Here is a 263556-nt window from a genome sequence, read left to right as displayed (position 1 = left end):
GTTCAGGTTTTTGTCATGCATCTTATGCAACAGATTGTTATGATTTTGGCTATGTCTAGTTTATGTGATGTTGAGGAACTTCTCTCTTTTGATGAAGCACAAAATTCAAAAATTTGAATGGTTTCCATGCAATCAAAATATGATGCACTTGTAGAAAATGACACATGGACTTTATGTGATTTGCCCCCTAGAAAAAAGGCCATTGGTACAAAGTGGGTTTACAAGTTGAAACACAAGCCGGATGGTGAGATTGATTGCTATAAGGCTCGACTTGTTGCAAAGGGTTATGCACAGCAAAAAGGCATAGATTATGAAGAGACCTTTGCTCCCACTTGTCGTATGACTATCATGCATTTTCTATGTGCATTGGTAGCTCTTTTTGGTTGGGATGTACATCAGTCAAACATTGTTATTGCTTTCTTGAATGGTGAAATATTTGAGAAAGTTTATGTAATGCACCCTCACAGTTTTGTCAAGAAAGGGCAAGAGGATAAAGTGTGCAAATGTAAGAAATCTTTGTATGGGTTGAAGCAATCTGCTCGTGCTTGGTATGAGAAGGCTGACACTCATTTGGTCAAAACACATTGAGGTGCATTACCACTATGTCCGGGAGAGGCTCTCAGCAAGAGAGATCAGCTTGGCTAATGTGCCAACATATGACAACCTTGCAGATCTTTTCACAAAGGCATTGTCTTGTGAGAAGTTCGAAGCTTTTCGCAAAGCTTTGGGCTTACTCCCGTTTGTGGACTAGTCATGTCCTCAGGGCATGGCACTTTCCTATACTCTATGTGCCAGCTCTCATTCACCGCATCACCCCCAGGGGGGTTTTGTTACCATATGCATGTGGTGGTGATGTGTGTGAACACACTTAGAACCGCCGGGGCATTTTTTCTCTCACTAGGAAGTTTTTCCCCTCATGCATTGTATATATGCCCATCACTCTAGGGCTAACTTATCTTTCCATTGCACACTAAGTAATACACTCTCTATTGTGTGCCTTGAGCTTTCTTTGTCTTCTCCAAGCTATGTGTGTTTTCTTGCAACCCTAATTCCAACACCCTGATCTTGTTTCCTCTCCCCTCCCAGATCAATCTTGCTAGAGGGATCCTGATCGAGCATTGCCTTCTCAGGAGGCTAGGAAAACTGTGGAGACAATGCCAGTGGTCTTGTGTGCAAGAGTAGTTAGCAGTGTTAGTAACAATTGTAGATGTGCATGTACCTTGGATCTATCCATTGGGCATGTCAGATCTATGTCGGACAACCCTTGGTTATTTGTATAATCACCTTGTTATCCACATGGAGAGCCTTTCCCAAATTTCTCTCTCTCTCTCTCTCTCTCTCTCTCTCTCTCTCTCTCTCTCTCTCTCTCTCTCTCTCTCTCTCTCTCTCTCTCTCTCTCTCTCTCTCTCTCTCTCTCTCTCATTCTCACATGTCCTATCTCTTTCTACCTCAGTGATCTCTCATCTCCACAGGGGCCTTGTTCATGTGTGTGGCATTGGACGTGTTCTAGACCAAAGTAGAGAAATCCATCGGATCGAGATCCAATTCTTCTCTTCATTGCATCTTCCGTTGCCACCTTTGACACACTCATCTCGTGTATTAGAATAAATTGAGAGAATTGAGAAGAGGGTGGCACCATTTACAAAGGGTAATGAACTTGGTGGCAACATGTGGCACCTGTCAAAGGAGATGTAGCGAACATTGGAGACTAAATAAAGCCTTGTCTACGATGTGCAATGGGGAATTGTGATACTAACGAAGGAAATCCTTCAAACCTCCATATAGGAATCTTGACACATTAAAATCTCATTCCATCATTCATCCAGATAGGAATATTGATGCAAAAATTAATGTGGTACTGCGGAAATTCTTTTGTGAAAAAAATTCTACGATGATGTTGAAAATTATAGCTTGACAAAGGACAAAATGCCACAACATAGATTTTTGCAAAAATCCATGTGTGGTGCCACATGGATTTTTTTTCCAATTTTTAAAGAAAAAAATGGACTATAGAATTTGACATGCCAACAAGCTACATGGATTTTTGATGTGTGGAAATCCAAGTGGCACAACCATGTGAATAAGCACTTTGACCAAAACCATTTTCAACTCCCTCATGTGCATCCATTTTTTTTTTCCCTCACTGCATCCCCTTCTTTCTCTCTTACATTCATCCTTCTCTCTCTCTCTCTCTCTCTCTCTCTCTCTCTCTCTCTCTCTCTTATCCCCCTCTTGAGATCCCCTCACTCTCACTAATTGTGTTCCCTCCCTCACAAGTTTTACCCTTCCTCCATTAACAAAACACCCTCACTCCTTTCCCCCTCTCTCCCTCTTTTCCCCCCTCACTCCTTCCCTTGTGTTCTCCCCCTCACTCCCCCCTCCCCCTTCCTCCATTAATGGAACCCTCTCTCTCTCTCTCTCTCTCTCTCTCTCTCTCTCTCTCTCATGTTTCCCCCCTCATGTGTATTCCCCTTTCTCCCTCACAATAACCCCCTCACTCTCCCCTCTCCCTTCCTCTACTAACAAAACCCTCTTACCCTCTCTCTCTCTCTCTCTCTCTCTCTCTCTCTCTCTCTCTCACACACACACACACACACACACACGCAAACACACACACACACACACACACACCCTCTATTGCCCCCCTTCATTCTCTTTCTCTCTCTCTCCCCCTAGTGTGTGTGTGTGTGTGTGTGTGTGTGTGTGTGTGTGTGTGTGTGTGTGTGTGTGTGTGTGTGTTTAAGTATGAGAAATCCCATCATAATTGAACCATACTTAGACAATTGTATTAGATAATATATTACTTAACAATATTTGAAAACAAGATGTCATATACACCAATACAACATTCTGTATCTAGTGGATAATACAATCATTTAGATCAAAAATTTGATCCTTGATCACTACAATATAATATCTTGTTGTTGTATCTTATGTGCCTATCCTTTGGGATGAGCTTCCACTACATCTACATGTAGAAGGATCCAGCTGGTACATTGGACGATCTTCCGTTGTAATCCCAAGGAAAGAATCTCTTACCTGTCACCAACCAAGAAACACAAGCCCGTCAAAACTAGCATTACTTGGGAAGACAGGTGTCAACGACTCCCTCCCCTTGTTATTGGTGTCAAAAATTACAACAAAAACTAACAACATAACATAGATCAAATATTATATTTAAAAGACTGAGCAATTTATTTCCGATATTGTTTACATCTTTTAATTCCAGAAGAAATCGGACAGCATCTCCTTTGTAAATTGGATCAATTTTCAAAAAGTCCAGTCTAATGCCATCTTCTTTGAGACCCCCACTTGGGGATAAAGGCTCTTTTATCAATGTGTGCAGATTAATTTCAAAGAAAATTACAAAGACCTTTGTTTCAAAAATTATGCATTTATCCATCCAGAAGGATATCATCAAACAGCTTTGTGACTTCACCATATATACTTACCTGAATCAAAAGTAAGCCCCAGCATAGAAGTACAATTTAAGAGAATTGGTTTTTTCTAGTATCTGTAGTAATTCGTATTGCATCCTTCTTCTACAATGTTTACAGCTATGCATCTGTTTTTGCTAGCCTTGAACATAAATAAGTTAATTCAAGCTAATAAAGTTGGGTAAGGTACCCTTGAATTGATTCACTACCTTCCTATCTCATAGTATATTATCCAATTTAAAAACCACTTTCAGAAGATATACCATAATGTTGTTTATATTTCTATAACTGAGATACCAAAGGATAATCTAGTATCGATCAAAGCCAGAAACTAATACTATACCATATGCGCATATCTTTTATCAAAAGAGACATGTATGTGGATCCATACCACCTCCTAAAAAGGTATCCCCTTTTATCCTCAAGAAAATCCAATTTTTGGAATAGTTAACCTTTACAAATTTGTTGTATAAAAACCACGAGATTCCAGCTTTCAATCTATGTAATTAATATGACTGTACAGCTTGACATAGGTTTCAGAGTTTATTGATGTTTATGTACCATTCCGTCATCTAAATTACCCATCTCCAAAGGTGAAAATTTGGACAGCATCTCCTTTGTACAGCGGATAGATTTTCAAATTTCCAATCAAAGCCATCTCTACGGAGACCCTCACAGGAGGTTAACGGCCGTCACAACAAGTTCAAAATCTATAATGTCATACCAAACCAAGAAAGTTTGTGTGTAAGCGTATCCGTGCATTCTTTTGCATCTTTAACATAAAAAATACAAAAATTATTACTTGTACATCCACCTACATCATGAGATCCCACATCCGTGATCAGATATGGTGCTATGTATCCCTGTGTACAATCAGATAATCCAACCCATGCATGTTATCAAGAAAGAAGATGGCACTCCGAAATGATCATAAGAGATAACTTAAACAACCCAAGTTTCTCTATAACGTACTCCTCAAACTCAGCATAAAGGAGCAAGCATATGTGCCGGAACAGATCCCTTGATGTATTATGCTCAATACAAGGCTTCCTCCAAATTTTACCCTCAAGTTAATTACTTTATTGAGCAGAAAATGACATTCAGAATTAAAATCGTTCAGCCAGTATATCCTAACATGTATCATCATCTTTAGCCATAAAAAGTAATTCAAAGTCCAACATTAGTACGAAAAACCCTGAATTTACAGAGTAGATACATATGTACCTATCTGTGTATCATATACGCTTAGATCTTATTGCCGAGCATTTAAGAGCTATTATCAAAATGCTTTTCAAAAAAAATGCAAGCATTTACACCCTCCAATTTTCTTGAGTAGGTGCAAGTGCACCTACCTGTATGATGATGAATCTTGTTTTTTGTATCCGATGAAGCATGAGGGTTGGATGATTCGTGTACACCAAGAAAGGTATTCGGCGTTCATTTACATCTTGGTTGAACTCCCAAAGCATGTGTGTGCTAGTGTGATGGGAGAACGACTTGGCTGCGATGTGTGTTTTCTGTAAGAATCCGAAATCTGTGGCAAGCAGGGTGTAGAGACCAACCCCTCGTAATCAGGTAGGGATAGAATCGCGAGCAGCCCTGTATGAACTACTGCGGTGGCAGAGTTGTGAGGCTCTTTGTGTGCACATGATTGTGCATGGGAGGCCTAAATGTCAATGTCACAGATATTCGATAGCAGAGAACGCTATGTGTTTGGGGTAAGGCTTGCGTGCAACAAACTGCCTGTTCTTTTTATGTGTAAGTATGGGAGTGTAGATAGGGTAGGTCGGTAGGGGAAGTAGGCACCGAAAGTGAATAACAAAGTAGACGAGATTATCCTTGAATGCTTTCCCACAATGCCATTGAATACATGGGGTTACCCCATGTGATTGCAAAGAACAGTTCTCATTTGTAGATCCTTGAGTGAAGTCAAGAATGGTAGCTGGAGATTTTGCTTCCTAATTTAGCTGGAGATTCTGCCACGTGGGTTTGTGTTAAAAGCCTCGGATTACCAGTCATACCAGGTTTGGTGCAGTTGCTAATAAATGTGTTGTATGTGACACGAGAACATAGAGCTATAATTGGATAGATACACTTCAATTACAAGGAGCATGTGTAGCTACACCTGGCGATTTGCAAAGGCTAAGGTATTAACTCCGATTTCAGATGTACCAGCTTGTTAGGTGTGGTACTATTTACCGCTATTTGAAATTTGCAAGGATTACCATTCCAAGCACATACTCCAGACTCGTAACATGAAGTTTATGAATGGAAATTGGGAATTAATGTTTGGGGTTTGGCTATAGTACGCCAAAATAGAGGTACAGTACGCCAAAATCGAGGGTCCATCATGAAGCTCTCACCTTTATTGACTTCATTATGAGCATCCACCCTATGTGAATTGACTCAAAGCGTTATAGTTCAAATCTACTGCCTGCCCAATCTCCAGTTAGGTTAAAACCCGATGTGCACATGGTCGATTAGAATCCCAATTAGGGATGAGCCAAAATAGTAACAAACTTGATGTGACCACATTGTTAGGAGCAAGCCAAGGCCAGGGATCCCACAAGGACTTCCAGAATACCGTCTTAGCGTAAATATAGGAATCGACACTATCAGCTCATAGAGTGAGACAAAAGTCTTGACTGGAGAGCGGCCGAAATAGAGAATAGTATCCATATTTAATAAGCAAGGGTGTGTGTGTGGGTGTGGTATACATCTGGTACATATTTGGTACCAGAAGCAATTCCATGTGGTCTTCTCTAGATACTCGGTAAAACATTTCTAGAGATTAGCAGCTCTATGTTAGCATACCAAAAGGGGAAGCTGTCAACCAATGGTTAGTCAACAACTTGTCAGCTAGATAAGTGTGTGTGTGTGTGTGTGTGTATTTCTTTTTATTTATTTTTATGTATTTATCATATACATATATAATTTTTTCTTCTTTTTTTAATTTTACACAATCTTTTTTGAGTAATTAAATACACAATTATTTTATTATTGAAAATTATCTTCACGGATTTTAAAAAATTACATGTAAATGAGTTTTGAGAATCATTGATTGAAGATCACATTAAATGATTTAAATTAAACTACTCATGGCTCAATCTCTCTTTTCAAGGTCTTGCTCAATCATCTCTCCAACCTTAGAACTCTCAATTTGTTTTGATTTTTATATTAGTCATATGACTTGTTTTATAGAGTTTCTTATGGAAACGCTATTTGTTTCATTCACTAGTGGTAAGATAGTTATCGATAATACCTTCTTTATTAACAAAGAGAAACCAAAGAAGTTTGAAGGTTTAGAGGTACGAGTTTGGATTTGATTAAACGGATACTGTTGTTCAAGTGCTAATGACGATCGATCAAGATGACCACTTTTTTTTGTTGAAATAGTTTCTTTCTTCAAACTATAAATTTCTATGTGGTGCTTTATTATGTGGTGATGGTTCCAATTTTGCCTTGAAATCTACAACCACTTTGCATGATCAAACACCTAACTCAAGGTTGATGTCTTCCATGCCATCCTCTCTTTGTTCAATCAAAAGAAAAAGTGTACTGGAGTATTTGTGCTAAGGCAAGGCAAGAAGAATATCGTGTGCATTATAGTGCATCGGGAAGGAAATGATACAAAAGGAGTTTCCAAAGCATTACAATGGTGATGTTACTTACCAATTTCCACCAATATTTTAAAATTCCAAAAGCATGAATGCAATGGAATCCAAATATGATGCTCACCTTTGAATGAAGGCAATTATATCTAACATTGTAGTTCTTGGAGTGTGTAGGAAGAGTTTATGTACAAGAAGTCTAAAGTGTGTGAATAAGTTAATGGAATCCAAATATGATGCTCACCTTTGAATGAAGGCAATTATATCTAACATTGTAGTTCTTGGAGTGTGTAGGAAGAGTTTATGTACAAGAAGTCTGAAGTGTGTGAATAAGTTGTGTCTAACGCTATAAACTTTTGGTTGTGCCAACTATACACCTTTCACTAGAAGCATTGAAGGAGTACGAGCGGAAGTGCGACACGAGAGAGAGTGCGAGAAGAAGAGCACGACGATATGGTGAACTCGCTCTACTGTAATGTGTAGAGCATAGTGAGTTCTTATTAGGTTTTTACAAAAGAATATGTGTACATACCTGTCGGCCCGCCCACTTACCTGGGCGACCACATTGGGCTTTATACCCCAACAACCTCCCACTTAAAGTCCAATGTGGTACTTTAAGTGTGAGAGAAGCTACTATACAAGCTAATATACAAGAGATGTAGAGAAGTGATGTACTACCCTACACCTAACTGCTTGCGAAAATGCGCAAAGCTCTCTGAGGGAAGTCCTTTTGTAAGTAGATCAGCAGGATTTTCTGTGGTGTGAACTTTGACAAGCTGAAGTTGCTTATCCTCGAGCATTTCCCTGATGAAATGATACTTCACATCCACATGCTTTGTCTTTGAGTGATAAACTGGATTGCGAGCCAATTGTATAGCACTTTGACTATCACAATATAACACATGCATCTCTTCTTTGATTCCCAAATCTGTTACTAGTCGATTAAGCCAAATTGATTCTTTGCATGCCTCTGATGCTGCAACATATTCAGCCTCTGTAGTAGACTGAGTAACACAATCTTGTAATCTAGAACGCCATGATACTGCTCCACCAGCCAATGTAAAGACATACCCTGACGTAGACCTTCAGTTGGTCACCTGCATAATCTGAGTCTGTAAAACCCTTTACACTTAGCTCCTGACTCCCATAGCATATACGCATACTCTTTGTAGCTTTCAGGTATCTCAATATTCCTTTCACTGCCTCCCAATGTTTCTTGCCTGGGTTTGACATGTATCGACTTACTACTCCCACTGCAAATGCAATGTCTGGGCGAGTAGCAATCATTGCATACATCAAACTACCCACTGCAGACGCATATGGAATCTTATCCATTTCAGCCTGTTCTTCCTCAGACACAGGACAATCTTGTTTGCTAAGTTTCACATATGGTGGCAATGGAACACTCAATGCCTTTCCCTTCTCCATATTGAAATGTTGCAAAACCTTGTCAATATACTCTGTTTGAGATAACCAAATCAACTTCTTTGATCTGTCTCTCTCAATGCGCATACCAAGTATATGATTTGCCTCACCCATGTCTTTCATGTCAAACGATTTTGCCATCTTTGACTTCAAAGCTGAAATTTCTTCCAAGTGCTTGCCAGCAATCAACATGTCATCCACATACAAAATAAGGATCAGCCAACTGCCATCCTTATCCTTCTTTGTATATAGACAATGATCAAACTCACTACGTTTGTAGCCTTGAGAAAGCATAAACTTGTGGAATTTATGGTACCATGCCCTCGGTGATTGTTTTAAGCCATAAAGACTCTTTAACAACTGGCATACCCAATCTTCCTTGCCTTTCTCAACAAACCCTTCTGGCTGCTGCATGTAAATTTCCACATCTAAATCACCATGCAAGAACGCTGTCTTGACATCCATTTAGTGCAACACCAAATCTAATATGGCAACCAATGCAAGAAAGCATCTCAATGTAGTCATCTTGACCACCGGAGAGAAGACTTCATCAAAGTCAATGCCTTGTTCTTGCTTAAATCCCTTGGCAACAAGCCTTGCTTTGTACTTTGGCTGACTATCATGAGCGGTGATCTTATACCTGTAAACCCATTTACAGGGTAGAGCCTTTTTGCCCCGCGGTAATTTAACTAGCTTCCATGTCTGGTTTTTATGCAGAGCTGTCAACTCTGACTGCATGGCCAATTGCCAATTCCCGGAGTCCTTCATTTGCACTGCTTCCTTGTAACATGAAGGCTCATTGCAATCAGTCAACATGACATAATTCATAGATGGAACAAACTTATCAGGAGGTCGCGTGACACGTCCACATCTACTCACAATAGGTGGCTCAGGCTCAGCCACAACCTGTGGTTCCACTCTATCCTGTCCTTGCTCCTCTTGAGCCCTGACATTTTGTCTTGCACGTGCAGGTCCATCTTCTTGGAAGACAACTCTTCTAATCTCCTCAACCCTCTCTGGTTTAGAATGATATTTGGATTCATTAAAGTGAACATCATTGCTGTGGACAACCTTTCTGGATTCGGGATCCCAAAGTCTGTACCCCATCTCACCAGAATTACCATAGCCTAGAAAGATGCACTTTCTACTCTTTGGCTCAAGTTTGTTCCTAAATTCCTTTGGAACGTGAGTATATGCCTCACAGCCAAAGACTCTGAGATGCTTGTATGAGGGCATTTTGCCTGACCATACCATCTCTGGCACTGAATCCTTCTGCAAAACCTTGCTAGGAGATCTATTTACAAGATGAACAGGTGTTGATACAGCTTCAGCCCAAAACCCATTTGGCAGCTATGCATTAGACAACATACTTCTGACCTTCTCTTGTATGGTCCTATTCATCCTCTCAGCAACACCATTTTGAGGAGGATTGTAAGGAGCAGTAAGTTCATGTTTTATACCTTTTGACTCACAAAAGTCCTGAAAGGCCTTTGAAACATACTCTCCACCATTGTCAGTGCGTAAGCATTTAAGCTTCTTGCCACTCTGATTCTCCACAAGTGTCACAAACATTTTGAAAACACTAAACGCTTCATCCTTGTGCTTGAGAAAGTAAACCCATACTTTCCTCGAGTAATCATCTATAAATGTCATAAAGTAAGAAGATCCCCCTAGAGATAGGTTAGGCATAGGTCCACACAAATCACTATGAACAAGTGCCAACTGTGTATCTCTTCTACTGCTTCTATGCTTATGTGGCTGCTGTGTTTGCTTACCATACAGACAATGTTCACACAATTAAAATCATTAAATGAAAAGCCACGCAAATAACCAGAACGAGACAAGATTTCCATTCCCTTCTTGGACATATGTCCTAACCGGCTATGCCACAAAGAAACGTTCGGCTGCTCGGTTACATTGATTACATTTTTAGAGACATTTGATACATAAATCATGTAAAGTCCTCCAGACTTTACTCCATGTGCTACTGTCATAGAACCCTTGGATATCTTCCACATGTTCTGTCCAAAAATGGTGACGTAGCCAGCATCATCAAGTAAACCTGTGTTGATCAAGCTCTTTGTAATTGCGGGAACATGTCTCACATTCTTCAGCGTGAAAGAAGAGCCATTCTGAAACTTCAATTGAACATCTCCAACACCTAAGATCTCACATGTCTGCCCATTGCCTAGCCGAACATGATCTTTAGTGGTCACATAAGAAGTAAACCACTCCTTGTTTGGAGACACATGAAGTGATGCCCCTGAGTCTATAATCCAGTCACTCAGTGCATTTCCATCAGATGCTATAAGAAGAGCTGAGTCCATTGTATTCTTCAAGAAGTAGATGTCTCCTGACACTAGACTGTCATCCTCTGCAACAGTGTTTGTCACATTTATTTCTTGAACCTTCACTGAGGACTTGTTCTTCTCACCATGGTCTTCAGCTTTCTCTTTGCCTTTTTCTGCTTTCCATTCTCTGTAGTCTCTTTTCATGTGACCCTTCTTGCCACAATGGTAGCATTCTATGTCACTCTTGCATTTAGCACTGCGGGACTTGCTACGAGACTGATTCCTCTTTCCACCTTTGTACTTTTCTTTGGTCCTTCCCCTGACAACTAAGGCTGTTCCTTTGCCTTTGTCCATTGTCTTTCTATTGGTTTCTTCAGTAAGCAAACTTCCTTCTACACCTGCTATGTTCAAACCATCTGGAGGTTCAGAATTACTCAAAGCTGTGCGAAAAGTGTCCCAACTTTTCAGCAATGTGATCAACAGGAACATAGCTCTAACAGGTTCATCAAACTTGACACCTTGAGCTGACAACTGACTATAGATTGTGTTGAATTCATTCAGATGATTGGACATAGGTGTCCCTTCTTTCATCTTCAAGTCAACAAGCTTCTTAAGACAGTATACCTGTGAAGCTGCACTCTGCTTCTCATAAAGATCACTCAGCTTTAACCATGCTTGATAAGCCGACATCTCATCTGCTACATTGAAGTAAACGCTTTCTGCCAAAGTCAGCATAATGGTAGAAAGTGCCAATTCATCCATTTCGCTCCATTCATCTTCGTCCATATCTTCTGGTTTTATCCCCTTGAGCTTTATAGGTTTTATCTACTTCTTTTGTACCAACACGTGCCAAATCTGCTTCTTCCACAATGGGAAATTGGTTCCATCCAGCTTCTTGATATTGTAAAGAGCAGTGTCCTGTGATCCAGCCATAGCTACGCTTCACAGTAGTTTACTTTCCTGGGAAAAATTCGGCAGAGTTTCCCCTGTAAACTGACCTCTGAACCAATATCAACCTATCAAATGAACCAAGAAAGCTTCAGATTTTGTAGAAATTTTGGCAGAGTCTCCTTTGTAAAATGGCTCTGGTGTACTAAAAACAGACCAAAAAACAGCTCCAAAAATCACTGTCTCTCTAACACTGTAAGCTGTGGGTAAACCTGTCCTGCACCTGTACTGTCTCTCACTGTCCTGTCACTGTCCTGTAAGCATAGACTGCCCTCAACGGCAGTAAAGCAAAGATGCAATCCCAACTGTCTAACTCACAGTCAATACATCCTAGCTGCCTATCTAAGGGTGCTCGAGGGATCGCTCCAAGACCTGTATCACCGAAAGGATCTCAACATTCGAGAATCCCCCAGCTCAATAAAACCTCACTCGACCCTCAACAAAGGCTGTAGTAAATCTGACAATACATAGACTTCCCACAAAGTCATACATCCACAAATTTCCCACTGTATGCTGTAACTGCTGCGGCGGCTGTTTGCTGCGTGACTCACAGCCAGCAAACCCTCAACAGACATACATCATCTCTGACAATACATCCCATGTGGAAGTACCTGCAATGTCAGGATGAAATCTGGAATATCAATCAGCAAACACAAGCTACCTGATGAACTAGTGGATGTCGCCTACAGTCTGTGTGTAGATGCGCGCGTGTCGTATGTGACACGCCTCCAAGAACTGTGAGCCGTCCTTCGATGTGTAGACAGCCACAAATCAACACTCTGGGAGTGTCGATATCCTCAGCACCTGCAGTTGAATTTCACTCCAATCTGAGTTGGTGACTCTAGCCTCCTGCAGTGCTGCCCCGAGCCTCGATCTGAGCTCTGATACCAGTTGAAGGAGTACGAGCGGAAGTGCGACGCGAGAGAGAGTGCGAGAAGAAGAGCACGAGGATATGGTGAACTCGCTCTACTGTAATGTGTAGAGCATAGTGAGTTCTTATTAGGTTTTTACAAAAAAATATGTGTACATACCTGGCGGCCCGCCCACTTACCTGGGCGACCACATTGGGCTTTATACCCCAACAAGCATGCCCAAAGCATCGCCCATTGGACAAACATGTGAAGGCAATGAAGGGAGGCTAGAGTGGTTTTATTGCAAACAAGTACCTCTATGCATAGGAGAATGTTTGGCTTTTGTGTACTATGTGATTCCCAAAGATGAAAGCATGAGCAGATGGATGATCAATTGTGGCCACCACGAGCATTCCACTCGAAACGGTACATCTAAAAGTCTTTGAGTTTGCATAAAGGCAATGGTAAGCAGGGTCACATAAGCTCATCACACCACTAGCCTTAAACAAGTACAAATATGTTTAGCGAAGGAAATTGTAATGGGCTCAGTGGTAAAAGAAGGGGGTGTAAGTGATTTTTTGGAAATAAAAAATTACGAACATTGTAGAGGAGAGGACAATTAGTTGAAGATGGATGGTAAGTCTTTCTTAAATTCCTTTAGTCTAACTTCTCAATTAGTAAGACCTCATTTTTCTTCTAGTAAAATAGGTTCGGAAAGTTAACGTTGACGGCTCGCACTAGAATCTCCGAGGAAAGCTATGGATTTGATGCATTACTAAGGCTCCAAAAACAATGCTCATAGGGAAAGTCAGTATTGGCAACTCGCACTAGAGCCTCCAAGGAAAGATATGGCTTTGATGCATTACTAAGGCTCAGAAAACAATGATCATATGAGTTTTTACATAGGAGTCATTTTCAAGGTTAAGGTAAAGAGACCAAGAAATGCTTTCTTTTCAAAATGTTGATGATTGGTGTGACGTCCTGCATGAACCTTGTGACTAGAATGAGGTGAAGCAAAATCGATGATCTTTGATAAGCATGGATTCAATTTGATCACACTAAGTGCTACATTGATTGTGTTACCATGGCTTGCCAGGCCTATGATCAAAGGTTGGATTTCCTTTCTCTTCCACTTTCTTTTTCATTTGAAACTCCTCATAACATTGTGTGAACCATGGCTATTATCGTAGCATGCACGAACTACTCACAATTGTTAGGCATGATGCAAGAGGAGGACATGGATTCACTATGTCTCTTTTGGTAGTCTTTGAGAAAAGTAATGGTCAAGCACAGTTGCAAGCGAGCGAACTTTCATGGCTTCATGAAGGATGAGCCTCACGCAATTTGGAATGCAATTTGAGAGCTGTACAACGGAGGAAAACAAAATGTCATGAATGGAAGGGAACGCTCATGCAAGTCGCACCAGAAACATGCTTGTAGATTCACTCTATGTTGTAGGACATGCTCAATAAGAGCATGGGCCAATGTGTGAGAAGTGGATAACTACATCATCAAAAGAAGTGGCAATCATTGAGGCACGTTTGATACGGCAATGGTGGCACAATGGGTACATGTCCAAGATTGAGACATCCCAATGATGGGTATACGGATGATTTGGTGGGAGATATCTCTTTATGAGACAGGCACAACAGACATCGAAAACAATTCTACAAAGCACAAAGGCTATATCTTACTTGTTGTGAAAGTATATTGGGTTTGGGTTTAATTTGGAGACCCTCAAGGCTCGAACGTACAAAACTCTAGTGGAGGTCGTCAGGATGGTGAACACATTCACAACATGAATTCCATGTATCTATGTATCTAGCACAAGTTCCTTTAATGACATACCAAGAGTCAACACTTCACAAGAGGAAGCAATGTGCAAAAATCAATTGTGAGTACGACTGTAACCATTGTACTAATGGTGTCCAACGACAAATGATGTGGTGTTGTCCATCAATCCATGTTTACATCCTCAATCGAGCATGTGGCTAGTAGCTCTTGGGAAGAAGTAAAGTCCTTACATGAGGGCGGATACATGGTAGAATTTAGCAAGGGTGTTGGAGCTTCAGAAAATGCACCCACAACACCAACAACAAATGCAAATCCCTCTACGGGAGGAGGTGAAAGGAACATAGGTACAGGAGTATGAAATAACATCCAAATGAGATACCGCTCATCCATATCGAAAGAGGCATTCAACAGGATTAATAAAGCACTACAAATGAAAGAAAGAGTGAGCAAAAAGGTGGCCCAATTAAAGAAATCTTCAAAAATTTGCAAGTTGCTTTCATATAATAATATCGTGGAGGGTTGTGAAGATTCAAGCAAAACCCTCTTATAGTTTCCCTAACTTTGTAGGGTATGAAAATCAAGAAAAGCCCTACTTTGCTTGCAAGCAATTGTATTTTGTGTTTCTGCGTATTCTAAGCTTGAGCCAAAACGAGCACATGTTCATTCACCAACCAATCCTTCGTGATGAGGAGGTTCACAATGCTCTCAGCCGCTTTCGCTTTAGAGATAGTTTTGTGAATTTTCTGAAATGTAAACCTATCTACCATGCTATTTCTTTGTAGATGGCTAAAAATCTACCGCATGTCATAGGGCAGCTTATATGCTAAGGTGCACCTTTGTTTTGCGACAGCTATCTTCATTTTGTATTTTGAGACATCCACCCTCCACCAATCAATGATTTGACATTGTGAAAATCACTAAATTTATTCTACATGAAATGTCTTTTTCGTAATTGGTGGGAATATATCTAAAAATAAAATTGTGTCCTCGTTTTTTAGGATTATGTATAGTGTGTATTCCATTGTGGTTTGTGCTGAAAGTGGCTAAATCGGCTATAACTTGAGGGTTATGAAACCCAAAAGTTTTACTCGTAGATATTAAAGTTGGATAGCTTACACTTGAACCTCACTCTCACTTCCCCTATCACAATAAATCGCTCAAACTATCTGACTCACTCTCTCTCTCTCTCTCAAAACACATTATGTTTAACATTGACATGACCTTCTATATCCTGGAGACTGCATTACGTGTGAGCCTCTCTCTCTCTCTCTCTCTCTCTCTCTCTCTCAAAACACATTATGTTTTAACATTCACATGACCTTCTATACAATAAAGACTGCATTACGTGTAAGTGCACGTGTACACAGATGCGTGCGTGCACGGTGCAATGCGGTGTGTATGGGGAAGGGGAGAAGCACGAGAGTGTGTGGGTGGAGAAACCTTAGGAAGTGATAGGTTAGGAGCTCCTTATTCTTCATATGGAAAGAATAATGGTATGTACACATGGTGGGCGGGTGGCTAGACACCGAACAACCGGCCCCGGGCAAAAGCGTAGTGCCTTTACCCCGACAAACTCCCACTTAAAGGTGATGCGTTGATAAGTGAGATCTACTAGCTAAACTACTAGTATATACAAGAAACTAGGTGAGAGACTCTCTCAACCTATGCCCACTGGCTTACCCAGTCGATTTACACGCAGTCATATCGACTCTGACGGTAGGTGAGCATGCGTACCCATCCAAGAGTCTGCATGTAAATCCTGCAAACAACTATATGGTTTGCAAAACTCCACTATGCATCATGCTAGTGTCAATCATCGCACGACAGACAACCCCTGCTACAAATGCTCCCACTGTAACTACTAGGTCGAGCCTCGACACTAGTAAGTCGAACATGAGATGCCCGAATGCTGACAAAATCTGCACAAACGTGGTTGTACTTGCCTCCCTTGTGCTATCTGCAATCACTACATGATTAGGACTACCCATCACGTATGGATGTGTCAACACCGACTGGGATAGCTACGTCCTTCTCACCCATAGACAAAATTGTGCATCCTGGTACCAACTACTCAGTCTCTAACATGAGCATATCAAAGAACTCCCTGTTTGTCATCTTTGCATGTGTCTCTAGGGAGCATACCTACTCTACCTCTACCTACACAAACTCTGACAACACCTGTTGTGTCTCACTATAGCACTATCACTCTACCTACATCTCTACAGAGTCTACTAGAATGTCCTACATAGCTAAATGCTCTGTATAGTGAGCATGGTGGAGCTCCCTTGCAAAGGAGACACGTCTGGTCTCTCGCTCAAAGCATGCCAGCAACAAAACCGAGACTATGTCATCTCGAATCCCAAACACATGCATAGGATATACCAAGCCAATGCGAGCGCCTCTAGCAATCACTAATGAGCCGCAATGCATCTAGAAATACGGCTCTCTAAGCAGTATCTGACAACCGAAGTCTGCTAATTGTCTCATTGAGATCAAGCTCTGTCTCATCTTAGGAATGTAGCACACATGTCGTAGCATGTATGATGCACCACTAGGCAAAGACAAACAAACGTCTCATGCACCCTCTATGTCAAACACAGAACCATCAGCCAAGCGCACACAACTAAGTCTCCCACTAGACAATGTGATGAGCCACTCATGACATGGTGTGACATGGAAAGCAGAATTGCTATCTAGTAACCACTATGGAGAAAATGTGCTATCCATAGACATATCTGCAAGAGATACACTTGACGCAAGCATGACATCATCGTCATTGGCATAGACTGCCATTTTAACTACCTCTCTAATATGTGTCAAAGTGGTATCTGCATCACGCATACATTTTTGCTACTGTATCATACATCTAAAACAATGTCGCCTAATATGTCATGTGTGACCACAATGCCAACAATGCAAGTATCGGCAATAACGAGACCGTTGTCTCTCAAGGGTCATCACTGTAGACTCTATGCTATCACACATATCTGCAACCATAAGTGTATGGCAAAAAACTATGGTGAGAAAACGTGGGTGAAATCTAGCAGTCTCTCCCTAGTAAACTGAGCAAAACCTCAAGTACAATCCCAACCATAAACCATGTCAAACTGGCAACAAAGTGGGAGGTAACTCGACCACTACACAATCATCAAAAACATGATCAAACGCATCAAAACTGACGCTCACATATGCATAAAACCAACTCCACAATCTGCAAACTCTACAAGCACACAATCTAGGACAAACTGCTCAACTAAGCATAAAGCACATAACCATATACGCAAGTAGAGGGAAGTCTAGCTCAAAACGCATCCCACAAGAGAAATTGCCTGCAAAAAATTTGCAAAAACGTGTGAAACGTGTGACTGTCTATTTGTAGCCACACAAGCATACACTAACCTCACTCCTACGAGAGTGGGTACAAGAACATCAAACTATGTCCAAGCTGACAAAACCTGTCAAAGTGATAGTAAACACTTGATCACTCTCAAAGTGGAAATATATCGACCATTGTACAAGATGGCATAACACTGCAAACTTTTATGGCGAGAAGACGGGGAGAAATGAACAGAGTTTCCTTTGCAAAATGAGCCAAAAATCAACGCAAACCGCAAGCCAAAAAATTGTAGATAACTGCCAGAGTGGGAGTAAACTCGACCACTAAACCATCAGAGAGTAAACTACAAATACGTGCAAAACGTGGCAAGAATCTCGGAGAAATCCAGTACTATTTTCCCTAAAAACTGAGAAAAAACTCAAAAAATCTCACCACCAAAATAGACACTGGGTGTCTCAGTAAACAGATCCACATATGGTATACATAGCACTGTCAAAACCCTGACAAAACAGTTCACTCCTGAATGAGTGGCTCTATGGACCTGTACCTGTCCCAAAAAAAAAGTAAACCTGTGAACTTGCTACCTGCGAGCTATAGCTAGCTCAAACTGTATCCACATAATGCATACATAGCATGAAACTGCACAAGACCGTGTCAAAAGCTCTCTCGAATGCTCCACACAATCGTACATGAGCACTACATGTGCCACATAATCCACACTTAAAAAATTGTGCGTCCTATGAGCAAAACTGCTGGAAAAATGACATATACTACCTCATCGATCGGTAAACACTTCGACCAGAAACACCGTCCAAGAGCTGAGCACATTCAAGGAAAAAATCCGCTCCGAAATGGGCTGTCGGAGCCGAATGTGTCGTATGTGTGTCCTTGAAGACGAAACTGGAGAAAACCGTCGAAGGTCGAAAGTACTGGTTTTTAGCTAAAATTAGGATAATTTGACTTAAATAAATATTTAGACTACTTTTCTAACCTTGACATAATTATCACGGCCTCTTTATTATGTAAGCTAACTCTGATAAATAGAATGTAATCATATAACATGGTTTAATAATTTCCCCCTTTAAATTTCAACCAGAATTATATATTTGACTTAGATAAATATCTAAACTAAGTTTCTAACCTTGAAATAATTATCACGGCCTTTTCATCATGTAATATAGCTCTGCACTACGTCTAAATCAGGCCACTCTATATGAGGCATATGGAAAGAATAAGGGTATGTACACACGGTGGGCGGGCAATCAGACGTTTGACCTTGGGCCTTTGCCCCAACATTACCTGCATAAGATTATTTCACTCATGCTAAAAAACCACATGACAAGGGGATCGTTGCAGGTGTAGATTCAACCATGATGGCTTTGGTGCTTTACTGCTAGCATGAGATAAAGGACCCTCGCACTATCCAAGAGTTGAATGAGGAGAGTTAGCATTTGGAAAGCTTGGGATATAATTAACAAGTAGCAGGCAACCATACTTCATGAAAAACTTGTGCAAGAAGTGGCAATGTACACTCCATGAATGAGATTGTCTTCTAATATGCTCTTATGCGCTTGTAATTTTTGTGTGGTTCTATGAAATTGTAGTGACAAGCACCCTAAATGTTATTAGATCAAGTTTGAATTAGTTATGTTATTTCTTTATGGTTGTATGAAAGTGCAATGACAAGAACCCTAAATGATATTAGTGCAACCTTGAAGATAGTTAGTATGGCAGCAAGAGTGTTATGGGTAAGCTAACCCTTAAAGATAACCTAATCACAACTTTTCATAATTAAAGTAATCAAAATTTGTCTAATATCAATAAATTTTAGCATAAAAAATATCTCCCATAGTGACAATGTCCGCAAAAACGCTCGCTTCAAAGTAACCCCCTTTGTCATGTGTCCAAATGAGATGCATAATGCTGAATTTAAGGATGATTTGAACTCAATTGCTGAGATGCCAAATTTAAGTCTCTTACATCATTCTTCAAAAATTTATTTTTAATTTGATGGAGGTATAGGTTACTCCCAAATAAATTGTGTCGAGAAATTGTTGCATAGATTGATCACAAACCTATGCTAAGCCAATAAAAACAGGAATAAAAATTAGCATGAATAATTGTGGTGATCCTTTAATACATATCTCTATCAATAAGCTTTTCATTGTCTCAGTGATGCATGCATTACAAGGACGACTATTCACTTTATGTTCTCAATTAAAAGTGCAGATTTATACAAAGCCCAAGTACAAAGCATTAGCAATCAGTTAAGAGGATCTTTAACTACTTGAGTGGAACTCGGGACCTTGTTTTGTTTTGTCTATGAGAATATCATCCTGATAAGACTTACGTGATTTTTTGGGCTTAGATTGGGTTGGTTGTTAGGGCACCCATGTCCTCGATAATTGGTTTTTGTTTCATGCTTGGCAGTTGAAGCATATTATGGTTGATAAAAAAGCAACCAACTATTATCACTTGGATTAAATGTCGTGTGGATAACTTGGAGGTCAGTGCCACTACTATCTACCGTGGCAAGTTTGGAAAGATTTGGTATAAGTCAAATTTTTGGCCAACTTTCGACATGTCAAATTCACAGAATCGAGAGCAAACAACGACAAGGTACTTAAATGACAAGCCGTTTGAGCCGTAGGTGATATACCATGAGCAATCAAGGCAAGGAAGGTAAGAGTGCACTTGAGGTTCCGAGTAAGTCGGATACGTATAGGAAAAATAGGGAAAAAAATAGGCCTCAACCAAAGTGTGATGGCAATTGGAATGAACCCAATGTTTCATGCCAGCACAAAGCACATTGAGATGTATCATATCTATATCAAGGAGAGACTCTCCACACAAGAGATCAACTTGGTTCATGTGTCAACATGAAACAACCTAGTTGATCTATTACATCCATAAGGAGGTTTGCTTACCATATTAGTGTGCTGATATATGTGAACAAATTTTTTCGCAACTTAGTCTGAAGCTACGAGAACCCATTGACCCAAACTGAAGTACAATTCGATTGGTTGAAAATTTTGAAATTTACCTCTAGATTGTAATTTTGAAGGTGTCCTGCCTTCTTATCAAATATAATGAATTTGCCTCTACAATTTGGCATATGTAGGTTTTAGCTGGAATACTTCGAGCACTAGCGCGACCCAGCTGTCGAAAAGTGGAAAAAAACCTGCCCTTTTCAAATTGCTAGTGACGAGGGCAGCATCTCATGATTCTCATTCTCAGCTAAAGACATCCTCAGTAGGATTTTGACCCTGGAATTTCTCTTCAAGGCTGTAAGCAACATTAAAAAATACAAACCTCTCCAGAGATGGAAACGAATGCTTTTGCTGCTCCTCTCCGCGGCATATAACGAACCCTTGCAGATTGCCAAGTTCGTCAGTATGCGCTTCCCCTACATCGCTCCCTCTGCGTACAGGTAAGCTCCATTCTCCTTTTCGCCTTCTACAGACTTGCTATGCACCTTCTGTAAGGATCTTCGGTTTTCAGCTCTTTCGCCATCGCTCCCTCTGTATATTATTCTTCTTTGTCGTTTTACCCTCTGCACACAATGTATCTTCACGGTTGTCTCTCGTCCATTTCTTCTGTGGTTTTTGTTTTCAGCTCTTTCGCAGAGGTCTGGTTTGCATTTCTGCAGCTGTGGGGCGTGGGATATGAACTTCACCATCTAATACTGGTACGTTTTTTGGAGATTTTTGCAAAATTTAATGCATTCACATCACTTGACTTCGTGCATATCAGCTCGGAATTCTGGGGGTTGACTTGCAATGCAAGGCAGAAGGCTCGTATTGTATGCAGCAGTGATCAGGATGAGGTTTTCCGTCGTGTGTACATGTACGCACACGGAAATCTAGACTCGAATGTCATGCAGTACAAAGACATCCAATCTAGAACCTGAATGTTATGTGTACCATTTCTATTGACGATCTCATCTCCTTGCAGACCCTATGTCCAACTGCTTTCAGCTGATCTGTTTGCTACATTCGGGCATTACTATGGTGTTTGGGATGTCTATCATGTTCCACTACAATGACAGAAACAATAGTGTGAGCATGGAGATGGGGGCAAGGCCCAGGATGGTTTTGGGCTCGACACCGCATGATCAGCTGTTAATTTGGACTAGCGAGTCTCTTGTTGGTTTATGCTTTACCATCAGTGGGATGATGCTGTTTATGGTCTCATTTGCAAGAGATGCAAAATTTCACAGCTTTTTTGCCAAAGGGTGTGTGGCTATGTACATGATCATGGCAGCTTGGAGACTTTGGTTCCAAAGGAAAGTTGCAGACTATGCCCTCGAGTGGCCACAGCAGGTCATCGGAGATGTGTTGCTTGCCCTTTCATGGATTTTCTATCTGGCTTGGAATTGGAGAGACAAGTATGATTGACATTATCTTCAAGCTCATGTCGAAATTCCAGCCTGGGGATCCTATGAACGCTTCTTCTTCAGCTCTGGGGTGCTCAGCCCATGCCCAACATATTTTGAATAAAAGTGGAGGTTTTCCTTCATGTATTGGATCGATTATCCTACTTTCAAGTGTGCAAGCTGTCTCCTCCATCTCTTCTTGTATCAAACCTTTGATGTGGCCAAGCAATTATGAAAGTAAGAGCAACAAAAGAAGAATGGTTGTAGAGTCCCAACACTATTTGATATTTTTGATGCATGATTTTCCTATCAAGATTGCATTTTTATGGAATATTGTTTAGACTCTTGCTTTGTGATAAGTAGTTCACCTTCTAGCATGCAACTTTAGAGGTTTAAGCATGATGCAATCATCACAGGGTTGGCACTGCAGCCAACCATGCGGGTGTGTATAATCGTCTCTAGTTAGATATGAGGTATGTTTCTCATTTTTATAGCTACCTTCTATTGCACTAACGTCTATATGCTTATTCTTGCATACATAGACTCAAGTTACAAACATCACTATGATGTCGGCTTGTCTCTGTCTCATGAAGTGGTTCCGGTGTCTCCATCTATGGATATGATTTGATTGTCATGTGGCCAAGGGGCTCTTTTATCTAGATTATACCATATATACGGTATAGTTGCGACATGCTATGGATGCATGTTGATTTTCAATCCTTTACAATTGTCTTCAAGCTACAACTTCAAATGATGCTGCTATATAACATCCTATTAACTTCAAATGATGCTGCTATATAAAACCCTATTGAAAAAGAATTTCACTAGCATATGCTCTAATAGATTTTCACAACACTTGGGTGGTATCCATCTCAAAACAAATGTAGCTATATATTTGATGGTCATTTTCAAACACCCAAATCTAGCACATATGTGTGGGTTTTATAGTGCATGATTGTGCGAGTATCGGCTAATGCGTTGCTAGATGCTTCTACAAGCACGTTCACGATTTTGCTAATATTGAAATAGCCAACTAATGGTTGCTTGATACTTCTACAAGCACGATTCTTACTACACTAGATCAACCAAATGAAAAGTGAAACCTTCGTGACCTTGTTGGATGTGAAGACTCTCTTACTCCAAAAGCTTGAAGCTTAAAGCGGCATGCAAAGCCATGCTTTAAAGCATTGCTCAAATTGCAATGAAGATAATCGCGACATAGATGAAAAAAAGATTGGCTCACACAATCCCTTGGTTCTTGTAGAAACCTCCCCCAAGGCACCATATAAAAGGTAGCAAAGATGCATTTGTATGCCTTTGCATGCAGTATTGTAATAGTTCACTACACTTTCTACTCATACAAGCCCTCGTCCTTGGAGCAATATGTAGTGTGAGACAACCTTTAAATGCATAAAAGAACAATAGCATGACTGTGAGATGCGCTAAAAGGGGAACCATGATCATCAAATTCACCAATTCTCACAATAATTCCCACATTGTGACTTACCTCAACATCATGAGTTTATGTGAGGGAGGCACCACACCCCTAGCTCCAAATCGTACCTAGCTAGGTATGTGGTGCCTCTCGAGCAAAAGCTCATGATGTTATGCATTGTATGAAAAACACTGAAAAAGACTCCGTTTTGCTACATGAGAAAATTTCTAAATCTTCTTGTGACAATAGGGAGCATCATTTCAATGCCTGAAAATGCCTTTGCATGATTCAATCAAGATATGTTTGCATCCTATATGACCAATACCTTCACGTCTTGAACTATCGAGATTTGAATTACAACCTAATTGAGCATAATCCTTTTTTGAATATCTTTAATGTCCCATGTGCAATGATCCAGAAGCCAAAGGCAAAGACAAAAATATCATGCAAAGGTAACCATGTCACAATAGATGCAACGAATCTTAAAGAATACAGAGGTCTCTCATTTAGAGCATTTGTTATAATATGGTTAGGCTTACTCAGGCATAATGATTGAAAATTGGAAGACTCAATCATGAAGTTTGTTTATCATAGAAATCCTTTCAAAGGTTCACATCACTCTTGTGAATCTAATGCCTTAAAAGGGTTAAACTTGATTCAAAGAGAAATGGAATATTACCAAATGAGAGCTATTTTATCAAATTATTATTGCTACTTCTCCAACTCCATTTGATGTTGTCTTACTTACTCAGCACAAGGTGCTATCTTATGTCACACACATCTTATCTTTAACACGTGCGCTTGTGTTGGAAAGCCTTTTCTTTTTTGGATCATTTGACTACTACAATCAATTGCATGCTATATATTCACCTTCTAGTAAACATTTTGTGAGGCAAGCTTTTGAGGGTGATTCCATCTTTTGGCTTCGTAATTGTGAATTTGATGCACAAATGATATTCTTTGCCTAGAATCAATGGGTTTAGTTGCAGCATAGAGAGTGAATTTTATGTAATTCAAACTACTTCCGTTGAATTACAAAGATTAGCACTCAATTTTATGGCTAAGATGTAATAGTTTCGTCGCGTACACTTGTTTTTCATCTTGAATAGTGATTGGTGCGGTCAACCCTTTCGTCTCCATATATATGTTAGGTTAGATTATTAAAACAAAACTAAGATTCAATGGTGAAAATTATCTGTGTCCATTGCATGTACATCTCATATTTGTAGAATCCATCGTGCACAAGTCCAATTTTTCCACCTCTTTTGCATTGGCCAGCTACTCATATTTTTTATTTTATAAGAGACATTTTGGATCTCTTTTGGAGAATTAAAGCAAATGAAAAGGGCTTGTATGTATTGTCAATAGATCAACTTTGTACTCCAAGATGGCAGGGGTGGTGGAACAGCTTACATCTACATTTTCATTTACTAGCAAGGGAGCCACATTGTTGTCAATGGAAGCTGAAAAAAAAACAATCTTGGACAAATTTGCTTGCATATTTATGTCCTATGTGCTCCACAACCTCTTTTGGCACTAGCAATCTTCTTATTCGAAAGTAGTATATTGTGAGCTTGAGTTATATCTTCACTAAAAAGCTCACCACACTAAAGCACCAACAATAATTTAATAAATTTACCTTACTTCCATACTCGTTTTGGTATATGGTGTATGATATACATATGATATAAGCCCAAAAAAATTGCATCATTTTGTGGTTTGAAAAAAGTCGCTTCACATTGACTACAGATTAGCATTGCATATCATGTCTAGACTCTAAAGTCTCTCACATTGCGTATCAAAATGCTCATGTACTAGCTTTCTCTTATAAAAGATGCCTCTAGAGATAAATGAAAGCTCAAAAGCTTCATGGTTGATAGCACTACTTAAAGAAAACGATACAAAAATGATATGAGATGAGATATGAAATGTTGCACCAAATCAACTTGTAGTAATCATTGTATTTAATACTGGCCCATAAAATCGAATATGAGGTATTGCATTTTTTACTAGGAGCAAAGTGGCGGTGGAGCACAAATTTCCGTAAGCCTCAATATCAAGAAGAGAGTAATGACTTGTGTCAAAAATCAAATGCATTTAAAAAATGCCTTTTTCGTGCCTAGAAGAGAAATTCCATCAATTTTTCAAGTTCAATGCTTGTCTACATGGTGTTTTTTGTGCACTTACAATTGTAGTTTGATGGGGATTGACATACAAGTCAATGGAGATTAGTTCCTTTTTATTTAGCATGATGATTGTGGCTAAATTTCTATTTCTAATTGATTAGAGAATAAATATGAACTAGTCAAGGTCTGCATAAATATTTATCATCATAAAAATCATGTGCTTTCAATGCGGCAAAGAATGTTGTATAAAGTTCACACTACTATCCATTCATGTGAGGTAGACAATGATTACAAATCTAGATTAAACTTTTTGTTGTTTGTTTTGGAAACAAAAAATGGTGCACCCTACAAAAATGAGTGATTCAAACGTCTCTCTTTGTACTAAACGATGGTGAGCCGCCAAAATATAGCTAGGAGCTCACCTCCACCACATGTCCCTCTCTCCCTTGTTAGGAGGATTGGTCATGCACTCGTGTCTGCAACTAAGACGCATTGTAGCAAGAGTAGCTAGTTTATGCTAAGCAAACTACAAGTTTTGAAGGATCACTAGGTATATACTCTCCTTTTTTCAATCTACTCAAATGTGACACAAATTAGCTTAGTAATGTCCTGTTCACTAGAGGAAGTGTGACGGATGTTTATATGTTGCTCCACCTCCTTTAAGCCGCTTTGGTTGTGACTTTTTCGAAGTATCTTAGTGTGTAGCCATGCCACTCTCACACTCATCTAAGCGACGTGGGAGTGTATTGCTCCCATCAGTAAAGAAACAGCCTTCATTAGAAAATTGGGGATGAAATGGGAAAACATGATGAGAGGGTAAAGTGTAAAGGCCATCCTAAAAAAGAATTTCTTCCAATTTGTTTAAGAATGCAAGCTTTTGCATTGGCATGTTAAGTTTGTTTTAGGAGCGCGCTCAATGTATAGATACCCATTAAGCACAACATAATTGCTGGACACATTTATTAATACTTCATGATGGTTTCTAGAAAAATTATACACGGATGCCAATATGGAAGCTAGCGCTTCATTACAATGTTTTAATTGTTGTATTGAAATAGAACATTCCCTAAAGTTGCTCTCCACCTAAACTGTGTTTTCACACTACTGATATTAGATAAGGTCCTATGGTTAAAGGACAACAAGAGCAATGCATTCATTCATTAAGACTTACTGTTAGCTGTCAAGGGGAGTTGGTTTAGCAATATATTCACCTGCTCTTGCCGTTATTTCTCGAAAGCAATGTCACTTGCATTGCATTCCCATACCTTAAACCTTTTGAGCAACTTTGCCTTCTGGTTGCGGGTAAGCTAAAAGCAGCAGTCAATCAACTTTGTCTTATTGGTTTAAGGAGTCAAAGCAACCTTGTCTACCTACCTTGAGAGCATGTCTCATGAAAGAGAAAGACACCCTGCTTGGAGGAGCTTTGGTCAACATATATGCCACATGTGCCCTCACAAAAGCGCGAACAATTCTTGATGGGCATCCTCTCTAGGCCATTCAGTATTTAGAGGCCGGGGGAAGAGCGACTATGGGATAAATAATTATATCAATTAGGGAATCCCACACCGGCTCAAATCATAAAAGGACATGAGATCATCAAATCAGGTCGATGAACATAAGACAAATTCTAATGATCAAAACTGATGGAAGACAAGTACACCTCTGCTCATCAGATTAGATTGATGAGATTGTGCTCAAGACAAGGACACAAGGTTGTCAGTAGATTGAAGACAATAGCCAAATATTTCTTGCATTGTCATTCACTTGGAGGAGGTATGGGATCTAGAATGGGGATAGTTTTGATCTCCAAAATGAGAGAAGCATATCTAGACAAGATGATGATGACTTCTCAATGTTCCCACCTTTCAAGGTGTTTGACAAAATGTGTGGAGCTCGTCACACTTATCTGTAAGGACTCGAGACCTCATGTATCTTAGCACTTTCTTCCTATAATTGTTATGTAGTTTTGAATCATTTTGTGTATGTAGGTGATCTGAATCATGATGTACACAACAGATCCACGCCATGATGCTCCAAAGAAAGCTGAGGATTGAGGAAGTAGATAACCATACGATCAATGTCTAGAACAAGAATTCTTCCTATTTTGTCGAGTGTATCCTTCGCAATGTGAAGTCTAGTGTCTGTCACATTCCTTCACGTAGTTGAAGGATGGCATATGCATTTTTATAAACAGCTCAATGTGTAATCAAGAGATGTTTAGGAGGGTAAGCCATGACTTTTAGAACGAAGGGTGTCTTTCATTAGAATACCGGTGAAGGGATGGATAAGATGGAATTCACTGAGACCGACATTAACATGAGGGATAGACGAGATGGATTTTACTTACAAAGGGCACGGCTCCAAGGATTTTGCTGCTACAACCATATAGCACATAGAGGGCTGACAGCGGTAACCAAGATGAAAAACTTGCCATAGCGCAAGCCAACATACTGTTGGTAATAATATGAAGTGGAGATCATAGAGGGTTGTCGCACACCTTGAATTCCTCTTATGATAGAGCCTCCAAGAGACCGCAACATATCTGCAATCTTGACTCTACTGATCCACAAATCGAAGCACATAAATTGCCCTCTACTACTTCAACACAACCTTCAACTATATCAACCTCTCAATGGTTGCTACAGATAGCTTCGAACATGGATTCAAACACAGTATGGATGGGCTATAAATGCATTGGCAACATACCACATAAGCACCTTCAAGGGATGATCTATACTCACAAAGATAGGTGGCCTTCTCGAGCCCACCACATCTTGCAATTGGCATCTGATCTCAATTATCTTCACTCACTTCAAAAGAGATGTGCAGCTATCCCTCTCCCGCATCAATGTAACCATCAACCATATCACCCAAAAATACATGGCGGCATACATCTCCAGAAGAGCACTTTCCAGTACTTTATTGTGGTTCAACAACCCCTTTGGATAAATGAACTCATCCTATAATTTCCATAACACTAAAAATCCCATTGGCCTTGCCCCTTAAAGCATGTCCTGTCTAGAGTCCAACCATCACACTCCAAGAGGCCACAACATACCCCCAATCTTGACTCTACTAATCCAGCACATAAACCCTGCAAAGGTGGTCCCAACACTCGGATAAGTATGCCCATATCTAGCTGCTAAACACATCCTTGATCGAGCCCCAAACACAGTATGTCTAGACTTGATGGTCTATAAAGGTATTGGCAACATACTATATATGCACCTTCATGGGCTGTTGTGAAGGATACACAGCCTTCTTGGGCCCACCAACATCCTACAATCGGCATCTGACATCATGAAATTACGCCTACTATAATCCAAATCTTGACAGCACTCTATTGGTCCACAAATACAAGCACATAAAGCCTGCATAGGTGGTCCCAACACTTGTGTAAACACACCCATATCTAGCTACTAAAAACATCCTCAATCAAGGCCTCATACACGGTATAGCTGGGCTCTACCCGGTAGACAAAAGCATTAGAAATTTGTTGCATAATATTCCACATGGCATAATACCGGGCCATAAGAGGGGTCTCTCCAAGTGAGGCCACTGCCACTCTCTCAGGTCCCAGTAAACATGGGAAAGTGGCCTGCCCTCGAATATTAGCTGAGAAGGTGCATCTTTAAGATCCACGAAGCGTCTCTTACTTAGAGACCCCAATGGGCTACCATGATATATCCGGAAGGTCTTGTACCAACTCATTGTCAATACATAATCCGGATATGACCCGATAAATTTTATCTCTGAGCAATAGTAAAGGATAGTTCACTACTTTGATCTCCCTGATAGGTCAAAGTAACAACACCAATCAGAGTGCATTGGCAAGTCCAAATCCCCTCACATGGACCTGTCCCAACTACTTGAAATGGTAGAATCAATCTTGATTAAAGTTACAATATGAAAATTGACCTGGTTAGAGCAGCCCATGAGAATTGCAGATTGCGAGTTCTGTTCAGTCATGCTGCACCAGCGTTAAAGCAGATAACAGATTATGAGAAGGACCGCTCCCTGCCATCCAATATCCGTCCGCAAGCACAGAGAGAGAAATGAAATGAAATGAAATGAAATGAAATGTAATAAAATGTTATATTAACGTCTTCAAAAGGCCAAAGTGACCTATGAGACCAGAAAGTTACAATGTGGTGGATCTGATACAAAGTCAGAGTAACAAGATGACAAAATGACAAAATAAAATACTATGGAATCCTAAACTGCTAGGTGTGGACTAAGCAGTTAAACAACTAGCTGGGATAGCTAGATCACATGAGATCCAGCATCGGTCACTGGCGGATCTCATCAATCTCCTCCATGGTCAGTAGTCTGACCGGGCATCGTGCATGTCGAGCCAAAGTGACCCGAATCCTCTGATGCAGCCTCCGTCGATGTTGTGTAGTCCTCCACGTCTGGATCTCCCGAGCTCAGTCGCTCGGTCGATCAGTATGCCTCTGGTGTAAAGCGACGAGCTCTGCTGTGGTAGTAACTCCTCCGGGTGTCTAGTGGCAGCTCTAAAGAAGTCTGTGATCTATCTCTGAGACTGGCTAGCCTCTCCTCTCATCAGGCTCTCTTTGTGTCTGCGCAGCTCGAGCAAGAACAAACCCAGGCATCTCTGATCCTCGTACCGCATGACTCTAGAGAATGGTCCAAAGCCCTCTCTGAACAAGCAATGGAAGCGGCCTCGTATCTCGTAGTAGACGGGGCAGTGGCATGTGTAGTGCAACTCCGTCTCGGGCTCGATGTCACACAGGGGGTATGGGTCCTGGCCTCTGCTGGTACTCCGCTGTATCTCCCAGTCTCGATCCGCAATTGGTGTGAAGATGTGCGTAACTGGCCAATAGCACATCGTATCCCATGAGACAAGTGGGTGTCCATGTATCAGGGCCTCGTCACAAAACCATCCTCCGTAAGCTGGAGGAGATGCTCTCTGTAGAAAGCCATCTTCGTGCCCAACTCCTGTGCTGGCTGTATCCATGTCCTCTTGGTGTCTAGCGGAGTCAAGTCCTGGCGAATGAGCCTGGTGATCTTGGACTGTGTAAGAGTCAGAGAGGGCGCATCCAGTGAGTAGTGGAAGGGAGGCAATCTGTCTATGCTGAACCCATGCGCCTGAAACCATGATGTAATCTCCCTATACAAGGCGTGCATATCTGTCTCTGGGAAGTTCCCACATGCGGTGTATGAAGGAGACACACACAGAGAGAGAGAGAGAGAGAGAGAGAGAGAGAGAGAGAGAGAGAGAGAGAGAGAGAGAGAGAGAGAAATGAAATGAAATGAAATGTTATATTAACGTCTTCAAAAGGCCAAAATGACCTATGAGACCAATCAGTTACAAAATAGTGAATCTAATACCATGTCTGGGTACAAAAGAACTAGAAAAGAACTAGAAGTGGAACAAAATACTACTACTACTACTACAATCTAAAACTACGTGGGTGTAGCAGCTGATACAATAGGTACCCGGTAAACTGGATGTAACAGTGTGTGAAACAAAGATGGAAGAAATGGTGAGGATCCATCCTCATCTGCACTCTGGATGTCGAGAGAGTATGGCTCGAATCTTCTGTTGTAGTCTCCGTCGATGCTGTGTAGCTCCTCTCCTCAGTCGCGGTCGTCTGTATCTCTGTAGCTCCAATGCTCGGTCGATGAGAGTGCCAGTAGTGGTCGAATGAGTGTGGGACGAGCTCTGCAGTGGTGGCTGCTCCTCTGGCTGTCCCATATCTAGTGAAAAGAAATCTGTAATGTGTCTCTGGGACTGCCTCTCTCTAGCTCTCCCCAGTAAAGTGTCTCTATACCTGTGTAACTCAAGTAGATATAGTCCAAGACATCTCTGATCCTCATAACTCATGACCCTAGATAGAGGACCAAAACCCTCTCTGAATAAGCAGTGGAAACGCCCCCGTATCTCATAGAACACTGTGCAATGACATATGTAGTGCAACTCTGTCTCTGGCTCTCTCTGGCATAATCGGCATATTCTGTTGTCTGCTGGTATCCCTCTGAATCTACCAGTCTCAATCTCGAGCTGATGTGAGGATGTGCGTATCTGACCAATGGCACAACGCAAACCATGAGACATATGTGTGTCCATGTAGCTGGGTCGAATCACAAACCCATCTCCTGTGAGGTGGAGAAGATGCTCTCTATAGAAAGCCATCTTCGTGCTCAACTCCTGAGGCGGCTCTATCCATGTCCTCCTGGTGTCGAGCTCCTGTGCAAGCCACTTCGCTCAATCCCAAGCCTCCGTTAGGAATTTAATACAACGCTGTGTTCCACCTTTCAAAGCAGCACCACGATGAAGCAATAAATAAAGATAGCGCCAGACCAGCACGATAAAAAAGACAGATACCAGCAGCACAAGGAGATTCGAGCACAGAGGAGAGCAAGCAAGTGAAAAAAGACCACCATGCCAATGAACGTCATAAACAACCTTAAAGATTTATATAAATACCAAAAGAATGTACCATCACAAACTGATGGTGTTAACAATTGAAGCTCCAAGAAAAGTGCACGTTAGGGAGGCTTGATGGGTGTCATAAGCCCATAATCAACAATCCCTCCTCCCACAATTAGAAATTCCTCCTCAATTTTGACCATCTGTTTTGAGTACCTGCAGATTTGAATGAAGCATCTAGTACACATGGTGCATGTCTCGTGATTTCCAAATCTGTCAGCACAAGACCGAAGACCTCTGTACCTTCATGATCTAAGCTACATTCCAATGCCACCGAATGCCCCACAAATATTTAATATTTAACAACAGATAATCCCTGGTGCAATCATCATGCAAAGAGATTATGCACAGTTGGTCACAAAGTCCTCAAACAAGATCACAAAGTTGCCAGACAACGATCCCCTAGGCTCTTGTAAACTTGCCTTTGCTCCGAAGTAGCATGTTTGGGTAGCACATAGAGTAACATCTACGTGATGTTTGCGTAAAAGGAGGCTAGCCCAATCTCCTTTCGACCCTAACAGTTGAGTGCCTATAAAACCCCTCAACCCATAGATTCGGTACCATATCAACTTGTACTTTCTTCCTTGAACCATGCAAATGAATGTCTGCATGTTATGCAACTGCGTGCTGGATACGGAAATTGTGCCTATAAAGGATCCTCTAGACATCGTCATGTATATCTCAAGAATTTATAATGTCCTTGTCCTGTGACCCCTTAACATAGGAGACCCTAGGAGGTTGTAGGCTTGCATCTCTGCGAGTCTGCTCCTTAGACCATGCCAAGAAGGAATCCATAACATTGATTATGTCTGCCCCCCAATTCTCTTTGCATGAACGATTGTAGCATGAGTAGCATGTCCATCTCTGGTTTCATGCCAGTCGGATCCACACACAATGAGATGTGCACTTATGGAAGCCTCAAAACAGTCTTCGATCAGCCCTGATCGGATCAGCCAAGCGGATCTCAGGAAGCAGTCAAAAGTATGAGTCATCTTCAGTCAAGTTGTCAGATGTAGGCCTACCTATACATCTATCATCAGCCCAAGGTGACTTGGGGCTGTGTAGGAGCGAAATGGAGCTTCCACACACACACACACATCTATGTGTGCATACACGAAGTTTTTATACACACTTACATACAACCTCATACGCATACCCGTAAAAAGATGCACCTAACTACATACAAACACACATCAACATATAAGCACACCATCAGGAGGACACCATGCTGTGAAAGGGATCTCCTCTCTCCCTCCCCAACACTGTCACAATTTGGTGACGTGGCCCCCCTAGGGGGCTAGAGCCATTTAAGACCCTAACTTATGGACACCTAGCCGAGGACTCAATAACTGCTGGCGTGGAAATCATACGGCCCAGCAGTGCAAATCACATGTAGTTGATTGTATGGACTGCCCGCAATTCGCTGAAGTTGCTGACATGGCACTGTACGAACGCCCACGTTATATGAAACATCCCAGAGGGCGCCAGCGTTTGGAAGCAGCAGCTTTTCAGTGAGTTGCTTTTAGGCAAAGGGCCTTTAAATATGTAAAGGAGGGTCTCAATCTCACATTCCAGTGTTCAGGGAAGTAAAGTAGAGCCCCCAACTGTGTACCTCATTCAAGCAATATAAATAAAATTTAAGGGGCACCAGGGTTTTGGAGCCAGTCCTCTCTAGGAGTGGAACTCTGCCACTCCATGTCTCTCGCATGGATTCTCTCTCTCTCTCTTTCTGTTCAGCTGTTTGAAGTGCTAAAAGTTTGTTCCATACTGTTCTTTTCAATTGGCACATGGTGCCCTCCTATTACAGTGGTATCAAAGCTTTACGCATCTGCTCTTCTCCCATTCAAAACATGCACGACAAGGTGGCGCCTCTTGATTCTAAAAAGTATCTGCAGTTCCTCCTTGACGAGCTCCCTAACGTACTCTTGAAGCACCCTCTACAAAACCTCCCAATTCTGCAGAGCTTTCAACAATTTCTCGACTACATGTTGCCACCTCTGTTGCTCAGGCTTTTCCTCCTCCAGCACCAGAAAGCACAAGGGCCTCCTCTCGACAACCCACATAGAGTTCTATTCCAATTGAGGGAGTTTTCAGGAACACGGGTGCAACCCATTTGACTTCTACCTGGTGCAACCTCCTTTGCCACCACCGTCGCCACCACCTCCTGGACTTGTACCACATCAACCCAAGGACTTCAAGGATGGTGTAACGGGATGGCACCACGTGCAAACTGAAAAGAACAGTCTGGGATAGACTTTTAACACTTCAAAACAACTGAACAAAGAGAAAGAGGGAGAAAATTCACACGAGAGACATGGAGTGGCAGAGTTCCACTCCCAGAGAGCACTGGCCCCAAAACCCTAGTGCCCCTTTCAGTATTTCTTTATACTGCTTCAACACGTTACAAGTTCGCAGCTTTGCTTTGCTTTTTACAAATCTGCAATCCTAGGGTGAGACCCCTAATTATTTAAAGGCCCTGGCCTTAAAAAGCATTTGTAATGAAAAGCTTCAACTTCTAAGAGCTCCAGGGCTATTCACTAAAATGCAATCCGTACAGTGCCACATTAGCAACTACCGTGAAGTGCGGGCAATCTGAAAATCTACCACATCAGTATTATTTCCATGATATACGCTACCTGACTGTACAATAGACACATCAGCAATTGCTCGGCTGGTTGTCCAAAGTTGGGGTTTTAATGACTCAAACCCATCACCAACTAGATACAACCAAACACGTGTGCAAACAAATACAAGAACATCTAGATACAAGCAAACGCTCCCCAAACCAAAGTTTACGTCGTTCACAAGGTTCCCAAATACAACTAAACACTCTGCACACGGTACTTTCTGGTGCCCTACGAGGAAAAACCTGAGGCAATAGATCTAGCAACATGTAGGTCAAAAACTGCTAAAAGCTTTGCAGGATTGGGAGGTTCTACTGAGGGTGCCTCAAGAGGATGACACACAGTTCGTCAAGGAGGAACTACGGATACTCTCAAGAATCTAGAAGCACCATTTTGTCCTTGTCTGTTCAAAAGGGATCGGTGTGCTTCTAGGGGAAAAAAACGCCTCAAGCTCTGATACCACTGTAATGGGATGGCACCACGTGCTAGTTGAAAAGAACAAACTAGGATAGACTTTTAGCACTTGTTGAAATTCAAAAATCTGAAAGAATTTTCCTTATCATCCATGGTCTCACCTCATTCCTCTTTCATAATACCCATGAACATCAAGTTCAGAATCATAGCCAAGAAATATCGTCATTTCGGGAAGGATATGAAGAAGGTCGCTAGACCTCAAAACACACTCCAATCAAGTTTGATACTTTTGACGGAAGGGAGATGTCCCAAAAGCTACCGATGGGAAGATGTCCCAAAAGCTACCGCTTTCATACAACAGTTTGAAGTTGCCTTCAAAACACACTCCAATCAAGTTTGATACTTTTGACGGAAGGGAGATGTCCCAAAAGCTACCGATGGGAAGATGTCCCAAAAGCTACCGCTTTCATACAACAATTTGAAGTTGCCTTTGCAAACGCAATTTCTCAGAAGCGTCGAAGATGAGGCAGATGACCAAATACCTCAGCGCAATTGCAAGTACTTGGTGGTATACCAAAGCTTTGCAAGGAATTCAAAACAAGATTTGGATTCAATTCAAGGTTAAGTTTTCTCGGGAAAAAAAAAATCCTCTACACTTCAAGGAAGGTATCAGAGAAGATTGGGATCGGTTTGCCCAATAGGAGCACGAGCGAGTCACAAATTACGTGGACCAGTATTGGTTCACACTTGCTAAGGTAGCTCCATTCTTGAACCTCTCTGATCAAGAAAACATGAAGAAATTCAACTAAGGACTTTTACTCGAACTTCGTAGACGCATCCGCAAGATACTTTGCAACGGATGGTGTCAGCCATGCAAGTTGAAAGTCTACACTTTCGCGTAGACGAATCTAATCCCCACAGTGGTTGGGAACCATTGAACACGGAAGCCACAAATTTTTGTTACCTCTCCTCGAAGGATATGTTGTTATCCGGAGAAAGTTTTGGAGTAAGGGAATTCAATCTAGCGCCTAAGATTTCAAACAGAAGACCCTCAAACCTTAAGAGAGAGGAAAGGATCTTTGATCAAAGTTACATCTTTGAGGAAATCATAAAGTGCGTTTTTTTTTTTTGGCACACAGTATACATATGTCTAACTAGGACCGATCACTCTCGAGTGTTTATGAGAGTAGAGTCAAGTTGCAACATTATCTTATGTGATAAGCTAGTTTGATCAACCATCCGCAAGATCAAAAATTGATCTCGTATCCGATAGTTCTCCCACAGATTACCTGCTACTATGGATAGGAAGATATGGTAGTGCTTTTCGCACAAGTGAATGAACACTCTCTTTATGAGGGAAGGAGCAAGAGACGGTGTTGGGAAAACAAGACAAGGGGCACCTCAATAGCAATGTCTCCCAATAGCGCTCAAAACACAAGATCAGCACCACAAACGGTATCAAAAGAACTCCCACAACACCACGATTCAAAGGCAAGTGATCCTTGGGAATTTACAAACACGATCACCCAAAAGACCTCCATCAAAACTAGAAAGCACCTGTCCTGGCATGGTATTACAGCACAGGCCGACCAATGCGCTTGAGGAACAGAGCTTCCACACTCACCAAATAACTCTTCAAAACCACAATTTTGAAGTGTATACACACCACCAATGTTAGGTGCAGCGGAATGATTGTTTGCGCTTTGCTCAAGATGAGTGCTCCGAGCTGTGCTCAAGGTTCCTTTTGTTCTTATGGAAGGGAGAGCCTTCCGTTCTTAATGAGAGAGTGCAATGATTACAAACAAAGTGAATGGACACTGCGTGCAAGTGTATGAGACTGAGAGATAGAGAGAGGAGAGAGATACGACACCAGAGACGTTGTAAAACCCTCCTCCGAAGGCCCCACTCTCGTCGACGAGAGTGGTCTACTTATGATTGCACAATCTGGTACAAATGGAATGCATGTGACTGATGCAAGTCTAAGCTATGGCGGCGATAACGACAGTGATGAAAGGTCGACCTAAGGGCTGAAATCTGCAATCTTCTACTGCTGTCCAAAAACGCTATGGGCTGAAATCTGCGACTAGTCCATAAACGCTGATTTGGGGGCTGTTTTCTGTGAGTCTTTGACGCTGAAAATCTGCAGGTTTAGGGCTGAAAACTAAAGTTTCTTTAGGCTGAAAACTGATGGTCTTTCCGACTGAATCTGCTACTTCTTTAGGGGCTGATCTTGATGGTCTTCTACTGCTGAAAATGGCGATGTCTAAAATCTGCAAAGGCTGAGGTCTTCAAAAACGCTAGGGCTGCATATCTCTGCAAAAACGCTAGGCCAGGGGATCTCAAAAACGCTAGGTCAAAGCTCTGCAAAAACGCTATCTACTGGGGGTTCTTGCGATGATGCTGAGTGGAAACGCTAGGTCTAAGCTTGCTTCCGTCGCGGTGATCTACTGATGAGAAAACGCTAGGGCAAGGGTCTTGATTCTTGCTTGGAGGAAATCCACCAAGGGTCTTGTTGGAGAAGTTGCCTGCTGAGCTTGGCTCCTGTTGCCTCTTCTGCCAAATAGTGTTAGTCTAGGTTTGCTTATATACAAACTTACTCAATTTACCCTACCTATTTTCCAACAAAAGTAGTGAAAAATGTCAAAAATAGGTAAAATAAGCTAAATGCACTGCAAAATTCCCCTTAAGGATTTTGATGGATTCTGATGGAAATGCTTATGATCATGCTGTGTGCAACCAAAGAATATGCATCTACACTAAGTGACTGGGCATGCACGGTCTACGAATAGACTCACAAAAGTGCCAGATCACTTCTAAATCTAGATTGACTGGACTGACTGAACCCTTGTTGTGCTGTAGCTTGTCCACGGACACATAGGGTTCGATGTGTCACGTGACATCCCCTCCTTTTCAAAGTGAGGTACTGGTACCAAACTGTATGGCGTCGAGGGAGATCGCCAATAGCATCCGGAATCTTGGAAGGGACTCTTCGCCGGCCCACTCTGATGTGTGGGTCGTGCGATACTTGAACTTCATAAAGATCTGCAACGCTTGCTTCTTTGGGCCGCGCCAAAAGCGACACACAGTCTTTTGTGGCTCCTTCAATGCTTCAACTTCGTCGAGAGTCATGCTTTGTTCTTCTTCAAGAATCTCCATGGCCGAAAATTCCTGAAACCATTTCCAACACAAAACCATGAACATACCTATTCCATGTAAAGTGAGTGGAAAAAATCTTGTCTTCCTCAAAGACTATGCGTGCAATGTAGATGAACAAAGAGACGGAGTGCTAAACCGTTCACCACACACACGCAAACAATGAGATCGAATTTCTCTTTTAATCTAAAGCAATCAACTGTAGCAATTCACAACGGAAATGCCCATTCTTGGTGCTCATACTTTCATGTGCTCTTTCTACAAATGTGTCATGCCAAGAAAGAGACATGGAATGTGACTTCCGTAAATGCATACTTTTCAACTTTTCATGAAAAATCCGCATACATTCGTGCTCAGTCATGAGTGAAACGTGCTCAACGTACAATATGTCATGCCTAGGAAAAGAGATCACATAAAGACGTCGACTAAAATACAGGAAACGATCACGAATGAAACACTCGTACAATGCGTGCGTATCAATCATGCAAACACATAAAACTTCCTGTGAGGGTTCTTTAGACCTAGGCTCGAGAGCCAAGATCGGTTCTTCCTGAATGATCGAATCGTCCTGTGGGGGTTCTTTGGACCACGACTCGAAAGCCAAGATCGGTTCTTCGTGATTGATTGAACCTACAATGAGGTTAGCTTCACTAGAAAAAGCATCCACTAATACATCATCCTTGTGAACAATCACTCATCTTTATGCAACTCATCATGCTTGTGAGAAATCACATCTTGATCATGCAAATCATCATGCTTGTCATTGTCAGTCAAATCATCATGCTTATCATTATGCAAATCATGTGTGTCTTGCTTTGGAGAAGAAGAGACTGAGAGAGTCTCCTTCTCCCGAGACCGTTCAATCTTGTCCTGCATATTAGCAATGAGAGATGGAGAATGAACAATGTCCTCTCCACGAATGACAATGGGAGAATCACTTTTGGCATGGAGAGTGAGTGTTAGCCTCCCAATCAATGAGAGGGTTAAGATCACGAAACCATCGAATGCCCAAAATCATATCACATCCTGAGAGAGGAGAGACAACAAATCTTCTAGTGAAGGCAGCTTGTTGAATTGTAAACAACACACCAAGACACTCCTGCGTGATGAGAGAGTCCATACCGGGAACAAAGCCAGAAACCTCGAGAGGAGATTTCTGACTAACTTCTAGGCGGGCTCTCTCAACAAGAGAGGGATTGATCACATCATGCATACTACTTGAGTCAAACAATATGACAAAACGCTGCCCCGACACCTGACCATAACCTGACCATAACATTTAATGAGAGAATCATCAATGGGAGGGTCAAGAGAAACTTGGGGCACACTCGTGTTATCATTAATTGCATTGAAAGAGGAAGTGGGTTCTGTGGGTTCTTTAGATTCATTCGATTCAAGCTTAGGACATGTTCTTTTTATGTGACCCTTAATGTGACAATGAAAACAACGACCTTCCTTAGAATAAGTGCTTTGCTCTTTCGACGTGATGTATCCTCCTACAATTCCTTGTGCTACCTTTTCATTTGGAGTAAGCTTAGGTTTAGCAATTGTGTTAGCCTTACCCTTAGATTCATTGGAAGAATTCTTTTCAGAGACTGTTGGAAGATTGGTTAGAAGAGGTACCATTCTTGCCGTTCTAAGGGTTCTGAGAAGCCTGCGAGGTACTATGGAAGTCTTATTCTCCTTAGGCTTTCTCTTGTTGTGCTTCATCTCCTGTGCGAGAGAAATCGCTACCACCTTGTTGAGATCGATTGGATCGAAGACTTCTACATCAAACTTGATATAGTCGTCTAATCCAAAAAGGAATGCCTCTTTACGTTCATCATCCGACTTACGTAATTGGGTACCTAGCTGCAAAACACGATTAGAAAAAGACATAACCGGCATACCATTTTGCTTAAGAGCACGCCAATCGTCCTTCAATCGTGCGAGGTACTGAGGTGGCATAAACCACGCCTTGAGCTTGTCTTGGAAATCAACCCAATTGAAGGAAAGGGGCGTGAATTAATCGGCTTCCTCTGGGTGCACGGCTAACTGTGCCTCTTGCCATGCGTGGTATCAATCGATGGCATCACCGGCAAGGTACATGGCTACCGTCAAAACTTTGCTATTTCCTGTCTTCTTAGTTATCGCAAAATAAGCATTAAATTGATGCAACCAAGAATGAATAACCATAGCATCCATCTTACCATCATACTTATTGAAAGTCAACTTCTCTGTGACTGGATGGTTGGAATCCGCATCATGGCTTGCGCCACTTGAGGAACTCCCACAATCTTTGGCTGGTTCGAACTTCGAACGAACCAATTCTTGAGTGCGTAGTTCTCTTTGAGCCTCACGCTCGACCTCCAAGGCCACTCTTTGAGCTTCACGCTCGGCCTTTCTTTCTGCTTTTCTTTCGTTTCGTTCATCGCGCTCGCGTTCTAAAGCAAGGCGATTTGCTTCTTGTTGTGCGGCAATTCTTTCATTTCTTTCGTCGCGCTCATGGTCCTTAGCTTCCTGTTGTTCTGCTTTTCTTGCTAGTTGTGCCAAAGCAACTCGATTCGTTTCTTGTTGTTGTGCCATCATGTCCAACATCGACTTGACCATCATCTCCATGGAAGTTGGTACAACTCGTGGCGTAAAATCGCTACCACCTTGTTGAGATCGATTGGATCGAAGACTTCTACATCAAACTTGATATAGTCGTCTAATCCAAAAAGGAATGCCTCTTTACGTTCATCATCCGACTTACGTAATTGGGTACCTAGCTGCAAAACACGATTAGAAAAAGACATAACCGGCATACCATTTTGCTTGAGAGCACGCCAATCGTCCTTCAATCGTGCGAGGTACTGAGGTGGCATAAACCACGCCTTGAGCTTGTCTTGGAAATCAACCCAATTGAAGGAAAGGGGCGTGAATTAATCGGCTTCCTCTGGGTGCACGGCTAACTGTGCCTCTTGCCATGCGTGGTATCAATCGATGGCATCACCGGCAAGGTACATGGCTACCGTCAAAACTTTGCTATTTCCTGTCTTCTTAGGTATCGCAAAATAAGCATTAAATTGATGCAACCAAGAATGAATAACCATAGCATCCATCTTACCATCATACTTATTGAAAGTCAACTTCTCTGTGACTGGATGGTTGGAATCCGCATCATGGCTTGCGCCACTTGAGGAACTCCCACAATCTTTGGCTGGTTCGAACTTCGAACGAACCAATTCTTGAGTGCGTAGTTCTCTTTGAGCCTCACGCTCGACCTCCAAGGCCACTCTTTGAGCTTCACGCTCGGCCTTTCTTTCTGCTTTTCTTTCGTTTCGTTCATCGCGCTCGCGTTCTAAAGCAAGGAGATTTGCTTCTTGTTGTGCGGCAATTCTTTCATTTCTTTCGTCGCGCTCATGGTCCTTAGCTTCCTGTTGTTCTGCTTTTCTTGCTAGTTGTGCCAAAGCAACTCGATTCGTTTCTTGTTGTTGTGCCATCATGTCCAACATCGACTTGACCATCGTCTCCATGGAAGTTGGTACAACTCGTGGCGTAGATGGCGAAGGGGGAGGGTCGGAAAAATCTCTTGGTGGGGAGAACCCTTCGTCGCCTCTCCAGCTCACCACCTGTATGCGAAGTATCCATTCCGCTTCGGGTGATGACCATGCACCAGGGTCTTGGGTTCTTGGGTTCTTGAGGTTCTTGAGGTTTTCTTTCGCTTGCAATCTGTGTTTGAGAAGGATCTTCTCTTCACCCGAGTTCTACTCCTTTCTGCGGACGCACCCCTTGGCGGCCTTGCTCTCACACCAAGGTTGCTTTTTCCCACCTCACGTGATTGGCCGGCCACTAAGTGCACGGTCCGCTCTCAATGAGTGAAAAGAGACACAAGGGGAGGCTGGACAAGCCCTTCTTTCCTGGGATTCGAGTCACTCTTCATAAACACGATTAAGAATCGACACGCCCAAGTGAACTTGGGTTCGTGCGACCGTAACAAGCCAACAAAAATTCTTGTGATTCTTGTGGTTCTTTCCTTGAGTGATACAGAACACTGCCAAAGCTCTGATACCAATGTAAGGTGCAGCAGAATCATTGTTTGCGCTTTGCTCAAGATGAGTGCTCCGAACTGTGCTCAAGGTTCCTTTTGTTCTTATGGAAGGGAGAGCCTTCCGTTCTTAATGAGAGAGTGCAATATTTACAAACAAAGTGAATGAGTCACTTAGTGTAGATGCATATCCTCTGGTTGCACACAGCATGATCATAAGCATTCCCATCAAAATCCTTCAGGGAATTTTTCAGTGCATTTAGCCTATTTTCCCTATTTTTGACATTTTTCACTTGTTATTTTTAAGTGACTTTTGTTGGAAAGTAGGTAGGGCAATTTTGCTAAGTTTGTATACAAGCAAACTAGAGCTAGCACTATTTCGCAGAAGAGGCAACAGGAGCCAAGCTCAGCAGCCAACTTCTCCAACAAGACTAAGCCTTGGTGGATTCCCTCCAAGCAGCAGATCCCCCTTCCACTAGCGTTTTTGCAAAGCATCTCAGTCTGGCGTTCCCAGCATCTGCATCCTTGCCAACAAGTCCCAACAGATAGCGTTTTTGCATCAGATCTCCCAGCATCATCCCACAGCACCTGGCGTTTTGTCATCAGCATACCTAGCGTTTTTGGGAGCCCATGACTAGCGTTTTCAGCAGATACCACCCACAGCAATGCAACGATTTTCAGCAATGTAGTAGTTGCAGATTCAGCCCTCCAAGAGTAGCAGATCCAGCCTGAAAAGACCATCAGTTTTCAGCCCTTAAGAACCTCTGTTTTCAGCCCTAAACCTGCAAAATTTCAGCGACAAAGAACCACAGAAACAGCCCCGAAAATCAGCATTTTTGGACCCGCAGCAGATTTCAGCCCATAGCGTTTTTGGACAGCAGATAAAAGATTGCAGATTTCAGCCCTTACGTCGGTTTCGTCATCGCCGATATAGCCTAGACTTGCATCAGTCACATGCGTTCAGTTTGTACCAGTCTGTGCAATCATAAGTAGACCACTCTCGCCCACGAGAGTGAGGCCTTCGGAAGAGGGTTTTACAACGTCTCTGGTGTCGTATCTCTCTTCTCTCTCTATCTCTCAGTCTCATACACTTGCACGCACAGTGTCCATTCACTTTGTTTGTGATCATAGCATTCTCTCATTAAAAACAGAAGGCTCTCCCTTCCATAAGAACAAAAGAAACCTTGAGCACAGTTCGGAGCACTCATCTTGAGCAAAGCGCAAACCAAGACCACAAGAACCCACAAGAACTTAAGAACCCAAGACCACAAGAACCCACGACTTCAGCGGATCGTCATCACTCGAAGCGGAATGGATACTTCTCTTGGAGGTGATGAGCATGAGAGAGGCGAAGAAGAATTTTCCCCACAAGGAGGTTTTTCAGACCCTCCCCCTTTCCCATCTACATCAAGGATTGCACTAACTCCTATGGAGGCTTTGGAGCTGATGTTTATGGAAAGGAACTTAGAACGCGAAGCAAGAAATGCAAAAAGAATAGCAGACACGCAGAAATAAAAGCAGAAATGGATCGCAGACACGCAGAAGACAAAGCAAAAAGAGAAGCAGAACGAAAGGCAAGACAAGAACAGCGCGACCGATACATGCAAGAGTTCTTGCGACTCTTTTCTCAAGTGCGAGCACAGATGCAAGAGATTCAGGAGACGGAGACTCTCTTAGTCTCTTCTTCTCCAAAGCATGACACACAAGATTTGCATGATTGTGAGCAGCATGATGATTTGAATGTCAATGATTTGCATGATGATGATTTGATTGACAATGATCAACATGATGATTTGGATGATAAAGACAAGCATGATGATTTGCATGACCAAGATGTGATTTCTCACGAGCATGATGATTTGCATGAAGATGATGTGTTAGTGGATGCTTTTTCTAGCGAAGCTAACCTCGTTGTAGATTCGATCAATCACGAAGAACCGATCTTGGCTCTCGAGCCTAGGTCCAAAGAACCGTCACAGGAAGTATTCTACGTCGCATGATTCATACGCACCCATTGTTCGAGTGTTTCATTCGTGATCGTTTCCTGTATTTTAGTCAGCGTCTCTATGTGATCCCTTTTCCTAGGCATGACATATTGTACGTTAAGCATGTTTCACTCATGGATGAGCACGAATGTATGCGGATTGTTCATGAAAAGCTGAAAAGTATGTATGTAAGGAAGTCACATTCCATGTCTCTTCCTTGGCATGACACATTCGTAGAACGAGCACATAAAAGTATGAGAACCAAGCATGGGCATTTCCGTTGTGAATTGCGGCTTGCCACAGTTGCTTGCTCTAGATCATAAGAGAAAGATTCGATCTCATTGTTTCCGTGTATGTGGTGAACGGTTTAGCACTCCGTCTCTTTGTTCATCTACATTGCATGCACAGTCTTTGAGGAAGACAAGATTTTTTCCACTCACTTTACATGGAATAGGTATGTTCATGGTTTTGTGTTGGAAATGGTTTCATGAATTTTCATCCATGGAGATTCTTGAAGAAGAAAGAAGCATACTCTCGACAAAGTTAAAGCATCGAAGGAAACTCAGAAGACTTTGTGTCGCTTTCGGCGCGGCCCAAAGAAGCAAGCGTTGCAGACCTTTATGAAGTTCAAGTACCGCACGACCCGCACATCAGAGTGGGCCGACGAAGAGCCCCTTCTAGGATTCCGGATGCTATTGGCGATCTCCCTCGACGCCATACAGTTCGGTACCACTACCTCACTTTGAAAAGGAGGGGATGTCACGTGACACATCCAGCCCTATGTGTCCATGGACAAGCTACACCATGATCAGGGCTCAGTCAGTCCAATCAGTCTAGATTGGAAGTGATCTCGCACTTTTGGGGGTCTATTCGTAGACCGTGCATGCCCAGTCACTTGCTGTAGATGCATATCCTCTGGTTGCACACAGCATGATCATAAGCATTCCCATCAGAATCCTTCAGGGGAATTTTCCAGTGCATCTAGCCTATTTTCCCTATTTTTGACATTTTTCACTTATTATTTTTAAGTGACTTTTGTTGGTAAGTAGGTAGGGCAATTTTGCTAAGTTTGTATACAAGCAAACTAGAGCTAGCACTATTTCACAGAAGAGGCAACGGGAGCCAAGCTCAGCAGGCAACTTCTCAGCAAGACCAAGCCTTGGTGGATTCCCTCCAAGCAGCAGATCCCCCTTCCACTAGCGTTTTTGCAAAGCATCTCAATCTCGCGTTCCCAGCATCTGCACCCTCGCCAGCAAGTCCCAGCAGATAGCGTTTTGGCATCAAATCTCCCCGCAGCATCCCACAGCACCTGGCGTTTTGTCATCAGCATACCTAGCGTTTTTGGGAGCCCATGACTAGCGTTTTCAGCAGATACCACCCACAGCAATGCAGCGATTTTCAGCAATGAAGTAGTTGCAGATTCAGCCCTCCAAGAGTAGCAGATCCAGCCCGAAAAGACCATCAGTTTTCAGCCCTTAAGAACCTCTGTTTCCAGCCCTAAACCTGCAGAATTTCAGCGACAAAGAACCACAGAAACAGCCCCGAAAATCAGCATTTTTGGACCCGCAGCAGATTTCAGCCCATAGCGTTTTTGGACAGCAGATAAAAGATTGCAGATTTCAGCCCTTACATCGGTTTCGTCATCGCCGATATAGCCTAGACTTGCATCAGTCACATGCATTCAGTTTGTACCAGTCTGTGCAATCATAAGTAGACCACTCTCGCCGACGAGGGTGGGGCCTTCGGAGGAAGGTTTTACAACGTCTCTGGTGTCATATCTTTCTTCTCTCTCTATCTCTCAGTCTCATACACTTGCACGCACACATTGTTTGTGATCATAGCATTCTCTCATTAAGAACGGAAGGCTCTCCCTTCCATAAGAACAAAAGGAACCTTGAGCACAGTTCAGAGCACTCATCTTGAGCAAAGCGCAAACATTCATTCCGCTGCACCTTACAATCCTATAAGTTGGTGGGAACTCCTCTTTGAAAATAGGCCACTCAACAAGACTTTGCAACTTGGTAAAACTTCTTCTACTGCTTTCGCTTCTTCTGATACTTCTTCCTAGGGTTTAGGGCCCTCGGCTGAGATCTACAAGTTGGTTCCGTTCTTTAGTGGCTTGACACGTCAACAGTTTGTGACACTTCACACAACAGAGTGGCTACATTTTACGCTTCAGAGCTGCGTTTTCCCGTCTCACGTCGGGACCGCAATTCAGCCCCAGACCTACCCCTTGCAATCCCACATTGAGAAGGATCCAAACGTGCATCAAATGAGCCCTAGAGGTGCCTAGTCTTGAGGAGTTACCACGGCAACATTCATCATTCGCGTGAATAGAGTCTGCTCTGATACCACTGTCACAAGACGGGCACCACGTGCCAGTAGAAAAGAACAGACTGAACAGACTTTTAGCACTTCACTAACAACTGAATTGAAAGAGAGAGACGACACGCGACACCGAGTGGCCGAATTCCACCCCAGAGAGTATTGGCCCCAAACCTTGGCGCCCCTTTCGGTATTTCTTTATATTGCATCATCAAAGTACAAGCCGGTACTCCAAACTCTACACCTTCTCCAGGAAGCATGCCAGAGAATGAGCCCTAACCTCATATTTAAAGGCCCTTGGCCTAAAAAGCTATTTACAGTAAAAAGCCTTCAAACTTAGAAGCATCTGGTCCAAAAGCAAGGCCAAAAAGCTGCCAGCGTAAATCACAGCAAATCCGTACGGCCTGCCACGTCATCAGCCAGCGCAAAACGCGGAAATCCGTATAGCCTGCCACGCCATCATGTCAACGCAATTTTCGAAATTCTGCCATGCCACTAGGTTTGTGTGTGTGCAGAGGTCCTGCTTTATTTTAATCCTTTGTGTCACTAGGGCCCCGTCGGACGAGGTCCCCATAAGTTGGGAGGACTTCTTCTGTTACTTGTTCTTCTTAGGGTTTAGGCCCCTCGGCCAACATCTGCAAGTTGGCTCCATTCTTTAGGGCTTTGACACATCAACAGTTTGTTACAGTCGACACAGCCCGACGTAGTTCCGTGCCCAAAGGTATTGGCCCCAATGACTGGCGTCCCTTTCGGTATTTCTTTATCATTAATAATTGCAAAGTACCAAGGGACCTCTGCTCTCAGACTCTGAGTCTAGATGCTCTGTAGAGTGAGGCCTCAAGGGCTCTATTTATTGATACAAGGGATGCACAAAAAGCAAAGCCCCAAAAGCTTCTAACTCAAAAGCAATGTTGTTCCAAAAGCAACGAGTCAAAAATCTATCCAAAAAGCAAGCATCACAAATTACAAAAAGCCGTACTGCTGCCATGTCAGCCTATCAACACGTTATGTGTAAATCCATAATGCTGCCGCGTGGCACTCGTCAACGCAAAATCCAGGTTCTGTCGTACAGTTTGCTATGTCACCATCTGTCTGCACATCTAGCTGCCACATCACCATCCATGTTGTCCGGGTGGTCATGCCACGTCATCAGTTTGTGACATACCCCCCTCTTGAAAGAATGGAATCGCCCTCGATTACGCCTGCGAAACAGACAGAGGCCATAGACCAGTTTAGTAGACACTAACTCTAAATACCAACGCACTAGACCACACATCTAGCACTTGCACAAAGACGGCATAATCAGTGCACATTCACATCAAATCAATCACATAAAAACTGATTCCAGATCTAAGACCACAAAAGAGCGGAGTAACTCCCCTCTGGTGCAGTCTTGCCTGCACCAAATTCAACCCGTTGATCTCCGGGAACTCTTGGAATAGCCAAAGCTAGACCAAAAGCGTCAAGGTAAAGCTCCAAATCTGAGGAGGATCTGCTAGGTCCTCCTCCATCCACTTCACATCCAATCCCGGATAGTTCTTCACGAAGAAGCGATGTTCACTTTACCTTTCTTTTTCTTTTCCTGATGGGCCAGTTTCTGTTTCGGTCTCCTCGCTCTCTTCCACTTCGTCGCTGCTCATGCTCCTTGTCGACTTGCACCTCACCCTTGAGATTTTTCAAGAGACTCACATGAAAAGCATTGTGAATCTTCCAAGTTTCTAGCAACTTCACTATGAAGGATACATCATTTATCTTCTCTTGAATCTGGAAAGAGCCATAGTATCGCATTTTTAGTTTCTGAAAAAGCCGCTCCTTTCCTTTTCATTTCGTTAGGTGTGCCTTCTCAAATCGTAAGAGCACCCAATCATCTTCCTTCAGTTGCAAGTCGTTGCAAGTCGCGTTGAATCCTGTCGACTGCCTTCTTATGCCGGGCTTGAGACTTTTGAAAGGCTCGTGCACCTTGGCAAAAGCAGTATCCAGATCTAGATCATACTGATCTGCTCCAAAAATCTTATCCTAAGTCTGGGGAATTCTCTGATCAACCAACATTCCCTTTTTCCTTTCTTTCCTTGTGCCGTGGGACCTGTGGGTAGCTTCGTTAGCTCCCTTGTCCATTGGCACGTCAGTCTCAATCATCGGAACCCTAAGATGCACTATCATTTGATCCCCTTTTCTCTGGAATCCTTTGATGAGCTTGCATCTGGTTCCCTTAGTCCGTCAGAACCTTCGGATGTGCTACCATCTGTTTTCTTAGAATCATACGAAAGGGAGAGCCTTCCGTTCCTTTAATGAGAGAGTGCATTGGACACAAACAAAGTGAATGGACACTCTGAATGGAAGTGCATGAGACTGAGAGATAGAGCAGAGAATACGACACCAGAGACGTAAAACCCTCCTCCAAAGGCCCCACTCTCGTCGGCGAGAGTGGTCTACTTATGATTGCACAAACTTGTACAAACTGAATGCATGTGATTGATGCAAGTCTAGGCTATGTCGGCGATGACGACGGTGATGACGAGACCGACCTAAGGGCTGAAATCTGCAATCTTTTATCTGCCGTCCAAAAATGCTATGGGCTGAAATCTGCTACAAATCCAAAACGCTGGTTTTGAGGCTGCTTTCTGCCGATCTTTGTCGCTGAAAATCTGCAGGTCTTAGGGCTGAAAACTGCACTTCTTTAGGGCTGAAAATCACCTGCTGCAGTGGTCCAAAGGCTGAAATCTAAGGCTGTTCTTGCTAGGACCAAAAACGCTAGGCATGGGGACTTGATGCGATGGCAAGGGGCTGAAAATGCTAGGGTTTGCAAGCTGCCGGCGGTGATGCTAATGCTGAAAAACGCTAGGTGTTGAGTCCTTTTTGCTTGGAGGGGAGACCACCAAGTTCTTGCTTGAGAAGTTGCCTATTGAGCTTGGCTCCTGTTGCCTCTTTTGCCAATTACTGCTAGCTCAGGTTTGCTTATATACAAACTTACTCAATTTGCCCTACCTACTTTCCAACAAAAGTCACAAGTGAAAAATGTCAAAAATAGGGAAAATAGGTTAAATACACTGGAAAATTCCCCTGAGGGATTCTCATGGATTCTGATGGGAATGCTTATGATCATGCTGTGTGCAACCAGAGGATATGCATCTATACTAAGTATCTAGGCACGCACGGTCTGTGAACAGACTCACAAAAGTGCCAGATCACTTCTAAATCTAGACTGACTTGACTGACTAAACCCTTGTCATGCTGTAGCTTGTCCACGGACACACAAGGTTAAATGTGTCACGTGACATCCCCTCCTTTTCAAAGTGAGGTACTAGTACCGAACTGTATGGCGTCGAGGGAGATCGGCAATAGAATCCGGAATCCTGGAAGGGACTCTTCGCCGGCCCACTCTGATGTGTGGGTCGTGCGGTACTTGAACTTTATAAAAGTCTGCAATGCCTTCTTCTTTGGGCCGCGCCAAAAGCGACACAAAGTCTTCTGTGGCTCCTTCAATGCTTTAACTTCGTCGAGAGTCATGCTTCTTTCTTCTTCAAGAATCTCCATGGCTAAAAATTCCTGAAACCATTTCCAACACAAAACCATGAACGTACCTATTCCATGTAAAGTGAGTGGAAAAAATATTGTCTTCCTCAAAGACTGTGCATGCAATGTAGATGAACAAAGAGACAGAGTGCCAAACCGTTCACCACACACGCGCAAACAATGAGATCGAATCTTTCTCTTTTGATCTAAAGCAATCAACTGTGACAATTCACAACGGAAATGCCCATGCTTCGTGCTCATACTTTCATGTGCTCTTTCTACAACTGTGTCATGCCAAGGAAGAGACATGGAATGTGACTTCTTTGAATGCATACTTTTCATGAACAATCCAAATACATTCATGCTCATTCATGAGTGAAACGTGCTCAACGTACTATATGTCATGCCGAGGAAAAGGGATCACATAAAGACGCTGACGAAAATATAGGAAACGATCACGAATGAAACACTCGTACAATGCGTGTTGACTAATCATGCGAACACATAGTACTTCCTGTAAGGGTTCTTTGGACCTAGGTTCGAGAGCCAAGATCGGTTCTTCCTGAAGGGGTGCTTTGGACCTAGGCTCGAGAGCCAAGATCGATCCTTCGTGATTGATCGAATCTGCAACGAGATTAGCTTCGCTAGAAAAAGCATCAACTAACTCATCATCCTTGTGAACAATCACGTCATCTGCATGCAAATCATCATGCTTGTGAGAAATCACATCTTGATCATGCAAATCAGCATGCTCATCATTAACATCCAGATCATCATGCTTATCATTGTCATTCAAATTCTCATCATGTAAATCATGTGTGTCATGCTTTGGAGAAGAAGAGATTAAGAGAGTCTCCGTCTCCTGAATTTCTTGCATCTGTGCCTGCACTTGAGAAAAGAGTCGCAAGAACTCTTTCATGTGTCGATCGCTCTGTTCTTGTCTTGCTTTGGCTGCCTTTCTTTCTGTTTCTCTTTCTGCTTCTCTTTCTGCTTTTCTTTCTACGTGTCTGCGATCCATTTCTGCCATTCTTTCTACATTTCTTGCTTCGCACTCTAACTTCTTGTCCATAAACATCTGCTCCAACTCCTCCATAGACGTTAGTGCAATCCTTGGCGTAGATGGGGAGGGGGAGAGTCGGAAAAACCTCCTGGCGGGAAAAATTCTTCTTCGCCTCTCTCATGCTCATGACCTCTAAGCGAAGTATCCATTCCGCTTCGAGTGATGACCATCCACTGAAGTCGTGGGTTCTTGTGGTCTGGGGTTCTTAAGTTCACGAGGAACTTGGGTTCTTGGGGGTATTGGGTTCTTCAGGGTCTTGAGGTTCTTGGGATTCTTCTTTCGCTTGCAATCTGTGTTAGAGAAGGATCTTCTCTTCACCCGAGTTCTGCTCTTTTTCGCGGGTGCACCCCTTGGCGGCCTTGCGCTCACACCAAGGTTGCTTTTTCCCACCTCACGTCGATTGGCCGGCCGCTAAGTGCACGGTCTGCTCTCAATGAGTGAAAAGAGGCACAAGGGGAGGCTGGACAAGCCCTTCTTTCTTGGGTTTCTTGTCACTCTTCAAAAACACGATTAGAAATCGACACGCCCAAGAGGACTTGGGTTACGACCGCAACAAGCAAAATAAAATTATGTGGTTCTTGTGGTTCTTTCCTTGAGTGATACAGAACACTGCCAAAGCTCTAATACCAATGTAAGGTGCAGCGAAATGAATGTTTCAACTTTGCTCAAGATGAGTGCTCCGAACTGTGCTCAAAATTTCCTTTTACTTACGGAAGGGAGAGCCTTCCGTTCCTTTAATGAGAGAGTGCAATGGACACAAACAAAGTGAATGGACACTGTGAATGGAACTGCATGAGACTGAGAGATAGAGAAGAGAATACGACACCAGAGACGTTGTAAAACCCTCCTCCAAAGGCCCCACTTTCGTCGGCGAGAGTGGTCTACTTATGATTGCACAAATTGGTACAAACTGAATGCATGTGACTGATGGAAGTCTAGGCTATGTCGGTGATGGCGAGACCGACCCAAGGGCTGAAATCTGCAATCTTTTATCTGCTGTCCAAAAATGCTATGGGTTGAAGTCTGCTGCAAACCCAAAACGCTGGTTTTGAGGCTGCTTTCTGCCAATCTTTGTCGCTGAAAATCTGCAGGTCTTAGGGCTGAAAATCACCTGCTGCAATGGTCCAAAGGCTGAAATCTGAGGCTGTTCTTGCTAGGACCAAAAACGCTAGGCATGGGGACTTGATGCGATGGCAAGGGGCTGAAAACGCTAGGGTTTGCAGGCTGCCGGCGGTGATGCTAATGCTGAAAAACGCTAGGTGCTGAGTCCTTTTTGCTTGGAGGGGAGACCACCAAGTTCTTGCTTGAGAAGTTGCCTGTTGAGCTTGGCTCCTGTTGCCTCTTCTGCCAATTAGTGCTAGCCTAGGTTTGCTTATATACAAACTTACTCAATTTGCCCTTACCTACTTTCCAACAAAAGTCACTTAAAAATAATAAGTGAAAAATGTCAAAAATAGGGAAAATATGTTAAATACACTGAAAAATTCCCCTGAAGGATTCTGATGGATTCTGATGGGAATGCTTATGATCATGCTGTGTGCAACCAAAGGATATGCATCTATACTAAGTGTCTGGGCATGCACGGTCTGCAAACAGATTCACAAAAGTGCCAGATCACTTCTAAATCTAGACTGACTTGACTGACTGAACCCTTGTCGTGATGTAGCTTGTCCACGGACACATAGGGTTGGATGTGTCACATGACAATCCGGTTGCCCCAATTCATTATGTTCAATGGGAGACTCTTGCCCTGTTGAGGTGGATACTATCTTGTCCGTAGGATAAGTCAATGAGCCGGAATGCATTCCAAATCGTTCCTTAGCATGATGCATAAGTCTCTTTTAGCAAACCACAAGAAAACCGCTCAATCTGGTCTTTCAAAGTAATCTTCACAAACGAAGACACTAGCAAATAAGTCTCCCAAAATCCTTGGCAGCAGTCATGCCATGTATCTTTCTCAATCATTTGCAAATGATGCCAAGCCGTATGGCATCTGTTGCATATTCATTTGATATCCAAGTTTTTTGAATTTTAATCACATCGCGGGTCCTTCTCTGCGTCACTACAAAGTAGACCACCATGTTTGTACAGTTCCTTTCAAGTAAGATGCCGCCTTTCGCACCCTGGAATGTTTTGAGAACCGTCCTCCAGAGAAGGTGACTTGTACAAACTCAAGGGTTCAATGGGTGTCCTGGTGGCCTGAAAAATGTGTCAAACCTGACAACCTGACTCCCTTCCTTGAACTCCTTGGTTTTCTTGTTGATTTGGTCATTGTCAAAAGAGGACGAGCTCTTCTCCTCTGAACGGCTAGATGGCTTTCCATGCCTTTTAGACTTTTTCAAAAAGTCTACTTCAAAAGAATCTTGTCTTAGGTGCTAAGAAGTTTAAAACGTTCTTAGCATCCTCAAATACTTCAAATGACTGGCTCTCTCAGATTGCCCATCTGTCTGCGGGTGGAACGACGACAAGAACTGCAGTTGCGTGCCAATGTTCTCCCATATTGCCCTCCAAACAAACTAGTAAATTGGGGTTTGTGTCCGAAACAAGGGACTCAGACATGCCATATAACCGGAAAATCTGTGAGACAAACACTTCCTACCGTAAAGAAATTAGTCCGCTACTCAATCTGTTGATGACAGTCCAAATGTCATCATGCCCACATGGGGTCTTAGGGAGATCAAGGATGAAATCCATAGCAATGCTATCCCAGGGGCGGGTGGGAATGGGTAAAGGCTGTAAAGTCGATGTGCCTTATGCTTGTCAAACTTGACCTGTTGGCATAATAAACAACTGCGAACAAAGTCATCCACAACCTTTTTAAGACCTCGGCCAATAGAAGTAACACTCCATACCCTTCAAGGTGGTATCTATACCATGGTGGCGTGTAAAAGGTGGACAATGGCACTCTGTCACAACGTTTTTTCTCAAAGGTTGAGTAACACACAACATCGTTTTCCGCATCAGATAGCCATCCCGTATGGAATAGCCTGAAACTGTCTCCCCATTCTATATGTTGGAAATAAAAAAATTAACAAAGTCAGGATCCGTGGTGTATTGATCAACCATATCCTCGAACTTCTGTGATGAATCGCAGAAATAGCCAGAACCAAGGGCTTTCGAGACAATGCATCTGCCACTAGATTCTTCTGTCCCTGAACATGGACAATCTAGAAGTGAAACTGTGACAGGATGTTAGTTGTCACAAACTGCTGACGTGTCAAGTCATTGAAGAACGGAGCTACCGGCCGAGGGGCCTAAACCCTAGAAGAAGCAGAAGCAATAGAAGGATCTTACACTGGCCTGCTAACGTGGCAGAGTTGTACGGAATCCCGCATTTTACGCTGACATGCTAAGGTGGCAATTGTACGGACATCCCGGAAATTGCACTGACATGATGACGTGGCAACTTGTACGAATTTCCGCGATTTGCGTTGCTGACGTGGCAATTGTACAGATTTTCGTAAATCACGCTGGCAGCTTTTGAGCATTGCTTTTGGACCATATGCTTTTGAGTTTGAAGGCTTTTCATGTAAACTGCTTTTGGGACCTAGGGCCTTTAAATATGAGGCCATTGGCTCATTCTCTAGCATGCTTCTAGACGAAGGTGCAAAGGATGGAGTACCGGCTTGTACTGTGTTGATGCAATATAAAGAAATACTGAAAAGGGCGCCAAGGTTTGGGGCCAATACTCTCTGGGGTGGAATTCCGCCACTCCGTGTTGCGTGTGCTCTCTTTCAGTTTAGTTGTTATTGAAGTGCTAAAAGTTTGTTCAGACTGTTCTTTTCTATTGGCACGTGGTGCCCGTCTTGTGACATTAGCCCATCACATCTACTTTTCCGAAAGCTGCTTTTGTGACAAGGACTTTAAAGTCAACTCTGAGGTAGTGTCGCCACTGTGTAAGAGCATGGATCACTGTCAATAGCTCTTTTTCATACATCTGTGCTACCAATTCTGGCCGTGAAAACATCCTGCTTTCATAAGCAATGGAATGGCCTTCTTGCATCAAAACTACTCCAAGACTACCACAAGCATCACAATAGACTTCGAATGGCTTTTGCAAGTCTGACAAAGCCAACACTGGTCCGGTAGTCAAATTTTCTTTCAAAGTGTGAAAAACAGTCACCTATGTTGGTCCCCACGTAAAAAGGGACTCCTCTTTAAGTCAGTAAATGCAAAGGTGAAGCTATCTCTGTAAACTTTCGAATGAACCGCCAGTAGTAAGAGCAAAAGCCCAAAAAGCTTTGAACTTCATGAACAATCATTGAAACCAGTATTAAAACCAGAGTCAAACAATTCAAATCGGCACAAAAACAAGTTCAAAACAAATACCATCCATTTCAAACAAATTCCAAACAGGATCACCAAACAAGATCAAACAGAACTCAAACTTAAAAAGTAATCTCGACATCAATCGAGCTCGAAAAGTCGACTAACTTTCCATCTTGAAACCTGCACCAAAAATTAGGGTTAGGTTCCTTCCATGAGGTTGTAGCCGAGCACAGCGTGGTCCATCAGCTCTTGGACAGATAGTCTTTCTTTGGCGGCGATGGTAGTCCCAAGAGATAGCAATCACATCAAACCTCCAAGGTCATCTGCTCGTGAAGAGACATCTACTGAGAGATGAGAAATTTCAAGTTATAATCTGCTAGGGTTTCCATGGCAAGCATTTCAGAATACCCCCCTCTGCCAGAAGTTGCACTCCGAAGAAAGATGTCAGAAACCATATACCTTCAGGCAATTTTATTTTATTTTTGAAAGCTTGCCAAGTACTCGGAGTATGCTGCTTGGTAGCTGTAGACATCAACATCTGCATGGCACTGCTTCTGAGAAAAACAGTGACTTGAAACAAATCTGGATCCTTCTCTTGCAAGTGATCTTAATTGGCTTATGCCCTGTAAGACATGAGCGGTGAAGAAGGGAGCGCGCCCGATGCACGATGAAGTAAGGGTGGGAGTGGCTAATAAGTCCGGTATGGAGGCCGAAGACCGGGTTGGAGGCCGAAGATACCTCAAATAAAAATTCCAATAGCTCTGTCTGCTCTTTTGTAGGACCGGTATGCTTTCAAAAAAGCACACGCATGATGCTCTGATACCACTGTCACAAGGCGGGCACCACGTGCCAATAGAAAAGAACAGACTAACCAGACTTTTAGCACTTCAAATAACAACTGAACTGAAATAGAGAGAGACGACACGCGACATGGAGTGGCTAAATTCCACCCCAGAGAGTATTGGCCCCAAACCTTGGCGCCCGTTTCGGTATTTCTTTATATTGCATCAACACGGTACAAGTCGGTACTCCAGACTCTGCACCTTCTCCAGGAAGCATGCCAAAGAATGAGCCCTAGCCTCATATTTAAAGGCCCTTGGCCTAAAAAGCAGTTACAGTGAAAAGCCTTCAAAACTCAAAAGCTTATGGTCCAAAAAGCAATGCCAAAAGCTGCCAGTGCAATTTATGGAAATCCGTACAGCCTACCACATCATCATGTCGGCGCAATTTTCGAAAATCTGCCACGTCATCAGTTTTGGCGTGTGTCCGGATCCTGCTTTATTTTAATCCTTTATGTCGCTTGGGGCCCCATCGAACGGGGTCCCCATAAGTTGGTAGGACTTCTTCTTCTGTTACTTGTTCTTCTTAGGGTTTAGGCCCCTCGACCAGCATCTGCAAGTTGGCTCCATTCTTTAGGCTTTGACACGTCAGCATTTTGTGACAGAATCATTTAAAATCCAACTTGAATCGGTAGATGTGTCTACTTCCTTTAGCAGATTTTTCCAAGGTTCGTTTACGCTAGGTAAAATGGCTTTGAAACAATACATTTGGAAACCTCCGTCAGAGAGGTGTTACAAGAAGAGGCTATAAATCTAGGTTTTATAGGATTTTTATAGAGCTTCCAAGCGGTTTACAAAAATGGTAATTTAGGCTGGCACTTGAACAAAAGACTTACAAAAGTCTTAATATTTCAAGATAACCTCTTGCATCAAAAAATCACAATCGTTGTAAGTTTGAGAGTTTACTTCGTCTAACAAACATTCTAAATAGAACTTTTTGCACGTATCAACAAAGTTATTAGAGCACTTATCTACGTACGAGATTACAAAATCACAATAAAACTTCATAAGAGCATCACGATCAGAAGAAAATAAGCTATTCCTTCTTGAAGAAACGATCCTAGAGCAAGATGCTAAATTCAAAGAAGCTTTCTTGAGGATTACACTCTACCAATGCGTAAAAACACCTTGAACTACTAAAGACTCCTCAAACTTTACTACGAAACTAGAAATTCCTCTCTATGACTTTGAGAAGGCAAGAGTCATCCGAGAAAAGGAGCCTATATTTTAAAACTCTAGAGAAAAGGTCTTTCAAGGAATCAAAAGGAAGAATAGAACAATCGCCAGTCACTGCATGACTCAAATTTCCATTTATGTAAGAAGAAAAGGCAGCTTTATTACAAGGGCAATCAATACTTGAGATTGTTAGCCTTTCTTGCTTTTTAAAATTATGTCCAATGTCACCATAGTTGAAAGCTTTTTGTCCTAAAGTTTTCACATATTTGAAAGCTACGACGGGATGGTTCCATACCTTTCTCACACAAGGAGAGAGAGCATCCACAGCTTCTTGAGATCTCAAAATAGAGCTTAATCCAATCTTTTCTAAGTCAGGGAAGGTAAAGATAGTTATCAACAAATCTTTCTTTCCAATTGAGGGATTTTTCAGACTAGACATTTGGACTTCAAAAACTTACCTAATAGTGCTCGAAGTTGAGTACTATGAGACTTTCTTAACTCCAAATCTTCATGAGAGTAGTTCTCAAGGGTATACAAGAGCTAGGATCCTTTTATTATACCTTTCAGATAATTTATAAGAAAAAGAACCCATCTCCATGACTTTAGATAGGTAAATCAATCTCCCTATATGCAAAAACTCTGGTTAGAAGGGCCATCACTCCCAATTCTAGAGATAGAAGCCTTATAGAGACCTTCCATAAGAAATAGTGTTGTTCAAGATAACTGGATTCATTCGAGGCATAGGTTTCTTGTGGTAAAATGTCTTATTTTTACGTAAAGAAGACTTCCCTTCCAAGTTGAAACCTTGAGGGAAAAAGGTATGCAAAGTTCTCATCCAAAACAGCTATCAAGACCACGCTGATTTATAAAACTCTCTAGAGTTTCTAAAATTACCCTCTATGTGCTCAATAGGAAAACAACACAAAGACTCAAAGCCATGTTTTGCTATTGCCACATACAAGGGTTTCACACTTTTACGTAAGGTGCTTTTACTTTAAACTTTTCTCACTTCTCTTACGTGTTCCTGACAATGGATAAAAGTTGTTAGAAAGGTTTGGCCAACATACATCATAGAACTATCATGAATACTATAAATTGCATAAATAACTTGAGAGGTATCAACCGGACTTAAAGGATGACCTACCATAAGATGTTTTTTCTTAAACGTCTCAAACGATTGAGAGCTTTTGTGTAAGAACTTGTGTAATGAGTACTAACTGAGACATTCTTGAAAGAAGCCCAACGAATAGGGCCATCACCAGAAACAGGCAAATTCTTCAAATTAAGCTTAGCTAAAAACTTAAATCGTTCTTGAGACAAATTGTGACTACTTCTAGCTACTGAAAAGAAAGAAGGTTCAAAAAGACGTACCTGAGAGTCATCAACATTGCTGGTTGAAGCCAAGGAAGAAGTAAAAAAATCTTTCATTTTTGTAGTAAGGTGAATATTTCAAATCAACATCCGCCTCAAGGCTAAAGGTCCCAAGGTTAGATTGGTGCTAACCATGTCACAAATTGTTGACGTGTCAAGCCACTAAAGAACGGAGCCAATCTGTAGATCCCAGCCGAGAGGCCTAAACCTTAGAAGCAGTGGAAGCAGCAGAAGAAGTTTTACCAACTTACAAAGTCTTACAGGGTAGCCTAGCATCTTTTCTTCGTCGAAAAACTTTATGAAGAACCGACCAATACTTGTCAACATAAGTCGTGAATTTCTCATGTTCCCTTCTGAGCGAGCCAGTCCTATTCCTTCCGTATATACTTCTTAAAATCAGGCAAAAGGAATTGTTCATGAAATTTAGAATTGAAACGAGTCCACGTTCTAGCTTGGGTACCTTCTAGAATCTTGGCTAACCACTAGTTGCTTGATGTCTCCTTGAGATACATCCCAACATGGCACAACTCGGATTTTTCAGTAAAATTCAAAAGCAATTTTCAAACTATCTGATAAAAGATAGTACCTTGGAGATGTCTCTCCGTCCAGTGTAACTGTCAAACTTGTCATCCTTGTCATCCCGCATCTTGTGGTGACACTTGCAATTATCCTTCTTGGATTTGGGCTTCTATTTAGTATTAGTAGGGAAGTAGTAGGCGTTCTCTTCTTGGAAGAAGGCTTAGATACTATGTGAGAAGTGGTAGTAATATAATCAAGAGAGTATGATGGAGAAGACATAGAGACATCCTTGCTTTCATTAAGCAAAGAAAGTTCTTTTTTCAGGCCCTTGCTCTTGTTTGTTCCGATCCGGGGATCCTTGTGTGCTTCGGCACCTCTTTCTGCGTTTTCCTCTTGCGGGTCGTTACCAGCAGCAAAATTCTCCTGATGCCCATCAGCATCTATTCCTTGCGGCTTCTTGAATCCGTCCAAAACGTTCTGGACAGCCAACAACGTGAAAAGCTGTTGCAATTCAGTGAGTTGAACTCGTACTTGCTGAAGTTCGTCTTCAGCGGTCCTCCCGTGGCTCGCCATGGTTCTTCGCGTTCATTCTTCGAATTGTCCTCCTTCGCAAAAAAAGAGAGGCGACCGAGCTTTGATATCACTGTCACAAACGGGAGCGCACACGAATAATCAATAAGCTGAAAATAAATAGACTTTCAACCAAAAGAGACAAGGAACCAGAAGATGTGTTGGTTCCCCCCTTAAAGAGAATCTTTATTAGGGAGAATCTTTTTACAAGCACAAGAACCGGAGAAACCCCTCTGTTCTATTTCATAGACTTGATGGTCATTTCCTTCCTGTGAGGGAAATTCCGAGAGGCAAGCTCTCAATTCCTTGTCCATTTGAACTCAGAGTAAAAACTGCACACCCTTTCCGATTCCATTCCCAGAATCCCCGAGCGTAGGCCGAAGCCTCTTCGGTCCTTCTCCACATGGAGTACCTGTAAAAAGCACAAACACAAAAACAACAACTCATAAAGTGTATTCACAAGTTTACCTGTCGCTCCAAGTACGGAAAAACGACCTCCGCACTTTGTCTTCTCGCGTTTGCTTGCATCTTCCCGACGGCAGAGTCCCCTTCAAGTAGCGCTAGCAATTTTTTGTGTCTAGAGAGACCGAGCGTTGGCTATTTTTATAGGCCTTGGGGCCTGCAGGAATAGTGGAAGGGATAGGCAGTTTTCTCCCCAGTGGCCAGAATAGGTTGAGAGAGAGAGAGAGAGAGAGGGCTGGCGGCAGATTTAGAGAAAGGAGAGAGTGATCGTTGCACATTGTTTTCAACCGTAAGAGACCAGCGCTGGTATTTTTAATAAGCTTTGCTTTTTTTATTAAGAGGCTGCCCACTTATTAAGTGGACGACCGGTCACTTAATACGAAAATGTGAACCTCTTCCAAACTCAATAGAAAAATCTACGAGCTAATAACGGATGCTACACAACACTTCCTAGGCCTCATGCACAGATACAATGTAGACATAGATTTCCTCACAAGAAAGCATCTACTTTCCCAGAAAGCACTTAGAATATACCGCTTGTTTTTTTGAAAAAAATTCTGAGAATCCATCATTATTCTTGTGCCAGCATCTTTACGCGTGTTCCTCTATCCAGTTCGGATTTCCTCCCAGACCAATGGAATAATCCCTATCCAATGCTCTCGTACCCATCGTGTGACGCATCGGGAGTACCCATTTCCTGGTCTCTCCCACCGAACTTACGAAACAACTCCTTTACGATGCTTAATGTCACCCATCATGAGACATCAGAGTTGTCCGTTCTTGATGGCTTTTATCAATTCCAATAGATCTACAATTCCTAACTTTTACAATTCAAGTGCATAAATTTGAATATCCTAATTTTCAATAAACAGAAATTACTTAGAAAAATAAGAACTCGGTCCATTTAGCAACAGGAGCGTAGATACAAATCACACCTACCAAAGAGTCATCAATCTCTAGAGTAATCCACATCACTCTACCATGTACCAATGTATCATGGTCACATACACAATGTCGCCAACGGGGTCCCACATAAATGCATACATCACCAATAAAATACTCCTAGCATGTCACAGTTTCCCAAAATGTATGAGAATCCCCACGTAACAACTTGCCGCATCTACGATAATTGTCCATATATAGCTTGTGCTCTTGCACAAGAAGTATATCCATACCTCAATCTACATGAGGACGCCGCTAGAAAACTAATCTTACTGGTCAAAAATAATCCTTGCAAAAAAAAAAAAAATCTTAAACGATTTTCTACAAAAAAAATGCACCCCCATTACTCTATCGTCATGGTGATATGCATACCAAATTGTAACGTATAAATAAAATACAAACTACTTTTCAACCTCCACTTTGAGAAGATAGTTGAGAGTGAGGCTGTAGTAATGGGCAAAAACGAAGATGGAACAACACTGTTTCGTTAAACTTGCAGCTCACAAGCGAGAAATACCTGCATTAGGCAACTGCTCTTGCTTGCTTCAAGCCGGACGATCTTCAAAATTCTTAGTGGCTGTGTAGATGCACAATCAAGTTTCAATCTCCGACAAAACATACTGTCAAAATACGCTTCCTTCATGAATGCTTCTTTCCTTGAAGCTGGACTGCTGGGATTGAAGGCAATAGAAAGCTTTTGGATGGCCATCTCTTAAATACATTAATATTCTTGTGACATTGCTTAGCTTTCTAAACATTCAAAACAACGTGGCAACTTCCTGCTGTTATAGTTCCATTGCAAACAACAAAGCAAATCAAAGGTGATGTGAGACAACTGCGTTGGTGCAATACAAAAAAAAACAGAAAAATAATGCCTAGCATGGTTACTGAAGTTGCCCTTGTTGCTGAGACAACAGTACAAGAAGCCCTTGCTGTCCCAAGAGGATCTCATTGAGGAAACTAATGATAGCAACCCAAATTATAGGTGAGATATCCACCCCTCCAACAGGAGGCACAAGCCTTCTTGTGGGTTCTAGGACAGGTTCAGTTGGTGCAAACGCGATTATGTAAGGGAGCTTGTCCACCGGGAGTTGGGGATACCATGACATTACAATTCTGATAATGAAGAGAAAGTTGAGGGATGCGAAGACTGGACCAAGTACGCGTATCAAAAGAGTGGCCAGATCTGGATCGAGGTCTGCCAACGGCAAGAACTTCATCATTTGAGATGATGATAAACCATCTAATCCGAGAGCTGTTGCGAGTGGCGGTACAGCAAAGTTGGCGAGCAGCACTGGTGCTGAAATAAGTAACATCCTTTTGAATGATGAGCCGAGCTCCTGTACTACAACAGGTGAGGTTGTTTGGAGCTTAGTAATCTGTTCACTCTCCGAAGGTGCAACTCTGTTTCCATTGCAAGATGTATTTCTGTATAATGTGATGACTTTGTTGGCTGCTCCAGAAAATGCTAATGGTGACAATCTGAAATAAGAGAGCGGAACGTGAGTGGCGAGGTTGGAATGACGAGGGCAAGTCCCTGACATAAACCCCATCACACACCACTAAATCCAATCTCGAAACACGCAAGCGTCAAACTGAGATTTCCTTGTCCTGGAAATCAAAGTTCAGATAGATAAGTTACCCATAATCACAATAACAGGGAGCGGAATAGTATGAATTGCCATTCCTATGATTACATACTTTATAGTATCACATAAAAAGCACTCACAAACAGCAGACAATCCTCCTTGAAATCTTGGTGCGTAGCACACGCAAACAAAAAGCACCCACAAACGGGAGACGACCCTCTTCAAAATGTTAGTAACGAATGCAGCAGACACTGGCAAAATCAACACTAAGACTGGTGAAACGATTAGCTACAGGCATCCATTTATCACGTCAAGCACCGCCACCATGCACGATACACATTTCTAATTGACACTCTCTCTCTCTCTCTCTCTCTCTCTCTCTCTCTCTCTGCATGCATTCTGAAGTATAGCTGATGATGTTACCTGCACAGTGAGGAATGGTGGCAAAAGCAACGAGTGATCGAACTCGACGCTTGTGCATTATGTTCGCTAAGGGGCAAAAATAAGGGCTATTGGGCTCCATTTCTTGTTGGTTAGGTGGATAACGTGGCTAGGGATCCTGCTAGGTTCTTAAGCTTTATAAGGACGTTAAGTTGCATCTGTGATTTTCATTTGGTTATAGTGGTGGTTCTTCTCTGGTTACGGCTCCTCGAGAAATACCCTTGCCAATGATGATAGTCTCCCCCCTATCTGAGCTTCGATATGAAGCTCTTCGAGGTGGCTTCTAAATTGTAGGGTTTGCTTCTTGGCCTTGTGGCTTTTGGAGTTTTAATCATTCATATGCTTCTTCGCCCTATCAAATTGTGTGTTTGCATTAGTAAATTTGCTCTTAGGTGTCTCGCAAGATTTGCACGTACGTATTGTGCTCGTAGACTCCACAATTCTGTAGGTCATGGTTTGCTTGTCACTCAAAAACAAATTCCCTTGCCTGTTTGTTGACGGTCATGTCATTTGCATTGTTTGGATTGTGTGTAGTTCAATGAACACCACCAATTTACTGCAAACCGGTGCAAATCTAGATGCTTTGCCCTCCTTTTGCATGTTGCTTGCAGTTTGGTGTCCTCACCTTTTGATTGCAACTTGCACGTCATTTCGTTTACATTATGTGAGTGTGTGGGTTAGAGATTGTAGTATCTAAGAGTGCCAGGTCAGTGGACACATGATGTGAAAGGGCGCAGCCCTAGATGCCTTGCATGCCCGTTTAACGTTGTTTGCAACTTGTTGTCCTACATGTTCCATCTTTTATGAAGCAATGAGCACATGACCTAGTGTTTTCTCGGGTGTGAACTTTGCTTTCATAATGTAGGTTTAAAGGGTTGGGTGTTCCAAATCTTGATGGGACTCGAGGGTTACCTATGCATGAGGATGATATCGTGCCTCTGTGAAGCAATGCTTTTGCTTTGAGAGAAAGTTATTAATGCATAGGAGTCGAATACTATCCACGTGGGGCTTGTGTGAAGTTTTTCTCACATGGATTTATTGCGCTGTGTTCATCGATCCTCGTATGGGTTGTCGATGGTGTATTGATTCCCTAATCGTCGTCGAACAATCAACCAAGGCCAATATAGTCTTGATGGGAATATTTCAACGCAGGCCATCCTCGATACCTTGTTGTTCACCAGGACATCGCAAATCTTGTGGTGTGTTCATCGATTCTCGTATGGGTTGTCGATGGTGTATTGATTCCCTAATAGTTGTCGAACAATCATTCCAACCAAGGCCAATATAGTCTTGATGGGAATACTTCAATGCAGGCTAGCCTCGATACCTTGTTGTTCACCAGGACATCTCAAATCTTGTGGAACATTGAGCGAAGCTTTCTCCTCTAGAGGTATCTTGTGTAAATAGTTAGGTTTTATCATGGTTACAGAATTGGATAGCTCTCAAACAACATGCTGCTCTATATTCTAGTTGGAACTGCTTATCTATGTTACCATATACATGTGGTAGTGATGTGTGTGAACACACTAGGACCGCCAGGGCATTTTTTCCCTCTTTAGGAGGTTTTTTCCCCCGAGCATTGTATATACGCCCATCACTCTAGGGCTATCAATTTTTCCATTGCACACTAAGTAATACACTCTCTATTGTGTGCCTTGAGCTTCCTTCATCTTCTCCAAGCTGTGTGCGTTTCTCTGCAACCCTAATTCCAACAATTGGTATCAGAGCAGGTTGCACCCTCCCGAGCTTAGTCGCCAGCTGCTCCAGTACACTCCTGCTCACTTTCTCCGATTTCAGTGAGCTTTGGCGAGCATTCACAGGTCGACAAATATTTCCAGAGAGCTCGTAGAGCATGGTCTGCTCAGATTTTTGATTTGGGCTAATTTCGGCCTCCGTTTCCACTATAAGCAGTACTGCACATGCTATTTCGTCATTTTGTATAGAATTTCTGTCAGTGCCGTTTTCTGCATAACAGGTCCTTATAGTCTTCTATGGTTTGTGTTATATAGCACGTGTTGTTCCCGCTCCATTTCTCCTATTTTCGGGCAGTTTCACATCAGGTGCAGCATTTACCATGGCTGACAACAACGACACAGACGTGTTCAAGATGTTTGCTGCTGAGGACAGGTTGGATGGGGACAACTACCCTATGTGGGCTTATATGATGCAACATGTTCTTGTGTCAAAGGGCGTCTGGAACATTGTGCAGGGCATTGATGTACATCCTGGTTCTGAGGATGTAGGCGATGTTGAGGATGTTGCAGGTCTTGCTGCAAGGATTGCTGCTGTTAGAGTTGTTTTGCCTACGGTAGAACAAGCTCGTTGGGATGTAAAGGATGCGCAAGCTCATGCATTGATTGCGTTGTCTGTGAAGCGCACCATTGTTCCTCACATCCGTTCAGCAAAATCTGCAAAACAGGCTTGGGATATTCTAGCAAGTCTTTATGCAAGCCGCAATGAGGCTAAAATTGCTTTGTTGCGTGTAATGGAATTAGCCTATTCAACTTGAGAATAGCGGAAATTAATGAGAATACTTTCGAGAAATAACTTTGTGAGCATAGCGGGTAGACATAATTGAAGATAGCAACATAATCATAGCAATTAGTTAACTTGGCATAGACAATACTTTTGCAAGAGAGAGAGTTTAGAGAACATGACAACAGTTGAGGACCGGATTTATGTGGAGCCGGTCCCCCCTCCAATAGGCATTTGTATTATGATTTCTCCCATTAAGAGAGACTTGTTACAATACATTCTTTGTGTTCCTTGTGACCTAGGTGATGCAATGAAGATGGAAAGCTTCATGCATCACAATCATAGCATAACATGAACTTGAAGAAAGCTTTAATTGTCCCAAGCCTCAGTTCCAAGACCTCAAACACCTTCGAAGGTGGAGAGAGCTAGCAGGGAATGAGGGTAGGGAAGAGGAAGAAGAAACATTTCATAGGAGAAAGAACTAGTTCCTCACTTATCATACTCTTGTTGCTAGCATACATAATAGCATAGTAATGAAGAAGAAGGAGATGTCTAGCTTAAGCATTGAAGCATGGCTCTTGGTTGGATTTGCACTCCATAGCCAAGAGTGTTGGTGTAGGCTCTCAACCTCTACTTGCTTGGAGAAGGAGAGGGAGCTCTTGCACTTTGCATAGTACACAATGAGAGTGCTTGTGAGTGTGTGGGTGGGTGAGTATACCCCTCAAGCAAGCCCCTAGCTAGCTTGGGTCGACCCGGTCAGTGTAGGAATGTTCAATCAAATCTGTATAGACGGCTCGATGCAACACGAAATTTGTATGTTTCGCCTGTTAAGAAATTCTTGGGAGAAGCAATGAAGTACAACTTGGCAGAATTAATCTGCCGTGTGTCACTAGTGGGAAACGAGTTGCTAAATAAGACTGGTGTCAGTCTCCGTAGTACCAATAGACATACTTGTAGCTCATGCTTGAAGCTCATTGGACCCTCCCAGGCCTAGCCAATCACAAGCAAGAGCCATTACAAGCAACATGGGTAGCCTTGGGACAAGTGTCCCCCTTTCCCCTTTGAGAGAGAGGACTTGATAAATGCAAAATCAATTAGATAATTCAAGTAATTTATCATTGGACCCCTTTGAAGCCTAGCCAATAGGCTTCAAGCAACACATGAAGGTAACATGGGTAGGGACCTGACATGTGTCCTTGCTGCCTCTTCAAGTTGGGGCTTCCCTTGTGTGTGTGAGTGGGTGTTCTCTCTCTAGCCCCTAGGAAAAGGGCTCGCCCCCCCTCTTGTAGGAATGCTTTTGACTTTAGGTGATCAAGCACCTTACTCACCAAGCATGACAAAGCACTTGAACTAGGGGGTGTTCCCACAAGCATCTCAGGCAAGCGTCTCAAGGCACCTCAAGTACCTTAATCATGCAGCAAGTCAAGCACCTCAAGCATGGAGCCAGTCAAGCACCTCAAGCATCTTAATCAAGCACCTCAAGCATGACAAACACCTCAAGCACGACAAGCACCTCAAGCAGGACAAGCACCTCGAGCTTGGGCCGGGTTCCCACCTCAAGCTCAGCCCTAGCTTACCTAAGGTCAAAGGACTTTTACACACATTTATTGGAGGTCTTCAATGAAGCTAACCCTAAGGTCTTATGCTCCATTGGTTAGCCTTGCTCTTTGATAGACCATCTCCCTTTTGGGCCCCTTTACCATTGGCCCCGTGTTGAGATAGATCTATAAGCACATATCTATATCTTAACACTTGTTCCCGTTTATTCTCCCACATTAAGTGATCAATTTAATATGAGAAAATCATTTGGGTTGGTTAGATATTAGATTTTATGACACTGCGTAAAGAGCTGGAGTCGAAGATTATGCATGAGGAAGATGATATGGACACTTTCCTTGCTAGTGTCAAGGATATCAATGAGCAACTTATTTCTGCAGGTGAAGTCATTTTAGACAGTTCCCTTGTGCAGACTGTTCTTGATGCCTTGCCAGATTCCTACCAGACTTTTGCTAGTACTTGGAGACTGAGGACCCAAGGAAATCCTAAAGTTGTCAAGTTTGATGCATTATGCACATTGCTGTTGCAAGAGTCACTTTCTAGAAAAAGCAGGACTAGGCAGCGTGCAGTTGAACATGCTTTTATTGCTTCTCAAAGAAAGCGTGGTAACAGCAATGCAGCCACTTCTTATGTTCTGCTACGAGTGGAAAGATTGTTCCTATTGCTTCTGCTGGCAGCACTTCGTCTGGCAATTCTAGTGATAAGGGCAAAAAGAAAATGCGTTGCCATTATTGTAAAGCTAATGATCACTTGATCAAGTCATGTCCTAAGTTGAAGGCCATAGAGACTAAGAAGAAAGAGGGTGGTTCCACTGCAAATGCTGGTTCCACTACAAATGCAGCCATTGTTGAGTCTTCTGTGAAAGGAGACTGTGTTGCTGATGTTGATAAGGAATGGGATTTTAGCGCAGAGTGCACTTACAATCCTGTTGTCCATGATGCATGCTTGTCAGTTGCTGCAAATTCACATGTGCGGTATTTCGACAGTGGTGCTACAAAGCACCGCGGCACTTTTTTCCCCTCGCTGGGAGGTTTTTTTCCCCCTATGCTTTGTACTCCCATCACTGTAGGGCTATCTTATCTAGTATTTTGCACATTTAGTAATACACTCTTATATCATGTGCCTTGGGCTTCTTCTCTATCTCCAAGCTATGTGTACATTCCTATAATCCTAACTCCAACACACCATTTAATTTGATATGATTCAATAACTTGTGCACTATACTACATTCATCGCTTATGTCCCTCTTCAAGATTACTTTTTGTCACTGAGTTTCAGAATTGCAACAACCAACATGACCATGGTTTGCCTTGGATTGACGATGCACCCTCCCTTGAGAAGGACACAAATGATACAATCACTGCATTTGTCGACATGCACATCAACACATAGCCACAAGAATTGTAGGAGCCTCTTTGTCATGCGAAAACTCACTACCACGCGAAGACTTGCAAGAAAAAAGGTGGAATTTGTAGGTTCAATTTCCCTAGGCCCCCAATATGTGCAACTTGTTTGTTGTTACATCCATTTCCGCAACATCTTATGCCTCCACCAATACTCGGAAAGAAATTTCAAAAAGCCTTGGATGAGATTATGCATTGCATGGGTATAAAAATTGAAGAATGTCTTGCAAATCTACATGTTATAGAAATTACCAAAATTGCTTACATTAGGTGAACAATATATGTACCAACTATTTTTATGCGAAGGAGTATACAAGACATCTATACAAATAACTTCAACAAGAAGCTTTCTGAGCTATAGGGTGCTAACACAAAAATTCAAGTGGTTCCAAATGTACATGGCATAGCTGCTTATTGTACTTTTTACATAACCAAAATGGATGACAAAGCCACAAAAAAAATTAAGGATCGGGTGCCGATAGCAACACTAATACTATTAAGCACCTACAAAAAGTAGGGCATGCAATTTTCCACACCCAACAAATAAGTTCCCAACAAGCAATCTACATGTTTTTGTCCTTACCACTTTCCACGTCAACTAGGGAATGCATTTTTGTCAACATAACACCCCCAGAAGATCGCACTTTGCTGCTCAAGCAAAAATACTAGTTGTAAATGTTGGAGAAACAAAGCACATACATATTCAACCTTGATTGCATCCAAAAATGTGTCCAACATTCTAGCAACATCGCTGACTATTTGTTGGACAAATTCGTAACCATGTTCACTTTGTCAAACAAGAACTATCATCAACACTCTAAGCCGCATATTCTAAGACATGTGAACTACAAATAAGAAAGGGATAGGATTAACTACTAGTGTGAGCAATGCGTGATGTTCTTTCTTTTTATTGGTAGTGAATGTTCCAATTTGCAAGGGCATGAATGGTGGGAGGAAGTGCTCCACTCTAACCCTTTTACTATGTTAAACAACATGACCAAATTCAACAAAGTGGCTTCACTAGAAGTACATGTGGAGACACACGAACTACATCCCTGCTATATCGCCTAGCACCACGAGCACAACAAGCAACCTAATCTCTAGTGAAAGGTATGATGTTTGGCTTTATATACAAGGCAAGTGAATAGCACATGAGATGCCTCTCTTAAAGACAAACATTTTTCATGCCTAACATAAGATACCATTTTCTTATTACAAATTGAACATGAACCGACAATAAATCTTCAAAGACATCATGCTTTGCAAGAGCGTGCATCCAAATAGGCCTTTGAGCCTTTTCTTGATTGGTGGAGTTGGCATACGAAAAGCATCCCTTTTTTTTGCTAAGAGTGCAAGTTCTCTTTTGGCACTATACTAAAGATTACCAAAGGCATGAAAATCCCCTTGTTGCCTTGCTAATGGATTACACAAGAAAAGAATATCTCAATATAGGGGGCACCACTTTTTATTCAACACCACACTTACCATTGTTGACAATAGCACCAACATTGCTATTAACAAAAAAGCTAGACATGTTGTCAACACACTATGAACAACTACGCTTGGTTGTTTTTGATGATGGTTCCTTAATCGGTTTTGAGAACCTTTGCTTTAGTAGATAGTCAACGAAGATGTACCAAACACATGCAGCATGAGCCCTTTGGTGGACTTGATGTAATAATGTGTAGTGATCTACACCAAACGAAGATGTACCAAACACATGCAGAATGAGCCCTTCGGTGGCCTTGATGTAATAATGTGTGGTGATCTACACCAAATAAGCCATGTGTGAGATGCATCGATCTTCAGAGAGCAACGACACTTGCTACAAAGCCATTTAAGTCTGAGTACAAGTCTAAATTGAGCATCCTAGTATGAGGAGATCGTATATAAACTCAAAAAAGGGCTTTATGGCTTAAACCAAAGTTCAAGGCAATGGTATCAAAAGTTTGATGCTTTTATGAGGTCCCAGAGGTTTAGAAGGAGTCAATGCTTGTATACATGGAAACTTAACGATCGTTCATTGCTCATTCTCCTTATATATATATATATATATATATATATATGACATGGTAATTGTAGGAAAGAGGAGATTGCCAAATTGAAGCAATTATAAGCAAAAACTTTGTTATGGATTTGGAAGATGCAAATAATTTTCTTCGTATGCATATCAAGAGAGACAGGAAAAAGGGTATTCTTGAGTTGTCTTAGGAATCTTATAGTAACCCACTACCATCATATTTGAACCAAGCAAGGAAGATTCTCCTAAGTCAGATGTTGAGAGAGCAAAAATGGAAAATGTGCCATATTCTTTGGTTGTAGGTAGTCTCATGATGCCAGGGTAGCTACGAGGCTAGGCATTGCTTTTGTAGTGGGAGTGGTTAGTCGATATATGGTTGATCTTGCCAAGTAGCATTGGATAGCACTGAAGCATATCCTTAGGTACATGAAGCGTACAATGAGCAAGTGCTTATGCTTTGGTAATAGTGATGCATCTATTGTTGGTTACATGGATGCAGATTATGCGGGTCTACATCTAGCTACATATTAATATTTGCAAGAGGAACCATTTCTTGGAGGTCATCTCTCCAAGATTGTACTTCTTCCACTGCAGAGGCTGAGTATGTTGCAACCTCGAATGCCAAGAAGGAAGCTATATGGTTGGCACATCTAATGGAGACTTAGACATTCAAGAGGTTCTAGTTTTGCATTGTGATAGTCAGAGTGCCATTACATTGGCAAGGAATCTCGTGTTTCACTCCAAGTCAAAGTAGATTGAGGTGAGGTATCACCTCATTTGGGATGCATTGATGGATAAGCGATTGAAGCTTGTCATTGTCCACATTGATGAAAACCCAATGGATGCTCTTACAAAGCGCCTGGCTACAAAGTGATTTGCAAATTACATCAAGTTAATGGTTGCAAGGTGAAACTATTGTCGTGCTTCAAGATTGTACATACTAACTTAAGATAGCCATTTATAGCCACATTGGCCTTAGATTATTGGGGTAAAGAGCCATAGCGTCCATCCCTTTGATGACTAAACCTACAACAATGACTCACTTATTACTCAAATCCTTCTCATAACAAGGAACCCTAGACACACACTCTCTTCATAGTGTGGTTCCACCCCAAAGACATCTCTCCTCTCTGTCTCTTCTCTTTCCTCTTTGCACACACGCATTGTGCATGCAACATGTCTATACAGCATTTGGATGGATATACTCCATCACCCATGCAACACATCTCTACAACATTGGGATGGGTGTACTTCATACATACACATCATGGATGGATGCTTTGAGTGGAAGCTCACATAGAGAAGATGCAAGTGATGATCTATCTTCTTTAAGCCTACTTGGATTTGTTAATAATAAAAAAGATACATAGATAAAGCCTCACCTCTTCTACTTAGCCTTTTTCACTATATGATGAGATTTTATTCAATATTGTTAGTACGCTATAAAATTGTACAAATTTTCTTTGTCAAGAGTTAACCATCATCTTGAGTGAGTTCATTTTATTTGGATTTGTTATAGCAATGTACAAGGAAACAACAAGCACACGTAGACACATGTTAGCGATGGATGCCCCATTCCTTTTACTTTCTATGGTGTCTTTTATGTTATTGTTTCATAAAGGGGGGTGGGAATTGAGGGAGCTTTTGAAGCGAGCTTTTTCTAAGCCTTTCACTATACAAGTGTTTCCAAGTAAAAAAAATTTCACGCATCAGTCATAGAAAGCTTTTTGGAGGGAGCTTTTTTTAATACAATTTCTTATTCCAAAAGAACTTTGAAACTAAAATGCACACTTTAAAAAAACGCTTTGGATGTAGCATAACAACGACAAGACATAAGGCACCATCATATATTGAATTCCTCAAAAAAGAATTATAATATCAGATGAACAATTACAGTTCATGCGACACAATTACATGGCAAGGCTAAGATTTTTGTTCGATACAACTCAATTGCACTCCTTTTTTATGTCGTACGATGATAATGGAATACACACAGTAGATCTGGCCATCGTACTTATGATCCATTCCCATCATTTTTGGAACGTCATCTGGCACCGTGTCTAGCTCATAAATGCAGTCCCCATTGTATATTTGAGTAACTTCATCAATACGCTTCTTGATTGAACATCTAGAGATCATTCGGCTTAATTTGGGGTACTTATGGTAATTCAATGCAATATACTCTAGAATACTCTGTGTTTTTTCCTTTGCTCAAATTTTACTCTTTTTTTGTCTTTTTGTTATGTTCCTCACCTAAGTTGCCTGTCTTTTCTTCATCACATGCATGAAAGGAACCATCAGTCTTACCAAATGAAATTTCGGCAGACCTTTCTCCTTGTTCTTCAATGGAATTGTCAAACAATTCTACAATTGCCACCTTCGGTGTTGAGGCTAAATTCACACTGCCGTGCGAGACCAACATAAACCTTGAAGACAAGGTTGAATCCAGCACAAAGTGAAACTGTTGATTTACTTGCACACCATTAGCCACCTGCGTTTGAATGTCTCCATCCAGAGGGAAATGATGGCAAACATCTTACTGTCACCACAACCTTTATAGTCCATAGGATTCACCATCGAATATCTTACCGGGCAATCAATCAACAAGGGGACATTGTCGATAGTATTTAAAAATAAACTCACCTTGCTTAATGATGTGACGAAGACATTGCCCAATAAATCAAGCAGAAGCAATTGCGTATATGTGAATTTCCAAGCTTACCCCAGTATCATATATTTATAGGCATCCAAGACACTCTATATATCTATCTCCCTCTCCATTTCTATCTTTTTCTTCTACCCCACACTATAAATATAACTAACAATCCTGCTTCTCGAACCAAATCTTCTTCTTCTTTTTTGCAAATCTAATTTGGCCATATCCTAAAATTTTGCTAAAAACACTCTAGAGTTATTTGTAGTCCAACTTCTCACAAAAATGCCTTTTTATATTTGTTATCTTTTTAGAAATTTACTCAACAACCGGGGGTATTTTTGTATGTTTAGAATATGAGAAAAGAACTTTGGGAATTAATGACAAAATGTGGATGGTGATTTGATATTTTTTTATAAATCTGAGGTGTATGTTGGGAATTTCCAAATCTTTATCCTTTCTTGACAATTGAGATTCTTTTTTTGATAGCCTAGCATGATATTTGACACAAACAACCTCTCAAAAAAGGAAACTATTGATAAAAATCATGAAGCAATACATCCCCAAAGCCTACATAAATAGCTCATATTCTAGTTTTAGTATCTTGTATTGATATTGATATGCAATCAGTCTTTTTATGAAAATAAACAATTTGTTTTATCTTTTAAAAAAATTACTATCACAACAAGGGGTATTTTGTATTTTATGGAAAATTCGAGGGGCATTTTGGGAAAAAATGACAAAATATGGGGGTATTTTTAAATTTTTCAAAATTAGAGGGGTTGTCTTGGAATTTCCACAAATTAAAGGGTTTTTTAGGTTATTTTTCCTAATCTTTATCCATACTTGACAATTGAGATCTTTTGTTTTAAGAGATAGGCAATTATTGATTAAAATAATGAAGCAATTCATATGCAAAGCCTACATAAACAGCTCATATTCTAGTTTTACTATCTTGTATTGATATACAACAAGTCTTTTTATGAAAATCAACAATTGGTTTTATCTTTTTAAAAAACTACTATCACAACGAGGGGTAGGGGTATTTTGTAGATCGTTAAAATTAGAGGTGTACTCTTGGAATTCCCACAAATTAGAGGGGTTTTTTGGTTATTTTTCCAAATCCTTATGCAAGCAATTATTGATAAAAATCATGAAGCAATTCATCTCCAAAGCCTACATAAACAGCTCATATTCCAGTATTAGTATCTTGTATTGATATCAATCAATCTCTTTATGAAAATCAAACATTTGTTTTATCTTTTTTTTAAATTACTCTCACAACCACGAGTATTATGTAGTTTTTGGAAAATTTGAGGGGCATTTTGGGAATAAATGACAAAATATGGGGATAAATAGCTTGAATCATGGTTATGTACAAGACCAAATGAGAGGTGTACAGGTCTTTTATACCTGGCCGAGAGTAGATCACACGTTGTGGATAGTCTTTATAGAACCATGTGGATAAATGAGAGGTGTACATTATCTTTATATAACCATGTACATCTCTACGTTGTGCTATAGTGGCCTATCCATATGGCGGAGTATTGAAATCAACACGTTGGCGCGTTTGTAGCAAAAAGCAAGGAGGGCGGCCAACCAAGTGGCAGCCTCGCGTTTGTAGCAGTGCTCAGGCCAACCATGCATGGGTGAGGCGGCCTTATCTGGCCGCGTCATATTAGAACGAGCCAAGCTTGGCATTTAATGCAGTCCACTTCAGCGGCACGTGTGGGAAAGGCGTCAAAAGCCTACATAGTTGCAGCAGTTGTAATCAGCTCAACAGCCTTTAGCTTTAGTTTATTTTCATTCATCTCTTTCTGTTCACAAATCTAACTGATCATCAGGTGAAATCATCGTCACATGGGCACTTTTCAACACAATTCAAAATATGGCTCTTATTGCAGTTTTGAGTTTTGGACAACATTGTCGTCTTGTTGATAACGGTACCGCTTCACTGATAAGAACCTTGCTTCCTTCCATGTCCCTTCTCATGGCTTCTCACGGCAATTCTTGGATCCACTTTATTGCCTTGTCGAGTTGTCCCGCTGCCCGCCCAAAAAGATCAATCATGCAAGTGCAGTGCTCTATATCTAGCTCTATGCCAAACTTTCTCCTCCTACTTGCAAAGTGCATGTAGCCTTCATCTACAAGGCTCAAGTGACTACAAGCATTAAGCATGCTGGAAAATTCACTGCATCTGGAGAGAGACCTTCATTTTGGAGCCGTTCAAAACAGCTAAGAACTTGATCACCTTGGCCCTGTTGAGCACATATTGTCATTAGCGCATTCCAGACTACAATTGTTCGAGTAGGTCTTACACATTTTAAAAAAGAAAGTACAATGAGAATCTTCAATAGGTGCGATTGCGGAGCCGCAAAAAAAAAAACGACCGCCTGCATGGCAACGAGGTCACCGGCACGACTGAGCACAAGGCAATACGATCGAACTTAGTGTAGGGTGTTGGGATTAAAGCCCAAGTGGCCTCTTATACAGATATGGCCGCCCGCCCGCCTACCTCACTCATTACTAACTCTTTGTATATACTCACTTATACTTTTTGTGGATAATAAGGTTTTGGGAGATAACCCTTCAAACACAGTTCTCTGCATAGTGTGTACTGTATAAGCTCCCTGTGCATCTTTGTGTGTGTGTGTGTGAGTCGATCCACGCTCCGCTCCGCGACTTCAATTGGTATCAGAGGTTGGTTCAGTGCGTATTTCTGTAATCGCGCACGCGCACTTTTCAATTAGATTCTGGATCCGGAGCTCGAAAATTCACACTCGGCGTTCCGGGAACGTTTCCATCAGGCGACCTGGGGTTTTACCCCCCTTTTGAAGCCGTTTATGCCCTCAGAATTTCGTTCTGAGCACTACAGTAGAAGATAGATTTCAGTGCAAAGAAATCCATCTTGTGTAGGTTGGCAAGCAGGAGGTGGTCGGCATCGATATTGGCATCGACATACATCATTATTCGTCTTCAAAGCATCATCTATAGACCAGATACACATATATATATATATATATATATTGCAGTCTCCATTGCTACTTCTTGTGCTTGCCAGGTTCCAGGGGAGGTGTGGCCATACGATGGCTTGACACCACTGGCATGTATTGCAGATTGATGTACTATGATTGTGGGTCTGCTAGTTGTGAGTCACGCTAGTAGACAGACCGTCGCAGCGGTCATAGCACAGTGATTGGTCTATTGTAGGATGTATGCTAGTTCTGGGCAGTTTGTTGAGCCATCTGTGAGGGTCGTGTGTGAGGTTTTTTGAAGCCGAGCAGTGGGGGCTGGGTTACCCAGTGTGAGGTGGATTAGGTTGCTGGACTTCCCCTCTACGCGTATCCTCTTCGGTGATTTTTATCCCATAGGATGTATGACTTTGTGTAGACACCGGATTGCATCTTATGCTTCAGGCCGTTGAGGCATTGTTCAGGGTTCAGTCTTGAGACAGATACAGGTTCTGTGATCGCCCAGACAGGAGACAGTGTATGCTTACAGGACAGCATATTACAGAGATTTTCAGAGTGTCACTGGTCAGCTATTTATGATTGTTTTTGAGCTATCTTTTGGTTCTCATAGCTCAGTTTACAAGGGAGACTCTGTCAAAATTTTTCCAAAATACTGACAGTTCCTGAGGAAAGGTGTTCAGCTTGTTGTTTACAGCTTGTTTACTGTGTACAGAGGCCAATTTACAGGGGAAACTCTGCCGGATTTTTCCCAGAAGTAAATAGTTTGGCAGATATGGCATCTTCTCAAAGTAAGACTCTTTACAACATAAAGAAGATGGATGGCACAAACTTTCCATTCTGGAAGAAGCAGATTTGGCAAGTTTTGGTGCAGAAAAAACAAGTGAAGCCACTGAAGCTCAAAGGGGAGAGACCAGAAGGTATGGCTGAAGATGAGTGGGAAGAGCTTGACGAGTTAGCTTCTTCCACAATCATGCTGACACTGGCATAAAATGTTTACTTCAACGTAGCAGAAGAGACTACAGCGTATGGCGTATGGCAAAAGCTATGTGGTATGTACGAGAAACAAAGTGCTGCTTCTCAGATTTACTGGCTCAAGAAATTGGTGGATTTGAAGATGAAGGAAGGACAGCTATGTCAAATCATCCGAATGAATTTCACACAATTTTCAGTCAGTTAACAACACAGGAGATAGTCTTTCCAGATTCAGTGAAGGCTATTTCTCTTAATCACTTTGCCAGAGAGTTGGGATACTTTTCGTACAGAGTTAAGTAATTCGGTCGCGCCAGAAGGTCTTACAAGTGCCAATGTAGAAGCCAGCTTGCTCACAGAGGAAGTAAACAAGAAGAACATTGACAAAGGCAAAGGCAATAGTGCTTTGGTCGTTCGAAGGAGACAACAGTCTAAAGAGAAGAAGGGTAAGAAGACACAAAACCGAAGTAAGTCTCGTGACTCAAAGTCAAAGGATGACATAGAATGCTACCATTGTGGCAAGAAGGGTCACATGAAGAGAGACTGTACGAAGTGGAAACAAGAAAAAGGCAAAACAAAGAGTTCTGAGCAAGATGAAAAGAAGAGTTCAGTGAAGATTGAAGAGGTGAATGTCACAGGATCTGGTTTAGACAGTGATTCTGGTATCGCAGCTGGTGACATCTTCCTCACAAGCAATCTTGATTCTGTTTTCTTAACTGCAGAGGATGGACATGCTATGAGTGATTGGATTATCGACTCATGGGCATCTTTACATGTTTCTCCGCACAAAGAGTGGTTTACATCATATGTGACTACTAAAGATTATGTCAGACTTGGCAATGAGCAGGTTTGTGACATACTTGGAGTGGGAGATGTGCAGTTGAAGTTTCAGAATGGCTCTTCTTTATGGCTCAAGAATGTCAGACATGTTCCAGCAATTTGAAAGAGCTTGATCAGTACAGGGAAGTTGGATGATGCGGGTTATGTGAAAGTCTTTGGGAACAACTCTTGGAAGATCTACAAAGGTTCGATGACTGTAGCACATGGCAGCAAGTCAGGAACTCTGTACACTTTACATGTTTCAAAGGTTAAAAACCATGTAATTAATGTGATTGAGCAGCCAAGTGTGTCACTGTGGCATCGTAGGCTGGGACATATGTCAAAAAGATGAATGGAAAACTTTCTCATTATGGTTATTTGCCTGGCTTTTCATTTCAAGATTTCGAGTTTTGTGAGCATTGTGTTTATGGTAAGCAAACACAGGAACCGCACATATCAAAGAGGAATCGTAGGGACGAACGGTTAGCTCTTGTGCGCAGTGATCTATGCAGACGAATGCCTAGTTTGTCACTAGGGGGAGCAGCGTACTTTTGTACATTCATAGATGACTATTCTCGCAAAGTATGGGTTTACTTCTTGAAGCACAAGGATGAGGTGCTCAAGGTCTTTAAGACATTCTTGCAACTTGTGGAGAATCAAAGTGGTCAGAAGCTGAAGTGCTTGAGAACTAACAATGGTGGAGAGTACGTTTCCAAAGCTTTTCAAGACTTTTGTGAAGCAAAAGGGATTAAGCGAGAACTTACTGCACCATATAATCCTTCATAGAATGGGGTTGCAGAACGTATGAATAGGACCATACAAGAGAAGGTTAGAAGCATGTTGTCAAATGTTGAGTTGCCTGATGGATTTTGGGCGAAAGCAGTGGCTACAACAATCCATTTGATCAACAGGTCTCCTAGTAGGGTTCTAGATAAGAGTGCAGTGGCCGAGATGCTATGGATAGGCAAGGCACCTTCGTATAAGCATCTCAGAGTCTTTTGTTGTGAAGCTTATAGCCATATTCCTAAGGAGTTCAAGAATAAGTTAGAACCAAAGAGCAAGAAGTGTATATTTCTTGGCTACGGAGAATCGGGCGAGATGGGTTACTGGCTTTGGGATCTTGAGTCCATAAAACTTATTCGTAGCAATGATGTGCATTTCAATGAACCCAAGTTTCACTCTAAGCCAGAGAATACAGAGGAGATCAGAAGAGTTTTCTTCAGGGAAGATGGACCTAGTGCTATCACATCAAGACAGCATGGTCAGGCTCAGGAACAGCCTATAGTGGCTAGAGAGGCAGAATCAGTTGTGGTGAGACGCTCTGAGCGTGTCTCCAAACCACCTGATCGTTATGTGCCATCTCTAAATTATGTCATGCTCACAGATTGCGGAGAACCATCTTGTTACAAGGAAGCATTACAAGTGGTTGACTCGAAGAAATGGCAGTTGGCCATGCAATCAGAGATGACGGCTCTGCATAAAAACCAGACATGGAAGCTAATTAAATTACCACAGGGCAAAAAGGCTCTACCTTGTAAATGGGTTTACAGGTATAAGATCACCGCTCATGATAATCAGCCAAAGTACAAAGCAAGGCTTGTTGCCAAGGGCTTTAAGCAAGAACAAGGCATTGACTTTGATGAAGTCTTCTCTCCAGTGGTCAAGATGACTACATTGAGATGCTTTCTTGCATTGGTTGCTATATTGGATTTGGTGTTGCACCAAATGGATGTCAAGACAACGTTCTTGCATGGTGATTTAGATGTGGAAATTTACATGCAGCAGCCATAAGGGTTTGTTGAGAAAGGCAAGGAAGATTTGGTATGCCAGTTGTTGCAGAGTCTTTATGGCTTAAAACAATCACCGCGGGCATGGTACCATAATTTCCACCAGTTTATGCTTTCTCAAGGCTACAAACGTAGTGAGTACGATCACTGTCTATATACAAAGAAGGCTAAGGATGGCAGTTGGTTGATCCTTATTTTGTATGTGGATGACATGTTGATTGCTGGCAAACACTTGGAAGAAATTTCAACTTTGAAGTCAAAGATGGCAAAATCGTTTGACATGAAAGACATGGGTGAGGCAAGTCATATACTTGGTATGCGCATTGAGAGAGACAGATCAAAGAAGTTGATTTGGTTATCTCAAACAGAGTATATTGACAAGGTTTTGCAACGTTTCAATATGGAGAAGGGAAAGGCATTGAGTGTTCCATTGCCACCATATGTGAAACTTAGCAAACAAGATTGTCATGTGTCTGAGGAAGAAAAGGTTGAAATGGATAAGATTCCATACGCGTCTGCAGTGGGTAGTTTGATGTATGCAATGATTGCTACACATCCGGATATTGCATTTGCAGTGGGAGTGGTTAGCAGATATATGTCAAATCCTGGCAAGAAACATTGGGAGGCAGTGAAAGGTATCATGAGATACTTAAAACATACAAAGAGTATGCGCATATGCTATGGTAGTCAAGATTTGAGTTTCAGAGGATACACTGACTCAGATTATGCAAGAGACTTGGATAAGAGGAGATCTACATCAGGCTATGTCTTTACATTGGCTGGAGGTGCCATATCATGGCGATCTCGATTACAAGATTGTGTTACGCAGTCTACTACAGAAGCTGAGTATGTTGCAGCAAATGAGGCATGCAAAGAAGCTATTTGGCTTGGTAGATTGGTAGCAGACTTGGTAATCAAAGTAGATATGCTAGAGTTATATTGTGATAGTCAAAGTGCTATACAATTGGCAAAGAATCCAGTGTTCCATTCGAAGACTAAGCATATTGATGTGAAATATCACTTCATTAGGGAAGTACTTGAAGACAAGTAGATACAACTACTGAAGATCCACACCAAGGACAATCCTGCTGATCTACTCACAAATGGACTTCCAGGAGAGGGCTTTGTGCATTGTAGTGAGTTAATTATTGGGCATTGGATAGATGGCAGCCATGTAAATCTTTGTACATTTATGTTCGTAGATTTACAGTTACTTAAAGTGCCACATTGGACTTTAAGTGGGAGGTTGTTGGGATTAAAGCAAGTGGCCTCTTATACGGATATGGCCGCCCGCCCGCCTAACTCACTCGATACTAACTCTTTGTATATACTCACTTATACTTTTTGTGGATAATAAGGTTTTGGGAGATAACCCTTCAAACAGAGTTCTCTGCGTACTGTGTACTGTATAAGCTCTCTGTGCATCTCTGTGTGTGTGTGTGTGAGTCGATCCACGCTCCGCTCCGCGACTTCATAGGGTTGGTCTGAGGAGTGTATGCCAGGACAAGAGGCTTTTTTTATAAAAGGTGCAGTGCCGGTCGTAGGCATGAAACCATTTGAGTTAGGATGGTTAACACATCAATTGAAACTGTCATTTCGTGATGCATTGAGGTTCAAAACTTGGTTATTTTGCTCGCTAGTGTGCAGACAAAGCACAATGGACCATTAGGAGAAATGTGTGAAGGAATCTACATAAATTTGAATACAACGAAAGAAGAGCGAGTAGGTGATACAATCAAGAGGGAGCTTATTGATTGTTTCTTGTGTTTTTGCACGCGTGCTGCATTTCACATACATATCTACCAAAGCAGTGCCAAGTACTACATTATTGGCGAGTAGTCCCTGCTTTGCAATCTCATCATGGATCTTTTCCCCATTGTCCACAGCTCCCATGCTGCTACACAGGCTTTCAAGGAGAAGAAAAAGTTACTGCGGTTGAAGAGAATCCCACATGTCGCATCTTTTCATAGCACTTGATTGCATCTTCACCTTGCTCATGTTGGACATACCCTGCAATGAGGGCATTATAGCAGACTTCATCGGGGAAAAGAAGTTCCTCAAGCACTTCTTGCGCCTTTGTAAGAACTCCACACTTGGCATACATATCCACCAGAGCAGACCCGAGCAAAAAGTTATTTTGAAGCAACCCCCTTTAGCTATAATTTTGTCAATTTCTTCCCCTTTTTTCAATGCTCCTACATTGGCACAGGCTTTTAAGTCGCACGCATAGGTCACTGCATCAGGGAAGATGCCTTCATCCTGCATGTGTTCAAAACACTTCAATGCTTGGTTGCCTTCTCCCTTTTGTGCATACCCTGCTATGAGTGAGCTCCACGAGACAACATCCCGGCGTGAAAGCTCTTGAAGAACTTCCCGTGCTTTCTGGAGAGCATCGCACTTCGCATAAATCTAGACTAAAGCACTACCAAGCACAACATCATTCCAGAGCAACCCCTATTGAATGATCTCTTTATGTATGTGTTGCCCATGTTGAATATCTCCGAGAATGCCACAGGCTTTCAAGACACCAGAAAATGTTATGGCACTTGGAGAGAGCCCCTCATCATGCATCACTGCGAAGCATCGCAATGCTTGCTCAGCTTCACCCAGCTTCGCATATCCTATTATCATAGCATTATAGGCGACCACATCACGCACATGCAATTCTTCAAGCACCTGTTGTGCTTTTGCAACATCTCCGCATTTAGCATGCATATCAACCAAAGAAGTGTCAAGCACAACATTATTTTGCACCAGCCCTTGCCTCACAATCTCATCATGAATCTTTACACCTCTATCAAGTGCTTTTAAGCTGGCACAAGATTTCAAGATGCAAGCATAGGTCACACTATCTGGCAAAAGGCCTAAGCTTTGCATCGTATCGACGCAGTTTCCCTCCCATGGAGAGCAGTCATACTACACATTGCAACCCACTATCAATTGGCAATAAAAAGTGTTCTTACAATAAGAGCTCCAAAAAATGGTGTTTGGGTTAGCTTGCTGCTAACATTCCCTTCCTCCTTGTCTGTGTCGTCCCTTGACACAACTTTATGCGCTGAAGTAGTCTTCGGGTTGACGGCTAGGGAGGCGGTCTTTAAGCGCATTTAGTGCCTTTTGATACCCGATCTTCCTCTCTTTATCTGGCACCTGCAAGAACTGCATAGTGACTTTGTTTTTTAGCTCTACTATGGAGTAGCCGACAAATCTTGATGTCAGATTGTTGATCACTGGCCCAGATATTTTTGCTCGCCAAGTGAAGAAGCTACTACTCATTTTTGATCGCTGAACGCGTGTTGATGTGAGGCGCTAGCGCTCAGGAGAGCACAGCTGGCATCCGCTCCCCTAGCCTTATGCCAAGTGGATCCTGCTTCGTGTCTCCTCTATCACAATGTCACCATATCGAGCCAATCTCCTCTGCCACCGTGTTGAACCAAGCTTGCAAGTTCACTGCACCCCTGCTGCTCATGGCAATGCTCACACGTTTAAATTGAGGTGCTAGCACCATAGCCTCTTCCTCTCCCGACAATCATTCCTTGCTCAAGTACGTGACAATCATTCCTCTCCCGACAATCATTCCTCCCGACAATCTCTGTCTCTCTCTCTCTCTCTCTTTCTCTCTCTTATATTCAATATATCACCATCAAGCTTGTCATGTATGGTGAGCATCATTATGTATGGTGCTCACCATACATGACAAGCTTGATGGTGATATATTGAATATAAGAGAGAGAAAGAGAGAGAGAGAGAGAGAGAGAGAGAGAGAGAGAACCATGTAAAAGAGGGAGGGATAGATAGTGAATCAGGGAAACACTGATAGCAATTTAGTTTAACAGTAGCCATGTCAGGAAGGCCCTAATTGTAGAGAATGGCTATGGCTTGAAAACAAGCATTGGAAATACTCTTCTTGGCATGCATGCCAACTGTGGTAGCCTGGAAGATGTAAATTTTATCTTTCACAGATTATCGGGACAAGACCTTACAACTTGTAGTACAATGATCTGAGGCCCTCTTCCTTTCTAAAGCTCTCTTCCTTCTTAAAGCTCTACATTAAGGCTGAGTGTGAGGAAGGAAGAGAGTGAGAGAGCCCATCATATACCAGAGATAGTTATTTTCTTTTGGTTGAAATTGCAGAGTGTCTATATTTGCATTACTATCTAAGGTAGAAGATGGAAATTTGGCCAAGCTTCATGGCAGCAGAATGCCAGCTGGGTGCTTTTCCGTTGCCGTGCTTTAGGTGTACGAAGGGAAGGACGCTCCTTTGCCTCATGTCCCTTCTGGGAATGAGGAGATGACTACTTTGAAAAGGGCAAAGAACAGTTTTATTGCATGGCCTAGAAGTGAATTGGTAATTTTCTATTTTATTTTTCTAAGGCCTTGTCATCGATATCCTCTAAGTGGAGAATGTTGTTTGTACATCTGAAATGAATTAACTTGTTGAATGATCTTGGCTTTATATTTTATTAAATAGTGGGTCACCAAGACTGCAAGGACAAAACCAACACAAAATTCACCATCAGCTATTGTCAGTCACTTTAGTAGCCAACCGGTTAGTGTTGTCCCATCTCCACCTGTTTCAATAGTGGAAAAGCTAAGAAGGTTGCGAAGGGTAAGACAAAAGTGCAGCAAGGGACATCTTCTCGGTTTGTGAAAGATGTCAGCTCGGATGAGGATATCAATGACAATAGAGGCCAGTGCCGGTGGGGAATTTCCCATTAACGAGGATGCCACTGTATGACAGGATATGTTGTCCAAGCATCTTGGGAATTTGAAGGTGTGGAGTTGATCTTTGTATTGAAATTATGCAACAACTAATGTGGAACGAGGATTTGGACATAATTTGCTTGTTGCAGGTGCAGGTAGAGCATGAAACTTCGTTGCCATGGGTTCCTCTTTGCTGATTGTTGAAACTTGAGAAAGCAAGACAAGTAAGCTGGGATTATAAGTGTCTTTAGCCACTAGCAGATACCTTTTTGTTGGAGGATATTATGAGCCCAAGGGATCCTTCATATGCTCTATCGATGCACCAAGCCATCCTAGCGTGGATGTTGACGGCACAATCATTCAAAAATGGGATCCATTGTGACGAATGGTCAATGAAGAGTTTGAGGCTGAAATCAAAGACACATGTTGGGGTGACCTTTGTGGAAAAATGTTATATACATGGGATGGGAACCATAGGTTGGTCGCTTGGATGGAATTTCTTAAAGAGAGTAAGTTTGGTTCTCTATGTGGTTAACTTGAATGCGTATTTTGGGATTGATCGGGGAGTAAATTCCTTGTGAGATTGCAACATAGCCTATGAAAAAGATATTGATTTGCATCCAAGGGTTCGTGTCGAGCTTGTGGCGATAGACTCTACAAATGAGACTGACATGCTGAGCATAGTGATGCGTATAAACAAGTAAGTACCTCGAGGGAGGTTCGCATCAAGTATTGACTTTATAATACATAATGCTATCATCCTATGCTTGTTGATCTAATGTAGATTAAATGAGACGGGATTCGTGGCAACATCTTACACTGATATGTTATGGATGGTGCGAGAAATGGGGCTTGCTTTGAAGGAGGCAATCATGGAGAAATTGCCATGTGTTGTCTACAGTTGGATGTAGGTAGACATTGATAAGAAAGTAGGGAGAAAAGCATGGTATAATGTGTCTGTGGCTCTAATGTCACAACTACTACATCATGTGAGTGCCAATGTGATTTTTTTACACAAGTTTACATTAGATATTGCATTTCGTAAAGTTTATTTATCAGTACTGCAATACATGCGGGAAAAGTACACTCTTGCATTGAAAAAGATCATTGCCGAGAAGGATAGAATGCTTCCTTCAGAGTTTCAAAGCAATTACAAAAAAGCATTCTTTGAAACAGATGCACCGTCCATAAAAATAACAAAACATGCGTCGGCCATTGTTGATCCAGCATTAGGAGATGATTGGTGGAGGTATGTTGTTTTGATTTGTCATGCACTAAAGTATGGAATTGATCCTTGTTGGTCTCAATGCAGTACATTACAAACAATCGAGTGGACCAGCTGCCCAAAGTGGCTAACAGAGGAAAGATTGTACGGGCTGGCATGTGCAGATCTTCTACCTGTGAAGAAAACATTCATTCTCCGTGCAATGGCTTCAACAGACCAAACAGACGTTAAGAGTTTGGACATACCACAGACAGGTGAACACATTTGAACATCACCTTAACAGTCTACCTATTTGGCTTCGCATGGGGTTAAATTGTAATGATAGATGTTTTCACAACCCAGGAGAGTTAGGTGTGTTTAGGGAGTGGTTGCGGATTGAGGTTTTTTTTGGGCGTCAATTGCAAGAGAAGCATGGAACGTACAAAGCAACATCCGGAGTATACATTTGAGCTCTATGCTTGGTCTAGACATTGATTCGTTCATCGATGGTGCCAAGCTTACTCATAGAGGAAAGAGCTTCGCTTATCAGCTGGCTCTAATGAAGAAGGGAACTCAATCAGAGGTGGTCAAAGCATTGGTGGATGCAGGAAAAAGATGCCTTTGTAGGTTAGATCAATTTATTCAATTGCTTTTAGAAGAACTTATTGTTAAGTACTTGTGATTTTGTAAAATGTATCAGATGGTTGAGAAAGCGTAAATTCAACATCAGAGGTGTTGCCAGCTTGCAAAAATTGTTGGAGATTAGTAAACTAGATTTCAACCTTTTGCAAGTTGCCCGCAACTTCAAGGGAAGAGTCTACCCAGACTTGCTTTGGTTCTTGGAGTATGATGAGGGATGTTTCCCAATAAGCAAGGAAAAAGCACACAACGACGGAATGCGTGAAAGAGAAGAAAGAGCATGTGCAGGTGTAGAAGTGTCCACAACAGTAGAGTCTAGTGTTCATCTGCCTCACAGGGAGGGCTACAACTTCACAAGTACTATCATTCCGTGATTTGAAAACACTCTATTTATCAGCATCGTCACCGTTGTGTTAGTGCAATTTCACCAAACAATTTTTCTTTGTTATGCAGATAGAATAGTCTGTTTGCTCCTTTGGATCTCAAAGAGAGGCTAGAATGAAAGAAAAATGTGCGTTCTATTGATGTTTGTAACAATCATATCTTGATAATTCAACTTGTTAATATAGTCTTGTTGTTCAAGAAAAAGAAGTGAGATGTCTGCAGAGGAGGTGGTAGACTTTGCCACAGGTCTAGAAACAGGAATATTGCATGCCTCTCACTCATTCTCACACTGTGCTGATACAATGAGATTTGGGAGCTCCACCCACATCATGTGTACTCCCTCTCTCTCTCACTCATTCTCACACTGTGCTGATACAGTGAGATTTGGGAGCTCCACCCACATCATGTGTACTCCCTCTCTCTCTCTCTCTCTCTCTCTCTCTACACACGCACGCAACCGCGCACCGCATTCACGCACTCACAATTGGTATCAGAGCATATGGTGATCGCGGAGAGCACGACGGCTTCGAGAGCCTTGAGGCAATAGCTTGCTCGCTCTTGGCGTTGGAGAGATCAAGAAATATTGAAAGCTTTGTGAGAATGCAATGGGAGCTTGTGAGCTCAGCTGAGAGTGATGTATGCTCTTGTGGAAGCTTAGAAGACAGTGTGAAAGATTGTAAGTGAAGGTGCTGCCCTAAAAACTGTGTGCGCAGCAGCACTATTTTTAGATTCATTTTTCTCCTTGTAAAATGCAAATTTGAGAATTTTGTTTCATTAACCCATCCATTTCAACGTGGTCTACAACTTTGCAGAAGAAACTTTTTGCAAATTCCTTACCGTTTTGCTAATATTCAGCTCAGACTAACTGTATACAGAAATTGCAGGTTTTTTGTTTTCGCATAGTGTGCGAGTTTGATGCACTTTAGGAAGCACAGCAGGTGCTCGAAGTTAGATGCATAAATTCTTAGCTGAAGATGCAATTTCAGCTTGTGCAGAGCTTGTGGTTTGAGGGTTTTTGGTAGATTTGGGCAATGAAGTACAAAGGCATTTACACACCATTGAAGCGGTCTCTTGAGAGACACGGTTTGTGGAGCACACACGTGGAGCTTCTTTCACAGGTTTTCACAGGATACTTTGGTAGTGATTTTGTGCTTGGATTCATGGTCTTTGCGAATGGGTTTGCATATGATTATGGTGCATGGTTGATGCCCATTATACATGCATTTTGGCGAGCACTTTCACGTGCTCGTGAGCTCTCTTGAGAGCAATCTTCTCGCCACTTATCAGCACACAGCCTTTAGTGGGAGAATGTTAGGTAAAGGTGGTGTGCCTCATGGTGCTTTGCCTGTGTCTACCGGCTAGTGTCCGACCGCCCACATTTATCTCCTTATTCTTTATACATACAAAGAATAAGGAGCTCTCACTCATTCTCACACTGTGCTCATACGGTGAGATTTGGGAGCTCCACCCACATCCTGTGTACTCCCTCTCTCTCCCCTTCTCACTCGCCGCACATGCACACATCCACGCACCGCATTCGCGCACTCACACAAACGTGCCAGTGTATGGGTTGTCTGAAACATAAGTCCCGGATTGGAACAAGATGGAAGTATGCCATTTTGGGGCTCGCACGTCTTGCATTGGCAACATCCGATGACGGAGGTGCTTTTGTGGTTGTTTGTATGTCAGGTAATTATGGAATGGTGCATGAAATGGCATCAGCTATTGGATGGCGAGAAGATCACTCGAATGTGGTTGTGTGTAAGACACCTATTTGCAAGACAAAGAGTAGAACCGTGTGCACATTGTTGGTGTCAGCTATGAGAAAAGAGCAGACTTGGACTACAGAGGCCATTGACATTCCGTTAGATGATGCTTGGTACAATTCTCTGCAAGAAGATGATTGGACACGAGGAGGACGGGGCACCAATGTGAGGTACAGTCTGTCTCTTTTTGGCTCTAAGTATACTTTTTGTGTTTCAGGTTACTGAATCCTTTGACATAAAATTGTTGTGTACGGGGTATGGAACGTGGGCATTGGTTCCTTTGGTAGTTGCCTACACAATACACCAATGAGAACGATGTTGTCGTTCAATATGGGGGTGATTGCGGTGCATTAGCCTTAATGAGTAGCCAAATGGGCCGCATGATGACAATGTTTGAGAGCAATGAGGATGTCTCCAATAGACTGAACAATGTATTAAAGATGCAAGCACATTGCTTGAGAGAGATTCAAGAGCGAGATAAGAGAGTAGCAGATGAAGTCGAGCGTTACCTCAAGGCAACATCTCTTGTGGAGCCGCATACAAACATTGTGGAACTAGATCCACCAACCCATCCCATATAGTAGCCTAGCAACAAAGATACCTCGCATTATGCAGCAAATGTTTTTGTGGTCAGCCATTGTATTCGCATGCTTTGAACAATCTAAGAATTATTAAATGTGTTCTATTTGCTCACAAATACTTGTAAAGAATGCTTTTTGCTTGTCGCAGCACAGATCATGTGAAGGGAAAGAGGGTGTACAAACTTGTCTATTTTTTTCCTTGGGTATATGTTGTTGATTTTGACTGTTTTGTGACCATAAATAAATAAATATGGTCTTTCTAAGTAGGTGCTACGTAGAGCAAAAAGAGAGATTTTCCATCTTTTTGCCTCAACACACTGAGACATTTTGTTGACAATGTTGTTAGTGGTCAGCCACTCTCTGCACACCTATGAAAAGTCTAAAAATAAATAAATGTGTATTGTTTACTTGTTGTCATAGAGCAAATCATATATAGGGAAAGAGGGGGTAAAAACTTGTCTGTTTTTCGTTTCTTGTGTGGCAGATGCTAATTTTGGCTTTTTTGTGAACATAATAATCACTATGGTTGTCCTAAGTAGGTGCTACAAAGTGCAAAGAGAGAGCTTATTCATCTTTTTGCCTTGACACACTAAAACAAGCATAGAGAAAGCTTTTTCAAAAATATAATCATTTGTTGAGTTTTTTGAGAAAGGCTTCCTCTAATCCCCTACTCCTCCACATGTACACATTGGGCTACTTGCAATATGAACTTCATACCTCTCTCTCCGAACTTGTGAAGAAGATGTTTTCACCATAAATTTCTCATGTATGCTTGTCTTCATGATAGTGTGATGCACAATCTTGGCCTCCATAGTAACTGCCGATTCAATTCTCTTGGAGGCTTCAATTGACACTCTTGGTAGATAACGCACATTGTTGGTTTCCTTAACTGCAGCGTTCTGTACCATGTAGCCTCTTGTTTCCAATTCCTACAACTCTGAAGAATTCATGTTTGTTCCCCTTTTCTACTGGTCATATACTAGGAGCTCTAGCAAGGCAAGCAACTTTATACTTTGAAGCAAAGTGTTTGACAAGTTAGACAAGCATGCATCATACAAGCTCAACATTTCTTTGTTGTCCTTGTGTGCAAGCCAATTCACGTGCTTTGTTTCATCGAGGTTAGTAGTTAATACATATGTCAGATCGTCCTACTTCCTACAACACATTTGTATTTAGAGACACCATATCAGCACCAAAATAAAATCCACCCTCAAATATTGTTTGCTAATGTTTACCCCAACGAAGTGTTTTCTCTAGTGAGGGTACATTACATGCCACCAGCTCAGCCAACAATTCATTTGCAACAAGTTGCTGTTAGAGACTTTTTCAAAAGCCCACCAAGCTCGTATATTTTGGTACAAGCTGGTTGCCTCTTCTTCGCTTCTTACACAACGCCAAAATTCATACATACATTTTGTGCTCATCTTGGAAACTCTTATGGACGTACTACATGGTGTGAACGTGCAAGCTTTGCTCCCAATGAAACAAGCAAGAGCTCTTTCTTCCTTCCATAACATTGTCAGGACCTTCATTGAATACAGCTCGAATAAATTTCCAATTTGCCCCTACCTCATCTACATGAATCCTCTAAAATCAGCTCGAAGATGTCCATTGGCCAACAACACCGCATTCGTAATTTCCCAGAACATGATTTGTGTTTGCATGTCTTCTTCTTTCATCTCACTGATGGAAATTGTTTGCATGTCTTGAATCCTGCAAAGATAAAAGATTACTTACTGCCACAAAGGAGCAAAGAGGGAGTTGGATGCTGTCCTCACAGGGCTTACGTGGGATCATAGACATGTGCTTCCATTGTTTTCCACCCCACTACTCTACGCACGTGATCAAAGCAAACTCAGCTTCTTCGTAAATCCCCATTCCCATCTTGTCGCATTCTATTTACCAGCTCGACTCTAGATCCGGGTCCATGGATCGACATTTCGAATATGTGACATCTTTTACCACGTTCTGAAGATTGTCCTTGAAATAGCATGCCGCGGCAATACATATACCTGCAAGTGTTCTTCAACCTAAGCAATTGAGACTCTGCGCCAACTCCAATCCGTGCAGTAGTTGCTTCTCTCATCAACTGTTTAAATATGAGATGAATAGCAGAAACATGGATGTTAGCATTAAGATTTCGTAACGCAGTAGGAGTCAAGAAGCTAAAATAACACCTCTGGGTATGGATCAATGGCCGTATTTTCTCTAGTCTAAAAAGAAGCTCATTGCTATTCTAAACAACTGCTCCCATCACCATTTGCTTTGCAAGATTCAATTGCAAATGCCTAGGTCCAATTGTGGGAGATTCGGACACCACCTGAGACACAAGCTCTCTCATCCGCTGTATTGCCAATCGCAAAACTCCCTTTACGACAGGGTGGTTGTGGATTCCGATGTGGATGAGCAACCGGGTCCAGTTTTCCTCAGTGAGCAAGTAATAGACAATGGAAGAACACTCTCGAAGCAGAACTAGACTTTGACCGCAGTGAAAACACATTAGAGTTCCGTATTCAAAACTCAACATACCAATGGACATAATTGATGTATTCAACTTCCCAGTCCAAGAAGTCTCATTTGGCCGTTCATTTATCACTTTGATTGAGCACAAATAATTTTGCAGATAAGATGTCCGCCACATTTACTTCTCTTGACTATTGCCAGATATTCATTCTAGAATGAACGGGTTTAGCCCAACAATGGCCGTCATACTTTTGATCCATCCCCAACATTTTTGGAACACCATCCGGCAGAGGGTCCAACTCAAAAACACAATCTCCATTGTACACCTTGGGAACCTCAACAACTTTTTCTTGACCAAACACCTAGAAATCATTCGACTCAACTTGGGGTCTAGCTATTTAGAACAATCCACTCCAATGTACTCTGTGTTTTCTCCTCCCAACCTAAACTCGAAGATATATTTTTGTGTTTCTTCTCATCTTCTATCCAAACATATTGTACCGATTCATGGCACACATAAACTGGATCTTGAAGGTTTTGTTTGAGGTTTGAGAAGCACACTACAACTGCATGTAAGAGAGACGTGAGTTTTAGCGTCCAATTCTAGATAACGAGAGAGAGAGAGAGAGAGAGAGAGAGAGAGAGAGAGAGAGAGAGAGAGAGAGAGAGAGAACGTGCGTGAAAGAATAAGGGTAGGAGATCGAGAGGGGGAGAGCCTATATCAAGGAGTTGAGAGGTGGCTTCCTAATTTGCTAAGAATCAATGGAGCTCTTATAGTTGAGTAAGTCTTCGCTCTCTCTCTCTCTCTCTCTCTCTTGCACGCTCGAACTGGCGCGAGAGAGAGAGAGAGAGAGAGAGAGAGAGAGAGAGAGAGAGAGAGAGAGAGAGAGAGAGAGAGAGAGAGAGAGAGAGAGAAAGAGAGAGAGAGAGAGAGAGAGAGCATCAATAAGGGGTTCAAGGGTGGGAGTAAAGTATATCATGAGTGAAAGAGGAACTTTCTGTTAACCAGAAATATAGCTGATAAATCTTTAAATTTGATGTTGGTGCTTATGTTGAGACCATTTACAATGGCGAGGCCATTGGTGTAGGTCAAATCAACAAGACATCAAACTTGGCTTACCTTCATGGGAGCATATTGCCATTGGGTTGCTTTTTTGTTGTAGTTTTGGAAGTATTTGATGGCAAGGATACTCCACTCCCTCACATCCCTTCTAGGAATGAAAAAATGACCACCTTGAAGAAGGCAGAAAAAAGTCTTATTGCATGGCCTAAAAGCGATCTGGTATTTTTTGGCTCCATCTCGATTGGTTTTAGATTGGCTTCTCTTTGATTATAATCTGTTAAATGTCCCTTACAAATTTTTTTGTTGTATGACCGTTGTTGTATTGTTTGTTTATCAGCGGGTTAACAAGACAACAAGGAAAGCACCACAAGAAATGTCTCCAATTGCTAGTGTATCCCTGTCCAAGAGCATGCCAGTTGGTACTAAGCCATCACCATCTATTGCAACATCCAAAAAATCTAAAAAGCGAGGAAAAGGTAAAGCAAAAGTCCAGGAAAGAGCATCATCTAGAGTAGTAGCCAATATTGACAACTCTAAAGAAGAGATCGATGATGACAGAGAACTGGAGGCATACATGGCCGTAGGGGCAAATACTGGAGGTGAATTTCCAATTAACGAAGATGTTACAATTTTTCAAGATATGTTATTCAAACATCTTGGAAAGTTGAAGGTACATAGTACCATTTGAGTATAGAGAAGGAGTCATTGTTGCAAAGTTTGACCTTTGACATGTTTTGGTAACTGCGAGTAGAGCACGAAACTCCATTGTCCTGGGTTTCTCTTTGCCATTTGGTGAAGTTGTAGAAAGTAAGACAAGTTAGTTGGGACCCTAAGCGACTACAACCATTGGCCGATACATTCTTGTTGGAGGGGGAGTATGATCCCAACGGAATCTTTATATGCTCTCTTGATGCATCGAGCCATCCTTCCATCGATGCGGACAACGATATCTTCCAGACATGGGATCCCTTGTTGCGAGTGGCTAACGAGGAGTTCGAGGCCAAAATCAAAGACACTTGCTGGGGTGACCTTTGCGGCAAAATGTTGTATACTTGGGATGGCAACACATAGACTAGCCGCTTGGATGGGAGTTCTTAAAGAGAGTAAGTTCTATCGATAATGGTTCTAATTTTCTTCTGTGTTCTTAAATGTAGTTTTTTAGTGTCCTCTTTGGTTTTAGGTGTTGCCTAGGAGAAAGACGTCAATTTGCATCCAAGAGTTTGGGTTGAGCTAGTGATAGCCAATTTTTCAAACGAGGCTGATATGTTGAGCATTGTTATGCGTATAAACAAGTAAGATCTTTTGACTCTATTTGCATGAGAAGTTAGCTTTAGAATTAAATTGTCCTAACATTTTGGTTCTCAATCCCATGTAGATTGAACGAGACAGGATACGTGGCGACCTCTTACATGGACATGCTATGGATGGTTCGGGCAATGGGCCTTGCTTCAAAGGAGGCTATCATGGAGAAACCACCGTGTGTAGTCTATAGCTGGATGCAGGCACACATTGATAGGAGGGTAGAAAAGAAATCATGGTACAATGTGCCCGTCGCTCTGATGTCGCAACTTCTTCATCCTGTAAGTGGCATCAAAGTGTTCACTTTGTATACGTTAGTGTCACAAAATAGAATAATCATTGGCACCATGTGTGTAGGAAAAGTATACGCTTGCCTTGAAAAAGACTATAGTAGGGAAGGATAGATTGCTTCCCTCAGAGTTTCAAGCCCCAACAAAAAAAAAACATGCTTTGGCCATTGTTGATCCCTCCTTGGGAGATGAATGGTGGAGGTAGGTTGTTTCTACCTGTCTACTCGTATAGGAAAATATGCTTGGAGTACAATTCAAAATAGATCCATATGGACATCTATGCAAGACATTGCACACAGTCGAGTGGACCAACCATCCAAAGTGGTTGACGGAGGAATGATTGTAGGGTTGGCATGTGCGGACCTTCTTGTTATCAATAAAACATTCTCCATGCAATGGCTTCTAGTGATCTTGCAATTGTGAAGAGTTTGGACATCCCTCAGACTGGTAAGTAGAGCATTTCTCAACATTTATGTTCCCTAGTTTGGCGGAGAAAATATTTTAAATATATGATGTTAAATTTTTATAGGAGAATCTGTTGTCTTTTGAAAGTGGTTGCGGATCGAGGTTTTCTGGTCATCAATTGTAAAAGAGGCCGAGAATATCTACAACACTATCTGGAGTATACATTTGAAATCAATGCCCGGTTTAGACCTTGACTCACTCCTCGAGGACACTAAGATGCCACATAGGGGCAAGACCTTTGCTTATGAGTTAGCTCTTATGAAAAAAGGATCACACTCTGAGGTGTGCAAGGCATTAACGAATGCAGGAAAAAGATGTTTTTGCAGGTATGTACATTACATTGGAGATAAACATGTTAGTTTCAATGCTTACAATGCTCTACCTTGCGTTAGATGGTTACGAAGGCGCAACTTCAACATTAGAAGTGTGAAAAGCTTATACAGAATGCTTGAAATTGAGAAAGCGGAGCATGTTTCAATCCAATGCCGATAGCAAAGAACTTTAAAAGCAAACTTTGCCAAGATGTTCCATGGTTCTTGGAGTATGATGAGGGGTACTTCCCTCCCAACGAGGCAAGAGCACACAATGATGTTGTAAAGGATAGGTAAGAAAGAGTGCGTGGAGGTACACAAATGTCCACATTGACAGAGTTTAGTTTGCAAATGCCTCAGGGAGAGGGATTTTCTACAACATCCCAGGTAGGAAAGCTGCTAGTTTCATTAGAGCCTTCTTCCTATACCTTCATGCAAGTGACATGATGATATTATTGTGCAGATGGACAATACTGGGGAAGCTTTAGGCAAGTAGCGGCTCCTGTCAAGGGAAAATGTGATTTGTTTTGTCGTGCATTGGATTAAAAGCATGATTCACTACTTTATTACTAACTGTTTGGTCCTCAGTAAAAAGGAGTGGAATGTCAGAAAAGGAAGTGAATGAGTTTGCAATGAATCTGGGGACAACAATATTGCATGTCTCAGACCCACCATTAGTTACATATCCATCAACCGGTAAGTGGCCTTCCTGAATGGAAGCTTTCATTTGGATCAAGATCTTGCTTGATCCATTTGAGGTTTTTTGCAAATAATGATATCGAATGGATTCAGATTGGGCATTTTAGCTCGGACAAGACATACGATGACTTGAAGAATGCTTTGTTGAGCACTGTGGAGCCACACATTGTGGGAGCACTGTGGAGCCACACATTGTGGAGAAGTGCCTTCGTTCGTTCCGTGATAGGTTGATCGTCATGTTCGCAATCCACGCTTTTGTTCTATTTTTGTCGTCCAATAATCCTAGATCTGGGCTCTCTGATTTTGATGTGCCAGATTGGAAGAAAATGAAAGTATGCCATTTTAAACAATTTGCCCGATTTACGCTTGCAACAACCTAGGAATGTGCGCACAATAGTGGTGTCTGCAATGAGGAAAGAGCACATTGGGACATGAGAGGCCATCGACGTACTGTCAGACGATGCATGCTTCAATTCGCTAGAGGAGGATGATTGGACAAAAGAGGATGGGACACCTATGCGAGGGAACTCTGGCACCTTCTTTCTAAAAAAATGTTATTCTGCTTGCTTTGACTTTTGTTTGTTGTGCAAGAGGTATGGACGCGGGCATTGGTTTGCTTGCAATTGCTCACACAATATACAAATGAGAATGTTGTTGTCGTCCAATATGGAGGAGGTTGTGGGGTGTTGGCTTTGTTGGGGAGCTAGATGGGCCATATGATGACAATATTTGAGAGCAATGAGGAGTTCTCCAATAGACTACGAACCTTTGAAAATGCAAGCGTCGACTTAGAGAGATGCATGAGCAATGTAACATTTAATGGTCTAGTAACTTGTGTGTAGCAGAAAATAGCATGAACATAGTAAGCAATTCATTAGTATAGCTTCCTAATGAGAATAACAAGAGTGCTTGGGTGGAGAGAGCAACAAAAAGCATAACACCTAGTTAAATAGCATGAACAATACTTCAAAAGAGAGAGAAATTAAGCAATTGACAACAGTTAAAGACAGGATTTGCATGGAGCCCATCCCCCCTCCAGAAGGCTTTCTATTATGGTTTCTCCTATCAAGAGAGACATTTTACAATACAATTATTTGTGTTCCTTCAATACTAGCTAGTGCAATGAAGATGGAAACTTCATGCACTAAGCAAAACACTTTTTAAACACAACATCAATTCCCTCACGGTCTCAGACCCAAGACCTCACACACCCTCGAGGATGGTGAGAGCTAGCGGGGTATGCGAGTAGATTGAGAGGAAGAAGGAGTATTCTTACGAGAAAGATGTACATCTCCTTACATAATCACTCATATTAGCATAGCTCAGCTTAGTAATTAGCATGGTAGAGGAGATGAGCATGCATTGAAGCTTGGCTCTTGGTTCGATTTGCATCACAAAGCCAAGAGTTGTTGGTGTAGGCATCCCTTCTCACAAGCTTGGAGTAGGTGGTAAGCTTTTCGTTAAAGCTTGAGAAGGAGAGAGACTCTTCTTTGCTTCACACATGAGATTGTGTGAGTGTGTGTGTGATGATGCCTTGCAAAAATCAGCCCCCTCCCTCTCTTGGTCGACCCCCCTTGCTAAATGCTCATGCTACAGCCCTATTGGAACTCCCCAGGCCTAGCAAATGGAAATTAAGCAGCATAAGTGATAGCCTTCTGACATGTGTCCCCCTTTCCCCTTTTGTGAGAGTTTTAGGTAATTAATAAATGCAACTAAACTCTCATTGGACCCCTTTGCCTCTTGGCCAGTAGGAATCGGGCAAGCCATTGGGCTGTTGAATGCTCATTGGTCCCCTTGGGAGATTGTCCAATAGTCTTCTAGAGAGCTTAATTCTTATTGGTTCTTTTATTAAGTGTTTTTAAATTAATCAAACTAGATTTACTCTAGCCTAATTCTCATTGGTCCACCTCCATGGCCATCCAATAGGATTTGAGTACAACTTATGGACATCTGGCCTAGGGAGCTGACATGTGTCCGTCTTTCCCCTTGTGTACAAATGAAGCTTGTGAGTGTGTGTTGGTGTTTCTCTCTCATCCCCTACTTCTTGGGCTCGCCCCCTCCTATGTCGGGCTGGTCAAAGACTTTTTGGGACACACTCAAAGCATCCAATTCCCCTAATGGTTGACCTTTGGACACAACCTTTGAATTTTGGAACCTTAGCATTTTGGAAGTCTTAATGGGTTGAACCTTAGGGTCTTTTGAGCCCATCGTTGCACATAGCTCTTTTGCAGATGCCCCCCCCTTTGGATCCCTATTTTCCCTCCTTTGGATCCCTACTGTGACCGGTCTGCTAGCTTAACCAATATTCTAGCTTTTTCTCCTGTGACACTTCCCCATATTAAATGATCAGTTTAACATGAGAAAATCATTTAAGAGAATTAGATATTGATTATTATGACATTACCTCTCTCTTGAAATCATAGTCGTCCTCGACTATGGGGTACAGAAGATAAAGCATATTCGTTAGTCCTTTTCGTAGCGGGTAGAGGATCCATGTGTTACCCTACGACATCGTTCCAGAATGGATGACTAGTCCATTTGGTGCTTGAGAGCCTAAGCTGTCGCAAGCATGTCTGCACATTAGTCCTATCAGTCTTCCATAGTAGAGTGACAAGCTCTACTTGGTGTTCGAGAGACGTCGTCTCCACAAACTTGATTTAAGCATGCATACTACTTCATTTTTGTGCACAATAAAGAAAAAGAGAGTCTTATAAGACAAAAACTTTGTTCATTTTAAACATTTGTACATTTGCTTACTCTAGGGAAGCATTGTAAGCATTGACAAGGTTTAGGTTATCCCTTAATTGTATGCCTTGCATCCATCTAGCATCTTCAAAAGGATAATTCTTAAACTTAATAAGATATCGTCGGATAGTTTTACCGCTTCTTAGTACCTTGTCTTCATGTCGGAGAATGGACTCGGGCTGCAACACCTCTTCTTGGTCCTCGATCTCCGGTGGGTCTTCAATAGTTGGTTCTTGCGGTGGCTCTCCTTCGTAAGGCTTTAGTAGGCTCACATCGAAAGCATTGTGTATGAGCCAATGGCTGGGCAACTTGAGTTGATAGGCCATCTCATTGATTGGCCTAAGAATTTGGAAGGGACCATAGTACCTTTTTGCTATCTTTGCATAGTACTTTTGGTGTCCCGTAGGATTCTTGCCCGTCGTGTGCCTTAATTGAGCCTTTGGAAATTTGAGTAAGACCCAATAATTTTCTTCAAAGGCTTGGGCTCTTCTATGCTTGTCAACAACATCCTTTTGCTTTGTTGTGAGATAGAAATAGCATCCTTAATCTTTTGGAAAGATTCTTGTAGGTCTCGGCTATACTCATCTGCAGCGAAGATCTTCCCGTGTACCTTAAGTAGCAAGGGACTTTTTGATCTTCCCTCAATTACCTCAAAAGGTGCTTTTCTCGTGGAAGTATGTACAGTGTTATTGTAGGCATACTCCACTAAGGGTAAGTACTTTTCCCATTGGGATCTTTGATCTACGTCCGTTACATAGGCTTTTAGTAGATCAAGAATTGTTAGGTTAGCTATTTCACTTTGGCCATCCGTTTGTGGGTGATAGGCCGAAGAGAAATTTAGCCTTGTCCCTAAATTCTCAAAGAGACCCTTCCAGAAGTTACTAGTCATTCTAGGATCTCTATCCGACACTATGGACATTGGCAAGCCATGGTACTTGAAGATTTGTGAGATGAAGAGGGTTGCCATTTGATGGGCTTTGATAGTCTTTTTGACAAGTATAAAATGAGCTTGTTTACTGAACCTGTCCACTATCGTCCATATTCCCATATTCCCATGGATAGACTTAGGCAATCCAAAGATAAAATCCATGGATATGCTCTCCCATGGTGAATTAGGGATTGACAAAGGTTGAAGCAATCCAGGTTGCTTCCCTCTATCAAACTTCGTCTTTTGGCATACCACACATTTAGAAACATACTCTTGTATGTTTGTTTTCATGGTAGGCCAATAGAAATATGTTTCAATACCCTTTAGGGTAGACTGAATCCCTCTATGTCCGGCATAAGGAGAAGCATGAGATTCATACATTACTTTCCCACGTAGTGAGCTAGTAACGCATAGTCTATTGCCGTAGAGAAGATAACCATCTTGTAAAGTAAATGGTTCCTCTTTCTTCCCTAGTGCAAGGGTTGAAATCACATCTCTAAAATGGGGGTCAATAGCATACTCATCTATCATAGAAGATAGATCATTGTGAGTTGCTATGCAAACTGCATTCACTCTCGGTCGTCTTGAGAGTGCATTGGCTACTTGATTATGCTTGCCAGCAATGTGAGCAATATGAAAATGAAATTGCGAAAGAAAGTTTGCCCACCTCATTGGAGAGCTTGGTCTGCGTCATGAAGTACTTAAGACTTTGGTGATCCATCCGCCGCAGAATGAAAGGAGTCCCCAATAAATAGTGCTTCCATGAGTCTAAGGCATGTAGAACTGCAAGGAGTTCCTTTTCATATATGCCTAGAGCTTGCTCAACAGGGTCGAGCCTTCAACTTTCATAGCCTATGGCATGCCCTTCTTGGAGCAAAACAACTCCAAGGCAATCACCACAAGCATCACATTGGACCTCAAATGGCTTTGAGAGATCCGGTAGTGTAAGCACGGGTTGAGAGATAAGCTTTTCGAAAGCATTGTTCTCCTTGGCAGACCATGTGTACCTAACGTTTTTCTTTGTTAGGTCATGTAATGGTCCTGCTATTAGTGAGAAATTTTCTATGACGCGTCTATAGTATGCACACATACCTATAAAGCTTCTTAGTTCATGAAGATTCCTTGGTTTAGGCCATCCTTTTATTACCTCTAACTTTGATGGATCCGTTTGGATGCCATCTTGAGAGATAATGTGACCTAAATACTGAATCTCTTGCAAGAAAAATTCACTTTTCTTTCGATTAACATAAAATTTATTCTCTCTTAGAACTTGAAATATTACCTGGAGGTGTTGCATGTGTTCGTCTAATGAATTAGAGTAGATGATGATATCATCAAAGAACACTCCAGTAAAGGTTTGTGAGGCCTGAATAGCTTCTCCATCAAGCGGTTGAATGTGGTTGGTGCATTGGTCAAGCCAAAAGGCATGAAAATGTATTCGTAATGACCAAACGTAGTGCGAAATGCGGTTTTTACACTGTCTTGATCAACTATCCTTATTTGATGATAGCCACTTTTAGGGTCAATCCTATTGAAATAGATGGACCCTTGTAGCTTATCAAATAGGTCTTCTACCCGTGGAACGGGAAACCTATTTTTGATAGTGATCCTATTTAGTGCTCTATAGTTGACACACATACGATATGTGCCGTCTTTCTTTTGCACTAGTAGCATGGGAGAACAAAATGGAGATGAGCTAGGTCTAACCATGCCCTTCTCGACTAACTCATGCACTTGTCGCATAATCTCCTCTTGTTGAGCTTGAGAAACTCTATAAGGAGGTTTGTTAGGCGGTGAACTTCCTGGAAGAAGTTCAATTGCATAGTCATCATTACATCGTTTAGGAGGTAGCTTACAAGGGATGTCGTCAATAAAGACATCCTGAAACCCCTTGAGAAAATTGGATATCTCTAATTCCTTTTGATTGTGTATATTTTCTTTTGCTAAAACATTAGGTTCATTTTGAGAATCTTTAACAAAAATCATGTACATGGAAATAGAGCTCTTTATTGACTTGTTGAAAGCTTGTGTATGTACAATGGGTATAGTGTTACCCATTTCCTTAGCATCTATATACATATCTTTTTCCCTAAACTTAAATGAGATTCTCCTTTCAGGGTATTTAACATTGGCAGCCATGTGATCAAACCATAGTGCCCCTAGGATTACATCCTCATGCTTGAGATGAGAGATAAAGAAGTCCTCTTTGTCCACATAGCTTTGGACATGGAGTCTCAATTTCCTGATTAAGGGAGTGACTGAAGCTTCTTGCCCCTTGAAAGCGCCATCTGCAGGTAGGACATCTCCCATCTTGTAGGCTTGTATGCCTAGCTTGATGGCCAACTCTATAGATATAAAATTGTGAGTAGAACCAGGGTCAAAGAGAATAAAAGCATCATGTTCTCTTACCTTTCCCCAAGCATGGCATAGAGGAGATCCTTTGTGGTGAATTTCCTCCTCTTGGATTTTGACCAAGGTAGCTCTAGGAGGTTCATGGCGAGTGTTCTTTTGGGGACTAGCGCGGTACGCATGCCCTTGCTCGTCGCACTTGAAACAACGGTTATCCTTGCGATAACGCTCAAGCTCTTCAGGAGAGTGTTTATTTTTGCCTTTATAAACTCCCTTCTCTTTAGCTTTGTTGGAGTTGCCCTTAGGAGACTTTTGGACACTGTCCTTCCCCTTAGGCTCATTGGAACCCTTGTTTTCCGTGGGCTTGGAATTTATTTTATCCCTCGTTTGGAAATTGATTCGAGAGGCCACTATAGTATGGTGTATAACTGCCGATATGGTGCGTGGCCTTTGGGAGTTGACATACTCCGCCATTTCTTCAGTTAAGCCCGCACAAAATTGTTGCTTTTGCTCTCCAAAATCCAACTTTTTTGAAGACAGTGGCTTTGAGTTGTAGGTCCCAAAACTTGTCTACATATTTGTGAATGGATTCGTAAGGACAGAGCTTTAAGATTTCTTGTTGTTGTCTTTGGAAAAGCAGTCTGAGCAGTCTGCAATCTGACTATACGAGAGTTCATCAGGTTCTGCTGCTCGCTACTGCTGAAACCCCCCCCCCCCTCGCTACCCTCACACTGCCTCCCGCCCCCGCCTGCCCTTACGGGCGGCAGCCTATCCCGCCCGCCCCCTACTCGCGGTACCCGCCCGTTGCCCCCCTTTCACGTCGCCTCCCCCCCCCGCCCGCTGCCGCTTGAGATCCCACACTTTGCCCGCCTTATCCGCTCTCCCCCCCGTCTTCTTCTTTCTCGAATATTCCTGCAATTGGCTCTGGCAGCACTTCTTCTTTGGACGTGCTCGACATGCTTGGTTGTAGAGTCTCTTCACCGTCCGCTTCTTCACCACAACAGTAGACACAAATGGAGGCTCCAGCTCAGCCACAGAGGGACTCGTCCGAAGCCCCCGAAGCCTGACCCTGCTGAGCCCACCATTCGACTTGCTCTTTCGCCGACAGAGCAAGCGAGCCTAGCCATAGAGGTAGAGCGCTTGCAGGCGACTTCTGTCATCTGCAAGATTCTCGGCACCCGACCTAGCAGAGGAGAGCTGCGTGACCTTCTCCAGGCCCCCGCCTTCTCGCAAAGGTGGGCAAGATCTTGGACGCACAGATACTCGGACGAGGTTACTACCGACCAAGTTTGAGACCTCCGAGATGGCGTCCAAGGTCATCGCCATGAGTCCGCTGACCATCCGAGCAGCACGATCCCACTTTCGACAGTGGAGACATGGTTATAACCCTGCTTCGGATGTTCTAGTAGAGGAGGCAGACATCCCCATCTCCGTCTGCTTTTTGGGTTTGCGGAGGGAGTACTTACCACTTTTGTCCAGGATCGGCTCAGCCATTGGGACAGTCCTGGAGACACCTCGCACGGCAGCCTCAGTAGTTGCCAAGGCGGCTGGCATTCCCTCAATTCGCGTTTTGGTCAGAGACACTCACACGCTCCTGAAGGTTATTCTTCTGGCTCGGGTGAGTGGGGGTTGGTTTAGACAGAGTGTGGAGTATTCGGGCCTCCCGAACCAGTGCTTCATTTGTTGACAGATGAGCCATCTAGCGAAGGCATGTCCATGGAGGAGGCCTCGACCTACACCACAGCCTCAGCCCCAGCCTTCAAGGGCTGGCCAGCAGACACAATGCACACATGCAGAGCCACCCTCTGAGCTTGGGGCTCTAGCGGAGGAGGGATGGCAGCAAGTCCGTGGTCGACAACAACAGGGCCACAGCGATAGCCTGGCACTCAAAGTGGTCCTTAGGCGCCTACTCAGCAACAGTGGGTTCCCATGGGGAACCGGTTTGGTCCTCTTGAGCAGGATGAGGTCCCTGCTCCAGCCCCCATCCCAGCTGCACCCTCGACAGCCCCTCCCTCCCCAGAGTTCCCCCCCTCTTCCTCATCCTCCCCCCCGCCTCCTGCTCCCGCCGCCTCTTCCCCCCACCCCTCTACCTCTGCCTCTCCCCCGTGCCCCTCTTCTCCATTGCTCCCCCCTGCTCCTTCTCCCCCCCTCCTGCTTCAGTTCCAGAGTCGACCTAGGGGGCAGGGCCTTCTCCGGTTGCTATAAGATCTCTTGGCAGCGCCTTTGCCATGAGCCGCTTGGCAAGAGAGGGACAACCTTTCTTGCGGCCCCCTCTACTGGTACAGCCGTTTCCCCTTGCATCTATCTCTCGTGGTCTGACGAGCATTGACATCCGACGCCGATGGGACTTCTTCAACTATGACTTCACTCGTTTTCTCGGTGACCCCTCAACAGACCATGAGGCAGCCTGCTTCAGGGTCCATGTTCTGTTCCTTGCAGCTAGGGGGACAGAGGCCTTGGACTCAACAGTTCGCTTCTTGTTTCCCCTTTGCGGCAGGGACCAGCCAGAGTGGACTCTCGACTCAGTGTTGGGATGGTTACACACACAGGTCCTAGAGTTCTCTCACCACATGGGAGAACTAGGAGTTACAGACATGCTTCAGACTTTGTGGCCATTGGCCAAGTTTGGGGTGACACCTCCAGATTCAGCAGGATGTAGACACATTGTGGTTTACTTCTTTGTCGATACACATTGCTTGCCATGCTATGTATACATTCATGAGGACTCCTGGACAGAGGAGGTTGCTTTACGTACGGCTCGCTCTGCTTGGGCCACGCACTCGTTGCAGTCACGCCTATGTAGAGGACGCTCAGATGCGGATTACTCCCCATCCAAGCCAGCCTCAAAGATAGCCCATCTAGCTACTGCGACAGCATTTGTTCTCTCTCACTCCCCATGAGGATCGTCTCATGGAACGTGCAGGGACTAGGTGGGCCCCAGTTTCAACGTCAGCAGGGCCCACTGCGTCAGGAGCGTTAGTGCTGCCTTGTGGGAGGACAGATTGATCCCCTTACGCTTCAGGAGCACCGTCTGTGTGAGAGCCGCATTAGACGTTGTGGTCAGCTCTTGCGTGGACGATATGATACTTTTTGGTCAGTTGCTTTTGGACCTGGAGGCATCCAGGGTGGGGTATGTATGACTATTGCGGACTGTTTGCAGTAGGCCATTGTGGGTAGAGGGATTATTATGCCAAGCAGGGCTCAATGTATTACCATGTAGGTTCAGGGTTGCCTAGTGGGCTTCCTGAATATCTATGTGTCCAATGTGGCGAGTGCTCGAGCAGAGTTTTGGTCACAGATAGTCGAGTCTCTGCCGCTGCAGGCAGAACACTGGGCATAGGAGGGGATTTCAACATGTTGGAGGACCCTTCTGACAGGATTGGTAGTAGCCATGCTACTCTGCATGGAGTTGAGCTGGCAACTTGTGAGAGGTTTTGTATGACTCTGAGGGTCTCGGATGTTTGGCAGCACTCTGGTTTTGTGAGGCCCCTAGACAGCCTTGCCTTCTCTCGTTCGGACCGCAGAGTGGGAGGAGTGAATCTATCGCGGATAGATTTCTTCTACACTAGTGACCATTTCAGTGACTTGGGAGGGAAAGTGGGCATTCTAGCAGGGAATTCCTTCTCGGACCATGCACCAGTGATCCTCATTGTGGCAGACAAGCAGAGGAGTAAGAGCACGATGCTTCGCATCCCAAAGAGGGTCTTGTTGGACTCAACACTCAGAGAGCGGGTAGAGGCTCTCTGGATGGAGGGCTTGCACAGGCAGGATTCTCCTGCTGACAGAGTGGCCTCAGGCCTAGCTCGGATTAGTCGTTTCTTTCTCCAGGAGTCTCTCAGTCGCTAGGCTGCAGAGCGAGAGAGGAGGAGTAGCGTCTCAAACAGGGCATTGCTTCATTACAGAGGATGCAGCATCCAGACAGTCCTTGGTTGGAGAAGCAGCTACAACAGGCTCGACAAGAGCTTGTTAGCATATAGGAGAGGCGACATGAGTTTGCTTTCCACCGACAGGCATCTCAGTGGACCCAGGTGGGCGATAGAGTGACTGGTGCTTTCTTTGAGGCAGTGGGACCTCGCCATTTCGCATGCCAAGGTCAGTCAGTTGAGGAGGCCCGACAGGTCAATTGCTTTTGAGCCCGAGAATATGCGTGCAGTTGCTACTGACTTTTACCGTGAGTTACTAACTACTGTAGAGCTCCAGTCAGAGCGTTAGGATGCATGCAGGGTGCAGGTTTGGGCACAGATGCCTTCATAGCTCTTAGGGCCCTCCCCCGTGGTAGCTGTCCAGGTGAGGATGGGTTGACTCCCAGTTTTTTCTTGGAGTACTGGGACCCACTTGGCCCAGACCTCGGTAGTGCTTTTCAGTACCTTTTGCACACAGGAGTGATGCATGACAGCATGAGTGAGGGCCTGATCTACCTCATTCCCAAGGAGGGTGGCTCCTTGGATGAGATTCGACAGCGGCACCCCATCACCATCCTCAACTCAGCCTACAAAATTCTTGCCAAGGCTCTGAGTTTGAGGATTCAGCCGCTTCTAGAGAGCCTTATACATGGGACTCAGACAGATTTTGTCAAGGAACGCAGTATCCTTGACAACATCTTTACTTTTTGGGAGGCTTCTGCCCTAGCACAGCCCCGAGGTGAGGACCTAGTGATTCTTCTTCTCGATTTTGAGAAGGCATATGGCAGAGTTGACTGGGAATTTCTAGAGGGCACTCTACGCAGGATGGGCTTCTTAGATGCTTGGATTAGAGGGGTGTCAGCTTTGTACAGACATGCTCACAGTCAGGTACTTTTGGTAGGAGGTAGAGGTGATCACTTCATTCTCACACGTTCGGTCAGACACGACTGTCCTCTTGCCCCCTTCCTCTTTCTGTTCTATGTGAAGGCGATGAGCAGGTTTTTGGTGTCGCAGCAGGTTGCTCTACGGGGCTTAGCACTCCCTATTCAAGGAGATGAGCTATTGGACGCTGAGTTTGTCGACGACTCAGCCTTCTACTTAGATGGCCAGGAGGCCAACCTTCATAGGTGTGAGCAGGCTTTGGAGACCTTTTGTTGTGCATCGGACGCACTGATCAACTAGAGAAAGACAATGGCTTTCTCGGTTGGTAGTGCTCCTATGCCCGATTGGATGCCAGGAGAGGGTTTTAGGTGGATTCCCCCAGGGACTGCTGTTCGGTACTTGGGTTGTCAGGTTGGTTTGGACTTGTCTTCCAAGCAGCAGATTGCTCCCCTTCTCCTGTATATCAAGAGAAAGTTGTTACATTGGAGCTCAACACGACTTTCTTTGGCTGGCAGAGTAGTAGTGGCCAACCAGGTGTTGTTGGCGACTATGTGGTATATCAGTTCTTGTTGGATCTTCTCGAGTTCTTGTATCAGCCAGGTAGAGTGGCTGATCAGGAACTTCCTTTGGTCTGGATGTGACACTCAGATAGCCCAAGCCAAAGTGGCTTGGCAGGTCATCACTCTTCCTTGTTCACAGGGAGGGCTTGGGATCATTGACCCAGCACAGCAGAGCAGAGCCCTTCTTGGGAAGTTCATCGTCAGAGGACTTCTTCCAGGTGAGGAGCCCTGGAAGGAGTTCTTGCTATAGTGGCTTCATGCTAGGGTGCGTCAGGCAGGAGGCCCCTGGCAACCTTCGACGAGATAGATCTTCACAGAGATGCGCAGAGTTGGTTTGAGCAGGAGAATGGAGGACCGCTTCGCTGTGAGTTTGCTTCGATCTTGGGAGCTCTTGCGGCGAGGCCTGGAGCAGAGACAACCTACTTGTACGGAGGAGCGCTTACAACATCCCCTTGTTTGGAACCCCATGGTTAGCACTCAGAGAGGCCACTTGGTTGGTAGTCGACCTCATGTTTCCTAGGGTCCCATGGCAGCGGGTCCAACGCGCTCTCTTGGTGACTGGTTAGAGTTCACAGGCTTGTCAGAAGAGGTGCAGGGTTTCCAGCTACTACAGGGCATGAGAGGGGTGCAGAGCATGTGCCAGGATATCTCAGAGGCAGTTCCAGCTGAGTGGCTTACGCCTCTCGAGCCAGTAGCACCTAGGTGGATAGGAGCCTTCACACGACTGGAGGTTCTCATCTTAGTCAGGGCCTGCTCAGAGATTGTTCCATCCCTTTTCTTCGAGCTTCAGGGTGGGGGGCGCCTACAACGAGTTGCAGTAGAGGCCCCGCAGGTGGCAGAGTGCTGTTTTCAGAGGATCCAAGTAGTGGGCATCTGTGGGAGGACTTGTGTCATAGATCCTGACCCATCAACTCTTGAGACTGGACACTGGAGGCTGTGGGCTTGGGAGTGTTGTCCACTGGCACGATACAGTGGGATCCTGGTGAGTGGCTTTGGAGGGACCCCTTCTCTTCTGCAGACCACCCACATGTCCCGTTCTTTCAGTACACTATTCGAGAGGGACGTCATATACTAGCAGCACAGAGAGAGGCCCACCTCGCTACATCACCTTGTTGGCAGGAGGAGGGTCTCACAACAGAGTTCTTGGCAGCCTTCTGGGAGAGATTGTGGGACTCCAGACAACCCAGGTGAGTCACCTTGTTTTAGTGGCTGGTCGCACAGAGCTACAGCAGTTGGGAGTGCATAGTGGTCTCTCAGTCGCATGTGCAGCTTGTGACCATCTTGTGGAGAGTCAGCGTCACTGTCTTTGGGACTGTCCCTCGGCCCATTAGGTGTGGCTACGTGTTCTTCGACTGATGCTTGGAGTCTCTCCACGACTTTACAGTACACTTGGGGAGCAACGGCTTGGTCCACCCTCACGGGCTCGGCACTTCAGTTTGAGCTATCTTCCACCAGCACGATGATAGTGATGCAGGAGGGGCGACCTACACTCCAGCTTGCTACAGAGCTTACTCCACAGGAGTGGTGCAGTGAGAGAGAGGAGTGTTGGGAGCTCATCAGTGGCCTGACACTCTGGCTCATTTGGCAAGCCCGTTGCTTCTGCATCTTTGAGGCTCGCTCTGTGCCACCAGCAGAGACTGTTTGTGATTTTTAGCTAGAGCTGATGCACACTCTCAGAGGACAGCTCGAGGGACTACAGGGAAGCTCCGACCGCATGTGGGAGCGCAGAGAGGCTTTCCTTCGACTCTGGCATCCTGGGCCTTTCTACACCATGGTCCAGGGTGTACTCCGATGGCACTACCGACCATTTGTGTGGCTTTTCCCTCCCCCCATTTCTTGATTTAGTCCCATTGTACATATGCTGGTTTTTTCATTGGGAGAGTCTCCCACCATGGTTGTTGTAGCCCTCTCTTGAAGAGGTGGTTGTAGCCCTATGGGTAGTTTTAGTAACTAATAGAAGGATCTTTTTCTCGGAAAAAAAAAGGAGAGAGCTTTGAGCTTTACCATTCAGTGAGTACTTTGTCTTTGGCATCGGTGGCCAAAAACTGCTTCATATGGAAGCTCTTAAAACTTTCCATGTTCGTGGAGCTTCACCGTTGGCCCGTAGGCTAGACCACCATTGCCTGGCGGACTTTTGAAAGTGCATAGCTATATGGCGTAGCTTAGAGGACTCCGTGAAGCCCTCATCTCCAAACGCTGCATCGAATTGTTGGATAAAGGCCAAGGCTTTGTCCGTAGCACCAAAAGTGCCATCGTAGGTAAGGTAAGAGATGCTCTTCCCTCCCTCTTTGAACTTCTTGAGCTTGGATGACCTCTTCCATGAGGCATAGGATTTCCTATGGCCTCTTCTTTTTTGATGGTTCAAAGGTTGCACCATCACTTTCTTCAGAAGATGAAGAATTTGAGGAAGATGGAGAAGAGGGTGACCTCTTTCTCACCTTTTTCTTGCCTTGATCTTTGTTGTCTTCACCATCACTTTCATAAGAGGAAGAGGATGAAGAAGACGGAGAAGAGGGTGTCCTCTTTCTCACCTTTTTCTTCTCTTGCTTTTTGTCATCCCTCTTTGAAGTATGGTGTGGGGAAGTATCCAATGGTCCTCTGTTTTGGAGGCGATGGAGAGCGTTTAGTCCGCCGTCTTCGTGGAGCCATCTCCGCCGAGGTGGCGGGAGACTCACTTCTTTCTCATTCGTTCGGTGGAGGCTCTTGAGTTCTCCTTTGAGAAGGAGATGCGTCATCAAGGAGCAAATTTCTGAGCCCTTCGTAGGGATCCTCTTCTTCTTCCCGAATAGGTGGGAGACTCACTTCTTTCTCGTTCCTTCAGTGGAGGCTCTTGAGTTCTCCTTTAAGAAGGAGATGCGTCATCAAGGAGCAAATTTCTGAGCCCTTCGTAGGGATCCTCTTGTTCTTCCCGAATCGGAGAGAGACCTCCTTTGGAAGTCTCGCAAGGAGGTTTCCTAGGTGCTCTCTCGTCATGGTGGGGAGCTTGGAGAATCCCATGAGCACAAAGCTGCCGTTGCACTTCACTTTGGAGGGATGGATTGCCCATGGCTTGTTGAAGCATAGAAACAAGATTGTTAACAAGCATTGGGGCATCATTAGTAGCTTGCTCATTAGCAAAATCAAAGTTATCAACATTAATTTCACTCTCTTTACTATTGTCAGCCATTCTAACAACTTTTAGGTGTAAACATTTTAGGTGTACTTTGGCACTTCAAGCCCTAGTTGCTACTCCTCTTTACCCCTTTAGAAAAAGCACTCAAGCTACTGTACCTGTGACTCGAATACCATTAATTACAAGGAATGGAAGAGAGGGTCATTCAACACCAAAACAACACCGGCTCATGTCAAGCTTCTAATAGCTCGATAGTGGTTAAGCCGTAGGCAAGCCCCATAGGACTCCACTATTAAGACCATAGCTCTCCACGGTGATGCCCCGTTAACTACAAAAAGGTAGGCGCACTGCAAGGCTGAAAAATCCCTATTCTACTTACTCACATGCAATTAGTAGTACCAACCATTTATAGCTAGCTTGAGGACCTCCCTTCCTGAGCAAGAAAAGAGAAACATTGTGCTCTGATACCAATGTAACATTTAATGGTCTAGTAACTTGTGTGTAGTGGAAAATAGCATGAACATAGTGAGAATTTCATTAGAATAGCTTCCTAATGAGAATAACAAGAGTGCTTGGGTGGAGAGAGCAACAAAAAGTATAACACCTAGTTAGATAGCATGAACAATACTTCAAAAGAGAGAGAAATTAAGAAATTGACAATAGTTGAGGACCTGATTTGCATGGAGCCCGTCCCCCCTCCAAAAGGCTTTGTATTATGGTTTCTCCCATCAAGAGAGAGACATTTTACAATACAATTCTTTGCGTTCCTTAAATACTAGCTACTGCAATGAAGATGGAAACTTCATGCACTAAGCAAAACACTTATCAAGCACAACATCAATTCCCTCACGGTCTCAGACCCAAGACCTCACACACCTTTGAAGATGGTGAGAGCTAGCGGGGTATGAGAGTAGATTGAGAGGAAGAAGGAGTATTCTTACGAGAAAGATGTACATCTCCTCACATAATCACTCATATTAGCATAGCTTAGCTTAGTAATTAGCATGGTAGAGGAGATGAGCATGCATTGAAGCTTGGCTCTTGGTTGGATTTGCATCACAAAGCCAAGAGTTGTGGGTGTAGGCATCACTTCTCACAAGCTTGGAGTAGGTGGTAAGCTTTCCATTCAAGCTTGAGAAGGAGAGAGAGTCTTCTTTGCTTCACACATGAGATTGTGTGAGTGTGTGTGTGTGATAATTCCTTGCAAAAATCAGCCCCCTCCCTCTCTTGGTCGACCCCCCTTGCTAAATGCTCATGCTACAGCCCTATTGGAACTCCCCAGGCCTAGCAAATGGAAATTAAGCAGCATAAGTGATAGCCTTCTGACATGTGTCCCCCTTTCCCCTTTTGTGAGAGTTTTAGGTAATTAATAAATGCAACTAAACTCTCATTGGACCCCTTTGCCTCTTGGCCAGTAGGAATCGGGCAAGCCATTGGGCTGTTGAATGCTCATTGGTCCCCTTGGGAGATTGTCCAATAGTCTTCTAGAGAGCTTAATTCTTATTGGTTCTTTTATTAAGTGTTTTTAAATTAATCAAACTAGATTTACTCTAGCCTAATTCTCATTGGTCCACCTCCATGGCCATCCAATAGGATTTGAGTACAACTTATGGACATCTGGCCTAGGGAGCTGACATGTGTCCGTCTTTCCCCTTGTGTACAAATGAAGCTTGTGAGTGTGTGTTGGTGTTTCTCTCTCATCCCCTACTTCTTGGGCTCGCCCCCTCCTATGTCGGGCTGGTCAAAGACTTTTTGGGACACACTCAAAGCATCCAATTCCCCTAATGGTTGACCTTTGGACACAACCTTTGAATTTTGGAACCTTAGCATTTTGGAAGTCTTAATGGGTTGAACCTTAGGGTCTTTTGAGCCCATCGTTGCACATAGCTCTTTTGCAGATGCCCCCCCCTTTGGATCCCTATTTTCCCTCCTTTGGATCCCTACTATGACCGGTCTGCTAGCTTAACCAATATTCTAGCTTTTTCTCCTGTGACACTTCCCCATATTAAATGATCAGTTTAACATGAGAAAATCATTTAAGAGAATTAGATATTGATTATTATGACAAGCAAGACAAGAGACACGTAGAAGAGGTGGATTGTGCATTGAAGGCAGCATCTCTGTTGGCCCCGCTTCCAAACATTGTGGAGTTTTATCCACCTTTCCATGACTTAAAAGTAGACATTTCATACTGTGCCTCACATATTGTGCCTCACATTGTGTACAATGCTATTTTTTGTGAACCTTTATGAACAATCGCTTTTTACATGCTTCTTGAATAGAGAAATGCTTATTCTCAAGTGCTTTGATCTTGTAATAAGTGGATTTTTTCTTTTCTTGTAACCCTTTCGGTGAACTGTGCGAGAGAGATATAGACTTTATGTGTACCAGAGAGAGAGAGAGAGAGAGAGAGAGAGAGAGAGATGTCCGAAACTCCCACAAGTGGACCTAGGCATTTGCAATTGAATCTTGCAAAGCAAATGGTAATGGGAGCATTTGTTCAAAAAAAATGGAAAGCAAATGAATAGCAATGAGCTTCCCTCTATACTAAAGGAAATACGACCATTGATCTATACCCAGAGGTGTTATTTTAGTTTCTTGACTCCAACTACTGTGTTATGGAATCTTAATGCTAGCATCCTGTTTTCGCTATTCATCTCAGTTTTAAACATTTGATGAGATAAGAAACTACTGCACGGATTAGAGCCGGTCCAAATACTGAATTGCTTAAGCCGAAGAACACTTGCGAGTATATGTATTTCTACGACATGCTGTTTCCAAAAGAATCCGCAGAACGTAGTAAAAGATGTCACGTATTCAAAATGTTGATCAATGGACCCGGGCCTGGAGTCGAGCTGGTAAATAGAATGCGACAAGACGGGAATGGGGATTTACGAAGAAGCAAGGTTTGGTTTGATCACATGCGTAGAGTAGTGGGGTGGACAACAATGGTAGCACATGTATACAATCCCACGTAAGCCCTGTGAGGACAACATCTAACTCCCTCTTTGCTCCTTTGTGACAGTAATTAATCTTTTGTCTTTGCAGGATTCAAGAGATGCAAACAATTGCCATATGTGAGATGAAAGAAGAAGATACGCAGGCACAAATCGTGTTCTGGGAAATTATGAATGTGATGTTGCTAGACAACTAACATCTTCTGGCTGATTTTAGAGGATTCATGGTAGATGAGGTAGGGGAAAATTGAAAAGCTATTTGAGCTGTATTCAATGAAGGTCCTGACAATGTTATGGAAGGAAGAGGGCGCTCCTGCTTGTTTCATTGGGAGCAGAGCTTGCACATTCACACCGTGCAATACGTCCATAAGAGTTCCCAAGATGAGCACAAAGCATATGTGTGAATTATGGCATTCTGTAAGAAGTGAAGAAGAGGCAACCAGCTTGTACTAAAATATACAAACTTGGTGAGATTCCAAAAAAGTGTTTGATTGCAACTTGTCGCAAATGGATTGTTGGCTGAGTTGGTGGCATGTGTGATACCCTCACTAGAGAATATACTTTGTTGGGGTAAATATTAGCAAACACTATTTGAGGGTGGATTTTATTTTAATGTTGACATGTTGTCTCTAAATACAAATGTGTTGCAAGAAGTGGATGATTTGACATACGTGCCGACTACTAACTTTGCTAAAACAAGCACGCGAGTTGGTTTTCAAACGAGGGCAACAAAGAAATGTTGAACTTGTACAATACATGCGTATCTGACTTGTCAAATGCTTTGCTTCAAAGTGTGAAGATGCTTGCTTTGATGGAGGGTATATATCATGGGGCTGAACAAAAACTTGCTCCTGGGGCACAACAAGGCCAAGCACTGGGCCCAACAGCTATTGCAAGAGAAATTGAGGATGAGGTCGGAGGTAGACCATTTTATCAACAACCAACAGTGGAGGTGGATAATATTACAGTGTCTAGGAAGCGAAAACAAGCTAGGAAGGTAAGCTGTGAGGAGTAGATTGCCTCATACCGACTAGAGTATCTTACACAAGACATCTCGCAAGATCGTAGAGGTCTTCAAGCAGCCACCAGAGAGGTAGATTAGGTAGGTGAGGATCACGAGGGTGGACTGGTGGTTGAGGAGACAGACATTCATAAGACAATATGGGCAATCTGCTCTATACCAAAGGGAAGTAGGGTTTACTGTCAAGGGTGGTTGGGATCTAGAGTCGGTAAATGCAAAAAGAATATAAAGAACACTGGTTGTAGGTGCTATTGCACCGTCCTTTTGGGGTATTCGGACCTAGGAAGGAGGGCCGGATAGTGCTCATGGTAGCGGCTCAAAGGCTACACCATCTATGACATAGAACATAAAGTTGCCTCTGTTTCTTTTTAAGTTAAATTTATCTCTCGCATCTTCTATATTTGTCTTGACGTGTGTTTTGTGTCTAATAGAGAGGACATATATTCCGAATAGTGTCGATTTCATCTCGACAACACTGCAAGGTATGTTATCAGCATCCAATTCCCTATGCCTATGTGCTTGCTTGACGCAACACATAAATGCTCCGGTGCAAGGGAAGGCTTTCGTTTCTTATAATTTTTGGAGAGACCACAATGCCAACTCTCCACCATACTTTTGTATGACACTTTTGCATGACGTACATTGTATTTTTAGCATTTTCACTATGCGATGCTTCATTGCAAGATGAAATGTTTAACTATTCTCATTGCTTTTATGTAGCTTGACTCAAACATTGTCCTCCAGCATGCACATTTGGATGACACTCGTTCACGATTATCAGGTCGGTAGTGAAATTTAATTTTTATAGTCTGTTGATGTTTTTGTATTTTTTGAGTTTGTCAATGCTTCCTTAAGTTTAGTTTAGCTACATTTTTTCCTCAATAGTACATGCTTAATCTCGATCATCATATCTATATATCAAATAGACCGTATGTGCTTCTTTTCTCATAGTTGGACAATTTGACTTATGTACTGCAATACTCGATGCATTATTCACATGTTAACTTTGTTCCTAAGTGGTTTATGTCAATCTACGTATGTCTTTGTTTGGCAATGCATTTTATATATTGTAAGCCAACGTTCTCCTATGCATAACCGTTCTATAGCACGAACACAACCCTTTATCCTAGCATTTTCCTCCTTTAAATGTGTTTTGCACTAGGTTCTGTGATCGAAAACCAAGACCCCTAACTATGACACCATGTAACTCTCTCTCTCTCTCTCTCTCTCTCTCTCTCTCTCTCTCTCAAGTTCTATGAGAAATAAGCGAAAATTGACTACGCTTGATTTAGAGTAATAAATACACATGTGAATATTTTTTAAAGTTCACTAATGCTGTGAAATTGGACCACTTTACAAACAACTAAGGAGGTAATCAATCATCATACATACAATTGTGTATTGCTGGGCCAAAAGTCCTTTTTTCAAATAAGACCACTTGGCTCAATCCTGACCATAGAATAGGGATCTCAATCCAAAGTTTTTTTTTGTTTGCCAATGCACTTTGTACTTGTCTACTTCAGTGCTAGATGCTTGATGTTAATCTGCACACGTCTTGTTATGTTCTAGAGATGTCTATAGCACTGCCCACCAAGCAAGATTAGTTTTAATTTTAGGGGTATTTAAGTAATTTCACAGGCTCCCTTAAAACTTCAACTCAAAAGGTATAACTTGTTTTAATCGAGTATCCAGTCTTCTTCTTTCTCCTGCTTGCTCCCATGGTCGCAGCATCTTGACAATCGGCACATACTGTAGAACACTTCAAAGCTATGGTACTTCTCTGCTTAAGCTACATCTTTGCTGCGGATCCCGGGTTTTATTCACGACGTTTCCCTCTCATTCTGCAGTCAGGACGGAAAGAGACGGTCCTGGACCTTGCAAAGTTCGTGGACAAAGGCGTTTCGGTAAAACTTACGGGCGGCAGGGAAGGTGCCTTCTCTTTCTCTGTGCACGCAATTTAGGTTTTTTATGCCATTGTTTGGCGAAGTGATATTAAACACGCAACGCAACGTGCTACGTCACATGTACCATGAGAGATGAAGACGGAGGTAGAGAGCTTGTCTCAAAAATACTTCAACCTGATAGCTCACATTAAGGGTGACAAAATCCTTGCATTCAGAGTAATTTTTGGACCTTGCTGTAGACGGCATGCTCCATTTCTTTTGTTTTTGTTGGGGGGCGGGGGGATGGGGTACACTGGTTTTTTATGGGGTTTCACAAAGAATGTTTTACTTTTTCCAACGTTAGCACGCCATGTAGGCATTATGCCTCTTCTGTTGTCCCGCATGAAGCAAGCCATGCAAAAATTAACAGATCTAGATTGTTAGAGCAACGTTCACCTTCTAGATGTTTTCACTCTTGCTTATGGCTTTTCTCACGTGCACTCAGGCCCTTGGTTGTGAATCGGCCACCCTTTGACCTTCCTAGTAGGGGTTCTAGGCATATAGGATTTGCACCTGGCTTTTTTGCCATTTCATGTTTTTTCCCCAATTTTGTGGATTTTTGGTACTTGGTATTTTCAGAAGTTTTGACCCACACAGAGTTGCTCACTATATCAGTGTAGCCCTAGTCCACTTTCTTGTCATCTTGTATCATTCTACCTCTGGAGTTATTTAGTTACTGCCATCACCTCTCTCTCTCTCTCTCTCTCTCTCTCTCTCTCTCTCTCTCATGTTCTCGCATTCCCTGTTCGCGTTTCTTCTTCCACTACACTCTCTGACATGGTATCAGAGAGCTAGGAGATCTGCCTCACCATCGCCCTCTACCCTCGTTGCGCTTGTTCCCTCCCTTTGCCTTGACGTCAGCGTTTTTCTCTATTGCAATCTGGGTTCCCTCTTTTTCCCCTTAGCTTTGAGATTTAAATACTCTCAACCAGTGTTTTTTTTAACGCATTCGGTAGTACTTTATGTTGGAGTTTTTTTTAAATTTGCTTGGGCACTTTAGCATTCTTAAGCTTTAATGCTTGTAGCATTTTTTTCCTTCCTGGCATCCTTAGGTCCAACTTGTAGCTCTTTTAACCTTGCAGCCTTGAGCACCTTCCTCCACTTCTCTTCCTTGCCGGCCCTCTTCCAGCTACTTTATCTTGTGACCCCGGCATCGGGCCCCAAAATCACTAAACCCCAAAAGCATTTGCTCCCAAAGCTAGCACCTGGCTCTCCAAAGCAGCCAACAAAATATTTTGAAATCCGTACAGCTTGCCACATCATCGTCCGTACGAATTGCCATGTCAGCATGTCAGCGCATTTTATGGAAATCCTCTATAGAGTTTAAGCTTTTGTCTATTAGGGTTCTGGGCCCTACGACCGGTGCTTGTAAGTTCAAGTTGGTCGGGTAAGTTTCTCTTGTCCACTCAGCCATTTCTCTTCCAGTTGGTCATACCCCATCATTATTTCGTGACATTCTGCCCGGTCCCTGTTACACTGTCCCTAGGGTCACTTATCTTTAATGCGGGGTTGAGTGCCAGTTTGGCCCGCCACGACCTTGAAATAATAAAGCTAAAATGTCACTTTGGTACTAATGGTTATGTATGGGAACACTTCCCAGTGCCTATAGCTAGCGGACACTGTTTGTGCTCATGTGCAATTAGAGGGTATGCAACTACTTTAAAGTGCGTGGACGTGTAGGTCTTGTGTAGAGGCTCACAAGTGTGCCAGAACACTTCCTAGGTTGTCCTAAACCCTATAAATGGGAGTTACAGCTTGTCCGCATGCACCTAGGGTTAGATATGCACGTGACACCCAATGCGTCACAGGATGGGTGACGGGAGCATTGGATAGGAAATATTCTGTTGGTCTGAGGATCGAACTAGGTAAGAATTAACGCAAAGATGCAAGCACAATGAATAAAGACGGGTTTTGAGAAGCTTTGAATTAAAGCAAGATGTTTTTGAGTGCTTTTCGGGAAAGGGGATGCTTTCCCGTGAGGAAGTCTATGTATGCATTGCATTTGTGCATGAGGTTGCATCGAGGGATGCCTGGGGAGTATTGTGTAAGCATTAGTTTTCAGCTCACAAGTTTTTACTGAGTTTTTAATCAGTTCACACTTTTTTAATAATTGGCTTGCTACCCATTTAATAAGTGGGTAGTCCATTAAAAAAAAAGCAACACAAAAAGAGGGTGCCCCCAATCTGGCTAAAAAAATGCAGAACTCCAGCGATCTCTCTCTCTCTCTCTCTCTAGAATTTGCTGCTAGCCCTTTTCTCTCTCCTCTCTCTATTTTAGTCGCCTCCCTCATCTATTATTGTTGGGAGAAAAAGTAGCAGCCCCCTCTGCTATTCCTGCCACCCCCTAGATTTATAGAAGCAACATGGGCATGCCCACTCTCAGGAAGATTGTGAGTGCTAGAAAGAGGAGACGCGGTTGCGATGGATCTGGAAGTGCTCGCGACAAGTTTGCGTATGGAGATTGCTTTCCGTGTCGGGAGCAACAGATGATGGTTGTGCATACGATCTATGATCCTTTGCGACTATGTTTGCGTTTTGCAAGGACTCCATCTTGGAGAAAGGAGTAAGGAGGCTTCGGCCTACGCTTGAGGAGGAGTTGAGAGCTAGCCTCTTAGGTTCCCATACAAAAAGGAAAGTGACCATCTAGTATGAGATCTAGAATGGAGGGGTTTACTGCGGTGGTTGTGCTTGTTAAAAAGATTCTTCCCATAATAAAGATTCTCTCCAAAGGGGGGGTACTAGCCCATCTTCTGGACCTCAACACTGCGTTAATCTTCTCTCTTGTATTTCTTTGTCAAGTTTATTTATTAATTGCTCGTTTGCACTCCTGTTTGTGACACAAAGCGCATCTTCGAGATGAATATTCTTTGACACTCTTGCTTTGGTCTTGTCTCCATTGTTACCTTGCAGAATCTTGTTTCTAGACATAGTAACGAGTCGTTTCTTGCTTGAAGAAACGAATTTGCCATTTTCCACTGTTTTGGACCGAGAGAAATGGTGTGTTTGCCTAATCATTTTTATAAAAGTCAAAAAACGTGTAGCCTGTTTGATTTTGCCAATTAGCGAACAGTTTCACTTGGTTAGGATGTTTAGTGGCCTATGTACAACTAAATGTAACCTCTGTACTGCGTGCACTCAACATTGTGTGTTGCTCTGTGTGTGTGTGTGTAAGAAGCTTGGACACTTCAAGCGAGAAATTAATAGAACACATGAACAGAAACTTCAAAATCACCGAACTTTGAGAGAGAGAGAGAGAGAGAGACGGCCCGGCCCGGTGTGGTTCTGTGTCCAAAGGTATTGGCTCCAAAGTCTGGCGTTCGTTTTGGTATTTCTTTATCATTAATCATTGCAAAGTACAACTCTCGAGGGACCTCTGCTCTCAGACTCTGCGTCCAGATGCTTTGGAGAGTGAGGCCCCAAGGGCTCTTATAAACAATACAAGGGATGCCCAAAGCAGAGCCCCAAAAGCAATCACATGAAAAGCTTGAAGTCCCAAAAGCATATTGCCCAAAAGCAGCCAGCGTGTTTTGCGAAAATCTGTACAACTACCATGTCATCATGCCAACGCAAAATGTGGGTGTCCGTACAGCCTACGACGTCAGCACGATTTGGGAAAATCTTACCTTCTTGCCACGTCAGCAGCTGCACGCCATTTCTTCTTAAATCCTTGTGTCCCTCTTGGGCCCCATTAGACGGACCTCCATAAGTTGGGACAACCATGATCTATCGGTAACGTGTTTAGCAATTGCATCATTGATGTTCAGATTGACTAATTCTTATTGCTGTCATTATCGGAAATCTCAAGACCGAAATGTTGCAGTCATTTTGTCTTTCAAACATGCACTCACATGAGAGCACACGGAAATCAGATTCATGTCGGGATTCCCAGTTTGAAGTACTTCTTTCATAAAGTCATCCAACAGAACACTGTCAGCCCATCAGTATCCCTGAAATCCAAAGGAAAATCAGTGACTTTATTCCATCTTGGTAACCTGTGACAAAGGAGCGGAGTGACTCCCTCTTGTGCAGTCATGTCTGCACGAGATTCAACTCTATTGATCTCCGGGATCTCTCGGAATAGTCAAAGCTAGACTGAAAGCCTCAAGATAAAGTTTTAGTATTCAAGGAGTATTTGCTAGGTCCTCCTCCTCCATCCACAATGCCGAAGAGTTCTTGACTAAGTAAGAACTCCCGTTCACTTTACCTTTCATTTTCCTTTCCTAGTGAGCCAATATATGTTCCATAACAAGAATCTCCTCGCTCTCTTCCATTTTAGGCTGCTCCTCAGGCTCCCTGTTGACTGGCACCTCACTCTCGAAAGGTTTCAATAGACTCACATGAAAATCGTTGTGAATCTTCCTAGTATTTGGCAACTTCAGTCTGAAGGATACATCATTTATCTTCTCTTGAATCTGGAAAGGGCCATAGTACCGCATTTTTAGCTTTGGAAAAAGCCGATCCTTTCTCTTTCGTTTCCTTAGGCGTGCCTTCTCAAACCGTAAGAGCACCCAATCATCTTCCTTCAGCTGCAAGTCGCGTCGATTCTTGTCGGCTGCCTTCTTATGCCGTGCTTGAGACTTCTCAAGAGACTCGTGCACCTTGGCAAAAGCAGTATCCATATCTAGATCATACTGATCCGCTTCAAAAATCTTATCCTGGGTCTGGGGAATTCCCTAATCTACGAGCTGATTTTCTTTTTCCGTTCTTTCCTTGTGCCCTAGGACCTGTGGGTAGCTTCACTAGCTTCCCCTGTCCATTGGCACGTCAGTCTCAATCATCGGAAATTTGAGACGCACTATTATCTGATCCCCTTTTCTCGGAATCCTCTGATGAACTTGCATTTGGTTCCCTTAGTTCGTCGGAATTTTCGGATGTGCTTAGCATGTCCCATAAGTCTCTGAATGGAGTTTGACTTCTGGTTTAGACAATAGTCTCAAATCTCTTTTGGCAAACCACAACAAAACCGCTCAATCTGGTCTCTGTGGCAAATAAGTATCCCAAAACTTGTGGCAGTAGTCATCCAATGTATCTTTCTTAGTCATTCTCCACTAAGGGCAAATACTTTTCACATTGAGTCTTCTGATCCGAAATATAAGACTTCAACAAATCCAAAACCACTGAATTGGCTATCTCTTATTGCCCATCTGTCTGCGGGGGAAACGAGGACGAGAACTGCAACCGTGTGCCAATGTTCTCCCAGATTGCCCTTCAAAACAAATAAGTAAACCAGGGATCTCTGTCCGAAACAATGGACTCATGCATGCCATGTAATCGGAAAATCTATGAGATGAACAATTTCCTCAAATGATCGGGCTTAACTGTCTTCTTTACCGGAATGAAGTGGGTCTTTTTACTGAATCTGTCGATGACTGTCCAACTGCCATCCTGCCCACTGGCTAGATAAAAAATAAAATCCATGGCAATGCTTTCACAAGGACGGGAAGGTATGGGTAAAGGTTGTAGAAATCTTGGTGCCTTATGCTTGTCAAACTTGACCTTTTGGCATACCATAAGTGTCGCGAAAAAAGGAATCGGATTTCCCGATAGAAGAAAAATCAGCTGTGCTCTAATATCATTGTAACAAACTTGGACACCCCAACTCGAGATTCTACCTTGACACAACAGAGATTCACTTCAAAATTATTCAGCCCGACGTAGTTCTGTGCCAAGAGATATTGGCCCCAAAGACTGACACCCCTTTCGGTATTTCTTTTTATATTAATCTTTGAGCAAAGTACAACCGAACCCGGGGGTGCTCGCTCTCAGACTCTAGGTCCAGATGCTCTGCAGAGTGAGCCCCTAGGATCACTTATAAAGAGTTACAAGGGATGCAAAAAACAGAGCCCCAAAAGCTTTCAAAATCAAAAGCAACTCGTTCTAAAATCAACTGGTCTAAAATCTGCCAACAAAAAGCTGTCAGCATAATCTGCGAAAATCTGCACGCTCTGCCACGTGAGCAAGTCAGCGGAAGCTACGGAATTTCGTACTGCTGCCACGTCAGCCTATCAGCGAAAAGCGGGTATCCGTACACTGCCACGTCAGCAGTTCGTACGTGATGCCACGTCAACATTCAACGCTTATCCCGGGATTCCGTACAGCTGTTAGTCAGCGTGTGTGAGACTGTCTGGGCATTGCCACGTCATCAGTTTGTGACATTGGTGTTGCCAGCCATTGGATTCGAGGGGTTTTGCATTTGTTGCCACTGTTTTCAGCCATACCCGTCCATCTTTCGCTGCCACTTCTCACAATTTTTAGAAGGGAAATCTGGCATTCCTTACTTTTGGGAAAAGTTTGCTTTTTTTTTGGGTGCGTCCAAAAAGAGGGGAAGGGGGTTGAATTATGGGCGCCTTGCTTTTTTTGCAGCTCTTATCTCCGCCGGCCTCTGTTACAGGCTTGGACACTCCAAGCGAGCACGGCGGAGTTTTAAGCCAAGATGCATTGGCCCCAAAGACTGGCACCCCTTTCGGTAAGCATTTGCTCCAAAAGAACCACGTGAAAACTACCCAGCGCCCGTTAACAAAAATCTGTACAGCCTACCATGTCAACAGTGTAGTGCAAATCATGGAATTTTGTATAGCTGCCACGTCAGCATGTCAGAGCGTTTTACAGAAATCTGTCCCAGATGTCAAGCTTTTGATATTTTTGGGTTAAACCCCTCAGCCGGTGCTTTGAAGTTCTTTAAGTTGGTAGGGGTTAAAATTTTTAATCCTTAACCCCCCTTAGGTCCCTCGGCCCATCTTTTGGGTTCAGTTCCTCTCGTCCACTCTGCCATTTCTCTTCCATTTGGAACTTGGGCATGCCACGCCATCACTTTGTGCCTAGGCCCATAAAAGCACTTTTGCTTGTTCACTTGCACACACAGACGTAGTCACAATACGAATCGGAAACGGAAAAACCGGAGTTTCGGAGTTTCGGAGTTTCGGTCAAGGTCGAAGCGGTCAAGAAACGGTGTTTCTTATAATTAAAATATTAACTCAGTGTACAAACTATCATAGGACTTAAAACATATACACACCCACCCATAGAGCCACCAAAAATGACTAGAAGTCACACTAAGTGTGTACAGAAGCCACAAGACTCACTCTCAAGTACCTGATAAACCTAGGGGGGAGAGGGAAAGCATTACGCATAGATCACAGAGTCTACGTACAGAGAAATGCAAGTGCATAAAAATGATACTAAGGCTAATAGATAATTGATTGTGAATAAAAAGTCACTTGCAGATTTTTTACTCCCCCTTAAAAAAGGTCAGAAATGCCATTTGTCCGGAAATTACAGCAGGAAATGGCCTGTCCGTTTGTTCGGGGGAAGAAACAACGTTTCTTGTGACTATGCACACAGATTCTATACAGTGAGAACTGAGCACCTACTCTCGGACTTCAGCCCTCCAACTCCTTGTACGAGAAGAGTTCTAATCAGTAAAGAAATACCCACATGGGGGTGTTGGTAGTGGCAGTTCAGGGCCACCAACTGTGTAAAGGGGCATCCTGCTCCGACATCTTCTCTCTCTCTCTCTTCACTCTTTGCTACAGTTCAGTTGTTTCAAGTGATAAAGCGTTTCAGAGTTTTGTAGATTGTGGTTTTCTCTGTGTATTTGGCCAAATCACTTGTCGGAAGTGATTACACCTTCGGAGATTGCTGGCTCCCAAATAGGCACCCCTCACATTGTTTCTTTACTTCATTGATTTTAGAGTAGGTTAAAACTGTTGTGTTTGAGACCACTAATCAAATCTGAGTGCTAATGGTTACCTGGCTTCTCTTTTACAGGCACTGGGCCCTCAAAAGCACTTAGAAATAATAGTATGACTCGTTATTTACTACTGTGCTTTTGAAAGCACGTAAAAGCATTAGATTTCTTAATTGGTGCCAGGTGGACAAGAAGCATCTAAGTGTACCAAAATTGCCACTTCAACAGGCTGCCACGTTAACAGACTGCCATGTCAGTAAATTGCCACGTTGACATCCGTACATTCCATGTCAGCACTGCTTGTACAGAGTCGAGAATCATGACGCATTTCTTGTGGCTTTGTGCGGGTGCTCCAGTTCCGGTTTTGCTATAGTTCAAGTTTGGCTTTGCCACTTCAACAGGCTGCCACGTTAACAGACTGCCATGTCAGTAAATTGCCACGTTGACATCCGTACATTCCATGTCAGCACTGCTTGTACAGAGTCGAGAATCGTGACACATTTCCTGTGGCTTTGTGCGGGTGCTCCAGTTCCGGTTTTGCTATAGTTCAAGTTCGGCTCCTGTGCGGTGCTATCCTTGACATGTCCTTCAGTTGTGGCATCACCCACATTCGTACTGCAAGTTGTGTTCAAAGGCTTGACCATTTTGCGAAGGTCACGGCTCAAGCTCCCTATGGCCTGTTGCTCACCTTTATTTCGATTCAGAAAATAGAGGTGCATTTTTCGGCACGCTCCATACACCTTCCCCCCTCTCTGGTGGTACGGTGTTGTGTGGTAGACTCAGTATTCTCGTTTACAAAATTGTCGTTTTGCCTTGTTTGTATTGCAGAAAGCCACTCTTACATCTTTTAAATTTTGCTTAGTATCTTGATCATTGCTTTGAGCTACATTTATTTTTTCAAAGTTCAAACTAGGAGATTTCAATATCCCCATCTAGATACAAACAAATAGCACTACTCAAGGTAATCTTGATGCAATGTCTCCTTTAGTGTCTTATTCCTGAAGTTATAGCTATCATGGATGCGTAGAAGTTTTGTCTTATTGTACAGCTCAAGTTCAAGCTCTTCAGTCTTAGTTTAATTGTGCAATTCAAGTTTTATAATGATTCATTTGGAAAAAGCTATCACAAGTAGTGCTTGTTAAGTTTCTTTACAATGAATATTCATTTCGTATTTATTTTCTGTGGCAAATTTGGGTAACATTCATTTTTGACAGCCGTTTCTTCTATTTGCAGTTACGGGAACACTAAAGGGATATGATCAACTTTTGAACCTTGTTCTGGATGAAGCCATTGAATACTTACGAGGCAGGTTTTTAATACGTACCTTCTCTCTAGTTTTTTTCTCTCTTAATTATTTAGGAGAGTCTAATTTGTATCTTCCCGCCACACTTTTAGTCTCTCTCAATTTCATTTGGATGCATTATCTCTCTCTCTCTCTCTCTCTCTCTCTCTCTCTCTTTCTCTTTCGCTCTCTTTCTAGAAAGAAAGATCATATTACAATCTAGAAGAGGCAAAAAACCTAGCCCTTGAGATATAACCATGCACAATTTTTTGTGTCCTCGTGACGTCATGAAACTACAAGAGAAAGTACTATAGATGTGAAGGTGTAGTAGATTGTGATTGTAGGTAGGTGGGTTGGGTTTACAAATGGGAGCTAACGATGGAGATGTGAGAAGTGGCAGTGGAAGATGGACGGATATGGCTGAAAACGGTGGCAACAGTAAGGTAGGATCTGTATGTATGTACAGATCCTTTCTGTACCATACATACGTTAAGTACGGATCTGTACGTACGGGAAGGATCCGTACATGTTTTTTAAAAAACTTGCTCAATTAAAAAAACGGGGCTGAGAATGGGACAATATCTTTATGCGAGGGTTTTGAGACCTGTATTGTGTGAACGCACAAATCCCAAGGCTGAAGTTTTCGTATGCATGCTAATAAAGGCACAAATTTGTCATTGTGTGTTTGTTGTAGCCTACATCTGGTAATTTATTTCAGTATTTGATTACCAATAATGCAAGTGAATTGTATTAAATGTGCCAAATGTCCGCTTTTAAAGTTTATAGATGAACTATGGCCCGAGGATTTAGGCTATTTTACCATGGTACGTATTTTTACGTACACAAACTTTTCCCGTATGGAACAACGTCCGATACGAATGTATCCAGCCTGCACAATATGTACGGTTCCACCTTGGGCCGCATAGGTGCACAATCCCTCAGATCCGATGGTGGGCAGTAGTAATCTCCGAACATGGAACCTCCGAGAGCAACCCCGTCACGGTGATCTCCTAGATCTGCAGTGTACGCGCAGATGGAGAGTTGCTCGGGGCAAGAGAAGACACAATAGGAGAGATGTCTTGCAAAAACGCAAAGGCATAGCAGGAGGGAGGGCAATCTCACGCTAGAGAGAGGGAAAAACGCTAGAGAGAGATTGCACGAGAAGAGAGAAAACGTTAGAGAGAGAGAGAGAGAGAGAGAGAGAGAGAGAGAGAGAGAGAGAGAGAGAGAGAGAGAGAGAGAGAGAGAGAGAGAGAGAGAGAGAGAGAGAGAGAGAGAGAGAGAGAGAGAGAGAGACCCAAAACATTGGCAAGCAGTGATATTGTACACAATTGATACTACATTGGTGGTAGAGAGAGAGACCCAAAATGTTGGCAAGCACTGATAATGTACACAACTGATGCAACATTGGTGGGCATCCCTCCCTCTTTAGAGAGAGCAAATGCTTGACCTTCCCACAGAAACCCCACGACCCTAAAATAGGGAAAGAACTAGGAAAAACTGGAGAAAACCCTAAAAACAGCCCATAGGTGGAAACAAGAGGTACAGAAAACACACACACACACACACACACACACACACACACAAACACACAAATGAACGTTGACCTATTGATGACGTGGCAACTGTACGGATGTCTGCATTTTGCGTTGGCTGATGACGTGGCATGCTGTACGGACTTCCGGGATTGCGTTGGCAGCTTTTGGGATGAGATGCTTTTGGATTTGATGCTATGCATGTAAATTGATTCTGGTAGGCCAAGGGCCTTGAATTGTAGGCTCTCTCTGTGGCATTCTACTACGTGATGCAGAGCAGAGCCACAGGTGTTGTACTGTGTTGAAGTAATATAAAGAAATACCGAAAGGGGCGCCATAGTTTGGGGCGAGTGTTCTCTTGGGGTGGAACTCCGCAACTACGTGTCTTGTGTGCCGTGCATCTCTTTCCGTTAGTTGTTTTGAAGCATGTAAAGTTTGTTCAGTCTGTTCTTTTCTGTTGGCACATGGTGCCCTCACGTTACAGTTGTTTTGCATATATTATCGTAGACAATCACTCTTCTTTCAAGAAGGGGGGATGTCACAAACTGCTGACATGTCAAGCCATTGAAGACCCTAACCAACTTGCAAATTTCGGCCGAGGGCCTAAAACCTAGTAGAAGAAGAAGAAGTCCCTTACCAACTTGCAGATCCTTGTTTAGTGGCCCAATTATTAAAATGGGTTAAGATTTTAATCCTAACCCCAACAACTTGTGGAACCTCGGCCGTTGGGGCCTAAAATAAAGTAGTCACACACACACACACACACCCAAGACATGCTGTTGTGGCAACTGTACGAAATTTGATGATTTTCGCTGGTAGCTTTTGGACTTAGCTTTTTGGCCCAGATGCTTTTAGACTTGATACTTTTCATGTAACTGCTTTTGGATGGCCATGAGCCTTCAAATATGTATTCAAGGCTCACTCTGTGGCATGCTTCCTGCGGTAGATGCAGAGCAGAGCCGCACGTGCTGTACCTCGTTGAAGCAATATAAAGAAATACCGAAAGGGGTGCCATAGTTTGGGGTCAGTGCACTATGTTGCTAAATTGGCTATATCTGATCGGAAAATAATTCTAAATGAATTATTGGATTTATCAGTGAGAGGGTTTTCTCGCTTGGGATGTCACGATCGTGACGTATTCTTTATCTTTGTATTACCTTCGTCGCTTGGTTCTCTTGCAAATACGAAGACGTACCAAATCAGAGATCCTTGTTCTCGAAAGGATGTGTCTCTTCGCCAAGAGTCGCACTTGTTCTGCGAAAAGCCATGCCTCTTCAGCGAATGGCTACACCTTTACGCGGAAGGGTCACGACTCTACAATAGAGGGACATGACTATTGGCCTAGAGTCATGTCTCTTCATTGTGTCTCTTCATTTTCTATATAAGAACGCCTTTGTAACACATTTCAATCAAACAATCATTCAATCAATGAATTAATCAATCAAACACAGAGTCTTTAGATTCTTGTCTTTGAGTCAAGTTCAAGTTTCTTAAGTCTTAATCATGAGTTTAAGTACTTAATTAAGGATTAGTACTAGAATCCTTACAGTGGTATCAGAGCAAATTTTTTCCCGAGACCCGAAGGTTGTGAGCCTCTCACCCTCGCCTCTACCCTCTCCCCCCCTTCCAAGAGTTGCATGGAAGCAGAAGAAAGGTGGTGCACACACGCATACGCGTATAAGGTAACATGAATCCTTCTGTTTCAATCATGTAAATAACGAACAGAATCACACATGTGTGTGTATGGCGTGCCACGTACCCGGTGAATTTCGGGCAAACTTCTGTTGGTGACCCTTCGTGTGCCTCTTCATCAGGTGGTGTCCCTTCGTGATTGTGCTCGCACCTATTCATGTGAAAGGGCAACACCTCTTCACCTTGCTGGTGCCCTTTCGCATGCGGGTGTCTCTATTTGCGGGTTTAGCTTCCCTTTGCTGGCTGCTGCACATCAACCACTCGTGAGCGCATCTCTTCGCGAACACACACCAAGGAAGGGCACCCCTTCATGAAGCGACACCCTTTCCCTCCAAGAGGTGCATATGAAGGTGCCTTTTCCCAGCGCCGAATTCAGCAAGTCTTCATGCGGGATGCCTCTTCGGATTTCTCCTCACGCTGAATTTGACGCACGGCTAACAGGACACGTACAATTTTATTAACAAATCAAGCTTAAAATTAAGGGCCAGGTGGCTGGCCAAAGAGGTCTGGCCTTCCCCAATTTTTTAAACCCAATGTGCACTGCTTTACTTTAAAATTAAAAAAACCCCATCAGATAGCAGCGTACATAATCCAGGATTGGAGGAAATCATCCAGCTAGCAGCGTGAGAAATGATAAGATTCCAATCTGCAAAATTTTTCATGCAGCCCCCCCCCCCTCCCCTCCAGCGCTTGCTTTGTATGCATTTTCTATACGCGGGAAAGAAAACCTTTTTCGGGGCTGGAGCCTCTTCTACAGTTGGTATATGAACCTGAACCAGAGTTTCGGGTTCTCGCTTTGGTTCCCGCAACAAAGTTCCCACTTCTCGCACCGGCCTTGCAAGACCCACTAACAACAGCAGAGGCACACCCCATACAATAAGAGACGCCACAGTTCCATTACTGTATTTGAACAATCAGCATGACTGGATCACAAGATGGCGACGACAATATTCTACCCGAGGACTCGATAGCAATTCTCAAAGAGCAGCTGGTAGCACTTTCCACGAGCCTCGTATCACTTCACACTTGCTTGAAGCAGATGCAGGCGCAAACCTCTTCGCGAAGTCATATTAATACTTCTTGGAATATAAATGTTGCTTCTTTGCCATCTTCTTCCAACGCTTCCGTGGTCGACCAGGAAGAATCACTCAAACAAAAGCCTTCGGAACTCAAATTTTCTCACCCAAAGCATGGTTTCTCAGAGACAACTAGACACAAAGTACCTTCGTGCGAGCAGCAAAAGTCTCAGCATGAATATAAAGCTACAGTTCTAAGCAACCTACTTCTTATTGGAATCATCAGCAACAAAGGCAGCAACATGAAGCTTCCAAAGGATCATCAACGATATCAAGATGCGCTTACTTTGTGGCACATATATCCAACCCTAGTCGAGTACTCGGTTGAAACGAACGAGGAGAGTGGATCTCCCGGCTACACGGACTGCCTATAGACACGCGTTGGACAAACCACCCGACCATAGCCACCATCCGGCAGCTCTCCCGTGCTGGGGGCAGCGTCCGAGGACGTAGGCGTGCACCTGTAAGACCGAGCGTCCCATACCACCCGGCCTCACCTCCTCGAGGTGACCTCGCGCACTCCTAACCTCGCGGGCTAACCACTGGCACTTTGCCAGTGGGGGTTGATAACTCCAAGTGAGGCCTTGGTCTCCCTTTTATAATAATGGCCGGCCACACTGGCCGTGTTCACACTACGTCTGCCCGGACATTGGACGCCCATCACGACGGCGTTTGGGCTAGATCCCCTCTCCCAAGAGCGGGACATAACATCGGTCGTGAATGCCGCGATGCTGGACAAGTTCCCCCTCGCCAGCCATGCCCTACATTTAAGTCTTTCTTGTCTAATGGTGGTACAATTGAAGATTTATCGATCCTTTCCTTGTGCGAGAGGATCCTTCAGAGGTCCAAGAGGCAACAGCTCCCTCGACCTCCCCCTTCTCAATTGGAAGCCTTAATAACTGCTGAGACAGCTGAAGATTCAAAAGATTCCGGTTCTTGTGTGACAACGGACAAGCACATAACCCTTTCTATGCCCATGATCCAGGTGGAAAATGTCACGTGACACATCCAACCCTATGTGTTCGTGGACAAGCTACAACATGATCAAGGTTCAGTTAGTCCAGTTAGTCTAGATTAGAATTGATCTGGCACTTTTTGTGAGTCTATTCGTAGACATGCATGCCCAGTCACTTAGTGTAGATGCATATCCTCTGGTTGCACACATCATGATCATCAGAATTCCCATCAGAATCCATCAGATTCCATCAGGGGAATTTTCCCGTGATTTTAGCCTATTTTCCCTATTTTTGACATTTTTCACTTATTAATTTAAGTGACTTCCCAACAAAAGTAGGTAGGGCAATTTTGCTAAGTTTGTATATAAGCAAACTAGAGCTAGCACTATTTGGCAGAAGAGGCAACAGCAGCCAAGCTCAGCAGGCAACTTCTCAGCAGAACCTTGGCGATTTCCCCCTCCAAGCAAGATCCCAAGCCTTGGCGTTTTCTCCAAGCAGCATACCTAGCGTTTTCTTCATCTAGCACTAACACCAGCAGTACCCAGTCAATAGCGTTTCTGCATCAGATTTGCATCGCCACAGTACCCAGGTCCCAGCCACGTAGCGTTTTTGCAAGGACCAGCTTTGCTAGCGTCTTTGGAGGCATTGCATCAGCGTTTTTGGAGGCATTGCATCAGCGTTTTTGAAGGCATTGCATCAGCGTTTTTGGAGGCATTGCATCAGCGTTTTTGAAGGCATTGCATCAGCGTTTTTCAGCCATGAAACTGTAGCAGATCAGCCCAGTAAGACCTCAGTTTTCAGCCATTAAACTGTAGATTTTCAGCGTTAAGGAACCAAGGTGGTACCAAACGTACTATATGTGGCGTATATGTACGTATTGTACGTTGTTTCGTACAAGAAAATTTTTTATGTACGTAAAAATATGTACTCTTGTAAAAAAACCGCAAAGTACTAAATTTTCTAGGCATTTCCAATAAAAAACAAGAGAGAAGCCAACAACTCAAAGAGACATTCAAAGACACGTTTTACAAGACAACCACATTGTGTAACTACTGCAAGAGACTTAGATTTTTATTTTAAATCAGCACCGTGCGGGCTTCTCTCGACCCCCCCCCAAAAAAAAAAGGGGCATACGGATCGTTGCGTACGGTACGGATCCGTACAGAACATCCGTATGGTACGGAACCGATCCGTAGATACGTTTTGATCCAACCTTGTAAGGAACCACCGAAACAGCCCCCCAAAATCAGCGTTTTTGGACTAGTCGCAGATTTCAGCCCATAGCGTTTTTGGACAGAAGTAGAAAGATTGCAGATTTCAGCCCTTAGGTCGACTTCGTCATCACCGTCGTCATCGTCAACATAGCCTAGACTTGCATCAGTCTCATGCATACAGTTTGTACCAGTTTGTGCAATCATAAGTAGACCACTCTCGTCGACGAGAGTGGGGCCTTTGGAGGAGGGTTTTACGTCTCTGGTGTCGTATCTCTCTTCTCTCTCTCTCTCTCTCTCAGTCTCATACACTTGCACACACAGTGTACAATCACTTTGTTTGTGATCATAGCATTCTCTCATTAAGAACGGAAGGCTCTCCCTTCCATAAGAACAAAAGGAACCTTGAGCACAGTTCGGAGCACTCATCTTGAGCAAAGTGCAAACAATCATTCCGTTGCACCTAACATTGGTATTAGAGCTTTGGCAGTGTTCTGTATCACTCAAGAAAAGAACCACAAGAATTTTTTTTGCTTGTTGCGGTCGCACGAACCCAAGTTCGCTTGGGCGTGTAGATTTCTAATCGTGTTTTTGAAGAGTGACAGGAATTCCAAGAAAGAAGGGCTTGTCCAGCCTCCCCTTGTGTCTCTTTTCACTCATTGAGAGCGGACCGTGCACTTAGCGGTTGGCCAATCGACGTGAGGTGGGAAAAAGCAACCTTGGCGTGAGCGCAAGGCCGCCAACGGGTGCGCCCGCAGAAAGGAGTAGAACTCGGGTGACGAGAAGATCCTTCTCAAACACGGTTTGCAAGCGAAAGAAGAACCTCAAGAACCAAGACCCGCAAGAACCCAAGTTCCTCATGAACTTAAGAACCCAAGACCACAAGAACCCACAAGAACCCACGACTTCAGAATGGTCATCACTCGAAGCGGAATGGATACTTCGCTTGGAGGTGATGAGCATGAGAGAGGCGAAGAAGAATTTTCCCCACCAGGAGGTTTTTCCGACCCTCCCCCTTCCCCATCTACGGCAAGGATTGCACTAACTCCTATGAAGGAGTTGCTGCAATTGTTTATGGACAAGAAGTTAGACCGAAAAGCAAAAATAGAGCGTGAACACAAAGAAAAGATGGTAGCCATAGAGTGTCAATAAACAGAAAGAGTGGCAGCCATACTTTGCGAGAGCAAAGAAGAGCGACCAACACGTGAAAGAGTTCTTGCGACTCTTTCCGATTGTGCAGGCGCAGTTTGCACAGAATCAGGAAAAGGAAACTCTCTCAGTCTCTTCTTCTCCAGAGCATGACACACATGATTTGCATCATTGTGAGCAACATGATGATTTGATTGACAATGATCAGCATGATGATTTGGATGATAAAGACAAGCATGATGATTTGCATGATCAAGATGTGATTTCTGACAAGCATGATGATTTGCATGATCAAGATGTGATTTCTCACAAGCATGATGAGTTGCATGAAGATGATGTGATTGTTCACAATGATGTGTTAGTAGATGCTTTTTCTAGCGAAGCTAACCTCGTTGTAGATTCGATCAATCACGAAGAACCGATCTTGGCTTTCGAGTCGAGGCCTAAAGAACCCCTACAGTACGATTCGATCATTCAGGAAGAATGATCTTGGCTCTCGAGCCTAGGTCCAAAGAACCCTCATAGAAAGTATCATGTGTTCGCATGATTGATATGCACGCATTGTTCGAGTGTTTCATTCGTGATCGTTTCCTGTATTTTAGTCAGCGTCCCTATGTGATCTCTTTTCCTAGGCATGACATATTGTACGTTGAGCACGTTTCACTCATGAATGAGCACGAATGTATGCGGATTTTTCATGAAAAGCTGAAAAGTATGCATTCAAGGACGTCACATTCCATGTCTCTTCCTTGACATGACACATTCGTAGAAAGAGCACATGAAAGAATGAGCACCAAGCATGGGCATTTCCGTTGTGAATTGCCACAGTTGATTGCTTCAGATCAGAAGAGAAAGATTCGATCTCATTGTTTGCGTGTGTGTGGTGAACGGGTTAGCACTCCATCTCTTTGTTCATTTATATTGCATGCACAGTCTTTGAGGAAGACAAGATTTTTTCGAGTCACTTTACATGGAATAGGTACGTTCATGTTTTTGTGTTGGAAGTGGTTTCAGGAATTTTCAGCCATGGAGATTCTTGAAGAAGAAAGAAGCACGACTCTCAACGAAGTTGTAGCATCAAAGGAGCCACAGAAGACTTTGTGTCGCTTTCGGCGCGGCCCAAAGAAGCAAGCGTTGCAGACCTTTATGAAGTTCAAGTACCGCACGACCCACACATCAGAGTGGGCCGGCGAAGAGTCCCTTCCAGGATTCCAGATGCTATTGGCGATCTCCCTCGACGCCATACAGTTTGGTACCAGTACCTCACTTTGAAAAGGAGGGGATGTCATGTGACACATCCAACCCTATGTGTCCGTGGACAAGCTACAACATGATCAGGGTTCAATCAGTCCAGTCAGTGTAGATTAGAAGTGATTTGGCACTTTTTGTGAGTCTGTTCGTAGACTGTGCATGCCCAGTCACTTAGTGTAGATGCATATCCTCCGGTTGCACACAGCATGATCATGTGTATTCCCATCAGAATCCATCAAGGGAATTTTCCAGTGATTTTAGCCTATTTTTCCTATTTTTGACATTTTTCACTTATTAATTTAAGTGACTTCCCAACAAAAGTAGACAGGGCAATTTTGCTAAGTTTGTATATAAGCAAACTAGAGCTAGCACTATTTGGCAGAAGAGGCAACAGGAGCCAAGCTCAGCAGGCAACTTCTCAGCAGAACCTTGGCGGTTTCCCCCTCCAAGCAAGATCCCAAGCCTTGGCATTTTCTCCAAGCAGCATACCTAGCGTTTTTTTCATCTAGCACTAACGCCAGCAGCACCCAGTCACTAGCGTTTCTGCATCAGATTTGAATCGCCACAGTACCCAGGTCCCAACCACCTAGCGTTTTTGCAAGGACCAGCTTTGCTAGCATTTTTGGAGGCATTGCATCAGCGTTTTTCAGCCATGAAACAGTAGCAGATTCAGCCCCAGTAAAACCTCAGTTTTCAGCCATTAAACTGCAGATTTTCAGCGTTAAGGAACCACCGAAACAGCCCCCCAAAATCAGCGTTTTTGGACTAGTCGCAGATTTCAGCCCATAGCGTTTTTGGACAGCAGTAGAAAGATTGCAGATTTCAGCCCTTAGGTCGACTTCGTCATCACTGTCGTCATCGCCGACATAGCCTAGACTTGCATCAGTCTCATGCATACAGTTTGTACCAGTTTGTGCAATCATAAGTAGACCACTCTCACCGACGAGAGTGGGGCCTTCGGAGGAGGGTTTTACGTCGTCTTTGGTGTCGTATCTCTCTTCTCTCTCTCTCTCTCTCTCAGTCTTATACACTTGCACGCACAGTGTCCAATCACTTTGTTTGTGATCATAGCATTCTCTTATTAAGAACGAAAGGCTCTCCCTTCCATAAGAACAAAAGGAACCTTGAGCACAGTTCGGAGCACTCATCTTGAGCAAAGCGCAAACATTCATTCCGCTACACCTAACATAAAAAGTTGCCTCGTCACCGCCCTTGCAGAATAAAGTCTGTCTCTGAACAGATACCAAATGCAGTGGTGAATGATAATTTTTCAAACTTGAAGATTCCGGTCCTTGCCTTCAGCGATGCAAAGGATAAAGCGGATACAGACTCTTGCAGCATGACTTCAGTCGCTGCAATTGAATCTTTGGACACAACTTGTTCTATTAATAAACCTTTACAGATGGATAAACACTACTCTGTTTCAGTCTACAACATCCCTTCAGGAGGATTTTACTGTTCCAGACAAACCAATGGAATACTTTACAAATTTCCAACCAGTGGTCATCATTCAACAGAAAACTCAAGTCAGTTTACCAATAGTTTCACTTGAAGCAGATAAAGATTCAATCTTTTCTTGGACAAAGCTCAAAGTTACAAATAACTTTGACAAAAGCAGTAATCGAGTTGCAGACATGATATTGGTACTTTTGACAAAGATGAGACAAGTTGCAGATATGATCAGTTTTCAGTTTGGCAAAATAGTTATGGTCAATAACAGTGCCATGAGATGGGACTTGACAGTTAGAGCTTTGGATGCAGAAGCAAGCAGAATACATTTTCCTTCTCCTGGAGTATCTACAAATACCCCTGGGTTTTATTTTAAATGGGAGGGAATATCACGATTGTGACGTATTCTCTATCTTTGTTTTACCTTCCTCGCTTGGTTCTCTTGCAAATACGAAGACGTACCAAATCAAAGATTCCTGTTCTCGAAAGGATGCGTCTCTTCGCCCAAGAGTCACTGTCACCAGCGTGTGACTACTATCTATCCTTTTTGTTGATTTCTTTCTTATTATCTATTTACTTTCACTTTTTGGAAACACCCCTCGGGAAATCTAACTGCCCTGCATTGCATAGCTAGTGTGGAACTGTCCAGAGGGAGTCCAGGCCTGAGGGCAAGAGAGCACTAAGGTTGGACAAGGACTATGGTTAGCCAAGTGGGGTCATTGACTAGCCAAAGTGGAATCCTTTGCTACAGAGGCTACATTTCAGTTTTGGATGTGGCCACAGTGTACAAAGAGGGTCGGATGACCTAGAAAGATATAATGGCAGCATCTCCTAAAATTTAGGGAACTGCTATTTTGGGACCTGAAAATGTCTTCGCGTCATTACGTGCAGTTTGACATGGGGATCATTTTGTTACTCTGTGGCCAAGTCAACAGAGGCTGCAGGTGAGATATTTTTAGACCCGAGGGTCTAAAGCGGGAAAATGCACAAATGAGTGACACTTGGCACTCTGAGGCCAGTTTACTACTTATAGAGAAGGCAAAAACGTGATTTATAGCTGGGAGGCTCATTTTGCAAGTCTCTGTCACAGGTTAAGAGCTATGGAGTGCTTGCTTTCCCTCTTATGCACAGTGCGGTGCCAGGAGTGATGCCCTGCACGCTACGCACTGCCCTCTCTCTCCCCTTTGGCAGTATGTTATGCCCCTCTAGTGGGCTTTTCATTTGACCAATGTACAGTTGTGTGGGTTCATGCGCGATTGCCGAGGCAAGAGCCTCTTGCACAGGTACTGGATTAGCTAGCGGCTAATCCCCCCGCAGGTACAGGTGAATTCGGAGAGGTTTCACGCTAGAAATCTCGTCCGATTCAAAGGGCAAGTAGCCCTACAGGTGCGGGAGCTCGAGGACTTGCTAGGGATGCGACCGGCACGCGAAACGGAGCCCGAAACAGTGAATTACAGCCTGCTGTGTATTTTTGCAGGTTTAGGGTTTTGGCCCTAAACGGACCCTAATACCCCCAGGAGGTTCGGGGACGCAAGGGGACCGCTGTACAGGCGATCTGGAGCATTTTCAGGGCTGAAAACAGAGAATTCAGCGTGCTGCAGATTCTCGCCAGGTTTTGCAAAGTGCCCGTATGCGTCGGGAAAGTCAGTCAATGCGTGGGAATACTGACCGTGAAAGGTTCTAGTACAGTTATGCTGCCGAAATCGGGCTGGAACAGTGGAAATTCAGCCGAGTTTGTGCGGGGCAGCTTGTAGGAACCACAGCGTTTATTCCCTCTTTTGAACAATAAAGAAATACCGAAAGGGGCGCCTAAGTTAGGGGCCAATCTGGTGTCTGTCCACTCATACAGGTGCAATCTAGCAGCCTGTATCCCTCTCCCCTCTGTTGTGTCTTGAAAGTACAGGTAAAATAGACGACTAATAATGGGTGAAAGCTAAATCAAGGTTTAAAGTAAAGTCTACCGCCCTTTTTGGATTGAACAGGCCGGTTTCATGGTTCCATCGACGGGATTAAATCACTTTTTTCCATAGAAGTGAGCCTTGGTCAGTTTTGGGCTTGAAGACACAGGGATCATAGACCAGACACAGGGAATTGTAATTATGGCTGACAGACCAGATGATGTGACTGAAGAGGTTTCCTCTTCACAGGGTCAACAGACACATGAAGTGGGTGAGTCCTCAAGACCACCACAGACTGATGATGATATATTCAGGACCCAGTTGGCTACTGCTGTGGCTATGTTCACACAAGTAATGCAGAATCCGAGGTTTTTAGCCTTTCTGCAACCTCCGGTTCCGTCTCAGCAAGTTGGGTCACTGGATCATATTCAAAAGCCTGTTAAGGCTCGAGCACAGGTGATTCATACCGCACAGTCAATGGAAACACCTGTACACTTGACGGAGAACATGCAGTCTCCACAACCTGTGCCTAAGGTGCAAGAACAGGTGGCTGAGATGCCAGTTTTTCAAGCTGTACCAGTTCAGCCCGCCACCTTTCAACAGCCTATAGCTGGTTCTAATGGGCAGGGAAGCAACCTACAGGCTATGCAACAGGTCTTCCCACCACCTTCAGTACACCCTGGCTATTTTGGAGGTGGATCGGTATTTCAGAGCATGGCTGGTCATGCACCTGGAAATCAGTTTTATACGCCAGGAACAGTGTTTGGGGGAGCTCAAACGATGATGCCTAACCCCATGTACATATCATGGGTATGCAACCAGGGTTTCAAAGCACTCAGGGACAATTTGGGATGCCACAAGCAAATTTTGGTATGGCTGGAATTACAAATCAGCAGCCAAATATGGCATTTCCAGGTCAAGTTAATAGCGGCCAAGGAACACAGATGAACCCTATTAGTGTTCCCATGTTTCAGTCACTTCCATATGACAATTTAACGCCGCTGGAGAGGCCAACTCCGTACAAAGAAGGTGGCAAAGGAGTGTCATTCACGACCTTTACAGGGTTTGATGACAGGAAGAAGGCTCTTTCATTCCTCCAGCAGTTTGACAAGGCCTATGCAGGGGGAAACTTTACAGAGGCTTCAAAGGTCCGCAAGGCAGCCACTTTCTTGACAGGGAATGCGGGACAATGGTGGACAACTTTATTGCTTCAAGGGCAAGCTCCGTCCACATGGATTTACTTCAAGCAGATTTTTGCAGCAGCATGGTTATCTGATGATTTCGAAGCAGATGTCATGACAGAATGGCACCAGCTAAATGCTGCCACTTGCAGAAATCTGGATGATTACAATCGGAAGTTTTGGAAAGCTCTACTTCCAGTAACTTCCTATAGGTTTGTGCCATTGACAGAACAGATTGAAAAATACTGTTGTGGCCTACCCAAAGGATTGAGAAAATACTGCACAAAGACCAAAGTCACTACTTTGACGCAGCTCATCGAGGTAGCAAACACTGGCAATGGTTTGCTCAAGGGAGAAGATTGTGAATTTAACACTGGCGTCAAGGCAGGATCAGGCAAGAAAAATTCAGCCAAGAAGCACGTTCCCAATGAGGCTCCTAAAGGGACTCAGGAGTCGGCCAACGCAGGGAAAGACAAAGCTACGGCTGAATCAGAAAAAGGACCAGCAAAGAAATGGAAAAGACGTTTTCCTCGCAAGTCAGAAGAGCAAAAGAAGGTCCTGAGGACAGAGAACAAATGCTTTATATGTGAGCAGCCTGGCCACATTGCTTACAACTGTCCTACAAAGAAAAGGCCAGCTGATTCTGAAGACAAGGAAGACAAGAAAGGAAAGAAGCCCATGGCTGGTCTAGTGCCAGATATGGTGGGCGACAAGCCAAATTCAGATGCAAGTGAGCTTTGCAGAGCATGGGGAAAGGTTAGGGATCAAACAGTGCTTATCTTCTTTGATCCAGGTGCCAAAGCCAACTTTATTTCCCCAGAATTGGCTTCAAAGTTGGGAATCAGACCTGAAGAGATGGGGTATACAGCAGAGGCAGGTTTGGCATGTCCTGGCCATACAGAGGCTGTGACACCCATCATTGGAAAGTTGCGTCTACATATCCAGTCCTATGTAGATGCTGAAGAATTTTACATCATGCCACTGGACGGATGTGATGTGTTGTTAGGTATTCCTTGGTTGTTTCGTGTACAGGGAATCCTGGATGCCTACAACAAAAAGATCACTGTACAGAGCAGGGGAAAGACTCATATTCTGGATGTAAAGCTTAAAGGGGAGTCTATTCCTACTGTATCAGCTTCTGCTATTACTTCTGTAATGAAAAAGCATCTTTCTGCGTACTTGGTTTTTGCACGTGAAGTGTCAGATTGTGATGAATCAAATTTATCTGTGCTAGATAAAGAAAGGTCAATGTTTTTACAACAGTATAGTGACTGTTTTTCCGATTCATTACCGTCTCAATTACCGCCAGAGAGACCCGAGGACCATGCGATAGATTTGGTGCCAGGCTGTAGCCCACCAAATAAGCCTCCGTACAGGGTTAGTGCGGCTCAGCAGAAAGAGATAATGGGCCAAGTACAGGAGCTGTTAGAAAAAGGGCTAATTCAGCCCAGTTCATCTCCATTCTGTTCTCCAGTATTGTTGGTGCAGAAAAAAGATGGCTCATGGCGTATGTGCATCGACTACCGTGCACTGAACAAGAATACCATCAAGAATAGGTTCCCTATACCTAGAATTGATGATATTATGGACAAATTAGAAGGAGCAGCTATGTTTAGCAGGATAGATCTAAAGAGTGGGTATCATCAGATCCGCATTAGATCAGAGGATGTGCACAAGACTGCTTTTAGAACAACGTTTGGCCTTTACGAATTTTTAGTGATGCCCTTTGGTCTCACAAATGCTCCTGCTACGTTTAATAGGATGATGGACAGAATTTTCCGTCCACACCAGCAGTTTGTTGGTACGTTCTTTGATGACATGATAGTCTATTCAAAGAATGAAGAGGAGCATAGGCATCACTTGGCCATTGTGTTCAAAGAGCTACGCAGTCATAGGTTGCTCATCAATGCAAAGAAAAGTGAGTTTTTTCTGGAAGAGATTCACTTTCTGGGACACATTGTCTCAAAGGACGGTGTCAGAATGGATCCTGCAAAAGTCGAAGCGATCAAGTCATGGCCAAATTTGAAGACGGTGCATGATGTCCGAAGCTTTTTGGGACTATGCTCCTATTACAGACGGTTTATCCGAAATTTCGCTGAGATTGCTTCACCTTTACATGCTCTTCAAAAGAAGGCAGTCACCTTTAGATGGACACAGAAAGAGATTTCAGCTTTTAATCTCTTAAAGGAAAAGATGACTTCAGATCCAGTCATTGTGTTGCCAGATCTTAGGAAGTCATTTGTTGTCCAGTGTGATGCCTGCGGTAGTAGCATTGGTGCTGTGCTAATGCAAGATGGCAGGGTAGTAGCCTATGAGAGCAGAATTTTGCAAGGGCCAGAGATGACCATGCAGGTCTATGAGAAAGAGTTACTGGCTGTGATTCATGCGCTCTTAAGTTGGAAACACTACCTGCTAGGTGCAGACTTTGTTGTCCAAACGGACCATCAGACCTTGCGATACTTCTTGACACAGACAAAGTTATCTGAGAAGCATATGCGATGGGCAAATATCTTGTCCATGTTCCATTTTCAGATTGTGCATGTGGAAGGCAAGAAGAACGTTGTGGCTGATGCCTTGTCAAGAAAGCCACAAATTTCAGCTGTGTCGATTCCTTATCATCATGAACTTGATGATATGAGAGAACAGTATGCAAATGATGAAGATTTTGCAAGGGTCTTCGAGCAACTAATGGATGGACAACGTCATGAACACTATCTTCTTAAAGACGGGTTCATGATGATGCATGGCAGATTGTGTGTCACAAAGCCATTGCGACGCAAAGTTATGGAAGAGAGTCATGTCCCACCGTATGCAGGGCATCGTGGTATCGATGCTACAGTTAAAGCGGTAGAGACATTCTTCTATTGGCCTACATTGAGAAGGGATGTGGATGCCTTTGTGCGAGAATGCCTAATATGCCAAAAGGTCAAGTTTGACAGGCAAAAGGCACCAGGGTTATTGCAACCACTACCTATTCCAGATAAACCATGGGAAAGTATTGCTATGGATTTTATCTTTGATCTTCCAAGAACGCAGACAGGAAATGATGGTATTTGGACCATTATTTGCAGATTCAGCAAACAGGCTCATTTTATTCCTGTCAGGAAGAAGATAAAGCCAGATCAGATGGCACGCTTGTTTATGAGCAATATTTTCAAGTATCATGGCATGCCACAGTCGATTATTAGCGACCGTGATCCACGCATGACTAGTTTGTTCTGGAAAGGCTTGTTTGAGAATATGGGTACCACGCTCAAATTCTCTTCGTCATTTCATCCTCAAACAGATGGACAGTCAGAAGAGGCAAATTCTACTGTCCTAGATCTGCTGAAGTGCTATGTGTCAGAGCATAAAGGAAAGTGGGAGCAGTATTTGCCATTGGTGGAGTATGCATACAATAATACAGTGCATTCATCAACTGGCAAGGCACCTTTTGAGATAGTTGAAGGTGGCAAGAAAGTTCCTCCCATACTGCATACAAAGGACAAGATATTTGAAGCAGATAAGTATGTTCAAGACATGGATGAAATGTACAAGAAGGTCAAAGTGGCCTTAGAAAGAACTCAGGCAAAGCAAAAGAAAGCAGCTAATCGTCACCGTCGTGAAGTGGTATATTCACTTGGTGATTGGGTGCTTCTACGGTTTGAAAAGGCAAGGTTAAAGAAGATGAAGGGCAAGGAAAGACTCTTTCCAAAGCTCAGCATGCGTTACTATGGGCCTTTTCAAGTATGCGACATAATCAGTGATGTTGCATATAGGCTGAAATTGCCTGACAGTTGGAAGATTCACAATGCGTTTCATGTGAGTCTTCTCAGACCCTATGTGGGTGATGTGCCAGAAGATATACCAGCTGAAGATCAGCCGGAAGTCGAGGAACTTGACGAAATCTTGGTCCCTGAACAGATTTTGGCACACAAAGAAAGGAAAGTGAAAGGCAAGGTTGCTAGGCGTTACTTGGTAAAGTTTAAAAACTATCCACCAATGGATGCTAAGTGGATGGAAGAAGGTGAACTTGCAGAGTCACCAACTGTGTTATCACTCTACCTGGAAGCCTTCGATTTGCAACCTACCTTGACCCCTTGAGTTTCAAAGCTAAATGGATTGTCAGTGTGACAATGGCTTTTGAAACAAATGATGTACATGGTATTTAAAGTGACCTCAAATCAAATACCTGTTACATGAATGTTAGAGCTGTACAGATTGTCAGTTTGGCAATTGCTCTTATGGAATGTCCAAAAGTTTGATTAGTGCTATAGAAGTGAGTATTTCTTGTCAGTTTGTCAAGGATACAGTGATTGCTTCTATTGAAGAGTACATGTGTAACTGCATTCTTAAACTGTCGGTTTGGATATGCTCGAAAGTGTTACGGGATCCAACGTGTACTATAAGACAGTGGCAAAATGTGCAGCTACCATTTTGTCATTGGAAAGTTAGTGACTCAAAGCAATGGCAGAGTGCGAAGCTACCACTATGTCATTGGGACAGGGTTCACACGCAGGCAATACATGAGTCAACAAGGTGTTGAATACACCAGGGTTGACAATGAGCATGTATGTGTCGTACATGTGTCGACAGGTGTGGAATACATCAATGTTGACTAGGAGCTTGTACGACATAGATGCAAACGAGGACGTTTGAGATTTCAAGAGGGGGGTATGTCACCAGCGTGTGACTACTATCTATCCTTTTTGTTGATTTCTTTCTTATTATCTATTTACTTTCACTTTTTGGAAACACCCCTCGGGAAATCTAACTGCCCTGCATTGCATAGCTAGTGTGGAACTGTCCAGAGGGAGTCCAGGCCTGAGGGCAAGAGAGCACTAAGGTTGGACAAGGACTATGGTTAGCCAAGTGGGGTCATTGACTAGCCAAAGTGGAATCCTTTGCTACAGAGGCTACATTTCAGTTTTGGATGTGGCCACAGTGTACAAAGAGGGTCGGATGACCTAGAAAGATATAATGGCAGCATCTCCTAAAATTTAGGGAACTGCTATTTTGGGACCTGAAAATGTCTTCGCGTCATTACGTGCAGTTTGACATGGGGATCATTTTGTTACTCTGTGGCCAAGTCAACAGAGGCTGCAGGTGAGATATTTTTAGACCCGAGGGTCTAAAGCGGGAAAATGCACAAATGAGTGACACTTGGCACTCTGAGGCCAGTTTACTACTTATAGAGAAGGCAAAAACGTGATTTATAGCTGGGAGGCTCATTTTGCAAGTCTCTGTCACAGGTTAAGAGCTATGGAGTGCTTGCTTTCCCTCTTATGCACAGTGCGGTGCCAGGAGTGATGCCCTGCACGCTACGCACTGCCCTCTCTCTCCCCTTTGGCAGTATGTTATGCCCCTCTAGTGGGCTTTTCATTTGACCAATGTACAGTTGTGTGGGTTCATGCGCGATTGCCGAGGCAAGAGCCTCTTGCACAGGTACTGGATTAGCTAGCGGCTAATCCCCCCGCAGGTACAGGTGAATTCGGAGAGGTTTCACGCTAGAAATCTCGTCCGATTCAAAGGGCAAGTAGCCCTACAGGTGCGGGAGCTCGAGGACTTGCTAGGGATGCGACCGGCACGCGAAACGGAGCCCGAAACAGTGAATTACAGCCTGCTGTGTATTTTTGCAGGTTTAGGGTTTTGGCCCTAAACGGACCCTAATACCCCCAGGAGGTTCGGGGACGCAAGGGGACCGCTGTACAGGCGATCTGGAGCATTTTCAGGGCTGAAAACAGAGAATTCAGCGTGCTGCAGATTCTCGCCAGGTTTTGCAAAGTGCCCGTATGCGTCGGGAAAGTCAGTCAATGCGTGGGAATACTGACCGTGAAAGGTTCTAGTACAGTTATGCTGCCGAAATCGGGCTGGAACAGTGGAAATTCAGCCGAGTTTGTGCGGGGCAGCTTGTAGGAACCACAGCGTTTATTCCCTCTTTTGAACAATAAAGAAATACCGAAAGGGGCGCCTAAGTTAGGGGCCAATCTGGTGTCTGTCCACTCATACAGGTGCAATCTAGCAGCCTGTATCCCTCTCCCCTCTGTTGTGTCTTGAAAGTACAGGTAAAATAGACGACTAATAATGGGTGAAAGCTAAATCAAGGTTTAAAGTAAAGTCTACCGCCCTTTTTGGATTGAACAGGCCGGTTTCAGTCACACCTATTCGGCGAATAGCCATGCCTCTTCAACGAATGGTTACACCTTTACGTCGAAGAGTGGCGACTCTATAGTAGAGGGACACGACTATTGGCTTAGAGTCATGTCTCTTCACCGTGTCTCTTCAGTTTCTATATAAGAACGCCTTTGTAACACATTTCAATCAAGCAATCATTCAATCAATGAATAATCAATCAAACACAGAGTCTTCTAAGTCTTGTCTCTGAGTCAAGTTCAAGTTTCTTAAGTCTTAATCATCAGTTTAAGTACTTAATTTAGGATTAATGACTAGAATCCTTACATGGGACAGCAGGAAAAATAATTCTAAATGAATCAAGTGAGAGGGTTTTTCTCACTGGAGACATCCGAGTATAGATATTTCTAATGACAAGAGCACGGTGAACGGGAATATTTGTAACGGAAGGGGGAGCCTTCTGTTCCTTTATTGAGAGAGTGCAAATGATCACAAACAAAGTGGGTAAACACTGTGCATAAAAGTACTGAGACTGAGAGAGAGAGAGAAGAATACGACACCAGACAAGTTGTCAAACCCTCCTCCAAGGGCCCCTCTCTCGATGGCGAGAGAAGTCTATGCTATTGATTGCACAAATCTGGTACAAGATGTTGATGCAAATTCTTGACGCTACAATGCAATGTGGTTCTAGGTCGGAGACGACGATGTGAGACTAGGCTGAAAACTCAATGCTTTGCGAATCTGCAACTGTCGACGATGACAGGGCTGATCTGAGGCTAAGTGCTGAAATATGCTGGTTGAAAAACGCTAAACCTGCTGGCTGAAAAACGCTAACCTGCTGGCTGGAAAACGCTAAACCTGCTGGCTTGGAAAACGCTGAAACTGTTGGTGTATGTCAAGGCTGGAAACGCCAACAATCCAAGGCTGAAAACGCTGTTGTTTAGGCTGAAAAATGCTAGGTGGATCAGGCTGAAAAACGCTAGGTTTGTGGAAGGGTTCTTGCTTGAGAAGTTTTCCAGAGGGCCTGCTGCAACTTGATGCCTGTGCTCTCCTTCCTTTTCTGCTAGAATCATCTAGCCCTAGGTTTTCTTATATACAAGCTTCGCTACATGGCCCTACCCAGTTCCCAACAAAAGTCACTTAAAAATAATAAGTGAAAAATGGCTAAAATAGGGAAAATAGGTTCTGTGCATTGGAAAATGCTCCTGATGAATTTTGATGGTAATGCTGATGATCATGCTGTGTGCAACTAGAGGATATGCATCTACTCTAAGTGCCTGGACATGCACGGTCTGCAAACAGACTCACAAAAGTGCCAGAACAATTCCTAAGCTAGGCTAACTGAACCCTGGACTTGAAGTAGCTTGTCCACATGCACATAGGGTTAGATGTGCACGTGACAAGGGATGCCCAAAAGCAGAGCCCAAAAGCAGTGAACCCCAAAAGCGTCTGCTCCCAAAAGCTAGCGTTGAAATCATCCAACGTGATTTGCGGAAATCCGTATAACTTGCCACGTCATCAGCTCAAAACACGTGCGTCCGTACAATTGCCACGTCATCAGTGCAATTTACGAAAAATCCCTCAAGAGTTCAAGATTTGGGTTTTTAGGGTTTTTGGCCCCATGGCCAGTGCTTGTAAGTTCTTCGAGTTTTCTCTACTAGGCCTGCAAAACATAAATTCAGTAGACATCGATTTTGCTATTGACCATCTACACAAGACAAAACGGGACAGGTTGCTGGATAGGTTTTTCATGGTTTGTTTTTGTTCTTTCTTCGTTTTCTTTTAGCTTGCCCTCTTACTCTATTTTGTGTGTGCGCGCGTTGCGTTTGTGTGTGTCGGGTAAATGAAGAGTTTGATTTATGCAAGTTTTGTTTTCTTCGTGCTCTGTAAGCTGAATTTTGTCTTGTGTGTGTGTGAGAAAGGTCTGTTTTAAGAGCATGTTTTCCGTTTGTTTCTCATGTTTTTCTGTTTCCTTCACCATGTTTCTTGTCTTTCTTGATTACTCGTTCTTTCTATTGGGTTGGTTGGGCCCAGCTGTTGGTGGCTCGTTGCTCTGCTCTCTACTCGCCCTACCAGGTTTCTACATGAGGTGGTTGTCATTAGAGCCTTCTTCACTTGAGGATGATAACTTCTTGTTAGCTCCAGTGCAGTGCTTTGCTACTCCCCTTGTGGCACCCTCCTGTAGTCTCTTGGTGATGGCCGTTGCCGCTTCTCTCTCGTCTTCTTCATATATTGCTCTCTCCCTACTATTTATCCATTGCCTTTATTATCATATCACAACTAGTTGGTGGGCAATGCCCGACGTCCAAGTTCTTGCCATTGCAGATGTTCATAGTCCTCTTCAATGTTGGTGGCTTTTGGTGGTTCATGTTTTTGATATCTAGTAGTAGAGTTTGCTTTTGGTGGAAGGGCCTATCTTTCCGATGCTACCGTCATCCTCTCTCCACTTAGTTTGCTAGGGCATTTTTTACTCTCTTTAGGAAAGGTTTCTTTCAGTTTCCACACTTTGCCATACGGATAGTTGTATTCAAGTAGTTTGCCCTCGGGCCTACTATGTAATCAGTGATGTACTTGCCCTCATAATTGGCACCATTCAGGTGTTGTGAGATGGTTTTCGAGTAATAGAAATTAGCCTCTTTCTTAGAGAGCGGCACCATTTAGGTGTTGTGAGGGGTTTTTAAAGTAATAGAAATCAGCCTCTTTTTGTGAGAGAGAGAGAGAGAGAGAGAGAGAGAGAGAGAGAGAGAGAGAGAGAGAGAGAGAGAGAGAGAGAATGAAATGTTATAGTAACATCTTCAAAAGGCCAAAATGACCTATGGGACTAAACCGTTACAAACTGGTGACTCTGATATCATGTCTGGGTACAAAAAAGAGGTACTAAGAATAATGCTAATATGTAGCTGTGTGGGGCATGTGTGATCATTGATACCATGAACTCCCAATAGAAGAGGGCTATGTTGCATGAATCCTTTCCAAACAAGAAACGGTAACCTACAAATTGGAGCTTGAAATGACAACTACAAAAACCTAGGAAACGTTGGGGTATACTCAATCGCGCATACCAAGATGACGAATCTTGAAATGGTATAGTAACTGAAACCGGCCTGTACTTTCAAAAAGGGCGGTAGACTTTACTTCAAACCTTGATTTAGCTTTCACCCATTATTAGTCGTCTACTTTACTTGTACTTTCAAGACACAACAAAGGGGAGAGGGATACAGGCTGCCAGATTGCACCTGTATGAGTAGACCGACACCAGATTGGCCCCTAACTTAGGCGCCCCTTTCGGTATTTCTTTATTGTTAACAAGAGGGAATAAACGCTGTGGTTCCCTACAAGCTGCCCCGCACAAGCTCGGCTGAATTTCAACTGTTCCAGCCCGATTTCGGCAGCATAACTGTACTAGGATCCTTCGCAGTCAGTATTCCCACGCCTTGAATGACTTTCCCGATGCATACGGGCACTTTGCAAAAGCTGGCGAGAATCTGCAGCACGCTGAATTCTCTGTTTTCAGCCCCGAAAATGCACCAGATCACTTGTACAGCGGTCCCCTCGCGTCCCCGAACCTCCTGGGGGTATTAGGGACCGTTTAGGGCCAAAACCCTAAACCTGCAAAAATACACAGCAGGCTGTAATTTACTGTTTCAAGCACCGTTTCGCGTGCCGGTCGCATCCGTAGCAAGTCCTCGAGCTCCCGCACCTGTAGGGCTACTTGCCCTTTGAATCGGACGAGATTTCTGGCGTGAAACCTCTCCGAATTCACCTGTACCTGCGGGGGATTAGCCACTAGCTAATCCAGTACCTGTGCAAGAGGCTCTTGCCTCGACAATCGCGCATGAACCCACACAACTGTACATCGGTCAAATGAAAAGCCCACTAGAGGGGCATAGTTTACTGCCATAGGGGAGAGAGAGGGCAGTGCGTAGCGTGCAGGGCATCACTTCTGTCACCGCACTGATCATAGGAGGGAAAGCATGCACTCCATAGCTCTTAACCTGTGACAGGACTTGCAGAATGAGCCTCCCAGCTATAAATTCAGCGCCACTTCTTCTTGCATGAGGAAAGTGCACAGTTGTGTGCCACTTGGCACATTTACAAGCTATTTCCCGTTTCGGGGTTGCCGCCTAAAAATCTCCCGATCGGTTGCCCAGTTGACTTCACTGTAGAGTAATAAAATGTTCCCCTTGTCATTCCGGAGGTAATGACGCAAACACATTTTCAGGTTTCAAAATAGTAGTTCCCTAAATTTTAGGAGATGCTGCCATTGTATCTTTCTAGGTCATCTGACCCCCTTTGTACACTGCAGCCACACCGAGAACTGAAATGTAGGCTCTGTAGCAAAGGATTCCACTTTGGCTAGTCAATGACCCCACTTTGGCTAACCATAGTCTTTGTCCAACCTTAGTGCTCTCTCTTGCCCTCAGGCCTGGACTCCCTCTGGACAGTTCCACACTAGCTATGCAATGCAGGGCAGTTAGATTTCTCGAGGGGTGTTTCCAAAAAGTGAAAGGAAATAAATAATAAGAAAGAAATCAACAAAAAGGATAGATAGTAGTCACACGTTGGTGACATTAACATCTTCAAAAGGCCAAAATGACCTATGGGACCAAACCGTTACAAACTGGTGACTCTGATATCATGTCGGGGTACAAAAAAGAGGTACTAAGAATAAGTGCTACTATGTAGCTGCGTGGGGCATGTGTGTTCATTGATACCATGAGTTCCCAATAGAAGAGGGCTATGTTGCATGAATCCTTTCCAAACAAGAAACGGTAACCTACAAATCGGAGCTTGAAATGACAACTACAAAAACCTAGGAAACGTTGGGGTATACTCAATCGCGCATACCAAGATGACGAATCTTGACACCCATATGTTCTGTTGTATCACTCCTCATGCAAGTTGCGATGCTTAGTGCTTACAAATGAGCATGTGCATGAGGTGGAATGGAACTAGATTCTCTATGTCTCTCTCTCTCTATCTCTCTCTGTCTCTTACACACACACACACACACACACGCACAAGCTCTCTCATTTCAACTCTCAACAGCACTTCTACCGTATTTCGTGGCGGGGTCTCTCTCTCTCTCTCTCTCTCTCTCTCTCTCTCTCTCTCTCTCTCTCTCTCTATTATACCATCGCCGCCCTCCTTCATTGCCTCTCGTCTTGCCTGCACCTGGGTACCATGAGTGCTGCTTTTCGAACAAATGTCTCTTTTTGTGTCTGACGGTAGAGGCGAAGGGGAGAGGGGATGGGGAGCCTATGGGAGAGGCGAGTGGAGGAGAGCAAAGTGAGGGTGGGAGTTGCATAAGATTTCAAGGAATCTTCACAACTAATGAGTTTAATTTTTGTTGTGGCCTCAGCCAATATGTAAGTATGTAGCCAGTAGTCAACGTTTCCCCCCAACATCGAAACGCCTCCCCTACCTGCAAACGGAAAACCACCGTTTCCAGGCTTGGGGATGGCGTTTCCTGTAACATAGCAAGAGGGTGATACAATGGGTGATGAATCCATCCTCATTTGTACTCTGGATGTCGAGCCAGGATGGTTGGAATCCTCTGCTGTAGTCTCCGTCGATGCTGTGAAGCTCCTCTCCTTAAACCCTGAATCCCATAGAGCATAGTTGAAGCTACCAAGGTATCAAAGAGCCAGAGATTCGTTCTGGGTTCCTGAAACTGCACTTGCGAACACATCCTCTCCAATCTTCCCAAGGCTGCATACGCTCTAGTCAATCTAGTCTCTGATGCTCTCCTCAAGGAAAACCTTGACCTCGTGAAGACTACCCCAAGATATCTGTATGCATCTGTGTACTCCACAATCTCCTGAACATAAGTGAATGTGGGTGCTGATCTCCTGATCCACTGCGGTGTGGTGTTTAACACCATAATCTTGGTTTTACCGTGGTTTACAGGCAATCCACTATCCTCTGCAAAGCTATTTAATGCATCCAAATGTCACTGCATACCCTCCGGTGAGTCAAAGATCAACACAATATCATCAGCATATAACAACAATGGAATCCATGCCCCTGCTAGTTGGGCACCTGTCACCTTCTTTGTCGATGTAGTCAGAAACCTCATCTATATACATACCAAATAGAGTAGGAGATGATGGACAACCTTGTTTCACTCCAATAGTGGAGTGAATCAAATCAGCTATCCCCTCTGGAGTGTGCACATGTCCCATCACTGGTCTGTATAGAGCCATGATCCCCCATATTAACTCATTGGGCACTCCCAGCTTCTGTAGTTTGTGCATCAATCTGGCTTTGGGCACCGTATCAAATGCTTTGCGGAAATCCACAAAGCTATAATAAATCCATCTCCCATGTGCCCCGCCTTCCTCAATGATGGCTTTGAGTGTTAGAATATGGTCACGTGTGGAGAAGCCTCTCCTGAAGCTGACCTGTCCCGCTGCTCGTATGCCCTCACTCTCTGCCCATCCACTCAAGTGTTGCTATACAACGGTGCGAGTGTGTGGCCAATCATAATAGAACAGTAGTTTCTAGGTTCCGTAGGATCACCTGCCTTGAAGATAGGCACAATAGTAGATAGTCTCCTAGTCTCAGGCAAACCCTCACTCGCACACATCAGGGGAAGTAATCATTGGGGGAAGGGAGTGCTCATGAAAGAGGCGCCATGTCTCTCCTGAGTCTCTACTTAAGAACAACTGGTATAAGTCTCGCTCCATCTGAGCTAGGAATGCTCGCTTCTTTCTTCGCACAAGGCGTCGGAAGGTTGTCTGTGATTGATGACCCCTTGGAGAAGATCCCTTTGAAGCTGTGTTCTTGTCTCTTTGCATTCCTCGTCATACCAACTGTTCTGAGGCATGCTTCTATTACGGCATCTTTGATCAGGTCGAGTGCCTCCGCGCTGCCTCATGTAATGCCTCAGTCAGTAAAGTGGTGATTTCCTCCACTTAGAGTCCTGGCCTGGCTGCTGTACATAGACGTCCACATATCTCCTCTATATAGACAGAGTCAGTCTCTGGTGTAAATGTGTAGCGGGTATGTGTCCTCCCTCCCAACACTTGAGCTGTGCTGTACTGAAAGGAGACTGAGACTGTCAAGATAGCATGATCCGCTGCTATAGCCTATACCCACTGGTATGGGTCCTACTGTGAAATCTTGAATGCAGGGAATGAAGCTCGGCTATGCCATGACATAGTCCACCGTGCTGGGCCCATGCCTGTGTGGGAAGCAAATAAATCTAGTTGCTGCGGGAAATTGCTGCAAGCCATTAAGTATGGCCAATCCATGTGAGGCTCCCATTTCCATAAGATATCTCTCGTACTTGGTGTACTCCTCATCGTGTGAGCATCTGTCAAGTCCTATATGTCACGAGGACGTGGCAGTTATTAACCATGTCACAGAGATGTGGCAACTGCTAACCTTGGTTGTTGGTTTCTTTCCAATGGGGTTTATTTTATTTGTTTAAGACCCTCTTCTTGAAGTAGCAAACGGTCGGACATTGTATGGCCAATGTGAACGGTAGATTCACCCGCAGACAGGAAGTGGTTGGCACTGGAATTCGTATGGTAAGAGGATGTCTAGGCTCAGAGCAAGATCATATAGGTTCCCCCCGTCGCACTTAGCAAGTTGGTGGATACTAGGAAGTGAACTCAATTAAGGCGTAAAGTCAAGGTGGGACTTCCAACAAAAAGTATCCGACAGTTGGGCCACATTGCATTTTTGGATGCGGTCCCAATGAGGATAGATGGTCAGAAGACCAGTGGGAGCCCAACGGAAGCATCTCCTAAAATTTAGGGAACTGCTATTTTGGGCCACGAAATGTGTTCGCGTCATTACCTTCGGTATGACTAGGGGAACACTTTACAACTCTGCCGCGAAGTCAACTGACGCACCAGTTGAGATATTTTTAGCAGGGAAAGCCCAAACTCGGAAACTGGGCGACGTGTCAGCGTGTGAGCGATTCTGCCACTCTGGGAGGCAAAAACGAGCTGCATATCATCAAAGGGGGCGCCATTTTCAGCCACAGGCGGATTGCAACAGGTACAGAAGCTATGGAATGCTTACCTTGCCCTCTATGTACAGTATGGTGACGGGAGTGATGCCCCGCACGCTACATACTGCTCTCTTTCTCCCCTACGTGCAGTTATGTGATGCCCCACAAGAGGGCTACTCATTTGACTGATGTACAGTTGTGTGGGTTCATGCTTTTGTGCTGAGGCAAGAGCCTCCTTGAGCAGGAACAGGGGTAGCTAACTGCTGCTCCAAAGCAGGCACTGGTGAGGGTCATAACCTCACCGTACAGGTGCAAAATCAGCGCTGTGTATGCGCTGTAATTTGACTGTTTTTCAGCCATACGGACGCCAGGATCATTGGGAATCGTGCCCCACTGGCAAAGGACAGTTAGGGGACTGTTTGGGGCTGAAAACAGGGCAAAAACCAGTAAATACAGCGTGCTGAATTTACTGTTTTTGGACAGGAATCAGAGGGTATACGACAGTGCAAGCGAGTTCCAGCAGGGGAATTGGTTTCGCGCAAGTTTTGGGGCTGTTATGCTGCCGAAATTTGGCCAAATCAAATGGTATCTAGGTGGATACACGTGAAGGATTCCCAGGACCTTACCTTGTAATTTACCCTCCTAAAGAATAAAGAAATACCGAAAGGGGCGCCAATTTTGGGGCCTACAGGTTGTCGGCGTCTGCTCGGAGCATTCTAGCTTCCGAGCCGTGTGTGTATTCAAGTGTTAACTCCCGTCGCAAGTTCTCTTTGCAAAGTGCTCTGTGTGTGTGTTTAAAGTAAAGAATTTCGGGTGAAAGCCAACGCCTACCGCCCTACGGGCCGGTTTCATGGTTCCATTGCCGGGACATCAATCACTTTTTCCTCAAAGAGTGAGCCTGGATTGTTCAGGGTAAAGACACACAGTGCAAGAACGCGGGGATTACACTATGGCCGACAAGGGAAAGGGAATTATGGAAGAGGGTTCCTCTCCAAAGGACAGGCAGGAGATTCCTATGGTTTTTGAGATTGGCGAGAGCTCACGGCCACGTCAGTTTGTACCTCCTGTCAACGTGAATGTCCCTCCAGTAGTACAGGGCTTTATGACAGGGCAACTTGAGGATGATGCGTTTAAGACTCAGTTAGTTGCCGCGGTGAATGTCTTTTCGCAGCTGGTGCAGAATCCGAGGTTTATGGAATTCTTACAAGCGCCACCAGTGCAACAGCAAAATAGACAACCTACGCCGCGTACGGAGCTTGTTGAAGCTCAAGCCCAGGTACTTCATGAGGCGCAGGAGGAAAGGGAACACTCGCATGTTGCGGAGTCGGGGGCTCCAAAGCAGGTTCCTCCCGTGCTTGAACAGGTGGCTAGAACGCCTATTCCACAGGTTATGCCAGTTCAGCCCGCCACCTTTCAGAGCCAGCATGCTGTCTTGAATGGACAGGGAGCTGGATACCAGGCTATGCACTCAGTTTTTCCACCACCCACGGTACATCCTGGGTATTTCGGGGGTGGATCAGTGTTCCAAAGTATGGCTGGTTATGCGTCTGGAAGTCAGCCGTACATGCCAGGAACAGTGTTTGGGGGTATGCAAGGCATCATGCCAAACCCCATGTATGGTACTATCGGCATGCAGCAAGGTTTCCACGGCAACCAGGGCCAGTTTGGGGTGCCACAGGGTCATTTTGGCATGGCTGGTTTTTCTGGACAGCAGCCAGATATCGCACCTCTGACGCAAAATGTGAATGGCCAACACGTGCCGATCATGCCTAGTACAGTGCCCATGTTGCAGACCATTCCGTATGACAATTTGGGGGCACTAGAGAAGCCGAAGGCTTACAAAGAAGGTGGTGCAGCAGTAAAGTTTAGTACCTTCAGTGGTTTCGAGGACAAGACAAAGGCACTCACTTTCCTCCAGCAGTTTGATACAGCTTATGCGGGAGGGAATTTTACAGAGGCCTCGAAGGTCAGATTAGCTGCCACTTTCTTAAAGGACAATGCGCTTACATGGTGGACGACATTGTTAATGCAAGGACAGGCACCCGCCACTTGGGTTTACTTCAAGCAAATGTTTGCATCTGCTTGGCTATCAAATGAATTTGAAGCCGATGTCTTGACAGATTGGCACCAGCTTACGGCAGCTTTGTGCAAGAGCTTGCTGGAGTACAATAGGAGGTTTTGTAAAGCATTACTCTCAGTGACCTCCTACAGATTTGTGCCACTGACAGAGCAGATAGAGAAGTATTGTTGTGGGCTGCCTAAAGGGCTTCGCGATTACTGTACAAAGAATAGAGTGGCTACCCTTACTCAGCTTATGGAAGTTGCGAACACTGGTCTTGCCCTGTTGAAAGGAGAGGACAGTGGATTTCCGAGCAGTGACAAAGGAGGGCAGCAGAAGAAAAATTCAGCGAAGAAGCCCTTTGTGAAAACGGCTCTTGATGCGTCACAGGGGTCTGAACAGGCCACCAAAGACAAGGATTCAGCTGGGACTTCTGGAGCGCAGGCAAAGAAACAGAAAAGGAAGCCTTTTGTGCGCAAGTCGCTCGAGGAAAAGAAGGTCCTAATGGCTGAGAACAAATGCTTTATATGCGAGCAGCCTGGTCACTTTTCTATCAATTGTCCACAAAGGAAAAGGCCAGCTGACTCAGAGGATAAAGAAGACCAGAAAGGCAAGAAGCCTAAACCCACAGCAGGTTTAGTGCCAGACATGGTGGGTGACAGGCCCAGCACAGATGCCAGTGAGTTATGCAGGGCATGGGGTAAAGTTAGGGATCAGACGGCACTCATCTTCTTTGATCCAGGTGCCAAAGCCAACTTTATCTCACCAGAGTTAGCTATGAAGCTCGGCATCAAAGGTGAAGAGATGGGGTACACAGCAGAGGCAGGGTTGGCATGTCCTGGCCACTCAGAGTGTGTTACTCCTATCATTGGAAAACTGCGTCTGCATATTCAGTCGTATGTGGACACTGAAGAGTTTTACATCATGCCGCTGGAAGGTTGTGACGCCTTGTTGGGGATCCCGTGGATGTTCCGAGTGCATGGAGTCTTGGATGCCTACAACAAAAAGATCACTGTACAGTAGGGGCAAAACTCACATCTTGGATGTAAAGCTTAAAGGAGAGTCAGTCCCTATTGTATCTGCTTCTGCTATCATTTCTGTAATAAAGAATCATCTTTCTGTGTACTTGTTTTTTGCACGTGATGTCTCAGATAAGGATCAGTCAAATTTATCTGTGTTAGATAAAGAAAGGTCAGCATTTTTGCAAAAGTTTAGTGACTGTTTTTCTGATTCATTACTGTCGCAATTACCGCCAGAGAGACCTGAGGACCATCGGATAGATTTGGTGCCAGGGTGTAGCCCATCAAATAGACCTCCCTACAGGGTTAGTGCGGCACAGCAGAAAGAGATTATGGGCCAGGTTGAGGAGTTATTAGAGAAGGGGCTGATTCAGCCTAGTTCTTCACCCTTTTGCTCCCCAGTGCTCCTAGTGCAGAAGAAGGATGGCTCATGGCGCATGTGTATTGATTACCGTGCGTTGAATAAGAATACCATCAAGAATAGGTTTCCTATTCCTCGCATTGATGATATTCTCGATCGTTTAGAGGGTGCTGCAATTTTCAGCAGGATAGACCTGAAGAGTGGGTACCATCAGATTCGTATAAGCCCAGAGGATGTGCACAAGACTGCGTTTAGAACGACATTTGGTCTTTATGAGTTTCTAGTGATGCCGTTTGGGCTAACAAATGCTCCAGCCACGTTCAACAGAATGATGGACCGGATTTTCCGCTCGCATCAACAGTTTGTTGGAACATTCTTCGATGACATGATTGTGTATTCGAAGAATGAAGAGGAGCATAGGCGTCACTTGACCATTGTGTTCGAAGAGCTGCGCAGTCACAAGTTACTTGTCAATCCTAAGAAAAGTGAATTCTTCCTCGAAGAGATCCACTTTCTGGGCCACATAGTCTCAAAGGATGGTGTTAGAATGGATCCCGCAAAGGTCGAAGCTATCAAGACATGGCCATACTTGAAGACTGTGCACGATGTCAGAAGCTTCTTGGGATTGTGTTCCTACTATAGAAGGTTTATCAGAAATTTTGCAGAGATAGCATTGCCTCTTCACGCATTGCAAAAGAAAGAGGTCACTTTCAGATGGACCCAAAAAGAGATTTCAGCTTTTAGTCTCTTAAAGGAAAAGTTGACTTCAGATCCAGTTATTGTTTTGCCAGATCTCAGGAAGTCATTTGTGGTCCAGTGTGACGCGTGTGGCAGTAGCATCGGAGCAGTGCTAATGCAAGATGGACGGGTAGTAGCCTATGAAAGCCGAATTTTGCAAGGGCCAGAGAGGACTATGCAAGTCTATGAGAAAGAACTCTTGGCCGTTATTCATGCGCTTTCTAGCTGGAAGCACTACCTCTTAGGTGCTGATTTTGTTGTCCAAACAGATCATCAGACCTTGCGATACTTCTTGACACAATCAAAGTTATCCGAAAAGCATATGCGATAGGCAAACATTCTTTCCATGTTCCACTTCCAGATTATGCATGTGGAAGGCAAGAAGAATGTTGTGGCTGATGCGTTATCAAGAAAGCCACAAATTTCAGCTGTGTCAATTCCTTATCATCATGAGTTAGATGACATGAAGGAACATTATATTGCTGATGAAGATTTTGCAAGGATCTTTGAACAGTTACAAGAGGGGCAACATCACGAGCACTACCTCCTCAGAGATGGTTTTATGATGATGCATGGCAGACTTTGTGTCACTAGGCCACTGCGACATAAGGTCATGGAAGAGAGTCATGTCCCACCGTATGCAGGGCATCGTGGCATTGATGCAACAGTTAAAGCGGTAGAGACGTTCTTCTATTGGCCTACCTTGAGGAGAGATGTGGATGCCTTTCTGCGAGCATGCATAGTTTGCCAAAAGGTCAAGTTTGACAGGCAAAAGGCACGAGGGTTGTTACAACCACTACCGATTCCGGATAAGCCATGGGAAAGCATTGCTATGGACTTTATCTTTGATCTTCCAAGGACGCCAACAGGGAATGATGGTATATGGACCATTATCTGCAGGTTCAGCAAGCAGGCCCATTTTATCCCTGTCAGGAAGAAGATAAAATCTGATCAGATGGCACGCTTGTTCATGTACAATGTGTTTAAGTACCATGGTATGCCACAATCGATTATCAGTGATCGTGATCCTCGCATGACCAGTTTGTTCTGGAGAGGATTGTTTGAGAACATGGGTACTATGCTCAAGTTCTCGTCTTCGTTTCATCCACAAACTGATGGACAGTCAGAAGAGGCCAATTCTACTGTCTTAGATCTGCTGAAATGCTATGTGTCAGATAATAAGGGCAAGTGGGAACAGTATTTGCCTATGCTTGAGTATGCGTACAATAATACGGTGCATTCGTCTACTGGCAAAGCACCTTTTGAAATTGTTGAAGGCGGCAAAAAGGTTTCTCCCATTTTGCACACAAAGGACAAGATCTTTGAGGCAGATCGATATGTTGAGAACATGGATGAGATGTATAAGAAGATTAAAGTTGCCTTGGAGAAGACTCAGGCAAAACAGAAAAAGGCTGCTGATCGTCACCGTCGTGAATTGTTACTATCACCTGGTGATTGGGTTCTCTTAAGGTTCGAAAAGGCAAGGTTAAAGAAGATGAAGGGCAAGGAACGGCTGTTTCCTAAGCTCAACATGCATTACTATGGGCCTTTTCAAGTGCTTGACAAGATCAACGATGTGGCTTACAGGCTGAAATTGCCTGATGCGTGGAAGATTCATAATGCGTTTCACGTGAGTCTTCTAAGACCCTTCGTGGGTGATGTGCCAGAAGATATGCCAGTTGAGGATCAGCCAGAAGTTGAGGAACTTGATGAGATCCTGGTACCTGAGCAAGTTTTGGCACATAAGGACAGAAAAGTTAAAGGACAAGTTGCAAGACGCTATTTGGTGAAGTTCAAGAACTATCCGCCTATGGATGCAAAGTGGATGGAAGAGCATGAACTGTCAGAGTCACCAAATGTATTGCAGCTTTACCTTGAAGCCTTTGGGTTACAGCCTACTTATGCCCCAACCCAACGTGTGCAAAGGAGGGGTAATGATAGAGCTTGTACATCGAATGTACATATGAATTCAGTGCCATAGATAGAAATGGCAAAAGTATGAAGGCCTCATTAAGTCATTTGTATCTATGTATGTTACGACCTTTCTTGCGGATACATGCGATGATAAAAGAGTGTTGATAGCACAAGATCATCAGTGGCGTGTATTTATGGTATGCAATCGAGGACGTTTGCGATTTCAAGAGGGGGGTATGTCACGAGGACGTGGCAGTTATTAACCATGTCACAGAGATGTGGCAACTGCTAACCTTGGTTGTTGGTTTCTTTCCAATGGGGTTTATTTTATTTGTTTAAGACCCTCTTCTTGAAGTAGCAAACGGTCGGACATTGTATGGCCAATGTGAACGGTAGATTCACCCGCAGACGGGAAGTGGTTGGCACTGGAATTCGTATGGTAAGAGGATGTCTAGGCTCAGAGCAAGATCATATAGGTTCCCCCCGTCGCACTTAGCAAGTTGGTGGATACTAGGAAGTGAACTCAATTAAGGCGTAAAGTCAAGGTGGGACTTCCAACAAAAAGTATCCGACAGTTGGGCCACATTGCATTTTTGGATGCGGTCCCAATGAGGATAGATGGTCAGAAGACCAGTGGGAGCCCAACGGAAGCATCTCCTAAAATTTAGGGAACTGCTATTTTGGGCCACGAAATGTGTTCGCGTCATTACCTTCGGTATGACTAGGGGAACACTTTACAACTCTGCCGCGAAGTCAACTGACGCACCAGTTGAGATATTTTTAGCAGGGAAAGCCCAAACTCGGAAACTGGGCGACGTGTCAGCGTGTGAGCGATTCTGCCACTCTGGGAGGCAAAAACGAGCTGCATATCATCAAAGGGGGCGCCATTTTCAGCCACAGGCGGATTGCAACAGGTACAGAAGCTATGGAATGCTTACCTTGCCCTCTATGTACAGTATGGTGACGGGAGTGATGCCCCGCACGCTACATACTGCTCTCTTTCTCCCCTACGTGCAGTTATGTGATGCCCCACAAGAGGGCTACTCATTTGACTGATGTACAGTTGTGTGGGTTCATGCTTTTGTGCTGAGGCAAGAGCCTCCTTGAGCAGGAACAGGGGTAGCTAACTGCTGCTCCAAAGCAGGCACTGGTGAGGGTCATAACCTCACCGTACAGGTGCAAAATCAGCGCTGTGTATGCGCTGTAATTTGACTGTTTTTCAGCCATACGGACGCCAGGATCATTGGGAATCGTGCCCCACTGGCAAAGGACAGTTAGGGGACTGTTTGGGGCTGAAAACAGGGCAAAAACCAGTAAATACAGCGTGCTGAATTTACTGTTTTTGGACAGGAATCAGAGGGTATACGACAGTGCAAGCGAGTTCCAGCAGGGGAATTGGTTTCGCGCAAGTTTTGGGGCTGTTATGCTGCCGAAATTTGGCCAAATCAAATGGTATCTAGGTGGATACACGTGAAGGATTCCCAGGACCTTACCTTGTAATTTACCCTCCTAAAGAATAAAGAAATACCGAAAGGGGCGCCAATTTTGGGGCCTACAGGTTGTCGGCGTCTGCTCGGAGCATTCTAGCTTCCGAGCCGTGTGTGTATTCAAGTGTTAACTCCCGTCGCAAGTTCTCTTTGCAAAGTGCTCTGTGTGTGTGTTTAAAGTAAAGAATTTCGGGTGAAAGCCAACGCCTACCGCCCTACGGGCCGGTTTCACTATATCCTTGGTATCAGGCTCTCTCAGTATCTCATCTGAAGTATCATAAAAGGTTGTCTGATGATTTCTCGTGTAGGCATTAAAGCCTCTCAAGAGAATGATGTCACCATCTTTGGAAAACTCCCATATGTCCTCGTCTAATACAGAGAAAGGGGACTGTCCTCTAGGTGCGGCATACACTGAAGTGTTGGGGGCGAAGTAGCATATAGCAATGTACTAGAATCTACCCGTCTCAGCCCTCAATCTCACCCACATGTATCTGGCCCGGTCATCTCTTCGAACAATGTGCACAAGATGCTGTAACTCCTCACTGGATAGGACTCCTACTCCTCCTAATCCTTTGCCCCTTTGCTTTGATCTCGTCTTTGCTCGATAAGTTGTTTCCCATCTATATCCAGTCACATGTGGCATAATTTGTCCCGGTGCCTAGTGTGTCTCTAAGCAAAAGACGATGTCTCTCCTCGTAAAATTGTCCTCAAATGCCCTTACATCAAGATGGAGTGCTCCATTACAATTCCATACTGCCATCTTTAGTGTGGTCCCATAGGTCTCGCACCGTAATGTGGATCGTCGCTCACATATCACGACCCTTCCATGTCGATAAAAAGCAATCTTGCCTTTTTCCCTTGCCGCTCTAATCTCCGTCATTACCTCTTGTATATGAGCAATTTGCGAGAGTGTGAGGTCATCTCCAAGAAAGATGCCTGTCTTCTTAAGAGTTGGTCTCTTTATCAGAAAGTCCTTCGCTTCCATGGAGGGGAAACGAAGAATAAGTGCCCTTTCCTTTGATGTTTCTCCCTTGCTTCCACTTTACCAAGCCTTCTTAAGTGTCGGCTCATTATTTCCCATCATACTCTTGAGTTGTTTTACCTTTTCATCAACATCGCCTTGGTCTTTTAACAAATCCTTACGTGTACGGCACACACACACCTCCTTTGCTCCTCTTCTAGTGTCAAGTTAATGATGGTGGGTGTGGGGGTTGTTTCCTTGCCTTTCCCTTCGCGATCTTGATCCATTTCTCGGCCATGTCCCCTTTCTGTTGGGTCTTTGTAATAACATCCACCCACGAAGTAGTCATTTCTTTGTGTTGCTCCTTGCCTTCTTTGATGGCGTGCACTTGTTCTTTAATTTTGTTGAGTTCTTCAATTACTGAGGGTTGGAGCTCTCCCTCTTCGAGTGTGTTTCGTGATTGCAACTCTGCAAGCTCCTTCTTGAGTAACTTGATCTCGTTACCTTGGGCCGTCACACGATCCTCAAGTTTGTTTATCGTGCTTTCTTGAGCCGACACGTGTTCCTCGAGCAATTTTTTTGTGCCCAAAAGATTGCGGTTAATTTTGTTTATGGTCTCGCACATTTCTTCCTTGCATTTTTGAATGGCATCCTCCAAAGGGTCGTCTTTGCCGTTTTGCTTCTTCAGGAGAGAGAGAGAGAGAGAGAGAGAGAGAGAGAGGAGAGAGAGAGAGAGGAGAGAGAGAGAGAGAGAGAGAGAGAGAGAGAGAGAGAGAGAGAGAGAGAGAGAGAGAGAGAGAGAGAGAGAGAGAGAGAGAGAGAGAGAGAGAGAGAGAAGAGAGAGAGAGAGAGAGAGAGAGAGAGAGAGAGAGAGAGAGAGAGAGAGAGAGAGAGAGAGAGAGAGAGAGAGAGAGAGAGAGAGAGAGAGAGAGAGAGAGAGAAGAGAGAGAGAGAGAGAGAGAGAGAGAGAGAGAGAGAGAGAGAGAGAGAGAGAGAGAGAGAGAGAGAGAGAGGAAGAGGAGAGAGAAGAGAGAGAGAGAGAGAGGAGAGAGAGAGAGAGAGAGAGAGAGAGAGAGAGAGAGAGGTGAGAGAGAGGAGAGAGAAGAGAGAGAGAGAGAGAGAGAGAGAGAGAGAGTGAGAAGAGAGAAGAGAGAGAGAGAGAGAGAGAGAGAGAGAGAGAGAGAGAGAGAGAGAGAGAGAGAGAGAGAGAGAGAGAGAGAGAGAGAAGAGAGAGAGAGAGAGGAGAGAGAGAAGAGAGAGAGAGAGAGAGAGAGAGAGAGAGAGAGAGAGAGAGAGAGAGAGAGAGAGAGAGAGAGAGAGAGAGAGAGAGAGAGAGAGAGAGAGAGAGAGAGAGAGAGAGAGAGAGAGAGAGAGAGAGAGAGAAATGAAATGTTATATTAACGTCTTCAAAAGGCCATAATGACCTATGAGACCCGAAAGTTACAAAGTGGTGGATCTGATACAAAGTCAGAGTAACAAAATAACCTAACAACAGTACAAAACAAAGATATATACTATGGGGTCCTAAGTTGATCGATGTGAACCAAGCAAAAGACTAAGCAAAAAATGGGCGGCTTGTTGGGATAGCTGAATCACAAGAGATCTAGCATTGGTCGTTGGCGAATCTCATCAACTTCCTCCATGGTTAGTAGTCTGACTTGGCGTCATGCATGCCTTGCCAGCGTGCTCCGAATTTTCTGTCGTAGCCTGCGTCGATGCTGTGTAGTTCTTCGCAGTCGCGGGCGCCTGGATTTCCTCAGTTCAATCGCTCGGTCAATCAGTGTGCCTCTGGTGTGAGACGAGGGGGAGCTCTGTTGTGGGAGTGGCTCTTGCGGCTGTCCCGTGTCTGCTCTGAAGAAGTCCGTGATCCGTCTTTGAGACTGGTTAGCCTCGCCATTCATCAGGCTATCTCTGTGTCTGCGTAGCTCGAGCAAGAACAAACCCAGACATCTCTGGTCTTCGTATCCCATGACTCTTGTGAGTGGTCCAAAACCGTCTCTGAACAAGCAATGGAAGCAGCCCCGTATCTCGTAGTAGACGGGGCAGCGACATGTATAGTGTAGCTCTGTCTCAGGTTCCATGTTGCACAAGGGGCATGTCCTGTCCTCTGCTGGTACTCCGCTGTATCTCCCAGTCTCAATCCGCAACTGGTGAGAAGATGTGCGTAACTGGCCAATAGCACATTGTATCCCATGAGACAAGTGGGTATCCATGTATCTGGGTCTCGCCACAAAACCATCTTCCGTAAGCTGGAGAAGGTGGTCTTTGTAAAAAGCCATCTTTGTGCCCAATTCCTGTGCTGGTTGTATCCATGTCCTTCTGGTGTCTAGCTGGGTCAGGTCTTGGCGTATGAGCTTGGTGATCTCTGACTGTGTAAGGGTGAGAGATGGTGCATCCAATGAGTAATGGAATGGTGGCAGCCGGTCTATGCTGAACCCATGTGCCTGAAACCATGATGTCATCTCCCCATACCAGCATGTTGTATCTCCTTGTATGGCTAACTGTCGAGAGGATTCAAGTGCTATGCGAGCATATCTGTCTCTAGGACCATGTGCGGTTTATGAAGGAGACTGATCTGGTGAGCGCCTCCACCACAAGTGGGGGGGCTGCTAGCTCTGCTCGGATAATGGCCCGTGGTACTGATGCCTTGGCTCTAATGAGCCGCGAGATCATAGAGACGAGAGGTTTCTCCATGTTCCCCCATCCGTCTGAGCGACCCGTCTTCCCGTGGTGATCCAGTGAAGGTCCCCATATCTCGGTTCCATAGAGCAATGCTGAAGCCACCAAGGTGTCAAAGAGCGAGAGCTTCGTTCGGGGCTCTTGAAACTGAACCTGCGAACACATCCTCTCCAATCTACCCAATGCTGCGTGGGCTCTAGTAAGTCTGGTTTCTGCTGCTCTTCTGAGTGAGGATGTAGGTCCGCTAAAAACCACTCCAAGGTAAGTGTAAGCGTCTGTGTACTCCACAGTCTCCTGGCCGTATGTGAGTGTAGGTGCTGACCTCCTGATCCACTGTGGGGTGGTATTAAACACCATAACCTTGGTTTTACACAGGTTGACAGACAAACCACTTTCGTGGGCAAACGTATGCAGAGCATCCAATTGACGTTGCATTCCCTCTGGGGATTCGGAGATCAACACTATGTCATCAGCATATAACAAAAGTGGAATCCATGTCCCTGCCAACTGAGCACCTTTATCCCCATCTCTGTCAATGTAGTCAGAAATCTCATCCACATACATACCGAAAAGAGTGGGAGAGAGTGGGCAGCCCTGTTTCACCCCAATAGTGGAGTGAACCGGTGTAGAAAGTCCCTCCGGGGTGCGTAGATGCCCTACTAGTGATCTGTACAATGCCATGATCCCCCAAATGAGTTCTGTGGGTACTCCCATTTCCTGTAATCTGCGCATCAGTCTAGCTCTGGGTACTGTGTCAAAAGCTTTGCGGAAGTCCACAAAGCTACAATAGATCCGTCTCCCATGAGATCTGCCTTCCTTGATGATGGCCCTGAGTGTTAGGATATGGTCAAGAGTAGAGAAGCCTCTCCTGAATCCTGCCTGCCCAGTTGCACGTATTCCTTCCCTGTCTGCCCATCTACTCAGCTGTTGCTCAAGAATGGATGCATACAACCGTGCCAGTGTGTGCCCAATCATAATAGTGCGATAATTCCCAGGCTCCATGGGGTCTCCTGATTTGAAGATAGGTACGATTGTAGATAGGTTCCAAGTGTTCGGTAGGCCCTCACACATGGCACGGTTAAACATAACTGCTAGAAGCTCTGCTAGTAGGTCTTTGGCATGCATGAGATGCTCAACTACTAGGCCCTCATGATCATACGCTCTCCCAGTCTTCATCCTGTCAATGGCTTTCTTCACCATCTCAGCAATGAAAAAGACACATGTATGTGGGCATGGGTCGGGGGGGTTGGGGAGGGGTGGCTGTTCAGGTACTGTGTACAAAGATGATGCGTACTGAGCCCAGGTCTTTGTGGAGGAAATAGCAGGGGGGGGGGGGAACTGCTCATGAAAGAGCCGCCACGCCTCACGCGAGTCTTGACTCAAGAATAGCTGATATAGATCCTGCTCGAGTCTAGCCAAAAAAGCCCTCTTCTTCCGCCGCACCAGGCGTCGGAAGTCCATCTGTGACTGTCTGTGAGTGACGTCCCCCAACAACACCTCCCTCTGAAGTCTGGCTCTAGTCTAGCGGCACTCCTCATCGTACCAGCTGTTCTGAGGCATGCTCCCAAATCGGCGGCTCTGCTCAGGCTGGGTGTGTGGGTATGCTTCACCTGCTGCCTCATGTAATGTCTGTGTCAGTATATTAGTTAGCTCCTCCAAAGGTCGCCCCGGGTCCTCAGTGCATAGGCGTCTGTAGATTCCGTCCATGTATACAGAGTCCGTCTCCCTTGTGAATGTGTAGCGAGTAGGGGCTGCTACTCGTGGCCTCTGTGCTGCACTGAAATGGAAGGAGATGGTCATTGACACCAGAGCATGATCCACCGCCACCCCGACCGGTCTGGGCCCAACAGTGAGATCCTCGATACTAGAGATGAGATTCGGTTGTGCCATGACATAGTCCACCGTGCTGGCTCCATGTTGTCTGTGTGGGAAGCATGTAAAGCCTCCCGCAACAGGAAATCTCTGTAAGCCGTTCAAGATGGCCAATCCATGTGCAGTGCCCATGTCTATCAGGTGTCGCCCATACTCAGTATATTCCATATCGTGTGATAGTCTGGAAAGGCCCGTCTCTGCCACCTCTATCTCTCTTAGCATCTCCTCTGAAGTATCATAAAACACTGCCTGGTGATGTGCAGTCCTAGCATTGAAGTCCCCGAGGATGATAATGTCACCGTCCCTAGAGAGCTCCCATATGTCATCATCCAAAATAGAGAAAGGGGACTGTCCTCTGGGTGGTGCATAAACTGATGTACTCGGGGGAAAGTAACAAATAGCTAGATAGAGGTATCTGCCTGTCTTTGCTTTCAGTCTCACCCACATGTACCTAGCCTGCTCGTCCCTGCGGGCTATATGTATCAGTGGCTGCAGATCCTCTCTAAATAACACTGCCACTCCTCCCGAGCCCCGCCCTCTGTGCTCTGAGCGTGTCTCTTGTCTGTAGGCTGTCTCCCACCTATATCCACTGATGTGAGGCATGGATTGCCCAGGGGCCTGGTGTGTCTCAGAGTAAAAGATGATGTCTCTTCCAGTAAAGCTATCCTCAAAAGCACCCACATCAAGACGCATAGATCCATTGCAGTTCCAGGCAGCTACTTTGAGTGTGGTCCCATAAGTCTCGCACCGTCATGTGGAGCGTCGCTCAAGTATTACCACTTTTCCGCCTTGGTAAAAAGCGATCTTGCCTTTTCCCCTTGCCGCTTTAATCTCCGGCATTATCTCCTGCATATGAGTGATCTGCGAGAGGGTGAGATCGTCCCCAAGAAAGATGCCAGTCTCTTTAAGAGTTGGTCTTTTCTTCAAGAATGACTTCTTTGCTTCCATGGAGGGAAAACGGAGTTGGTCTTTAAGAGTTGGTCTTTTCTTCAAGAATGACTTCTTTGCTTCCATGGAGGGAAAACGGAGGATGAGTGCTCTTTCTTTTGAGGTTTCTCCACTGCCTCCATTTTTCTTTATGTTGCCCACTCTCCATGCCCTTGTGTGTGTCGGCTCATGAATCCCCATCAAGGCTGTGAGTTCTTTTACTTCTTTGTCCACGTTGCCTTTGTCTTTAAGACCGCAAATTCTCACATGTAAGGCGCGCACCCTTCTCCTCTGCTCCTCCTCTAGTGTCTTGTTAATGATGTTGTTGGGTGTGGACGTGGGCGTTATCTCCTTGTCTTTTCCTTCCTTTCTTGGCCACCTTGATCCATTTCTCGGCTTCGTCCGCCTTCTGTTGGGTTTTGGTAAGAACATCCACCCAAGAAGTCGTCATTTCTTTGTGCTGTTCTTCTCCCTCTTTGATGGCCCGTACTTGTTCCTTGATCGTGTTGATTTCTTCAATTACTGAGGGTTGCAGTTCGCCCTCTTCCAGTGTGTTTCTTGATCGGGCTTCGGCGAGTTCTTTCTTGAGTGACGTGTTCGCTTCCTCTTGGGTCGTCACAACGTGCTTATCTTGTTCTCTTGGATCAGCACACGTCCTTCGAGAATGTTTATTGTGCCCCAGAGATTGCGGTTCATCTTGGTGATGGTCTCCGTCATTTCCTCTTTGCATTTTCGAATGGCATCCTCTAGGGGGTCGGCTTTTTCGTTCGTCTTCCTCATGTTTGATCGCCGTCCGCAAGGGGGTTAGATGCGTGTGTGCACCCACTCTAGCAGCGGGCGCGGCACTGGATGTACATGTGCACCCACACTGACGGCGATCGCGAGGAGTGGCGGAGCGCGAGGCGGTGTGGCCAGGTGCCCTCAGTATGTTCAGAGAGAGAGAGAGAGAGAGAGAGAGAGAGAGAAGCAGCCCGGGGGGGGGGGGGACACGAGGGGTGGGGGGGGGAGAGAGAGAGAGAGAGAGAGAGAGAGAGAGAGAGAGAGAGAGAGAGAGAGTTCTGGTTGGTTGCAGATCAAGATGATCCATTAAAGACTACTGATCAAACCCGGCCATTGGGTCTCATTGTACGTACTCATCGGTTTGATTTACTCAATGATTCTTTGCAGATGTCAGTTTTCAATTGATATTATAAGGCATTTTCAGGTATGTCGAGGTACTGCGGTGATGCTTGTTGCCCCCACAGATGGAACAGAGGAAATAGCGAATCCTTTTCTACAGTCAGATGCAGCATAAAGAAATAGCGGGTTCACATTTCTTGTGGAGAGCTTCGATTTCCATGCAAACTGTCACTTCCCTAAAAGACATTAATCAAAGGCTTCCCCAAATATTCTACAGATTGAATTGTCTTTTGGCGGCACTCGCATAATGTTTTGCGGATGTATTCTATGGCAAGGCCACTGCCAATGCTCAGAAAGCAAGTGCAGTTTTCTGATGTTAGCTGGTTTTTAAGTCTCAGCTCATAATATTTACAGCTCTGAAAATTTCAATTGTCGCACAAATTACTTGTATAGGATTACAGCTATTTACACCTAGGCATCTGTTCTTCCAAGCTATTACCTTTGTATGGGGGTGATTTGTTGGTTTTTTTTTTTTTGGGGTGAAAGCATATGGTATTATTGTGGATATAGAAGCCACGAGCATGCACAAGGAAGCTTGTCCTCCTGGAGCCGTACCAAAGTTGTAAGATTGTGTAGTCTCATGTGATCCAAGTGAAAAACATTGCGGTACAAGATCATGACCTGATTGTCTTCAATGCATTGGAAGAGCCCGTAGATATGTTCCATTGAATTTGAAGAATGGGCAGTATCACTAACCATATGTGATTGATGTGGAAGGCTCTCCTTCAAGAACATGCATATGTGTAGCCTTCCATACTATCCATAATGCAATGGCCAACACAATGCACTGGAAATTATAGCTCCCGATAGACTCTCCCCATGTTAGGACAAGGGTTGGACCAAAGGGGGGGCACGGTCGGCTAGTGGTTCAAGGGTTCCTAAAGATGAGCTATGATGCCTATAAGAGGATGTGGTTGGGTGGAGAATAGCATGCTTGGTTTTGTGTCCTCTCAGTGATATCAAAGCAGCCTAAGTCTTGGAGAAGAGGGTCATGGAGATTGGTTGCATGTGCTTGCACAATCACATTCTCTTTTTCTTCTTCTTCTTCTCCTCTCTCTCTCTCTCTCAGGGTTTGACACAGCTATGAGGTATGCGTGAAAAGTCTTTAGCACACAGCACCTAGGCGGTGGGTGGCTTGCATAGAACCATGTGGGTAGGGCCGAATATGTGCGTGAGGGTGAGAGACAATTTTTGTATCATGCATGCTGCCCCTCTCGACTCAAAGCTGCTTGTGTGTCTCCAACTTTCTGTGCTCGTTCTGCAGCATCATGGAAGCTTGGCTCTGGAGCTTTTGTTTACATTGGGTGCCTCTTTTAAATTGGTCTTCTATTGGCGAACCCCCTCCAAGGGCCTATTCCCACTCAAAGAGAGTCTTCAACGTCATCTTTGCTAAGCGGGAGAACCTTAGAGTTGCTCTGAGAATTGCGCAAGTCGATGGCAGTGGTAAAAAACAATTCATTCACACTTTTTTGTTTTTTTCTATAAAAGTTTTTGTTGAGAATTTTCAAGAATTGCCAAGCAAGGGGGAATGACTTCTTGGGAGGAGGCTTTTTAGAGCCTTAGGTAGGCAAAGGACTCTAGCCCCTTGTTTTCTTGGATCAAAGTTGCTATGTAGAGCATAAAGACCACAAGTTGGGGAAGCATGACAAGCAAGAATTCAACCAAGCTTTTTTTCAAGCACGGATTGATTCTCTGAACTTTGGTTACCATACTTTCTCCTCTAGCCAATGGCTTTTTTGGTGCTCGAATTGATAGGCATTGTTTGTTCCAACATTCTGTTATGCAGCTAGGTTTCATGGATTTGTTGAAGGAGCACAATTTGTATAATTGTTCCATCATGTCGTTGGAACATAATTTTCTACATGATCAAAGGTTTGATTTTGAAGATCCTCCACAACCAGGGCTACATGCAGCTATGCCGCACATGCAAGCAACAAAGAATGCTTTTCTACATACTAAGTATGGTTTGGTTGACCTGCAAACTTTACACGCACTCTTACAACCTTGAGACTAATTTGGCTGCCATAAATACAAACTTAGCAGATAGCATAGGAGCGGCCATAGATTCTAAGGGTGCTCACTAAAGGAATAGACATGGGACCATCACCATTAGAAACTCTTCTTACATGGTATGATAACCTAAAAACTTAGTCATGGTTGAAGGAAGTGAAGCCCATAATCTACCCAGGTGAATATTAGGGGTGAAAAAAAGGTAGTGATGCACTTTTATATAAATGGTATGTTCACCATCTATGTTCAACACCAAATGGTGCATTTTCTAGAGAGAGAAGTCTAGCTTTGCAGGGCAAGGCATACATGTGGTGGATGGCAATCCCACCAGCATGAAAACCAAAGACATAGGTATAGTTTTGGCATCATATCTTTCAAAAAGAAATTTTGCCCAACCATGAAGCATAGAAGAATTGGAAGGTATGGAAGAATTGGCACATGCACAATTCTTCTATAACCGGTTATATCTCCAAGTATTGTGATATTATTCTTGAGATGAATTGGTTAGACGATTTTCAAAAAGTTCGAAGGTTTCTTCGTGGTTCCATCTTGATATCAAGGCTTCAATTTCTCATTTGCATATTAAGACACTAGAAAATGCAATTGCAGAAGCTTTGCTATATTATATAGATAAGAAAGAATTGCAACGGACATAGTAGATCTCAAATATTGAATTTCTCAAGAGAGGTACATGCTGTATAGATTTTTTGTCTATTTTTGATTTTGCACAAGCAAAGAGAGAAAATTTGTGCTTTTGTTGTTTGTTGAATTCACATCCTAAAAAAGATTTCCCTCTACTCCAATGGCGCAGGATGATGCTCATAGCTTAAATCATCAAGTAGAATTTCCATAGTCATGAGATATTCCTCAAGTTGGATCGTTTACCAGTTTGATCTTAGCTATCGGTCACAAATAAAATAGATTTTATTTATTTGTAGAGTTTTCTTAGATAACTTTTTATCAGATGTATCTCTTTGGAACACACAATCACTGTTTTACTTTAAGAGTGTGCAATAGATGCGTGTCCATTTCACTTTTTAGCATCCATATTTCTTTTTCAAAATATCATGCTGCATATTTGGCTATGAATGAGTACAAACTATGTTACTAATTTTGGATTCTCTTACTAGCATTTCCATTTCAGAACACTATGAGTGTGATATTTGAAGTTAGCTTTCATCACCTCTAGGGTCACCTTGTGCTATTGAACCTATGAGTGTGTGGTTTGAAGTAAGCTATCACCTCTTGGGTTACCTTGTGCTACTCAACCTAGAGGCACTGTGCAATGGTATGAGTGTAATTCCTTGGAAGACATGAAAACGAAGATCCATTTTCACTATATCAGGACACTACGAGTGTGCAATTTGAAGTTAGATTTGATCATATCTATTCAAATCTATATCTAAGATCATGTTTGGCTACTTAAGTTAGAAGCAATGTGAAGCTGTAAGGGAAACCCAATTTTAAGCATAGGGATGTCGACGCAGTTCTTGTTTTAAGCATAGAGATGTTGCTGCAGTTCTTGTGCAACCATGATTGGACACACTGCAACATCCATCAGATTGTGAGTCAAGAAGTTTTAGGGATTTCTTTAAGCATATATATTCCACATAAGTTTTTCCTTCTTTTACAAAGAATAACAATAGTTTTGGAATTTAGTCCACATTAGCTTTGGAATTTACTCCACATGTGAAGAGTAAATATACCCACGAACTTATACACAAGTCGTCAAGCTTTTATTATGGGTCATAAGAAAATCCAAATGCTCATCAATCACATTAGTAAGAAGCATTCCAATTTTCAAAAGGAATTTGCATTAGTAAAAAGCATTCCAATTTTCAAAAGGAATTGCTTGAGAATAGTGAGGAATAAGTTTTTCTTAGGTAGAGAGTTCCGCTTGAGAGGGCCTCTACTATTAGTTGAGAAGAGTGAGCAATAAGTATTGCTCAATCAGAGCATCTCTCTTGAAATAGGCTCTATTATTACTTGAGAGAAAGCAATAAGTTTTTCTTAATTAGAGCGTGTCGCTTGAGATAAGTTCTGCTATTAGTTAATATGACAACAATAAGTTTTGCTAAGAGCTTTTTGGTTGAGATAGGCTCTACCACTAGTATGAGATCTAAGTACATGCCCTCCTTTTGGCCAAAGGAATTGCCTCTTTAGAGGATATTTGATTGCAATCATTCAATTTAGTTTTTGGTATGAGGGATAGTTCCACATATGAGCACAAGAGTTGGTAATTATCATGTAGGTTGATTGATTTGATGCAAGTTTCGAGTAGGAAAATATTTATGTTCTTAAGAAGAGTTGTTTCCTTAATGTTTTCGAGGACAAAAACTCTCTTTCAAGGGGGAGAATGTTAGGACAAGGGCAAGACCAAAGGAGGGCATGATGCCTAGACCAAAGGAGGGCATGATGCCTAGACAGGGCCAGCTAAGCATGGTTCAGAGGTTCCTAGAGATGGGCTACAATGCCTATAAGAGGATACGGTTAGGTGGAGAATAATATGCTTGGTCCCCTGTCCTTGCACCCTCCGCTATCCTCACATCCTAAAGTGGGTGAAGGCCTACTCAACATAGCAAAATTAGAGTAAAGAGTAGATCCCTCGCTAAACCCTATGAGCATGTGGACAAATCCACAATCACTGTTGTATTCTCTTATTTATTCGATGGGGACATTGACAACAAGTCTAGGCATGCTTGATGTTTCCTACCCAAGTCTAGTCATTGTAGCCACCATACCACTAAGATGTACCAATACCCTTTGATTTCCTGAATGCCACTTGTAGGAAGCTTCAAAAATAGTGTCTAATCTCATAACTAAGAATCGAAAAGGAATGCAATACGGTCTTGGGATGCCAACCGCATAGATAATCCTCTACCTGTACTTGTGAGGGTGATCCCAAGGTATAGATACGAGCCATACCTCTCCACTTTATTATCACCAAATGTGAAAATCAATCGCCACTTCTTTGTAGGTGAGGTATATAACCTTGGTTTTCCCAAGGTTCACCCTGAGTTGAAAAATGTGTTAATGTAGTCCTCCCTCTTGCAACTTCAAAATTAGGAAAGTATCATCATCACATAACTTGATGATAGCTGTGTACCCAAGATCTCCACCTTGTGCCAATGTGCATTGTCAATATGCAAACACCTTATCTATGGATATACAAAATGCACCAAGGAATAAAGGAATCTTGCTTCAAATAAACGATGCTCATCAACGATGTCATCGTGGCCGGCATTTGTACCTAGCATAGGTGACCCTAGTGTCAAGTGGAATCAAGGGTTCTTGATTGGTGGGGTGGCAGGATTGGGTGTACACTGTCAGATTCTTGGATTGAATCTCCAAGTGAACGTCATGGGAACCCTATTCAAGTAATACGAAGTGAACCTGACGCGAAGATCATGTGTGAATCCATTGAGTCCAAAGTTAATTTTATGTGAACATTGTGTGAACTCCTCTTGGCCATTTTTACCATATCCTTAAATATTCGCACCTCCTTTTAACTGGCTTGCGCTAGCTTAATGGTGTTGCGATGGAGTTACTCTGGTGGGTTCAAGACCTCATCTATACTAATAGATAAAAGGGGAGGGGATTCCGGCCCCCCCCCCCGCCACGCGTCACTGTTTGCTTCATCCGGCGCCCTCGCGGCAGTGGCGTCTGAGCCAAACGCTGAGACAGCGGGATGCGCGCAGGCGGAGAGAGAGAGAGAGAGAGAGAGGCGGCGAAGCCGCCGGCCACACTAGTGGACATAACTAGGACCACAATGTGCTTTTTCCAGAAACATTCGGACGGTTCACATCGCCTGAAGATTGTGGACCGGAATCCTACACGCAGAACCCTGGTATTGCACCCTTATTGGCAGCTCGATTTGGTAGGTCTTGTGTCTGGAATGGGCTAGTGTCATTTATCACAAGAAGATTTAGAAATTTTCTCATGTAGGAAAAGGGGGCCTTTTTTTAATGTTTTGCATAACATCATGAGCTTCTGCTCGGGAGGCACCGCATACCTAGCTAGGTACGATCCGAGGCAGGGGACCGCTGGCCCCGTGGGTTGGGCCGGCGGTCCCCTGCCCCCAATCGTACCTAGCTAGGTATGCCGTGCCTCCCTCATAGAAGCTCATGATGTTGCGGTAAGTCATAATGTGGGAATTATTGCGAGAATCTGTCCAAAACTTCTTGTGTATATGTGCCTTGACGCCACCCAGCCCTCACCGTTCCGCTTCGAGAGAAGCAATAAGAAGATTCCAATAGCATGCATATCTAGCCAAACCCTTAAATAAAAGAAAAATAAAAAAATTGCAATCTGTGTAATCAAACATGCTTTATACAATGCGAGCACATGCTTTATACAATGCGAGCACATTATGCTTGCACTACAACAAAAGGACTACTCTCCCAACAACAAAATGACTTGCCGGTGTTTAAAGGAGCTTCTTGTCATGTGCTCTTGCATAGAGATAAGATGCATTGAAAAACCCAATACACTTTGATTGTGCATAACATATAATTTTGCTTATGAACAACAATAATTTTCTAATTTTTTTCAACTACAGGCAAAGTCTGGCCTGAGGTTACTTCAACATGATGGTTGTGTTGATCGGTATAAGGCTCTACTTGTGACAAAAAGTTATGCTTAAGAAAAGGGGATCGAGTCTATTGAGACTTTTGCTCCCAATTATACTATCACCATTCATAGCATTTGTGATCATAATTGTTGGAAGGTACATGAGTTGGACATATAGACTTCATTTCTTCAAAAATTGCACAATAGGCATCGCCTCTCGACGATATGTGATAGCGCAAGAGAGATAAGTACCGGTCTAGAGGGTTTGCTGTTAGCTCACAATATGAAGTATAAAGTAAGGGCCTCAACAATACCCAAAAACTATAAAGTCCTTGTAGCAATATGAATAATAGAAATGCGAAAACATCATCAATTTTGCTTCTCAACATCATCCTCCTCCTCATCATTGTCAAAGAAGGAGCTAGGATCTACCTCAAACACAAATTCCTTATAGACACTTCGCTCAACGGAGCCCTCTCTAAAGAAGAGAACGACATCAGCTAAGCAAGAGCGGGGTGCCTTGTGTACCACCTTATGGAGAACATCTTCTAAGAAGCTATCTTATTCGCATTTTTGTGTGTGTGTGTGTGTGTGTGTGTGTGTGAGTGTGTGTGTGTGTGTGTGTGTGTGTGTGTGAGAGAGAGAGAGAGAGAGAAGAGAGAGAGAGAGAGAGAGAGAGAGAATGCATGGCGGGCTACTATAGATCTTGGTGTTAATGAAGCAAGGGGAGCATACCTCTTGAGCAACCATGTCTATTGCTATATAATTGGAGAGGTGAGCCCCCTTTGGAGATCACTTATTCCTTTACTTGCATTGAGTTTGTTTGTGTGTGAGGTGTTGTACTATTCAATGCAATTTACTGTTGAAGCTTTGACTAAAAATGCCAAGAAAAGGGAGGAGCAAGAACCAACTACGTCACAAGTAGTCTAATTCCTTCTCTCAAAAAAGATTTTGGATTCAAGCGTGAATTTGTAAGAACTTTGTCCATTTCAACTTGATGGTGGTGATGTATCAAAGGGTGCTCCCAATTTAGGACTTGCACATACTTCTTGACAAAAGAAGCCCATGTTGAAATACCCGTGCATAATCAAATATTTTTAAAGCTTGTTACCTTGCTCTAAGGATTGTATGCATTGTTTGTATTTGAGTAATAGCTGAAGACACCCATACCATGGGTATAAGAGATGACCTTGTAGGGTTCATTGCATGATTTGGGGTCTATGCACATAATTTTTTTATGAAAATGCATGGGCTGCCGGCCCTACATGATGCAATGGTTATTGGTTCTAACAACTCTTGTCGGTGGGGATCTCCATAACATTGCTCATGTATGGTTTTTTGATAATTGAGGTTCCCCATGAAAGGGAACCTTACATAAATATTACTACTTATTACTCCCCCCACGAGAAGTTTTGAACAGATTCTCACAATAATTCTCACATTGTGACTTACCTCAACATCATGAGCTTCTGCTCGGGAGGCACCGCATACCTAGCTAGGTACGATTGGGAGCAGGGGACCACCGGCCCCTGCAGTGCCTCCCGAGCAAAAGCTCATGATGTTATGCATTGTATGAAAAACACTGAAAAAGACTCCATTTTCCTACATGATAAAAATTGTAAATCTTCTTGTGCCCTATACGGGGACATGCGTAGAATGTTGCTTGTTTTGAATGTCTAGCTTGTAATTGAGAATATGTGGGCATGGCCTTGATGGTGGTACAATAGAATACATTGACGGCCTTTGTCTCTTGCAACACTTAGTAAATGGTTTTTTAACATCATGGTGTTGACTACCAAAGCATGGATACTATTGTAGTAGCCTCATGTTGTAGGTGTTACCTTATATGGTGCATAAGAAAATTTGTTGCTTTGAAAAAGCAATATAATCTATGGTTGATTTGTCTGTGTCCATATTGGTTTATTGCCACTCTTGAATCAAGGTTTGTTTGGAGTAGATTTGTAAAACTAAGGATTCCTTTTTGGTGTTGGGCTATGTGAGCCTCGAAAATTAAGGATTGAATGCTTGAAAATATTTTCCACGTGCTTAGAAGTTACTGAGGTTTTGATGTTCTAATTTTGTTAAAAATATTTGTGTCCTCAATCCCTCCTTTGTAACTGCCCCTGTAGTTCCTACTTTGCCTATAGGTGCTATGAGTGAAGGAACACTATTAGGCCTTGTCTCCCAAGTTTTAAAGGTCTAATGGTGGGTAAGAATGGGAACACTATTAGGCCTAATCTAAATAATCAGGGTGAGTTCAAAACCAATACCATACATTGGTTGTTTATAAAGTAGGGACCAGGGACATTATTTGATGAACTGCACCTTACACGGCGGATCTTCCCTTTTTTGAATGCCAAAATTGAGAAACTTTAGTTTTGATGAAACACATAAAGATTTGTACTCCCTATGAAATAAGCACATCATTCATGAGAGCATCAAGTTTGATAGTATTTTGACAACTTGACACCGTCTTTCTGGGAGGCAAATTTACAAAAGCTTCCAAGGTTTGCAAGTGGCATCCGACCTCAAAGGGAATGCAAAACCATGGTGTTCAATGATATTACTGCATGGCAAAGCACCTTGTAGTTGGAACAAATTCCAAAAGGCTATTTTCATCTATGTGCTTGACACTCCACTATGAAGCCGATGTCTTGATGGCATGAAACCACCTCAAGATGAAGAGGAAGATACTGTATCTATCTAGACATTAAACCCTTATATTAAATAGATGGAATCATTGGTGCTCTTTTGGTCACCATCCACAATGGTACTGTGGCAAGGCCGACTTTCACATCATGAAGTTAGGCAATTGTGATGCTCTTTTGGGCATGCCTTGGCACGATAAGAATGATGCTACCATCCAATTCTGCAATCACGTTCCTCATGGATACACATCTAAGATGACTACAATATCTACTATCCTCAAAGTTCCATTGAAATTAGTGAGAGAGATGGTGATAGACCCATCCTAAGCATGTCCATATATCCTCTATGAAACAAATCAACTCAACAAAGCATTTAATTATGAAATAATCTCTACTAGATAATCAAGAGTTTTTAAGTGACGAGATTTAGGAGTTTACATCCAAATTGGTGGGATCTACAAATGTACTACATATAATTGCAAGAAGGCAGCAAATTACAAAGTCACCAATAACTTTAGAATGGTTGTGTTATGAAGAGGTGAAGGATAAGGATGACTCTAGGAAGATATTGAGCACGACAAGAAGCTGAGGTGGGCAGTGAGACGATGGGGGTGGTAGTGGCTAGGGGAGGCGGCACATGGAGAGCAAAGTAGCATGCAAGCTACCATCAAAGGAGGCCAATCTTTGGTAGGTGCTGATGCTATGTGGGTGTTTGTGGGTGTAGACGACGAGTGCATACGACTCTCTACACCATGAGGATGAACCCTAAACCTTGCATGTGGAGCAAGGGTTGTTTGTTCTTAATAGGAAAAGGAATCTTTCCTCCTTTACCTCACAAAAAAATCAAAAGATAAGGCCTCGAGTCGTGCTCTAGCCAAGGAAAAATGACCCTAGCCCTTGAGATCATGCATTCTAACAAAACCACACAAAGCCATCCTCCTCATCCTTACAACCAGGGGCCCACGTAGGTGCCTCTAGGCATCTATTTTTCAAGCCCAACCCTCAAGCCTAAATCTTGAATAAAGTTAAACCCTAAATCCTAAGCACTAAGTTCTTGCCTGCAAGCCCCAAACCTTAAGCCTTAAATCATAAATATTAAACCCTAGACCCTCTACCCCCTAAACCCTAGTATCATAAGCCATAAGAGCCAAACCGAGGATCCTAAATCCTAAGACCTTTGGCCCCTAGCCTCAAATCCTAAACCCTAAATCCTGAATAAAAAACCCTACATCATCAACCCTAAGTACTAAGTTCCAAACTTTGGATTTTTTTTGGTGTTGATAGCACATGGTAATGTACTTGCGTGAGATTTGGATGACTAGCCAAACCTCATGGGAATTGATTGATGGCTATGCTGGCTTGCAAAAGTCCAAGATGCTGCCATACAGTTTTGAGTCACATTACAAATATGTGCACTAGAACCAGTGTGAACCCATGTGTTGAAGACATTAATATGCTGATAGAATCTACGGTAAATTCAAGCTAAGTTTATATAGCGCCCTATCAAGGTTGGGTAGTCATGATGCCATAGCTTCTAGCAAGGGGTCAGGGTTGACAACACAAAGTGATAACTATGCATGAGATTTGGATGGATGGCCAAATCTCATGGGTCTTGATAATTGGTCGATTTTTCTTGCATACACTAAATCTGCTAGTGCAAATATTCCATTGCATGTGAGCTCATGTGGACTTTCATGAAGTGTGTCAGTGCTTCTATAAAAAACTTAGCTACACAAGTATGCATATTGGTCTTCCATTATGTTCACTGGTATCAATAAATTGACATCCCTCAAAAGGGATGAGGGTTGTTAGCACATGATGGTGATGTATTTGCATAAGATTTGGACAACTAGCCAAATCTCTAGGGAATTGACCAATATCTAGGATGGCTTGCAAAGGTTCATGATGCTGCCATATGGTTTCAAGACATGTTACAAATATGTGCACTAGAACCAATGTTATCTCATGTGTTGAAACTCTTAATATGCTCATGGAAATTGTGGTAAGTTCAAGCTTATTTTACATAATCCCTTGCCAATGTCTAGTAGTGAATGCATTTACATCCTACAAGGGATAAGGATTGATTGCATGGAGTGATAATTATACATGAAATTTGGATGGCAGGCCAAATCTCAAGGAACTTGATGGTTGGTTGAGTTTAGTTACAAAGACTTAATATGATAAAGACAATATTCCATTGCATTTGAGGTCATTTGACTCTAGTGCATTACCTCATTAAGCAAATTGCTTCTATAAAATAATAATTCTTCAAGGTTTAGACAACTACCCAAATCTCAATTTTCTTGATGCTCAAAGAAAGCTTGTTATCTTGAGCACAATTATGCATATTGGTCTTGATACCTTGTCACCCCTTAGAAACGATGAAGGTTGATAGCACTTGATAATGACTATGCAAGAACTCGACGACTGACTGAATCTCATGGAGATTGAGTGATAACTAGTGTGGCTTACAAAGGTTCAAGATGTGACCATGATACTTTGCAACATATTAGAAATATGTGCACTAGAATCAATTTGAACTCATTGTTTTGAGTATGAGAATTGTGTCAACTTGGTGGCAATGAAAGATGCAATGAAGACAAGAATTGGCTCATGATCCGACGGGTACCTTGACTCTAATCTAGAACACCTGAAATGCCAAACACATGAACAAGGCACACTTGTGGAGAAAAGAGATCACTGAGGTAGAGAGAGATATGACATCTAAGAGAGAGAGAGAGAGAGAGAGAGAGAGAGAGAGAGAGAGAGAGAGAGAGAGAGAGAGAGAGAGAGAGAGAGAGAGAGAGAGAGAGAGAGAGAGATCTGGGAGAGACTCTCCACGCTAATGACAATCTGCTCATACAAGTGACCAAGGGTGGTCCGACATAAATTGACATGCCCAATGGATAGACTCAAGGACACACAACTGACATTGCTATTGACAGTGGCAATTGCTCCTGCACACGAGACCACTGACATGGCCTCGCCTTGTGCATCACCTCCAACATGCTTTGAGAGCATAGATTGGTGCATCTCCTCTTGGCTAGATCTAGATGTGTATCTAGATCTCGGTCAAGGAAACTAACAATTGCATGGGCACAAAGCCTGTGAAGGGCTTCCCTGAGGTAGTACTGCAACGTAGAGACAAATTCCAAGCAATGCATTTGCTGCCCATAAAGAACGCTATGACTGAATGCTGCCCTCTAACGATAGCATGAACAAAAACGCTAGGGCTACCTGTCCCATTTGCCCTCTGCACCTCCTAGGGATGCCCCCTTGGGGCACCTTGTGCTCCCAAGGCTTGCATATACAATACCGACAGGTGTGGGAAAAATACTCCCACCCTGCAGGAGCATGGAGCAGAGCCAAAAAACCAAGCTAACCATGGCTAGACACGACCCAACGTGAGAGACCTACCTCACACTGGCTAGGCACAACCACAAAATAGCCCTTACTCCCTAATATTCTCCTAGGAGATACCGAAGCTACCACCGGATAGGAAATGAACTCTAACAAGCTGGATGGCTAGCCAAATCTCATTGGACTGAATGTCTATGTATGGTATATTCCAAAGATTGAATATACCATGTTGAAGCGACTAAAGTATTTATGAATTTAAATGGTTATTGAACATAAATATACATATTGCATGACAAAGTCTAATAGTTGGATCTACACATGAGATCTAGACAATTGACCAAATCTCATGGAGCTTACGTTGAGGTTTCCCTCAAATGTTTAAGTTGCTAGCACCAAGCTCCCATCATAGAAATTACCCTCAAATTCAGTACAAAAGTTCAGACTTCAGTGCTCCTATGTAAACATTGTTTGATGAGATTTGGTCGGCCATCCAAATCTCAACATGTCTCAATGACCATCCAAATCTCAACATGTCTCAATGTTCATAATAACTAGGATATTTAAGATAAGTGCATATATTATCTTTTCATAATTTTTACTATACTTCAAATGTGAACTCAAATAATTTTAAAATCTTATGTAAGATCTCTTAAAGTTTGTTTCTTTTATAAAAAATTGATAACACGAGATTTGACTAGCCATCCAAATCTCAACAATCTAATGTTAAAGGGAGCTATTATACCCAATGGACTTGTCGCTATTTAATAGTTTATGTGCTTTGACACAATCAAACAATATGAGGGTTAACATTAGGGAGTAAAGTACACGTACAAGGTTTGGAAAAATGGCCGAATCTCATGTGACTAGTTCCTCTTTAATTTATATTGATTAAATTGCTATGTTATCTCTTTATGACATGATCCCTATTGTATTGCATGGTCCAGAAATGGCCCTTTCTATAGGTGCAAGAGTGGAACTCATCGTTTTCAAGAAAGTGGTTGGATGTGGGTTTGTGGTTGGGGCTGGCCCCAATGGATTGTGCCATGGAGTCACCATTGGTCATGGATTGTGTTTGTCATGAAATTCCATTGCCCTTTCTAACCATGGATGCATCTACCACAGAGGATTCAACTGACAGAGTAGTGAAGTGGAGTTGAGAGTCATTTACATGTCATCAACATGAAGATTGAGCCAATTAACAACCCCACAAGTCCTAGTGTTGATGATGAACATGAAAGTGAACTAGATCAATTAGCATTTGTGCAAGATAACATGTCTAGTAGAGAGTCATGGAAAGATAAGATGGTTCAACTATGGAATGAAGGTAGGACTAGGTGTATGGGTGAAGGGTTTTTCCTTTATGTCATGCCATTTGATGCAATTAACTTTGAATTGTTCGGGGACAACAATGTTGGCGTGGTGTAGAGAGAATGTGTGATTTTGAAACAAGTAACTTAGTTAATGCATATGATATTAGCCTTGTTGCATGGACAATTACATAGGTCACTTTTTTGGATGACACACCACTGTGTAGTGATGATGCTATCTAGCATGAGTTGGATGGGGATAGCTGGGATGCTACAGATGATGACCCAAAACTTGTGGCACCTTTATCCAACAAGCAAGAATATAGTATGAGCAATAGGAAACGAAATAATGTGATTAGAGAACCAACGACATCAAGAATATGTCTCTTGGGTATGTGCAACAAGTGTGAAATTGATTGTTGTGGAAAGAAATGTTGTCAGTTAGCAGACCGTGGGATGTTGATATCTCTAAGGAATTTTGGGGCCAATGCCAACAAGCTTGCACCAACTATGTATATGATACCCTTGGGATAGCTCAACATATCGATCCACACGAAAAAATGCAATATATTTCTCATTGAATGGAAATGAAATCTATTGCAAGGGATGGTATGAGATGCATGGGATTCTAAATACATCATGTTATAGGTACAAGAAATAGTTTGATGCTGGAGTGCATGTATTCTTGCATGGGAGCACTGGCCATGTCGGAAGGCTAGGGGACCATGTTGGAATGGGAAAAGCTATTATTCAGGATTTTGTCAAAAACAATTTAGAATAGATGCCTCATCAGATGGTACCAGGGAGACCTTACTTGTAATATTAGAGATGTATAGGCAGGTTGACATCCTTGGAGAGGTCAATGCAAAACTTGGAGCCACAAGAGCTGGATTTGGAACAATGAGTTCAAGCATGTGTCATTGTTAAAGTCAAGTGAATTCTCTAAGTGTAGCTTGTGTAGTGGAATTAAATCACAACTGGGTGCTACAAAGTCTTAGGATGAGCACAACAAGATCATGGAGGGGTAGAGAAAACACAAGAAACAAAAAAATAGTTGTAGAAACTTATACCATGGGTGGTGCAAGTACTCACAGAGGTCTCCCAAAAAGTACGTATGTATCATTTATGAAAAAATGGATTTAATAAAAACACCAATTCCTTGATTGAAGACTAAGACAAAGGACATGGACAACTCATGGCAGTTGCGAGTGTCCTTGACTGGCATGATAACTCATGGGCATGGTCATGGTAGATACAATCACTTCGGATTGATAGGTTTGTGGCCCTTTGATCCAAATGCAAAAATTGTATCTTTTTGTCTTGCTTGCACAACCTAGAAAGGAGAGGTAAACATTACTTGGGTGACTTGGGAGAACATCACTCTAGACAAGCTCATCAAAATAGCCTGTTTGCTACTTTGCTTCAAAGGAATTCTCTTAGTCCTTTGAGAGATTTAGTCAATAAGGGCATCTAGACAATGCCCCATGCAGAGATGTCAAACAACCATGATCAATGTATACATCCAAGAACCCACTGTGAAAGTTACATAACCCAAAGATCTTTCAAAGCAATACATGAGAACTTGCTATTACAGTTAGATAATTGTGTAGCTAAAAATAAGAATAGATATATGTTTGCATATCTCTCTTTACTAGTAGCTTGTGGTGTATTCAAGACTATGTAATTGGGTTTCTTAATGGTGGGACACACATGAAGGCTGAGATTCCATGTTTAGCAAGTTCTCACAAAGCTTAAGAAATAATAGTGCCTTCATGTTTCCTCACTCGATGCAAATTTTTCATCAATATGAGAAGTCATGACTAGCCCCATTTTTGCTCAGGCAAGTGCTTGATTTCAAGAGATTTAGGGAAGGATATCTGTTTGATGGTTCAGGTGCTCTAGTGGGGCACTCAAAACCATTGCAATTTAAATTTGTTATGCAAGATGATGTACTTGTCATGCAATACAAGGTGTACCCAAAGATGCCGATTGGAAGTTGTCATCAAAATCAATTTCTAACCTTCTAAAAGTATTTTCCATCTTAAATTGGCCACTTAAGTCCATGGAAAATAAAAGAGAACAAGTGAAGTCAATTAAGTGTTTATGGACCGGCTCGATCAAGGGCTTGGGACCAAAAAGGAATAAGTCCATAAAAGAGGAAGGGTAACTACTATTTAGTTATCTCAGTCATAGGTGCACATCAAGGAAGGATGCATGTATCCTAAGAATCCTTGATAAAAGGTACACAACAAAGGAGATGACCTAGATTAATAGGAGTCTAAAAATAGAAAGTAATTGTGCTAAATTCAGGTCATTAACTTAGCAACAAACAAAAGGACGATGGTCAACTTAGGTCAAGCCAATGTCTCAATCAACATTGATGGCTATCAATGTGCACGTACAAAGTAGTTTTTGGTTGACACAAGGAAACCTTAAAATTCAACCTTAATGGCAACTTTTATGTCACTCCCTTGGCACAAACTAATCATATTTGGGACACATAGACCCTTGACACCAAACAACAACTCAAATTGTAGCCTATGCTCAACCACCCAATGGAAAACAAATCAAGAAAATCTAGATAAAAAATTCAATCATGGAAGACAAACCGACAAAATTATGGTTATTAAAGCCACAAGATTTCCATGTGCCTACCATCTCAAGGAAAGAACAACCTGCAACATATCACAAACCTCAAAGAAATTATACTTGGAAGTAGCAGCCCAAAACAAATTCCAACTCTTCACCCGACCAACCCACCTATAAATGGATATCCAAGTGCAAAATTAGAGAACAAGCCACAAAATCCCAAAGAAATTTGGCAATGGATATCAAAGCAACCATCGTGCCATTCACCTTTATCATCTCCACAACCAAAGTACAAGTGGATACCAAAGCAAAAACAAAAAACCACAAACATCCAACGAACGATATTCACCAAACCAAGAATCAAAGAGAGAACATGTAATCTTCAACAACTTTTATTTGGACACCGTAGTCTAGATGGAGCCCCGCCAACAAAAGCCACTAAAAAAATCAGTTCAATATAGACATCTTGCATAGCATATTGTTACCCCATGCATCTCTTCCACTAGCATAATAGGGCCACATTACACGGCTTTGAATAGACACGTTGTTTGTGTCCATGCACATAGAACAAACCTTTGATTGGGATGTCGTAGAATGGGAAGGGGGGGAGTAGTAGTAGATTTGGCAACCTATTGCAAGATCTTAAGCTGCAAGATGGTGAGAAATTATGATATAGTATAGAAAGTGTGTTTTTTTGCTTAAATTTTTACTTTTTAGTTTCTTTTTATCAATATTTATATCTTATGAGGCATAATAATGAGCCATATTGACAATTCTTGGCAGACATGATGCGTAGAGTGAGAGTATGTATATATGAGTGTATGGAACAATTTTGGTTAAGTTTTGGCAAAATAATAACAATTTCCAATAATTTTCTTTAACTTTTGAGCTAATCACGATAAATATTAATAAAGTGAGCCAAAAAAGTTTAGAATCAAGTTTTAAAAGCAAACATCGGATCAAAAAAGCAAGAGCTTCAAGAATACCAAGTTTGGAAGAATTTGTCACAAATCAAATTTTGGGCCAACTTATGATGGATCAAAATTGCAAAATCGAGGCAACTGAGTATCCAAATGATGAACCATCTGAGCTGCAGGTGGTATACAATGAGAAATCAGGGCAAGCAAGGTACGTATACACTTGTCACCTCAAGGGGATAGGTCGGGCGCATATAGGCAAAATGGGGCAAAATAGGGCTCATTTGTAGTTGTCATAGCCACACACACACACACACACACACACACACACACACACACACACACACACACACACACACACACACAGAGAGAGAGAGAGAGAGAGAGAGAGAGAGAGAGAGAGAGAGAGAGAGAGAGAGAGAGAGAGCTTTTTTGACCTAGAGTCACATTGCTACTTTTTTACTTGTTGCAGACACTCAAAGCTACCACACCCCACCACATTCGGTAGGTATGCTCCTCCAGTGTTCATGAAAAAATGCGTATAGCCCACGTTGCAAAAAAAAAAAACACCAAATCAATCGCACGGATCAAAACCAAAATAGATTGTTTGAAAACTATCATGGGCTCTTGGGAGCATCAAATCTTATCTAAACTCAGAAAGAATTCATCTAAGAAATCTTCAAGTAGAGATCAATCCAATCATGCCATCATAGTGCAATTTGGGGGTGGAACATGGATCATGATCCATGTTCCTCCACCTCCAAATCCATAAAATATTTAGTAGAATACTCCCCCCAATTGCACCTATCCACTCATGCATTCACAGTTGCAAAATGCTTCCAAACATGGATCACAATCCATGCACCCTACATTGTCAAAATCCTGCAAAAAGTTGACCAACAACTAAATCTCAACTAGGGGATATCACCATGCAAGTTAAGTTTGGGGAGAAATGGATCCTAATAGACCCTAAAACCCTAGAAATTGGATCTGTAAATGGTCATTTTGACCTAAACATAGAAAAATTGATCCAAATTCCAACATAGTGTGACCAATAGCTTAGGGGGCTTATCAAGAACCTTCCCCCCAAGTTGTGTGCAATTTGGCCGTAGAACATGGATTGAGATCCATGTACCTAAGGGGAAAATTTGATATATTCAAGAGTCCATAGTATCTGCAAAGGCTAATATCTTCAATGTATCAAGGAACACAAAATTTTCCAATTTCATTAGTTCTGTAATCTTAGAGCATTCAATGAAAAGTTGGAGCATCTTTCACAAACAAAGGAATACGAAGTTAGGGTATGCTTTTACAATTCAAAAGGAGTCCCAAAATGCTTGCCAACCGGGCAAAATTTTTCCAGCTAAGTTAGAGGGGTCAAACATGCTCCAAGTGAAATGAAACTGGATAGGCAGCTAGCCTTGGGCATAAACTTCAACCTCAAGGCATCAGCCCAATAAAATTCAATACATTCTAGCCATAGGGATCAATCTAACTTAGCCCTATGAAACCAATATGGCAAAGTAAAAAAAACTTGGTCATAGAGTGGAAAACTGGTTAAACTTAGGAAAAACAAATCCAAATTTGAAAAGATTCCACTAGCATGCTAGGATAGGCTATCGGGACATGTCCCCAAAGTTTCATCCCTAGATGACCAAACATGAATTGCAATCCATATACCTTTTTAAAAATTCCAAACCAAAACCTAGCCGTTAGTTCCCAAACGCCAAGTAAAGCTTAAACTTGAAGTTTCAAGTCATTTTTATTTCAAAACCCTTATAAAGAGGCCAAAATTCTCTAAGTTTGCAATAAATTTCCATTTTTTTTCTTAGATCCCAAACCAGTGATCGAAATCCCAAAAGTTTTGAACCATAGCTTTCCCATAACATGCTAAATTAGATGGTGCAAATAGATTTTCAAAATGTGTTCCAACATGGATCGCGATCTATGTACCTCTGATCCAGATTTGACATGCAACCCATTGAACTAGTGCCCATAGTTATCCTAGTCACACTGGTGAAGTTTGGCCAAATTTGGAATTGTTTTGACAAAGTTATGCTCATTTTTATTTTTATGGTCAAGTTTGTTGCTGTACATAACCTTTTGTAACAAGTCAAGCCTTATGGAAATCAATCTCACCACCTGGCTCACGTTTCAACTTGTAAACCCACTTCGTACCAATGGCCTTTTTTCTAGGAGGAAAATCACATAAAGTCCATGTGTCATTTTCTATAAGTGCATCATATTCTAACTGCATGGCAGTCATCCAATTTTTTGAATTTTGTGCTTCATCAAAAGATAGAGGTTCCTCAACATTATGTAAGTTAGACACAGCCAACACATAACAATATGACACATAAGATGAATGGTGATAACCTAAAAGAGTATGACTAGACAAAGGTGCATCCAATTTACTGTCACGCAAAGTATGCACCAGCCATTTAGGCATACCTCTAGCCTGCTCATTCTCAGACCTTTTCTCATCAAGTACATCATTTACATCTGCATCGGTAATAGGATGATCTATAACATTTTTAGAAACCCCCATAGTCTATACATTTGCCTCATTGGAATTTACATTTGAACTTCCACCACTGAAAAGAGGCAACAAAATGTCATAAGTGCCTTGTGAGCTGACATTATTGTCTCTAGTACATGACAGCAAGGGCTGAATAAATCTTCCACAACCACAACATCCCGTGAGACCAAGATACATTTTGTTTGTGGATGATACAACCTGTAACCTTTTTTTTCAGGACTATAACCAACAAAAATACATTTGACAGCCTTATCATCCAACTTTCTGTGCTGTGTTTATGGCACCAAATCATATGCCAAACAACCAAAAACATGCATGTGCTCAATAGAAGGCTTTCTATCATGCCATGCTTTATATGGAGTTATAGATTGCAAAGCTTTTGTAGGACACCTGTTAAGTACATAAATGGCACACATGATGGCCGCAAGCCAAAACAAATGCGGAAAAGCTTGACTTTTGACCATACATTGTGCCATTTTCGTAAGTGACCTATATTTTCTCTCAGCAACAACATCTTGTTGAGGCATATAAGGCACTATATATTGGTGTTTTATCCCACAACTAGCAAAAAATTCATTAAATTCATGAGACATATACTCCCCCACTTGATCAAAACGGAGGGTGCCCATAGTACATTTTGAGACATTTTCAGTCATAGCCAAATTTTTCTTGAAGCACATAAATACTTTGGACTTAGCTTTAAGCGGATATACCCATGCATGCCTGGAGTAATCATCAATGAAAGTCACAAAGTATAGGTAATTGCCCAAGGACAGAGTTTGCATGGGCCCACAAACATCATTATGCACAAGCTGCAACCTGCATGTGGCCCTAACTGAACCATCCTTTGGAAACTTCGAATGCTGCATCTTACCCAAAATACATCCTTCACAAACATGTTTGATAGGTGCTTCAAGAGGCGGAAAAGAAGCAACCATTTCAGATTTCTACAAATGCAGCAACGTGGAAAAATTCAAATGCCCAAAACATGCATGCCAAAAGTTTTGCGTCTGAAATAGCCTTAGAATCCATAACTGCATTTGCAAAATTCTATCCATACTTGTTGTACAAAGTGAGCTTATACAACGCACCACAAAATATGCCAAATGCAACAATTTCATCATTAAAACTGAAATCATGTATTGTAGAAGACTCAACAATAGTTGCATTTGTAGTGGAACCAACATTAGTAGTGGAACCAATCTCTTTCTTCTTAGCCTCTTTGGCCTTCAACTTAGGACACTGCTTGATCAAGTGATCATCAACTTTACAATAATGGCAACACATCTTCTTTTTTCCCTTATCTCCAGAATTTTCAGATGAATTTCTACCAGCAGAAGCATTAGGAACATGTGATTTTCCACTCACAAAAGAACCATAATAAGTGGATTGCATTGCTGTTACCACCTTTTCTTTGAGAAACAATAAAGGCTTGCTCAATTGCACGCTGTCTAGTCTTGTTTTTTTGGAAAGTGATCTTGCAGTAGCAATGTGTATAATGCATCAAACTTGACAACTTCAAGATTTCCTTGGGTCATAAGTCTCCAAGTACTAGCAAAAGTCTGGTAAGAATCTGGTAAGGCATCAAGAACAATCTGCACAAGGGAACTGTCTGAAATGACTTCACCTGCAGAAATAAGTTGCGCATTGATATCCTTGACACTAGTAAGGAAATTCCATGTCATCTTCCTCATGCATAATCTTCGACTCAGATCTTTACGTAGCAATGTAATTTTTGCCTCATTGCGACTTGCATAAAGACCAGCTAGAATATCCCAATCCTGTTTTGTGAATTTTGCTAAAATGAATGTGAGGAGTAATAGTGTGCTTCATAGACAATGCAATCAATGTGTGAGCCTGCACATCTTTTACATCCCAACAAGCTTGTTCAGTCATATGCAAAACAACTCTAACAATAGCAATCCTTGCAGCAAGACCTGCAACATCCTCAACATCGCTTGTATCCTCAGAACCAGGATGTACATCAATGCCCTGTACAATGTTCCAAATGCCCTTTGACATAAGAACATGTTGCACCATATAAGCCCACATAGGGTAATTCCCCATCCAATTTGTCCTCAACAGCAAACATCTTGAACACATCTGTGTTGTTCTTAGCCATGGTAAATGCTGCACCTGATGTGAAAAATTTTTGAAAAGAGGAGAAGGAAATTGGGAACAACACGTGCTATATAGCACAAACCATAGAAGACCGTAAGGGACCAGTTAAGAAAAAAACAACACTAACAAAATTTCTACACAAAATGACAAAATAGCATGCACAGTACTGCCTGTAGTGGAAATGGAGGCCGAAATGAGCCCAAATTAGAAATCTAAGCAGACAAAGCTCTTTGCACTTACCCATAATATTTGTTGCACCTGAGAACCCCTACGAAAGATCATTGAAATCAGCAAAAGTGAGCAGGTGTGTGCTGGAGCTGCTAACGTTTAAGCCCGTGAGGATGCAACCTTCTTTGATACCAATTGTTGGAATTAGGGTTGCAGGAAAACATACACAACTTGGAAAGGACGAAGGAAGCTCAAGGCACACAATAGAGAGTATTTTACTTAGTGTGCAATGGAAAGATTGATAGTCCTAGAATGATGGCATATAAACAATGCACGGGGGAAAAAACCTCCTAGTGAGGGAAAAAATACCCCAGCGGTCCTAAGTGTGTTCACACACATCACTACTTCATGTATATGGTACAATGATATAGAGCTTAATGGAAAGATTAAAAAACTCAAGGAGGACCGGCTTGAAAATACTAAACAACAGAAATGCCAAAAAGCAGCTGCCGAAGCAGAATTAGCAAGACTTCAAGAAAATGGTCCATGCCGTAGTGAAGTGGAAAGTGGATCAAAGAGAAGAATAAGTTTCCAAGAGGCAAAGGATGACGGAGTTCAAATCTCTGCTAGATTTTCCAAGGAGTGAACAATCCATGCATAAAGATTCTCCTAAGTACACAACTGCCACAACTCAACAAGAGGAGAGGATATCTAAGACAAAGCAACACCAAGTCTCACCCAAACGGACAACTCGTTTTTGTACATACAAAGATCAAGATCAAGATGAAATTAAAGATCTAGGAGAGAAGCAAGAATCTAAAGTAAAGAGAGATGAACTCAAGATGAGCCTAAAGATTTTGAAAAAAAAAACTAGATCAAAGCAAGATGGAAGAATAGCAAAGGAAATTTGAAGAGCAGGAGGCAAAAGATCAGCAAAAGAGGGATGAAGTGCCAGAGAGTTCCCAACAACTCAAGTGCGTAGGGAGGTACCACCTCTCTCAAGAGCAAAAGTTGAGGTAGCATAAAAACTCATCAAAGAGTGTGATTTAGAAATGGATGCATGAGATGCCAAGGTAGAGAACGATGTATCCTCAGAGAAATTGAGCGGCTCCACCAACAAATTGAGTGCCTACAAGAAGATAAGGAGAAAATTCAAGCTGTCATGGAACGAGAAAAACAAGACGTCGCCAATATTTTTCAAGACCTAGAAAAGAAAATCAAAGCCAACAATGAGCTGCAAGTAGAGCATCATGATCTCGAGGAGACCTTGACCAGAGAACAAAAGAAATATACAAAACTGTGTGAATCATACGATGTGGTCAATCACACACTCTCAACTCTCTGGACACTCCAAGAAGTTCCTACCCCCCCGCTTCAACATCTCAAGCTCTAATGGACACTATATAGGAAATCAAAGCATTGAGCCCAAGAGAAGCTACAAAGACAGATACTGATGGCTAGATCAATGGAGACAAACAATCAAAGAGAGTAGTAAATAAAGGAGCTACAAGAACAGTTAGCCAAAGCCAAAGAAAATTTGACCAGCCAGGCAAAGAGGCACACTAAAGAATTGCATGCTAAATATCTGGCAAACAATGCTCTGCACACAAAGGCTATTGTATCTGCCCAATCAACACAACAAATAATTAAATTTGAAAGAACATATTTACCCCCTTGTGGATCTACCAAGCACATCATTAGGGGGCAGTATGCATGACTTTGTAGAGGAAACGGAGCATAAAAATGCACATGATGAGATAAAGAAGTGGATAGATGACATGCCAGTAGGCTCACATAAAGAATATGCTTTATGAGCTCAAAGGTGGAATCAGTGGACTTATGATGATCAAACCAGATGAAGTATGGAAAATATTTGGCCACGAGATGATACCACTTCCACTGATGAAACAAGAAGCCATACTTTGGAAAAAGAACCTCTTACCAGCGTTGGAACCAAATGCAAAGGGAGACTACAAGATTGTGCTAGTTACAACAAACCAAGTGCTTCTTATCCTAGAAATGTGGAGAAAGAAGTGATTTGAGAAAAGACCACACGATGAAACCATGTAAAAAAAAGCACCGCAAGACCTCATGATCGACCCAACCTATTGTCCAATACCTAGACAAAAATCTTGGGAGAGCTATTACACATGGAGGAGTAGGAGGCCCTCTATACTAAATCATTAGGGAAAAATTGGACTCTCAAAGGGGCCCTATAAGGATGTTTGACTCTGTCTCTCTTGTCCAAAATGAGCAACCCAATGAAGTCCATGATCGCTTTGTTAAAAGCCTATCAACCAACATATCATTGGAAAGATCTTAGAAACTAGGTTTTAAATCCTCAAACTCCGACAAATTTGAAGTCGACTTGTAAAAGTTATGGCCTCCCCATTGAAGCTCAAATGTGGGGAGAGATTCCATTTATAAGACGAAGTTGTCACATCAAAAAATAGAATCTTTTAGAATATAAGGAATCTGATGGCATGCGATATATCAATGGATGGAACTCAATGAGTACATTCTAATTCCAAAAGGTTAGATGAGTTTTGATTTTATTTGTAAAATTTTTACCGTGCACCCATTTTGGACAAGAGATAGAAAGTCAATGTCCTTATAGGGCACCTTCGAGAGTCCAAATTTTCCCTAATGTACCCAGTACTATAACAACCAATCAACAATTACAAACTAACGAAATCATGCATGGTTCATACCATAAAATCAATGATTTCTCAAATGAGGGGATGTGCCTGACCTCACATGCTAGATGCTGATAAAGATAGAAAAGATGATCATCACATATATACAGGCATTTAAAGATATTGATGCAGTAGAACACCCTTAGTAGGTGTTCCTTGAAGCTATTGAGGGAATTGCATGGAACTTGGAAATTGAAGTCCCCACAATAGAAATATTCTTATGGGGATGTACGCAAGGATCAAGTTTCTCCCCTCCCACTACATATAGACATTTGAAGAGGCATTTATGACAGGGTTCTTTGAGATAATTTGACTGCAGAAGAACGATTGACAAGGCTTGCACAAGAACATGCAATGGCTAGGAAGGGGGGAGTGTTTGTAGATGTAGCTAACATGCATCCTCCTAGCCAACCACACCTTCTCCGAGCTCACAATTTTGATGTAACTCATATCATTTTCCAAAAAGCCTGACATTATGATTTTTGAACTGCATTATGTATAGATGTATTCTTTTATCATGAGCCCAAAAAGCCTTGTAGGACGGCTAGTAGACATATGAAAAGCCCTAAGTATAAAGCTCAAAACCCTTAGTCAAAAAAGACATTGTAACATTATCCAAGGTTCTTTGAAGAACTTTTTGTACATATGACTGTGTGACTGGCTACTCAGCAGCACCTTGTAAGTGATTTTTCTCTTCATCTAGTAATTGAATTGTGTTCCTTATCTCTTGATCTTTCATTTAAGTATAATCATTCTCAATTCTACTATGGTTCTTGACTACCTATTTGTGAGGTAAATTTTCAATTTTGAGTTAAAAAATGGTTGTTTTTTCACCTTTTGATTATTTGAGAGTATTCCTAGACCTTAGGGCGGCCTATCTCGACTGTTTTGTTGTAGTTTTTAGAACTTGAACAATGATGGATCGGGATTTTAGTACCTTGTTGAATGACTTCCACACTTTGTAGGATAGTGTCCCTATGCCTATCATAGATCCGCCTAAAGTTTTGTTGTGTTTCGAGTTCATTTGATCGACAAAATTGCGTGATGACCAAGAGTGGGGAGATAGGACATTGGGTGGTTTCCAAGTCTAGAGAGTGATAGTTTGCTAGGTGTGTCGATAGCTTGGTTCACTAGGTCACTATTTGAGGTTGACACCCTCAGAGATTCTTCGTGCCCCATTCGAGTCAGTTCCTTAAGTATTGAAATTATGTTAGTGCTAGACAATACTGCTACAGACGTTCGATCGCGATGACCTGCTAACATTGGCACCGTTATCGAGGATAATATCCTTAGATGGTGAGTGAGCTAGTCGTATTCATACCGTTCTTTTCTAGAGATTTTGTTACCCATTCCATTTACACCTTAAGAGTGAAGCACCTAGACACGGGGTTTAATGCTTGGTAGAGGGTAGAAGTCGAATACTTACTAGATCTACTCTTGAGAGACAAAGAGAGTTTTGAGTGAGATACAAAAAGCATTTTATTCTCTAGTTTTCTCGATGCTTTGAAAGTACTGTTCTATAATCCATTTCACCTTCAATTTGCATTGTTTTGTTTATTTTTATTCATAGATTCATTTTAGTACCTAGGCATAGGGTAGGTAGCAACTACTACCATCAAATTTGGCCTGAAAGTTCAAGGCAAAAATTGTCAAAAACCAAAATTTGGCAAAAGAAACCATAGCTCTGAAAAAATAGAAATTTTGATGGTCAAAGCATAAAAGCTAATCAAAACCCAAAAATTTGGTGCCAAAGGGTATCAACAAACTCACAGGAAGCAAATTGAGAGATTTCATCCAATTTTGTGGACGAACATGGATCACAATCCATGGACCTCTGAGGTTTTTTGACCAAAAATTGAAACCACTTGAAAGAGGGTGCTTCTAGGAAATAGAAACAAAAAATTAGAGACAAATTGACACCAAAAGCACACTCAAAACATAGAAATTGGACAAAACCTGCAAAAGCTTGAGAAATTGACCAAAATTTTGGATTTTTCAACTTTTAGTAATCCAAATTTAAAAAAAAGGTGGGAAATTAGCATCTATAGGGAATAGAAAACTAGTTGACCAAATCATGCCAAAATGTTGTCAAACATGGACCAAGATCCATGTACCCTTTCAAGATTTTTGGCTAAGATTTGAGCTGCAGGTAGCTAAGACTGTTTGAAATATCTTTTCCAAAGGGCACATTAACAGAAAGTTGAAAAAATTTGGTCAAAAGAGAAAGACATCAGAAGCTTGTCAAAAAACACAAAGTAGACACAAAATTCCACTTTTGATTGGCAAAAGTTGATCCAAATCCAAAAAGTTTTTGGGAGTAGACTATTGGCAACATAAGTAACCAGTAGGCCAAATTCTAGCTTGAGATCTGATGGAAGATGGATCACGATCCATGTATCTTTTCTATGTTTTGGGATATAAAACTATACCAGCCTATAACAGAGATCAGTGTGAGCAATACTTCCAAAAGCTAGGTAGCCAAAAGAGTCCAAAAAGAGGGTCAAAAGTGACAAAAACACCTCAAGACCAAAAATAACGAAGATAGACCTAGGGTTTGACTTTGACTTGACCTAAACTAGTCCAAATAACAAAAAACACATATATATAGGGTTAGGGTACCAAGGGAAAACTATGTGTCAAGTTTCATCACATTCTGCCATAAAGGTACATGGATCGCAATCCATGTTCCTTTGTCACAGACTGAGACCGGGCTTACACCTTAGCTAGAACTAGTCAGAAGGAGCCAAGTGGTCTTTTCAAATTTGAATTTGGACTTGATTTAAGGATTCTGCAAGAAAAATTGAATTTCTTGCCAAAAGCGCAATAAAATTTTGTTGACTTCAAATTTTGACTAATAGAGAAACTATAAATGCATAGCCACCAAGTGTTTTTTATACATATTGCAAGGGCTAGAGTGTGCGGCTTGAAGTGGTTCTATTTGCGGACTTGTAAGCAAACAAAGAGGTAACATGTTAAGGTTTTGCAATAGTGTTTTTCTTGATGTATTTGTGATTAGGCGGATTATATCAAAGTAGAAATCCTGCTGGCTGTAGGAGACCAATTTAGTCACATTTCCACAAAAGATAGTGTGAATCATGGATCATTGCCGACCTTAGAGCCAATTATGTTGGAATTAGGGTTGCAAAGAGACACACACAGCTTGGAGAAGACGAAAGAAGCTCAAGGCACACAATAGAGAGTGTATAACTTAGTGTGCAATGGAAAGACAGATAGCCCTAGAGTGATGGGCGTATATATAATGCACAGGGGAAAAAACTTCCTAAAGAGGGAAAAAAATGCCCCGGCGGTCCTAGTGTGTTCACACACATCACTACCACATGTATATGGTAACAAATCCCCCGTGGAGTGATGCGGTGAACGAGAGCTAGCACATGAGTAAAGGGAAGTGCCATGCAAACTGAGGACATGATCAGTCCACAAAGGGGAGTAAGCCCAAAGCTTTGCGAAAAGCTTCAAGCTTCTCACGAGACAATGCCTTTGTGAAAAGATCGGCAAGGTTGTCCTGTGTTGGCACATAAGCCAAGCTGATCTCTCTTGCTGAGAGCCTCTCCTTGACATAGTGGTAATGCACCTCAATGTGCTTTGTGCGAGCATGAAAAACTGGGTTCCTCGCAACTGCCAATGCGCTATGACTGTCAGTGTAGATAGTGTTGGCAGTGTCCTGTCCAACACCCAAATCAGCCATAAGGCGTCTGAGCCATACATACTCAACCGTAACCGTAGCCCTATACTCAGTCTCACAACTTGAAGTGGCCACAGTAGGTTGCTTCTTGCTCAACCATGATATACATGAACTGCCAAGCATGAAACAAAAACCACTTGTGGACACTCGCGTGTCAAAACAACCAGCCCAATCTGAGTCCAAAAAAGCATGTAAGTTTGACGGCAATGATCTCCCCTTGGGATAAAACAAGCCAAGATGTAAAGTGCCACTAAGGTAGCGGAAAATCCTCTTGACAGCCTGCCAATGCTTAGACCCTGGGCTATGCATAAATCTGCTGACCTCTGAGACTGCAAACTGAATATCCGGCCTCGTGTTGCATACATAAATGAGGCAGCCAACAACAGTTTGGTAAAGAGTGACATCGGCAGGATCACCAACATCATGTAGACTCAACTTCAAACTTGTTTCCGTGGGAGTGGCAATAGGTTTGCAATCCTCAAGTCCAAACTTACATAGTAGTGTCTCTATGTAACTTTTCTGACACAAGGCAATACCACCATCACACTGCTTAAACTGTATACCCAAGTAATGATGCAACAGCCCCAAATCTTTCATCTTGAAAGTAGCATTCAAATCAGCCTTAAATTCAGCAATATGTCTCTCATTTGGTCCAGTGATCAGCAAATCATTGACATAAAGAACCACAATGAGAAGTACATCACCCTCATGCTTTACATACAATGTGCTTTCTGTTGGACTGTTACGAAAGCCTCGTTTAACCAAATGAGTGTCAGCTTTCTCATACCAAGCACGAGGAGATTGCTTCAACCCATACAAAGCCTTCTTACATCTGCACACTTTGTCCTCTTGTCCGTTTATGACAAAACCACGAGGCTACGTTACATAAACTTCCTCAAATATGTCACCGTTCAAGAATGCAATAACAATGTCTGATTGATGTACATCCCAACCAAAATGAGCTGCCAATGCACATAGAAAATGCACAGTAGTCATACGACAAGTGGGAGCAAAAGTCTCTTCATAATCTATGCCTTTTTGCTATGCATAACCCTTTGCAACAAGTCGAGCCTTATGGCGACCAATCTCACCATCCGGCTTGCGTTTCAACTTGTAAACCCACTTCGTACCAATGGCCTTTTTGCCAGGAGGCAAATCACATAAAGTCCATGTGTCATTTTCTATGAGTGCATCATATTCTGATTGCATGGCAGCCATCCAATTTTTTGAATTCTGTGCTTCATCAAAAGACAGAGGCTCCTCAACATCATGTAAGCTAGACACAGCCAAAGCATAAAAATCTGATGCATAAGATGCATGGCGAGAGCCTGAACGAGTACGACTATACAAAGGTGCATCCAATTTACTGTGACGCAAAGTGTGCACCAGCCATTTTCGCATACCTCTAGCCTGCTCATTTTCAGCCCTTTCCTCATCAAGTACATCATGTACATCTGCATCAGTAATAGGCTGATCTAAAACATTTTCAAAAACCCCCATAGGCTGTACATTTGCCTCATTGGAACTTACATTCATATTTCCACCACTAAAAAGAGGCAACAAAGTGTCATAAATGTCCTATGAGCTTACATTACTATCTCTAGTACATGACAGCAAGGGCTGAACAGAATCTTCCACAAACACTACATCCCGTGAAACTAGAATACGTTTTGTTTGCCGATAATACAACCTGTAACCTTTGATTTCAGCACTATAACCAACAAAAATACATTTGACAGCCTTATCATCCAATTTTCTGCGCTGCACTTGTGGCACCAAAGCATATGCCAAATAGCCAAAAACATGCATGTGCTCAATAGAAGGCTTTCTATCATGCCATGCTTCATATGGAGTAATAGACTGCAAAGCTTTCATAGGACACCTGTTAAGTACATAAGTGGCACACATGATAGCCTCAAGCCAAAAAGAATGCGGCAAAGCTTGACTTTTGACCATACATCGTGCCATTTCCGTAAGTGACCTATTTTTCCTCTCATCAACACCATTTTGCTGAGGTGTATAAGGCAGTGTACATTGGTGTTTTATCCCACGACTAGCCAGAAATGCATTAAATTCATGAGACATATACTCCCCCCCTCGATCGGAACGGGGGGTGCCCATAGTACATTTCGAGACATTTTCAGCCATAGCCAGAAATTTTTTGAAGCATATAAAAACTTTGGACTTCGCTTTAAGCGGAAATACCCATGCATGCCTGGAGTAATCATCAATGAAAGTCACGAAGTACAGGTAATTGCCCAAGGACGGAGTTTGCATGGGCCCACAAACATCACTACACACAAGCTGCAACCTGCATGTGGCCCGAACTGAACCATCCTTTGGAAACTTAGAACGTTGCATCTTACCCAAAATACAGCCTTCACAAACATGTTTGATAGGTGCTTCAAGAGGCGGCAAAGAAGCAACCATATCAGATTTCTGCAAACGCAGCAAACTAGCAAAATTCAGATGACCAAAACATGCATGCCAAAGTTTTGCATCTGAAATAGCCCTAGAATCTGCAACAACATTTGCAAAAATTTGCCACACTTGTCATACAAAGTGAGCTTATATAGCCCACGACACAAAAGGCGAGATGCAACAATTTCATTACCAAAACTGAGATCATGAACTGTACATCTGTCATCCACAAATTTGACTACAAGTCCAAGTCTAGCAAGTGCAGATACAGACAAGAGATTTTTCTTGATTTCAGGTACGTAAAGTGCATCAACAAGTGTGAAAGAACTGCCATTAGCAGCAGTAAGCACAATTTTTCCAACTCCATGAACTGGATAAGAGGCATTGTTGGCACAAGTGACTGAATTCCCATGAGGGATAGACTCGAGAGAGGTAAACAATTCACGATGTGAGGTAATGTGCTTTGTAGCACCACTGTCAAAATACCACACATGTGAATTTGCAGCAACTGACAAGCATACATCATGGACAACAGGATTGTAAGTGCACTCTGCACTAAAAGCCCATTCTGCATCAACATCAACATTACAGTCTCCTTTTACAGAAGACTCAACAATGGCTGCATTTGTAGTGGAACCAGCATTTGCAATGGAACCACCCTCTTTCTTCTTAGCCTCTTTTGCCTTCAACTTAGGACACTGCTTGATCAAGTGATCATTAGCTTTACAATAATGGCAACGCATCTTCTTTTTTCCCTTATCACCAGAATTTCCAAACGAAGTGCTGCCAGCAGAAGCATTAGAAACAGTATTTTTGCCGCTCGCAGCAGAACCATAAGAAGTGGCTGCATTGCTGTTACCACCCTTTCTTTGAGAAGCAATAAAAGCCTGTTCAACTGCACGCTGCCTAGTCCTGTTTTTTTAAGAAAGTGACTCTTGCAACAACAATGTGCATAATGAAGGAGTACGAGCGGAAGTGCGACGCGAGAGAGAGTGCGAGAAGAAGAGCACGACGATATGGTGAACTCGCTCTACTATAATGTGTAGAGCATAGTGAGTTCTTATTAGGTTTTAACAAAAGAATATGTGTACATACCTGGCGGCCCGCCCACTTACCTGGGCGACCACATTGGGCTTTATACCCCAACAACCTCCCACTTAAAGTCCAATGTGGTACTTTAAGTGTGAGAGAAGCTACTATACAAGCTAATATACAAGAGATGTAGAGAAGTGATGTACTACCCTACACCTAACTGCTTGCGAAAATGCGCAAAGCTCTCTGAGGGAAGTCGTTTTGTAAGTAGATCAGTAGGATTTTTAGTGGTGTGAACTTTGACAAGCTGAAGTTGCTTATCCTCGAGCATTTCCCTGATGAAATGATACTTCACATCCACATGCTTTGTCTTTGAGTGATAAACTGGATTGCGAGCCAATTGTATAGCACTTTGACTATCACAATATAACACAGGCATCTCTTCTTTGATTCCCAAATCTGTTACTAGTCGATTAAGCCAAATTGATTCATTGCATGCCTCTGATGCTGCAACATATTCAGCCTCTGTAGTAGACTGAGTAACACAATCTTGTAATCTAAAACGCCATTATACTGCTCCACCAGCCAATGTAAAGACATACCCTGACGTAGACCTTCGGTTGTCTAAGTCACCTGCATAATCTGAGTCTGTAAAACCCTTTACACTTAGCTCATGACTCCCATAGCATATACGCATAATCTTTGTAGCTTTCAGGTATCTCAATATTCCTTTCACTGCCTCCCAATGTTTCTTGCCTGGGTTTGACATGTATCGACTTACTACTCCCACTGCAAATGCAATGTCTGGGTGAGTAGCAATCATTGCATACATCAAACTACCCACTGGAGACGCATATGGAATCTTATCCATTTCAGCCTGTTCTTCCTCAGACACATGACAATCTTGTTTGCTAAGTTTCACATATGGTGGCAATGGAACACTCAATGCCTTTCCCTTCTCCATATTGAAACGTTGCAAAACCTTGTCAATATACTTTGTTTGAGATAACCAAATCAACTTCTTTGATCTGTCTCTCTCAATGCGCATACCAAGTATATGACTTGCCTCACCCATGTCTTTCATGTCAAACGATTTTGCCACCTTTGACTTCAAAGCTGAAATTTCTTCCAAGTGCTTGCCAGCAATCAACATGTCATCCACATACAAAACAAGGATCAGCCAACTACCATCCTTAGCCTTCTTTGTATATAGACAGTGATCGAACTCACTACGTTTGTAGCCTTGAGAAAGCATATACTTGTGGAATTTATGGTACCATGCCCTCGGTGATTGTTTTAAGCCATAAAGACTCTTTAACAACTGGCATACCCAATCTTCCTTGCCTTTCTCAACAAACCCTTCTGGCTGCTGCATGTAAATTTCCACATCTAAATCACCATGCAAGAACGCTGTCTTGACATAAATCCACACAAATCACTATGAACAAGTGCCAACTGTGTATCTCTTCTACTGCTTCTATGCTTATGTGGCTGCTGTGTTTGCTTACCATACAGACAATGTTCACAGAATTCAAAATCATTAAATGAAAAGCCAGGCAAATAACTAGAACGAGACAAGATTTCCATTCCCTTCTTGGACATATGTCCTAACCGGCTATGCCACAAAGAAACGTTCGGCTGCTCGGTTACATTGATTACATTTTTAGAGACATTTGATACATAAATCATGTAAAGTCCTCCAGAATTTACGCCATGTGCTACTGTCATAGAACCCTTGGATATCTTCCACATGTTCTGTCCAAAAGTGGTGACGTAGCCAGCATCATCAAGTAAACCTGTGCTGATCAAGCTCTTTGTAATTGCGGGAACATGTCTCACATTCTTCAGCGTGAAAGAAGAGCCATTCTGAAACTTCAATTGAACATCTCCAACACCTAAGATCTCACATGTCTGCCCATTGCCTAGCCGAACATGATCTTTAGTGGTCACATAAGAAGTAAACCACTCCTTGTTTGGAGACACATGAAGTGATGCCCCTGAGTCTATAATCCAGTCACTCAGTGCATTTCCATGAGATGCTGTAAGAAGAGCCGAGTCCATTGTATTCTTGAAGAAGTAGATGTCTCCTGACACTAGACTGTCATCCTCTCCAACAGTGTTTGTCACATTTATTTCTTGAATCTTCACTGAGGACTTGTTCTTCTCACCATGGTCTTCAGCTTTCTCTTTGCCTTTTTCTGCTTTCCATTCTCTGCAGCCTCTTTTCATGTGACCCTTCTTGCCACAATGGTAGCATTCTATGTCACTCTTGCCTTTAGCACTGCGGGACTTGCTACGAGACCGATTCCTCTTTCCACCTTTGTACTTTTCTTTGGTCCTTCCCCTGACAACTAAGGCTGTTCCTTTGCCTTTTTCCATTGTCTTTCTATTGGTTTCTTCAGTAAGCAGACTTCCTTCTACACCTGCTATGTTCAAACCATCTGGAGGTGCAGAATTACTCAAAGCTGTGCGAAAAGTGTCCCAACTTTCCGGCAATGTGATCAACAGGAACATAGCTCTCACAGGTTCATCAAACTTGACACCTTGAGCTGACAACTGACTATAGATTGTGTTGAATTTATTCAGATGATTGGACATAAGTGTCCCTTCTTTCATCTTCAAGTCAACAAGCTTCTTAAGCCAGTATACCTGTGAAGCTGCACTCTGCTTCTCATAAAGATCACTCAGCTTTAACCATGCTTGATAAGCCGACATCTCGTCTGCTACATTGAAGTAAACTCTTTGTGCCAAAGTCAGCATAATGGTAGAAAGTGCCAATTCATCCATTTCGCTCCATTCATCTTCGTCCATATATTCTGGTTTTATCCCCTTGAGCTTTATAGGTTTTATCTGCTTCTTTTGTGCCAACACGTGCCAAATCTGCTGCTTCCACAATGGGAAATTGGTTCCATCCAGCTTCTTGATATTGTAAAGAGCAGTGTCCTGTGATCCAGCCATAGCTACGCTTCACAGTAGTTTACTTTCCTGGGAAAAATTCGGCAGAGTTTCCCTTGTAAACTGACCTCTGAACCAATATCAACCTGCCAAATGAACCAAGAAAGCTTCAGATTCTGCATAAATTTCGGCAGAGTCTCCTTTGTAAAATGGCTATGGTGTACTCAAAAAACAGACCAAAAAACAGCTCAAAAAACACTGTCTCTCTGACACTCTAAGATGTGGGTAAACCTGTCCTGCACATGTACTGTCTCTGACTGTCCTGTCACTGTCCTGTAAGCATAGACTGCGACAATGCCTCAACGGCAGTAAAGCAAAGATGCAATCCCAACTGTCTAACTCACAGTCAATACATCCTAGCTGCCTCTCTAAGGGTGCTCGAGGGATCGCTCCAAGACCTGTATCACCGAAAGGATCTCAACATTCGAGAATCCCCCAGCTCAATAAAACCTCACTCGACCCTCAACAAAGGCTGCAGTAAATCTGACAGTACATAGACTTCCCACAAAGTCATACATCCACAAATTTCCCACTCTATGCTGTAACCGCTGCGGCGGTTGTTTGCTGCGTGACTCACAGCCAGCAAACCCTCAACAGACATACATCATCTCTGACAATACATCCCATGTGGAAGTACCTGCCATGTCAGGATGGAATCTGGAATATCAAGCAGCAAACACAAGCTACCTGATGAACTAGTGGATGTCGCCTACAGTCTGTGTGTAGATGCGCCCGTTTCGTATGTGACACGCCTCCAAGAACTGTGAGCGGTCCTTCGATGTGTAGACAGCCACAAATCAACACTCTGGGAGTGTTGATATCCTCAGCACCTGCAGTCGTAGGCCGAAAACCCCAAATTTGCAAAGTCCGATCTGCACCCGTCGAGACCACGTAGTCGAAAATGGCCTGCGCAGACCTTTGTTGAAGCCGAACGGTGGCCGAGATGACCTCAGAATGAAATTCTGACAACACCAAGCCCTTTGGGTTCTCCCACGAGATTTGGGGCCGTGTCTTCGCCTGTCGAATTTCACTCCAATCTGAGTTGGTGACTCTAGCCTCCTGCAGTGCTGCCCCGAGCCTCGATCTGAGCTCTAATACCAGTTGAAGGAGTACGAGCGGAAGTGCGACGCGAGAGAGAGTGCGAGAAGAAGAGCACGACGATATGGTGAACTCGCTCTACTGTAATGTGTAGAGCATAGTGAGTTCTTATTAGGTTTTAACAAAAGAATATGTGTACATACCTGGCGGCCTGCCCACTTACCTGGGCGACCACATTGGGCTTTATACCCCAACACATAATGCATCAAACTTGACAACTTTAGGATTTCCTAGGGTCATAAGTCTCCAAGTACTAGCAAAAGTCTGGTAAGGCATCAAGAACAGTCTGCACAAGGGAAGTGTCTGAAATGACTTCACCTACAGAAATAAGTTGCCCATTGATATCCTTGACACTAGCAAGGAAAGTGTCATATCATCTTCCTCATGCATAATCTTCGACTTCAGCTCTTTGCGCAGCAAAGCAATTTTAGCCTCATTGCGACTTGCATAAAGACCATCCAAAATATCCCTAGCCTGTTTTGCAGATTTTGCTGAACGGATGTGAGGAACAATGGTGCGCTTCATAGACAATGCAATCAATGCATGAGCCTGCGCATCCTTAACATCCCAACGAGCTTGTTCTGCCGTAGGCAAAACAACTCTAACATCAGCAATCCTTGCAGCTAGACCTGCAACATCCTCAACATTGCCTACATCCTCAGAACCAGGACGTACATCAATGCTCTGCACAATGTTCCAGACGCCCTTTCACACAAGAACATGTTGCATTATATAAGCCCACATAGGTTAATTGTCCCCATCCAACCTGTCCTCAGCAGCAAACATCTTGAACACATCTGTGTTGTTATTGTCAGCCATGGTAAATGCTGCACCTGACGTGAAAACTGCCCGAAAATAGGAGAAACGGAGCGGGAACAACACATGCTATATAGCACAAAGCGTAGAAGACTGTAAGGCACCTATTATGCAGAAAACGGCACTGACAAAAATTCTGCACAAAATGAAGAAAGAGCCTTTGCAGTACTGCCTGTAGTGGAAACGGAGGCCGAAATGAGCCCAAATCGAAAATCTGAGCGAACGCTCGCTAAAGCTCACTAAAATTGGAGAAAGTGAGCAGACGTGTACTGGAGTAGCTGGCGACTAAGCCCGGGAGGACGCAACTTGCTCTGATACCAATTGTTGGAATTAGGGTTGTAGAGAGACACACACAGCTTGGAGAAGATGAAAGAAGCTCAAGGCACACAATAGAGAGTGTATAACTTAGTGTGCAATGGAAAGATAGATAGCCCTAGAGAGATGGGCGTATATATAATGCACGGGGGAAAAAACCTCCTAAAGAGGGAAAAAATGCCCCGGCGGTCCTAGTGTGTTCACACACATCACTACCACATGTATATGGTAACAAATTATTGAGGAAAATCTATTTGTTACTTCTTCAAAGAGAGCTTATATCCACATGGAAAAGGGTTTCATGAATGTGTTTCAAAGAAGGAACCAACATAGGGACATGGCCATCCCACCCCGCACCAACTATGAAACTATTGCACTTGAAATATCAATTTGAAAACAAATAGAGTGCAAAGATTTACAAAGATGGTATGGATCGATACTAGCCTAGTGAGTTCAAGGACATAATGTATGTGGACTACATTGGTTGATCCTTACTAAAACACAAAAAATTACGCGAAAACACACACGTATGCACTATTCACATGTATTCTCATCATCTTGTAGCTCATGATCTTGCAATAGGCTGCTACTCCCCCTTCCCTTTTTGAGTGGTCCGGGATGAAGGTTTGTCCAATGTGCAGGGACACAAACACCGTGTCTATGCAAGGTCGTGTAATGTGGCCCTATTATGCCAATGGAAGAAATGCATGGGGTAACAATATGATGTGCAAGATGTGGGAATTGAGTAGATTTTTCAATGTCTTATGCTGGCGAGGCTCCATCTATACTACATTTTTTGAACAAGAGTAGTTGAAGATGTCGTGCTCTTTCTTTGATTGTGGGAGTACCCTTGGCTTGATTTTCAGGGTTTGTGGCTTCTTGGGTACACACTTATAGTTTGTTTGTGGAGATGGTTTTGCTGGTTGTCAAGTTGGTGGCTCTGGTCTCCATTGCTAGGTTGTCTTGGTTGGACTGCTTGCACTTTGGTATCCATTGATACTTAAGTTGGCTTATTTGAGGTTTTGGCGGTTGTTTAAGCTACCATTTCCAAGTATAATTGCATTGAGGGTTGTACCTACCAAATATGACCAATTTGTCCTAAAGGAGTGACATAAGAGGTGTCGTTAAGCTTAAACTTTAATGTGTCTTCTTGCCAATCCAAAATTGCTTTGTAAGTCCACATCCATGGTACACCTAGGATGACTGCTTCATTAAGATGCGTCTCTGCCATGACATAAATTGATGTGGGCATTGATTGTTGTCGATGTTGATTGACAAATTATCTTGACCTAAATTGAACATCGTCCCTCGATTTGCAACTTTGAGCTTTATTTGATTGGTTGTCGATGGTACATCATTTTCATGTATGATGAGTACTTCTTGGCAGTGGCTTGCACTCCAATGTCTACAAGTTCTCTTTCTATCAATCCATTTTGAAGCTAGATTTGGATTTATATAACCAAACATCAAGCCAATTTTGTATTGTTTGGATTGCTTTAATTTGGGGAGGTGCTATTGCACATTGTTGAAATTGTACATTGGTTTGTCTTTCCTTACCTCATAAGCATATTTCATCTAGTTTCTTGGATCATCTATCCTTTGATAGCGTGTGCTCTGTCCATTCTAAGCTCTTGGTTACTCAAAGTGTGGGAATCATGAAATATGTGGGAATATGAAATTAAGCCCGAACACCATATTAAAAGGTGTAGTTCCAACCGCTGTTTTGTATGAAACTTGATATGCCCAAAGAGCTGAATGGATCTTTTGGTCCTAGTCTGCTCTTGACTCACTCACTATCTTTGTGAGCACCATGCATAGGATTTTGTTTGTGCCCTCCAGTTGTTCATTAGCTTAAGGGTGATAAGGTACTGATGTGCAATAAATTACCATGAACTCATCCATCAAGAATTAATCACCTCATTTAGGAAGTGAGTCTCTTTGTTGCTAACTATTTTGATTGATAGCCCATATCCTGTAAAGAAATTTTGATACAAGAATGCACTATCATTTTTACATTGTTCTTCTATGTAGTTTTGGCTTCAACAATTTTTTAAATATAATATATGGCTATTATAATATATTGAATATGCGTATGATATGCAGGATGTGCTATTGGTCCTACAAAGTCTATGCCCCACTTGTCAAAAGCCCTCACCCCCATCATTGGTCATAAGGGACTTTCATCTCCCTACATCGGTACTTTTGTTCATTGACATTTGTCACATCTCTTCATATATGCTTCAATATCCATGAAAAAGGTCGTCCACCAAATTCCTACAACAATAATTTCTTTCGTGGTTTTAATATGAAAAAAATATCCGTCTACATGTCCACCGTGAGCTTGCTCAAGGGTTGGAATGTATTCACCTTTAGTGGTTCACATCCACAATTGATTGTGTTTTACTCTCTTGTAGAGGTGATCCTCAATCAACACATAACTTTTTTCTTTGGTCTGAATGAATTTCATTCTTGATCTACTCAACCCCTTTGGTAAGGTTCCTATTGTCAAGTAATCCACAATGTATGAGCTCCATTGAGGTGCTACCGTTACTCTGAACAATGTTGCATGTTCTACAGGTGCTTGAGTTGCACAAATGTCATATGAACTATTGTAGTCATGAACACTTCTCTGCATTCTAGTTTAGTATACACCCAATCTCATCAATCTCTAAAATATTTGTGCTTTTCCATTGTGAATTTTTGTATTTTGAACATGAGCTTGGCTCAAGTACATGTCTCTTTTGGTTGGCTCTATACATAGCCTCAATATACCATCTATCCCTTGCTTGTATAGCCTTCAAGCTATTAACATTAGTTTTTGAGTTTGCTCAATGATTGATGGCTATCTTTTAATTTGTACTGATTCATTTGTAGTGATCCAATGGTGAGCAAAGGTATGACATGTTCACTCCACCTTCGCACCATCTCAATATTGAATGGATAAGAACCTGACAAGTAATCATCAACTGCCTAGGGTTCTTCTCCATGAGTCAATCTAGAAAGTGGTTCCTTTTTTTACTACTACAATGAACTCAAACTCAGCAATATAATATACCATCAAACAATATGTCATGTATTACAGGGTTTGTTCACCAAGTATAATAGCTCTTAATGATCCACAAAGAACAAAAAATTGTTTGTAAGAAGGAAGTGTATGAATTTATTCACATCATAGACTATTTCTAGCCCTTCTCTCTCTATGATCATGCAATTCTTTTCTGCACTATTTAGCTGTTTGCTAGAGTAATAGATGGAAAAATCCATGTTGTTCTCTCTAGGCTATGCTAAAATGCATCCGATTGCATAAGCTAATGCAATGTGGACATGGAAGATCTTTGTCCAATCAAGAGCTTTCAAAATTGGAGCAAAAATCAATATTTTCTTCATTCAAATGCTTCTTCTCATTTGTTGGTCCACTCAAATTTTGTGATAAGAGCATAGAGAGGTTTGGAAATAATTGCATACATATAGATGAATCTTTTTTAGTAATCATAATGGCCCATGAAGTCTTGTACGTCCCTAACTTTAATTGGTCTTGCCAAAGAAACAATTACTTGAATCTTCTCAAGATCTATAGAAATGCCATTCTTGGACACATAATTTTCCCTTCTCTTACCATGAATACACATTTCTTTGGATTCAAGTAGATACAATAGGTCATTATATTTCATATATCTTTTCAAATGCTCTATATTACCATTTTTCAAGAGAATACATGCACAAGTCATCCATACAAATTTCTAAGAATTGTCTTAGATACTCTTTGAATGCATGACTCATTAGCCTCTAGAATGTGGTAGGTACATTTGTCAAACAAAATGACATCACTCGCTAATCAAATATTCTCCATTCTATGTCAAAGGCTATCTTATGCTGATCCTCTGACTTTATAGCAAGCTGGTTGTAGCGTGAAAAGCCATCAAGAAAGCTATAAGCTTCCTTGCTTGCAACTCGCTCAATCACATGATCATTAAATAGGACGAGATATTTGTCTCTCTTAGTAGCATTTACCTGTTTGAAATTTACAAATACAAGTAATTTTCCATTCTTCTTGGGCACTTCCACAATCGATGAAACCCAATCTGTGTATTTGATCTCATAGATAAACTCTGCTTCCTTAACCTTATCTATCTCCTCCTTGATCTTTTTGGCAAAATTTTCATTATATATATAGGGACTTTGTCTGTGAGGCTTTGCATTGCTCTTAAAGAGTATGGTATGTTGGTGTCCCCATAGACGATGTCTCAATTGTGTCTTCCATTTTCTTCCAACTTCTCTCCTTAGGATTGATCTTTGTTGAAGTAGGTTTTGCATATCCTTGTGTCACTTTATCTTTGACACAATCGTTTACTCCTACGAGCATCAGATACTGAATTTTTCTCCTTAAAAGAGGCATAGGTTTTACTTTTTGGTTCTTTTGTTTCCTCACTCATTTTTCTTGGTACCTTCCTTGTCTCCTAGATTTTTGGTTAGGGAAAGCATAGACGATTGCCTCTTTCTTGTTTGGTTTTGTCTCCTTTTTAGAGCTACTTGATAGCTCATCCTCAATGTCTATCTCAAGAACATCGTCTCTTGAATCTTAGAACTCTTTGTAATTTTCATCACTCAGATCTCTTTGGAGACTTTATCAATTATGTGTTTGCATTCAACTGTTTCTAGTGTATCTAGGTACTTAGTCTCTAACCCTATTTCTAAGATAACACTCACCACTTGGAATGGTGCTAGGTCAAAGTCCTCTTCATCATATAATTTTTTGGGGTTTTTTTGTTCATGCATACATCTAGAGTAGCTAGTATTTGATCCCACCAAAAAGGTTCAAACGACTCTTTTGGAAATAGCTCTAGAATATAGTCTTTGTCCTCCACTCGTCTCTCTAAAATTCAATCTTCTCTAACCAAGCTCTCACAATTAGATGCTCCACACATCCAAAGATATGATTTGGCTTGTAACCATGTTAGAATTTCTTTTTTGTTGATTGTTGTTGAGTCAAATCTAGCTACAAAGAGTTCAACAACATCTCTATAGCTATGATCCTTTACACTGATTCTCATTGTGATCTCCTTGTACCACAAGTAAGTATGGTTGTAGCCCCAATCTTGTACCATTTTAAGTTGATGCATGAATAGTCTCCCCAAAATGACATTAAAGTTGTTGCTCTTGCCAAAATCCACTATGGCAAAGGTATGCTTGTACTCTATTCTTCATGAGGACACTATAATTTTTTATAACATACCCGTTGGTCTCTCTATGTATCCGTTCGCAAGTTGTAGTTTCATTCTTGTTTTTTGAGAGGTTGTTTCCCCCATTTTTCCCATATCTCTTTGTAGCAATGGCCACTCAAGCCCTGCTATCAAGTATAACAATGGTTTTGACCCCCTTTGTGCCCTATCTGCTCTAGGTTATTGCCTATTTCTCCCCATAGATGCAATCTACTTTGTAGCAACTCTGAGAGAGTTATCGCATGGAGTCAACATCAGTTCATGAAGGCATCATGTTTGGAATTGGTTTCCGTTGAGAAGGCATTACCTTGACCTCCAATTTTGTTTCATGCTTTCCTATGAAATAAGGTAAAGTTTTCAATGTTTTAGGTTTGCTCTCAAACACTTCTATTCTTGCATCATTGTATAGAGATTGTGGTGCAAACTTGAAAATTGCACTACTATCTTTTCTATTCCTGATTGTTCCCATAAGGCTTGTGACCATGCCTCTTCCACTTCTAGAATTTGCATTATCACTTGTGACATGGTGTCATTTGTAGTATTAGCCACTACCCTTGTGTCCAACGGTGTTTGAGTCTCAAGTTTCCTTTGATCCATCGTTTCTTTTCCTTTATGGTCAAACTCTCCATCCTTTTTGTGGATTAATACTTCTTGTCTGGGAATGTTTAGTTTTTTTGGCTCCATTTAGAGCTTGAGGAGTCTTTATAAGACGTTTGCAAATTCCTAATCTTTGTTTCTTGACTTCAAGATGTGGATATGTCATCCACCTTTGTTTTGATGTCTGGTTGGTTTTCAATCTAGCCTCGTAAGCTTGTAATAGAGCTTTTAGGGTTCTAAAACTTGGTCCACTAAGAAAAAACCTCCATATGATCTTTTGGAAATGGCTCCTTCAGCTTGCTCTTTGTTTTCCCTTTCATGTTTAAGCTACTCTCTTATTTGTTGTAGCTTTGTTTCTAGGGGAGTTTTCTCTTTTAGCCTTTTTGCTTTCATTTTGTCTCTTTTTGATCTCCATGATTTTCTCTAAGTTCTTAATGACAAACTCTCAAATTCAATTTGAACTACCAAATTTTTTCCATTCTCGACCAATGTGTTTTTATCGGCTTTTTGAGCTTGAGCTCTAGTCACCACATTCATAGGAATTGTTGGCTCAGTTTTTAATCCACTTAAACATGGCATAATCTCAATGATGTTCATCATAGCTTTCCCTTTGTTGCTAGGGATTTTGGAACACGTTGGAAGCATATGTTTTGTCCCATAACCATCACAAAACCCAAAAATCTTCTTACATTCCTTGTGTGGACAAACTCTTGCCCAATGATAACCTCCACATTCATAGCAATGACCTTCCTATTGTGCTTGTTGAGTATCCATTGGATATCCTATCCTGGGAGGATACCCTTTAGGTTTGTAATTCTAATTTGCTATGTCCATGAGTGTGTTCTCATCCACCCTGCAATTATTTTGTTTTGGTTGCACAATGTAAGATGTCTCTACACCTTTGTCTGTTTTTACCCAAGAAGGACAACCTTTGTCAAAATATGCAAAACCCTCAAGTTCTCTCTTGTAGTTTCAGTTGGTTCTTCATAATATGAAGTTGGTCTTTTTCCAGTTTGAGTGTTTCTACAGGCTTTGTGTATCTGACAATTTCCCGATTCTCTTGAGGTAAAGGAGGTTGTTGGCCCAACACTAGTTGAGGCTTATCCCCTCCTAGAACTGCGTTATTTGGGCCTATGTGGTATCTTGGTGGTGGCGGCAAAGTTTTCATCCCCAAAGGTTTATATGGACTTTCCCCTACATAGTTTGTGTTATAAAAACACTCATTCATGTTGTAATTGGTATACTTTTGCTCGATCGCACACCACTTCAAGACTTGTGGTATATTTGCTGCTACTAGTGGTTGTCGTATGTTTGGGTTTTGTCAATAGTTCTAGTTCATCCTTCTTATCACTTCCTCAACCATTTGATCAACATTTGGCACAATTGGAGCATGAACACTTCATATTGCTATGGATTTACTTGTGGTAGAAGAGGCACTGCTGGTCATATTATCCTCATCTTTCGTTACCTTTTGTAAATCTTACATTTCTCCACTAGGTACAATGCTTCTCTAGTGACTTGCTCAAATGTGGTGCAAGCTTTGAAAGGTAGGTCCTTTTTGAGAGTTTTGTTTTTCACTCCCTCTATGAAGAGAACTGATGCCTCACCAACAATGGTAAAGTACCCTAAGTTTGCAAGATGCAAGCGTATGGTAGACCTTGCCTTTTGACTTGACCTCAGACATGCCATCACCCTCTTGGCATTCAAATAATGATGCTAACTAGCACTTATGAATTAAAACATCTTGAATTTGCTTCCTCCAAATCGAAAAGTTTGTACCATCAAACTTGAATATCCTTCTCAAAAGACAATGGCATAGCTACAACCAAGAGAATTTTTTTAAGCAAGAAAATTGGCACAAATTTGACAAATTTTTCTCTATAAATGCAACAAAATTTCAACCAAGAGACTAAAAAAAAAAATCTATTTGACCAAGTGCACTATTACTGACCAAATCTTTTATCAAAAAATGAATTGCCAACACAATATACAATGCATCTAGTCCTCTCTATACATATCCTATGGCAATGCATCTAGTCCTCTCTATACATATCCTATGGCAAGCTAATGAAGAATACAGATTGCAGGTCCTTAAGGGAGTTCAATTTTTGGATAAGGGAGATCTTATCAAAGCACCGTTCAACATGAACTTCCTTGACCCGGCTAAATTTTTGCCAATGCTGGAGTTTATGCTAGAACTAAAGGAATGATAATCTTCTCTAAAGGTAACTTAGACTACTACACAGAATCATTTGGAATATTTATAGGCCATACCTCAAATGCACTTGTAAGTTTCTAGACAACAAGGCTACTTGTGAATCAAGCATCATCTGGTTTGACCATGCAGTTTGGTACACCTTGAACCATTTGGAACTTCTATTTCCAGAGAAACCTATTGAATTTCTCCTCACCCTATTCTGTTCCTGGCTAGGAGGCCAGGCTAAAGCCCTGGTTTTAGCTCAAATATCATTTCTACACTCTAGAGATATGATGTTGGATATCTTGAAGGAGCTCAAGGAGGATATCCTGGGAACATTTTTAACCTAAGAACATCATTGGAATACTTAAATCTTGTATTGAAGAGGATTCAACCCCCTCGTTGTTGAAAAGACCTATTGCATTAACCTCCCCTAACAATTCCTTTCCTTCTTTTCTAACCCCTAGTACTTCCTCTAACTCTGTTAATAGGGGAAGAGCTAGAAGCTTTACTAGGGGAAGAGGCAGAAATTTACCAGTGCAACATCTCCTTGATATGTAATATGGCTTTGCAGGTAGGATGGACTATTTCTAGAAGAATATGTCTTGCAAAGGCTACGGAGAATGTGAATCTCAATTTTGTGCACTACCTTTATATTAATAAACTCTTTGACTTTTTCACACCTAAAAGTATCTTTTCAGAGGTATTTTTTGAATGTTTTGGTCATAACTACAAGCTTGATAATGTTCTAATTGGGTGGAAATACTGTGACCCAATACAAAAACTGTTTTATAAAACTGATTTTCTTGCTAAGGAACATGCTCTTGTGTGTCATTGCTCTAACTTCCCTGATTACGTAAAACAATGAAAAATTTGGGGCCCATGTATGTACTATGGATGTCAACGTTATTAACAAACCGGTTATCAGAAGCCTTTTGGCTAAAGTTTTTAATCATATCCCTTGTGAACCTCTCAACCCACACTTGGCTATAGCCGCATTATTAGACTGCCTTGCAGATGGCCAACAAATGGTTTATTGTTGGCTTGGATAAAGCTGCAAACAATGCTACTATCATGTGTAAAAAACTAGCTTGGGATGCAGCCAAGGAACGACTTTGTCGAAATGAATTTTACTCCTTTAACCTTACTCCATTTGAGCTTACAAATAATATCTTAATTGAATTACAAGAAGTAGGATATGATAACACTTGTAGGAAATTACCTATTCTATTTCCTACATATAAGAGTCACAAGCATAAGTTTCGAGGGATCTTGGATGCATCTAAATGTATATTTACTAATATCACGCAGAACATTACAGTATGCCTTAATCTTATTTTACTCAAATTTGAGGCTATTTGTGAAAGTAAGAAAACACTATGTAAAAACTTTTTTGGCCTTGACATCTACCCTTTTTGGATTATAAAAAATGCAGCAGATGTATTATTAAATTTACCAGATAGAGTATATAGCATCTTCATGGCTGACATCTCCCAATGCTATGAGAATACCTTTATCAGGAGCCTTTGGCCTAATTATTGATTGATCTAACCTTTGACTCCAAAAAAAGCGAGGGTATCATATGATTTCCGTGGTAAAGAAACCAAAATGGGTAAAAAATACAAAGCTAAAAACTTCACTTCATTTTGACTGATATAAGTTATTTCAACATGTTCTCAATAATTGTTTCGTATGTATTGGAAATTCATGTTTTAGACAGATACTGGGCATCCCTATGGGTTTCTCTTGCTCAACTGTTATGTGTAATTTATACTTAGGCTACTTTGAATATTCATGGATCGTGAAACAGTTGGCTAGTAATCATATGGCTAAGATTCTTCTTGACTTTATGTATACATTCCGTTTTATGGATGATATCTTTAGTATTAATAACCAAGCTAACATTGAGTCTTTTCAACACATTTACCCCCTAGTACTCTCAATCATTCCCACCGCTACTCATAACATTTTATCAACTTGAAACCATTTGCTATAAGTACAAATTATCTCAATATTGAGATCTCTTTCATCTCACCGTTTTTTGGGAATTTTCTAACAAGGTTCAGTTGGAAACGTGATAAGCTGGAAATTATACCCTCTAAGTTTTTGAAAAGAAAAAGTAATAGACCACATAAAACTGCGATTAACTCATCTCTTGGCACGCTGCATTTAATCATGTACTCGTCCACTAGTACATATGTAGCCTTTGAGGAAATCTCAAAGTTGCTAAGAAAATTTCAAGGAAATGGTTTTCTTAAAACTAAGCTCTTGAGCTTACTTTCTAGGACAATTAGAGAAAAGGATTGGCCTGGATGTAAAGTAAATAAATGTCTACTCATCTCGCTGATGCGAAAGTAGGCCCATATTCTATGGGCTTGCTACCTCATAGAATATGGTGCCTGGGATAGGGAGGGCACACACACACACACACACGTGGTGTTTTTTTACCATTCATAGACACTATACAAGTCAGTTTTAGACTAACCTGACCGTTCCCTTATCAAGTAGTTTTTTTGCGAGGATAATAGTTTTAGGTAATGTGACAGCTGCAGTCTAAGCTTGGTCTAGGTATGACCACAATAATTAAATTTCACATGCTGCCAAGTCTTTTCTCTGTTAAATACATAAGATTTGTGGAACAAAAAAAGGGGGAAAATACATCTTCGGCTAACTGCATGGTGACAGTGCTGGATCAGGATCACGGCGGGGAGTAGGGCTTAGCTGTTACTTTCCCTGGTCAACTACTAACCTCAAGATGTTTGCTAAAATCATCTTACACATGTAACATTTGGGTGAATAGGACAAAGGCATTCATGGATTTGCTCTTACTTTTATAGTATGAAAAAACACATAATGCTATTTATAGCAACAAAGGACACATCGTCTTGTTTTCCTGCACATGAAAATTGTGCGCTATACGAAGTGAAGCCTCCACGATAGGTGGCATGTGATTCAGACCTACCTCCACCGCGCCCTGCGCTCACACTATTGATCTCAACCTGATGAGCTGGAATGTCCCACGCACACACTGCTATGTCCCACGCACACACTGTTGGTGTCTCAAACTGATGGGCTGGACTGTCGTACAAATCATGACTCAGCTGCATCCACACAAAGGGGAGGCTATGTGATAAGAGCTTCTCAAGACTCCTACAACCCTGCCCTATATAAAGGTGAGAGCACCTGTTTGCTTCTCACTTAGATCTCTTGCACAATTTTTTGTTTTTTTGTATTGAGTGTCTGTGAGAAGTGGAGTGAGGATTAATCATAGCTAAGCATTCCTAAAAAGATAGCACCGATGGCAGGGGCTGAACTTGAAGCTATACAAGTCAGCACACTTGATGTGCGCATTAGCTCGTGTACTTTTGTCATTTTTTTTGCAATTTTTTGAGAGGAAGGATCCATGAAGAAGTGGTCACTATTCTGCTTACTATGCATCACACTCCTCATAATGTTTTTGATGAGTCCTGCTTGCTTGCCCGTTCAATGTTGCAATGCGTATGGTGTTTAAAACAGAGTTAAATCAAAGGGAAATTCTATGCGCATAATCTGAAATTACTCTTTACTTCCTCACACCACTAATGTAAGGCAGGCTAGACTTTGATTGTTTGCAACATTGACTGTCAGTCTTACGCTTGAAGCATGCTGGGTACATATAGACTATGCGTTGTGTTTTGGTTTCACCATCCTTGGTATACATTTTAGAGGCTTGATGCTGCATTGCGTTGGGCTACTTGTTGACTCCTTACTATCACTTATGTTGTTAGTTTTGGAAAGGCATGATATTTTTAGACTGTTTCCTTCTTTGTATTGGGCTAAGAAGGACTATGCTGGTTGGAAATCCATTTGGAAGTTGGCATTTTGTAAATAACATATGGTTTACATTAGGACTTTGACTTGGGGATGTTTGAATAAACACTTGGATAAAGCACTTCACTGGCCTCCCCTAGGAAGTCATGACCTTAGGGGATACAATGGCTCGTATACATAGGACCTTATGGTATGCACTAGAAGCAGTAGGTTAAGTTTTCAGTAGATTGACATGGATAACAACTAACTAGACCTGTTGATAATGGTCTATACATATGCAGATTTAATGAAATGTTACTCTATTTGTATGGATGCAGGTAAGGGTCTATATTGTTTGTTGTTGCTTAAATTACTGCTATCCAACTCAGATGGGTGATTGTATCATCCCCCCTTTATGTTTTTCCAAGCTTGATGGAATTTGTATTCTGCAAAATGAAAAATATCTAAAATAACAAAATGTGTTTTGTATTAATTTTTGTGAGATCAGGAGTCCAGAGTTTGTTGAACATGTAAATGTTCAGTTGTGGTTATTGTAGCCCTAGAATAAATAAAACACACACACACACACACACACACACACACACACACACACACACACACACACACACACACACACACACACACACACACACACACACACGGACTAAGAAAACCCCTTTGCTACATATCCACCTATGGAAATCTGCTACTCATTGAGTACTCAGAGCACTACCATGATGATACATACCACTTTTCCAAACCTCTCTCGTGCATTCAATCTTTTCAATTTACTAGCACTACTAGAGTTTTTCTTTTTACGAGCATTCAAATTTACAAATGCTACTCCGTTCTTGCTTCAACAAGCCAAGCTGCAATGTGTTGCAATGTTTTTTGCACTTTGGCCTAGCGTTGCAACTTTGCAAAACTCCTTGAATCAATTTACTAGCACTGTGCTGTCGTTTTTTTTTTTATGTTTCTTTAGTTTAGAAATTCCACTGCTCTATAGTAATTAACAACTTATTGGATATTGCACCTAGAAGTTAATGAAAAAATCATCTCTTTACTTGCTCAATGGAGCCTTTTGAAGCTCTAGAACTCCACAAAGGCATACATTATTTTCTCTGTCTTGGTCCCTTTAGGCTCCACTATTTCTCTCTAAATAGAGCCTTGAGCTTCAAAATTCCTTTGCCCAACATGACTTCTTGACTTTACAAACTCACCGTATGCCCAAGCCAATTTGTTGGTTGTGAGACCTATTGAATGGAGTGATTGAGAGAGAGAGAGAGAGAGAGAGAGAGAGAGAGAGAGAGAGAGAGAGAGAGAGAGAGAGAGAGAGAGAGAGAGAGAGAAGGAAGAAAAGAGTACACAAAGCATCTAGTGGAAGACATGCATAGCAATTGTGCAACTTCTAATTACTTATTATCCATAGAGTATGGTATAATGTGTTACTAGTTAGTGATGGGTGTTAGTAAGGGGATGGGTAGCTGACCATGTCTACCATGTCTACCCAACCATAGTAGTCTTTATCCCAACACGTATAAAAAAAAAAAGATGGTATCTTGGATAGGATGTGGTAGACAAAGAATAAATACATGATCCTATCCCCAAAAATCTCTTTGGACCCTTTGAATGGACTTAAATGGTAGCCACTATGGATTTTTGTGTAAACAAGCCAACTCCTACAAAGTTTTGTGACAAAGGGGGCTATAACCTAGTTTCGATGCAAATGGTTTTATAGTGAGTGGAGATGACAGTGAGTACAATGATGAAATTGAGAATGTCAAAAGGCTATGGGGGATCACTTAATAATTATGTGGCTATCATGCAAATGCAATAGAAGGGGTTATTAAATTTCATTTTTTCACATTTTCACATATAGAAGGATACTGTAAAATGGAATTGGAGAAAAAAAAACATATTGAATATGAAAAGGTTGTATTTTATTTGTCAAAAAACAGTGCTTGAACACACACGATATACACAATTATAGATAGTGACCACCCCCTAGTAAAAAAAAAACAAGGAGATATGTGTATTGAGATACAATGTGAAATTTCCCAATGTGACTTTATTGAATGGGAAATCAATTATGCATATTACACCATGGCACATGAACTTTTCTACAAAGAGTGAGGCATATTTTACTATTGTTTCATGCCATTGGGATGGACTAATGCTCTAACTACCTTCCAGTAGCTCAGAGTCACATATTCATAGAGTATTTATGTCTATTCTTACAGGTAACCATGGATGAGATGCGTTCATTCATCATTGTGAAGAGATCAGTTTGATCAATTGGAAAAGGCCTTTTAGAAATGTTGATTGTTTAGGATTTTTTAAAACCCAAATACGTGTTTATTCATGGTTCAACAAGATAAATTCTTGGGGCACATTGTGTCCAAACTTGGAAATTTTGCAAATTACAAAAGATAAAGGTAATTACTCAATTAATCAGACCTATGACTCTTGGTGAAGTCTTGGTATTCATGGATCCTTGTGGATATTTTTCACACTTTATCTAATGTATGCTATAGTGGCTAAACCTATATGGTTAAATGACCAAGTTCACTTAGACAAATGACTGTAAAGAGTCATTTCAAAATCTAAAGGATGGCCTTGTATCGGCTCCCATTCTTAAAGCTATAGATGGAGTAATATTTTTCATGTGTGTGTGAATGCATTCTATCAAGTATGTATTGGCACAACCCGGCAAAGCTAATATGGATTTTCCAATTGCTATGCAAGTAGGCAGTTGAATGTAGGCAGAAAAATTATATAACAATCAAGAGTGAATGCTTGTGAATAATTATATTGAAAAGAAATTTTGGAAATTTTTTTGAGCTCATAAGTTCACTTTCTTTGTGGATCATCAATCCCAACTCTATTAGTTGAACAAACTATGTAATACTAGTTATATTGTCCCATTATTCATTATCATAATGAGATTTGACTTTAGTTTCATAGTAAAAGGACATAACACATATACCAACTGACTATTTGTCCAGGATCACATAGGATGAAGCAACAAACGAGGTAGATGATGTTCTTCCTCATTATTATCTCTTAAAAATTGAAGTTATACCAAGGTGGCCTAAAGACATTGTGACTCTTATGACGATGGCACAATTTGATACGAAGATTATTTTATCTTTCACTCCAAAATTGATAGGGAAAACTATGTTGCATTGGTTGTTGTTAGTAGACTAATTGTATAGAAGAACTCTTGAGGGAAATTTTATACTCTACATAGCGCCGTAAAATCAAGACCTCTATTTGAAGCAAGCTCAAACAAATATTTTGAGGTTAAATTTATAAGAGAATAAACTATAAAATAATTAAAATTTTGAGTTTATTGGCGAATTATGAAACAAGATATGCACAGTTATGTAGAGAAATGCAACCATTGTTGGCAAATCATTTCACTACCATTTGGAAAATCCAATCGAGATCAATGTAACAACTTTGTAAATTTTTACACATATGGTGAAGGAAAAAGGACCCTCAATAGCTAGAGAAAAAGTAAATTGCAAAACAAGCTACAAGCATTACGTGAAGCATGCACATTACGATGGATAAGGATCGTCAATTTGAAGCATACCTTAAATGCCATCGTGAGTGAATGCATTACGCCTATGGATGTTTGCACGATTTGTATGATCTCTTTCACCTTGTGTTTTTGTTTTATTGTCAAATTATCTAATGGAAATGGTCTATGAACTTTGAGAATAACGGAATTAAGAGAATTAAAGTGAGCTTTTTTGTGAGATCACTCTGAGAACATAGAGAGTGAACTTAATTGATGGTAACAACATGAAAATAATACTTAATTAACTTGGCATGAACAATACTTTTGCAAGAGAGAGAGTATAGAGAACATGACAATAGTTGAGGACCGGATTTACCTGGAGCCGGTCCCCCCTCCAAAAAGCGTTTGTATTATAGATTCTCCTATCAAGAGAGACTTGGTACAATATAGTCTTTGTGTTCCTTGTGACCTGGGTGATGCAATGAAGATGGAAAGCTTCATGTATCATAATCATAACATAAAATTTTCAAAAAACATTAACTATCCCAAGTCTCAGTCCCAAGGCCTCAAACACCTTCAAAGGTGGAGAGAGCTAGCGGGGAATGAGGGTAGGGAAGAGGAAGAAGAATCATTCATAGGACAAAGAAATAGTTTTTCACTTATCATCACTCTTCTTGCTTAGCATAGCATAATAGCATAGTAATGAAGATGAATAAGATGGCAAGATTAAGCATTGAAGCATGGCTCTTGGTTGGATTTGCATTCCATAGCCAAGATTGTTGGTGTAGGCTCTCCACTTCTCAACAAGCTTGGAGAAGGAGATGGAGCTCTTAAACTTTGCACTCCACACAATGAGTGTGTGTGTGTGTGTGTGTGTGTGTGTGTGTGTGTGTGTGTGTGTGAGTGAGAGAGAGAGAGAGAGAGAGAGAGAGAGAGATTATACCCCTCTCAAGCTTGGTCCACCTCTCTCTCTCTCTCTCTCTCTCTCTCTCTCTCTCTTGTATTACTTAATTATATCATTTGAACATGTGTCCTCTTTTTTCGCTTTGAGAGAAAGAACTTAATTATTTATTTTAATGTATATAAATTCTCATTGGCCCCTTTTAAAGCCTATCCAATAGGATTCAAGCACATCATGAGGGCCACATGTGAAGGATTTTGACATGTGTCTTTTATGCTTCTTAAGTCATTTGGTTTGAATTGAACACTTCAAGCACTTAGTCAATTAAGCATGGAAACAGTTTATGCCTCTTGAGAGTTTATCTTTGAATTGAACACTTCAAGAACCTTAGTCATTTAAGCATGAGAATCACCTCAAGCTTGGGCAAGGTTCCCGCAAACACTTTAAGCACTTTAATTAGCAAGCCGACAAGCACCTCATGCTTGGGTAGGATTCCCACCTCAAGGTCAGCCCTAGCTTGCCTAAGGTCAAAGGACTTTTTAACACTAAATTTTGGAGGTCTTTAATGAAGCTAACCCTAAGGTCTTTTAAGCTCCATTAGATGCACATTGCTCTTTGATAGACTGCCTCCTTTTGGATCCCTATTGAGATGTAACCATCTCTCTTCTTGGTCCCTTGCTAAGGTAAATCTAGAAGCACTTATTGCACATTGCTCTTTGGTAGACCGTCTCCTTTTGGACCCCTATTGAGATGAAACCATTTCTCCTTTTGGTCCCATGTTGAGATAGGTGTAGAAGCACATATCTATATCCTAACTCTTGTTCCCTTTTATCTTCCCATATTAAATGATCAGTTTAATATGAGAAAATCATTTGGTAAAGTTAGATATTATATTTTATGACATTACCTCTCTCTTGAAATCATGGTCGTCCTCGACTATGAGGTAGAGAAGATAAAGCCTAGTCATTAGTCCATGTTTCTTAGCGGGTAGAGGATCCCTTTTTACCCTACCACATCATTCTAAAATGGATGACTAATCCATTTGGTGCTTGGGAGACTTAGCTGCCGCAAGTATGTCTGCTCTTTAGTCCATATCATACTTCCAAAGTAGAATGATAAGTTCTACTTGGTGTTTGGGAGACGTCGTCACCTCCCCACAAACATGATCCTAAGCATGCATGCTTCTTAAATTTTGTGCACAATAAAAGAAACAGGATGAGTCTTATGAGACAAAAACTTTGTTTATTTAAAAAGCATTTTCATTTGCTTAGTCTAGTTTAGAATTTAAGCATTGACAAGGTTCATGTTATCCTTAAACTAGGTTCCTTGCATCAATCTAGCCTCTTTAAAAGGATAATTCTTAAACTTAACAAGATATCACTGGATAATCTTACCGTTTCTTAGTACCTTGTCGTCGTGTGTCGAAGAATCGATTCGGGCTACAACACCTCTTCCTGATCTTTGATCTCTAGTAGGTCCTCAATTATTGGTTCTTTTGATGGATCTTCTTTGTAAGGCTTGAGTAAGCTCACATGGCTAACATTGTGAATGAGCCAATGGTTGGGCAACGTTAATTGATAAGCCATCTCATTGATTGGCTTAAGAATTTAAAAAGGACCATAGTATCTTTTTGCTAGTTTAGCATAATACTCTTGGTGGCCCATAGGATTCTTTCTCGTAGTATGCCTTAGATGAGCCTTGAGAAACTTTAGCAAGACCCAATCATTTCTCTTAAAGGCTAAGACTCTTCTTTTCTTATTAGCATCAGTCCCACTTACCCTAATATAATTAACAAAATCAACCATTAATACGCTACTTAAGGACCTCTCTTCTTAAGCAAGAAAAGAGAAACCAAATGCTCTGGCCTATGAACTTAGAGAATAGCGGAATTAAGAGAATTAAAGTGAGAATTTTTGTGAGACCACTTTGAAAACATAGAGGGTGAACTTAATTGATGGTAGCAACATGAACATAGTACTTAATTAACTTGGCATGAACAATACTTTTGCAAGAGAGAGAGTATTAGAGAACATGACAATAGTTGAGGACCGGATTTACTTGGAGCCGGTCCCCCCTTCAAAAGGTGTTTGTATTATAGATTCTCCCATCAAGAGAGACTTGGTACAATACAATCTTTGTGTTCCTTGTGACCTAGGTGGTGCAATGAAGATGAAAAGATTCATGCATCACAAGAATAACATAAAATTTGCAAAAAGCATTAACTATCCCAAGCCTCAGTCCCAAGGCCTCAAACACCTTGGAAGGTGGAGAGAGCTAGCGGAGAATGAGGGTAGGGAAGAGGAAGAAGAATCATTCATAGGACAAAGAAATAGTTCCTCACTTATCATCACTCTTCTTGCTTAGCATAGCATAATAGCATAGTAATGAAGATGAAGAAGATGGCAAGCTTAAGCATTGAAGCATGGCTCTTGGTTGTATTTCCATTTCATAGCCAAGATTGTTGGTGTAGACTCTCCACTTTTCAACAAGCTTGGAGAAGGAGATGGATCTCTTGCACTTTGCACTCCACACAATGAGAGAATGTGTGTGTGTGAGAAATTACACCCCCTCTCAAGCTTGGTCCACCCCCCCCCCCCCCCCCCCCCCCTCTCTCTCTCTCTCTCTCTCTCTCTCTCTCTCTCTCTCTCTCTCTCTCTCTCTCTCTCTTGTATTACTTAATTATATCATTTTAACATGTGTCCTCTTTTTCCTCTTTGAGAGAAAGAACTTAATTATTTATTTTAATGTATATAAATTCTCATTGGCCCCTTTTAAAGCCTATCCAATAGGATTCAAGCACATCATGAGGGCCACATGTGGAGGATTTTGACATGTGTCTTTTATGCTTCTTAAGTCATTTGGTTTGAATTGAACACTTCAAGCACTTAGTCAATTAAGCATGGAAACCATTTTTGCCTCTTGAGAGTTTATCTTTGGATTGAACACTTCAAGAACCTTAGTCATTTAAGCATGAGAATCATCTCAAGCTTGGGCAAGGTTCCCACAAACACTTTAAGCGCTTTAGTTAGCAAGCCGACAAGCACCTCATGCTTGGGTAGGATTCCCACCTCAAGGTCAGCCTTAGCTTGCCTAAGGTCAAAGGACTTTTTAATACTAACTTTTGGAGGTCTTTAATGAAGCTAACCCTAAGATCTTTTAATCTCCATTAGATGCACATTGCTCTTTGATAGACTACCTCTTTTTGGACCCCATTGAGATGTAACCATCTCTCCTCTTGGTTCCTTGCTGAGGTAAATCTAGAAGCACTTACGTTGCACATTTCTCTTTGGTAGACCGTCTCCTTTTGGACCCCTATTGAGATGCAACCATTTCTCCTTTTGGTCCCCTGTTGAGATAGGTCTAGAAGCACATATCTATATCCTAACTCTTGTTCCCCTTTTATCTTCCCATATTAAATGATCAGTTTAATATGATAAAATCATTTGGTAAAGTTAGATATTATATTTTATGCCAAAATCCAAGGCCCTTTTAGTAACTTCATTGACCCGTGATTCATGGTTTGTGGCTAGTATTGCTCCATACTCTAAGTTGCAAGCCTTAGCTTTCTTAGTAGAGCATGTCCATGCAACGGGGATGATGACTGTCACTCCCCCTAGTTTTGATACCAGCAATTAAAGTGTGCAAGAGTGGGGAGTGTTGTATGGAGAAGGAGAAGACATGACACAGAGAATGGATGCAGCTCAGTACAACAGAATGTGATGTGCTCCCTTATTCCTTTTGGATCATATGGATAGGGGTTAGTTAGATGTGCTTAGTACAAAAAAATGTGATGTGCTCCCTTTATCTTTCTGGATCATATGGATAGGGGTTAGTTGGTTGTCCAATTTGACAACTTGGTCGTTTCCCTAACATTTTCAAGATATTAAAAACCACAAACCTCAACTTCACTCTATAACAAGCACATTTAACCCACATCATAGCATGAAACACGAAGTATTTGAAAACATATTATAAATTTCTTAAAAGAAAAGAGAAAACAACAATGAGGGAGAAAGAGTCATAGTAGATGAGATAAGAAAGACAAACAAAGAGAGGAATTTGGGGGGAGAGAGAGAGAGAGAGAGAGAGAGAGGGAGGGAGGGAAGGAGGGAGGATAATCTTGTAGGAATCTACTTGTTAGTAGCAAAAGGATGCTTGTTAGGAAATGCCTGCCATTCAAAATTCCCTAGAGTATACTATGTATCAATTCACTAGGCAATGACATTGACTTGAGCCACAAGCTTTGCATATTTTTTGAAATAAAAACCAATAAAGAAATCTCTTCAAATTGATAGTGTCTTGCATTGTGCACTTTTAGGTAATCTTAGATATTTAAATATTTAACAATTGAAATATATTGTATTGGAAAAAGGTAAAAAAGGCTCGCCTAGGATAAAAGCCACTCGCTAGAAAATGCTAGCCAAAAAAACAACCCTTGACCCTCATCAAGATTCCAAAGGTAGGAAGACCCTTCCAAACAACTTGGAGTGCACAAGTAAGAGTAGCCTTCATCACCATAAGTAAGTGCCATAGGTTTTGGCACAAGCTTCAAATCCCCAATTGCTTCAAGTACTTGTGCCAAAAGTGTTTTAAAGTTCCTAAAGTGCCACTCCCTAACATGAAGAGGTCTTGGGAACCTAAAGAGCCCATTGTTGACCTTTCTGACCCACTTGAAATGGTTGCACCTAATCCACCTAAAATGCTTGTGCCTATGCCCATGCCTATGTCTTAAGAGCCTAATATGCCTCTTCCTGAAGCTCATTTTCAAAAATCCTCACCTATAGCAAAGTGTTTGATTCCTGTTTCAAAAGTGCAAGATTATCCAACATGGAAAGTTGATATATTGCTAATATGCAACCAAGAGAGAATGAATTGTTAAAGTTATGGCATCTCAAGTGAATAGCCCAATCCAATCCCAATGTTTATTTTGGCTTTAGGTATTTATTTTTCAAATCTTGGGTACGACAATTTGCCTAGGTGCCTATATAAGAAACCCAAAGCCCCCCATTGTGAATCATCTAATTCATTGCCCAGGTTGATTTGTTCAAAGGTATCTCTCTCTTTTCCCCTCTCTCTCATGCATTCTCTTCTTGGTTTGGGCGCTTTTGCATCATCAAATTTGGCATGGTATCAAAGCCTTGGTGGAGTGAATCAAGTGTTGTGAAGAGATATTTTCCCCCTTCTCTATCGGCAGTGCCATTCTCCCCATTCTCATCACTTTGTGTTTTAAAATGTTGCCCTATCGGAGCTATTGACTCTTTCTCCACATTGCTACCTACTTATAACGGTGCTCTCACGCTGCTGCTTGCATTTCAAAATGTTGTCCTTTGCAATGTCAACAACGGCAAGAGGTGCTCCTTGGTGATGGCAACAATACAACGGCCAACTTCCCCCAACCCTTGCATTTTGAAATGTTTTGATTGGAATATGAGCAATGCAAATGCAATCGTGGCCATTGAAAAATATCTTACAAAGGAAATTTCTCTATCTATACAAACTCTGAAGACTACCAATGATATGTGGTTCAAGCTCGTAAATGTTTGATCAAGATTCTACGATGCGAGTGATTACCCTTCTTGGGTAGTTATTTTCCATCAAGTTTCTAATCAAAAGTTCCATGCAGTCTTTTGTTATGAAGGATAAGATTACTGGTGATCAACTATCGGCTATGAAAAGTACACTGACCAGTATTCAATTAGCTGCTTTGATACTCACAAAATTGTTTGAGTCATACGAAACGATGTCTAGGACACTTCAGCTACAAATCACGAAGAAAAAGCTAGAATTTTATGATCTCAACTCTTTTCTCATTGAGAGGAAGCCGTGTTAATAAATCAAGGCAAAATTCAAATTCTGACAAAGGTGGTGAAGCACTCACTACGTCGGATTCCAGAAAAAAGACCAATAGCTATTGTTACAATTGTGGGAAACGTGGTCATTTGTCTAGAGATCACAAATCCAAAGGCAAAGATAGAAGCGCTACAAAGGAAAAAGGAAAGCATAAGGAGGAAATCACTGATAATGACTCAAGGAAGGACAACCACAAATTTGTTGGTGAGGTAGAGACTACACCGGCAAGGACTCTCGCCTTCTAGTCAATCGTGGTTCCCACTAGCTTTATCAAGGGAGAGGCTTGTGAATGGCAAAGAGGGGCAAGCAGTGCTCCTTCCAAATGATTTGAACCCATGTGTTTGAACCCGTGGGGTATAGTTCAAGGCACATGTGTTTGAACCCGTGGGCCGGAGTTCAAGGTGCATGCATCTAGCAAGGAACCAATCAAACATATTTGAAACACTGTGGATGAATCCATCAATTCATTGTTGTTGGCCGGATTATGCACATGATTTGTTTCTCAGTTCATTATCTAGAAGTGATTAGACGTGATGTGTTCATAGTCCAGATTCTTGGACGTAGTGTTGTCTACAGTACTTTCTAAAAGGCAAAAGGATCTTAATACAACATTCTTCTCAAGTGACACATTGACACTAGCAAATCTGCCAGCATGAAAACTATTGCTTGGATGCCCATGGTAGCTTCTTCATCGACTTGGTCTCACCATTTATGTCCATTATCAGCTACAAAGAGGGTGTTAAAGTTATGGAATCTCAAGTGAATAGCCCAATGTGATCCCAATATTTAATTTGGCTTTAGGTATTTATTTTACTTATTTGCCAAATCTTGGGTAGGGAAACTTGCCTAAAGAAACCCATAGTCCCCCATTGTAAATCATCTAATTCATTGCCCAAGTTGATTGGTTCAGAACTCTCTCTCTCTCTCTCTCTCTCTCTCTCTCTCTCTCTCTCTCTCTCTCTCTCTCTCTCTCTCTCTCTCTCTCTCTCTCTCTCTCTCTCTCTCTCTCTCTCTCTCTCTCTCTCTCGCATTCTCTCCTTGGTTTGGACGCTTTCACGTCGTCAACTTTGACATGAACATGCCCTACTTTGAGAGGAAAACAATGCACCTTACTTGGCCACTTTTGATATGTGTGTTGAGTCCATAAGCGAAAGTGTGCAATCTTGGTGCATATTCCGAGCCCTTGATCAGACTAAACTAGTGAGAACATGTGTGCAGAGGGTAGGCTTAGGTTTCAATGTTGTAACCCTCTTAGCTTTACTTTTCCTACCTGCAGGTTTTCCTATTAAATTTTGTTTAATCTTAGCTTGTAAATGCATCCCTCCTTTTAAGGATATCATGAATTTTTTTCAATTTTCTCACTTAAGATGTATTTCTTTAGTTTCATTTCATTTAAGGACCTCAAGAATTTATTTTCTACATTTGGTTTTAATATGAAAATACCACCATTCACATTGTTACTTTAGTCCAAGTCATTTTAAGATGTTCTTGAGATATTTTAAAGTTTCACCAAGAGGATTTTTCCTTTTGAAGAAGCTTGTGCTTCTAAAAGCATAAACAAAATTTATTTCTTGTTGCAAAATGTATCCCCACTGAGGATAATACTTGCTAGGGTGGATTATGAAATGAAGGAATAATGCAATGTGAAACATTTTTTGACACCTAAAGAGACCGTAGTAGATTTATTCTATCATTTTGGTCATCCAAGCTCAGTACTTTGATCCTTAGTACTTTCATCCTTCTATCTGTGTGGAAAATGATGAGGTGTACCTTCAGTTGATTCTCTTGAAGTCATGAACCCCCAAACCAATAATCTTAAATGATTGATTTCCTTTCAAAGAAATTATTATGAAATGCATTCATTATAGCTGATTTCACAAATTAAACATGTGTAAGGGTTAGAAATTTACAATTGGTACACATTTTTAGGGTGTCAATTTTGGCCTACTCTCTTAGAACAAGAGCACCTTCCCCCCATCATGCTTAGTGCACTCTATATATATGTACATCACATAAGAAACATCAATTTGATAGACTAGAAGATACTCATTTAGCCACACATTTGAAGCCACATTGAAAATAGGGTACATAGACCAAAAATCGTGAGCAATGCATTATATCCAAGCTTGGTTTCCAAGAGGTGCATCATCTTGCCTCAAATGGTATGATTCCCAATCAATCGATGCAAACCATTTTATATAATAGAATGCAAGAAGGGTCTCTCCCAAAAGATACCCCTCTACAAAAAGGGCCAAAGAGTAGAGATCGTGATTTTACACTACCTTCACCAATTGCATCCTTTGAGGAATTCATCCCTATAAAAATCTCTCTCTCTCTCTCTCTCTCTCTCTCTCTCTCTCTCTCTCTCTCTCTCACACACACACACACACACACACACACACAGTCATAGTATATGACCTTGATAGCAAGTCAAAAAACCATTATGGTAATATTTGTGTAAGTATTAATAACCAGATAAAATTTGTAAATTTACCATTTGAGTGAGTTGCTCCCTTAACCAACTTCATCAAAATATCAACCATTCAACCATCATTTATACATCATAAGCACGAGGTTCTATCAAACCTTGATTAGTGGTAAAAGGCCAGTGAGGTAAGTAACTGATGGGGTTTTTACTACCCAAATGTGTTATAAGGGGGAAAGTGTTCTAACTATGTTGAACACTGGTGGATATGCTGGAATATTATGTAATGGTTCATATTCCTTCAGTAAGTATTCTGGTGGGATATGTAGTGGTTCTGAATCTCACAGTGAGCTACATTGGGATTTTGTTGAGAAAAGATTTCGGCTTACTAGTTTTTACAAAACCATAAGAATTGTGTATGGCGCCTAGGATAGGGCGGGTACACACACACACACACACACACACACAGAGTCATAGCATCTGACCTTGATGGCATCGGGGGGGTTCTGATTGTGCCGTGGATCACTGTATCTAACTACAAAATATGACATCCAACCTTTAACACTCAAACTTGATTTAAGTTGGCGCCTCATAGGAGTCTACCTTATGCTTTACATAATAACTACTGCTATCTCTTGCTATGGTGAAACACTATGGCTAAGTAAAGCTTTCCACTTTGCTGTTTTTTTAGCATGGTACCTCTAATAACCCAACCCCATGGGAATAGTCCCTTGTGGAAATAACATTTGGAATGCCCCCTTGTGGGTCTAACTGTAAAAATATTTTCCTGTATCCTGACTTAAACCACTGCGGGGAAACCTATGTTGCCATCGATCCCCTTCCCCTTCTGATGATGATGGCAGCTAGGCAAGGCTTATAGCTCAAACCGTTCACATTATCTCCAGTGCCCGCTCATGATCTCAAAGGGGATTGTGCACAGTGAAGGACTTGCAGAGGGCGGCCATACCTGGCGTGAAGATTGTGTGATGATTGCAGACATACACACAACTAATAACCCTATATAAAGGTGGGGGGTTATTCCCTTCACTTAGACTTGTCTGATTATTACTGAGGGGTGCTTGGCTCTGCAGTCCGCTACCACTGTGTTGATGATTAGGATGGCTTCCAATTCAAAGGTTTTTTCACTGTCCTTAATGTGTACCTTCCGTGTTTACCTCACTGGCTTTTTGCCACTAATCAAGGTTTGATAGAACCCCGTGAATGATGTATAAATGATGGTTGAATGGTTGATATTTTGATAAAGCTGTTTAAGGGATTAACTCACTCAATTGTAAATTTGAAAATTTTATCTGGTTACTAATAATTACACAGATATTACCATAATGGTTATTTGACTTGTTATTTCTACTGAGGTAAGTTACTGATGGGGTCTCTACCACCGAAATGTGTTATAAGGGGGAAACTGTTCTGACTATGCTGGACACTGGTGGATATTCTAGAATATTATGTGATGGTTCATATTCCTTCAGTAAGTATTTCGGTGGGATATGTGGTGGTTCTTAATCCGACAGTGAGCTACATTGGGATTTTGTTGAGAAAAGATTTCGGCTTACTAGTTTTTACAAAACCATAAGAATTGATTTACTGATGGAATCTATGCTTGGGAATTCCAGGTTCTAAACTAGGATTGATAAATACACTTTGCAGATAAAACCATGATTATATTTTGTTGATTGGCTTAATCTCTCTACGAAGGAGGAGATGCTGGTTTGCTTTGACTTACTTACATCCTGTTGATTACTGGTTAGCGTTTTTGGTCGGGGATATCTCGCTTAGACCTGAAAATTGGTTTTTTCATCTACAGCTAGCTGTTGAGGGGTACTGCCATTAATTTTATGTAAACTTATACATACATGCATAGTCTAGGTTTGTTTGTTGGCTTAAAATCTATGGATACTGATCTGATTTTTGGTGCTTTACTGCCAAAATTTGTCCTAAGCTCCGGGTTAGTTCTTACTATCATAAAACTGGCTATATTTGGGTATGGTTGGAAATGGTTGGATCTCGCTCTCGGTCTGACTAGTACATCTTTGGCTCTGACTAATACTGCTTTGGGCCATTTTTTAGCAAAATCCTTTCTTCTTTAATGACCCTCCTAGACTTTGTCATGATGACCTTGACTTGCATAAAATCTTACATATAGCATGTTGCTAATTACAAGGATTAAGGGTTAACTTTTTTCTTTGGCTTTATACATAAACTGGTTCATATGTTTATCTAGTTTATTTTGTTATGATATGGAAAGTCTATTTATCTTTAGAATATCTAACCTTTAGCCTATTGTTGAATACTATTACTTGATGAGGTTATGATGGTATAAGGGGGAAGCCGGGTGACCTTAAAAACCTCAGGACAAATCTGACCTACTGCCTGTTGCTTGGATGGCTGGCTTAGATCTGGCTTTTTTAACCATAGACATTCCACTACATCTAGTTCTTGCTCCCTTAAAAATTATTTTTTCTCGATTTGTTACCAATAGATACCATGACTATCTATTGGTATTTGGCACAATCTCTCTATTGAGCTAGCTCTTGGGGTTACTACCATAAAATGTTTTGGCATGCTCTGGCTCTGGCTCTGGCTCTGGCTGGCACTTCTCTGGCTCTAGCTAATACTTCTCTAAGTTGTTTCTTTGCAAGATCCTTTCACTTCTTTTTTGTTGACCTTGCTGGACTCTGTCTTGATTGTCTTAAGGTAAAAAATACAGCTTACAACATGCCATTGATTATTGGATTAATACCTTTTATCTGGTCCAGGTTTGAAAATATGAAAATACAATAATCTCTATACTAATGTGGGGGTACTGATTTGCTTTGATTTACCTACACCTTGACTGTCTGCTAACTACTGGTTGGCCTTTTTGGTATCTCTTTACTGAGGTGGGATTACTAGTTTGCTTTGATTTACCTACACCTTGACTGTTGCTTACTGGTTGGCCTTTTTAGGTCTTGGATATCTGGGTTTCATCGGAAACTTTTTACAGCTAGCTCACTTTTTTTGGTGGTACTTTACTACCTAGTTTTGGTACACTGAGTAATTGAAGTTTTACTTGAAATATCTGAGAAAATATCTTCTAGGTAGATTTGCTCACTTAGTTTATTAGAAATAAAATATTGAATCTTGGCCTCAACACTAAATAGGTTGGAATTCTTAGGGCCAAATATGGCTTAAAACTAGATAATGGTTGGTACTTTGGGCTTGCTCATTGAGCTTGGAAAAAACTATTTAAAAACTTTGGTTGTTTTTTCATACAATGTTTAGCTAAAAGATTACTTTGAATGATATTGTGTAGATGACTTCCTCTCAGAGTACACGGTTGTTGTAAAGATTAAAAATTTTAAACATATGAAGCAATTCTGGTATATTTACTTTGTTTGCAAAAAAACCTTGAGATATTATCTACTTTAATGTATAGGACAATAGCTAGTCTAATAATTTTTAAGTTTGACATGGATAACAACTGATAGGTTCTTTGAAGCCTGCCATACGTAGCCAAGCCTAACATATCTGTTGTCTTGACTATATGGATGCAGGTGAGAACTCTATCTTGGCTTAAAAAGGTTTAGCTTGCTGCAGTCCAACTTTGAAAACACTTGATGATTCAACTGGGATAGTTCTTATACCTTTGTATAAAATCATTTGGAATGATACTTCATTCTTATTATGTTGTACAGTTATGAGTCAAAGACTGAGTTGTTTCTATACTAATCTTTGCCTAAACATCTTTAGCTAATCGTCTTTTGAACATTTTGTTCCTTGGTGTGTATTTATTAAAAGTAAAACAGCTACACACACACACCTAAACACCAGGCCCTCCCAAGCAACTCGGTGGACCAGGACGCTGGCTTTGGATAGTGCTTGTCTATAAGCTTGGATTGACCCACTGTCTATAATTCCTTGACTGGTTGATAGGTGTTAGGTGGTCTCTCCTTGACTTTAGACAGGATTCCTACTCACAACTATTGTAGTTTTTCTTGCTGCTTCGGTTTTAAGTAACAGGTTATTGCAATTCTACTCACCTATGCTTAAGCTAATTGTATTTTGAATATTTCAGGAACATGCTACCTATTACACATATGATGACTTTTTGGAACAAGAGGACTAGCTTGGCGTTATCATCCAAAGGCTACTCAATGACAACCATACTTTTTCAAACAAGCTGACAAAGCCTTAAAACTACTACAAGAGTAATGTATTCCTTGAAGGCGCTATTGTATTAATACAAACAATTCTACCCTTTTCAGGGACAATCCTACTTGGCACTTCTATGCTAAAGACTTTTTCTTAACTCATTTTATGATGAGACAATAGGCCCATATACAATGGGCCTACTGCCAAAACCCATTGTGTATGGCGCCTGGGATAGGGCGGTTACACACACACACACACACACACACACACAGTCATAGCATCTGACCTTGATGGCATCGGGGGGCTTCTGATTGTGCCCTGGATTACTTTATCTGACTACAAAATATAATATCCAACCTTTAACACTCAAACTTGATTTAAGTTGGGTGCCTCATAGGAGTCTACCTTATGCTTTACAGAATAATACTGCTATCTCTTGCTATGGTGAAACACTATGGCTAAGGAAAGCTTTCCACTTTGCTGTCTTTTTAGCATGGTACCTCTAATAACCTAACCCCATGGGAATAGTCCCTTGTGGAATTACCCTTGGAATGTAAAACCCCTTGCGGGTGTAACTGTAAAAATATTTTCCTGTATCCTGACTTAAACCACTGCAGTGAAATCTACGTCGCCACCGATCCCCTTCCCCTTCTGATGATGATGGCGGCTAGGCAAGGCTTGTAGCTCAAACCGTTCACATTATCTCTAGTGCCCGCTCATGATCTCAAAGGGGATTGCACACAGCTAAGGACTTGCAGAGGGTGGCCATACCTAACATGAAGATTGTGTGACGATTGCGGACATACACACAACCACTAACCCTATATAAAGGTGAGGGGTTCTTCCCTTCACTTAGACTTGGGTTTGTCTGATTATTACCGAGGGGTGGTTGGCTCTACACTCCACTACCACTGTGGTTATGATTAGGATGACTTCCACTTCAAAGGTTTTTTCACTGTCCTTAATGTGTACCTTGCGTGTTTACCTCACTAGCTTTTTACCACTAATCAAGGTTTGATAGAACCCCGTGCTTATCATGTATAAATGATGGTTGAATGGTTGATATTTTGATGAAGCTGGTTAAGGGAGTAACTCACTCAATGGTAAATTTGCAAATTTTAACTGGTTATTAATACTTACACAAATATTACCATAATGGTTATTTGACTTGTTATTTCTATTGAGATATGTTACTGATGGGGTCTTTACTACTTAAATGTGTTATACGAGGGAAACTTTTTTGACTTTGCTGAACACTGGGGGATATTCTAAAATATTATGTGATGGTTCATATTCCTTCAGTAAGTATTCCGGTGGGATATGTGGTGGTTCTTCATCCGACAGTGAGCTACATTGGGATTTTGTTTAGAAAATATTTCGGCTTACTAGTTTTTACAAAACCATAAGAATTGATTTACTGATGGAATCTATGCTTGGGAATTGCAGGTTCTAAACTAGGATTGATAAATACACTTTGCAGATAAAACCATGATTATATTTTGTTGATTGGCTTAATCTCTCTACTAAGGAGGAGATGCTGGTTTACTTTGACTTACATCATGCTGATTAACTGGTTAGCGTTTTTGGTCGGTGATATCTCGCTTAGACCTAAAAATTGGTTTTTTCAATTACAACTAGCTATTGAGGGGTACCACCATCAATTGTATGTAAGCCTTATACATACATGCATAGTCTAGGTTTGTTGCTTGGCTTAAAATCTATGGATACTAATCTGATTTTTGGTGCTTTACTGCCAAAATTTGTCCTAAGCTTTGGGTTAGTTCTTACTATCATAAAACTAGCTTTATTTGGGTATGCTTGGAAATGGTTGGATCTGGCTCTAGGTCTGACTAGTACATCTTTGGCTCTGATTAATACTGCTTTGGGCCGTTTTTTAGCAAAATCCTTTCTTCTTTACTAACCCTGCTGGACTTTTTCATGCTGACCTTGACTTGCATAAAAACTTACATACAACATGTTGCTAATTACAAGGATTAAGGGTTGGCTTTTTGCTTTGGCTTAATATATAAAGTGGTTCATCTGTTTATCTGGTTTATTTTGTTATGATATGGAAAGTCTCTTTACCTTCAGAATAACTAACCTTTAGCCTATTGTTGAATACTATTACTTGATGATGTTATGATGGTATAAGGAGGGAGACTGGTGACCTTAAAAACCTCAGGACAAATCTGACCTACTACCTGTTGCTTGGATGGCTGGCTTAGATCTGGCTTTATAACCATAGACATTTCACTTAGACCTGTGGTAGCATCAACACAGTGGTAGCAGACTACAAAGCCAAGCACCCCTCGGTAATAATAATCAGACAAACCCAAGTCTAAGTGAAGGGAAGAACCCCTCACCTTTATATAGGGTTAGTGGTTGTGTGTGTGTGTGTGTCCGCAATCGTGTCACAATCTTCATGCCAGGTATGGCCGCCCTCTGCAAGTCCTTCGCAGTTCTGGCTAATACTTCTCTGAGCTGTTTCTTTGCAAGATCCTTTCACTTCTTTTTTGGTAACCTTGCTAGACTCTGTCTTGCTTGCCTTAAGGTAAAAAAGTTACTTACAACATGCCACTCATTGTTGGATTAATGTCTTTTATCTGGTCCAGGTTTGAAAATCTGAAAATACAATAATCTCTATACTAAGGTGGGGATACTAGTTTAATTTAATTTAGCTACATTTCCAATGCTAACTACTAGTTGGCCTTTTTGGTATCTCTTTACTTAGGTGGGATTACTGGTTTGCTTTGATTTACCTACACATTGACTGTTGATTACTGATTGGCCTTTTTAGGTCTTGGATATCTTGCTTTAATCCCAAACTTTTTACAGCTAGCTCACTTTTTTTTTGTGGTACTTTACTACTTAGTTTTGGTATAGTGAGTAGTTGAAGTTTTACTTGAAATATTTGAGAAAATATCTTCTAGGCAGACCTGCTCACTTGGTTTAGCAAAAATAAAATATTGAATCTTGGCCTCAAAACTAAATAGGTTGGAATTCTTAGGGCCAAATATGGCTTAAAACTTGATAATGGTACTTCGGGCCTACTCATTGACCTTGGAAAAAACTATTTTAAAACTTTGGTTGTTTTTTCATACAATGTTTAGCTAAAAGAATACTTTGAATGATATGGTGTAGACGACTTCCTCTCACAGTAAATGGTTGTTATAACGATGAACTGTTATAAACATATGAAGCAATTCTGGTATATTTACTTTGTTTGCAGAAAAAACGTGAGATATTATCTACTTTAATGTATAGGACAGTAGCTAGTCTAATAAGTTTGACATGGATAACAACTGATAGGCTCTTTGAAGCCTGCCATACGTAGGCAAGCCATATCTGTTGTCTTGACTATATGGATGCAGGTGAGTACTCTATCTTGGCTTAAAAAGGTTTAGCTTGCTGCAGTCCGACTTTGAAAACACTTGATGATTCAACTAGGATAGTTCTAATACTTTGTATAAACTCATTTGGAATGATAATTTATTATTATTATGTTGTACAGTTATGAATCAAAGACTGAGTTCTTTCTGTACTAATCTTTGCCTAAACATCTTTAGCCAGTCGTCTTTTAAACATCTTGTTCCTTGGTGTGTATTTATTAAAAGTAAAACAGCTACACACACACACCTAAACACCAGGCCCTCCCAGGCAACTGGGTGGACCAGGACACTGGCTTTGGATACTGCTTGTCTATAGGTATGGATTGACCCACGGTCTATAATTCCTTGACTGGTTGACAAGTGTTAGGTGGTCTCTCCTTGACTTTAGATTGGATTCCTACTCACGACTATTGTAGTCTTTCTGGCTGAGTCGGTTTTAAGTAGCAGGTTAATCCAATTCTACTCACCTATGCTTAAGCTAATTGTATTTTAACTATTACAAGAACATGCTACCTATTACACATATGATGACTTTTTGGAACAAGAGGACTAGCTTGGCATATATCATCCAAAGGGTACTCAATGACAACCATACTTTTTCAAACTGGCTGACAAAGCCTTAAAACTCCTACAAGAGTAATGACTTCCTTGAAAAGGTTATTGTATTATTACAAACAATTCTACCCTTTTCAGGGACACTCCTACTTGGCACTTCTATGCTAAAGACTTTTGTTTAACTCATCTTATGATGAGGCAGTAGGCCCATATACAATGGGCCTACTGCCGAAACCCATTGTGTATGGCGCCTCGGATAGGCCGGGTACACACACACACACACACACACACACACACACACACACACACAGACATAGCATCTGACCTTGATGGCATCTGGGGCCTTCTGATTGTTCCCTGGATCACTATATCTGACTACAAAATATGACATCCAACCTTTAACACTCAAACTTGATTTAAGTTGGTGTCTCATAGGATTCTACCTTATACTTTACAGAATAACTACTGCTATCTCTTCCTATAATGAAACACTATGGCTAAGTCAAGTTTTCCACTTTGCTGTTTTTTTAGCATGGTACCTCTAATAACCTAGCCCCATGGGAATAGTCGCTTGTGGAAATAACCCTTGGAATGTAAAACCCCTTGTGGGTCTAACTTTAAAAATCTTTTCATGTATCCTGGCTTAAACCACTGTGGGGAAATCTATGTCGCCACCGATCCCCTTCCCCTTCTGATGATGATGGCGGCTAAGCGAGGCTTCTAGCTCAAACCTGTTGCATTATCTCTAGTGCGTGCTCCCAAAGGGGATTGCGCACTGCGGAAGACTTTCATAGGGCGGCCATACCTCGCATGAAGATTGTGACACGATTGCGGACACACACACAACCACCAACCCTATATAAAGGTGAGGGGTTCTTCCCTTCACTTAGACTTGGGTTTGTCTGATTATTACCGAGGGGTGCTTGGCTCTGCAGTCTGCTACCACTGTGTTGATGACTAGGATGGCTTCCACTTCGAAGTTTCTTTCATTGTCCTTAATGTGTACCTTGCGTGTTTTCCTCACTAGCTTTTTACCACTAATCAAGGTTTGATAGAACCTCGTGCTTATGATGTATAAATGATGGTTGAATGGTTGATATTTTCATGAAGCTGGTTAAGGGAGTAACTCACTCAAATGGTAAATTTGCAAATTTTATCTGGTTATTAATACTTACACAGATATTACCATAAGGGTTATTTGGCTTGTTATTTCTACTGAGGTAAGTTACTGATGGGGTTTTTACTACCCAACATAAGGGGGAAACTATTTTGACTATGCTCAACATTGGTGGATATTTTGGAATATTATGTGATGGTTCATATTCCTTCAGTAAGTATTCTGGTGGGATATGTGGTGGTTCTTAATCCGACAATGAGCTACATTGGGATTTTGTTGAGAAAAGATTTCGGCTTACTAATTTTTAAAAAACCATAAGATTTGATTTACTGATGGAATCTATGCTTGGGAATTGCAGGTTCTAAACTGGGATTGATAAATACACTTTGCAGATAAAACCATGATTATATTTCGTTGACTGGCTTAATCTCTCTACTAAGGAGGAGATGTTGGTTTTCTTTGACTTACTTACATCCTGCTAATTACTGGTTAGCATTTTTGGTCGGGCATATCTCGCTTAGACCTGAGAATTGGTTTTTTCAACTACAGTCAGCTCTTGAGGGGTACTGCCATCAATTATATGTAAACTTATACATACATGCATAGTCTAGGTTTGTTGCTTGACTTGAAATCTATGGATACTGATCTGATTTTTGGTGCTTTACTGTCAAAATTTGTCCTAAGCTCCGGGTTAGTTCTCACTATCATAAAACTAGCTATATTTAAGTATGGTTGGAAATGATTGGATCTGGCTCTAGGTCTTACTAGTACATCGTTGGCTCTGGCTAATACTGCTTTGGGCCTTTTTTTTTGCAAAATCCTTTCTTCTTTACTGACCCTGCTGGACTTTGTCATGCTGACCTTGACTTGCATAAAATCTTACATACAGCATGCTGCTAATTACAAGGATTAAGGTTTGGCTTTTTGCTTTTGCTTTATACATAAAGTGTTTCATCTGTTTATCTGGTTTATTTTATTATGATATGGAAAGTCTCTTTTTCTTCAGAATAACTAACCTTTAGCCTATTGTTGGATACTATTACTTGATGAGGTTATGATGGTATAAGGGGGGAGCATGGTGACCTTAAAAACCTCATGACAAATATGACCTACTGCATGTTGCTTGGATGGCTGGCTTAGATCTGGATTTTTTAACCATAGACATTCCAGTACATCTAGTTCTTGCTGCCTTAAAAATTATTTTTTCTGGCTGTCACCAATAAATACCATGACTATCTATTGGTATTTGGCACAATCTCTCTACTGAGCTAGCTTTTGGGGTTACTACCATAAAATTTTTTGGCTTGCTTACACTCTGGCTCGCACTTCTCTAGCTTTGGCTAATACTTAACTGAGCTGTTTCTTTGCAAGATCCTTTCACTTCTTTTTTGGTGACCTTGCTAGACTCTATCTTGCTTGCCTTAAGGTAAAAAAGATTACTTACAACATGCCACTGATTGTTGGATTACTGTCTTTTATGTGGTCCAGGTTTTAAAATCTAAAAATACAATAATCTCTATACTGAGGTGGGGATACTAGTTTGATTTGATTTAGCTACATTTCCAATGCTAACTACTAGTTGGCCTTTTTGGTATCTCTTTACTGAGGTGGGATTACTGGTTTGCTTTGATTTACCTACACCTTGACTGTTGATTACTGATTGGCCTTTTTAGGTCTTGGATATCTAGCTTTAATCCCAAAAAATTTACAACTAGCTCACATTTTTTTGTGGTACTTTACTACCTAGTTTTGGTACAGTGAGTAGTTGAAGTTTTACTTGAAATATCTGAGAAAATATCTTCTAGGCGGACCTGCTCACTTGGTTGGAATTCTTAGGGCCAAATATGGCTTAAAACTAGATAATGGTATTTCGGGCCTGCTCATTGAGCTTGGAAACTATTTAAAAACTTTGGTTGTCTAATAATTTTTAAGTTTGACATGGATAACAACTGATAGGTTCTTTGAAGCCTGCCATACGTAGCCAAGTCATATCTGTTGTCTGGACTATATGGATGCAGGTGAGTACTCTATCTTGCCTTAAAAAGGTTTAGCTTGCTACAGTCCGACTTTGAAAACACTTGATGATTCAACTAGGATAGTTCTGATACTTTGTATAAACTCATTTCGAATGATACTTCTTTCTTATTATGTTGTACAATTATGAATCAAAGACTGACTTGTTTCTGTACTAATCTTTGCCTAAACATCTTTAGCCTCTCGTCTTTTGAACATCTTGTTCCTTGGTGTGTATTTATTAAAAGTAAAACAGCTACACACACACACACCTAAACACCAGGCCCTCCCAGGCAACTGGGTGGACCAGGACACTGGCTTTGGATACTGCTTGTCTATAGGTATGGATTGACCCACGGTCTATAATTCCTTGACTGGTTGACAAGTGTTAGGTGGTCTCTCCTTGACTTTAGATTGGATTCCTACTCACGACTATTGTAGTCTTTCTGGCTGAGTCAGTTTTAAGTAGCAGGTTAATCCAATTCTACTCACCTATGCTTAAGCTAATTGTATTTTAACTATTACAAGAACATGCTACCTATTACACATATGATGACTTTTTGGAACAAGAGGACTAGCTTGGCATATATCATCCAAAGGGTACTCAATGACAACCATACTTTTTCAAACTGGCTGACAAAGCCTTAAAACTCCTACAAGAGTAATGACTTCCTTGAAGAGGTTATTGTATTAATACAAACAATTCTACCCTTTTCAGGGACACTCCTACTTGGCACTTCTATGCTAAAGACTTTTGTTTAACTCATCTTATGATGAGGCAGTAGGCCCATATACAATGGGCCTACTGCCGAAACCCATTGTGTATGGCGCCTCGGATAGGGCGGGTACACACACACACACACACACACACACACACACACACACACACACAGAGTCATAGCATGTGACATTGATGGCATCTAGGGGCTTCTGATTGTTCCCTGGATCACTATATCTGACTACAAAATATGACATCCAACCTTTAACACTGAAACTTGATTTAAGTTGGTGCCTCATAGGAGTCTACCTTATGCTTTACAGAATAACTACTGCTTTCTCTTGCTATGGTGAAACACTATGGCTAAGTAAAGCTTTCCACTTTGCTGTTTTTTTAGCATGGTACCTCTAATAACCTAACCCCATGGGAATAGTCCCTTGTGGAAATAACCCTTGGAATGTAAAACCCCTTGTGGGTCTAACTGTAAAAATCTCTTCCTGTATCCTGGCTTAAACCACTGTGGGGAAATCTATGTCGCCACCGATCCCCTTCCCCTTCTGATGATGATGGCGGCTAGGCGAGGCTTGTATCTCAAACCTTTCACATTATCTCTAGTGCCTGCTCATGATCCCAAAGGGGATTGCGCACTGCAGAGGACTTGCAGAGAGCGGCCATACCTGGCATGAAGATTGTGTGACGATTACGGACACACACACAACCACTAACCCTATTTAAAGGTGAGGGGTTCTTCCCTTCACTTAGACTTGGGTTTGTCTGATTATTACCGAGGGGTGGTTGGCTCTGCAGTGTGCTACCATTGTGTTGATGATTAGGATGGCTTCCACTTCAAAGGTTTTTTCATTGTCCTTAATGTGTACCTTGCGTGTTTACCTCACTGGCTGTTTACCATTAATCAAGGTTTGATAGAACCTCGTGCTTATGATGTATAAATGATGGTTGATATTTTAATGAAGCTGGTTAAGGGAGTAACTCACTCAAATGGTAAATTTGCAAATTTTATCTGGTTATTAATACTTACACAAATATTACCATAATGGTTATTTGACTTGTTATTTCTACTAAGGTAAGTTACTGATGGGGTTTTTACTACCCAAATGTGTTATAAGGGAGAAACTTTTCTGACTATGCTGGACACTGGTGGATATTCTGGAATATTATGTGATGGTTCATATTCCTTCAGTAAGTATTCCGGTGGGATATGTTGTGGTTCTTAATCTGACAGTAAGCTACATTGGGATTTTGTTGAGAAAAGATTTCGGCTTACTAATTTTTTAAAAACCAGAAGAATTGATTTACTGATGGAATCTATGCTTGGGAATTGCAGGTTCTAAACTAGGATTGATAAATACACTTTGCAGATAAAACCATGATTATATTTCCTTGACTCGCTTAATCTCTCTACTAAGGAGGAGATGCTGGTTTGCTTTGACTTACTTACATCCTGCTGATTACTAGTTAGCATTTTTGGTCGGGGATATCTCGCTTAGACCTTAGAATTGGTTTTTTCAACTACAGTTAGCTGTTGAGGGGTACTGCCATCAATTATATGTAAACTTATACATACATGCATAGTCTAGGTTTGTTTGTTGGCTTAAAATCTATGGATACTGATCTGATTTTTGGTGCTTTACTGCCAAAATTTGGCCTAAGCTCCGGGTTAGTTCTTACTATCATAAAACTGGCTATATTTAAGTATGGTTGCAAATGACTGGATCTGGCTCTAGGTCTTACTAGTACATCTTTGGCTCTAGCTAATAGTGCTTTGGGCCGTTTTTTTAGCAAAATAATTTCTTCTTTACTGACCCTGCTGGACTTTGTCATGCTGACCTTGACTTGCATAAAATCTTACATACAGCATGCTGCTAATTACAAGTATTAAGGGTTGGCTTTTTGCTTTGGCTTTATACATAAACTGTATCATATGTTTATCTGGTTTATTTTGTTATGATATGGGAAGTATGTTTATCTTCAGAATAACTAACCTTTAGCCTATTGTTGAATACTATTACTTGATGAGGTTATGATGGTATAAGGGGGGAGCCTAGTGACCTTAAAAACCTCAGGACAAATCTGACCTACTACATGTTGCTTGTATGGCTGGCTTAGATCTGGTTGTTTTAACCATAGACAAAATACAATAATCTCTATACTGACGTGAGGGTGTTGGTTTGCTTTGATTTAGCTACACCTTCAATGCTAACTCCTAGTTCGCCTTTTTGGTATCTCTTTATTGAGGTGGGATTACTGGTTTGCTTTGATTTGCCTACACCTTGACTGTTGATTACTGGTTGGCATGTTTAGGTCTTGGATATCCGGATTTAATCTAAAACTTTTTACAGCTAGCTCACTATTTTTTGTGGTACTTTACTACTTAGTTTTGGTACACTAAGTAGTTGAAGTTTTACTTGAAATATTTGAGAAAATATCTTCTAGGCAGATTTGCTCACTTGGTTTAGCAGAAATAAAATATTGAATCTTGGCCTCAAAACTAAATAGGTTGGAATTCTTCGGGCCAAATATAGCTTAAAATTGGATAATGGTACTTCGGGCCTGCTCATTGAGCTTGGAAAAAACTATTTAAAAACTTTAGTTGTTTTTTCATACAATGTTTAGCTAAAAGAATACTTTGAATGATATGGTGCAGACGACTTCCTCTCACAGTAAACGGTTGTTATAAAGATGAATTGTTATAAACATATGAAGCAATTCTGGTAGATTTACTTTGTTTGCATAAAAAACTTGAGATATTATCTACTTTAATGTATAGGAAAGTAGCTAGTCTAATAATTTTTAAGTTTGACATGGATAACAACTGATAGGTTCTTTGAAGCCTGCCATACGTAGCCAAGTCATATCTGTTGTCTTGACTATATAGATGCAGGTGAGAACTCTATCTTGGCTTAAAAAGGTTTAGCTTGCTGCAGTCCGACTTTGAAAACACTTGATGATTCAACTAGGATAGTTCTGAGACCCTTGTATAAACTCATTTGGAATGATACTTCATTCTTATTATGTTGTACAGTTATGAATCAAAGACTGAGTTGTTTCTGTACTGATCTTTGCCTAAACATCTTTAGCCAGTCGTCTTTTGAACATCTTGTTCCTTGGTGTATTTATTAAAAGTAAAACATCTACACCCACATGTGTGCGCATGTGTGCTTTAAAGGTCACACATATTTTCTAATTGTGCGTTTTTCTTCTTCTTATCTCTAGGACAGATCTTAATACATCCAAGACCAATAATGAAAGAATCCCAATAAGGAAATATCATCAAGGAATAAGAGGGAGCTAGCCATTAAATGAAATCAAGGAATGTGCATCATGATCAAGCGAAATAAATATTGCCTACATTGATACCTTTATTTTGTCATTATTATCATCATTGACATACATTTATTGCATTTATTTGGACACTATCCCAATATGAAAAATATATGATTATAGCTACCCAATCTTGTTGTTGGACACTCTTGTTGTTCACGTCTTTTTTGTCCCATCCAAACCTTTGTAATAGGAGGTGTTTGTTGTTGTAAGCTCAATTATATGTATGCCCTTTTTAGGATGGTCATTGTGTTGTTGGTCAATCATGTTGTAGAGATGGATAATATTGTCACCCATTGTTGGGATCACCTTGTTAATCAAGTGATTCGATAGTAAGGAAAGATTGTAGTAGATACTTTATTCTTGTTAGAGGGTCATTTCTATAATCTCTAGCTTATAATAATGACACTTTGCCAACATTTACAAATCTACCACAATAATCCTTATGCTTCCTTACATAATTCAATGGTACCAAATAACACCATGAACATGTCCACAAAGAAGGAAGGTTGTATGCCTTCCCTCTATACTTTATTCTTGTTAGAGGTTCATTTCTATAATCTCTAGCTTATGATAATGACACTTGGCCAACATTTACAAATCTACCACAATAATCCTTATGCTTCCTTACATAATTCAATGGTACCAAATAACACCATGAACATGCCCAGAAAGAAGGAAGGTTGTATGCCTTCCCTCTACCTTTGAGACGGAAAATGAGGCCTATCAAGAACAAACATGGGAATGAGGTCTACTATAACCAAGATAATAGAAAAGCTATGTGAGCTTTGCCAAGATGTTGGTATAGACTTTCAATTCAATGATTTTAAGGTCTAGTGTTACAATAAGAGATAGTAGTAGAGGTAGACCTCGTAAACTTTATGCAACTCAGCGATTCATGTCTTGTCTCAATGTAGATATTCTAGAGAAAGTTAGACAAGAAGAGATAACTTGCCTCCACCACCTAATGAACACAGTAGGAGAGTAGACATGGGCGTTCTTGAAGAGCAAAGTCTAGACCACCTAACTACGATGCAAGCTTGAGGTGAGATACAAACATAGACCAATGAAGGCACTAATCACGGGGGTTGAAGGAAAAGGCCAATGTTGGCAACAATCCAGCTAACAATATACAAAGGAGGAGGCAAATATGTTAACATAATTATCTTCTAAACGAAGGTAGGCGTGTCAGAGGGGTGAGTATGAATTAGGAAAAGATATTTCAACCCAAAAGGAAAATTTATTGCTTGGTCAAAAAATTTGCACTTAACTCCAAATGGAGAAAGTGGTGATATCAATGTGTGAGCATTAAGCTCTCCTCAAATGGCAAAGCATCACATGCAATGATCTCTGCTAAATAGGATTGGCGTCCGATTGATATGGTGCAACTTGTAGAGTCATGATAGAGAAGGCAACTCATCTCCATGCAACTATTAATAGTGGGCCTTTGTTTGGTTTTATGAGGAGGCAATTATTTGAGAGATTGGTGGTCCTATCTCCATCAAAGCCTCAACCCATATAGACATCGCAAATTATATTCATGCCGTGGCTCACGACAACTACAGACAACAAGATTGGGACATTGGTTTTTATCACAGGGTTACTTTTAAAAACATGTGCTATGTCATGAGCCAGTTAAAGGGGGACTTTTATACTAAAGATTTTTATACTTTATGTTTACACATACACACCGGAGGGGGTTGGGAATATTAAATGTACTGAAGAGTGTAAACACAACACGTATCTGGGGGCATTATTGATAATTCCTTGAGCATTGCACGTGATGTGGAAAACCTTTAATAAGGGACCACCTCGAGGTTCATCTACAATCCTAGGTCAAGCATGAAGCAACAAAACTCGGTGCAACATGAAGACAAGGGAGACATTCTTACATCCTCTTAAAAATTCTTGTGGTTATGAGTCAAAAAAGGAACCATCACCATCCGAAGAAATTATAAATGATCATTTGCTTGAGGTCTATCCATACAAACCAACCTGAAATTTACATTTAACTGCATGGGGCTAAAGTGGATCAAAAGAGCTCTCCTTCTAGTGATCCACATGTTTCTTAATGTGAGAGGCGCTCTCTCTCTCTCTCTCTCTCTCTCTCTCTCAAGTGTGGTAGATTAGTTAATGCCATTTCCCTCTTGAATAACAAGTCTTGAGTTCAACTCTCGTCGAATAGATCTGAGGTTTATTCGGATAGTTTCCCACGACGTTAAAAATTTTCTTCTTCTTCTCTCTCTCTCTCTCTCTCTCTCTCTCTCTCTCTCTCTCACACACACACACACACACACACACACACACACACACACACACACACACAAAAAAGGCCACAAAAAGATCTCAACTTGAAAGAGGAGGCACACCCTCCAAAGGCAAAGCTTTGGAGGTACATTTCTCTTGTCAAAGAATCAGAAGGGCCCAAGAAAATATGATTAACTTTAGAATTTTGGGACTTCAACCATCGTGTATATATAGTTGTGCACAAATTAAAACTCATCGAGTATATATAGTCGTGCACAGAGAGTCCATTTTCTCTTGTCCAAAGCTAAATGCGACTGCCACCTGACATTTCAATATTTTTATCCTATAAACATTTTAAGTGATGGTGCTGTCAGGAATTTAAAATTTCGCAGAGTGTGTGTGTAAAAGTGATCATCAAAGGCTCCAAAGGTATATCATCTTCTTTTGACGGTCAAAAACAACGATGAAGAAGAATATCTTACTTTCTTGCTCCGATTGATGGTATTCATTATTTAGTTATGAAGAGCGATATCCTTATTTGAGTGCAGCATGTGGAGAAAGGCAATGAAAGAGGTGGGTCTCATTGATTTGGAGTCATCAAGTTCATACATGTTTCCAGAGACTAGCAAAGCTTGAGCTGTTACTATAGATCGAAAGATAATTAAATGAGCCTCTGATTGACGGGGAAAACTTCTTGAAACATGGCCAATTACTATATACCATGATGAGCATTCAATGAGAGTAACTGATGAGCAAGGCTAAGCACTAAACAATATTGGGATAAAATATTATGATGTGCAGTAGATATGATTCGAGAAAAGTGCCTGACGTGGGAGAGATTGACAAGCACTGTCACAAAGAAGAGAGGCATCATAGCAACAGTCAAGTGGAATGAGCAAGCTATCTTGGTGCAAAATGCTTCTCATGGTGCATTCCATTCTGTGAAGGTTAGATATATAATGAGGTCATTTTAGAAATTCTAAATGCCACTTTTTTTTTTAATGCACTTATGAAGTGAGGTGTGGATACAAGTTCAGCCCGTTCACATGGTTATGGTAATTCGAGAAAGTGGTTGCAACTAGAGGGTTTCTTTTCTCTTTGACCAATTATGTTGCAGGCTTGAAGTACCCCTTGTCATTTAGAGAAGTAATTTTGCAGCTAATCATTCAGTAACCACTCTGCGTTCCATAGCATACCTTGCATCGACCCAGTAGGCACTGTCTGACTCTGTGGGAAATCCACAATGAGAAAGGTGGGGTGGGGGGGGGGGGGGGGGGGGGGGGGGGGGGGGGGGGGGGGGGGGGGGGGGGGGGGGGGGGGGGGGGGTGATTGTTCATGATATTACTTTGAAGATGCTTGAAAGCGAATTGAAAGATAGAAAGGGGAATAAAAACATACGAGGAACAATGAATCCTTGTCACTGAGAGTCCAGCATCTCCTGCATCCAACATATAGATCTCTAGGTCTATAACCAAAAAGGACTTAGCTCTCCTGAATTCTAAAGTGAAACTCAGTCATTCTTCATACGAAAAACCATAGTGAGAGATGAGAATCTGACAATACTTCTCTCACAATACAAACCGTCACAACCACGCACCATAAGAACTTATGTGCACTGATGCACAGTATGTCAAAACCACTCGATACATGAAGAGGCTCTGTATACATCCATGCCTGATGATTAAAAATCATCCTGAACCATAGAGACCTCGCAAAGAGGGAAAAATGCACCTTTGAAGGAAAGTAAGAGTGCTAGTATACAAAAAGTTTTGACACCTGTACAGCAGTTTATGATACAAGTGTAGTACATATATACAGCTATAAGTGATGATGTATCCCAAAAGGGACCCCTCTTATCTTCACCCTTACTCCTATCTTATGGGAAAAAGAGGGGCTTTATTGGAAAGAATGTAGAATTACTGCCATCTGCACTAAACTAGTGACTATCTTAATTTTGAGATGTTGCCGAATATTCAAACAAAAGCCGATTATCCACTGAGGGAATGGAGGAGAAAAGCACACGAAGCTTGTTGCTTAGGTGATAGATTAATGTCCATTGCGTAGCCATTTCCGATTCCTTGAGTTGCCGCACTACTGATGCCTGTGATTTGAACAATCAATAAGAGAGATGAAAAATTTGTGCAATATGTGATCTCAAAAAAACTTAAACTCAAACACATAGATTTTATAAACCACATATGATACCACCTGACCTAATTATCCTACGAAGGCATATGATACCACTTCCACCTCAAATAACAGTGCAGATGGTTTGTCTTCTGATCCTTAACAAGCCAAAGAGGTGGTCAACTGGTTCATGAAAGAGTTATCATATCCAGCATACGTAGAAAATGACTCCTTGGTGCCAAACCTTATGATTGTGATGCATTTGTCATGCAATACATATCTGGAGTACTGCAAACAATGCATCCCCCATGGTTAACCCATTTGGTATTTGCCATGCTCTTAAGACACCTAAATGCAGGACATGTTATGTTCTTATCCCCATGGTTAAGTTGTCATCAAACTTCAGCCGAAATCATTCAGGATCATGCAAAACAGCAGCCACAAGCAGGCTAACCATTTGGCACACTCTTTGCATGTGTCACTCTCTCACACAGAACAATAATAGCCGACACTGGTGTGGACAGCTAGCAGCATAATTCACAACAATCGCAATGGAGAACACAGTGACCTTTGCAAAACCACAGACAGCCAATAGAAAAGCCATTTACCTGAAGCCGTTTCCCCAGCTGTACTTCCACCTCTGTACCAAAAGAGAGATTGGCCAGCGATTTGAAAGGATCCGTTGTTGGATCCAAGGATAGCAAGTTTGGTATTTGAGGAGCAGAAACAAGTCTCCATCGAGCCTGGCCAAATTCTCCTTTGCCTTCAATCTTTGGCATCAAAGTTTCGACCGTTGCTGCAGCTAACTTCTTAAATGCCAGCTGCCCATTGCCCTCAAGTAGCGAGTCTGCAAGCTGGCTCTCAAAAACCCTAGCAGCCTGCAATTTCACTTTTTTGGGTAAGAATAGACCACAAAATACAATATTGATATTTGAGGCAAAAATGGATTACTTTACAATTCTTAGCAATCAAACGTCAAAGCATACATTTTGCAAGCATGCAATGCATTTATAAAGCCAATGAGGTAAACCCTGAACCAGAGATATCCACACACAAAAAAAATAAAAAACACCCCTCGAAAAGAATAAATAAACTCCAAGGATCAAGCGATGCTCATAGCTTTTGTGAAACCCCATCACAGATGAATGGCTTAGCAGATGCATAGAGGGTAGGCCCAAAACAGACATGTCAGAACTGCACTCCGTTATCTGGAATTCCACCACGCAGAGCGTTACTGGAACATCTCCCACATCGGGAATGCTGTTTGGAATGGCGAGCCGAAATGCCCAACAGCAGCTTCTTAAAAATTCTTTCTTCACACTCAAAGATTCAGCCTCTGAGTCTGACAGCAGGGTTAGGTTGATATTCCCCTGTTTTAAAAAATTCTTTCTTCGCACTCAAAGATTCAGCCTGAAAGAGTCTTTCCTCTCTCCTCCAGCCTTCACTTGAGGGCCTTGGGACCCTTTTTGATAGGGACATCTCGCCCTTCCCACCCAGAAAACCTCGTTCGGGATACCACTACACTCCCTGTATCAATACTGGCAGATGGAACGCCTCCACGTTCTAGTGGGCAAAGGGGCAGAACAAACGCACAGGGCAAAGGCGGCCAGCAGAACCGTAGACTGCCCATAGACGGTGGCGCCCTGGCCAGAAGCTCCTCTCTCCCCTTCTCTCTCTCTCTCTCTCTCTCTCTCTCTCTCTCTCTCTCTCTCTCTCTCTCTCATGCAGGAAGTAATGCCGGAGATTAGAGCCGCAAGGGAAAAAGGCAAAAGCGCTTTATACCGAGACGGAAAAGTGGTAATACTAGAGCGACGCTCCACATGACGGTGCGAGACTTATGGGACCACACTCAAAATAGCTGCCTGGAACTGCAATGGATCTATGCGTCTTGACGTGGGAGCTTTTGAGGATAGCTTTACTGGCAGAGACATCATCTTTTACTCTGAGACACACCAGGCCCCTGGGCAATCCATGCCTCACATCACTGGATACAGGTGGGAGACAGCCTACAGACAGGAGACACGCTCAGAGCACAGAGGGCAGGGCTCGGGGGGAGTGGCAATGTTATTTAGAGAGGATCTGCAGCCACTGATACATATAGCCCGCACGCATGAGCAGGCTAGGTACATGTGGGTGAGACTGAAAGCAGAGACAGGCAAATACCTCTAGCTATTTGCTACTTTCCCCCGAGTACATCAGTTTATGCATCACCCAGAGGACAGTCCCCTTTCTCTATTTTGGATGATGACATATGGGAGTTCTCTAGGGATGGTGACATTATCATCCTAGGGGACTTCAATGCTAGGACTGCCCATCATCAAGCAGTGTTTTATGATACTTCAGAGGAGATGCTAAGAGAGCTAGATGTTGCACAGACGGGCCTTTCCAAACTATCACACAATGTGGAATATACTGAGTATGGGCGACACCTGATAGACATCGGCACTGCACATGGATTGGCCATATTGAACGGCCAACAGAGATTTCCTGCTGCGGGAGGTTTTACATGCTTCCCAAACAGACATGGAGCCAGCACAGTGGACTATGTCATGGCACAGCCGAATCTCATCTCTAGTATCCAGGATCTCACAGTTGTGCCCAGACCGGTCGGGGTGGCAGTGGATCATGCTCTGGTGTCGATGACCATCTCCTTCAAGTTCAGTGTAGCACACAGGCCACGAGTAGCAGCCCCCACTCGCTACACATTCACACGGGACACGGATTCTGTACGGAATCTATGCACTAAGAACCCGGGGCGACCTCTGGAGGAGCTAACTACTATACTGACACAGACATTACATGAGGCAACAGCAGAAGCATACCCAGTCACCCAACCTGAGCAGAGCCGCCGATCAGAGAGCATGCCTCAGAACAGCTGGTACGATGAGGAGTGCCGCCAGACTAGAGCCAGACTTCAGAGGGAGAGGAGCTAACTACTATACTGAAACAGACATTACATGAGGCAACAGCAGAAGCATACCCAGTCACCCAGCCTGAGCAGAGCCGCCGATCAGAGAGCATGCCTCAGAACAGCTGGTACGATGAGGAGTGCCGCCAGACTAGAGCCAGACTTCAGAGGGAGGTGCTATTGGGGGACGTCACTCACAGACAGTCACAGATTGACTTCCGACGCCTGGTGCGGCGGAAGAAGAGGGCTTTTTTGGCTCGACTCTAGCAGGATCTATATCAGCTATTCTTGAGTCATGACTCGCGTGAGGCATGGCGGCTCTTTCATGAGCAGTCCCCCCCCCCCCCCCCCCCGCCCCGCTATCTCCTCCACAGAGACCTAGGGTCAGTACGCATCATCTTTGTACACAGTACCTGGACAGCCGCCCCTCCCCAACCCCCCCGATCCATGCCCACACGCATGTGTCTTTTTCACCGATGAGATGGTGAAGAAAGCTATTGACAGGATGAAGACTGGGAGAGCATATGATCATGATGGCCTAGTCGCTGAGCATTTCATGCATGCCAAAGACCTACTAGCAGAGCTTCTACCAGTTATGTTTAACCGTGCCATGTGTGAGGGCCTACCGGACACTTGGAGCCTATCTACGATCGTACCTATCTTCAAATCAGGAGACCCCATGGAGCCTGGGAATTATCGCACTATTATGATTGGGCACACACTGGCACGGTTGTATGCATCCATTCTTGAGCAACAGCTGAGTAGATGGGCAAAGAGGGAAGGAATACGTGCAACTGGGCAGGCAGGATTCAGGAGAGGCTTCTCTACTCTTGACCATATCCTGACACTCAGGCCATCATCGAGGAGGCAGATCTCATGGGAGACGGATCTATTGTAGCTTTGTGGACTTCCGCAAAGCTTTCGCCACAGTACCCAGAGCTAGACTGATGTGCAGATTACAGGAAATGGGACTACCCACAGAACTCATTTGGGGGACCATGGCATTGTACAGATCAGTAGTAGGGCATGTACGCACCCCGGAGGGACTTTCCACACCGGTTCACTTTACTATTGGGGTGAAGCAGGGCTGCCCGCTCTCTCCTACTCTTTTCGGTATGTATGTGGATGAGGTTTCCGACTACATTGACAGCGATGGGGATAAAGGTGCTCAGTTGGCAGGGACATGGATTCCACTTTTGTTATAAGCTGATGACATAGTGTTGATCTCCGAATCCCCAGAGGGAATGCAACGTCAATTGGATGCTTTGCATACGTTTGCCCACAAAAGTGGTTTGTCTGTCAACCTGGGTAAAACCAAGGTTATGGTGTTTAATACCACCCCACAGTGGATCAGGAGGTCAGCACCTACATTCACATACGGCCAGGAGACTGTGGAGTACACAAACGCTTACACTTACCTTGAAGTGGTTTTTAGCGGACCTGCATTCTCACTCAGAAGAGCAACTGAGACCAGAGTTACTAGAGCCCACGCAGCATTGGGTAGATTGGAGAGGATGTGTTCTTAAGTTCAGTTTCAGGAGCCCCGGGCGAAGCTCTCGCTCTTTGACACCTTGGTGGCTTCAGCAGTGCTCTATGGAACCGAGATATGGGGACCTTCACTGGATCACCACGGGAGGCCGGGTCGAACAGACGGATGGGGGAACATGGAGAAACCTCTCGTCTCTATGATCTCGCGGCTCATTAGAGCCAAGGCATCAGTACCACGGGCCATTATCCGAGCAGAGCTAGCGGCCCCCCCACTAGTGGTGGAGGCGCTCACTTGATCAGTCTCCTTTATAAACCGCACATGGGAACTTCCTAGAGACAGATATGCTCGCATAGCACTTGAACCCTCTCGACAGTTAGCCATACAAGGAGATACAACATGCTGGTATGGGGAGATGACATCATGGTTTCAGGCACATGGGTTCAGCATAGACAGGCTGCCACCATTCCATTACTCATTGGATGCACCATCTCTCACTCTTACACAGTCAGAGATCGCCAAACTCATCCGCCAAGACCTGACCCAGCTAGACACCAGGAGGACATGGATACAACCAGCACAAAAAATTGGGCACGAAGATGGCTTTCTACAGAGACCACCTTCTCCAGCTTATGGAAGATGGTTTTGTGACGAGACCCAGATACATGGATACCCACTTGTCTCATGGGATACGATGTGCTATTGGCCAGTTACGCACATCTTCTCACCAGTTGCGGATTGAGACTGGGAGATACAGCGGAGTACCAGCAGAGGACAGGACATGCCCCTTGTGTAAAATGGAACCTGAGACAGAGCTACACTATACATGCCGCTACCCCGTCTACTACGAGATACGAGGCCGCTTCCATTGCCTGTTCAGAGAGGGTTTTGGACCACTCTCAAGAGTCATGGGATACGAAGATCAGAGATGTCTGGGTTTGTTCTTGCTCGAGCTGCGCAGACACAGAGATAGCCTGATGAATGGCAAAGCTAGCCAGTCTCAAAGACGGATCACAGACTTCTTCAGAGCAGACACAGGACAACCGCAAGAGCCACTCCCACAGCAGAGCTCCCCCTCGTCTCACACCAGAGGCACACTGATTGACCGAGCAATTGAACTGGGGAAATCCAGGCGCCCGCAACTGCGAAGAACTACACAACATCGACGGAGGCTTCGACAGAAAATTCAGTGCACGCTGGCCAGGCATGTATGACGCCCGGTCAGACTACTAACCATGGAGGAAATTGATGAGATTCGCCAACGACCAATGCTAGATCTCTTATGATTCAGCTATCCCAACAAGCCGCCCATTTTTTGCTTAGTTTTTTGTTTGGCTCGCATCGACCAACTTAGGACCCCATAGTACATATCTTTGTTCTGTACTGTTGTTAGGTTATTTTGTTACTCTGACTTTGTATCAGATCCACCACTTTGTAACTTTCGGGTCTCATAGGTCACTATGGCCTTTTGAAGAGGTTAATATAACATTTCATTTCATTTCATTTCTCTCTTATAACAGGTCTTAGAGTTCCAACTCTCATTGTCGGATAGATCTTTAAGGTCTCTTTGGATAGTTTTCTACGACGTTAAAAACTCTCTTCTTCTTCTTCTTCTTCTTCTTCTTCTTCTTCTTCTCTCTCTCTCTCTCACAGGTCGCGCACACGTCCACCTCCCGCCCCCTGCTCGCACTGGCTCTGCAAGTCGTGCAGGCCCACCTCCCGCCCCTGTTCGCCCTTGTTCTGCATGTCCCACCACTGCTCACACAGGTTCCCAGCCACTACCCGAACAGACCAAACAGTAAGCAGAAATCAGAAAATTTTAAAACTTAGTCAGACACTAAACAGAAATCAGGAAATTTGGAAATTTAAAAAATCAGAAAATCAGAGAAATGTAGGCTTGATTTGGAGAATACAAATACACATGTATGCATGATGCGGAGAAGATATGTATGCATAATGTAACAAACTTGGACACTCCAAGTCAAGAATCAACCGCGACAGCACCAAATAACCACTTCAAAACAATTCACAGATCACAATAGATTTGCACTGGCCCGGCGGAGTTCCGTGCCTAGAGATATTGGCCCCAAAGACTGGCGCCCCTTTCGGTATTTCTTTTTATATTAATCAATCATCAAAGTACAAGAGAGAGGTTAGGGTTTCACTCTCAGACTCTGCGTCCAGATGCCCTGAGAAGTGAGGCCCTCACCACTAATTTAAAGGTTACAAGGGATGCCCAAAAGCAGAGCCCCAAAAGCTTTTAAAATCAAAAGCATCAGTTCTCTCTCTCTCTTAGAGAGTCTTTTCTCTTTTTTTTTATAGAAAAAAAAGCAAAAGCAAAATTCGCGTCGCTCATCATTTTCCAAAAAAAAATAAAAATAATAATAATAATAATCCGCCTCCGCGATTTCCGGAAATTAGGGTTTTTGGCAAAAATTAGGGTTTGCAGGAATTTTAGGGTTTTTGGCAAAAATTAGGGTTTCTGCTGTCCGCCACGTCATCACTTTGTGACATACCCCCCTCTTGAAAGCATTGTAATCGACCGCGATTACGCCTGCAAAACTGACAAAAGCCATAAACCGTCTTAGCAGACACTGACTGTTAGTACCTACGTACTAGGAACGCACATCTAGCACATGTACAAAATCGACAGTCACATCACACGACATCACAGGACATCACCAGACATCACAGGACATCACATGACATTCAACATTCATTCGGATCTTAGACCATGATTTATCGGCAATGTAGCTAGCAATCACATCTAGGTCCAATCGGGACCTCATCGATGTCCGATTGACTAACCCCTATTGCAACCATGTCTATTCGAGATCAATCAGACCAAAATGCTGCAGTCATTTCGGCTATCAGTTCCTGCACTCACAAGAAGTCAAGAACAAATCAGTATCATAATCAGGAATTCCATTTCATAAAGTCATCCAGCAAAATACTGTCAGCTCTCAGTATCCCTGAAGCTCAAAGAGACATCAGTGACTTTAGTATCAAAATCGAGGCATCTGTTGACAAAGGAGTGGAGTAACTCCCCTCTTGTGCATCCCACTGCACCAGATCTTCGGCCAAGCTGAGTTTCTGGGTTCCGTTTGGAGTAGACTATGCTAAACCAAAACATCGAGGTAAAGTTTCACAATCCGAGGAGTATCTGCTAGGTCCTCCTCCTCCATCCACTTCGCATCAAATGCAGGAAAGTTCTTGAACTTAACCAAGAACCCGCCTTCGGACTTTACCTTTCTTCGTATCATTATGTGCCAAAATCTGTTCAGGAACAAGGATCTCCTCGTTTTCTTCCACTTTGGGTTGCTCATCAGGCACATCACCCTGAACAGGTTTCAAGAGACTCACATGCAATGCATTGTGAATCCTCCAAGTATCTGGCAGTTTCAATCGGAAGGAGACATCATTTATCTTGTCACTGATCTGGAAAGGTCCGTAGTATCACATACTAAGCATTGGAAAAAAAAGCCTCTCCTTTCCCTTTTTCTTTCTTAGGCGTGCCTTCTCAAAAGTAAGAGCACCCAATCATCCTCCTTCAGTTTCCAGTCGCGACGATGGCGATCCGCTGCCTTTTTCTGTCGTTCTTGAGACTCCTGCAAAGTCTCGCGAACCTTGGCAAAAGCAGAATCGAAGTCTCGCGAATATTCATCCGCTTCAAATTTCTAATCTTTCGTGCTCAGGAAGGATGGAACCTTCGCAGCAGTTTCAACAATCTCTCATGGCGTCTTCCCCGTCGAAGAGTGTATCGTGTTATTGTAGGCAAATTCCACCAAAGGTAAGTTCTTTTCCCATTGAGTCTTCTGATGCGAGATACAAGACTTCAATAAATCTAAAATCACTGAATTGGCAATCTCAAATTGCCCGTCAGTCTGCAAGTGGAACGATGACGAGAACTGCAACCGCGTGCCAATGTTCTCCCAAATTGCCTTCCAAAACAAACTCATAAATCTGGGGTCTTTGTCAGAGACAATCGTCTCAGACGTGCCATGTAATCGGAAAATCATCGTGATCATTCTGTATTCTCGGGAGATCAAAAATGAAATCCATTTCAATATTTTCCCAGGGGCGGGTGGGTATGGGTAAAGGCTGCAACAATCCCTGTGCCTTATGCCTGTCAAACTTGACCTTCTGGCATACCAAGCAACTGCGCACAAACTCTTCCACATCCTTCTTCAGTCTCCGCCAAAAGAAATCTCTCTCTACCCCTTTCATGGTGGTAGCAATGCCGCGGTGACCCGTAAAAGGTGGACAGTGGCAATCAGTCATAACCTTTTCCCTCAACGGCTGTGTAACGCACAACATAGTCTTTTTCATCAAGTAGCCTTCCTGAAGGGAGTATCCAGCTACTGTCTCCCCATCCCGTATCTGTGTGAAAATATCTGCAAAATCTGTATCTGTGGCACACTGATCGACCATATCCTCGAAGCTCCTATGATGTATCGCGGAAATAGCCAGAACCAACGGTTTTCGAGACAAAGCATCTGCCACCACATTCTTTTGTCCCTGCACATGGACAATCTGGAAGTGGAACTGTGACAAGATGTTCACCCACCGCATCTGCTTTTCCGAAAGCTGCTTCTGTGACAGGAAGTAGCGCAAACTCTGATGGTCTGTAAAGACAGTAAAATCCGCTCCGAGTAGGTAATGCCGCCACTGAGTAAGAGCGTGGATAACCGCCAAAAGCTCTTTCCCATAGATCTGTGCTGTCATCTCCGGCCTAGAGAACAAGCGGCTCTCATAAGCTATGACATGGCCTTCTTGCATCAAGACCGTACCCGGACTACGACCACAAGCATCACAAAATACTTCAAATGACTTCTGCAAGTCCGGCAAAGTCAAATCTGGTCCTGTGGTGAATTTCTCTTTCAATGTCTGAAAGGCAGTCACCTCTGTGGGTCGCCACGAAAAAGGTCCTCCTTTCTGTGTCAAGGTATGCAAAGGGGAAGCAACCTCTGCAAACTTTCGTATGAACCGCCTGTAGTACGAACACAGTCCCAAGAAGCTTCTAGCTTCATGGACATTCCTCAAATCGGGCCAATCACGGATAGTCTCTATCTTGGCCGGGTCCATTTGCACTCCTGCTGCTGACACAATGTGTCCCAAAAAGTGTATCTCTGGTAGGAAAAATTCACTTTTCTTTGCATTAATCACTAACGTGTGATCTCGTAATGCCTGAAAGACTTGAAGCAGATGATCTCTGTGTTCTGCCTCATTCTTGGAGAAAACAATGATGTCGTCAAAGAAAGTGCCAACAAATAGCCTGTACTCTCGAAAAATCATGTCCATCATCCGGTTAAATGTCGCAGGAGCATTGGTTAAGCCAAAAGGCATCACCAAAAACTCAAATAACCCAAAAGTCGTCCGAAAAGCTGTCTTGTAGACATCTCCTGGCGCTATCCTGATCTGATGATATCCACTCTTCAAGTCAATCCTGCTAAAGCACGAGGATCCCTGTAACCTGTCGAGTATATCATCGATCCTAGGAATCGGAAATCTGTTCTTGATGGTGATTTCGTTGAGAGTGCTATAATCGATGCACATTCTCCAAGATCCGTCTTTCTTCAAAACCAACAACACTGGAGAGCAATACGGTGAAGTACTAGGCTGGACAAGACCCTTTTCCAAGAGGTCTTTCACTGAGTTCATAATCTTTTCATTCTGTACTCGGCTCACACGATAAGGTGGCCGATTCGGTGGCGTGCTTCCAGATATCAGATCAATCGTATGATCTTCAGGCCCTCTCAAAAGCAATCGGCATGAGCGTGGAGAAAAAAAATATTGGCGTTCTTTTCTTCAGGTCAAAACATATTCAACCTTTATCCATCGTTCAGTTCTCCCAAAAGAATGAGTAAGAAAACTGAAGTTCATCAAGTACAATCTCTAAGCCCTTCATTTATTTATCAAAGTCGCTTTCTCGGCCCGGTAGTCAACCACGGCGTAGTTCTTGTGGTACCAAGGGATCCCGAGTAGAACGTCACTCACGTGCCCTGAACACCCCTGTCATTGCAAACGAAGTTTGCCAATGCTCGGTGTAATGGCAACATCCCATCCGGGTGCAAGTCGAACTACCTCCGCCTGTGGCGTCAGTCTGTCGGGCGTAGTTCCAAATCGAGCCGTCAATTCCAAGTGAAAAGAAGTTGGCCTTGGCTCCTTCAAAAGAGCTTCCTGATCCTTCGCTTTGCCCCGAAAGCAGCAAAGTTTGTACTTTCATTCATTAGATTCGGTGCAGGTCCCACGCCATGTGGTACCAGTTCTGCTTTTCTATCTGCCTTTTCTGCCACATTCCTCAGCTGCTCTCGAACTCTCAGACCTGTCGTCGTCTTTATCATTCTGTTCTTTCTGTGCCTTATCAGGGCACTTTGCGGAAATATGTCCATGTTCCCCGCATCCAAAGCACTTCCCCTCTCTGATGAAACGAGCGCTCTCCTCAGGAGTAAGCTTGGGTCGTGCATCCTTTTTTTTTTCTCTGGATTGCTCTTTTTCATTCTACTTTCATTCCCAGAAGTCTGTTCGGCTCGTTGTGTCATGGCCTCATCTGTGGGGTAGGTCAGACTGCAAGAGTGAATGGCAAAGCCCCGCTTCGCATGACTCATCAACTCCTGAATAGAAGCTGACTTCTGTTCCAAGCAGTGATTTCGGATCTCTGTAGGTAGACCCAAGGTAAACCGCTCAATCTGTTCTCTGAACGAGATCTTCTTGAATGAAGAGGCGGGTAGAAAAGAGCTCCAGAATCTTTCACAATAAGAATTCACTGTATCGCTCTTGGTCATCCGGAGATGGTTCCAAGCAGCTCGTATATCTCGCTCAAACTCTTGAGTCAACCAAGAAGAAATAAAAAGCCTCTTGAATTTCAGCCATGTAACTGGCACAGTCTTGCTTAATAGAAGCGTGGACCACCAAGTACGAGCATTCCCCTTAAAGTAAGAGGCAGCTCTCCGAATCTTGGAGTGCTCTGAATAGCATCCTCCCGCGAAAGCGATGTCAAACTACTGTATAAAAGACAAAGCCTTCGAAGCATCTGAGTATCCTCAAAAGTATCAAACTTGATCGAGTCGCCACCTTCCTTAAACTCTCGGACTTTCTTGCTTTTATCTTCGAGAAAGTCATACTAGTTGGCTTTGTAAAAAAAATTCTTCTTGTTCGCATAAAACTTTCCGTCATCGGAATCTGAGCTGTCTGTAGACGAGTCCTCAGTAGAACTGTCAGTCTCTGGGCGAGATGTAGCCTTCTTTGCCTTTTTCTTGCCCGTTCCGAAGCTTTGTGTCTTGCTTCGCTTTTTGCTTTTTTCTGTCTTCTTCGCTCTAATCGGAGGAGCTAGAAGAACTATCAGAAGAAGAAGAAGAAGAAGAAGAAGAAGAACTTAGTACTCCTTCAAATCGAACACGCTTCTTCCGTTTCTTTGCCTTGTCAAATGTCAACCGACGACCCAAATATCCCTGGAAGTCAGTGCCTTTCTTCTGCTTTTTGCCGTGCTTTTTGTCCTTCTTTTGCACGTCGAAAAGCTGAGCAATCCGTGCATCAACCACGTTCTCCAGTTCCTTCTCCGTATATTTCTTGGAGGCAGAAGGTTTCTTGAGAGCGGGTTCCGGGAGTGGTGTTGTGGTTCTCTGCCACTCCATCTGTACCTCTTCCAAAGAGGTCTGGTTCATATATTTTGCCATCTTCGGGTCCTTGGCAAAATTGAGCATCATCATTGTTGCATCGCTGATCAACTGGCGACGCTCTATCTCTCGCCGCTCCGCCTAAGTAGGCCAAGGCGGGCCATACTCTCTGCCTGAATCTTCGTTGTGATCCCAGCCCGCATCTCCAAATGCAGAGGGAGTCGACTGATCATTGCCTAAAGCCATAGGTGCCGCGGAAAAAAATTCGGGGATCGGATTTCCCGTAGAAGAGAAATCGGCCGTGCTCTGATACCACTATAACAAACTTGGACACTCCAAGTCAAGAATCAACCGCGACAGCACCAAATAACCACTTCAAAACAATTCACAGATCACAATAGATTTGCACTGGCCCGGCGGAGTTCCGTGCCTAGAGATATTGGCCCCAAAGACTGGCGCCCCTTTCGGTATTTCTTTTTATATTAATCAATCATCAAAGTACAAGAGAGAGGTTAGGGTTTCACTCTCAGACTCTGCGTCCAGATGCCCTGAGAAGTGAGGCCCTCACCACTAATTTAAAGGTTACAAGGGATGCCCAAAAGCAGAGCCCCAAAAGCAGAGCCCCAAAAGCTTTTAAAATCAAAAGCATGAGTTCTCTCTCTCTCTTAGAGAGTCTTTTCTCTTTTTTTTTATAGAAAAAAAAGCAAAAGCAAAATTCGCGTCGCTCATCATTTTCCACAAAAAAAAAATAATAATAATAATAATAATCCGCCTCCGCGATTTCCGGAAATTAGGGTTTTTGGCAGAAATTAGGGTTTGCAGGAATTTTAGGGTTTTTGGCAGAAATTAGGGTTTCTGCTGTCCGCCACGTCATCACTTTGTGACACATAATGTGGACATAGTGTGGTTCTTCAACATAGGAACTCCTACCCCCCCTTCGCTTTTGGCGGCTATCAGGCATGAAGAAGCAGACTGACAAAGCTGGCCCTGTAGAGGATGTCATTCAAAAATGCAAAGAAGAAATGACCGAGACCATTAACAAGATCAACCGCAACCTCTTCGGCAAAATAAAGGTACTCGAAGAACGGTTATTGGTCCAAGAAGGCAACATAACCACACTGGAGGACAATGTGACGGCCCAACATGAAGAGATTGCGTTACTCAAGAAGGAGCTTGCCAAGGTGCGATCACAAACACACGATTAAAGAGTAAGTGCGGGCCATCAAAGAGGGGGAAGAGGAGCACAAAGAAATGGGTGGATGTTATTACAAAGACTCAACAAAAAGCTGATGAGGCCAAAGCCACTGAAGAACGGAGCCAACCTGCAGATTCCGGCCGAGAAGCCAAAACCCTACAAAGAAGCAGCAGAAGAAGAAGAAGTTTTACAGACTTACAAAGTCTTGACGAGTGGCCTATTTTTAAAGAAGAGTTCCCACCAGCTTACGGGACCCCGTCCGATGGGGCCCAAGTGACATAAAGGCATTAAAAATAAAGCAGAACACACTCAAAAGACTTTGGACATCAAAATATGATGATGTGGCACCTGTACGGACGCTCCAGAATTCGCGGCGGATTTTTAGGAAAATCCCAAAATTTTAGGAAAGTGATTTTTTGGGGTCAACTTTTCATATTTGATGCTTTTAGGCTTTGGGCCTTTAAATATGAGCCTTGGGGGCCCTCTCTGGCACTCTTCAGCACGCAGATTGCAGAGGAGGTGCTCCCCAGCTGTTGTACTTTGCGAATCAGCAGTAATATAAAGAAACACCGAAAGGGGCGCCAAGGTTTGGGGCCAATACTCTCTAGGGTGGAATTCCGCCACTCCGTGTCGCGTGTCGTCTCTCACTCTGTCAGTTCAGTTGTTATTGAACAGTTGTTATTGAAGTGCTAAAAGTCTGTTCAGTCTGTTCTTTTCTATTGGCACGTGGTGCCCGTCTTGTGACAGTGGTATCAGAGCATCAGGCGTGTGCTTTTCTAAAAGCATACCGGTCCTACGAAAGAGCAGACAGAGCAAACCGCTCATGTCTTACAGGGCATAAGCAATTAAGATCACTTGCAAAAGAAGGATCCAAGATTTGTTTCGAGTCACTGTTTTTCTCAAAGGCAGGGCCATGCAAATGTTGATAGCTACCAAGCAGTATACTCCCAAGTACTTGGCCAGCTTTCAAGAAAATATTTGCTCGAAGTTATATGGTTTCTGACATCTTCCTTCGGAGTGCAA

At 42.4% G+C, this 263556-nt stretch overlaps 5 protein-coding genes and 1 pseudogene across 9 annotated transcripts in view; 2 read left to right on the top strand and 4 right to left on the bottom strand.

The window, feature by feature from the left end:
* The first annotated feature begins 20914 nt into the window (after positions 1-20914).
* On the top strand, positions 20915-22578 carry LOC147463920 (uncharacterized). Its single transcript, XM_086529747.1, has 4 exons — positions 20915-21124; positions 21310-21382; positions 21448-21496; positions 21649-22578. The coding sequence occupies exons 1-4, from the start codon at positions 21027-21029 to the stop codon at positions 22089-22091; spliced, it is 663 nt and encodes a 220-aa protein (XP_086385873.1). The 5' UTR covers positions 20915-21026; the 3' UTR covers positions 22092-22578.
* An 8694-nt stretch (positions 22579-31272) lies between these two features.
* On the bottom strand, positions 31273-62024 carry LOC147463919 (uncharacterized). Of its 3 annotated transcripts, none has more exons than XM_086491944.1 (2): positions 61833-62024; positions 31273-31906 (listed from the first exon to the last, which is right to left on the bottom strand). In XM_086491944.1, exons 1-2 carry the CDS (start codon positions 62022-62024, stop codon positions 31877-31879), a joined length of 222 nt encoding a protein of 73 aa, XP_086348070.1. In that variant the 3' UTR covers positions 31273-31876. The 3 variants fall into 3 exon arrangements, with proteins under 3 accessions (XP_086348070.1, XP_086348069.1, XP_086348071.1); XM_086491943.1 differs by lacking the exon at positions 31273-31906 and adding an exon at positions 32050-38290; XM_086491945.1 differs by lacking the exon at positions 31273-31906 and adding an exon at positions 32050-32240.
* Positions 62025-62062: 38 nt separating this feature from the next.
* Positions 62063-63496, bottom strand: CCB3 (cofactor assembly, complex C (B6F)). Of its 3 annotated transcripts, XM_086491938.1 has the most exons (3): positions 63328-63496; positions 62876-62926; positions 62661-62797 (listed from the first exon to the last, which is right to left on the bottom strand). In XM_086491938.1, exons 1-3 carry the CDS (start codon positions 63425-63427, stop codon positions 62784-62786), a joined length of 165 nt encoding a protein of 54 aa, XP_086348064.1. In that variant the 5' UTR covers positions 63428-63496; the 3' UTR covers positions 62661-62783. The 3 variants fall into 3 exon arrangements, with proteins under 3 accessions (XP_086348060.1, XP_086348063.1, XP_086348064.1); XM_086491934.1 differs by having other exon boundaries at positions 62063-62926; positions 63328-63439; XM_086491937.1 differs by lacking the exon at positions 63328-63496 and adding an exon at positions 63045-63281 and having other exon boundaries at positions 62063-62926.
* Positions 63497-75334: 11838 nt separating this feature from the next.
* On the bottom strand, positions 75335-85032 carry LOC147463917 (pentatricopeptide repeat-containing protein At5g27110-like; annotated as a pseudogene).
* Positions 85033-115952: 30920 nt separating this feature from the next.
* EMB2816 (Small nuclear ribonucleoprotein family protein) lies at positions 115953-168335 on the top strand. Its single transcript, XM_086491925.1, has 5 exons — positions 115953-116093; positions 116169-116250; positions 125184-125255; positions 167794-167846; positions 167926-168335. Exons 1-5 carry the CDS (start codon positions 116091-116093, stop codon positions 168013-168015), a joined length of 300 nt encoding a protein of 99 aa, XP_086348051.1. The 5' UTR covers positions 115953-116090; the 3' UTR covers positions 168016-168335.
* Positions 168336-248697: 80362 nt separating this feature from the next.
* Positions 248698-263556, bottom strand: part of EMB2410 (embryo defective 2410) — a 67018-nt gene continuing 52159 nt past the window's right edge. The window contains exons 22-23 of the mRNA XM_086491921.1: positions 249937-250206; positions 248698-249302 (exon numbers count right to left, since the gene is read on the bottom strand). Coding sequence (XP_086348047.1) covers positions 249150-249302; positions 249937-250206 — 423 coding nt within the window. The 3' untranslated portion in view covers positions 248698-249149. The remainder of the gene's footprint in view (positions 249303-249936; positions 250207-263556) is intronic.

The sequence above is a fragment of the Adiantum capillus-veneris genome, chromosome 2 (genome assembly GCF_014529385.1).
Source record: "Adiantum capillus-veneris isolate H3 chromosome 2, ASM1452938v2, whole genome shotgun sequence".
Lineage (NCBI taxonomy): Eukaryota > Viridiplantae > Streptophyta > Polypodiopsida > Polypodiales > Pteridaceae > Adiantum > Adiantum capillus-veneris.
Note: the sequence above shows the minus strand (reverse complement) of the source record. Positions and strands in the feature narration are given on the sequence as shown.

What these genes read in the sequence shown, in the direction of transcription:
- LOC147463920 (XM_086529747.1), top strand. Translation starts at nt 21,027, where the DNA reads ATGCTTTTGCTGCTCCTCTCCGCGGCATATAACGAACCCTTGCAGATT. An exon ending in ATCGCTCCCTCTGCGTACAG is followed by an intron (nt 21,125 to 21,309) that starts GTAAGCTCCATT and finishes TTTTGTTTTCAG; the next exon opens with CTCTTTCGCAGAGGTCTGGT. An exon ending in CAAGGCAGAAGGCTCGTATT is followed by an intron (nt 21,497 to 21,648) that starts GTATGCAGCAGT and finishes ATCTCCTTGCAG; the next exon opens with ACCCTATGTCCAACTGCTTT.
- LOC147463919 (XM_086491943.1), bottom strand. Translation starts at nt 62,024, where the DNA reads ATGGCCATCCAAAAGCTTTCTATTGCCTTCAATCCCAGCAGTCCAGCT. An exon ending in AGAGCAGTTGCCTAATGCAG is followed by an intron (nt 38,291 to 61,832) that starts GTATTTCTCGCT and finishes AAATGGTTTCAG; the next exon opens with GAATTTTCGGCCATGGAGAT.
- CCB3 (XM_086491934.1), bottom strand. Translation starts at nt 62,868, where the DNA reads ATGGGGTTTATGTCAGGGACTTGCCCTCGTCATTCCAACCTCGCCACT.
- EMB2816 (XM_086491925.1), top strand. An exon ending in AGCCATTGAATACTTACGAG is followed by an intron (nt 125,256 to 167,793) that starts GCAGGTTTTTAA and finishes GGTTGGTTGCAG; the next exon opens with ATCAAGATGATCCATTAAAG. An exon ending in CCCGGCCATTGGGTCTCATT is followed by an intron (nt 167,847 to 167,925) that starts GTACGTACTCAT and finishes AGGCATTTTCAG; the next exon opens with GTATGTCGAGGTACTGCGGT.